The 288,358-nt window shown below is 38.9% G+C and overlaps 4 protein-coding genes and 1 long non-coding RNA gene across 8 annotated transcripts; 3 read left to right on the plus strand and 2 right to left on the minus strand.

Moving 5' to 3' along the window:
- Window positions 1–27,481: 27,481 nt before the first annotated feature.
- On the minus strand, window positions 27,482–110,063 carry LOC134543189 (peroxidase-like). The gene is made up of 16 exons (XM_063388082.1): window positions 109,953–110,063; window positions 80,654–80,767; window positions 73,279–73,446; window positions 70,839–71,062; window positions 67,674–67,844; window positions 63,728–63,895; window positions 62,012–62,236; window positions 48,169–48,296; window positions 47,234–47,347; window positions 44,715–44,847; window positions 39,392–39,519; window positions 38,025–38,227; window positions 34,756–34,925; window positions 31,586–31,694; window positions 28,728–28,809; window positions 27,482–27,884 (listed from the first exon to the last, which is right to left on the minus strand). The coding sequence occupies exons 1-16, from the start codon at window positions 109,964–109,966 to the stop codon at window positions 27,795–27,797; spliced, it is 2,241 nt and encodes a 746-aa protein (XP_063244152.1). The 5' UTR covers window positions 109,967–110,063; the 3' UTR covers window positions 27,482–27,794.
- LOC134543008 (uncharacterized) lies at window positions 83,652–89,064 on the plus strand. The gene is made up of 2 exons (XR_010076875.1): window positions 83,652–83,781; window positions 86,022–89,064. It is a non-coding gene; the product is annotated as an uncharacterized LOC134543008 (long non-coding RNA).
- Window positions 110,064–129,036: 18,973 nt separating the features above from the next.
- Window positions 129,037–140,529, plus strand: LOC134543192 (zinc finger protein 300-like). Its single transcript, XM_063388087.1, has 4 exons — window positions 129,037–130,274; window positions 131,794–131,823; window positions 132,963–133,099; window positions 135,105–140,529. The coding sequence occupies exons 1-3, from the start codon at window positions 129,583–129,585 to the stop codon at window positions 133,051–133,053; spliced, it is 813 nt and encodes a 270-aa protein (XP_063244157.1). The 5' UTR covers window positions 129,037–129,582; the 3' UTR covers window positions 133,054–133,099; window positions 135,105–140,529.
- A 1,050-nt stretch (window positions 140,530–141,579) lies between these two features.
- Window positions 141,580–186,908, minus strand: LOC134543191 (general vesicular transport factor p115). 3 transcript variants are annotated; one of them, XM_063388083.1, is made up of 18 exons: window positions 186,830–186,908; window positions 186,423–186,587; window positions 185,471–185,699; window positions 181,716–181,884; window positions 178,845–178,941; window positions 177,343–177,544; window positions 175,686–175,789; window positions 172,695–172,924; window positions 171,703–171,857; window positions 168,955–169,160; window positions 166,674–166,796; window positions 165,761–165,871; window positions 163,445–163,625; window positions 161,248–161,438; window positions 159,984–160,169; window positions 148,366–148,515; window positions 144,964–145,161; window positions 141,580–144,184 (listed from the first exon to the last, which is right to left on the minus strand). In XM_063388083.1, exons 2-18 carry the CDS (start codon window positions 186,498–186,500, stop codon window positions 144,116–144,118), a joined length of 2,679 nt encoding a protein of 892 aa, XP_063244153.1. In that variant the 5' UTR covers window positions 186,501–186,587; window positions 186,830–186,908; the 3' UTR covers window positions 141,580–144,115. The 3 variants fall into 3 exon arrangements, with proteins under 3 accessions (XP_063244153.1, XP_063244155.1, XP_063244154.1); XM_063388085.1 differs by having other exon boundaries at window positions 141,580–144,209; XM_063388084.1 differs by having other exon boundaries at window positions 186,722–186,836.
- Window positions 186,909–187,090: 182 nt separating this feature from the next.
- Window positions 187,091–194,991, plus strand: LOC134542848 (protein charybde-like). Of its 2 annotated transcripts, none has more exons than XM_063387416.1 (4): window positions 187,091–187,535; window positions 191,286–191,478; window positions 192,250–192,405; window positions 193,153–194,991. In XM_063387416.1, exons 1-4 carry the CDS (start codon window positions 187,349–187,351, stop codon window positions 193,235–193,237), a joined length of 621 nt encoding a protein of 206 aa, XP_063243486.1. In that variant the 5' UTR covers window positions 187,091–187,348; the 3' UTR covers window positions 193,238–194,991. The 2 variants fall into 2 exon arrangements, with proteins under 2 accessions (XP_063243486.1, XP_063243487.1); XM_063387417.1 differs by lacking the exon at window positions 187,091–187,535 and adding an exon at window positions 190,503–190,801.
- The last annotated feature ends 93,367 nt before the right edge of the window (window positions 194,992–288,358 follow it).

Here is a 288,358-nt window from a genome sequence, read left to right on the forward strand (position 1 = left end):
AAGGTACATATTTCAAAAACTTGCATTTTATAAAAACGACTCCAGGACTCATACCAAGTATTGGCCGAATATCAGCCATGTACCAAATGAAAGCTATAACATTTCTTAACAAAATATACTAATCATAATTTTTGTCTGGGCCGACACTTTTAATGCCGACGGACAGCAACAAGATCGCGCGCCCTGTTTTCCTTGCAGGCAATAGCTTCACCCGGCCATTACAGGACCTAAAAAAACCATTTTATTTCTCCGTTTAAAACTGAAATATAAAAATCCAACTTCAAGGTCCTAAACGCAAGATATGACGCTTTGTATTTAACTAAAAAGATAGTATTTATTAATAGTATTCTTTAAATTATTTAAATTCAAAAAAAGTACATATTTCAAAAACTTGCATTATATTAAAACGACTCCAGTACTCATACCAAGTATTGGCCGAACATCAGCCATATACCAAATGAAAGCTGTCACCTTACTTAACAAAATATACTGTTCAGAATTTTTGTCTGGGCCGACACTTTTAATGCCGACGGACAGCAACAAGATCTTGCGCCCTGTTTTACTTGCAGGCAATAGCTTCACCCGCCCATTACAGGACCTGAAAAAACCATTTTATTTCTCAGTTTAAAACTGAAATATAAAAATCCAAATACAAGGTCCTAAACGCAATATATGACGCTTTGTATTTAACAAAAAAAATAGTATTTATTAATAGTATTCTTTAAATTATTTAAATACAAAAAAAGTACATATTTCAAAAACTTGCATTATATTAAAACGACTCCAGGACTCATACCAAGTATTGGCCGAACATCAGCCATGTACCAAATGAAAGCTGTAACATTTCTTAACAAAATATACTTTTCAGAATTTTTGTCTGGGCCGACACTTTCAATGCCGACGGACAGCAACAAGATCTCGCGCCCTGTTTTACTTGCAGGCAATAGCTTCACCCGCCCATTACAGGACCTGAAAAAACCATTTTATTTCTCAGTTTAAAACTGAAATATAAAAATCCAAATACAAGGTCCTAAACGCAAGATATGACGCTTTGTAATTAACTAAAAAAATAGTATTTATTAATAGTATTCCTTAAATTATATAAGGTCAAGAAGGTACATATTTCAAAAACTTGCATTTTATAAAAACGACTCCAGGACTCATACCAAGTATTGGCCGAATATCAGCCATGTACCAAATGAAAGCTATAACATTTCTTAACAAAATATACTAATCATAATTTTTGTCTGGGCCGACACTTTTAATGCCGACGGACAGCAACAAGATCGCGCGCCCTGTTTTCCTTGCAGGCAATAGCTTCACCCGGCCATTACAGGACCTAAAAAAACCATTTTATTTCTCCGTTTAAAACTGAAATATAAAAATCCAACTTCAAGGTCCTAAACGCAAGATATGACGCTTTGTATTTAACTAAAAAGATAGTATTTATTAATAGTATTCTTTAAATTATTTAAATTCAAAAAAAGTACATATTTCAAAAACTTGCATTATATTAAAACGACTCCAGTACTCATACCAAGTATTGGCCGAACATCAGCCATATACCAAATGAAAGCTGTCACCTTACTTAACAAAATATACTGTTCAGAATTTTTGTCTGGGCCGACACTTTTAATGCCGACGGACAGCAACAAGATCTTGCGCCCTGTTTTACTTGCAGGCAATAGCTTCACCCGCCCATTACAGGACCTGAAAAAACCATTTTATTTCTCAGTTTAAAACTGAAATATAAAAGTCCAACTACAAGGTCCTAAACGCAAGATATGATTCTTTGTAATTAACTAAAAAAAATTGTATTTATTAATAGTATTCCTTAAATTATATAAGGTCAAGAAGGTACATATTTCAAAATCTTGCGTTTTATAAAAACGACTCCAGGACTCATACCAAGTATTGGCCGAATATCGGCCATGTACCAAATGAAAGCTGTAACATTTCTTAACAAAATATACTAATCATAATTTTTGTCTGGGCCGACACTTTTAATGCCGACGGACAGCAACAAGATCGCGCGCCCAGTTTTCTTTGCAGGCAATAGATTTACCCGCCCATTACAGGCCCTGAAAAAACCATTTTATTTCTCCGTTTAAATCTGAAATATAAAAATACAACTACAAGGTCCTAAACGCAAGACATGACGCTTTGTATTAAACTAAAAAAAGAATATTTATTAATAGTATTCTAAAAATTATATAAGGTCAAAAAAGGTACATATTTAAAAAACTTGCATTTTATAAAAACGACTCCAGGACTCATACCAAGTATTGGCCGAACATAAGCCATGTAACAAATGAAAGCTGTAAAATTTCTTAACAAAATATACTAATCATAATTTTTGTCTGGGCCGACACTTTTAATGCCGACGGACAGCAACAAGATCGCGCGCCTAGTTTTCCTTGTAGGCAATAGATTTACCCGCCCATTACAGGCCCTGAAAAAACCATTTTATTTCTTCGATTAAAACTGAAATATAAAAATCCGACTACAAAACCCTAAACGCAAGATATGACGCTTTGTATTTAACTAAATAAATATTATTTATTAATAGTATTCTTTAAATTAAATAAGGTCAAAAAATATACATATTTCAAAAACGTGCATTATATTAAAACGACTCCAGGACTCATACAAAGTATTGGCCGAATACCAGCCATGTACAAAATGAAAGCTGTAACGTTTCTTAACAAAATATACTTTTCAGAATTTTTGTCTGGGCCGACACTTTTAATGCCGACGGACAGCAACAAGATCGCGCGCCCTGTTTTCCTTGCAGGCAATAGCTTTACCCGCCCATTACAGGACCTAAAAAAACCATTTTATTTCTCCGTTTAAAATTGAAATATAAAAATCCAACTACAAGGTCCTAAACGCAAGATATGACGCTTTGTATTTAACTAAAAAGAAATAGTATTTATTAATAGTATTCTTTAAAATATATAAGGTCAAAGAAGGTACATATTTCAAAAACTTGCAATTTATAAAAACGACTCCAGGACTCATACCAAGTATTGGCCGAATATCAGCCATGTACCAAATGAAAGCTGTAACGTTTCTTAACAAAATATACTTTTCAGAATTTTTGTCTGGGCCGACACTTTTAATGCCGACGGACAGCAACAAGATCTCGCGCCCTGTTTTACTTGCAGGCAATAGCTTCACCCGCCCATTAAAGGACCTGAAAAAACCATTTTATTTCTCAGTTTAAAACTGAAATATAAATATCCAACTACAAGGTCCTAAACGCAAGATATGACGCTTTGTATTTAACAAAAAAAATAGTATTTATTAATAGTATTCTTTAAATTATTTAAATACAAAAAAAGTACATATTTCAAAAACTTGCATTATATTAAAACGACTCCAGGACTCATACCAAGTATTGGCCGAACATCAGCCATGTACCAAATGAAAGCTGTAACATTTCTTAACAAAATATACTTTTCAGAATTTTTGTCTGGGCCGACACTTTCAATGCCGACGGACAGCAACAAGATCTCGCGCCCTGTTTTACTTGCAGGCAATAGCTTCACCCGCCCATTACAGGACCTGAAAAAACCATTTTATTTCTCAGTTTAAAACTGAAATATAAAAATCCAAATACAAGGTCCTAAACGCAAGATATGACGCTTTGTAATTAACTAAAAAAACAGTATTTATTAATAGTATTTCTTAAATTATATAAGGTCAAGAAGGTACATATTTCAAAAACTTGCATTTTATAAAAACGACTCCAGGACTCATACCAAGTATTGGCCGAATATCAGCCATGTACCAAATGAAAGCTATAACATTTCTTAACAAAATATACTAATCATAATTTTTGTCTGGGCCGACACTTTTAATGCCGACGGACAGCAACAAGATCGCGCGCCCTGTTTTCCTTGCAGGCAATAGCTTCACCCGGCCATTACAGGACCTAAAAAAACCATTTTATTTCTCCGTTTAAAACTGAAATATAAAAATCCAACTTCAAGGTCCTAAACGCAAGATATGACGCTTTGTATTTAACTAAAAAGATAGTATTTATTAATAGTATTCTTTAAATTATTTAAATTCAAAAAAAGTACATATTTCAAAAACTTGCATTATATTAAAACGACTCCAGTACTCATACCAAGTATTGGCCGAACATCAGCCATATACCAAATGAAAGCTGTCACCTTTCTTAACAAAATATACTGTTCAGAATTTTTGTCTGGGCCGACACTTTTAATGCCGACGGACAGCAACAAGATCGCGCGCCCTGTTTTACTTGCAGGCAATAGCTTCACCCGGCCATTACAGGACCTGAAAAAACCATTTTATTTCTCCGTTTAAAACTGAAACATAAAAATCCAACTACAAGGTCCTAAACGCAAGATATGACGCTTTGTTTTTAACTAAATAAATATTATTTATTAATAGTATTCTTTAAATTAAATAAGGTCAAAAAATATACATATTTCAAAAACGTGCATTATATTAAAACGACTCCAGGACTCATACCAAGTATTGGCCGAATACCAGCCATGTACCAAATGAAAGCTGTAACGTTTCTTAACTAAATATACTTTTCAGAATTTTTGTCTGGGCCGACACTTTTAATGCCGACAACAAGATCTTGCGCCCTGTTTTACTTGCAGGCAATAGCTTCACCCGCCCATTACAGGACCTGAAAAAACCATTTTATTTCTCAGTTTAAAACTGAAATATAAAAATCCAACTACAAGGTTCTAAACGCAAGATATGATGCTTTGTAATTAACTAAAAAAATTGTATTTATTAATAGTATTCCTTAAATTATATAAGGTCAAGAAGGTACATATTTCAAAATCTTGCATTTTATAAAAACGACTCCAGGACTCATACCAAGTATTGGCCGAATATAGGCCATGTACCAAATGAAAGCTGTAACATTTCTTAACAAAATATACTAATCATAATTTTTGTCTGGGCCGACACTTTTAATGCCGACGGACAGCAACAAGATCGCGCGCCCAGTTTTCTTTGCAGGCAATAGATTTACCTGCCCATTACAGGCCCTGAAAAAACCATTTTATTTCTCCGTTTAAAACTGAAATATAAAAATACAACTACAAGGTCCTAAACGCAAGACATGACGCTTTGTATTAAACTAAAAAAAGAATATTTATTAATAGTATTCTAAAAATTATATAAGGTCAAAAAAGGTACATATTTAAAAAACTTGCATTTTATAAAAACGACTCCAGGACTCATACCAAGTATTGGCCGAACATAAGCCATGTAACAAATGAAAGCTGTAAAATTTCTTAACAAAATATACTAATCATAATTTTTGTCTGGGCCGACACTTTTAATGCCGACGGACAGCAACAAGATCGCGCGCCCAGTTTTCCTTGTAGGCAATAGATTTACCCGCCCATTACAGGCCCTGAAAAAACCATTTTATTTCTTCGATTAAAACTGAAATATAAAAATCCGACTACAAAACCCTAAACGCAAGATATGACGCTTTGTATTTAACTAAATAAATATTATTTATTAATAGTATTCTTTAAATTAAATAAGGTCAAAAAATATACATATTTCAAAAACGTGCATTATATTAAAACGACTCCAGGACTCATACCAAGTATTGGCCGAATACCAGCCATGTACCAAATGAAAGCTGTAACGTTTCTTAACTAAATATACTTTTCAGAATTTTTGTCTGGGCCGACACTTTTAATGCCGATGGACAGCAACAAGATCGCGTGCCCTGTTTTTCTTGCAGGCAATAGCTTTACCCGCCCATTACAGGACCTGAAAAAACCATTTTATTTCTCCGTTTAAAACTGAAATATAAAAATCCAACTACAAGGTCCTAAACGCAAGATATGACGCTTTGTATTTAACTTAAAAAAATAGTATTTATTAATAGTATTCTTTAAAATATATAAGGTCAAAGAAGGTACATATTTCAAAAACTTGCATTTTATAAAAACGACTCCAGGACTCATACCAAGTATTGGCCGAATATCATCCATGTACCAAATGAAAGCTGTAACGTTTCTTAACAAAATATTCTTTTCAGAATTTTTGTCTGGGCCGACACTTTTAATGCCGACGGACAGCAACAAGATCTCGCGCCCTGTTTTACTTGCAGGCAATAGCTTCACCCGCCCATTACAGGACCTGAAAAAACCATTTTATTTCTCCGTTTAAAACTGAAATATAAAAATCCAACTACAAGGTCCTAAACGCAAGATATGGCGCTTTGTATTTAACTTAAATAATTGGTATTTATTCTAGTGTATAGGGTTTGCCCTGAGACACGCCTAGGTCCTACCTTAAACTGGCCCCTTTCCCACACACTTTAGCTTAGTTTAATTTAAGTTAGGAAAACATTTCAATTGTCATTCGAGTCAGGCTTTTCAGGGGGGTTTCTCCACGCTCCTGGCTGGCTTTAGACACACGTAGAAAAGGGATGATAGTCGAAGTTCTGTCATTTATACTCGATCCTAAAACCGGACGATTCGACGGCCGGCCTGGAAATAACTTCTCATACACTCCAGAGTTCACACATTTTTTAAGCATATTACCATGGTGTTCGCAATAATTGGGGTTAATTGTTTCAAAATAAAACAATAATATACCATGTCATGCACTTTTTTAATACACAGTATTTGAATAAATTTTCCCTAACACATAAACCATACACGCTGACGTCATGAGTTTCTCAAGGTAACCTAATTTGGTACGTCTCTGGAGTTATACTTAATTTATAACCCATTTGCAAGAAGTCAAATGAATCGGAAACACATTGTCGTATAAAATTAGTAAGTATTAATTATTATATCTGTGACATCTTAATTATGTTACTTAGATACAGTGTGCTATCTGTACAAGAGTAAAATTTAACATTAGAGGTATGACAATTCATAATATTGTAAGTTTAGTTGTACTTTTTTAATAACTACCAAAATACATACAAATTATGCAGATTTTCCTAGTTATATCCACTAAGAACACGGATATTTAATCATATAGGTAATTCATTTATTATTTATAGGGGAGACATTGAAGCAAACATTTTCTTTCAATTATTATACATATATGTGTAAGTATGCATGTGTGTATATATATAAAGTCCACATTCGGCATTATCAATATGTATGTAATTGGGAAATTCATACATTGGAAGAATTTTTATAACTTGCAGGGTTATGCGGGATTGTGTAAAAAAATATGTACCTAACAATGAAAGGTGAGTATGTTAACATTTTCTAAATGAGGCTCAAAGATAAAGTTACGACACATTTTAAATTTACCTTTTTTGATTCAGGACCGTAGCTTATCAACTGTTCTGGTTCAGAAACTATCTTAATTATTACAAAGTACATCAGAATCCAGTGACGACCGGTGTATGAGCTGCAGCAGGGGAGTCAGTTTGCAAGCGCACTGACATTCACGACAAGCTTGATTCACCAATGCCCACAATGTCACAGAGGAGCCAGCGATTATCAACCAGTCGCAGCCACGCAGTGCGACGCTGCGTCTACTAGAAACAATTCTGAAGAGTTGGAATCTGCTGCATTCATTCGCTAGTCACCACAATAACAATACATTAGAATAATGTTGTTTATATACTATTGAGACCTTGCATGTGATGGTAACGGGCCAGCATCTCGTTACCTGTATTTAAGGGGCGAGAACATATCAATTAGTTCTGGAAAAAAAATTCCCAAGAATTATTAAAATAAAGTACATGAAAGATGCTGTTAATTGTACACCATACAAAGTACATGCTGCATTTCAACAAATGTGCTTGCATGGTTAACGTAACGTTATATCAATGAGTAAATAGAAAATTTTATTCGAAATTTAGTCATTAGCCAACCCCAAGTGTGAAAGATATTCAAGCAATTATTTGCAATGTTGCAAATATGTTTTAAAATGGTGCAATTTATGGCTTACTTTTTCAATTTTTCTTTGTAATGAAACAAGAAACAACTTGCAACGTCACAAAAGGCTCGCTCAGGAAGGAGGGTGCAACCTCTCTTTGGAACGATCCTCTTGTTCAATGTCAAATGAGCTACTTGTCACTTGCATTTGTTATTTTCCTAGTGTTAACTAAGAGGTTTCTTATATTTCAATGGTGGTATACACCACAACACTTTATATTTGTTCGGTACGTTCGTATAAGGGAAACTGTAATTACATAATCCAGAGAACATAACATCACTTGGAAACCACACGTACTAAGTGTAAGGTTCTATCATATAGTTAAACAAGTTTGGCTGGCAACAAACACAACAAATTATAATCGGCATTAAACGCAACATTCCCAGTCCATTGACCATAGTTCGAGTGCTTATAGAAGTTCTATATGAAACCAAATAAAAATAATTCTGTAATACTACTGTTATTATTCTCAAATGTATAGAAATATGGTTGTTCCTTCTTGTAATGGTACAGAACACAAAGGTTTACAGAAATATTGTGTCACTTAACAAACATTTGTATTTTTACATATGAACCCCTAATTCGGTTCCAATTACAATTTATCTTAATCTGTTTTAGCACAATATTGAGCTTAAAATTTCTTATCCTAATTACACTTCTCAACTACCTATGCGGAAATCGGATCAAATTGTTTTCTAATAAATAAAAAATCGAATAAATAGATACTTCAGCCTACATAACACCATACAGTTTCTGCGAGAATATTTATTACGTACTCATAACACTTAAGAAAATGTTACACAAATCATTGCTTGATATTCATTCGTTCTTCTGTTCTGTCAACTGTGAACATAACGGGTGAATAATCGTGAAGTTATATATGTATCCTTTTGCGCACCTTTCTCTTTCACTGGCTAGCAATTTGTGACGTCACTCTGGAGATATTTTGCTAAAGTAGGCTATGTATACGGAAATATACGTTAATCTGAGTTTTACATTTTGTTAGAACGGCGGTTATCAACAAATGATGATTCTAATGGCAAATTTATTTCCATTCAAGTAAATAAATTAAGAAATTAGATACCTATAACTAATTTTATTGCCTCATTTATTACAAAATAAGTTTTTTTCTGTATTTTGTTTTGTCTCCGCCCAATTTAGGTTTCGAATGGACGAAAGCTACGATATCATTTAATTTTGACAATCTTTTTTTATATAGCCTGAAGTGATTTTATTATTTATTTCAGTGTAATACATTCACAACACAAGTTTGGCTAAATAATGTTAAACTTTTGTAGCAGTGACACCAGTTAACTGTTGTTTGCCACAACCGTAATAAATTATTTTGTGCACTATATATTGTGTACTATATATTGTACTAACAAAATACTAGGCAGGAAAATAATAACGCGGTAGTTTAGATACGGAAAAAAAATCATTTCGCTGGTTAGTACAACCTCATCCGAAAAAAAAGCATTTATTTCAAAAATCAAGATTATATAATTAAAAATATGTCACTCTTGTAATATTAATATTGATTATTTAAAAATGTTGCATGGTTATTAATCGTTTCACAAAGCTTAAATATTTAAATTTTTCAAAAATTCGTACTTTTTATTCTGCAGTTTTAAATGCAAAATCTGCCACTCCTCTTCCCGGAACTTACCTAACACAATCTTTACTTCTCTACCTGCAGATTGTTATCCCTATTTCAAGTAATGCTAATTTTCTAGAGAAGGTTCTCCATTAAGAACATTTAATGGTTTTTTGAATAACACCTATCCCGAAGAACGCGGTTAAGTATTTTTAATGTGGCTAACGTAACTTACCCAAACATTTACACCAATATACAGTATTTTAAATGAATATTGTATACAACCAATCATTCAAATAATTGAACAGTGTTCGAAATTAAATTACCTTATCCCTCCAGCCATTCACACGATTAAACAATGTTTTAAATTAAGCTAACAAAACTTAACCAACCATCCAAATGACTTAAAAGTATTTTAAAAGTAGCTAACGTAATACAAAATACAAAACCAATGGTAAAATACCGGTAATCTACCTCAATTATCTCAACAACTATTAGCAGAATCATCACACATAATTAAAGAATCTCCAAAAACATTTATAAGAATTTTATGTAAATATTTTCATAAGTGCTTAAACTATGAAAAATTGCCAAAATAAATAGCCAAACAATAAAGCACGAATATAAAAAATTTGAATTTATATTTCGCCGTTTTTTGTTAGTTCTATCAACATAACATGACATCAATTAATAATATAATTAAATGAAAATATTTGGTTTGCGTTTACAACCGAAAATTTGGGACACGTTACAATTGTTCCGAAGTTAATGCAAGTTATTTTAATAACGCAAGTAAGCGTATCAGATATATTAATTCATGTAACAATATGAGCTAAATTTATTTTCTAAATGAAAAGTATAAACATTAATACTAATAGTTCAGTTTATAATAAACTTGCATCTGTATGTATCCTACATAAAAATTTGTGACAAGGTTATAATTCAGAAATTCATTAAAAAATAAAACACTTATTGAAATGCTGTGCCTTTGTTTAAATAAACTTTACTCAGCTGTCAAAGTTGAGGCCTACACAAACAAAAAAATCATTTTCTCAAGATCAGTTGCTATAAAAACTTATTTTGACCATTCATATAACCCTACCTCCCTTACTTCGTGCAATAATCTTTGCTAAAATTAGTCTTTGTTTGCACAATAACACTCAGTTCTGACACGTTATAGTTTTAAAAGAGATGGTTATTTATTATTTAATTCATTTTTGTTGTTTAAGTGTTATTTGGGTAACTATATTACACACAGTCTAGCAGTTTGTCAATTCATATCATCAAACTACCATTCAAACCCGCGCTCGTCGGCAGTATCACCAACGAAAAGTATGCGCGCAGAACGTGAAAATATTCGTCCGCGGATCGGGCAGGCCTGTACACTTAGGCCATTCGATTTTTCGCAGTAATCACTCGACAGTGCACCAACTCATACGCCTCACTGAAGAGATAACAAGCGCCTTCAACGTAAAAGATTATGTAGTTGCGACGTTTTTAGACGTAGAAAAAGCCTTCGACAGAGTTTATCACGCGGGGCTAATCTATACAAACTATATCAAACTAATTTCCTGGTCTGCTATACCAAGCTAGTCGCGTCCTACCTAGAAGACAGAACGTTTACAGTATCAACTTAAAGAACTATGTCTGACATCAAACAAATAAGAGCAGGCGTACCACAGGGCAGTATTCTAGGCCCTGTTCTATTTAACATATATAGCCTTCTAGAGATTTGCCACGCCCCGAACACCGCCTAGTGAAGTTAGGCTGCTATGTGCTATGCAAACGACACGTTTCTGTATAGCAGATCATACACACTTCACCTAGCCACTACCAGACTGCATTAGCTTAGATTAAATTAGGCTAGGAAAAAAACGGATGCATTAGCTGTGTGCTAGCAATGGTGTACGACCTGGCTTAGCAAAGTGAACACAACGATGTCCGAAGCTATTGTGTTTACTCGCGGAAATCTTCCACCTGTAGAACACAGGCCATAAATACGTTTGTTTGGCGAACAAATCCCACACAAGGACGTCGTAAAATATCTAGGCGTCCACATGGACAGGAAGCTTCTCTGGCACCATCATATAGATAATAGATGCCTAGAGAATTCAAGCTGAGGTTAGACTAAGCTCACTATATCCAGTAATGAGCAGGCGATGTGGAGGCACAGTAACGAACGGTTTACTGTGCTCTACAAAACACTGATTCACCCTATTATTACGTACGCAGCCCCAGTCTGGGCAACCACTGCGAAAACACATTTATTAAAGCTGCAGCGAATTCAGAATAAATGTATTCGAATAGCTACAGACGCTCCAATGTATTACCCTACAGAAGCCTTGCTTTGTGAAACGGACACGGAAACTTTGCAAGACTTTTACATTCGAACCCCAGAAACATTTTACGATAAATGCGTAAATAGTTAAAACCCACATGTTTTATCGCTCGGAAATTTTGATCCGGACGTAAGACAAAAATATAAGCGGCCGAAATCGCTCCTTGCCCACCGGCCGCCATAGTCGCGCGTGATTGGCCGCGCAGACTGCCGGCCAATGCGCGCGGAGCGAAAAAGCACAGTTCTTGCAATCCTAAGCTGGCAGCTCATAGTATTAAGTATTATTAAGTATAATATGGTTCTAATTGACATACAACGCCCAACACCGACGCAGCCCTCCCTGTAGGTCCTTCCGTGTAGGCGAAAAATACTGTCGTGTTTCGGCCCAGCAGGGCTCGAATTATCGTCTGATTTTCCACTTTTTTGGTCTCCTGAGACCTTGAATGGCGAAGCGCCCAAGAATAATCCCATACACATGTACACATTCATACTGATATTTCTAGTTTAAGAATGTGTGCTGGCTGGCATCATGGCGGGAACACGGACCAAACAGTCCAAGCTCACCACCTTCGCTTAGTAGTGCTTTTTTACTCTGTCCAACTCTTCTTCCAGAACAACCCTTCTGTTCCCGTAACCAACCTGCTTGTTAATTAATACATTAATTTTGCATCCAGCATGAATGAGCCCAGGGTTTTCCCTCTGTCAATAGAGGCTTCACCTGGGCCCACCTTATCTAGTGTTAGTCTAGAGTAGTCAGTGAGGGGAGTTTGTCATGGCACTTAATGGTGGCCATGGCTGACCAATTCCCTCCTAGCACATGATGCATGCGACCTCTCCTGCATGGCTAACCCCTGCATGATTAGAGCGTATAGGCTTCGGCCTGAGACGGACCTAGGTCTCTCCCTAACCCAGACCCTCCCAAATACATTTGGTTTTAGTTAGGTTAAGAAAAAAAAGGAAACGCACAAAGCATCTAAGTAATCCATAAAACTTATTTTACTCTTAGCAGTATTTATACTTATTTCACTTAAAAATTTTAATTTTGCCATCACATGTATTCACCAAAATAAAGAAAATAATTATTTCCTCATTAATGGAGCACTATGATCCAATTGTATCTGTAGGAGACTTTAGGGATAATACTTTAGAAAAACAATGAAACTACATATTTTGATTATCATGTATGAATAAAATGTTAGGTATCTGTTACATAACAACACTGATTGACAGCATTTTGACTCATACTCTAGCTCCTATTTTTAGAGTTAAAAGTTATTTTATCTAATTATCGTTAGCTTTAATTGCAATAGCAAAGTTAAGTCTTCGAATAGGCAGCAATAGAAGTTTTCCCGTTTTCAAATAGAATAACAGTGAAGTATCGCAATGGCAGAAAATGTATTATACACCTGAACCACGTCCTTAAGGATGGCACCTTGGCGCTACGACTCTCGTCTTACCAGCAACAAAGCGTGTTGCATGTTTTGTTCTCACTACGTGGAACAAAACCAAGTTGTCATAAATAAGAGCACAACGCTTTGGTAGTGTAACGTTTTACACGCAACTTTTTGTCAAATTTGTATTATTATAATATTCTCGTTCCTTTCCCATTATCGACTTGAAAAATCGGCTTCCACTGATCTTCTCAGGGCCGACGATACAACAGCGACTTCCGCCGAATTGTCCGCGAGTTGGTATTCACTATATTCCCAACAAAGAGCTCCTGTATTGGAAACCTCCAGGGCGTGACTGACTGCCTCTACGCCCTCCCCGCAGGCACACAGCCCGGGCGGGCGCCCCGGCTCCAGAGTGCCTGCAGCTGTCGCCCCCGGTTCTTGTTGCGAGGCGAGCACCCCGAGTCGTCCACGAAACAAAGCTTTCAATCTGTGAAAAATTTGCCCAAAGCTGAATTTTTGCACAGTGGTAGAGCCTACTATGCTTAATAACATACCGAAAGTTTACTGCTGTAGACCTTGTACGTATCACCGAAAACGTGCAGTTAAGTCCTAGATGGCAGCGACTTACAGCAGTTCATTAAAATGATTCGCGTATACGCAGTTATTAACGTAGACTCTCCGTAAATGCATCCAAATAATCTAGAAACACCATTTTACACATTTATGTTAAAACATTTTCAAAATGTTAACACTAAAGGTACGATATTAATCGATGAAGTAATAAGAAGTGTCTTTTATTCACAACGAAAGAATTAAAAACACGATTAACATAAAGATATATGGTCCGCCGTAATAATCCCTTTTACAAACGTTGTTGCATATTTTTAAAGCTTTAAAATGGTATATTGGTTAATTCTCTGACTCAATTGACCGGGCCTCTGAAAGGTTCCGAGCGTCGTAGTGTGTATCCTACCGTGTGGGTACTTAAGTCGCTCGGGTTGGAACAAATTTTGGTCTTAGGAAACAAAGTTTTTTAACATATGGAAAATTACATAAAACCTGAAATTTTGTACAGCAGCAGTATCAATATTTCTTAGTAACATATCAAAAGTTTACCGCTGCAAACCCTGTGCGTTGTACCAAAATCGTGCAGTTAAGGCCTATGTTACAATTTCTTGCATTGACCCACAAAAATAAATTTTGTAAATGCAATTTCTATAGTATAATCTCATAATGAAGCCCAAAATGTTCTAGGAACTTAACTTCAATTGTTAAAAACAAACACATTTATAAAGATTAAATATATTTTCATTAAATAGGTAGTAGATTTCATTTCACTCCTTCTTTGTATCAATACAAAATAGTGATAATTCAATAAAATTGATTCAATTTTATTCATAAAAGTATGCAATCATTTCATCAATATTTTGTTATGACGTCACGTTAAACTATCGTCCATAAACCGACTTTACAGACAACCAATTTTTTTTTTAATTTAAGAAAATAAAAATACAATTACATAAACATGAAAGGCCCCACGTAAAATTCATTTAAACCAACGAAGTTGCATATTTTTTAAGCTTTAACAAATGGTATATTGCTTAAGAGTGTGACTCCATTGATCTGCCCGCTGGCGCTGAAGCGTTCCGAGCGGCGTAATGTGTAGGCCTATTCTACTGCGGGAGGTGCTGAAGTCACTTGGGCTGCGGTGAATTTAGCTCTTAGGAAACTAACACTTTTAATATAAAAAAAACATAAACGCTGAATTTATTTAGTAGAGTTAGAATCAACGTTCTGTAGTAACATATCAACAGTTTATCGCCCCATACCTTGTGCATCACTCAGAAAACTAGCGGTTATGTCCTAAATCTTAGCTCCTTGTTGCGCTCTACAAATATGAATTCTACAAACGTTTTTATTATTGTATCTTCTCAGTTATCAAATAAAATTAGTTTTCAAAATCTTTTATACTTTTGAAAGTTTAGAAGTGTGTGTGTGTATATATATATATATATATATATATATATATATATATATTAATTCCTGCGATTTTGTAAAAAAAAACATTTCGCAAAATTTTGTTGATACAACTTTCTTATTTTGCATTATATTTTTTACAAAATCGCAGGAATTAATATATATATAATGCAAAATAAGAAAGTTGTATCAACAAAATTTTGCGAAATGTTTTTTTTTACAAAATCGCAGGAATTAATATATATATATATATATATATAAACTACAGGAACTTGAAAGTCTTTTAAATTAAGTTTCTTGATATTTATTAGTTTTTAAATGGTATATATTTAGTTGTCTACAATAACCTATTGGGTCGCTAGAGCCGTTAGAGCGTCGCAATGTGTACTGCTCTAGGCTTCATGCTAAAGTCGTTTGTGTTGGAGTGTTTTAGTCACAGGCAACAAAGATATTAAAAATAAAGATAAAAATCGCTAGTAAATTCCTCCAATTAACTAATGTAAGTAGATGCAAAAGTTTATTTGATTTTATTTCAATACATCAGAATGAAAATATTTACCTAAGATAAAAACCACAAACCTTTATGGGCGCTATGAAAACTGTAAATGTTTTGTTTCTAATAGACCATGAAGCCTGGATAAAAAATAGATTACGTTACTGAAGTAATAGAATAAGACAATAACTATCATATATTTATTTGTTGATTAGTATTGGTATTAATTTTAAATTCTTTACTTAGTTTTTCTAATCTGGTTTTTCAGTCTTTACTAAAGCATTTTTTTTTTAAGTTTACGAACTGAAAACATGCTCTCAAATATTGATATTGTGCCTCATCTCCAATGTGACGTCATGCGTCCGATGCCTAGAGTTATTACTTTAAAGTTCATTAGTGTTTCGATTTTCCCATTTCAAACAGATTTAGTCAAATAAAAAATAAAAGCTTAAATCGTTCTTTATGAGAAGGAAAGCTTTCCCAATTTTTTTTAGATATTTGTATACATAATTGTTAAACTTGGTATTTTTGGGTGTTCCTGTTGACAAGTTCTAACAAAATTGTTTATTGCAACTTTATGGAGCCATCATAACTTAAGAAAAAATATAAGATTATTATCTTATTTGCGATAATTTAACTGATTTTTTGTTAAATCGAATAAACGTAACATATCTGCAGCAATCCCTAAACTAAATCTTCGGAACTTTGAAACATGGCCATGAAGGTCGCGTGCAACGCTCGTCGCGCCGGCTTGCTGCGACCAAAGCACCGCCGCAGGACGGCACACACGCCGACCCTTGTTTTGTATGTAAATCATACTTTTATTTCAATGAATGTTTAAAAAAAAAACATAATCAATAACGTTATCGACTTTGTTTCAACTTTTTATTCAACATTGAATTTTTTTTAACGTGATCGTGTTGAATAGTGTTTCTGGATTATTTTTATGCACTTACAGAGAGTCTACGTTATTAACTGCGTAAACGGGAATCATTTTAATGGACTGCTGTAAGACTCTAACTTCTAGGACTTAACTGCACGTTTTCGGTGATACGCATAAGGTCTACAACGGTAAACTTCAGGTATGTTATTAAGCATAGTCAACTCTAACAATTGGCAGAAATTCAGCTATGGACAAATTTTTCACAGATTTGTGCTTCTTTTTGTATTTCCTAGACAAGGGCCTGGGCAGGGCGACACACCCCGCGCATGCCGTGAGTAAACGCTACGGTTACTCATCAACTCCCCTTCGGTGAACTGCCCGCCTTAGGTGATTCCCAAAGGACGCAGGGCACTCCCGGCCGACAGCACGCGCGAGCGAAGCTAGCGAATGTACGCCCGACGACAAGAAGGCAAAGGCTATAGGGATGTTAGCTTCCCGGGTGTAGCCAAGTCGGGTGACTATAAGTTTATAGATGAGTTGACACTTTTATAGCCTGAGCGTCTTAGCAGAAAGGAAACCTTTCTTTATACTTTGAAAGGTCGGGTCGTTGCGCTCGTCATAAACCCTTGGAGCAGCTCCACAACACGTCCTCTTCCGATGGCAGCGCAGATTGAAAATTTTCCACCCCTTGCAGTATTAGTAAGACATATCAAAAACTTATATACAATAATTAAGTATGCAATAAATAATAAAATCTATAATAGTGGTTCAAATATAATGAAATAAATAAAAATATCAACATATTTGTCGGGTGAAGCTATTGCCTGCAAGGAAAACAGGGCGTAAGAACTTGTTGAGGACCGTCGGCATTAAAAGTGTCGGCCCAGTAAAAAATTATGATACGAATATTTTGTTCAGAAAGATTTCAGCATTCATTTGATACATGGCTGATGTTCGACCAATACTTGCTATCAGTCCTAGACTCGTTATCATATAATGCCAGTTTTTGAAATATGTACCTTGTTAGACCTTAAATATATAAAAAAAAAATACTTTTAAGAATACTAATTTAATTAGTTAAATAACAAGCCTTACACATTTAGTTTAGGATCCCGTAGTTGGAATTTTTTATTTCAGTTTCTGAACGGAGAAATAAAATGGTTTTTTCAGGTCCTGTAATGGGCGGGTGAAGCTATTGCCTGCAAGTAAAACTGGGCGCGCGATCTTGTTGCTGTCCGTCGGCATTAAAACTGTCGGCCCAGACTAAAATTCTGAACAGTATATTATGTTAAGTAAGGTGACAGCTTTCATTTGGTATATGGCTGATGTTCGGCCAATACTTGGTATGAGTACTGGAGTCGTTTTAATATAATGCAAGTATTTGAAATATGTACCTTATTTGACCTTAAATAATTTTAATAATACTATTAACAAATACTAAGTTTTTAAATTAAATACAAAGCGCCATATCTTGCGTTAAGGACCTTGTAGGTGGATTTTTATATTTCAGTTTTAAACAGAGAAATAAAATGGTTTTTTCAGGTCCTGTAATGGGCGCATGAAGCTATTTCCTGCAAGTAAAACTGGGCGCGCGATCTTGTTGCTGTCCGTCGGCATTAAAAGTGTCGGCCCAGACAAAAATTCTGAACAATATAATTTGTTAAGTAAGGTGACAGCTTTCATTTGGTATATGGCTGATGTTCGGCCAATACATGATATGAGTACTGGAGTAGTTTTAATATAATGCCATTTTCTGAAATATGAACTTTGTTTGACCTTAAATAATTTTAAAAAATGTTTTTAAATTACAAATTTTTTAGGTTAAATAAAAAGCCTTATATCTTGTGTTTAGGACCTCGTTGTTGAATTTTCATATTTCACTTTTTAACGGAGAAGTAAAATGGTTTTTTCAAGGCCTGTAATGGGCGGGTGAAGCTATTGCCTGCAAGTGAAACTGGGCGCGCGATCTTGTTGCTGTCCGTCGGCATTAAAAGTGTCGGCCCAGACTAAAATTCTGATGAGTATATTTTGTTAAGTAAGGTGACAGCTTTAATTTGGTGTATGGCTGATGTTCGGCCAATACTTGGTATGAGTACTGAAGTAGTTTTAATATAATGCAAGTTTTTCAAATATGTACCTTTTTTGACCCTAAATAATTTTAATAATACTATTAACAAATACTAAGTTTCTAAATTGAATACAAAGCGCCATATCTTGCGTTTAGGACCTTGTAGGTGGATTTTTATATTTCAGTTTAAAACAGAGAAATAAAATGGTTTTTTCAGGTCCTGTAATGGGCGGGTGAAGCTATTGCCTGCAAGGAAAACAGGGCGCGCGATCATGTTGCTGTCCGTCGGCATTAAAAGTGTCGGCCCAGACAAAAATTCTGAACAGTATATTTTGTTAAGTAAGGTGACAGCTTTAATTTGGTATATGGCTGATGTTCGGCCACTACTTGGTATGAGTACTGGTGTAGTTTTAATATAATGCAAGTTTTTGAAATATGTACCTTTTTTGACCTTAAATAATTTTAATAATACTATTAACAAATACTAAGTTTTTAAATTGAATACAAAGCGCCATATCTTGCGTTTAGGACATTGTAGGTGGATTTTTATATTTCAGTTTAAAACAGAGAAATAAAATGGTTTTTTCAGGTCCTGTAATGGGCGGGTGAAGCTATTGCCTGCAAGTAAAACTGGGCGCGCGATCTTGTTGCTGTCCGTCGGCATTAAAAGTGTCGGCCCAGACAAAAATTCTGAACAGTATATTTTGTTAAGTAAGGTGACAGCTTTCAGTTGGTATATGGCTGATGTTCGGCCAATACATGATATGAGTACTGGAGTAGTTTTAATATAATGCCATTTTTTGAAATATGAACTTTGTTTGACCTTAAATAATTTTAAAAAATGTTTTTTAATTACAAATTTTTTAGGTTAAATAAAAATCCTTATATCTTGTGTTTAGGACCTCGTTGTTGAATTTTCATATTTCACTTTTTAACGGAGAGGTAAAATGGTTTTTTCAAGGCCTGTAATGGGCGGGTGAAGCTATTGCCTGCAAGTGAAACTGGGCGCGCGATCTTGTTGCTGTCCGTCGGCATTAAAAGTGTCGGCCCAGACAAAAATTCTGAACAGTATATTTTTTTAAGTAAGGTGACAGCTTTCATTTGGTATATGGCTGATGTTCGGCCAATACTTGGTATGAGTCCTGGAGTCGTTTTAATATAATGCAAGTTTTTGAAATATGTACTTTGTTTTACCTTAAATAACTTTAAATAATGTTTTAAAAATACAAATTTTTTAGTTTAAATAAAAAGCCTCACATCTTGTGTTTAGGACCTCGTTGTTGGATTTTCATTTTTCACATTTTAACAGAGAAGTAAAATGGATTTTTCAAGGCCTGTAATGGGCGGGTGAAGCTATTGCCTGCAAGTAAAACTGGGCGCGCGATCTAGTTGCTGTCCGTCGGCATTAAAAGTGTCGGCCCAGACAAAAATTCTGAACAGTATATTTTGTTAAGTAAGGTGACAACTTTCAGTTGGTATATGGCTGATGTTCGGCCAATACATGGTATGAGTCCTGGAGTCGTTATAATATAATGCCATTTTCTGAAATATGAACTTTGTTTGACCTTAATTAATTTTAAAAAATGTTTTTAAATTACAAATTTTTTGGTTAAATAAAAAGCCTTATATCTTGTACTTAGGACCTCGTTGTTGAATTTTCATATTTCACTTTTTAACGGAGAAGTAAAATGGTTTTTTCAAGGCCTGTAATGGGCGGGTGAAGCTATTGCCTGCAAGTGAAACTGGGCGCGCGATCTTGTTGCTGTCCGTCGGCATTAAAAGTGTCGGCCCAGACTAAAATTCTGATGAGTATATTTTGTTAATTAAGGTGACAGCTTTCATTTGGTACATGGCTGATGTTCGGCCAATACATGGTATGAGTCCTGGAGACGTTTATATATAAAGAAATTTGTAAAATATATGGGCTGTGTTTATCTTGATATTTCAACAATTTAAGTTTTTTATTGTTTAAAACTTTTTTTGTTAATATTATGGTACATATATGTTGTTATGTTGTATATTTCATACATTTTTCTTTCTTTTATATGCTTTTATTTTCGTTAAATTATGTTAAAAAAGTGATGTTTTCAGCGTGTGTAGTAGAATTCCCTCCCATACAGTATGGCGCCATGTTTTGCTGTTGCTGTCCAGCGCATTTACTTGACCACGGTAACAAAAACACTATTCGATCTCTAAGCAAACGCTGAAAGGTCGGTTTCCATTCCACGGTTCCATACTGTCAGCGTATGATTCTTCTATAGAGCATTCCTATATAGTACAAAGATAGTTTTCAAGAAAAACATTTTAGTAATCTCATAATGCCATCAACCGCGGTTCAGAGTTCGTGACCCGGGTTGAGCATAATGGGAGTTGACGAGAATGAATTTAGATTTTATTCCAAGAGAGCGTCAGGCTAACTTTTGTTACTAACAGATGACTAGGGGCGTTATTCCAAGACATTCGGGTAAGGTAACGAATAAGCACTACCTTGTTGGGACACAACTGTAACCTAACTCGCTAACTGTAACCTAACCTAATTCCAGAATGTGTCCAAACCCAATCCCTGTCAGGTAACGTAAAAGCAACCATTTTAATAAACTGTACATTGCACGAGGCTAATTTCAATGCATTCTAGCGAACATTTGGCAACCATCTATTCATTTATTACGCCAAATATCCCACAGACAGCGGCAATATCGTGCGAAATAAATTGTGTAATTTTAATTAATTAATGGTAGCTTTTTCGTTAACTAAGAGGGATTAGGTTTGGATACATTCTGAAATACAGCTTGCGAATTATATTACAGTTGTATCCTAATAAGGTAGTCCTTATTCGTTACTTCACCCGAAAGTCTTCATAACTAAAAGTGCACAGCGTGTTTTGTCTTTTTCAAGTGTCACTGTAATTTACCCGCAAAAATTCTGTAACTGTACACTACAAACAGTAACACGTGATTAAAAAGTCTTCTCTGAAAGGTATTTCATTTAGTAGTTTGGAACCCAATTTAAGAAGGAGTCAGCCCCTCTACTGTGTTTAGGGAGTGTGTACTGCCGTCACCCGGCCTCTGTGAAAGGTCCGGGGGTACCTGACGGGCGCTACGGGCGTCGCGATGTTCTTGTTGTCCGGAGGGGCGCCAGGCTAGCGGGCTGCTAGGCCGTTCATGTTGGGTCGTGGGTACTCTGCCCCCGCGTGCCCCGCCAGGTACACGGCTTGAATGTAACCTGAATGGTTCTCCCTTGGTTGTGAAGGCCGCTCGGCCGTGTGGATTACGGAAAATGATTGTATACGAGTTGGTGAGAATACATTTAATTTGGGAGTTTCACCGGGGGTCCAAGTGGGTACACGGTACGCTCTACAAGTCCGCTCCGCGGTTCAGTCCCGCTACAAAAATTCTCACCAACACTTGGCGACGTCTAGCGGTTACACAATTAACAAGAAAAAAACACAACACTACGTGACAATGGTTACCGCGGCAGTCTCGTGGGACGTGGGTCGATGCTCGCTGGAGACGGCCAGCGCCGAAAGTTAACGGGTGCAGGGGGGGGGGGGTCGATGAGCGAGCTCCTAAGTTCGGCGAAACACGTGAGTGATATGATACGCAGCACGGTATCACGATGAAGACGGTCGGGATAGGCCCGGTTCCGTAAAATACGCGCCGAGTCGACGTGGGCAGCGATGAATTAATAAGAGGTTTTAAATTTAAAGATTTAGTACAGAATAAAAATAATCAATGAAAGAAACTTGAATGCTGCCCACGGACACACGTCTGTTCCCGGCGCGGAGTGGTTTGAGACTGCCGAACATGGCCGCCTCTCAAGGAAGAGAAACTTTCTCTTCTTTGTGAGTCGGCGTCAAAAAAATTATATTAATTGAATTTACTCTATTACCAGTTAAAACATGTTCCAGGTGCCCAATTAAAATGTAGCACCTGGTAATTGGGTGCTTAAGGCTTAACAATGGTTTTAATGTATTTAATTATTTAAATTGTGACATCAAGTGGGCGACTGTAAATTTACTAACATATTGTCCCACTGCGAATTGTTTTAGAGGGATTTCTCCTATTCTGACTTGATCATAGTCACGGGCATTTTAATTAAGGCCAGTGGCCGCGGTAACTGTTAATGAGGTTTGTTGTCTGCTCCGTGCGTGGTGTACTCGCCCGGAGTGGCTACGACACACTTATTACATGTCGGGTAATTAGTAATTTCGTACTAATGGCTTTTCCCTTAATTGAATTATGGGTTCGAGCCTCCGGGGTTCCGTACCTTTAAATTTCATTATGTCTATTGGGGTCACGCCCGAGGCGCTCGCCTGACTCAATCCGGCTGGGCAAGGGGCGTGCTCCGAAAACGGAATACGGTATTGGCGGTGCGGAGCACGGGCTTAACAGCCATGGTCAGTACGACGTCAGTACCTGTTTTAATAGTTAACATGACGTCGACCCAAGTGTCTCCCCTGCTCATAAAGACCGTTATGCTGCGCCAACCCCTGATCCACCCCTGCCCCATGCAGTGTGTTGAGTGTTATTGTGTTTATTTGTTTAATAAAACATTACGATGGGACAACATGAACATACCTATATGTAATGAACTCTAGTGTTATTTATGTAATATTTTGTTTGTAATAATAATTAGATGTTTTTCATAAATATGTCGAATATTTGTACAACATTGTCCACCGGGCGACGAAGTCGAGGCCAACACCCGGAAGCATCCGAGTGCTGTGCGTGTCGCGGGGTGGGGGGAGGATGGGCGGACGAGGGGCGACGCACGGCAGGGGCGGCAGTGGGCGTCTGGCGAGAGGACGACACGAACATGCGCAGAGGAACGGGTCGGCGAGCAGAGACTGGTGAGACCAAGCGGGATAAGTGGGGAGTCCAGCGAACTACTTAGCGAAATCAGGGATCTATTTGTCAGGCCCAAGTGACGAGTGGCCGCTGAGATGAGTTCAGAGCCTGCGAGACGTACGCGAGTAGACTGTGCCGAGAGCGACATAGAGTCAGGATTACATGTGGTACATCACGAATCATATCTGTAAATATTCATAATAGTAAATAAGGGTTTCAGTATCAAGACATTGTGTGTACCATCGGGCGTGTCACCACAGCAGCGTGACTGACATAACGCCTCAGTCGCCAACATTTTAATGTAACTTCATCCCGACTATCAACGAGAGGGGGCAATAGCTAGCCTATCTTACGAACGTATCACTAGACCACGGGGGCAGCCCGCACTAGGCGCCTGCCCACCAAAACACGTGCAGCCGAGCATCACTCCGCGGGTGCACGGGTGTTGTGCCTCAGGTAGCCCCATGTAAAGAGACTGTGTGAGGAGTTAATTAAAAACTGTACCCGAACCTACAAACTTTTACTAGTAGTGCGGATAGGAGTTTTTTATATTTTCCCCCCACCACAAGGACTGAACCACGACCCTAGTACTGAGCTCGGACAAGTATCGCATGGTGGGTGATATCCGCGACTACGACAAACACATTCAGTGAACACGCAACAGCCACGGACCTAGGTGGACCATGCTAGGGCTGACGACCCACGTAACCACAATTGGTTATATTGCAAGCTAGCCTGGTGCCCTCCCGGATAGATTTCAACCATCCAGCACCAGTCACCCCACTAGGCTCACCCCGGGTCTCAGCCCCGAAGCCACGAGTGATGGCAACGGATACAGAATTGTTTTATTTTTTTTCGGGAAGTGGTAAGGGTGACATAGTATGGTCTCCGAAAGAATGATGGAGATGTGGCGGATGTCTCTCAGTAGCATTGTTATTAGATGTCGTTGCCCTGCATCGGCTCTCTCGGGAAGAGCAACATCTTACAAAAAGGCGAGGCACGAACCGCTCAGCCCGCTTGGCTTACCAAGGGACGTCAGGTGGAGAACTATGATATGCAGCCTAGCCTGAACACTCATGGACCCATGTGTTGCAGACCCGTGGGAACAGGATACCAACTGGGTAAAAACAGTGCTCACATGTCAGGTAGTAGTAACATCCAGCTTTAATGTAGCACCTACAAGTGCAACTGTACAGACCTTCTCACTCTTCGATAATGAAAAACGTGTGAATGATTGCAATGGCCCTTACTCCTAGTCCTAAACATTGTGGCAAGCACACATTCGTGCCAGAGTTGGTCTGTCCCATAAGCATGGTGCCTGATCACATGCCCAACTGGACAATGCGAAGAACTAAAAAGGAGAGGAGGGGTTAAGCCCCCTGCTCAAAAAGATCATGGCGAGATGCGTGTGGAGCTCCAGAAATAAGAAAATATGTTAAAAACCATACTTAAACTATGATGTTAACTGATCAGTTGAAACAAGCAAGCTGATTTATTGAGCTTCATGATACTGCCTCTGAACTCGCCAAGGGGTCATGTAGGACAGGAGCAAAGGTTACAAGACAGTGCCTTTAGCTCTGCATGAATGGATGTCGCGTCAACAATATCATTAATTGGAATCTGTACTGAATGGGTATAAAAGATCACAAACTAAACTGGAATTAAAAATGTAAACTGTCTGGCTGAAACAAAATTCTTAAAACACAACACTGGCGTTGCAGCTAACCATTACATCACAGGATTCGTTCCTACAATGACAGATGGTGGTAGGACCCAGGTTTTGCTTACTTCCCAGGGCAGTATCATGTAAAGGGAGATTCGAAACAAACCTACATTCCTAATGACAACACATTCACATTTCGGCTTACAGGAACAGCCATCGGCGAAGTGGTCGAATGCACGATAGAAAATGCATATATTTGTTTAGTATAGTAGCAAAGAGAGCTGGTGTGTAATGCTAATTTTGAAGAGACGTGGTTTTTACCTTTGAACAAATGTTTAGAATGCATATTTAGCACAAAAGATTCAAGAAATATCTTACCTGACTTACCGGTTTCCACATCACCTTAGAGGTCTACTACAGGAGGTAAACATCTGGAGGTACGACACTCAACACGTTACTCTATTGTACATGGTTAGTTCCCCCAGGAGGCCTATTACCATGTCACTACGAAGAAAACCGTGCAGCATAATAAAGCAACTTAAGAAATTTATTTCAAAATACGTCAGGTTAAATAACAGCCTGGGAAATAAAGGTTTAAATATGGTAAAAGTGTGTCCAAAGATGAATTTTTTAACAGTGGTAGAGTCAATTATGCTTAATACCTAACAAACATGTAGATATTTGACTGCTGTAGATCTTGTGTGTATTACCGAAAACGTGCATTTAAATTCTAGATGACAGCGACTTAAAAATAGTTAATGATATTTATTGCTTTCAATCATTCAAAGTTTGTGTTTTTAACGCCTTCTTCGCTGGATTTTGTTTCATTCAGAGTAATGTTAAGTCCATACTGCCATATTACTCCAGCTGCGTTACGAACCTTAGAATGTTCATGGCAGAGTGATTCAATACCTTCCTCAGAATGAGAATAAAGGGACGACCAAAAAAAAAATTGTCGTAAAGCAGGGAAGAAAATTTTTCACGAGTGGGAAACCCCATACCTATCCAGGAACCAAACCCGCAACCCTTGAGTCATCAGTGTAGAGTTTCGACCACTAAACCAAATGGGCTGACTTCTCATTGCCAAGCAGCTACATATATACATGAGAAAGTAATAAGATTGTATTCCAAACGAGCAGTATAGTTTCGGAAGAATGCGATGATACCTATCCAAGTATTATTGAGGGTACTGAATGAAGTATAATTATTGCATTATCTCGTTTATTGTTACCTTTAGGTCATAAACAAATGTAAACAATATTGTACCTAACTAATTAAATGTGCCATGGCACATGTAATAATAGCCCCAATTTTTATCTAAGTTTTCCACTCATTAAGATTTTGGGTGTGTTATTAATATGCATCATACCATTTAAGTTGATACATATAGGGATATACCGTGTAGAGCGTATGTAGGTATATGCTATTAAACCCCCTAACGCCTGTATAAAATAAATGTATATTTATAGACTAAGTTTTAAACTTAGTATGAATGTGGTTTTCGTTTTCTACTAATTAAGATTTTGGGTAAGTTATTAATACACATCATACAATTTTAGTTTATAAATCTAGGGAGACAGTGTTTTTGAAGATTGGCTAATTTTGTTTTTAATAATATACGTTAAACTCATGTCAGAAGTATGTCCCAACAATCTTCGGGTTGCGATAGTCCTTGCCTACTAAAAAAAATAACAAAATTAGAAGTTTGGAATGGCAGTTCACTTTTGAAACTTAATTTTCAACATCATTGAAATTCCATGATGTTTATGCAGAATTTGGTTTACTTAATATTTTTTTATCTAATATATTAATTATTTAATTCTTGTTCTTGAGTTTCGTCTCACAGACAATGAGTTTATTACAGAAAATAAAATTCAAAAACATAATTGACCACATTGGGAAAGTAATTGAATTTGGCCTTAGCCAAGGGACCTTCCCAGCACTGCCCTGGTGGGAACTTCAGGAATCTATATAGAACATAACACGGTTGTATCAGGATTCCAACACTTCTGCCAGCCCAGAGCTCCAACACTGCGCCACCTGCCTCGACACTAAGTAATAATAATTAGAGCAGTGCACTAGGTGAAACGTGATTTAGAAAGGAAAGGTGTACAATACAGTGCGTGCCCTCTGAAAAACTCACATTGTGTGCTGTTTTTAAGCCACACATCTGTGTTTTGGTGCTCTTAAAAGTGAGTTTTAAAGGAGCAGTTATGTTCAAATTGTTCTTTTCGCTGGTCGCAAGTAATGTGTAACATTTACTGCAAAGTTAATGGCTAAAAACTTGATAGAGCTTGTAAATTTGCAAAAATATATTTTTATTTACATAAAGTGCACCAAATTCAACGATAGTTGTTTTTTGAGCGTGGTCTTGATTTTAATGCTGTCTTAATACATGTTTCTTCTTTTGTACACAAGTCCACAATCAAAAAACAGCACAGCTATAAATAACGTGCAATGTTTCCACAGTATTTTGAAAGTGATAATTACGTAGTCTGAATCTTTGAGACATTCACTTCAATCGTAAACACCATGAAATTTATCCATTTAATCATTGGCTCTTGTGGTTCATCAGTCTTCTGTTTAACCCAGTTGTAAATTGTTTGTCGATCTACACTGGGAGGAATATGTATTCAGGAAACCTCACGTACGATCTTCTCTGCGAATCTGGACGAATGTTTTGTTCAGCAGTGATAGTAACCTTGAAACAAAAATGATATTTTACATTAGTTATGTTCTGGGTAGATGACCACAGAAATTTTAAGCACCAAAACACATAAGTTATTAATTCATGTGTAAAAATATTATTTTAGTCATATATTAAAAAATTCACACAGGCCTACTCTTTTGAAAACAAACTAACATAATATATTTAGATAACTGGAAAAAGTTGGTAACTAACAGAAACAGGCACAAATATTATTTCTTCAAATGAGAAAAAAAATCGTACTTGCCAATTTGTTATTAATGTCTGAAACATCCATGAGAAATATGCTTTGCACTTCCTAACTACTTCTGGAAACAGGAACCATTCCATTCGTCTGTGTTATGACGAAACACCAGAGTTCAGAAACTGGACTTACCAAATTTTTTCCAATAAACCCAAGTATGTACCTGCGTTGTCGACAGCCCTGGTCATTTCTCCTGTATGTCCTGGGGGGAGGGGGAGAGGGGGAATAAATATGCGGCACAGGAGTAGTAGACCAGCCCTTAGTTAAAACCAAACAACTGAATAGCAAACCGTAAAAAAAAAGGGCAAGGGCTCACTACTCTTGAGCAGTGATACGTTATTTTGCTACCACGGAGACTACACGCAGCCTATGAGGTTGATGAGACGGAAGCCAAATGGCAACTACTAGCATGCTAATACTAGTGAGGGGTTTCATACGTGTTATATATATATATATATATATATATATATATATATTTTTTCAAACTGTGAGTGAGTCTGCAGGGAAACCCTCCCCCGCACCTCAAATACTTTTAAATTTCCTCGTGATTGGTTGACATTTCACCGACGGTACTCGCGCGGGGAGTGTCGTACCTGCTTCGGCAGAGGGTCCTCCCTCCACTTGCTGAGGTCCAGGCGAGCCAGCACCCTGCTCTTGCACGACACTCGAGGGTTCCTGCAGAAGGGACACAGGAACATCGGCGTCAGTGTTGCGTCCCCGCGCAAGGCGAGCAGTGTTCCGCCACACACTGGTGAACATGCCACAGCATCCCGTATCTTCCTAAATAAGGCTATGCCGGAGTGAATATAGAATACAAGCTTCGGTGCACTAATTCCGCACGGGTGGACAAGAATTTTTTTATTTTAATAATTACTATAAAGATATTTAACATCTAAATGAATGTCGTTTTTCAACTAACTATTTCGTACGTAGCTTTAAATTTCAAACTTATCTAACGAATATGCCGTAGAAATTTTGACAGACTGGATAAAGATCCGAGATGATGTTTACTTTTGATTGATATACAGGACGTCTTTGAAGTTGGGGCTGAACAACAATTTTGTTGTAAATAATAGAGAAAGTATTTAAGATAGAACACTGAACATCTTAATTATGTTTAATTGAACGAAGTTTTACAACCACACCGAGTTTTTTTTCACTCTAGTAAAATTATTTCATCGAAATAATTGCGGGTAGTAACATGCCAACAGCAATATGTGGAAAATAAAGGGGTTGCTCCCAATTATTTCAATTAATATTTTTTTTCTACAGCTACCAACTTCGCGGTGGTTGTAGAACTTGATAAATTAATCATAATTAAGAAGTTCAGTGTTCTATCTGAAATACTTTATTATTTACAAGAAAAGTGTTCTTAAGCTCCAGCTTGGGAAGTGCTTCAGACCATAAGTAGTACGCATATTTTCATCTTATTTTGTCGTGACGAACCTGCAGCCTAAGTTTGTCGGCCTAATTCAATTATTGTGTTATAAACTATCTGTAACGGTTAGACCAGCGTAAGTCAAGAAAGCAGCCAACGTGATTAATTCTGTTCGGTTTTACTTACAAAAAATGCTTTATCTCAATGAAATATATTTAAAAAAAATACAGTCCATCCAAAATAATGTAGACTTTTATTAGTAAAATAATTTTGGAAATCGGTCCAGTAGATATCGGGTTGATTTCTTACAAGGTAACCAACAAATAAAAGAACACACATTCTCTCTTCGCAATATCAGTAAAGATAAGTTCAAATAGATGGCCACTCCATACTTTTCCCATGACCGCAGTTTATACGGGTATGTTTTCGCTTAGCATAATTAGTTTAATAAGTGCATATGTACGTGAGGCAGTGAAGAAATCAACACTCTGGGCAGAGCCGCGTGGACTGAGAAAATGTATCCCATGCGGACAATATAGCAGGTAATAGCTAGTACACAGAAACCCGAAAGCACCTATCGATCATACATCCTGCACGTGCACGTGAAACACTTACGCGCTCAATAATGTGGAATAACTCTCTCTCTCTCTCTCTCTCTCTCTCTCTCTCTCTCTGATGTCATTTCCAAGTGTTCGAGTATGAACATGAGTGTACTGTCGTGCAGATGTGACTTGTTTGTCGACCAATGAACATTATAAAAATCGACCTAATAATAAAGAGGCAATTTAACTCTAGCCTGGAGAGAAATAAATTCGAAAATGAAGGTGGTATAGTCAATTTTGTAATTATGTGAGTTTCGTTCGGTACAAAATCCAAAGGGAAAAAGCTTAATTAGTAAATAAGTCGCCATTTTTTTTTAATATACTTCTTTAGGCGCGTTGAGCGTGAAATTTTGGTACCCATCGCAATGCGCGCGCACAATGCTACGGAAATTTAATAGGTTGAAGTTTAGTGCTCATGCCCGTTTCTGCTTCACTCACGAGCCGAAATCGTGAAGATAGTCAACGATAGCGGACCCGTGTGTGTCAGCATGCACCCGTGTATATTCGCTTTTTGTGAATGTCGGAGGAACGTACAATCCGTACTGACTCGCCAAGTATGACTTTTTGACTGTGAAACTTTCTGGAATACAATTTGCGAACTTCGATAGTCACAACAAGGACTAATAGAAAATTTTAAAAAAATACCTTTTTTAATTCATTAGTCAAACATAAGCGTCGAAGTTCCACAATTTGTTGGTTCTCGTTAATTATATGAACGTGAAACGTTTTCAAACTTAAGTTTGAGATCCAAAAGTTGAGTGTTTGTGTGCAGTCAGGAGCGCAACAACAGGGGGGGGGGAAGTGTATTTTGCCCCCCCCCCCCTTTGAAACCTTGAAGTGGGGGCAAACGGGGGCAAATAAAATGCTGTGTAATCAATTTTTAGATAATAAAACTGCTTAAACAGCACCATTTTCCACCTTTAAATACAAATTTTCCCGGGGGAAGACCCCCGGACCCCCCGCTTCAATTAGGGGGATCGATGATTCTTTATAAAAAAAAAGGTATATTGCCCCCCCCCCCTTTTTGGAAATTTAGTTGTTGCGCCCCTGTGTGCAGTATATTAATTACAAATTATTTCAGTGCATTGAAAAGCAATTGATGTCACGTGATCGTCTTGTCTGCGCGCACGAGGCGTGTGAGCAGGGGCGTAGCCAGGGGGGGGGGGTTTAGGGGTTAACCCCCCCCCCCTTAGCACCAAATCTTTAATTAATTTCTTATTCATCACTCAAACAAATTTCATATTAAAATTAATAAAAAGTTTACCATTACAATATTTAAATTTAAGTACCGAAAACTGTTAAAATAGCACTATTTTACAACTTAAAATCCAAATTTTCCCGGGGGAGGACCCCCGGACCCCCCGCTTTAATACGGGGTGGGGTGGGGGGGCATGCTTCTTAACACCCCCCATACACAAATCCTGGCTACGCCACTGCGTGTGAGACGCGCGGCGCCGGAGCAGGCACTCACGTCTGCGCGTCGGGCAGCGCCATGGAGTACACCTGGATGGTCTCCACGCGGTCGCCGGAGTCGCACAGCAGCCGCGACAGCTTCACGCTCCGGATGGTCTCCAGCTGGTCTGCAACATGGCGGACAGGGAGCGCCCGTCGAGAACCCGGCAGCGAGAAAAAGGTTTGTTTGAATCAAACAAATATTTGTTTGTATACCTATGGCGAAACAAATATTTACTTGGCGGAACAAAATATTTCGTTAGCTTAACCAAAGCTCGGTAAGAAGCAAAAATTATTTGTTACACCTAACCAAATATACATTTGTAGTTGACAACATCATTTTGATGGGTCGACAGAATCTTTTTCTACTACAAAATATTTGTTTGAATTAACAAAATATATTTATTTCGCCACATACAAACACATATTTTTGTTGAGGCAAACAAACCTTTCTCTCAGTGGCGGTCTTCGCGAGGAACTTCATTTCGTCACGCGCGACACTGTTCCGGACGAGACTGGGAACAAGGTGAGCGTGGTGGGACGTCGCTGCGACCAGCAGGAGCTGCCGTGACTGTGCGTGTGTGTGTACGTGTGTGCGCGTGTGTGCGCGTGGGGTGCTGTCACGACTGAGAAACACACAAGATAGAATCTTCTACGTTATGCCTGTTCTAAGTTGTGTGTTTCTAAGTTACGTGGTTCGGCGTTGTGTGTTTCTAAGTTACGTGTTTATACGTTATGACAGTTCTAAATTGTGAGTTTCTAAGTTGGGATGGTTCTAAGTTATGACTTTCTATCTACGTTACGAAGTTTCTAAGTTGTGTGCTTTTCTGCTTTGCGTGTTTCTAAGTTATGACAGTTATAAGCTGTGTGTTTCTAAGTTATGTGGTTCGGCGTTGTGTGTTTCTAAGTTACGTGTTTCTACGTTATGGCAACTCTAAATTGTGAGTTTCTAAGTTGGGATAGTTATAAGTTATGACTTTATACGTTACGTCTTAGTTGTGTGCTTCTTCGTTGTGTGTTTAGTTATGACAGTCCTAAGTTGTGTGTCTCTAAGTTATGTGTGGTTCCCTGTGTGCGCGCACACACCTGGGCAGGCCCTTCAGCAGTGCCGCCAGCCCCGGACAAATTCAAAAGCTTTTTATTACACATATTTGCACTTTACAGTTTTTTAATACACGGACATCCCAGCACTCGGTGCCCTTTTGCCAAAAATAATATACAAGTGGTTGTTTGATTAAATTTATACAGTTAAAATATATTTGAGAATAAAAGGAAAAAAAAAATAGAAACCTTTAATCTCTGACGCTGATGGGGATTTAGAACACAGGGCAGGCAGTACGACTGAAACAGCTCACACTGGGATTCAAACCAGTTTTTTTCCCTTCCAAATCTCAAACTCTTGTTTCCTCTCCCACTTCTTTATTCATATGATTTCCCTCAGCAGCGAGTGGGTTCGAGTCCCTACCGCGATCCCCACCAAAGAAACAAAATTTTAAACAACACGCAAGAAGTAACTCAGTGTCATCTTTTTTCACATGCATCCACACGTAAACTCTATTCCACAACACAAGGCAGTGGGCGGCATTTCGGCGGCCTGGAACTTTTCGCGGGCCCTTGGTTCAATCCCCAGTTCTGGCATACACGGACCACGAGGCCCGCAACGGCTGTGACGACAACACAGTTTGCGGCACGCTGTGTCGCAGCGTTGTCTGATCGAACAAACGGTCTGAGAAGGGGATTACAACCCTTCGCGCTGCGGGGTTGTTCCCAGGCCTGCGAGGAGTCAAGCGCTCTTCGCGAGCTGGTCGATTCGCGCGCAGCCGCCATTGCCTGCGGCAGCTGTGTGATGGACATAGTATTTGTTCGCCCGCTCGGCGGCGCCAGTAAGCAGTTCACACAAGCATACATGTTGTTTACTTTAACGCGGTCTCTACTTGCCCTGCGAAGTAATCAGTAACCTCATTGCTACAGTGAAAGTTACACTGTCATAAATCACAGAAAAGTTACGGAATATCCAACGAAAAATTCGCATCTTCGTAGTTTCAGATAACCGGATATTCGTATAAACTTTCGCCGTGTTTCAACTTCCGAGTTCTTTTTCTTTTTTTATAAAGTGAGTACATAAACACGACCGTAGAATGAAAACAAAATAGCATTCTTGCAGTAGTCCTAACACGTTTTTTTAAGTTTTACGTATCCGCCGCCGCTGTAAGGCGTATGGACTAACATTTCAGCGCATTCTGCCCCACTATTAGCATCTCTTGCGATGGTATGTCTTGACGCGGGAGCCAGTGCGCCGTGCGATTAGTCCACCCGCCTTACAGCGGTGTCGTGCGGGAGACGGAGATACAGGCGCTGGCCTTGTGTGTCTATTCACTGGCGACTTACTTCTTAGAAGAAGGCATCGAGAAGCTTGTGTTACGATGTGACAAATGCCTCGATCGTTTCGGCGATTATGTAGAAATTTTGGTGATAAAATTATTCTGTTATATAATTTTTTTCTTTTTTTATATAGCACATCGGAGGTTAAAAAAAATTGGTTCGATAGTTAAACGTGTGAACGTCATAACAAAACATTGATGAAATTATTGCATACTTTTATGAATAAAATAGAATCATTATTGAATTATCACTATTTTGTATGTATACAAAGAAGGCGTAAAATGAAATCTACAATTTAATTGATAAATTTACTTTTATTTGCACTCATTAATTCAAATATGTTTATTACTTTAACGAAGAGATTATTTTAACAAATACTTTTATACTTGTTTGCTATTTAACTTCTTCCAATCTGTGTTATTCTGTTAAGGATAGGACGATGATAGGAAAAATAGGAAACGAATGGGAGTGTTTCAAGTTTAATGTGCCTCGAAAAAGTCAAATCGATGGTTGTTCCAATCGAGTGGAAGAGAGATAGATGCGGCGTAAGCGTACAATGAGCGTAACGGGACAATGTGCGTAACGGGACACTTTCTCGTGCGTGCAGCCGGCGTTCATCGATTTATTAGACGTTGTCACGTCAAAAACACATCTCTCGTGACATCATAGCCAATGCGAGCCTCCCAGTTCGAAATCCCTGTGTTGGCATAGAACCTGAGGGTTCCTAGAGTCCCGCGGGCCGCGGCTTACCACCCATTACCTCTGGTTGTCAACTGCTCATCTGTGACGGTGGGGGTCTGTGCGTACCTGGCGTGAAGGAGCCGGGCTGGCCAGGGTTCTCGTACCAGAAGCGGTCGCCGGTCCTGAGCCGCCTGAAGGTGCGCGCGATGAGGCAGTTGAAGGTGGGTCCCACCATGCTGCCCGGCGCCGGCTGCTCTGCCACCCCCGCCGACCACAGGTCGATGTCATCCGGGTGACTGCGGCAGCCATACAAGTGCGGCTATTACACTGGACGCCATGTCGTACAGTCAGACAGCAAATAAAACGTTTTTTTTAATGGTACTGAACCATAGGGAGAACATGACTGATTACTAGAGACCTGTAAAATTCGCGGCTTCAATGACCTCCAGGATAGACTCTACTATACACTCTACACACTCGGGCAAATGCCACCTTGTTCATTGGCTGCTGACTTGTGAGTCGTCTCGACCGAGTGTCCGTGATTCGACACTTCTTTGAGCGAGGGTCCCTTAATTGGCCCTCATTACTCCAGATTAACAGTGAACCAGTGGTAGAAGCAGCGCTAAGGTATAATTATTTGAATTGTAGCATATCATGAAATGAATCCGCGAATTTTGCAGGTCTCTACTGATTACGTATTTAATTGGGAATGGTGGGTTGTGTATCTACAACTGTCATAATTATGACACCAGTTCGCGAATAATGACAACAATGGGTTCCCAAAGATCGTTTATATGCAATATCGACCAGTAAAATATAATACGAAACCTCTACTACAAGCTGTGGCTTAGTATTAAAAAAAACTTACCTCCTCGTTCACATCGGTATAATTAGAGGCTACACGGAGTTTTTAGACGAGGATGGGAAATCGACGGAACGCATGGTTGAAGGCAAATGGGAGTACCATGGGAAAACCCACCGGTCACGGCAACGTCCAACCACGTTTACCACTCGCGAACGAAACACGCGGGTTTGACGTCGCCTGTGATCGAGCCCGGATCACCCTGGAGAGAGTCGTAGACATATATAGTCAAGTAGTTAAGAGTATGTACAGGTTGTTTCACGACGCCCACTCGCACCGTTAGTGCGTTCGTAACTCTCTTCGACGCATTCGTGTGAACGCGTAACCACATAACTTACATAAAAGACACGAAACCTGTATACATAAACATCACCACAAAAAAGAAATCCACTAAGATCAATCAGAATTATCTACTCTAATTTGAATACCATGCAGCGTTTAACTGAACAATACGTACTGAAGTACCGCAAAACAAATTCAAAACAATGTCTAGTGTAGGCCCAAAGGCTGGCTACATACGCAACAGCACACGCACAGCACACGCGCACGGAAGTCGCACATACACAAACATATAGTAGCTGCCGCACTGGAAAACAGTACACGCACCTGAAAATGCCACGCGCTCTGTGAGCGGAGAGTTTTCGAACTTCTGACTTTTCTCTGTGTCGTGCGTCTATTTCTGCTCGTCGCCAATCAGCAGACCCCACGTCAGTAGAAGAATAGCTAACGATTGTTTCGATCTGGGTATTTCACACATATTAAGTGAAATCAGTTTTAATATTTTTTTTTTTAATTTACGAGACATTGCTTCGTTGTTAATCACTTACTGTCGTTAAAACTAAACGTAGTTTATACTTATTAAATAAGTAAATAACTGTCAAACACACACAAATATCAAAATAAGTCAAGAAGTAAATAATTATATATCAGTTACATAATTAAATTGAATTCAAATGTTTTTTAGTTAAAATTAAATTCTTTCAGCTGATTTTTTTTTTCAGCCTCACTTTCCGAAAAGGACGGTAACGTCAAAGCTCTGAGAGAGATTGGCATCTGCATGTACTTGCTGTATCACGCACGCGCGTGGAAAATCGAAAGTAAAGCTACTGTGCCGTGTCGTGCGCACGCAGTGTGTGGGTTGTTTGTACAGCTTTACTGCGAGTATCGCGTGTACTCGCACCAGGAAGCATGGCCACAAGGTCGAACCCGCGCACTTTCACCGAGCGCATCTTCGCCTTGCTGACCGGCGGCCGCAGATCTCTCGCTCGCGCGAGATTTCCTCTGAAATCCATCTGCGACCATTTATTTTAAGCGCACTTTGTCACTGAAACTGACTACAGGAGGAATGTGTCGTTTAATATTTCATAATTAATGCTTTATTTAAAATATATATATATTTTTAACGATTTAAAAAAAATGGTTTTATAACCAGTTTGCAAACTACAAATTTATACGATACTAAGCGCAGGCTATTTCTCTTGAAGATACAGAAACAGGATTTCTCAATTAATTGTTTTAGTTGCGAAAATTCTAAAAAAATTATGCAGCAAGTAAATTCGGGGTGAGCCTCATCTCATAATTTACTATTTTCATGAGACATCTGTGTTGATGATAGTAATAATTATGATGTGATGATATTGAAGACGATTAAAGTATGATGACGGTGATGATTAGGTATGATGATGAAGACTATTAGGTATGACGATGGAGACGATTAGGTTAAATGACGATATTAAAGGTGGTGATGATAATGATGTTAGGTATGATGATGGTGACTATGTTGATCATCCACTACATGACGATTCAGAATGACGACGATGAATATGATGGTGATATGATGATGATGATAGTGATGAATATTGTGATGATTATGATGGTGTAAGGGGTGAAGTATACGATAATGATGAGGAAAAAGATGAAGATGATTGTGATAATACAATTGATGGGTAATATTATGAAGAGGAGAAGGAAGATGATGTCGATGATGTTAGCGATGAAGGGGCTATAATTATGAGTAGGAGGAAGATGAAGACGGTGATGTGAAGACGATAAGGAGGAGGTGGAGGATGAGGGTGTTGGTGATGAAGGGGCTATAATGATGAAGACAATGAGGAGGAGGTGGAGGATGAGGGTGTTCGTGATGAAGGGGCTATAATGATGAAGACAATGAGGAGGAGGTGGAGGATGAGGGTGTTGGTGATGAAGGGGCTATAATGATGAAGACGATGAGGAGGAGGTGGAGGATGAGGGTGTTGGTGATGAAGGGGCTATAATCATGAGTAGGAGGCAGATAAAGACGATCATGAGGAGGAGGATGAGGGTGTTGGTGATGAAGGGGCTATAATCATGAGTAGGAGGCAGATGAAGACTATGAGGAGGAGGTGGAGGATGAGGGTGTTGGTGATGAAGGGGCTATAATCATGAGAAGGAGGCAGATGAAGACGATGAGGAGGTGGAGGATGAGGTTGTTGGTGATGAAGGGGCTATAATGATGAAGACGACGAGGAGGAGGGAGTCGGTGCCGGCCACTGACTCGTATACGTCGTTGTAGCGGTGCACGGTGGAGTTGGGCATGGCGTGCAGCATGTTGGACCAGCGCTCCATGAGCGGCAGGCCGCACCAGCTGCGGTACTGGTTGTAGCTGGGCACGCCGTGCTCGCGGGCGCGCTGCACGTTGATGGCGGCCAGGTCCATCCCGAACTGCTGCAGCGGCTGCTGGAAGAGGTGGTTCGTCACCTGCGACACGGGGCAAGCGGCCTCCGTTACACACCAGCGAATACGTACACCTGTCGCCAGTGATAAGATCCACGATTATTACTTGGATTCATTCGGTGGCAAAGCAGACTTGAAGCACGTAAACGACCGATTCACGTAGATAATTGGACCAAATGCTTTTGAAACACCTTTGACAACCCTGAACCAATTATTAAAAATAAGAATTTGTTGCCCAATCAAGTGTAACCCACAAATGAATGAGACCTTGTTATCGATCAATGGGCATTATAAATGCAAACGGTATATTGAGCACTGCTGTTGCCATCTGTGTTTTCGGCGAGTAATTTGGATAACTATTTTATAACTTATTTATTACATAACCTTGAACACATGTTCCATTGTACTACACTAATTCATAGGTCATTAACAACTGTTGAACAGAAATTTCAGCCACCAGTACACTGTTAGAAATTAAAGTAAATTTAGTTTTTTTTCTGTAAAATAATGCCCCTTAAACAGTCGAAGAGTTTTTTCGTGGCTCTAGATATCTAGATATTTGTTTAATTCTACGTACGCTTGATTCCAACTTCCTAGGTATGTTTTGTGGTAAATGATATAAACTTGCATACGAAAAGAACAACGTACTTGACAAGTTTTTTTATGATTTTTTCATAATACTCTAAAATGAATCTTGTGCATTCATGCACAAAAGACAACTCTGTTCCCGTGAGTTTGGGAATATATGCGTAAGTTACGAAGAAAATTTTAAAAACATTTTTAATAGCGTACATAACATTAAAAATAATTTATTGTACGCACACAATTATTGTTTACACTGGTTTTCGTGGAAAAACCCTCAAGAATGGTCAACATACATGAATACACGAAACAAGGAGAACAAGCAAATACCTATCAGTTGATGTTAAATGTTAAATATCTTGGCAGCAAAGGGTATCCCGTGGTAGGAATTTAGTCAGGAAGAATTACATCACTGACGAACCCAGTGAACTGAGAATAGTAACTACAGACAAATGACAGACAACCCAACTAATATAGCACGGACAAACACAGCAGGCCTCTTACGCCAAAACAGTTATGTTTAATCACTATTCCCCCACTGGAAGAGTCATTAAAAGAACGTAAGTGCGCATCACACACACAGAGCGCCAGGGAGCGCGAACTCACCTCCTGAGTGACGAAGTCGTCCATGGCCTGCGACACCTGGTTCACGAGCCCCATCACGTACTGGTCGTACCAGCCCGGCTTGTACAGGTTGTACGGCCTCTTCAGCACCTCGCTCAGCCGCTGCGACTCTGCGGGAACACACCCGACCTCCCGACGTCATCAGCCGGCTCTTTTCCCTGAACGGAACTCGGCGGACAACCCGCAACGGCGGCGCTCGGGGCCCGGTCTCTCGAGCTGGGCCGGTTGCGTCGCTTCGTCGCCATTGCTATTCCTCCTGTCAGTTCCTTCCGACAACTCTCTCTCGCAGTCGTCGTCGGGCCATTACCACAGCCCGTCGCCTCCGTCCGACGATCACGTGACACGCAGTCAACGATTTGGCCCGGCAAAATTCCATCCGTCCGTCCGTGGAAAGTTTGGCAACTTCAAACTTTAGACTGACGGATGGATGAAATCATAACCTCCAAATATCAGCCAGGTTTTATTTTTGCGTGTCAAATCTTATTATATCAGAAGATATTAAAGATTGTTTAATTGCTTAGCTGTTATCACATTTTTTTTAACTTAAGTTTGAACAGATTTCAAATGCTGCTTTTTTTTTTTTTTTTTAACAAAAATGGTCCTGATCACAGATGTTTATTAATCACGCATGGTTAAGTCAGAGAAATGTGAAAATAGATACCATATTGAAAAAAATTGAGTTTAATGAGTTTAAATCTTGCATGAATTCTAAATAATATAATTACATAAAATAGATTTTTCCAAAATATTTTAATTTATTGTACAGTTGTCAGCATTGAAATGAAAAAAAAAATACTATGGCAGTAGAGCGGAGTGTTATAAATCGCTCGATGGCTGTCGGACGGACGGACGGATGGACGGACGGACGGACTCGACAGGTTATTACAAGTCAGGCCTAGGATTACTAAACGTTATTTTCGACCTGTATTACATACGTGCTCACAGCTATATACGTGCGTAACGTTTCACCTCTATTAGGGTATTTGATAATATTTAGTGAATATTTACTGGGGAAATTCAAGACCAAATATAGAGCTATCATGATATAATTACAGGAAAAGCCCTCAAGTAATATTAATGACAATAAAGTTAACTTATCAAAATGGCCTGTGGGATCGAGTCTGTATAGCCAACTCCTAAACTCTGGTGTTTTGTAATAACTGTGTCGTGTATTAGGGATTTAGGCACGTTTTATTTAAAAATTTGTAATCTTAAATATGTTTGGAAATTTATTTTTTTTACTCATCTTATTTCCTTATGGCCAGGCCATCAGCCTCTGTTCTCAGAGGCGAGCTGATTTTCTTTCCCAGCCTCATGTTAGGCTAGCATTCTGGCTAATATTTCTCCCGCCTCCAGGCACGTCGGAGGCCGGTAACTTTATTTCTTCACGTGACTTCTTTTGCCTACAGCAGCTTGTGAAGCAGTGCTGAGCCCTGCTAACTCTGTCACGAATCGGTATAAGGTTCACTAGCAGCAAGACACGACAGGAGGATCCCGTGGGCCTTGCGTCCCACAGACCATGCGTTTTTTGAAGCCATCCCCCTCCTGCTCACCCACCCTTTCTTCTCAGAAGTGAAGCTAGGAGCGACGACCGTACGGGGATGTTAACCGAATTCAAGGCCATCTCAGGCTTGACAGCCGCAGTTACGATTCTGGACTTTAACGACATCTAGCGACGGCTGTGGTCACTAACGCCACTTGTGGGCATCGCCAGCGCCGACACCAGCGCTCGCGCGGAGGTAACGACAACCTCTCTCCCCCTTATGTCTCAGGCCGCTAGGTGGCACCACTGGTTACTCCATTACCCCCTAGCTTGACACTCTCGTCGGTCACTAGTCGATTTATTAGTACTTCTTCTCGCCACCAAAAGATAGCGCCTCAGTCGCGCAGTCACTCCAGTAAGATCTAATTTTTTTATGCCGGACACCTTCGGGTGGGCTCGGTAATTTTCGGCTCAGAGCCTACCCCCCTCCCATTCTCTAGAGACCCCGCGCTTATGATATACTGACGATACCCCGCGCTGAAGTTACTTCGGTGCGCGCCTCCTGACTGACTGGTACCGTTTGTAACTGCGATCTTCGGCAAATCATCGACATCGCATCGTATATTATGTAGTCTTCTCAGACTAGAGGGATGAAGTCCCTATTTAAAATTAAGAGTAACCAGTCAGTAGTTTAGTTAAAAGTAGAGAAACTTAGTATTTGTTATATATTCTTTTTTTAATTAATCATGATGACTTCCGTGTCTACCGCGCATCGTGGTTCGGGTTTTCGGAGACGAGACGCCCTCTCCTGAGCGCCAGGACCAACACCCCCTGTTTTGGTAAGTCTTGACGTCATCCCCCTTTAATTTCCCTCTATTGGCCTTTTGCGCCATTTAAGTATAGTCTGGAAACAGGTCTGATTCTTTGGAATTTGGACTTCTGTTTCAGACAGGGTTCCAAGTTTGGGGCAACCAAAATCCTCTGCCAGAACTTCTGTAATCGGTTCCTGAGCAGAATCCACCATCTTTAGGCCTACTACCTCGACCACCGTCAACCTACAGCCCCGGGTGATACCCGCATAATTCTATTATTTTATTTACGAACTCAAAAATAGTGTAACCCAGTTAAGACAGCGGACAGTAAAAGCAGTTCGAGGAGAAGAAATTTATATAATGTTTTGCAAGGACTATATGTACAACCTGTAAAGTTAGCGATGTTAATTTCATTCATGTTTTTAAATATTGTTATTTTTGTTAAACATTCAGGGCCGGTCCTATAGTAAATAAGTTCAAAGAATATAATATAATAAGTGTAATTGTGAGGAATTTAAGTAAGATCACTTATCCATGAAAAACAGACGTTACAAAAGAATATTTAATCTATAAAAAAAAAGAATGAACAATGATTAATAAAATAAGGAAGTCTATAGATGTAACTGTTGTTTTTATTTAAGTAATCTATAATAACGATCCCATTTCTCCCTAGTGTTCGTAGGGAGTCTCTAAATTTTCTTTGTTTACTCCTAGTGTCGCCTCTGATGTTGACTTTTATAGCTATTAATTCTGGGCCCCAGTATTCAGAGTTTCCAAATCTTTTAACCAACTTATTTAATTATTCTTTAAGACACTTGGGGTATTACAAAATGGTAGCAGAGCGTGGTTACGTCTATAGGCATACCTAAGTTGAAAGGTCATACCTAAAATTAAAATTTAAAAAAATTGAATAAAAAAATTTTTTAAATGTTTTTTTTTGGTCACTGAGAATATTTTTGTAGTAAGTAATTTGTGAACTGTCCGCTGATACACGTAGTAGCTAAATTGACCCTTGAATTTTATAATTATAATAAGTTTTGTTGTACTTTGGTCTCTGTGTTTACATTTGACGCGCGCGGAGAGGCAGCTGGCTGCCCGCCCACGCAACTCAGCCCACGCGCGTGGCTTATCAACAGAGACGTGTCCGCTGGACACCCCTAGTTAAAGGCGCTGCGCGCCAAGGTCAGTCCTGCCGGCTGACATGACCTTCATTGTAGGTACTGTGTTGTGCAAGCTAACCTGACAGCTTGTTACACCCAGAGTACACTGTTCATTTCCCGACGCGCGTAGTAATAATAATAATAAATTATGAAGGCACATAACCAAGGCGAATAGAATGTTTTCTGTACTCAGAAGAAAACAGGAAGTGCAAAAAATATTTCTCGTAAATGTTTGACATGAAAAATTTTGGGCATATGCAATTTTATCACATTCTTGACAGTAAAAATACTTGTTTATGTTAGCTATAATTTATGTCATGGCAGTCTTGGTGAGGGATATTTCGGGAAGGAATAAGCCACGGCATGTTGCAAGGAATCTTATAGCATTTGCATGAAGTTGATTCGTAAAACACCGGAGAAAACAAAATATGAATGGATGTACATGGGATTCGAACCCGCGTCCTGCAGAATGCAAATCCAGCCTTTTTACTACTGCGCCACCACATTCCATTGGATAGATGAAGCCGAGCTTATTTGTTATCCTGAATATGTTGGTTGCAATCAGTAATATTCAACACCGTGACATAACTAAACCCACAGTCAATATGTCATCTTAATAGTTTATACTTAAAACTTCTTAAAGATATTTTTATGCCACCGCCTTATTGCCCAGGTTTTAATAATGGAACATTTCACAAATTAAAAACACAATCACAGACAGGCCACACCAACATAGATTTATCTACTACGGTACCAAGAACTAATAAATTTATTGTGTTCAGTGACTGCAGCCTTGGCTTAATATTCCTACGATTACCTACTAAAGACTATGCTATTTTCTTTTTACTGTTCCACTTATAAGATGTGTGCATCGCTCTGCGCGGGACACGTGCTGATTTTTGTGGGCTTGTGATTAAGTGGCATGGGAAATAACCTATAGTTAGAACCTTTTTATTTTCATTTGTATCACTTCACTGTATGATCATGGGTGATTAGCACGGACCTGCGGAATTCGCGTTATTTTCTTGCACCAGAAAGAACTCCGAACACTTGTCCACAAACACATATGTGTCCGCTGTCCATTTTAACCTTTTGGCCGGACTGCAAGATATTTGGTAATTTACAATTTTTTTTTTTGACGTGACAACGTCTAATAAATCGATGAACGCCGGCTGCACGCACGAAAAGGTGTTCCCTAACGCACATTGTCCCGTTACGATGTGTCCCGTTACGCTCATTGTACGCTTGCGTCGCATCTATCTCTCTTCCACTCGATTGGAACAACCATAGATTTGACTTTTTCGAGGCACATTAAACTTGAAACACTCACATTCGTTTCCTACTTTTCCTATCATCGTCCTATCCTTAACAGAATAGCACAGATTGGAAGAAGTTAAATAGCAAACATGTATAAAAGTTATAGTTAAAATAATCTCTTCGTTAAAGTAATAAACATATTTGAATTAATGAGTGCAAATAAAAGTAAATTTATCAATTAAATTGTAGATTTCACTTCACTCCTTCTTGGTATCCATACAAAATAGTGATGATTCAATAAATAAGATTAAATTTTATTCATAAAAGTATGCAATCATTTCATCAATGTTTTGTTATGACGTCACGTTAAACTATCGTCCGTAAACTGACTTTACAGACAACCAATTTTTTTTTTAAATGTCGTTATCGGTTCCCTGCTATTCGGAGCCTCTCGTGACTACCGTTGGTCCCGGCGGGAATGCAGCTCAAGTGCGTGAGGGTGTGCACAACACGGATCCCGCAGGTGCCCGGTGATGGTACAAGGACCCGAGCGCGTGAGGGGTGACACGAAGGTGGAAGGCGGGAGGTCGCACCGATGAACTTGTGCGAGACGCTCCAGCGCTCGACGGCGCTCGGCAGCAGCGAGTGTCCGAACCGGAAGGCCGCTGTTATGAAGGAGCTCGTCACCGTGGCGTCGACGCGAGGATCATAGTCGTCCGCGTAGCCCTGTGACACACACGCCCTCTGCCGTGGACCACACGCGCGAGCGCGACACACAGACCTGAGTCCAGCGACCAGGGCCGCAACTAGAGTCTATGGCACCCGGGGCATGAATGGATTCATGCGCCCCCCCCCCCTCCCTCATTTTTGGCACATACCACACCAATAAAGCGGGGGGGGGGTCCGTTGTTAATGATGAACTTAACATTTTTCTCAGAGTATTTTAAAATGAATATGTTGAGACATTATATTGTAAATCAGATTAGACAATCCTGGCATGAAAGTTAAAAAAAAACTTTTGTTTACCAGTTACCAGTTGTAGTAGGAATTACAATGCAAGCGATTTCGGCGCCCCCACAGCTTTGCGCCCGGGGCGTATGCCCCGCTTACCCCCCCCCCCCCCCCTTCCTAGTTGCGGCCCTGCCAGCGACATCTGCTGCTGACGAAGGCAGACCTGGGCAACTACAATTTCTCGTGAATCAGACGGAGACGTTCCCAGAACATAGTTCTTCCGCGTGCCGCAGGAACAGCTTATTATATTGTCCCTACTGTAACTAAGGGTCATGCATGCATTTCTACATCATCACTTCATTAACCCGCAAATTGTCTAGTAGCTGAGGGCCTGTACCTAGTTTGCGGAACACACAAAACATTAATATTTTAAGATTTTTTTTGAACATGTGCCATTTCTGGTTAACTGTATGCCATAAGTAATCTCAATAACGGAATAAAAGGTGAATATGCAAATACAGTAACAAGCCAAAATCAACTGATGTCAAGAAATAAAAAAACATTTGACATCACAGAAATTTCCTTGAAAGGAAATAGTCAACAAATTATTACAGCAATACAAACATAGTGGGCTGACAACAACGAGACAGTTGCAACAATAGCTGTGAATACAAACAACAACTTTTGACAATTCAGCGACAAACAAAGGACCCAACGATGAATCAGAACAGATAATATGGACTGCACAATGACAATATAACGACCCACATGCGAACTCAACCATGAAACTAAACAAATATTCTGACAACACAACGAAGATAAAACAGACGAACAAAGAAGACCTCTTAAGACACAAAGTTGCGACGTTTTGGAAACTGAGATCTGTTCCCGTCCTCAGGCTCAAACATAAAACTACTTTGTTTGTCTATGTTGTCTTCGTTGTGTTGTCAGAATATTCGTTTAATTCCATCGTTGGGATCGCTTGTGCGTAGTTGTATTGTCCTTTTGCAGTCCATATGATCTGTTTTGATTCATCGTTGGTTCCTCGGTTTGTCACTGTGTTGTACAAAGTTGGTGTTTGTTTGTAGTCACAGTCAGACTACTATGTGCGTCTGTGCTGTAATAATTTGTTGACTAATTCCTTCCAAGGAATTTTCTGTGTTGTCAATGTTTATAATTTATGGACATCTGCTGATTTTGATTTGTTTTCTGTGTTATCATATTCATAATTTTTGTCAGTTATTGAGGTTTCTTATAACGTACATTTTAACCAGCAATGGCATATGTCCAAAAAGCATCTTAAATCACTCTTCCACATTGCAAGAACCATTCAAAGAAAGCTAGTATTTGCTTTATAAAAACAGTTTTAAAAATCTTATGGAAGTGACTCAGTTTAACGACCAAATTCCAATTCATACTTATTAACGAACATTCGGTGTGGTGAAGCACCTTCCCCGTTATGTTTTTTTAGGTATTGCAATATGGCGATAGTGAGGTAGAAAGTTTTTTCAACTACGGAACAGATTGCTGTCTCCTGACAATAAATTCTTAACTACACGAATAGAGTCACTGTTATTTCACGGATTCATTGGGTAGCAGCAAAGTAGACTTGAAGCACATATAATACATACTGTTTCATTATGGTGGTGCTGAAGTGCTCTTGGCTATGCCCTTGACAACCCTGAGCCAGTTGTAAACAAGGAAAAAGAGGTGTTTACCAAATCACATGTAACCCGCCAAAGGACGTATCTTAGTTTGCGACCAACGAACAAAGGGGGGCTCGTGGTAAAAATGGTGCCATATTTCCCAATTCTGAAGGTTGTGTGGTGTAACTAACGGTATCCTTGAATGTTTTCACCAAGCCGAATGTTGCACCATTGTGTATTTAACTTTTTATTGATTTTTTTTATTGACAAGTCTGATCTAAATACACACATTTACCAAAAAGGGGGGGCTCGTGGTAAACAATGGTGCCATATCCCCCAGTTCTGAAGGATGTGGGGTGTAACCAACGGTATTCTTAAAGGTTTTTTCAAAGCAGAATGTTGCACCATTGTCAGTTCAGTTCAATCCGCGAAATAATAGCGAGTCTCCCCATGACCTGGTGAGTCCTCGAGGTTTGCGAGAGGTACATATCCTCGGTTACTTCTGTCCGACTGACCTCTGTCCTGGGCTCCAGGCTGTACTTCTTCACGGAGTCCTTCCCCAGCAGCAAGGGCAGGAACTCCGAGTACGTGATGTGCTGCATCAGCGCAGCCACGATGTGGCGCGCCTCCTGCAGACAGCCCCGCGCACCTAGACACTTCGGCCCGCTAAGCCACGCACAACTGGAGACCCAGTTGGTGTTCACTACCCATCGGCTGCTGCCGTTTATTTTACCTTCTGGCCAGTTTGCACGTGATCAGTTCATTTTTATTACGCGATATTTTGTTTCTCGTCCTCGTGGGGCATTATCGAAGCTACCTATGGTCGCATGAGATCGCATTTCAAATGAGTAATGATTAGAGACCCCTAAAATTCGCGGGTTCATTTCGTGTTATGCTAAACTTCAAATAATTATACCATAGTGTTGCTTCTGTCATTGGTTCACTGTTAATCTGGAGGACTGAGGGTCAATTAGAGACCCTCACTCATAGAAGTGTCGAATCACAGGCCACCCAGTCGAGACGACTCACAAGTCAGCAGCCAATGAACAGATGGCATTTGCCCGAGTGTGTAGAGGATATTGGAGTCTATCCTGGAGGTCATTGAACCCGCGAATTTGTCGGGTCTCTAGTAATGATATGCATTCTGAACTCTCTCCAAATAATAATCATGCGAATTTTAGGTCTCTGCAAATCATTGCGTTACTGGAGACGTGCAAATTACTACAATACACTTGAAATTGTACTATAAGTAGCTTTGACACATCACGAAAGATCAAAAATAAGTACCAACGTTACAAAGTTCAAACGACCCAACCGCAATCAACATGCGCCGACTTTCTGTGTGTTTTTTTTTTTTTAGTCCTGGCATCGGAAAACAACGCCAGTTTCGCAAGCACCCGCGTCTATAGAGGGTCTCCCTCGTGTCGGTATACTCGCACGGCGGCCTCACCTGGTACAGCCTCTCGTCGTCCCAGTGCGGGTTGATCTCCGCGAGTCTGCCGGCGATGTCGTTGTGCTGCCTCGCCAGCATCGTGTGCAGCACCGACAGTGCCACCTGCTCGTTCACGCGGTTGTCGCCTGTCGCACACACGGGCAGTCTCCTCGCTACTCACGTCTGGAGCACCCAAGGGGAGGGGGATTCTGTGCGTGTGGTTAACGGAACAAAAGTCATCAATGAAGTGTTTTTTTTATATAATTATTCGCAAAGGCCTGGGCCCATCTGTTCTCATTCCCATCGTATTTCCAGAGCTATGGTTACTTCGCCAAATAATTTGGTAAATAAAAAAAGACTTGAAGCACAAATGAATCACTTTTACGTTGATTGTTAGGCCACAGAAATTTGGACACATCCTGGGAGATCATTAGTCGGTAACAAAGAGGAAATGCGGGAGTTAACAGTTAACATTATCGTGTGCAACCCAGTTCAATGGATGAAGTTCTCTAACCTTGTTATGGGCCAATGAGCACATCGTAGTAGGTTGTATATGAGAGCTATTGGGTCTGGCTTAGAGCGAAAAGTTTATCTGAAATGATTGCGGCTCTAATTATATAATGTAGACCGATTCTTGTCTTATGCATATGAGCCCCCCCCCCCCCAAAAAAAAAGGCTTTAGTAACTGTAAACAATTTGATGACTCCGCGATCCTCAGGATATTCGGACAAACATTATCTCTGTTGATCGTGTGACCAGTTAACTATGATGCCCCTGTTATTTGAGCTGGAGTTTCAAATTGTCTCTAAATCCTTCAGATAACAGATGACCCAATAACCGAACTAGAACAAAGGTAAACGTGATTGAATAATAGCCTACTGGCGAAACAAATACAAGGACTTCTTTTTTTGTCTCTAGGCATCAGTTCTGTCACGACTCAGAGGTTGTAAATGTCGACATGCTGTTTAAAAAGCAATTCACTGACGCCACTATCTTCGTGATCATTACACTTTCTATAATGTTCTAAGCCCTAAGTAGTATATAATAGGGCATACTAGATCAGGATGCAGGTAGTGGATTGAAGATTGTCGACCGCCATCTTGGATTTGTGACGTCACGGCGGCAAAAATTCCTCAAAATTCCTCAAAAATGACTCAAAATGACTCAAAATTTCCCGTTTTAAGAAAAAATTTCCCGTTTTCGAGGGAAAAATTCCCGTTTCGAGGGAAAATTTCCCGATTTAGTCCTTAAAAATCCCAACGGCTAGAAATGTCCTGATAGAGGCTTAAGCATCCTTAACTCAAGCCTCAGTTAAGCCTCTATCAGGATGTGACCTTGACCTTTGACCTTGACCCCGACGGCCATCTTGGATCCACCATCTTGGATGACGTCATTTCGTTTTCATGAACATTCCGGCATTGTGTTATCGGGGCATTTTGAATGATGACGTCACCGCAGCAATTTTCGTTACGGCCGCCATCTTTAAATTTATTATCCGATTTTAATGAAAAAATATTTTAAAATTATAAAAAAATTAAATAAATTTTTTTTAATAACATATTTAAAAAACAAACATTTACAACACGGAGCTCGGAGTCCTCGGTTCGAACCCGACGAGTGCAAAAAAAATAAAAATGGCGACCGATCCTTCCCTCGTGGTGGGTGCTAGCAGACTGACTCCCACCACTTTTTTTCAAAGCATATATATCGTCAGGTAGTATGACGTCATGTCCGCCATCTTGTCCTCGTCTGCTGGAAGCCATCATCAGTGTATCGTCGGCGAGAGTGCGCTGACGCCATGTTAGTTTAATTCTTATCCGCTAGAGTACAGTAATCATTTATTATTGCTGTGACACCCGACATCTTGTCATTTGGCCGCCATCTTGAAAATCCGTAATTATTTAGCTAGAAATTCGGGAAAAATTCCAAAATTCATTAAATAAATTTGTAATCTATATACTGATTGATTAGGTCGACTAAGGTCCTTGGTACGATCTAGGACGATGCAAAAAAATTAAATAAAACATCAATTTAACATAATAGTAACAGGTTCGAGGAATTAAACACCACAAGTTATTTTACAAACATAATATTTATTACATAATTTATATTCTACTACAGGATCATTTGCGAAAGCCAGCAATCTTATAATCATTTAGTTCCGCAGCGGTGTGAAATGACTAATTCTTAGCTCCAATCGGTTTATACTAGACAGAGTCCAGCCAGAACCTTTACAGACATAGTCAACCTCTTCTTGACAGAGTTTCTGGATACCATTTTTAACAGTTTGCTTCACATCGTTAGAACTGTAAATTACTGCAGCCGATGTCTTGAATGCACACTTCTTCACTTTGTCATCGAACGGATATGGCTTTCCATATATACAGTCCAACCACAAGTTATATTTCAAAGGTCCGTTTGTTGCTACATCATCAGTAAGATGATTGATTATGTCCTCTTTGATATCATCAAGAAAATTACAAATGTCTTTCGACTCACCTAACGTATTTAAATAATAGTAGTCCAATGTTCCACGAAATGCAGACTGCGCTAAGTAGAAGCCATTATCGTTCACTTGTAATGCGCCGAACACAGTCTTAGGTTTATTTTCCTGTTCAGACGTCATACCAATCGGTTGCTGCACATCGGTTTTCTTGCTTATACGCTCACGAGCCTTCAACCTAAACCGAGGAGTCGAAATTTCTGCAGGTAGTTGAGCAGTAGGCACACGGACTTCACCTTTACAGTTTTTCGCATGCCGTCGCAAATTATCAATTCGAGTAAACCATTCATGACACTCATCACATCGAAACTTCATGCGAGATGGATTCTTCGTGCATTTGCTCCGCTCATGTCTTCGTGCATCATGAGCAAATGCGAACGACGTATCACAGTAGCTGCAAGGATACCGTGGTGATGAAGACGAACCTTTCAGACCCGATCCAGATACTGACGTTGCCGCAGTTGCACCATCTCCAGGCATACTCTTATGAACATCAATGCATCGTTGTTGCGCTGAAACCTTTACTTTCTACCGAACAGAAGGACCTTTGCATGCCTTCATGTGCGTTTTCATATTATCTTTTCTGGCAAACTGCTTATGACATTTCTCACAATCAAACATTTTACGATATAGGTTCTTGGCACATTCTCTATTCTCATGTCGTCGAGCATTGCTGTTGTTTGAGAAAATCTTGTCGCAGTAACAGCACCGATGTTCGTTAGTTGTTGTCGATTCGGCATCCATTGAAGTCTCCATTGATGACGAACCAGCGTTCGCCGAGTTTCCCTGTGCAGCCAGCACTAGCAGCATTAAAGTCTCTTCTGCTGGCGGTACCACGTCTGTTGAAGTCTCCTCCAGTGTTGAAATTGACGTTGCCAACGGAATCTGCTCCACCATCGTCGACGCTGACGTCATGGTTCCCGCAGTCGATGGTACAACCTCCATCGAGTTCGTCGTTAAAGTCGGTAAAGATGCCATCGAGTTCGCAAGAACAGGTAATTACGTGATTAATGCACCAGATGAAACAAACTAGGTGATCCTTACACCGACGACGTCAGTAACAAACTGAGCGTCCTGTTGTCTAGGACTCGCTTATATACATGCACCGTATGGAATAATACGCTAGTCAAATCAAGAACCATTTACAATAATACTAGAGTCAAAACAACAATAAAAATAGAAGAACCATCAACGAAAATACAGCACATTTGGAAGCACCGGCAACGAAAAGGCAGCACATTTGGAAGCACCGACAAAGAAAAGGCAGCACCGCCAACGAAAAGGCAGCACATTTGGAAGCACCGACAACGAAACGGCAGCACATTTGGAAGCACCGACAACGAAAAGGCAGCACATTTGGAAGCACCGACAACGAAACGGCAGCACATTTGGAAGCACCGACAACGAAAAGGCAGCACATTTTGGACGCACCGACAACGAAAAGGCAGCACATTTGGAAGCACCGACAACGAAAAGGCAGCACATTTGGAAGCACCGACTACGAAAAGGCAGCACATTTGGAAGCACCGACAACGAAAAGGCAGCACATTTGGCAGCACCGACTACGAAAAGGCAGCACATTTGGAAGCACCGACAACGAAACGGCAGCACATTTGGAAGCACCGACAACGAAAAGGCAGCACATTTGGAAGCACCGACAACGAAAAGGCAGCACATTTGGAAGCACCGACAACGAAAAGGCAGCACATTTGGAAGCACCGACAACGAAAAGGCAGCACATTTGGAAGCATCGACAACGAAAAGGCAGCACATTTTGGACGCACCGACAACGAAAAGGCAGCACATTTGGAAGCACCGACAACGAAAAGGCAGCACATTTGGAAGCACCGACTACGAAAAGGCAGCACATTTGGAAGCACCGACAACGAAAAGGCAGCACATTTGGAAGCACCGACAAGGAAAAGGCAGCACATTTGGCAGCACCGACTACGAAAAGGCAGCACATTTGGAAGCACCGACAACGAAACGGCAGCACATTTGGAAGCACCGACAACGAAAAGGCAGCACATTTGGAAGCACCGACAACGAAAAGGCAGCACATTTGGAAGCACCGACAACGAAAAGGCAGCACATTTGGAAGCATCGACAACGAAAAGGCAGCACATTTTGGACGCACCGACAACGAAAAGGCAGCACATTTGGAAGCACCGACAACGAAAAGGCAGCACATTTGGAAGCACCGACTACGAAAAGGCAGCACATTTGGAAGCACCGACAACGAAAAGGCAGCACATTTGGAAGCACCGACAACGAAAAGGCAGCACATTTGGCAGCACCGACTACGAAAAGGCAGCACATTTGGCAGCACCGACAACGAAAAGGCAGCACATTTGGAAGCACCGACAACGAAAAGGCAGCACATTTGGAAGCACCGACAACGAAAAGGCAGCACATTTGGAAGCACCGACAACGAAAAGGCAGCACATTTGGAAGCACCATCATCGAAAAGGCAGCACATTTGGAAGCTCCATCAACAAAAAAAGGCTAAAAGGAAGCACAAGTTACGAGATCTAAGTCTTAGTTAGAAATCAGAATACAAAAATAAAAACATTAAATTCTTATAATTTAAATTATTTATTTTATTGCTTTACATTATACAAATGCAAGTAAAAAAAGCCATTATTGTATGTAGCCAGCATTCCTCAGTTCCTTGAGTATAAAGGATATTTCTTTGATGCACGAATAGTTTCCTGCACAAAGCGAACCATGTAGAAGTCTTAGCCGGTCAACCAATATGTTTGGATCTTTCCATGAAGTGTAATCATTCTCTTCTACCACCATCTTCCTTGCACCTTTATAATAAATATTATGATCTCTGGTGTCTTCCGTTTTACCACCAACCTCAGGGTAACTTTCATGTTTGAGATGGTGATCATCACAAGCTTGATCAGATTTATTTAATTTATCACGTCGTTTCCATCGTTTCGGTCTCAGGACACCGCCACATTCTTCGATCTTGGCAGCTTTAGGTGCTTCATCATAGTCTATGTCTTTGTCAACAGCCTCAGAGTCACTGTAACAATCACCGTAGAAGGAATCGTCTTCGCCCAATTTACCGTAATAATTCGATGTTGATGATGTTGAAGTGTCTTCATCGTCTTCATGCTTCCTTTTTAGGAGTCCATCATTTTTACAAAGTAGGAAAGATCTACTTGAATTCGGCTGGAATATATTCTCAATTTCACGTTAAGGATTCTTCCATTGTCTTCATTCTTCCGTAAATCATCAACCTTCTTCAATTTAAGTTCTTTGTCGAGATCGGAAGAGCCAAGAAAATTATTGTCGTAATACATATCACTCTTCTTTAGGCTAGTAGATTCATCGTTGTCCTCTAGCTTGTACGCAGGCTTGGCGCTACAAGTTCTGCCATGTCTTTTTAGGCTCTCTCTCCTCGTAAACGACTTGCTACATCGAACACAACTTATCATATTGCGCAGTGGATTTTTAACACAGTCATTCTTCTCGTGTTGTCTTTTATTCTTTCTCAAGATAAACTCTTTACTGCAAAACTTACACCTATGTTCTTTCGATACAGCGTCAGATCCCAAATCGGAATTCATATTAGTTACTGAGACTAATGCCAGATACCAATTGAGTGTTTTAAATTAGATTCAATACTTAAATAGAAATTTTTTCATATTTCATCAGCGAGAATTAATATATCTCATGCAAAAGTACTTTATGCATGTAGTTCTGCTTTTCAACAACAGATGTCGCCACATGTTGCTTGCAGGTAAATAATATTTAGTTCTTTTATGCGGGATGCGGGATGCTCACTAACGATCGCAAAAGAAGGATGGCTTCGCTAGACTCCAAGGAAAAGGAAGTTCGTCTTGCATGTTGGTGCTCCACAGATGTCTCATGGCGTAATATTAATTTGACTGAGTAATGATATTTGTTAATTCCACCTGATAAAAATATTGCAAGTTTTGATTTAGAAGCAGAAATTATCGAATTAAATTTAACTCCAAATAAAATGACATGTCTCATTAGACCAAAAAAAATCCATGCAGAGAGCGGTTTCTCAGAATAGTCAGAAACACTTGAAGAAACCACGGGAATGATTGCAAGAACACGGGAAAAACCATCAAAATATTGTCAAGAATAATCAGGAGCACACTGAGAAAACCACCATAATATTAACAAGAATAATCGGAAGCACACGGAGAAAACCATCATAATATTGACCAGATTAATCGGAAAGCACACAGAGAAAACCACCACATGTTTTCTTTGATATCATAAAATTACAAGAAAAAATATTTAAAAATAAAAATAAATTAATAAAAAAATAAAAATAATAAAAAAATGCATAAACCGTTTCTGCTAGCTTGTAAACTTATCATTGTTGAGCAAAGATAGAGTTCTTGTACTAGCCAGAAATTTATGCATTTTATTATTATTTTTATTTTTTTATTAATTTATTTTTATTTTTAAATATTTTTTCTTGTAATTTTATGATATCAAAGAAAACATGTGGTGGTTTTCTCTGTGTGCTTTCCGATTAATCTGGTCAATATTATGATGGTTTTCTCCGTGTGCTTCCGATTATTATTGTTAATATTATGGTGGTTTTCTCAGTGTGCTCCTGATTATTCTTGACAATATTTTGATGGTTTTTCCCGTGTTCTTGCAATCATTCCTGTGGTTTCTTCAAGTGTTTCTGACTATTCTGAGAAACCGCTCTCTGCATGGATTTTTTTTGGTCTAATGAGACATGTCATTTTATTTGGAGTTACATTTAATTCGACAATTTCTGCTTCTAAATCAAAACTTGCAATATTTTTATCAGGTGGAATTAACAAATATCATTACTCAGTCAAATTAATATTACGCCATGAGACATCTGTGGAGCACCAACATGCAAGACGAACTTCCTTTTCCTTGGAGTCTAGCGAAGCCATCCTTCTTTTGCGAACGTTAGTGAGCATCCCGCATCCCGCATAAAAGAACTAAATATTATTTACCTGCAAGCAACATGTGGCGACATCTGTTGTTGAAAAGCAGAACTACATGCATAAAGTACTTTTGCATGAGATATATTAATTCTCGCTGATGAAATATGAAAAAATTTCTATTTAAGTATTGAATCTAATTTAAAACACTCAATTGGTATCTGGCATTAGTCTCAGTAACTAATATGAATTCCGATTTGGGATCTGACGCTGTATCGAAAGAACATAGGTGTAAGTTTTGCAGTAAAGAGTTTATCTTGAGAAAGAATAAAAGACAACACGAGAAGAATGACTGCGTTAAAAATCCACTGCGCAATATGATAAGTTGTGTTCGATGTAGCAAGTCGTTTACGCGGAGAGAGAGCCTAAAAAGACATGGCAGAACTTGTAGCGCCAAGCCTGCGTACAAGCTAGAGGACAACGATGAATCTACTAGCCTAAGGAAGAGTGATCTGCATTACGACAATAATTTTCTTGGCTCTTCCGATCTCGACAAAGAACTTAAATTGAAGAAGGTTGATGATTTACGGAAGAATGAAGACAATGGAAGAATCCTTAACGTGAAAAGTGAAAATATATTCCAGCCGAATTCAAGTAGATCTTTCCTACTTTGTAAAAATGATGGACTCCTAAAAAGGAAGCATGAAGACGATGAAGACACTTCAACATCATCAACATCGAATTATTACGGTAAATTGGGTGAAGACGATTCCTTCTACGGTGATTGTTACAGTGACTCTGAGGCTGTTGACAAAGACATAGACTATGATGAAGCACCTAAAGCTGCCAAGATCGAAGAATGTGGCAGTGTCCTTAGACCGAAACGATGGAAACGACGTGATATATTAAATAAATCTGATCAAGCTTGTGATGATCACCGTCTCAAACATGAAAGTTACCCTGAGGTTGGTGGTAAAACGGAAGACACCAGAGATCATAATATTTATAAAGGTGCAAGGAAGATGGTGGTAGAAGAGAATGATTACACATCATGGAAAGATCCAAACATATTGGTTGACCGGCTAAGACTTCTACATGGTTCGCTTTGTGCAGGAAACTATTCGTGCATCAAAGAAATATCCTTTATACTCAAGGAACTGAGGAATGCTGGCTACATACAATAATGGCTTTTTTTACTTGCATTTGTATAATGTAAAGCAATAAAATAAATAATTTAAATTATAAGAATTTAATGTTTTTATTTTTGTATTCTGATTTCTAACTAAGACTTAGATCTCGTAACTTGTGCTTCCTTTTAGCCTTTTTTTGTTGATGGAGCTTCCAAATGTGCTGCCTTTTCGATGATGGTGCTTCCAAATGTGCTGCCTTTTCGTTGTCGGTGCTTCCAAATGTGCTGCCTTTTCGTTGTCGGTGCTTCCAAATATGCTGCCTTTTCGTTGTCGGTGCTTCCAAATGTGCTGCCTTTTCGTTGTCGGTGCTGCCAAATGTGCTTCCTTTTCGTAGTCGGTGCTGCCAAATGTGCTGCCTTTTCGTTGTCGGTGCTTCCAAATGTGCTGCCTTTTCGTTGTCGGTGCTTCCAAATGTGCTGCCTTTTCGTAGTCGGTGCTTCCAAATGTGCTGCCTTTTCGTTGTCGGTGCTTCCAAATGTGCTGCCTTTTCGTTGTCGGTGCGTCCAAAATGTGCTGCCTTTTCGTTGTCGATGCTTCCAAATGTGCTGCCTTTTCGTTGTCGGTGCTTCCAAATGTGCTGCCTTTTCGTTGTCGGTGCTTCCAAATGTGCTGCCTTTTCGTTGTCGGTGCTTCCCAATGTGCTGCCGTTTCGTTGTCGGTGCTTCCAAATGTGCTGCCTTTTCGTAGTCGGTGCTGCCAAATGTGCTGCCTTTTCGTTGTCGGTGCTTTCAAATGTGCTGCCTTTTCGTTGTCGGTGCTTCCAAATGTGCTGCCTTTTCGTAGTCGGTACTTCCAAATGTGCTGCCTTTTCGTTGTCGGTGCTTCCAAATGTGCTGCCTTTTCGTTGTCGGTGCGTCCAAAATGTGCTGCCTTTTCGTTGTCGGTGCTTCCAAATGTGCTGCCTTATCGTTGTCGGTGCTTCCAAATGTGCTGCCTTTTCGTTGTCGGTGCTTCCAAATGTGCTGCCTTTTCGTAGTCGGTGCTTCCAAATGTGCTGCCTTTTCGTTGTCGGTGCTTCCAAATGTGCTGCCTTTTCGTTGTCGGTGCGTCCAAAATGTGCTGCCTTTTCGTTGTCGATGCTTCCAAATGTGCTGCCTTTTCGTTGTCGGTGCTTCCAAATGTGCTGCCTTTTCGTTGTCGGTGCTTCCAAATGTGCTGCCTTTTCGTTGTCGGTGCTTCCAAATGTGCTGCCTTTTCGTTGTCGGTGCTTCCAAATGTGCTGCCGTTTCGTTGTCGGTGCTTCCAAATGTGCTGCCTTTTCGTAGTCGGTGCTGCCAAATGTGCTGCCTTTTCGTTGTCGGTGCTTCCAAATGTGCTGCCTTTTCGTAGTCGGTGCTTCCAAATGTGCTGCCTTTTCGTTGTCGGTGCTTCCAAATGTGCTGCCTTTTCGTTGTCGGTGCGTCCAAAATGTGCTGCCTTTTCGTTGTCGGTGCTTCCAAATGTGCTGCCGTTTCGTTGTCGGTGCTTCCAAATGTGCTGCCTTTTAGTTGGCGGTGCTGCCTTTTCTTTGTCGGTGCTTCCAAATGTGCTGCCTTTTCGTTGTCGGTGCTTCCAAATGTGCTGCCGTTTCGTTGTCGGTGCTTCCAAATGTGCTGCCTTTTCGTTGGCGGTGCTGCCTTTTCTTTGTCGGTGCTTCCAAATGTGCTGCCTTTTCGTTGCCGGTGCTTCCAAATGTGCTGTATTTTCGTTGATGGTTCTTCTATTTTTAATGTTGTTTTGACTCTAGTATTATTGTAAATGGTTCTTGATTTGACTAGCGTATTATTCCATACGGTGCATGTATATAAGCGAGTCCTAGACAACAGGACGCTCAGTTTGTTACTGACGTCGTCGGTGTAAGGATCACCTAGTTTGTTTCATCTGGTGCATTAATCACGTAATTACCTGTTCTTGCGAACTCGATGGCATCTTTACCGACTTTAACGACGAACTCGATGGAGGTTGTACCATCGACTGCGGGAACCATGAAGTCAGCGTCGACGATGGTGGAGCAGATTCCGTTGGCAACGTCGATGTCAACACTGGAGGAGACTTCAACAGACGTGGTACCGCCAGCAGAAGAGACTTTAATGCTGCTAGTGCTGGCTGCACAGGGAAACTCGGCGAACGCTGGTTCGTCATCAATGGAGACTTCAATGGATGCCGAATCGACAACAACTAACGAACATCGGTGCTGTTACTGCGACAAGATTTTCTCAAACAACAGCAATGCTCGACGACATGAGAATAGAGAATGTGCCAAGAATCCTATATCGTAAAATGTTTGATTGTGAGAAATGTCATAAGCAGTTTGCCAGAAAAGATAATATGAAAACGCACATGAAGGCATGCAAAGGTCCTTCTGTTCGGTAGAAAGTAAAGGTTTCAGCGCAACAACGATGCATTGATGTTCATAAGAGTATGCCTGGAGATGGTGCAACTGCGGCAACGTCAGTATCTGGATCGGGTCTGAAAGGTTCGTCTTCATCACCACGGTATCCTTGCAGCTACTGTGATACGTCGTTCGCATTTGCTCATGATGCACGAAGACATGAGCGGAGCAAATGCACGAAGAATCCATCTCGCATGAAGTTTCGATGTGATGAGTGTCATGAATGGTTTACTCGAATTGATAATTTGCGACGGCATGCGAAAAACTGTAAAGGTGAAGTCCGTGTGCCTACTGCTCAACTACCTGCAGAAATTTCGACTCCTCGGTTTAGGTTGAAGGCTCGTGAGCGTACAAGCAAGAAAACCGATGTGCAGCAACCGATTGGTATGACGTCTGAACAGGAAAATAAACCTAAGACTGTGTTCGGCGCATTACAAGTGAACGATAATGGCTTCTACTTAGCGCAGTCTGCATTTCGTGGAACATTGAAGGACTACTTTTATTTAAATACGTTAGGTGAGTCGAAAGACATTTGTAATTTTCTTGATGATATCAGAGAGGACATAATCAATCAGCTTACTGATGATGTAGCAACAAACGGACCTTTGAAATATAACTTGTGGTTGGACTGTATATATGGAAAGCCATATCCGTTCGATGACAAAGTGAAGAAGTGTGCATTCAAGACATCGGTTGCAGTAATTTACAGTTCTAACGATGTGAAGCAAACTGTTAAAAATGGTATCCAGAAACTCTGTCAAGAAGAGGTTGACTATGTCTGTAAAGGTTCTGGCTGGACTCTGTCTAGTACAAACCGATTGGAGCTAAGAATTAGTCATTTCACACCGCTGCGGAACTAAATGATTATAAGATTTCTGGCTTTCGCAAATGATCCTGTAGTAGAATATAAATTATGTAATAAATATTATGTTTGTAAAATAACTTGTGGTGTTTAATTCCTCGAACCTGTTACTATTATGTTAAATTGATGTTTTATTTAATTTTTTTGCATCGTCCTAGATCGTACCAAGGACCTTAGTCGACCTAATCAATCAGTATATAGATTACAAATTTATTTAATGAATTTTGGAATTTTTCCCGAATTTCTAGCTAAATAATTACGGATTTTCAAGATGGCGGCCAAATGACAAGATGTCGGGTGTCACAGCAATAATAAATGATTACTGTACTCTAGCGGATAAGAATTAAACTAACATGGCGTCAGCGCACTCTCGCCGACGATACACTGATGATGGCTTCCAGCAGACGAGGACAAGATGGCGGACATGACGTCATACTACCTGACGATATATATGTGCTTTGAAAAAAAGTGGTGGGAGTCAGTCTGCCAGCACCCACCACGAGGGAAGGATCGGTCGCCATTTTTATTTTTTTTGCACTCGTCGGGTTCGAACCGAGGACTCCGAGCTCCGTGTTGTAAATGTTTGTTTTTTAAATATGTTATTACAAAAATTTTTTATTTAATTTTTTTATAATTTTAAAATATTTTTTCATTAAAATCGGATAATAAATTTAAAGATGGCGGCCGTAACGAAAATTGCAGCGGTGACGTCATCATTCAAAATGCCCCGATAACACAATGCCGGAATGTTCGAGAAAACGAAATGACGTCATCCAAGATGGTGGATCCAAGATGGCCGTCGGGGTCAAGGTCAAAGGTCAAGGTCACATCCTGATAGAGGCTTAACTGAGGCTTGAGTTAAGGATGCTTAAGCCTCTATCAGGACATTTCTAGCCGTTGGGATTTTTAAGGACTAAAACGGGAAATTTTCCCTCGAAACGGGAATTTTTCCCTCGAAAACGGGAATTTTTTTCTTAAAACGGGAAATTTTGAGTCATTTTGAGTCATTTTTGAGGAATTTTGAGGAATTTTTGCCGCCGTGACGTCACAAATCCAAGATGGCGGTCGACAATCTTCAATCCACTACCTGCATCCTGATCTAGTATGCCCTATTATATACTACTGCCCTACACTATTTTTCGTTATGTTCTGATGACATTATCGTCTCGATTTGCCTTACCAGATGCAAAAAAGATTCACTTAAAAATTATAGTTTGTGAAACTACACTTTAAGAAAGTTTCAAAATATAAATGTCATATTAATAAATTCACAAACATTTATTTCAAATTTGACCCACGAAAACAGCTGTATTAACTCATAAGGTAAATTACAAAAACGTGTGCTCGTGATTGTGACCACGATGCTAAGTATGTCACTGAGCACTCCACATGCCCTAGAGCAAAATATATTTCGACCATGGTGCGCAATACATACAGCCACGATTATTTAACGGATTCTTTGGGTAGGAAAGTATACTTAAAGCACTTATACTTCTCATTCACATCAGGCGCGCAACAACAGGGGGGGGGGGGGGAAGGGTATTTTGCCCCCCCCCCCCTTCTGAAACCTTGAAGTGGGGGCAAACGGGGGCAAAGAAAGTGCTGTGTAACCAATTTTTAGATGATAAAACTGCTTAAATAGTACCATTTTCCACCTTGAAATACATATTTTCCCGGGTGAGGACCCCCGGGCCCCCCGCTTCAATAGGGGGGATCGATGATTCTTTATAAAAAGGTATATTGCCCCCCCCCCCCCTTTTGGAAATTTAGTTATTGCACCCCTGATTCACATCGATGATTGGTCTTTGAAATTCCCTTGACGCCCCTGAGCCAGTTACAAAAATGGAGAAATGGCTACCCAGTAACGTGTTACCCAGGAAATATGCCACATTGTTATCGGCTATGAACATTCTAAAAAAAAATAGGATTGGCTTCACAGCCTATCCTGAAATAAACTGAGCCTGGGAAACAATCGTGGCCGTGGCTATACGCCGTGGCGAGGTGGTGGTCGTGTCCTACCGGCGAGGAAGCAGTACACGTCCTTGTCGGGCCGGATGCAGCCGTCCTCCGGGTAGTCTATCTTCAGGGGCAGCAGGTTCTTGAGCCCCAGCTCCCTGAAGATGGGCAGGGTCCTCAGCTGTCCTCCGCGCAGCAGCCTCAGTTCGTCGGCTACCTTCTCGCTGGAGCCGTACACCACGCTGCCGTCCAGGTAGGACGTCACCGCGTTCGTCTGCGCCCGCGGGCCTGAGGGACACCAGACCACTTAGGATCGCCATCCGCCATTTTTATAAGTTATTAATGTACAACTTTATAACTGCAGGAAGGGAAATCGATAAACTGAAAAGAAAAAAAAATGATAATAAAAATACCTTATGGCTCTATGTGAATTGATTTGTGACTATTGTAGCATGTGTGCTACAGCCTCTACCTTTGATAATGTTTATGTTGGCAGAAATGGTTAACTTATTTTATTAACCTTTTCAGATGCCCTGGTAATAAAAGTTATTTTGGATTTGAGTTTGTTATATCTTGTTATAAATAAGGAAATTGTAATTCTTGTTTAGTCTTATTATTTTTAATTTTAAGATTTTAAGTTATTAAATTGGTCTGGAACGTTCAAGGACACTACTGAATATTTTGGTAATCGCGGTGCTAGGCGGCGCGCGAGCAGAACAGCTGAGTGTGTGACGTCAGGGGAGACCGCGGAACGTCAGTCGCCTGGTGGGCCCGTACGTCTCTATGGCTCTGTGAATAGTATTACGAAAATATGGTTCTATGACTCTGTGCCTACGACTTTATGGCTCCATGGTTCTAAAACTACTATTACGGTTCTATGTCTGACTATATGGCTGTATGACTATAAATACGACTCTATGACTTTGAATTTATTCCAATGAGTCTATGGCTCAATGCCTCTATAACTACGACTATGTCTCTATGACTCTTTTACTACGGCTCTATGACTACGATACTACGGTTCTGTGACTATAACTTCGTTGAAATGGCTCTATGGCTACGACTCTGTGGCCACGTGGCTGGGGAAGCTTTCATTTCACAGATGAGAGAGCCACACCCGAAGTTCCCCGAAGGTTGCTTAGCAAATAACTTTCTAATATGTAGCTATCCAGGGCTATAAAACCGTTTACATGATTTCACAGTATCTTTAATGTAGATATCCTAATCAACCGTCCACAATGTTTTTAAAGTATTTATAATTCAGCTAACCTAACATGATTGACCATTAGTTATCATGAGTTGTCCAAAATAAAAAATAAAAACCGAAGATGCACGATCGGGAGTTTGGCTCTCTCGCAGGCCCGGTGCAAGGTAAATTGGCGCCCTAGGCGAAAAACCTTAATCCCCCCCCCCCCCCGTCTGGGCCGGACACCCCTAAAAAAATTTTCCTTGCCTCAAAATATATCACGTAAGCCTTAGATTTTGTCAACAATCAAATGTTAGCAGGCTTGTGTTTTTTTTTTTACTTTTTTACTTATTACAAATCATGAACAGGTCACCGTGGACTTTAAATAATTACTTATATCAATATACACATTCCAAACTGTTACAAAAATCAATTTTCATCTAGTTTCAATAATCGTTAAACACATTATATGAGCTATGTGTCGTGCTGCGCCGCCCCCAGCTACTCGGCGCCCTAGGCGGTTGCCTGGTTCGCCTGTATGGACGCGCCGGCCCTGCTCTCTCGTCTGTGGAAAGCAGGCTTCCCGCACTGACCCAGGCGGCAGTCGTCCCTGACGCCGGCGAGCGAGCGCAGCAGGTTGAAGCAGCGCTGGCGGTGGCGGCGGTAGAAGGGGTCCTGGGGCGGCAGCTCCACGGGCAGGCAGTTGGGGTGGCGCTCCGCCCCCGGCCCGCAGCAGTCGGGCTCCCTCAAGGTCACCGGGTCTGCCGACAACACTCCCGTCACTGCTTCCCATCTTCCAGACTCATCCGAGAGGGACTACATCAATTAATATTACTTTTTTTATCACAGAATTTTTTTTTAAATTAAAATTCTACAAATGATTATCATGAAACATATACACTTAAAAAATATATAATTTTTTTGAGAGTTTCTGTGAGGATACTGTGGCTTCTGAACACTTTATGCTGACAACTTGTTTCACATACTCATTCGCTCTAGCAAAGACACGTGATAAAACTTCTTTGTCGAGAGATCGTTAAGGCGCGCCGATCCCGTGTGTAAATGGCTAGCTCTCCTGGCTAGTGGGACCAGGGTTCCGGGTTCTATCCCCAACTCGGTCAAAGAATTTTCACTTGTGGAACATTCCCTTACCCGTTTAGGGACTGTGTATTGTGTTGAACTTCTATTTCCATACTGCAGAAGGCAGCGGCGAACCATTGCAGCATCATTCGCCTGCAGCGCGTCTCATCCTTAGATTTCAGTGTGCATTTAAATGGGCAATTATTCTCTCTCTCTCTCTCTCTCTCTCTCTCTCTCTCTCACCCCATTGTACGATTTCTGTTACTAGCGCTGACCTTGTTTCTGTATGCTCTGTTTCAGACCTACACCACTGAGCAAAAACGTTTGACACAACTCTGTAATGTAATGATTTGTTTAATGTATCTGAATATTGTAAAGTAAAATTTGTAATGAGAATTTAGGAAGTTTTTTTTTTTCTTGTTTCATTTCATCAAGAGAATCAACTGATCCTTAGGAGTGGTAATTGAAAGACGCCAGCTTGTTTTCAAAAATTTTTAAAACAAAATTTGATATATAAAATTAAACATTTTTGGTCTTGAGCATAGCACATAATTTTATGAATTGCCATGTATTCAATAGTGACGGAATGCTTGCTTCAAACAGTTCATCCTGTGAAATAATAATTGATGTTTAGAATTGAATTATATTTTTGTCAGAATGACTACAACTGTGATAATGCAGTCAATACACTAATTTGTAATCTTAAAAATAAACTAACAGTTGATTTAAAAAAAACTTTGTAACCTAGGCTCACGACATGGCTATCTCCCCCTAGGGCTGGCTAGGGAGACACACCAGGCTACGGGCCTATATCAACCCATCATCATCATCATCATCATCATCATCATCTTGACTTCTGGGCTGAGGCAACTAACGTAAAATCGATGATTGAAGATGATTTACCGCTATTAAAAAAACAGTCTAGATAGTCCACAGACTCACCACGGAAACTGCTTCGTATCCAGCATTTAGAAATATTTTTGACAGCGCATAATTATCTGCAGACGTACCACGGACCTTGTGAAATTCAACAGCTGCTCTAGCTGAATTCTGATTGGCCCACTTGTCTCCGCGTATTTCTTACAATTTTTCCATATCGTCCATATTGCAATATTTGATGGAAACTCAGCTTGTCGAACACGCATGGCTGTGATTGTGACTTGGTTTGTTACAAGAGTGTTGTAAGGTGTTGGATGCCTGTCCTTGCAGTGGTGGAGGACGTCGGCAGGGCTGGAGGACGTCGGCAGGGCTGGAGGTCGTCGGCAGGGGTGGAGGTCGTCGGCAGGGCTGGAGGTCGTCGGCAGGGCTGGAGGTCGTCGGCAGGGGTGGAGGTCGTCGGCAGGGGTGGAGGTCGTCGGCAGGGGTGGAGGACGTCGGCAGGGCTGGAGGTCGTCGGCAGGGCTGGACGTCGTCGGCAGGGGTGGAGGTCGTCGGCAGGGCTGGAGGTCGTCGGCAGGGCTGGAGGACGTCGGCAGGGCTGGAGGCCGTCGGCAGGGGTGGAGGTCGTCGGCAGGGGTGGAGGACGTCGGCAGGGCTGGAGGTCGTCGGCAGGGGTGGAGGTCGTCGGCAGGGGTGGAGGTCGTCGGCAGGGGTGGAGGTCGTCGGTAGGGGTGGAGGACGTCGGCAGGGGTGGAGGTCGTCGGCAGGGGTGGAGGTCGTCGGCAGGGCTGGAGGACGTCGGCAGGGCTGGAGGTCGTCGGCAGGGGTGGAGGTCGTCGGCAGGGCTGGTCGTCGGCAGGGGTGGAGGTCGTCGGCAGGGGTGGAGGTAGTCGGCAGGGGTGGAGGACGTCGGTAGGGGTGGAGGACGTCGGCAGGGGTGGAGGTCGTCGGCAGGGGTGGAGGACGTCGGCAGGGGTGGAGGACGTCGGCAGGGCTGGAGGTCGTCGGCAGGGGTGGAGGTCGACGGCAGGGCTGGAGGACGTCGGCAGGGCTGGAGGTCGTCGGCAGGGATGGAGGTCGTCGGCAGGGGTGGAGGACGTCGGCAGGGCTGGAGGTCGTCGGCCGGGGTGGAGGTCGTCGGCAGGGCTGGAGGTCGTCGGCAGGGGTGGAGGTCGTCGGCAGGGGTGGAGGTCGTCGGCAGGGGTGGAGGACGTCGGTAGGGGTGGAGGACGTCGGCAGGGGTGGAGGTCGTCGGCAGGGGTGGAGGTCGTCGGCAGGGGTGGAGGTCGTCGGCAGGGGTGGAGGACGTCGGCAGGGGTGGAGGTCGTCGGCAGGCTTGGAGGTCGTCGGCAGGGGTGGAGGTCGTCGGCAGGGATGGAGGACGTCGGCAGGGGTGGAGGTCGTCGGCAGGCTTGGAGGACGTCGGCAGGGGTGAGGACGTCGGCAGGGGTGGAGGACGTCGGCAGGCTTGGAGGACGTCGGCAGGGGTGAAGGACGTCGGCAGGGCTGGAGGTCGTCGGCAGGGGTGGAGGTCGTCGGCAGGGGTGGAGGACGTCGGCAGGGGTGGAGGACGTCGGCAGGGGTGGAGGTCGTCGGCAGGGGTGGAGGACGTCGGCAGGGCTGGAGGTCGTCGGCAGGGGTGGAGGTCGTCGGCAGGGCTGGAGGTCGTCGGCAGGGGTGGAGGTCGTCGGCAGGGGTGGAGGACGTCGGTAGGGGTGGAGGACGTCGGCAGGGGTGGAGGTCGTCGGCAGGGGTGGAGGTCGTCGGCAGGGGTGGAGGACGTCGGCAGGGGTGGAGGTCGTCGGCAGGCTTGGAGGACGTCGGCAGGGGTGAGGACGTCGGCAGGGGTGGAGGACGTCGGCAGGCTTGGAGGACGTCGGCAGGGGTGAAGGACGTCGGCAGGGCTGGAGGTCGTCGGCAGGGGTGGAGGTCGTCGGCAGGGGTGGAGGACGTCGGCAGGGGTGGAGGACGTCGGCAGGGGTGGAGGTCGTCGGCAGGGGTGGAGGACGTCGGCAGGGCTGGAGGTCGTCGGTAGGGGTGGAGGTCGTCGGCAGGGGTGGAGGACGTCGGTAGGGGTGGAGGACGTCGGCAGGGGTGGAGGTCGTCGGCAGGGGTGGAGGTCGTCGGCAGGGGTGGAGGTCGTCGGCAGGGGTGGAGGTCGTCGGCAGGGGTGGAGGACGTCGGCAGGTGTGGAGGTCGTCGGCAGGCTTGGAGGACGTTGGCAGGGGTGAGGACGTCGGCAGGGGTGGAGGACGTCGGCAGGCTTGGAGGACGTCGGCAGGGGTTTAGGACGTCGGCGGGGGTGGAGGACGTCGGCAGGGGTGGAGGACGTCGGCAGGGTTGGAGGATGTCGGCAGGGGGGAGGACGTCGGCAGGGGTGGAGGACGTCGGCAGGGCTGGTGGATGTCGGCAGGGGTGGAGGTCGTCGGCAAGGGTGGAGATCGTCGGCAGGGATGGAGGTCGTCGGCAGGGGTGGAGGTCGTCGGCAAGGGTGGAGATCGTCGGCAGGGCTGGTGGATGTCGGCAGGGATGGAGGTCGTCGGCAGGGGTGGAGGACGTCGGCAGGGTTGCAGGACTCACCGCGCGTCTCGGCCGTGAGGGTGAGGTCGTGGTCGACGAGCTGGCCCCACACCACGAACAGGAAGGTGACGGTGTGGTCGTGCTTGCTGGCGTCGCGGTGCACGAGCGCAGACACGGCGCGCGCGTTGGGCAGCGGGAATCCCGTGCGCGCGGCCCGCGGCTCGCTCACTCCTGCGGCACACACGCACACGCTCAACGCAGGTTCGCTCAGTTCTGTGTGAACGAATGTGAGCGAGTCACTCAGCACTCGCCAGAGATGTGTGACGTTTAACCTCGGTAACGAGCAAATTCGCGGGTTTTCGCGTTGCAAATACAACTTGTAAAAACGAATCTCGGACACGAAATTTAACGTAGAAAATCTTCAAAATTATTAATGCCGAGCCTGATTTCTTTTTGACGTGAATCACGCGTAGTTTCCGCACCCGCCGCTAGAATTCGTTATCGGAACAGATACGTCTACTACTGAATCTTTTGATTAGCAGACACCAATTTCAAACAATGTACCTAATGAAACTGCTCCAATAAAAGAGAAAAAGACCCCGTCTTTAGACCTGATTTTAGACAAGGAATTTTATTAAAATACTGCCCATATTGTTGAAATTCACTAAACAGTTAATACTACAAAGTGTCCCTTGTATTTTGTGAACTTTTTTTGTTCATACACATTTTCCATTTCTTGACTTCCGTTGCATTCACGAAATTACTTCCACTAAAAGCCGTATAAATGCCTGTTACGGATAAAAAAAATTTGAAGTTAATTGGGGTCTTATGGATTGTTGTAGTGACTTTTAAGTAATAAAATATCAGAAACTAACATTTCAAAAATTACAAAAAAAAAAAGCGAAGGTGGATACGATTGTTGGAAAAAAATTTCTACATGCAACACTGAAGTTGTTGCCACCCACTACCAAAAACCATTTACCGTGGAGGTATTAGGCTATGGAGTGGGTGTCTGTTCTGAAGTTGGAGTTGACTGTTTAGCAATTGGACAACAAAACATAGTTGTATAAAGGCTAATATGCTATGAATTTGTTTAATAGCTTGAAAAGAACTCGCTTGGAAGAATCTTAAATATTTATAAACAAATATCATACCAACACATCTGCAAGAAATTAGCATTGAACTTAATTATAACCAAAAAGTGTTTTGCTATTAATAGGGAAGGCTTGGTAAGAGGTGGTTCTCATTTTGACTTAACGTATTAACGTGGTAAATTTTGTACACACCGACTCCCTTACTTCTTACCTCCATACTATTTACTACCGTCTACAATAGCAATGTCCTAAACTGTGTCCGAAGGACACTCGTCGCTGATTGGTCCACGTGACCCTCTGACGTCATGCGTCAAGTGGGCGAAGGTCCGAACCTACCTGGTCCGAAGACATTCGTCAATTTGAACTTTTTGCCCCAACCTGTGTACTTCGGACATAGAAAAGAACAGAACACTCACAATATTTGAATTTCCGGTTCCCGTTTGTAAACGTGGTGTTTGTTTGTGTTATTGGAGGAAATGGAAGGTGTTGTTAGTCACTTATAACTTTCATAAGTTCAATCTTAAATTACAAAGCATCAAAACAATAAACAAAAACATTTGGTTTGGCACATTTACTGCGCTCTGGTGACAACTTTAGAAATCAGATTTGGACATCGGACATCGTAATTGTGGACAGGGAAGTTTTCGGTGAGACTATGTGACGTCACTCACATTCGGATAAGGACACGGACCACGCACAGGTTCGGCCTATTGTAGAAGGACTCTTAAGTCAGACACCAGACTTTCTGTTGTAAAAGTTCACAAATTCACTAGAGATAGGTTAGGTCAGGCGTGTTACGCAAATAAAATTCTCAAAAAAATTAGTTAATTTTTTTTCGGAGGGTGGGGTTTTCTTATGTTCAGGTTATCGTAACTACAATGAAATATGGGTTATGTGTTGGGTCTTTTACATAAACAATACGTGTAAATCGTTAAAATATTAAACTCTCAAAAAATTCGTTCATTTTTTTCTCGGGATGGTAGGTTTAAGACTAGGTGATCGTACCGAAATTGAATGGCTGAGTCAGTGACGTTTAAAATACTCTAAGATCGTGTAGTGTATGAAATATCGCAAAATGTGTCTTTTTCCGGCCGCAATAAAAAAAATAATAAATTTGGTTTTAGTATATTGTCTATTATGTCTATTTTCAAGCTATCTACACCCACGCCTCGGCTATGGGCTGTGTGTATAATAGAAACAATTTAATCAAGTGCCCAGTATGTAAGTTTGTCTGCTTTTCTTTCTTCTCTAGTTCTAGGTGCTGACTGGCAGCGGAGTGAGTGGATAGTGCAGCCACTCACCACCAGGGCTGCGAGCCCCCCTGGTCATAAATCCAGCAACGGACCACACGTCCAAGTTCCTAACCCCCCATATGATAGACTTATATACTCTGTAATGCTCTTAACCAATTAAAGCATCCCCTTTACATCCCGCATGTCTGTGCCCAGGAATATTTCCCAGTGTCTATGCAGGTTTTACCCGAGTCCAACTTAGCACAGTTTTAAGCCAATTGTGAGATAGGGAAGTCAGTCGCGGAGCTGGCCAATCCTCGTACAGAAGCACACGATGCATGCGACCCTCTCCCTGCATGACTAGGCGTATAGGCTTCGCCCTGAGACGCACCTAGGTCCATCCCTAACCCCCGTCCCCTCCTACAAATACACTTAGTTTTAGCTTTGAATATATATACTGTATAGAAGTCGCCAGCCCAGGTTAAAATTTCTAATACGGTTTTGAGGTAGTTGGTTAATTCACCGCCGCAATCGCCACCATCTCTAGGGCATCGACTTGTGGTGGTCCCTAGCGGACAAGTGTCGAACTCTTCAAACACCTCTCCCCCCTTCCGTTGAACGACCTTGAGCTGCAGTGAATGATGGGTGTGGGGTGCGGGGAATGACAGCGGGCGACAGTGCTGCGCTCTAACGTGTAAATAACAACCTAAGACGATACAGGGCGTTACGGCAGCGCACTGCAGCGGTGAAGTTCCCAAGCTGCTCATCATACGCTCCTGAAAAACGTAGAGTAAATCCTATCCACTCGCGACTTCTATACGGTATATATATTCAAAGTTTTTAGTTAGGTTAGGAATAAATAATAGAGGATTGGGAGGGGGGGGGATGGGAATGCTCACCGTCGGCGTAGTCGGGCGGCAGGAAGCGGCGGAACGAGGCGCGCGCGGAGCCCCACGTGGGCCGCTCCGGGTTGTTGCAGGCGCCGTCATGGCGGCGGTAGCGCGAAGCCTCACATCGCCGCCGCTGGGAGCGCAGGAAGCGCGGGCAGAAGTCCGCCACGCGCGTGCGCAGCGTGTCGATGCGCGGCAGGCCGTAGGCGATGTCGCCCCGCGACAGCGAGAACCTGCCGCAGAGAGAGCGGCGTTCAGCTCCTTGCGTGTAGAGCTCGCTTGAGGGGAGAGAAGACGCCATATTGGTTTCAGGAGGTACCATCCGCTAGATAGTAGAGCGTACAGCTCGCTTAAGGGGAGAGACAGGTATGTACCTGAAGACGCCATATTGGTTTCAGTAGGTACCAACCGCTATATAGTTGCTTTATTAATCAATTTCTAACATAGATACACTGTTTGTGGAAGTAATGCAATCAGCTATTATCAGGCAAACAAGCCAGTGAAAATTAATTCACTTTATTTCGATAGCTACATATTTTGTGGTGCGGCATACCAGAAATGTTGTATCTCCTTCCTATTTATATAGAAAATGTTTTTATTTTATTGCAAAACAGCATGTATTATTCCTCGCACAGTTTAAATCTAGCTTACTTGCAATTAATCGTCAAGTAGTTGCCCACACCAAAAATGTGAGGTCTCATTTCGGCGAACTACTAGTATTTGCAATATTTTAAAGAAACATTATGTCGTACAATATTTATCATAACAAAAAAATTCTGCGGAGTGTTTTAAAAAATCTTGCGGCATTATTAATGTGCCCTAAGAGGCAATGTTAAATTTGAAATTCCCGCCACTTTTCGAAACAACTCTCAAGACGCAGCGCTAGTGCCCATGGTTTCCATGGGGTGTATCTTTTTTCTGTTATAAACACCGTGACCGTTATTGGGCTGTAAGTGTAGTATTTGTAACTAGTAAATTCAAACCCATGCCCATCTTAGGACTCACTCAACCACCGATCGGTCGGACGCATTCATGTCACTTCAGACAAATAAAAAATGGTTGGCCTGTTTTTCCAAAATTTTTAAGTTCCTGTTGTTAAAGAGGAATTTTGAGGATGCCACATTTCGTTCGCAGGCTTCGGCGAAGGACGACAGGCAGATGCAACAATTCCTCCACGTCTTCTCGTGGCACTGGCCCTCTGTCCTCGGGTCCAGTGAAATGAAAATCGCCCACAAAGTTTTTTTTCTTTTCCTTTCCTCGTCACAGCTTCCTGCAATTTTACACATGCGACATCAGCCTTCTTGGTTCTAACAGAAAATGTTGCGCAAGTACTGTATTACGTCATCGGCTAGTTTCGTCATATGGTCTATCGCGGTCACGAGAAAATTTTTCTTCCTCGGAGTTTCTATATTCCAAGACACCTTATTCAAAATAGTGACTGTATCGTCCGTTCAATAAAAGGCTTGGTCCCCAATATATTGGATGTTTTGAAGTATACTTCTTTTTGCCACAGTGCTGGTGAAAATATATAGTAAGCAACGGAAGAACAGTGAAGTACGCGCGCACCATGGACGCAAGTTTAACACGGTGAAGGCTGATGCGCATGCGTGTTTCTGCTGTATCCACAAGGCGAATTCGTCCAGACAACCGACAGCGTGTGGTGGTACTAACCTGTGTATAGTCGCTTAGGTATGTGGCAGATGCCACATTTATTTTCATCTTTTTTTACAGGACTTAAAAAATTTAAAGAAAAAGCCCTTTTAGGAGTTTTCACAAAATCTCGTAATACTTTTCGCAGTTCGTAGCTACAGATCTTTGAATAATTGGTAACATCTTAAGGAACTGCGAATTTTTATACCAGGAGACATTCTACTGGTCGAGGAACAGTTTGGTTCGCATGCCGCCGTGAGGCACTGCAGTCGGTGACGTGTGTGATGATGAACGAGACTTGCCGCTGGACGGGACATTGCGATAGCAACAGGGAAAAGTCAGGGGGAAATCAGGGAATTTCGTAAGTAGTCAGGGAATATTTTTAATTACTATTTTTAGCAATGAGGTTACTGAAAAAAATTATTTTATAGCAGATACTTACTAAAAATTGTACTAGTTACATTCTTTCTCCCTTTTCCCAAAGCGTATATAAATGAACAAAAAGGTTTTTTTTTCATTCATTTTTTTTTAATCATAAGTACCTATTGTCAGCAGTGTTGCCTTCAGTGCTATCGACAGTAGTGCGATAAAACAATTTATAGTTGATTGCAAACGAGTAACGATTTAGAATTTGAATTTTTTGAAAGTTATTGCCAACTAAGTAATATCAGTGGTCAGAATTTTTTTTTCCAAACCTGGAAAAGGCAAGAAATTCTTCATCCAAGGTTTACTAGCCACCCTAGTCAGACAGAAGTGACTGCGCGAGTGTGACAAGGCCTTAACAAAGAAGCGTCATGACCTGTCTGCCAGAAGCCGGGTGGTCTCTTGCAGAGCTGTTCCGAGAAGGCCCAGGCTGTAAACGTCGTACTCGCGAGGCGGGTTGTTCAGCCCTGCCTTCTCCGCGGCGCGCAGGAAGGCGTCGCTCACGTCCTCGTAGCTGATGCACACGTCCGCCTCCTCGGAGCCCCTGCGCATCAGCAACCCGCAACACTTACATTGCCGTCTCTGAGCCACTGCGCATCAGCAACCCGCGACACTTACACTGCAGCCTCGGATCCCCTGCGCATCAGCAACCCGCAACACTTGACCTGACGTCTCCGAGTCCCTGCGCAACAGCAACCCGCAACAATTACACTACCGCCTCCGAGCCCCTGTGCAACAGCAACCCGCAACACTTACACTGCCGCCTCCGAGCCCCTGCGCAACAGCAACCCGCAACAATTACACTACCGCCTCCGAGCACCTGCGCAACAACAACCCGCAACACTTACACTGCCGCCTCCGAGCCCCTGCGCAACAGCAACCCGCAACACTTACACTGCCACCTCCGAGCCCCTGCGCATCAGCAACCCGCAACACTTACACTGCCGTCACCTGAGCCCCTGCGCAACAGCAACCCGAAACACTTACACTGCCGCCTCCGAGCCCATTGGCATCAGCAACCCGCAACACTTAACTGCCGTCACCTGAGCTCCTGCGCAACAACAACCCGCAACACTTACACTGCCGCCTCCGAGCCCATTGGCATCAGCAACCCGCAACACTTACACTGCCGCCTCGGAGACCCTGCACATCAGCAACCCGCAACACTTACACTGCCACCTCCGAACCCCTGCGCAACCGCAACCCGCAACACTTACACTGCCGTCTCCGAGTCCCTGCGCATCAGCAACCCGCAACACTTACACTGCCGTCTCCGAGCCCCTGCGCATCAGCAACCCGCAACACTTACACTGCCGTCTCCGAGCCCCTGCGCATCAGCAACCCGCAACACTTACACTGCCGTCTCTACACCCCTGCGCATCAGCAACCCGCAACATTTACACTTCCGTCTCTGAGCCCCTGCGCTTCAGCAACCCGCAACACTTACACTGCCGCCACCAAACCCCTGCGCAACAGCAACACGCAACACTTACACTGCCGCCTCCGAGCACCTGCGCATCAGCAACACGCAACACTTACACTGCCGTCTCCGAGCCCCTGCGCATCAGCAAACCGCAAAATTTACACTGCTGTCTCTGAGCCCCTGCGCATCAGCAACCCGCAACACTTACACTGCCTCCTCATAGCCCCTGCGCATCAGCAACCCGCAACACTTACACTGCCGCCTCCGAGCCCCTGCGCAACAGCAACCCGCAACACTTACACTGTCACCTCCGAGCCCCTGCGCATCAGCAACCCGCAACACTTACACTGCCGCCTCCGAGCCCCTGCGCAACAGTAACCCGCAACACTTACACTGACGCCTCCGAGCCCCTGCGCATCAGCAACTCGCAACAATTACACTGCCGCCTCCAAGCCCCTGCGCATCAGCAACCCGCAACACTTACACTGCCGCCTCCGAGCCCCTGCGCATCAGCAACCCGCAACACTTACACTGCCACCTCCGAGCCCCTGCGCAACAGCAACCAGCAAAACTTACACTGCCGCCTCCGAGCCCCTGCGCAACAGCTACCCGCAACAATTAAACTACCGTCTCTGAGCCCCTGCGCAACAGTAACCCGCAACACTTAACTGCCGTCTCCGAGCCCCTTGGCATCAGCAACGCGCAAAACTTACACTGCCTCCTCCTAGCCCCTGCGTAACAGTAACCCGCAACATTTACACTGCCGTCTCCGAGCCCCTGCGCAACAATAACCCGCAACACTTAACTACCGCCTCGGAGCCACTTGGCATCCGCAACCCGCAACACTTACACTGCCAATTCCCAGCCCCTGCGCAACAGCAACCCACAACACTTACACTGCCGTCACCGAGCCCCTGCGCAACAGCAACCCGCAAAACTTACACTGCCGTCTCTGAGCCCCTGCGCATCAGCAACCCGCAAATCTTACACTGCCGCCTCCGAACCCCTGCGCAACAGCAACCCGCAACACTTACACTGCTTCGTCCAAGCCCTTGCGCAACAGCAACCCGCAACACTTACACTGTCACCTCCGAGCACCTGCGCATCAGCAACCCGCAACACTTACACTGCCGCCTCCGAACCCCTGCGCAACAGTAACCCGCAATACTTACACTTCCGCCTCCAAGCCCCTGCGCAACAGAAACCCGCAACACTTACATAGCCACCTCGGAGCCCCTGCGCAACAGCAACCCGCAACACTTAACTGCTACCTCCGAGCCCCTGCGCAACAGCGACCCGCAACACTTACACTGCCGTCTCCGAGCCCCTGCGCATCAGCAACCCGCAACACTTACACTGCCGTCTCTACACCCCTGCGCATCAGCAACCCGCAATACTTACACTTCCGTCTCTGGCCCCTGCGCATCAGCAACCCGCAACACTTACACTGCCGCCTCTGAGCCCCTGCGCAACAGCTACATGCAACACTTACACTGCCGCCTCCGAGCCCCTGTGCATCAGCAACACGCAACACTTACACTGCCTACTCCGAGCCCCTGCGCATCAGCAAACCGCAACACTTACACTGCTGTCTCTGAGCCCCTGCGCATCAGCAACCCGCAACACTTAAACTGCCGTTTCTGAGCCCCTGCGCATAACAACCCGCGACACTTACACTGCCGTCTCTACGCCCCTGCGCATCAGCAACCCGCAACACTTACACTTCCGTCTCCGAGCCCCTGTGCATCAGCAACACGCAACACTTACACTGCCTACTCCGAGCCCCTGCGCATCAGCAAACCGCAACACTTACACTGCTGTCTCTGAGCCCCTGCGCATCAGCAAACCGCATCACTTAAACTGCCGTCTCTGAGCCCCTGCGCATAACAACCCGCAACACTTACACTGCCGCCTCCGAGCCCCTACGCAACATTTACATGCAACACTTACACTGCCGCCTCCGAGCCCCTGTGCATCAGCAACACGCAACACTTACACTGCCTACTCCGAGACCCTGCGCATCAGCAAACCGCAACACTTACACTGCTGTCTCTGAGCCCCTGCGCATCAGCAACCCGCAACACTTTAACTGCCGTCTCTGAGCCCCTGCGCATAACAACCCGCAACACTTACACTGCCGTCTCTACGCCCCTGCGCATCAACAACCCGCAACACTTACACTTCCGTCTCCGAGTCCCTGCGCATCAGCAACCCGCAACACTTACACTGACGTCTCCTAGCCCCTGCGCAAAAGCAACCCGCAACACTTACACTGCCGTCTCTACACCCCTGCGCATCAGCAACCCGCAACACTTACACTTCCGTCTCTGAGCCCCTGCGCTTCAGGAACCCGCAACACTTACACTGCCGCCACCAAGCCCCTGCGCAACAGCAACACGCAACACTTACACTGCTACCTCCGAGCCCCTGCGCAACAGTAACCCGCAACACTTACACTGCCGTCTCCGAGCCCCTTGGCATCAGCAACCCGCAACACTTACACTGCCTCCTCATAGCCCCTGCGCAACAGTAACCCGCAACATTTACACTGCCGTCTCCGAGTCCCTGCGCATCAGCATCCCGCAACACTTACACTGCCGCCTCCGAGCCCCTGCGCAACAGCAACCCGCAACACTTACACTGCCGTCTCCGAGCCCCTTGGCATCAGCAACCCGCAACACTTACACTGCCTCCTCATAGCCCCTGCGCAACAGTAACCCGCAACATTTACACTGCCGTCTCCGAGCCCCTGCGCAACAGCAACCCGGATCACTTACACTGCCTCCTCCGAGCCCCTGCGCATCAGCAACCCGCAACATTTACTCTGCAGTCTGAGCCCCTGCGCATCAGCAACCCGCAATAATTACACTGCCGTCTCTGAGCCCCTTCGCATCAGCAGCCCGCAACACTTACACTGCCACCTCAGATACCCCTTGGCATCAGCAACCCGCAACACTACATTGCCTTCTCCGAGCCCCTTGGCATCAGCAACTCGCAAAATTTACACTGCCTCCTCCTAGCTCCTGCGTAACAGTAACCCGCAACATTTACACTGCCGTCTCCGAGCCCCTGCGCAACAATAACCCACAACACTTACACTGCCGCCTCCGAGCCCCTTGGCATCAGTAACCCGCAACACATACACTGCAGTCTCCGAGCCCCTTGGCATCAGCAACCCGCAACACTTACACTGCCTCCTCATAGCCCCAGCGCAACAGTAACCCGCAACACTTACACTGCCACCTCAGATACCCCTTGGCATCAGCAACCCGCAACACTACATTGCCTTCTCCGAGCCCCTTGGCATCAGCAACTCGCAAAATTTACACTGCCTCCTCCTAGCTCCTGCGTAACAGTAACCCGCAACATTTACACTGCCGTTTCTGAGCCCCTGCGCATCAGCAACCCGCAATACTTACACTGCCAATTCTGAGCCCCTTCGCATCAGCAACCCGCAACACTTACACTGCCACCTCAGAGCCCCTTGGCATCAGCAACCCGCAACACTATACTGCCTTCTCCGAGCCCCTTGGCATCAGCAACCCGCAACACTTACACTGCCGTCTCTAAGCCCCTGCGCAACAGCAACCCGCAACACTTACACTGCAGTCTGAGTTCCTGCGCATCAGCAACCCGCAACACTTACACTGCCGTCTCGGAGCCCCTGCGCAACAGTAACCCGCAAAACATACACTGCCGCCTCGAAAGCCAGGCGCATCTGCAACCTGCAAAACTTAACACTGCCACCTCGGTGCCCCTGAAGATCAGCAACCTGCAACACACTCAATCGTGACGGTTCGGAGCCCCTGCTAATTAACAACAAGCAACTCTTACACTTTCGCCACGGAGCATCTGCGCGTCAGCAACCCGCATCACTTACATTGCCGCCTCGGATCCCCTGTGCATCAATATACCGAAACATTTATACTAGTGCGTCTGAGCCCCTGCTAATAAGCAACCCTCATCAATCACACTGCCACTTAGGAGCCCCTGCGCAACAGCAACCGGCCACACACTGACTTTTCCGTTTCAATGCGCCTTCGCATCAGCAAACCCCAACACATTAGCAACCCGTAACACTTACATACTGCCTCGGAACCCTTGCGCATCAGTTACCTGCCACACCTACACTGTCGCTTTTGAGTCCCTAAGCATCAGCAACCCGCAACTCTTGGATCATGGAATATTCCGTCGGCTTATGGGGGAAGGAACATGAACAAAAATATCATCTAGGTTTCAACAGTTTTTTAAGGCTTTTTTTACTATTGAAATTAACATATTTTCTGAAGTTTATGTAATAATGAATATTGTAAATATTTCTGTATTCCAGTGAAATCACTATTACATGTAGCAGCCAGAACACTATTAACTTCAGGCGCGCTATTTAACTACGTATGCGTTGTGCTTTAACGAAGCCAAGTTACGAATATGAAACAATGAACAATAGTTACGACCCAAACACGTTTACTCTAAGATGGAGTCCTTTGGTAAGTGTCTCACCCACTCAAGGCGATGGAATATTCTCTGGCCACAGCCTTCGGTGTCCAGAGCAGAGGTTGGGTTTTCTTATATTCCCTTTTTCCTCGTCCGTTTATTCCTGCCAATGCTCCATCTTCATACCATCACTACGATGTTTCCCCTGTTCCATTAATTTGTTTCACTTAAGTGGAAAATCGTATTTTTCCTCGAATATCATCACAGCAATTTGGCGCTCTAAACATCAGACCACAGTATTCACATTATAATTAGAGATGTGTCAACCAAACCAAAACTGTCCAATGTGTTTTTATTACATTATAAATCCTTTTTCAGTGTCTTATGCAAAGTATTTTAATATCAAGGAATCTAAACCATCTAAAATAAGTGTGACCTAAGCCAACAGTACTAAGAATTTGGATAGAGATTTTAATTTTCAAACTAATTAAATATATGTTTGTTGTTTACACTCAGAAGTATATGGAGCATATCTAAAATATGCAAATAATTCACGAGGGAAAAAAAATTCGTCGTTGGTAATTCTGCACAAGAGCGGCTTCTAGGGAGAAAAGGCAAATTGTAATCACAGCGAAAGGTTATTTGGCTGACATATTATATCCGGCATTATTAGATTCGGCACATTCTTTAATCCGGCACCGAGAGAGCCGCTTGCGTTCAGACTTTTTCCGGTGGGTTACTGTTTTCTAGAGGGCTACATATTATAAAAATAATTCAGTGTATAGCCATAGAACAGATAATAACATATTTTAAACTACATTTTTTTTGCATTACCTTTAAAATAGGGTGACGTAGGATAAAACCGACAAAATCGCCGTTCCAGCGCGACCGTGGTGCAGGAAGTACCGCAGATCAAAAGAGATATTACTGAACGTGTCATTTACACATCGAAAGCGTGTTGCCAAACTTTCAACTTCATTCCCCAGAAGCCGCGCTGGGCTGGAGTTAACGTAACTCGTCACTCGGCAGCATCGCCGCTTCCAAGATGGCGTCGCTGGGCCGGCGGCGTACGAGAAGCCCGAGATGTACATCAAGTTCTGTCCCTGCCCGAACACACCCGAATATTCACCTTCGGCCAACCTCGTGAATTCGTTTTATTTTTTTGCGCAGGAAAAAAATGTTTTCAAATATTAAAAGTGGTCGGTTAGGTTAGCTACATTAAAAACACTTTAAATTTTAAAACACTATGGACGGTTAGTTAGGTTAGTATAGCTACATTAAAATAAACATAGAAATATAAATATATATATAAATAAACCCGAGGTTGGCCGAAGGTGAATATTCGGGCGTGTTCGGGCAGGGACAGAACTTGATGTACATCTTATGCTGGATTCACAATTGAAAAAATAACAGTAACAGTAGGTCGTGTGCATAGGATATGAACGTCATGTTTCCTAATCTAACGATTCACAATAGCAGAAAGTTGGTCGTGTGCATGGGAGCGAGGTCGTGCGCATAGGAGTGAAATGAATATTTTAATTTGGTCGCGTACGCATGGCAACACAGCCAATGAGAGAAGAGCAGGGTGCTTTTTTTGGCGGGACTAAAAATATATTTATATTCATCAACAATATTGTGGTAAGAAAATGTCGAGATAATAATAGTATTATCGTAATTTTGAAAGTTAAAAATGTTTATTTACTAACACAGCAAACAGATGTCGCATAGTTCGCGAAATTTCATTGGCTGAAATTAACAGTAAGAATTCGATTGTGAACCGATTTCGCAGTTCGCACAGGTCGTGTGCACAGGTCGTGTGCATGGCTTGCTATGCACTCGCTTAATTTTTTTTAATTTGTGAACCCAGCCTTAGGCTTCCCGGCGGTGTACCTACTCAATCCCGTTGAAGGCGAAGCTGGGCGAGGAGGCGGGCAGGCGGAGCGCGCAGTCGCGTCTCTGTTGCGCCTCGGCGCACAGCAGCCATGCCCACAGCACCACGGCGCCGTTCCTGCAACACGCGCGGCGCCATAGAGCGCTAGTGGACGTAGAACACCCCCGCCGAGTCGGAACCCCGAATACTCCGCGGTAGCGCATCTTCTGATCTTTGCGGCGGAACGTTTTTACAGCCGGCACACAGAAAAAAAAATAGTGCGTGGAGTCCCTCCGCGCGGAAGAAGTGAAACTTCACTGTTTACTTCGCTGCATAGCAAGAATACCACGCGCATGTGCTTGGGATCTACCGACTCACTCTCTTTCTCTCTCCTACTTTCTACCTTTGTGTATCTTTCTTTCTCTCTCCCTCCTGCGTTGGAATATTGAACGCTACTCGTTGCTAACGCTCGCGCTGGCCTGTAACAGGTATAGGCTACTACGCGCATGCGTTCGAGTGCCACGCATTCACTCTCGCTCTGTCTCTTTCTATTCCCCCTCCCCAGGAGCGTTTAACGTTTAACGCAACAGTGCTATCATACCCCCTCCATGGTAGCGTTAAACGTTTAACGCAACTTTGTTGAAAGTCGCATTAGAAGTTTCACTTCAAAAAAATATTATGTACATTTAAAAAATATTCATTTGGAAACAGTTACCAAAAAATAGTTCGTAATATTACAATAAAGATATTATAACTTCGCATACTTTCGCAACTCATAATTTGCAACCCTAAACTCTCAACTTTGAGGTTAGATCCGGGTGTTAACATTAGAATTGTGACAATTTGTATAGGGTTATGGATGATAAACCCATAATTAATTCTTAAATTCCATTGAAGACATAGACAAACACAAGTAGAAAAAGGTCTATTTTCAATGCATCAAAATGCGTGTTTCAAATAGAGTACTCTAAAAAATTTTCAACCCTCCTATCTGTGAAGTTTCACTTCTCACACTCGTTATGGCCATGCACACATGTGTTTTTTTTAATTTATTGCTTTCAAAAAAATAAAAATCCCTTTTGGCACATCCTACAGTCATAGGTAGATTTCGAAGTACCTATTTCTTCTGGAAAATATTTTGCAATCTTCTATAAATTCCTGGAACATTTTAAGAACTTGATTAGCCTACATTACATCCTATATGTTCGCCAATATTGTCGCGGGTTGAAATTTTGCAGGGTTGTTGAAATCAAATTTAGGGACTTTACTGACGGGACTCTGGGCTGGCTGCTCTGTTCACTCGTCAGCGCAAGTGGCGTGACCATGTAATTGGGGCACGGGGCCGGCGCGGCGCGCTGCGGGCTTGCAGAATTTTGTTTGTTTGTTTGGCCGCGCGCTGGCGCAGCCACGGGCCGCAGTTACTGGGGCGCGCTGTCGTAACAAGCCGCGCGGTGTGGCCTGCACATTGGGGTAGAGGGGGGGTAGTCTTCCCAGATGTTCTAGTTAGTTGTTTAGTAAATTTGACTTCAATAACGAGCTTTTGTTATGGTAGGCGCGGCAGGGCGCGCGAATTTAAGCGCAAGTGAGTGGTGACTCGGGGCTCACTCAGGCGGAGGCTATGCGTCTCACCTGTGGTCACGAGTTGTTAGTTCGTTCGTGATGTAGGAATTCAAGCTTTCGGGCGGAAGCTATGGTCGACGCCAGAGGCCACGAGTCGTTTAATTTAAGTTAGGTCATAATGTAGTCGTCAAGCTTTCGGGCGGAGGCTATGGCCCTCGTCAGGGGTCACGCGTCATAGTTTTTAAAATGTAATGTTCGTTCGGGATTTCAAGGGCAGGAGAGGCCCCTACGTTATTTTTTTAAAGTAATCGATCAAGAAAGGCTTTTCGGAAAATGTGAGTATGGACTTATCTTTGTTTTAATTTTAAGTATTAATTATGATTTGAGGTATTCGGAAGGACTAGGGAAGTGTTTAGTGAAGTTCTCTCATTCTCTCTCTTGTAAGGTCGTTCAATCGTTAAGGAAGTAAAGAGATTATTGTTTTAAATTGTAATCCCGCTATTTAAATGTTCTTTAAAATGATGTTGAGTATTTGACTTTAAGAATAAAATAATTTTAATTAAGTATTATGTTATTTTGCAAAATCTCCTTAGTTCAGCTCTCACCAGACATCCTGTACGGGATGACGAAACTATGATCCTAGGTACAGTAAAGTATTTTATGAAGTTAAGACTAGTTGATGCCAAGCGAGTTGTTTCTATGTAAAGAGCTACGATTCTCGCCCCCCCCCCTCTGAAGGTGGATCGTGACAGAAATGGTAGAGTTCGCCGGATAGGTTCTATTTCTGGAGAGAGAGAGAGGTAGATTTTTATGTTTATTATTAAGTTAGTTTCAGCTTCTGATAGCAGGTTATTAAGAGTTTACTTGAGGAGAGGATTACGGAATTTTAGTCTATAGTGGAGGAAGTCTTTGAGATTTTTTTTTTGACGTAACAGATGTTTATTTGAGGATACTTGTAAGGATAAAGTTTATAGTGATAAGTTGTTTTAAGTCGTTGAGTTTATCGGGGATTTTTACGTGAGGAGAATACGTTATAATTTAAATACTTAATAAAGATAATGCAAGTGGTTTAGTTTTATTAAAGTTAATTTAAGATTGTAGGTTAAGAGAATTATAATTTAAAATAAAAATTTTTTGTCGTAAATAGGAATTATTTTCAAGTGAAGTTTGTTTTGTTGTCGTGCGCGTAGGAGACGAGACGTACGAATTAAATCAGTCGAGGGAAGGATAAACGTTAGAAAGGAATTAAAGAGAAAACGAGAGTTTATGTAAAAGAGAGTTATAGAATTTATAGTGATGTTTTGTTTTAATTAGAAAAATGTTGAGAGTTGTTTCAGAACGACACGTCAGTGGACGTGGCAGAGTGAACACGTGACGGGGAGGTGCTGAGACCTAGCGGAGAACGGAGGAACCGCAAGCGAGGGTTGGCGCACCTGATGGAATTCGGTGACGTCACGGGCTCATACGGAGACGTGGACAGGCCGTGACCTTGTTTTGATCAGCTGTACGGTAACTTAGCGATAAGAAAATAGACTATTGGTTAAATAAATTTAAATTTAAGTGTGTTTTAGAAGAAGAGGAACTTTCAGTATGTAAGTAATTTAATTTAAGAAGTGTATGATGTATAGGCTAGAAGTGTTTCGTTGTAAGTTGTTTATGTTTTTGTTAGTTAAATTCTACCTCGGTTTTAAAAATATTTTTTTGGGATTTGTAAACATTATTAAGGAGGTACACTATAAAATCGATAAGCATTGAGAAAACTGGGAAGGCTAGATTTTGTGTGTAGAGGGAATTTACTCCAAAAGAACAGAGAGACAAAATTAATGTTTTCATTAGGGCGAGGGACCCTAAGGTGAGGCGTTGTGTCCCTGGGAAGAAAGGGAATTGTAGCGCAGACCATAGGAGATGGGCTGACTACGGAATTAAGGGTCAGGAGAATCCTGAGAGTTGTGAGTAGTTTGGGGCAGGAGTTCCCCATGGTAGTACCGAAGTGGCTATCCTGTATGGGATAGGGTACCATTTCAATGAAGTTTGTTGGTGGGGTTAGAGCCCCCTGTGTAGTGGGCCTATAGCAGATAGGCACTACAGTGAAATTTTTGGTTATTTTGTGAGGTAAATTCCCTGGAGGTTAAGTAAGATTGGATTCAGTTAGGAAGGAGGGAAATGAGAAACATTGCTGTAGAGAGTTAGTGTACTTGCCTAATGTGAAATTGAATTTTACTAAATTAATTTAGGAGAAAGTTTTGTTCGGTAAATAAATAATAATGGAAGATAGCTAGATAATTAATTAATTTTTTTTTGAGTAAGGTGTTTTAAGTAATGAAATAAAATAAGGTGAAGTAATTTGAATAATTGGGGAGGAGTTTCTTTAAGAGTTTAGATAATTGTTTTTGAATTTATTGAGATATTCAGCCAGTGAAGTTTGAGTGTGAGAGATACAGTGAGATTTTAAGGAAATCGGTTGTTTATTAATTAGGACAAATGAGATTTTATGATTAAGAGTCAGTAAGCATAGTTAAAATTTACGACATGATATTTGTTGACAGTTTACAGTTATTAAGGAGAAAACAGAGTAATCTATTTATTTTTATTTTAATGGTTTGAAGATAAGATTATGAATTTTTTTTGGAAGTTTCTTTGGCATGTTGGAATAATTTTTTTTGATTTTTAGAATTTACAGAGAAAATTTAATTGATTTACATTAGTTTGGAAGTATGGAGGTTTAATGTTCGATTAGCCCTAACTTGATGGTCGGATCCCAAAAGAATGCCGTAAAACCGATAGCCAATTGAGAGGAATGCGGTAGGCGCTTGTGTAGAGAGGGGTTGTGGGAAAACTCCTTGGGACTGATGGCAGATCAGGGGCCCTAAATAGTGTGTGATGCTGTAAAACCAGTGCAGGGAAAGCCTGGTATGCTTAAATTTTTGGGCACAGGTTATGTAAACCTGGGGTTCCATGGGATTTAGTCATGTTAGCTGCTGTGGGACATTGAGATTTCCAGGCTCCATAGTAAAGTCAATGTAAATTTTTGTTTTCTTAAAATAATAAATTTGTTTTTAATTTTTTTGAGATATTTGATTTGTAACAGTGAATACAGACCCCGAGGAATAAGAGTTGTCATGATGTGAGAGGAGAAGGTGGTAGGCCTAAAAGGGTACAGGCACCACAGAGGTTATTTGTATTGCATAATTTAAATATAAGGAAACTTGAGAATTTGAAATTTTGTTGTTGGTTTGTACACCCATAAGAAGAGTATAGGCAGAATTTTTATTGTTATGAGATGTCTAATTTAATTGAAAAGAAGAAAGTTTAAAGATGCAAGGTAACATTATTATTGTAATAATTGAAAGAGATTAAGAGGTAGAGAGAAATAGGCAGTTTTTGTTTGTAAGTACTAAAGTTTACATATAGAAATTTAGTAACTAAGAATGAATAATAAGTTAAGTCTAGTGTAAAAGTTTTTTTTAAGTTTGTTAAGTTAAGAGTCACAAGTAAATTTTTTTTTAGAGAGAATGTCTTTGATAGGAAGTATTAGAAACTTATGGGAATTTTAGGGTAACATAAATAATGTAGGTAATGAATAATAAATAGATGGTAGGTCTTAAGTTAGGATTAACATTTGAAGCAGAATTTAATTAAGAAGAAGGAAAATAAATAGGCCTAATGAAAAGAACAAAAAAGGATTTTATGGTAAAGCATTTTTTTTAAGTAATAAACAATGAATAATAATGTTGTTTCAGGGTAATGTGTACTAATAATACAATTTTTTTTTAGGACCAAAGAACAGGAATTATGTAATTTAAATTAACATGTATTTTTGAAACTGTTACAGATTCCTTAAGATGAGCTGAGCAGCAGTCCAGTTTACAAGATGACAAGAGTTCGAGAGACAAGATACAAGATCACTGAAACAAGAGCCAAGACTGAAGATTCAAGAGAAGAGAAAGCTGGCAGCCATGGACTTACAAGTGGAGATTAATAAGGTCATGTAAAGTTTTATTTTTTTTTATGGAAGACAGTAACTGGAGTTTTTTTTTGTTATAAACATTATTTACAGAACTTTTTAGGTTATAGTAATGTAATGGAACTAGTGAGTTGTGGTAGCTGTCAAAAAGAACTAATACCTTAAGTTTAATTTTTAAAGTTAATTTTCTTAATTTACAGAGGGATTAGTAGTTTTTTTTAAAACCTTATTTAGGTTGGAATTTAAATACAATAGCTTATTATAAATGTGTACGAACAGTTCAAGTTCACAGTACTGATAGGTAGGTCAGATGATCTTATTGATTTTGATGATTTGTTGTTTTGAGTTGATTTTTAAGTGTTGTGAATTAGACAATGAAATAGTTCTGAAAACTTAAATTATTTCAAGCTAAGAAATAGTAAATTTAATTGTAACTCGAAGGACACCAGAATTTACTTTTTTTTGAATTAGTAATGTTTGAAAATTTTATACTTTACAAGAAAGGTTATAAACAAACAGATCGGATGGAACAAGGATGCAGTAAATCACAATTTCAGTTAGAATTATTGATTTGCTTTTGAGGTTATGAAGGAAAAGTTGCTATAATTTAAAAGTTTAAATAAAATGTTTTTTTTTTTTTTTTTTAAATTTGTTTGAAATAGAAAGTTTAAAAGTTAATTAGTCATGATCTAGGTGGGTGATGGGGTGGGAATTGGCCACTCTTTTTCCCTATAACCTCCCTAACATGGCCTTCTATTACATCTAACAGAATAGAAGAAGAAAAATACTTATTATTAGTTAGAATGTTTTTTCATGAAGATACCTGATGAACTTTTATTGTTTGGAAGAATAGAAGCAAGGTTAATCAGATATTTTTACTCAGAAGAAGAAGAAGAAGAAGATAAAGCAGTTTTATGACTCGACAAGCCAGAGATTGGTGTTTCCCCTCTGCGCTTCTATTGACTACGTTGTTTACTCTCATGGGATAGCTGGTTCGGCACCATGGAGAGAGATTGGTGGGCATTGTGGTTGCCCCCAGAAGAAAAGAAGAGTAGAAGAGGTTATGGGTGGGTCATGTGAACTGACCTTCAACCCAGTTACTTCGTGGGGGACTATTTGCTGTATAGAGAAGATCAAGACTCAAGAGTTAGGGAAAATCATTGGAGGTCATGTTTCCCTTCCTTAAGTTTTTCCTATCAAATTATTTGCCTGATTAGATTATGCTAAGGGTGGGATACTTTATGTTAGCAGTTGAATTAATTAATTTTATTTTTTTGTGTGTTTGCATCCTTGCCCATCGATTGCAGTTTAGTAGTTAGTTTTGTATTTGTCAGGCGTGATGGTAATGCCTGTTGATGATGTTTCAGAATTGTAATCTGTTCGTGATGAGGATGGCACAACTCCGAAGCAGATGTGGGGAGAAGTTGTGAGCTGCCCTGGAAGCCAGTCCAGTAGCTGTTGGAGTTGAGTGGTGTTTGCTGATGGCCAGCCCAGGGAGCTACTCTTCTCGACAACACTGACTTCGAGGAGTTGCACCAACCTTCACGAGATAAGAGTTTAATTAATTGAAACACTGTAAGGACACTTAATTTTTTTTGAAGAACGAAAGAAGTATGGTAATAAACGGAAACCGAAAAAAAAAATAATAATAATTATCAAGAATTTGCACATTGTTTAACGAATACTGAGAAACTAAGAACAGTAATTTAATTTGTAAAGAGAGCTTCACTAACAGAACAATTTTTTTAGAATTGAGAACTCGAGCCTCTGAAGGTTCCTGTGAGAACAAACCAGATAAAAGTTTTACATTTAATTTTATGAATACTTGTTGTTTTAAAATAAATCTTATGCAGAATCTAGATGTATGTTCAGACAGCAAGGAACTAAGAAAATTATTATTTTTGTGAAATGAGGAATTTATAGTTATGGTTTAATGGAAAAAGACAATTTGTAATTTTGAGGTAGCTCGATGGGGCTCGAGCTCTGTGAGGGGAGGGTTATGTCGCGGGTTGAAATTTTGCAGGGTTGTTGAAATCAAATTTAGGGACTTTACTGACGGGACTCTGGGCTGGCTGCTCTGTTCACTCGTCAGCGCAAGTGGCGTGACCATGTAATTGGGGCACGGGGCCGGCGCGGCGCGCTGCGGGCTTGCAGAATTTTGTTTGTTTGTTTGGCCGCGCGCTGGCGCAGCCACGGGCCGCAGTTACTGGGGCGCGCTGTCGTAACAAGCCGCGCGGTGTGGCCTGCACATTGGGGTAGAGGGGGGGTAGTCTTCCCAGATGTTCTAGTTAGTTGTTTAGTAAATTTGACTTCAATAACGAGCTTTTGTTATGGTAGGCGCGGCAGGGCGCGCGAATTTAAGCGCAAGTGAGTGGTGACTCGGGGCTCACTCAGGCGGAGGCTATGCGTCTCACCTGTGGTCACGAGTTGTTAGTTCGTTCGTGATGTAGGAATTCAAGCTTTCGGGCGGAAGCTATGGTCGACGCCAGAGGCCACGAGTCGTTTAATTTAAGTTAGGTCATAATGTAGTCGTCAAGCTTTCGGGCGGAGGCTATGGCCCTCGTCAGGGGTCACGCGTCATAGTTTTTAAAATGTAATGTTCGTTCGGGATTTCAAGGGCAGGAGAGGCCCCTACGTTATTTTTTTAAAGTAATCGATCAAGAAAGGCTTTTCGGAAAATGTGAGTATGGACTTATCTTTGTTTTAATTTTAAGTATTAATTATGATTTGAGGTATTCGGAAGGACTAGGGAAGTGTTTAGTGAAGTTCTCTCATTCTCTCTCTTGTAAGGTCGTTCAATCGTTAAGGAAGTAAAGAGATTATTGTTTTAAATTGTAATCCCGCTATTTAAATGTTCTTTAAAATGATGTTGAGTATTTGACTTTAAGAATAAAATAATTTTAATTAAGTATTATGTTATTTTGCAAAATCTCCTTAGTTCAGCTCTCACCAGACATCCTGTACGGGATGACGAACCTATGATCCTAGGTACAGTAAAGTATTTTATGAAGTTAAGACTAGTTGATGCCAAGCGAGTTGTTTCTATGTAAAGAGCTACAATTCTCGCCCCCCCCTCTGAAGGTGGATCGTGACAATATTAAAAAAAAAAGATCGATTTGACATTTTCTCGTATTCCATGCAGCAAAATATTTTGAATGTTTTTAACTTAATGCATTCAGCATTGAAAGTCTTACCGAATTTCATATTATGCCTACTAAGGTAATTATGCAATTATGTTTTATATTCAAACACTATTTTTTCATTCCTTGCACTAATACGTGATCGTTTAAATTTTTTGACAAAGGTATAAGGTCACATCAATATGGTTATTAATAAATTCCGACAAATTTGATATTAAGAAAGTTTTTTATATTTCAACCCCTGTTATTACAGTAATAGTTCGTTTCATCAAAAATTGTTTCAGTCAAACGTTTCCGATAAAGATTAGGCATTTTACCATAAATTAAAATGTATTCGATAGTATATCTATTATAAAAAATAATGACATTTTGTCTTTCTATCCTTGTTATTTCCAACCCTTGCAGAAATGGTATGTATTATCAAAAATTGTTTCAGACAAAAGTTTTAGGTAAAAATTATAAGATTTACAAACAATTTGAATGGATTTGATGGTGTACCTACTAAGAGTGTAACGTTTTTTTTAATCCTACCCCTCATTTTTTTAACCCCTTGCAGCAATGGTTCGTCTAATCAAAAATTGTTTCAGACAAAAGGTTTAGATAAAACATATAAGATTTACAAAATATCCTAATGAATTCTATGTTGTGCCTACGAAGGGAGGTATAATTTTTTATGTCCTCCAACCCTTGTTTTTTTCAACCCCTTGCAATAATTGTTGGTCGTATAAAAACTGAGTTATGATACTTTCAAACAGATGTGATAATTTTCATATTATGGGAGTTACAGCTGTTTTTCTGTTTTTCAAAAACCTTCCCCATTTCTGCCCATTTGGTTGGATACTGCCCATTAACAAGTTCGGCCTAGATTTTCCACTACTATATTATTTTTATGTATCGCTTTGTAAGTGATTTGTGAAAAATTGCGACAGTTATCGTGTCCACTAATATATATATATATATATATATATATATATATATATATATATATATATATATATATATAGTTTTTGAAATGACGATGGTTTTGGGGTCTATGGGCCATGAAACTAAAAACTATACAAAAAATTTCCGAAAGTCGCACCGTGGTAACGGCTACAATATTTAGTATTTCTTTGAAATCTACCTAAAATCAAGTCCGAATATGTACTTTTATATCTATTCTACCTTATTTAATTCTAAGGCTGGAATGTGTCTCGATGGCCGCGTGGTCAAAGGCATACGTTTTCCAAACCAGTGGTCCAGCCTGTCATAGTTAGAATCACCACGCTTTCGATGTATTTTGTATGAAAAAAAATCGTAATATGCTCTTAAGGGTCGTAATTATGGAAGTTAAGGAACATCGACCTTTCGTGCATGAGATAGAGTGATGTGGACGTACTGTAGGAACAAACTGCAGTGACACAGATGGTTGGTCATAATTCAAGATAGTAGAATCCTAAATGGTGGGAAGCTCTAGAATTCAATATGGCGGAAATGTTTTAAAAATGGTGGCTGTGACATCATTTAAAAATGTGCGAAATCCGAGTTATCAGCAGGGTCAAAGTCAAATGCCCAAGTCATACAACGTCGAAAGGCAAAAGTCATCCAATGTGGCGGTGACGTCACGATCCAAGATGACTGACACCAACCCTAATCCTCGAGCCGGAACCAGCTCTCGGAGGAACTACTTCGTACTGCTGATGCAGACTGTGGGCGTAGCTCGGCGGGGGGGAAAGCTGCCCCCCCCCCCCCCCCCAGCTGACGTCACTGCGCTGTTCTCGGTCAGTTCCGCCCGCGCAGCTGACGGGCGGGGTTCCAGCCGTATCTCCGCCCCACTTACAGCGGTGGTTTGCTCCAGGTGCGGGGTGCCCGCGATTCACATAGCCACGGTCAGTCCCCGAACGTATCCGGAGTTCACCGCTCGCCCGTGCTACTTTTCGATATTTCATTTACCTATTTCGCGATTTTGATGTATTTTAAACGTTGCTTAACTAACTCAACTTTCGTCTTAATTGCGATCACCCAAAACGAGCGTACGCCTACACTCCCAGAAAAATAAGCAATGAACGGATTTTTGCGAGAACTCCGATGCTTTAAGATTTCAGGGGTGTATCTGTGTTTGTGAGGCGGAATGATAAGTGCGACGCTAGCTGGTGCTTCTAGCGCGGTGTCGCCTCTAAGCGCAAGGATATGAACTGGCGCACATTCTTCTCGTAGTGCATGGGGCAACTATTAAATTGGAGCTGTAACCATAACGTTATATGGCAGAGAAATGAAGATAAAGGTGTAATGCAAGGCCCTTGGGTACTATCAAGGATCTTTACCGGACGTTTCATGTCTAAGTATTATTCCGAATAATCGCGTTTTAGTCCTTTTCACTCTCCTAAAAATACAGTTTAAAAAACGAACTACGCGAACATTACTAAACCATCCACTCTCAGCGCATTCTCAACTGCTTATCGTAAACACACCCTACTTGAACAGGTTTGAAATTACGTGGTTTCTTCTCAAGTTCTGCACACCGTATGTGTATACCTAGGTAGGCGGGTCCCATGACAACGATTTTACATATTTATGAACGTGACCCAACCTAATTAGCCTCGCATTGTAGTAATTATCGCCTGTACGTAAGAAAAACTAGTCAACCCTCCCGAAAAAAAAAACAACTGTATTTGAAATAAATATAGGTAGGTATATATTTTTTAACAGACCTAACCTACCGTTTACTTTTAAAAAAAAAAAGCACGAAAGTGAAGTATTCGAGCGTCTGACTCGAAGCCAATGAATAGTAAGGTTTCCCCTCCAGGTATGAGCCGACTAATGAGCAGTCAATAACGAGCCCGCATGCCCTCCACATGACATATATTCCACTGAGCCAGCTCACTGGCTACTAATTTACTGGTAGCAAAAAAAAAGTACCGTAAGTGTAAACACGCTAACATGTTAAATTGCCATTCGCTTTACTACTTGCGAGTTGAGTGTTGGTGCTACTTGCTTGCCATTTTTTTTTAATGTTGGTTTTTTTTATAGGCTTTTGAATAAATATTACCTATTGCTGTCGTTACCATGGTGCGACTTTCTGAAAATTTCTACCTAGGTTTTCCGTTTCATGGTCCCTAAACTCCAAAACCATCGTCGACTCACAAGTATATTTGTATATACATTTAAGTATGGACAGTTAATTGACGTAGGTTTTTCATAAATTACTTCCAGACTCATGCTTAAAATATAGAGATATAAAATCTCAGTCAAGTTTGTAAATTGGCGAAATTGGACCAAAATGTATAAATTGGGAAAGTTATTGGGAAAGTTGGAAAAATTACTATAACTCCCTTTAAATAAAAAATATTACATCTACTTGAAGTTATATTATCTTCTACGAGTACTACAAAAACTTTTGATCAATTTTTTTTATAACGCCAACCATTAGCTCAATAAGTGGGAAAATTAGGGATTGAAGAACAACATATTCCATAGCTCCTTTAGTAGACACAGTATCAAATATGTTTGGCGTTATTGTTTTCTTACTAAGTATGATATAAAACGTTTGCCTGAAACAATTTTTGATATGACCAACTATGACTGCAAGAGATGACATTTGGTTGAAATGAACTTTAACCCTTTTTATTCCAAAGTAGAGAAATATAAATATACCTGCGCCGTATGTAGAACGAGTCGAAGTAATGTAATGATTAAACTCAAAAAGTGATAATTATATTGACTTGAAAATAGAAAAAAGATTTTAAATAGTAATCCTTTATTTTATTGTGATATCTCAAAAGGTTTCGAAGACGTTATAAAAAAAATACACCAGAAAACACGCAACATATCTCATATAGGTAAATTTTAAAAATATACATCAAATTGATGATTGATTTGTAAATTAATTAATAAATTCCATGCAAATATTAAAAAAATATAAAATTACCATTTATTAATTAAATTTTATAAGTAAATCCCACACAATAATTCCAGTAATTATGGACCATAACTTTTTTTAATTAGTACACGGTTGTGTTGCACTTGGGAGTAAAGTAGGTGGATCATCAGGTATACGTGGCATGTTTTCGAGTTAGTGATTCCACTAAAATGTTTGCACTTCTTGCTCTTGAACATAAAACAAACAAAAAAAAGTAGTTAACAGAGAAGCTTTAATTTAATATAGTCTTTAGTGTTCAGTAATTATCCACCTTTCCTTTCTAAAATCATATGTGAATTATTCTGTTCATGCGAACGAAATCGCGGATCAGCCATTAAATTAATAATCGTGTTTAACTGCTGCGACGAGACTATAGAATCTACGCCATGATGGATGATAAATGGGTATATGTAGGGACCGGAAAAATTCGCGGGTTCAATGACCTGCAGGATGAACTCCATAGTTCTACATACACTCGGTCAAATGCCACCCACTCATTGGCTTCTGTCTTGTGAGACGTCCCAACGTAGCAGCCTGTGATTTGATAAAGCTTTGCTCGGGCGTTTCTCATTGGCCCAGAGTCATCCAGGTGAGTTGTGAGCCAATAGCAGAGGCAGCACTGAGGTATAACTATTTGTATTTTAGCCTATCGCGAAATGAATTCGCGAATTTTCCCGGTCTCTAGGTATATGTGTATTCTGGTTAAAGAAATGACTGAAACGGTGGCGTGAGTCGGAGATGTTTGCCCTCGCCGGAGGAGCGTCTCCCGCACGGGCGCGATGAAAGGAAAGCGGGTGTTCGGCCAGAGCTGTACGTCTGAAGGACGCGCCACGTGTTCTGTTGGCGTGGCGCAACTTTACTGGAAGACCGTCTTGCTCGCCCGGCCACACTGCTGGCATAACCCCCCCCCCCCCCCTCCCGTCTCTGTCTCGCCCGGGGCACATCGTCCAACACTGCGCTGTTTTCCGAACAGTGGGGACGCTTTACCGAAGCAGCTTCAACAAAACAATCATTTAATTTCAAGGCTGCGTTCCGCGAGGATGTCAGACTTCTTTCGACACCAGCATAACCTGGTGTACCAACAAGCAAGTACTTCTTCTTCGGCAGTCATCAACGTATATTATTATTTTCACACACACAACTTTCTTGCGATTTTCAATACGTTCACGTTCAAGTTATTCGTCTGACAGTAATAGATAAACATAAAATGGCGTAGACAGCAGTTGACTGGCTAAAGAAAAGACTATCGTAAACATTTTTTTTTTTACTGAAAGTTAGCGCCACCTACCTCCCAAAGGCCACAAGGATTCACGAAAAGACGGGAGAGACTCGTCCTTTCGCCAAAGGCTGCATCGGAGATTCTAGGATCCTTCGGGCTTGAATGTTCGTTTAAGAAGATATTCGAAAACAGCATATACATCGTGTTGATGTAACCTCGGATGTCCTGTCACATTATTGTCTCTACTTCCAAGTGGTGAAGAGACTATACCTGTAGTAGTTCGATAAGCCCAAATTTCCGCCATGGCTCTTAAATTATGAGTGGCCAATGGGTATGAAAGTGTTTTTGAAGCTCTTGGAAATCCCGTGGAAAAACCCATGACCTCTGAAATTAGAGTCTAGTGTAACAACTGTGCGAATATATTTTCTCTTAGTACCTGGTGGACTATAAGACAGCGCAGTTTTGAAAAGCCAGCGAGCACTGTGGCAGGATAACAATAAGGTGCTGTCATAACCTAGAAATACAAAACTTAGAAACACACAAGATAGAATTTTTTTTTATTATACCTGTTCTAAGTTAAGTGTTTCTAATTTATGAAGATTTTGATTTACGTGGTTCGGCTTTGTGTGTTGCTAAGTTACGTGTTTCTAAGTTATTAAAGTTCTAATTTGTGTGTTTCTAAGTAATAATGTTTCTAATTATATAGTTCGGCGTTGTCTTTTTCGTAGTTATTGACAGTTCTATGTTATGATTTTCTAAGTTAACGTTGTTTCTAAGTTGTTTGGTTTGGCGTTGTGTGTTTATAATTTGCGTGTTTCTAAGTAATGGCTGTTTTAATTTGTGTGTTTATAAGGTTTGTGTGGGTCCCTTTCACAGTCTTCCCCTTACAATTATTTTTCCCAAATATTGTTATTACACGCCGTGTGAGGTGGCACATTCAGGAAGACGCGGCCTTGACTCCAAACCAATCATCCTGGTGGTTTCCAATGGGACTCGGGGTCGCCGCCAAAGATTTCGTACTTCAACTGTTTACGGGAATTTAACAAAAGACTCTACTCGGTCCGTCGTCCTTCACAACAGTCACCTAGTTGTGTCCATCGATGGCGTTCTACCTATCGATTTCAATGTGGGGCAGTTTGTAGAAGTACTTAATTCGTAATAGTCCCGCGAAATGGGATGTGAGGTGTGAGGAATACGGTGACAAAAATCAAAAAAGGAGTGAAAGCTTGGAGGGAAGTGGTGCGAAGATGGTATGCCGATTTCAACCGCACGGAGCCTACCAAACAAGATCAAACCGGTAAGAACATTTCATTCGAATTATTAGAAATATTTAAGAGTTGTAACATCGTGCTGACCTCCCGCTGGGATGCGAAGTTGATTCCACAAAGTTGCTCGGTGCGAGTCTTCACGCGGCAGTCGGCTAGTTGAGAGCTGCTAGTTGAATGAACCTAACCGCCTCGTCAGAAAGGGGCGTAATCCCCGTGGCGCGGTGCTGGTGTGAAGGGTGCAAGGGGGGGGGGGGGCTGACTCGGACCCCGGAAGGCTGCGACGCGGAGGTCAGTGGGTGAAGGTTGGCAGCGCCTGGCGGGGACGTTGACAGCACAGAGCCTCCATTGTCTCGGAGCGGAGGAACTGCAACCCCCCCTCGTTCAACCTTCATGGTGCTGTCGTCACATTGCGCACACCACGAAGCGCATGCGCGGCTCCGCGTTCTGTTAACACGCGCCCGGCTTGTGGGGAGCCTCAGGCCAGGTTCATAAACTACGAGCTTTGAATATATATACTGTATAGAAGTCGCGAGTGGATAGGATTTACTCTACGTTTTTCAGAAGCTTATGATGAGCAGCTTGGGAACTTCACCGCTGCAGTGCGCTGCCGTAACGCCCTGTATCGTCGTAGTTGTTATTTATACGTTAGAGCGCAGCACTGTCACCCGCTGTCATTCCCCGCACCCCTCATCCATCATTCACTGCAGTTCAACGTCGTTCACCAGGAGGGGGAAGGGGTGTCTGAAGAGTTGGACACTTGTCCGCTAGGGACCACCACAAGTCGATGCCCTAGAGATGGTGGCGATTGCGGCGATGAATTAACCAACTACCTTAAAACCGTATTAGAATTTTTAACCTGGGCTGGCGACTTCTATACAGTATATATATTCAAAGCTACGAGTGATAACGCAAGACTCTAAAAGTTCTATAGCGATGTTTTCAAATACTCGTTTATAAATTACGCAACACGCAAATAGTCAACTGAAGCATCGCCCAACTTTCAACTCTTCGTGCGTTTCGGCTTGCGTTTACGTCTTCCATATTTGAACCAGAGTGTTCGAACCATAAGAGAATTGAAAAAAAAAAAAAAATTAATTAAGAGAAACTGCGACCGCAAAATTGATGTCAGTCGGTTTGTGCCTGACGGCGGGAGCAGATGTCATTTCCCGAATGTTTTATCATTAAAAAAAAAAACCTAGCGTGTTCGTATGTGCTATCGTCGTTGTATTGTCCGCAATATCTGTTGAAGTCCAATCGCTGGATTCACAAGTTTTGTTGTCGCGTTATCCACATTATCTGTTTTGTATCATCGTTGGGTGCGACTGTTGGTCACTGTGTTGTTCAAGGTTTTTTTTTTTTTCGTATTTGCATTTCTTGTAGCAACTTTATCCTCGTTCTCAGCTCACTATGTTCGAATGTGCCGTAATATTTTACTAATTTTTTCCACGTAGTTCTTGGTGCTATTTATGCATTCATTTTTTGACACCGGCTGATTTGGGCTTGTTTTCTGTGTGATTGTGTATTCATCTCTTTGTCCTTTACTGAGCTATCTCTGTGACGTACAGTGTTAACCAGCTTTATGCGTATAAAACGTTTGAAATCAATTCTTATCCCCCCCCCCCCCCGGTTCAATAATTTTTCAAAGAACGTTTCAATTCTTTCTTAGCTATTATTTCGTCAGGGTAGCTTTCAGCACAACCCATGTTCCCTCTCTCATATATTAGATCTTGTTATTTGCTATTTAGCCTATGTCTTGTCCCCGTACTATTTTGTATGAGCAAATCCTCGTAAAAGTTCAGAGTCGTGACTTAATTGTTGGACGTGAGTTTTAACAGTCGCAATGTTATTATTCAAAATAGTTTATCGAACAAAATCAAACACCACATGTTCTTGTTCTGTAGCATTTGACTGGCGCAATCAACCATAGATATAATTTTATCCATTCGTCCTTCAAAAGGATGAGTTTTCCATGCTTTAGGTGGCCGGACGGATGGAATTTTTTCGGGTTATGCGATTGGCTGCAGGTCACGTGATTGACATACGGATGACGGAGACGGGCTACTGTAATTTAGGTTTAACTAAAACTGAAACTTGGTTAAATTTAGGTAGGTGACATTTTAAATACTCAAAAATCGTACGAATAAATAAATATCGCACAATGGAGTTTTATTTTTTGACGGAACGTTAAGGAAGCACGAGCGAACCTTGAACTTCTGATAAATCCAGTAATTGAGACAAAAGTATCGGATGTTTCCTTTACCTCTTCCACATTCTAGCCTAATGAATCCCTTAACTTTTGTAAATGGAAAAGAAATATTCATGTAAAATTACAGATTTTTCTAAATTTGTACATTTTCAATTAAAACAACTGTATCACTATAAAAATAGTGTTTTCAGTAATACTGGGTTTGGATTTTTACCCGGGAATTTATGCTTTGTGCTGTACCGGTATCTCCAATAGTTATCTGTTACACGTTCCCTGAATAGCATTACCGTATTCAATGCGCAACACATGAATAAGCATAATAAATATAAATAAAAACTATTGAATGCTCGATTATTATTCCCATGATTTAAAATATATATGCATACTTGAATGAAACATGAATTAAAATATAAAATGAAGCGCCAATTTCCGTAAGAAATACTCAGTATTATCTCGATGAACGTAATTTCAAATATGTGAAAATAGTCATAACCATGCGTTGTACAAAGTTAAAAATTTCATCATAGTAGTATTACAGACTATTAATTGCAACTGGTTTCCAAAGGAATCTTTTTTAAACGTACAGAATTTTTTTTTGTGTGTGTAAGGAATCCACAAAAAGTGCACCGTAGTGGACGCGACCATCTTTGCGTTTCTCCCGAATTTTCACGGGGGATGCCGATGCATCCTTACACACGTCCACTAAACCTCGGATTTATAGGGATGTGACACTACACTCGTTTACACTGATGCGTCCCTACGTCCATTAGCTTCGGAATAGTGTTGCGTTTTGTTCTTACGTGATATTGCTTAGGAGTTTTGGCAAAATATTTGTTGATTAGTTTAGTTTATAACTCCAATAGAGACAAATAGAAACGTAAATAAAAGTTAAACGTATTGGTTAATTTCAAATTACAAGGGGTGTTTAAGTCCACTATAATTTTTTTTTTATTTTTGAGATTCATAATCAAATGTTTATTTTTAACGATTATCATTTATAACATCCTTGATAATTTAAAACTATGTAATTTTATTTAAAATTGGTCGTCGTTATTAAAGTTTTGCTGAATCTCCGTAAATATCATGACACAATATGGCTACATGCACATTAGTACAACCAACCATCAATAGGTAGTGGTAGCAGTAAAAGTATTCGGATGCCATCCATCCCTTACAAATGCGTTCCTTCAATTACGACACTCCGCTAAACACACGATGATATAAAAATTATTGAAAGTTAAGTAGTGATTTCTCACAGAACATATAAGAATAAGCTAGAAATGAAATATAGAATTTAATCTTGGGCATAGGCTATGTATTTAAGTGTTAGCTCATTCTCCACAACGCTTTTTATACGCTTCTATTGGTGAATAAGTCGTTCAATGACAGAGCCTAATTATTTTCTGGGCAGCTTATAGTCGCAGTCTATATTCTTTTTAGTCTATGGTTTCTCCACAGGCATTGTGCAAAATGCGACTTCACCTGAAGAAGTAGCGTGGAATTTATTCCAGTGGCTTGAGAGGTGTGTAAGAGGCGACAAAACTTAAGTAATACCTAATATGTTGGAAGACTTATATAATACATGAAATTTAGCTGTTAAGTAATTTAGGCTTTGAGATAATGTATGGTAATAGTTTTTTTTCGAAATGATTGTGGTATTTCCTGAATTATATGAAGGGCAGCAATTGTAGAAATACATTTGAAATGTTTCCCCAAAACAACTACTATAAAAAGCACCAAACTTTTCCAAAATTCTCTTCTAAGCTAAACCATATTTAAAATTGTGGCCGAAGAAATAATTAGTCATCGAACCTACAGTTCCAAAATTTTTGAGCAACCCTTATAACCGCATACCGTCGATAATCCGACACTATAATAGAAAAAAAACAGTATTAAACAAATAACTTTGTTTTTGTGTATGCATGAAGACTTCAAGAATGCTCGTGAAATACTGCAGACAGAAGACAGACTAATGGTGGACCTATGGGAGGCGCGATGGAGGTATCATCTACCCCTCCCCTTCCACTTTTCCCCATAACCTCCAGAACTATGTAAAAAAAAATACTGGATTTAACGGTTGAAATCGGTTAATTTTTTTTGTAAAAATTTATTATTTTAATAAACTAGTTTTCAGCTCCAATGGTTTGCTTAGCTTCTGTTTACATGACGTCAGAAATGTTTCAAAAATAACCTTTTTTAAAGGGCAATAAAAATTTTATTTTTCACCATTTTTAGAGACTCCAATTAACTGCGAGTTATTCCGTACCATTCTAAAATTCTTCGGTTTCGCCCGCTCCCCTCCACCCCCCACCCATAGGCGTGCCCAGACATTTTCATTAGGGGGGGGGGGGCTGCTAAATTTTTAAATCAGAAACTGAATTTAGAATGTTAAATAGCCCAAATACATTCACTCATTGCCGTGTTTATATTTTTGTGCAGTATCAACGAGATATGTTTACTAGTTAATATTTATATCCGTATAATTTTAACAATCTTGAAAATGTGTTTTTTTTTCTCCATAGACAATGTTTAAAGGATACTTACACATTTTCCCCCCCTCGAATTTTCCAATAGCTTGGTCCAGATCTACCTTGAAATGAACTTCTTTTTAGTGAATGCAAACACACCAGTTCAGACAACAGAACTTTAACAAACCTCTTAAAAAAAATTTTTTTGCTTGGCCATTTTAAGGGACCTCGTGTTTTAAATAAACTAAGGCGGCTGTATTTCCAGAACGATAAAATGTTTAAAAATATTTTTAATTAGCACGCTGCAACACTGAAAAACAGTTTGAGTGTCACAGTGCCAGGAATGTACGAATATTAACGAACGCATTAGAGAAAATGCCGATCTGAGTGATTACATTAGGGGGGGGGCATGGCCCACCTAGCCCCCCCCCCCCTGTAGGCACGCCTATGCGCCCCACCCCTTCCCCTCAATCGAAACTAGGTCCAGCACTGAGACCTAGACCAATTTTTTCCCCCCACGGGGGTAATGCACTTCTCGCTAGTTTGGACTATGACGTCTGCGTGGACCGCGGGGTGTCCCGGGAAGGCGAGACACGGGCCCTCGGACTCACGACGGGCCGCCACGCCGCCGACCTCGCCGAAAAAAAAAAAAAAACACGCGCGAGCACGAACAATTCCTCCGGAGCCCCGCGCACACGAGCTTCCAGGGCTCAATGGGATTTCCGTCTTTTGTCTTCGCGTCGCGATACGCTGCAAATCCAGATGGAGCTGTAGCGTCCCAAGGACGGCGGGGCCTTATTATGAATGACGACGCCGCCGAACCGTTCCGAAGGCTGTGCGGTGATTGGGGTGTGCGCTGCCTCCAACAACAATGGCTTCGGCATTTGGGAAAAAAGTAAAAAAAAAAAATAGTAAGCGCTTTTTTTTTTAAATTGCATGAAAACTCAAGACACAAAATATCACTAAAATATGTCTTTTTTTTTAACAACAGTTATAAGCACGAAAATTTATCAACAATCACTGTGCATGTTCGAAGAAATATTATAAATCATAATTTTTACCGGTTTGTAACAATGGTTACTAGCTACCGTCCGTAATGAATTACTGATAACAATCCATCATAATAGTGTATTTGATTACTTTATACACATTTTATTATACTTATATTAAATAGTAGTTCAACACAGGAGAAAATGTTAACTAATGTGCTCTAGTTTTTCGTAGCATATAACCTAAGCCTAATACTATCTAAGTGTGGAACAAAATATTTAATGGAAATAAAAACAAGAACTATAGTCAAGCAGTAGGAAAAACTATTTCTTTCCTTTTTTGTCTCGAATTTATATTTTTTTAATATAACATTTGAAAAAATTATTAAACTAACCACTAAAATAAATGATCTAAGAAATCATAAAAAGAACATTCCACAAAAAAATGCTATGCTTTAGCTGCTTACAGAATATCTTAAAAAAAGTTAGAAAGTAATTTCTAATGCCAGAAGCTAAGCAGGTTATAAAATATGATTCAAAATAGAGGTATTATGAAAAAACATAAAGATGCCACGAATTAATTAAGTTCAACCACATTACCTATACCCATAGAACAGATCAGGAAGGAGAGACTAAATTTGGTGTCAATAATTTTTTTTTAAATACTAGTTTGCAAATATTGGTTTGTTAAACAGAGATGAGTATTACCTTGAATTTATAATAAACATGTACGTTAAAATGAATTTTTCCTATATATGAAACCTGTCATCTATTTCTCACCCACGAAATCCTCTATTCTTCAAATTTAATAGTAATCATTAAAGATGTAATTGAGAAAGCCAATAAATAAATACAATAATTGTTCGTTTGACAGTATAAGGTTTAGCTGGTTTTAGTACATATTAATGCACCAAAAATAGAAATTGGTAGAAAGAAATCACTGTTCATTTCCTTGATAAGCTACCAGTTACAATACTTACGTTACCAATACTAGGTAATAAATTATATTCAAACACAGTACTTATACATACTAATACTTGCTATTTCACAACATAAAAAGTGGCTACATGGGATATCTCTTAACATGTAGCTACTGTTACCTTCACACACAACGTTTTAAAATTAAACAGGTTGTTATTTCACAGCACAACTCTTGTTAAAACTTAACGTAGCTAACCTGAACAGTTATGAATTATTGCTAAATGTTAACTTTTTTCCAGAAGGGGCTAAAATGTGAAACTACTAGTTTTAATGGGTTAACTCTTGGAAGCAGTTGTAAGACAGGTCTGTGCTGAAGAATAATACTGTGTAATTATAGACAAGAATGAGTGTCAGAATTCAACACCCTAATGGTTTTTTTTTGTATTTTTTCAAAAGATTCCTTTGTAAACCAGTTGTAACCATAAGCACGTGACCATAGGTCCCCATGTCTTGGTTACTTATTTAAATTAAGATGAAATAAATACAAGTAGTTCATACCCTATGCATGTGAAAGATTGGAAATTCGTTTGTGTCATTTAAAGAAAAATCAAAATTTAGACACAATCTTTAATTTGTTACAAGACCTGATTGATAATGCTGTGAAATAAAATAAACTAATGCCTCAAGTATCATGAAGCACAATTAATTATTGAAATGATTACGGTTCACACACCATGTAAAAACTCTGAAGCCTAGTTGGCCACACATGTTTCTTAAACTGACGTATCTACAAACAAGTTTAACATTGAAATAGTCGTTACAAGATCTCTCACGTTGTGCAACAAAAAGAGTAACTACCAGTTTTGCATAGCTGAACACAAGTTCAAGGTCAATACTAAAGTATGATCGGCCGTGTACATCGTGCATCGGACATAATTCGCTACGATCCCAAACCTCGCTAAATCGCACAAGTTGAATATCTGACATCGACTGCATGTTGACGAGCATGTCCAAGCGATTACTTACATAAAATCCTCTAATCACTTGCCTTAGAACTTAAACATTACACGTTTGCGAATGCTAAACCCAACATTACCAACATCGTGACACAAAGGACTAGTGTATAGGCTATACTATCGTCAAGCACACCAATACTCTTCAGTGAACCCCGGACTGTCAAGAACAAAGCGCAGTAACAACGTAAACTAAAAAGCTTCTGAATCATCATAAGCAAGCAATTACAAATCAAACACTAAAGGATTAAGGCGAATAGAGCTTATCCCACTCAACAAGGTTACAAGAGATCTATCCTGCTCTCGATCACAACGGAAAAAAATCAAACTCACTTTAGCTTCCTAATGCCTGTCGCTTCGAAGGCTCAACGACGAAGACGTAATATAGCATACTCCCCTCAAATACAAATCTACTATATCACTCGTGCGCATGCGCGCAGGGGAAGGAACCGACTCAGGAGTGGAAGGGAGGGAGAAGTAACGCTGAACGAGAGAGGAACAGCACAGTTCAGAAACAAAACACAGTTGTTCCGCGGCAGGCAATTCAAAAAAAAGAAAAACGTTGTAAATTTTCACAACGCATTGTTATGGTTATTTTTGTATCTATTAAAAAACTTTTTTTAAAAACAATACTAAAATTGTCTTATCACGCTAACGAAAATTGGCGAATAATTTTTAAACCATGAAAAAAGATAATCAAATATTCAGCAATTTGATTTGATTTTGTTTTAATATGCTTATCAGTGTGCATGATTAAAACTGGAAAGCTATTCAGGGAACGGATTACAAAAAACAAAAGTAACTAATACAAGTACTGGGACAACACTTAGCATATTGTTGCAAACATTGTTTTTGTAGCTCTATAGTTGCATTCATGTAAATGTAGAAATTTACAATGTCTGTAATTATTTCAGTTCCATTTACAAAAAAAAATGAGCGTATATTTCAGGTCTCGCCAGAGATGTGTATGTGACATCCAACCTCAGTAAGGAGCAAATTCGTGTGTTATCGTGTTGCAAATACACTTAATAACACAAAACTCGGACACGAAAATTAACCTACAGTTCTTAAAAATAATGCCGAGCGTGATAAATATGAACGTAAGTTCTGTTTTCAACCGCATATCTTGAAGTGAGTGAGTCTCTCGTAATTTTCGCATCCATGGCTAGAATACGCTGCCGGAGCAGCTACGTCAGCTACCTAATCATTATATTTGCAGACCGAAATTTTAAACTATATAAAGAAGTGTTTCCGATAAAAAACGAGAGAAAAAATACTTCAAAAAATATTAAACCCCGCCTTTGAGGGTGATTTTTGACAATAAATATTGCCCATCTTGTTAAAATATTCATTAAACAATTAATACTATAAAGTTTCCCTTTGTAGATGTGCGTTTTTGGGTTCGCGTGATCCGCCACAGATGGCAGCAGCGTGGTTACTACATTTCCGTTCCATGTGAATTACGTTCCATTTCACCGAATTACAAAAATAGCCGTTAAAAAAAAATTATACTTCGGGGTGTGTGCGCCTGTTGTGGCTGTTACTCACGTGAGGATCATATGTTCGTGGCGCTCCCGGTTGCTCTGGTCAGGGTAGCGAGAGTGTAGCGGGTAGTCACTTTCCCTCCGGGCGTGCCGGGGGCTTTATGCGCGCCGTTATCTGGCGGGCGCATGGGGGCGCCTCGACCCACATCGCGCGCGGGAAGAGCCGCGTGCCACGCCCCTCCCTTCCTCCCTCCCTCCCTCCCGCACGCCCGCAGCGGCGAGGCCCGGCTCCGCCCCCTTACCCCTCCCCCCTCCACGCGTGACCGGTGCGGTCTGAGAAGCCTAAAGCTGGGTTTACGACTGATTTCCTTAAGAATTATAACTTAACATCGAGCACACGATTAAGTCAAAACAACATTTTTACAATTTATGATTGACATAGAAGTCGTTAATTCTAACCAATCACAGCACAAAACACATGGTCGGCCATTGTTCGAAACGGAGAAGCAGGTTTGAAATAGGTTATTGACAAATGGGATATCTATTATTCGAAATGGATGATGATTACAAATGACAAATATACGAATTCTAACCCAAAATACTGCCTCGCTCGGTCCAATAAAAAGACATAAACTTCCGGTTGAAAGGTTCCGGTTTGTTGTGATTGGTCGCTTCCCTTAAGTCTTAACGAAAAATATAAAATATAACCATTTCTGTTAAGTCTTATGTCATCATATGGTTCGCACACGACCCGTCAAAATTCACACACGACAATCATAAACCATTCCACTAGTTTACATAGAGTCATATGGTAAGTACACGACTAAGTCTTAAGTCTTAATTCTTAATTTTCAATCGTAAACCCACCTTAAGATGTACATCAAGTTCTGTCCCTGCCCGAACGCGCCCGAATATTCACCTTCGGCCAACCTCTTGGATTTGTTTTATTTATTTTTGCGCAGGAAAAATGAATTCAAATATTAAAAGTGGTCGGTTAGGTCAGCTACATTAAAACACTTTAAAACACCATGGACGGGTAGTTAGGTTAGTATAGCTACATTAAAATAAACAGAGAAATATAAATATATATATAAATGAACCCGAGCTTGGCCGAAGGTGAATTGTTCGGGTGTGATCGGGCAGGGACAGAGCTTGATGTACATCTTAGGCTTCCCGTGCGGGTTCAACTACTCTCCGACAGGGTTAAACAAAATAATAATTAGCGAAGACAGAATATTACATTACATAAACTTGGCTACATATGTAAGGTTGCCAGCAGATTGGTTTGGAAGGATTCGTAATTCTTCTCAGTGGGCTACAATAACGTATTTCCTCCCCACTGTAGCCCGACATGACTCACACACAGAAGCGGCAGGAATGTGTTTGCAAGTAGTCTGTATCTGATGCCTGTTTGCACACGCGTTACTGTAAGCACGCCATAATACAAACTTGACTCTCTCTCTCTCTCTATATATATATATATATATATATATATATATCTGAGTGTGTGTGTGTGTGTGACAATTGACTTAAGAACATTTTATTAAAAACTATCAAACTACCGCCAAAATAGTTGAAATGTTCTTTTTCCTTTTCTCAAACAAAATCATTGCTTAGATGGCTGTGTGTATAAACGCTGGAGTTTTTAAAAGTCGACTATTCATTGATACTTTGGTATGACAGTTAATTTCTTTTGAAATTCAATTAAAACGAAAAATTAGCCATAAAAAGAAGCAGCAGTGGCCCTGAAGGAGCGACAGACAAACCACCCCCACCCCTCTTTTCCAAATTTTCCAATTAAACACCGCTATAAATAAAAAAATCCCTTTCGGCACAGCCTACAGGTGTGGGTCGATTTCGAAGTACCTATTTACTCTGGAGATATATTGAAATTTTTTTATAAACTTTTGTAGCATTTTCAAAACATATTTATGTTCTTCAATATTTCAAAAAGATCGATTAAATATATGCTCATTTTCCATGCAGCGAAAATATTATGAATATTTGAAATTCAAATTTATTCAGCATTGAATCGCTTAGAACGAATTTCATATTATGCCTACTAGGGTAGTTATGCAATTATTTTTGACCTCCGAACACTATTTTTCATCCCTTGCACTAATACGCGGTTGTATGTGTGTGTGTATATATATATATACACACACACAAAGGTTTAGGTAATATTAAGATAGTCATTAACAAATTCCGAGGAATTCGATACTAAGAAAGTATAAATTTTTTTTATGTCAACCTCTGTTTTTTACGGTTATAGTTCGTTTCATAAAAAATTCTTTCAACCAAAGTTTAGGAGTTTTACAATAAACGATCATGAATGTTATCGTATATCTATTTAAAAAAAATTTCATTTTGTCATTCTACCCTTATTAATTCCACCCGTTGCAGTAATGATTTGTGATATAAAATCTACTTTAGACAAAAGTTTTCAACGATATTTAAAAAGTTTTAAAAAACTAAGTTTTATTTATTTTATTATTTCACCCCAGGATTTTTCAACCCCTTGCACTAATGGTTTACATTATCAAAAATTATTTCAGACAAAACTTTTAGGTAAAAATTATAAGATTTATAAAAAAATGAATGGATTTGATAGTGTACTTACTAAGGAAGTTATAAAAAAATTTTAGTTCCACCCCTAATTTTATTTAAAACCCTTTAGCAGTTGTTCTCAGGCAAAAGGTTTGTATAAAAATTATAATATTAACAAACAATTTGAACGAATGCGATTTTGTGCCTACGCAAGGAGATACGACTGTATTGCTGTATTTCCCACAGTTCCCGTGATAAAAGTGCGGCTGTGCTTTGCGCACGCCTGCAGTGGCGGATCTCAGAGAGGCCTTTAAGGAATGTAGTCTCCAAGGACAAGTCAGGGAGAGGCAGTCAGTTAGGCCTTCGCCTAGATAATAATGCACATCATTAATCAGCTTAAAATGACTCAAGTTTGGCTTAGTTTATGGCCACCGAATATGCGAACCTTCTCTTCAATTAAGCATTATAATATTATCATAAGCAGTTTATGCAAGGATTTACTTTCCATAGATGACAATTTTTAATTAAAGAATTTTAATTTTATAAACACATCAAAGGGTCCTCAGATAGCCTAAAAATTCGTTTTCAAGCATTTTTTTTTTTTTGGGGAATGATCGGTGCCACCCCTTATACTGCAGTAAGGTATGCCTGCTCTAGCGATTGTTCCCTTGTGATTGGCAGCCGTCTGCAAGAGTAGCAATTTCCATATCTGGCCGGGCCATTCAGGACGCGTTTGCTTCCGCACTGGATGTCTGTGAATGGTGTGTGCTAACAGTATAGACGTGTATCTGAAATGAAACCAAGCCAACTACGAATCACAGTCAGTGCTACGAAGTTTTAGCTCACAGCTGATGGTCTGGAAGTCTTTTCGGGAAAAAGTACAGGGCTCTACTTATTCCACACTCCTGAAGCCCCGGACAACTAAAATCAGACATAAGGAAGATATAGTTTTCATATCCCGTCTCCCACGAATCCTGAAGCACGCCCATGGAAGCCTCCATGTTCCACCTCCCCTCCTCGGTGTACGTAAATTGTTAAATTTTTCACCTTAAGTTCTCGAAGAACGCTGGTTGCGAATGATCCAGGGATCTTCGTAAAATTACCGTTGACTTCGTAAATTTGCGGGTACTAGAGTTCACTTGCATTGAGCACGAATCTACAAGAATGATCTTAATAACATCAACAAACCTTCATAAAATTGCAAAGACTACTTGCAAAAGCACTCTCATGCATTTCACTTGTGTGTTCACCGTGTTTATAAGGCGACACCGAGCTCAAAAAGTTTCAAAGTTTTAGTTTATACGAAGAACTCTACATTCAGGCGAATTCTTCGTTTAAATATCTGTAAATTTACTGAACTATCTATTGGTGTAGTGGCTGACGCGTCGCCCTCATGTGACCGCGGTTTTGGGTTCGATACCAACATTCCGACATGACGCAAATACACTAGGACTGAGTCATTGCCCAGGCTCGCTGTAACCTTAGTGGCACCGTGCTTCGAATGATACTTGCCGTGGGGAATACTGATTTAATGTGTATTGTTGACTCACGCTGGTTGTAATATATGTGTGTATATATATATATATATATATATACACACACACACACATCAGCAATGGACAGCGAACAAGAGTACATAAAACACACGGGAAACAAGCCAACGCCAGGTCAAATGGCCAAATGCTATGTGCTCGGGCTACAGAGAGAATGCCGTGGAAGGAATTCAGTCAGAAAAAAAAACAGTGCAGAAGAACACAATAGAGTGACAAAGACGAGACAGTTGCGACAAGAAATATAAGTGCATAAAAGCCACAACCCCGGGACAACACAACGAAGCACAGATGAACACAGTGATGGAATTAAACAGGAAATCTGTGAGAACACAACAACGACGGTTAAGTACGAACACCTTAGTGGAACCAGCACAGTAATTGGTACCGTCGCTTTAACCCTATAAAACAAAACGCGTATTTTCCTTTTTTTCTTCCATAAGCATTCTGACAGCAAGCCTGGCTCCTGGTAAGGAAAAAGAGTTGGGGGGAGTGGGTTTTAGGAGTAGGTGCGATAGCCTCTCCAGAGAAAGAAATTTTTTTTATTGGGCCTTTTTTTTACGTTTGTATTCAATACTTAAATTCACGTTTTAAACTTTTCTATCATCAAATGTTGTATGAAACTGTTTAAGTTATGTACCTACTTGAGACCAAAAATTTATTTATAAAATATCCAAGGCCAATCCGTGACTTAATTAATGTCATGTGTTTTTTTTTTTTCAACGATGTACGATGGCCCCCTCCAGACATGTCTTTCTGGGGCCGCACTGAATAAAGTTCCAGTTTTTAAACCGAGTGGATGGTGGGGGGGGGGGGGGGATCTGTAAAGCGACAAGTGTTCTAGACTCGAGGGGTCGTTACCACAACGCCGAACGTACAATAACGCCGAAATACAGTAACGCCGAAAAAATTTGCAGCCGGGGGGGGGGGGGGTGGCACAGGAGCAAAATGAAAAACAACTGAATTAATTTGTGTGCTAACCTTACCTAACCTAACCTTTGTGGCAGTCCTGCAATGACATTTTTCGGGGTTAATGTATTTCGGCGTTGTGGTACGTCCCCGACTCGAGCCACCCAGGCTGGCGAAGCGACCCTACCTGAAGCTCTCCATCGTCGCGGCGTGCGTTGCTGCCCGGCCGAGTCTCCGGCGAGCCGCGCTCGTCTGACGCAAGGCTGGTCCCTGCTCGGCGCGCGGCCGGCTCTTCCTCAACATCCGCCCCAGCCCCACTCCGGGGCAGATCTCCCGGCATCTGCCCCCTCCCTGCCCCCGCGCGGGGGTCCTGCTCCGAGGGCAAGGTCGCGGGTTGGCCTCGCGCTCCACACACCGCGCCGCCATTTTTTTTTTAAACGTCAATACGTCTTTGAAATTGCTCCCGTAGTTCAAAAAACGAATGATAACAAATTCGGGGGATACAGTTTGGTGTTGCAGATACACATCTATCATCTCCGTCCAAAAAATTTAATCACACCACCGGATAGCTAAAGCATCAAAGAATTCGTTTACGCTAAGTGAGGAACTGTGACGCATCGCGCGCGGTGGAAGGGAGAAACCGCCGCCATTTTGATGTCATTTTGCTGTGTTTCGAGAGATTTTTTCATTTGGTGTAACTTTTGACTCGGAGAAGCAACGATACGTTCGTTTGAGTTTCGGTCGTCAGCTCTCGTCAAAATCTATCGATTGCATTTGTTAAAAAATTAGTGTAAAAGAAAACATACTAATAAACTAACGGAGGCCCACTTGCGCTTGCGAAGTCGTGACTGCGGAACGTGTGGGTTGATAGACGTAAACGTCAACACGATGTTTCATGGAAAACTTTCTGTACATTTAAAAGTTTCTTGCTAATTGCATATGGGCAGTATACAACATACAAGCACCCTATACAGATATGACTTGCGCCCCACTTGCGAATCCTACAGATTTGCACCCTTGGAATGGCAAATCATGTTATGGTGATAAGTTAAATAGTTTTAAGTTATATTTAAATCCAATGCGGTTCATACAAGTTTTAATTATTTTTTTTTGTAAATCATAGATTTTGTACTTGTTTGTGTATTTTTTTTTAATATACTGCCTGATTTTAATAAGCAATGAAACTATCATTAATGAGTACGTATTAATAAATGGATTGATTATGCTTGTTTAGTTTATTAGCTTAAATATAAGCTATTATATTTGTTTAGTCGTGATCTCTATATTTACTTTTCTATTTAATGTTTTAATTTTATTTGTAAACGTAATCAAGGCCTGTCAGCGCTGTAACTTTGCCACGACGTGGAAAAATAACATGAATAAATAAATAAATTTATATTCAATACCCAGCTGGGGAAACACAGAACACGAATTTCCGGCGGGTAACTAGGTAACTAGCACGCAGTCATTCAGGGCAACAATTTTTAGTTACAAATACATTCCTGAGCTTTATTTATTTATTTATTAATAGCGAATAACACCTGGAATATTCCTAACACACGGCATTAGCAACGCCTATTTCGTGGGTCATCCGTATAAAACTCAACGGAACAGAAATAATGACGTGGAAAGGTAATAACATAGTGGGTGGAGCCTAGTCAGGGTTATGTCTGTGTTACTGAGATGACGACGCTCGCCGTTGCTTTTGGCACTCTGGACTGGCGCGCAGTCCAGAGAAACTATGAGTTCTTAGCGGTAGCCACAAACGTCAGATGATGGCGAAATGAAGATAAAGTACCTTGAGCGCTTTCATGACTCTACAGGATGTTTCATGCCTAAAACTTATCCTGAAAAAAAATTGGTTGTCTATAAAGTCGGTTTACGGACAATAGTTTAACGTGACAACGTCATAACAAAACATTGATGAAATGATTGCATACTTTTATAAATAAAATTGAATCATTTTTATTGAATTATCACTATTTTGTATGGATACAAAGAAGGAGTGAAATGAAATCTACAATTTAATTGATAAATTTACTTTTATTTGCACTCATTAATTCAAATAAGTTTATTACTTTAACGAAGAGATTATTTTAACTATAACTTTTATACATGTTTGCTATTTAACTTCTTCCAGTCTGTGTTATTCTGTAAAGGATAGGACGATGATAGGAAAAGTAAGAAACGAATGGGAGTGTTTAAAGTTTAATGTGCCTCGAATAAGTCAAATCGATTGTTGTTCCAATCGAGTGTAAGAGAGATAGATGCGGCGCAAGCGTACAATGAGAGTAACGGGACACAGCGTAACAGGACAATGAGTCATCATTTTTCGTGCGTGCATACGGCGTTCATCGATTTATTAGACGTTGTCACGTCAAAACACTCGTTTTAGCTATTTTCACTCTTCCTAAAATACAGTTTTAAAACGAAATACGGAAAAAAGAAGTACTAATCATCCGCCCTCGGCACATTGTTAAATGTATTTCGTAAACAGGCAGCGCTCGGCCATCTCGAGCAGTTTTCAAATTGCGTGGTTTCTTCTGAAGCTATGCACTTCGTGCGTGTGCCCGGGCAGGCGGGGTCCTCAACCTCTCCGCACCGAGTTGGTTAGTTAGTTTTCAAGTAATCAAAATTAATTAAGGAATTTTCCTGTAAGTTAAATTCGACAGCTCTCCTGCATTTGTAGTTTGGGTAACGTATTTCCCTAGCAAATACTCGGCAAATGAGTGCGTGATAAATATATACGCAAATTGTGTTTTCAACTACGTTTATTTAATCACGCATAGTTTCTGCACCCGCCACTAGAATTCGCTGCCGGAGCAGCTACGTCGAAAGAAATTTTAAAAATAGGTATATTATGAAATGGCTCCGCTAAAAGTGAAAACACTTGAAAAAATACTAAAACCCTCTTTGAACCTGATTTTCGACCGGGAATTAAATTATAATGGTGTCCATCTTGTTGGAATTCGTTAAACAGTTAATAATTTAAATTTTTTTTTGGCTTTGTGAACTTTGGTTCGCGCCATCAGCCATAGATGGCAGCTTCGTGGTTAAACATTTCCGTTCCATGCGACTTCCGTTCCATTCACAAATTACTCCTACCAAATGCCGTATGCCGAGAGCTAAGAAGTTACACATTAAAAAACACGAAAAGAAACACAAGAAGCCGAAAACGGTACGCGTGTAGGTAGCTCTAACGGTTGTGGCCGGAGAGAATACGGACGTTAAGTGCAGATGCAAATAAGGCGCATTTACACGAGGCGAAAGAGGGCGTGTCGGGGCGAGGGCACGGTCTGAGGATTCGGAAGCATTCCGTGTTGGGTAACACGCATCAAGTTCTTCAGTTCTTCACCCCTTCTCCTTCTTCAACTCGTTCACCATTCGCCGGTCCGTCACACACTGCAACAACAAACCTAACGATTTTCCACAGTTCCTTACGTCTCACTTTCCCTGAGCATGCAATCCTGCGCAATCGACTCTTGGATCTGCGTTCGGTTATACATACAGCAAGCTGCCCCGTGCATTATGGTGGTTCTAGGAAAAGGAAACCTAATATTCATTTACCCAGAGTTAGACACCTGGGTAATCTGCGTTCTTGCCTCTTCTGCCCCCCCCCCCCCTGCTCTTAACAATTAACTGTTTTTGCTGTTTAGAAGCAAAATGAATGCAGGTTAGTGTAGGTCTGTGACATAAATAAAATTCTCGCGAAATTTACTTCTTACTTCACACGTATTTTCGCACGTCTAGGTGATAGTCAATGATATTAAGTAATGTTAAGGTTATATCAGCGACATTAAAAACATTCTCGGTCGTGAAAATGTATGTTATCTTGCAAAATCGTATAGTTAATTTCCACCGCGAAGTTGTACGAGCGAGCGACGAGCTTCGGATAATGATGTGGATGGATCAGAGATAAGTGAATTGTAGGCTTCTTGAGTCCAATGTTGCCAACAGTGGAGGTAGGCAGAATATTTTTTTCCACCGTTTATATTTCAAAAATAACATTTATTGAAATGAAACTTCTTTGCTGAGGAGGCTAATTTTCCAGAGTTACGAAAATTCCTATCGCATGAGGGGAATAGTTAGGTACGTGTTGGGGGAACCTGTAGAGAAGGAGACGGCAGGGGAGAGGTACAAATGACGTAGCATACTTGCACACTTGTATGCTTGCACACTTGCACACTTGCACACTTGCACACTTGCATAATTGTATACGTGCATACTTACATATTTGAACATTCGCATACTTGCACAATTGCATACTTGCAATGTCTCTGTTGTGTATATTTAGCAACAGAGCACACCGAAATAAGGACAGCGCTAATGGCCGAAATCGTGAATTGGAAAGAGAGAGTAAATGCCCATTTTAAATGCATACTTCAAACTAAGGATGAGATTCGCTGTATTAATATGTAGGCCTACACATTTCGTACCTACTTTCTACACCATTTTTTTTTTCCTTTTACACTCTCTACATATTTGGGTGCATAAGTTGCAGAAGGTACGATCCACCTGAACAAAGCTTTATATTTCACTTAGACCTAGACATAATTTCCCTTAGGCATTAGAAATTTGATTATTTTTCAACAGAGCTACCATTCTAGACTTTTTTTTGTTTGGGGAATAACAAAGTTGGCGAGACTGTGTTGCGTGTGCACATCTGAGCGGGCTTCCTCCGAACAATAACCACGGTCTCGCTTGAGCGGCGACGGCGCGCATTGTGCGTGTTGAAGCGGCTGGGGAGTTCGCGCCTGTTAGGTTGGCAACGCGGGTGCAACCCGCGCCTCTCAGGCTAGGCAACCTGACGTCCCCTAATGGCCGCCGCTTACGTCGGCAGCCAAGGCGACTGCGTCGCTGACTGCCACTTGTTCCCCTGCCACCTTCAAGCGGCTTCCACACACGTTTTTAAGGACAAGACGCCTCTCCTAGTACTCGGAAGGTCAGTTTGAGGTCACACCGCGCAGAAAGTTACCGTTTCGAAGCCAGCCTCGGGTGAAGACATGTAATTGCTTCGTTATTGGTAGAACTTTGCTCAGCGGTCATTTACGGTCCTCAGCAGCAAGTTGTGGCGGATCTAGATGACTTGTGTTCAGAAAGTAATGTTTCTCTCATTCTGTGATCGAATTGGCAGATGTATTATTTACAAAATAATCACGTGACACGATTTCGTACACAAAAGTTATGATGCATTTCGAATTTTTTTTTTTTGTGTATTGTATCCAACGAAACTAACAGGAAAACGAAATACAAAATTGCGAAAAGCCAAGTTGGTTTTAACGTTTAATAATAAAAAAACTGGTTTGTTATTGACCAATTTCGAACGTATGCAATACATAAGGTATGGTGATCAAAATAAATATTGCAAACAGCAGTTGACCGTCATACCTGGCTTCAGTAATATTCATTACGATTATTTTAATGAAAAATATTAGTGGTGTAATTAAATAATTTTAGTTTTAATGCGTTTGGGGCATTTGAGAAACGTATTTAATAAAATTGCATGAAAATTTAAGTATATAAATCATTAAATTTTATTTTAATGTTGATACTAACCGCTTCAAAGTGTTCAATGTACGAAACGAATGAATGATGGATGGGATGCATCCGAACTAAAACCTACTAAACAAAAAATTACGATTTTACCAATTCGAATAAGGCCTTGTTTTTTTCTTTTCCTCTCCATAAAGCGGAATTTTATTCAGCGTGAGTAGCGATCAGAAGGGTGTTTTAGGGTATGGGGGGGGGGGGCGCTTCATCAGCCCCTCAAGACACAGCTGGGCATTCTGCAAAGTGTACTAAGACTGTTCAGCGTGACTCCAGTCGGAATAATGTGTTCCAGATATCCTGAACATTAGAAAATATTTGCTAGATGGTGCAACAATTTGTCCAAATACACTGCAAATTAAAAAATAAAAGGTTAAAGGCAGGTTTGTTTACGTTAAATATTGTGCAGTTTTAGTAGGAACGAGCATTATTAATTTTCAGACGTTGATTTATGATTTTCAGCTAAGCTGATAGTGGTATAATTTGGTATGTCCGAGAACACGATTCGCCAGGTGGGGCCTGTAGAGCCGGTCGCCATATTGGATTGTGATGGCACGGAGGCCATCTTGGATGACCTTGTATGGCTTTGACGATCAAAATTCTGGCTTGTGCTCGAACTATCCTTGCTTACAGAAGTTTTTTTTTTTTTTTTTTTTTTCCGTGATTCACTGAGCTTGATTTAGCAAGACGTACGTTGGTCTTCTCCGTGTGCTCCTGGTTGTTCCTGGCGAGACTTCTGCTGATGTTCTCCGAGTATTTCTGGTTATTCCTGAGAAAACAATCCTTGCATGTATTTTTTTTTTTTTTCGTAATGAGACAAGAACTTTTATTCAGAGTTTCGTTTGATTAGTGAATTCCTGTAACCATATTAAAAATAATATTATTTTAATCAGTTGGAATTCCAACAAATTAAAAGGTTTATTACTCAGTCGATTACTATGCCTTGAGACAGCTGTGATACACTATCATGCAAGATGATTTTTCCCTTCCCGTTCAGGTTTAGCGAAGCCCTCCTTCTCTTGCGTGACGTGACATCATTCAAAATGGCTGCCGGGGTCTATTTCAAGGTCAAAACTCCTTCCAGAGGCTTATTGGAGGTTTATAAATGGGGAAGTTAAGCCTCTATGGAAACAATTCAAGCCTCTGACTTCTTTTGGGGGATAAAACGGGAAATGTCCCCCTCATAACGAGAATTTTTACTACGAAATAGGGAATGTTTTTATATTTCTGATTTTTTTAGAGATTTTGTAGTGGAATTCTTTTCCTAAAAACTGGACCTTTTGGTGGATTTTGGTAAATTTAAAAAAAAAAAAGTTGGCAAAATTTGAGTCTTTTTTTTGTGGCAGTTATTGACTAATTTTAAAGGTCAAAGCTTCCCACCAGAGGCTTATTGGAGGCTTGTAAATGTGGAATTTATGTCTCTATGGGAATAATTCAAACAAAAAAAAATTGTATTATAATTTTCTTGTGGGATAAGGAACCAAGCACGAAAACATCAGTTGTTGAGCGGTTTCCATTCCATTTCTCAGCTGATGATGCGAATAGAATTTATTTTTACCCCGAAGGCTTATCGAAAAGTAGCCTTTTCCTAACCCTTACTTTTCGGCCTAGGAACCCCCTATCGACCCTTTCAGCAGGACCATGCCTCTCGATCATGAGGAGACTAGTGTTGTGAGGGATGTCGGAGTAGAGGGCAGTCTAGCTGGTCAGAGGTAGCTCCAGGGCATGGAATAACGGGGGGGGGGGGGGGGGGGGGAGGGGGCGGGTGTCCGCCGCCCCTGCTTTCAATTTTTTTTGCCTATGTTCTGTTATAAATATGTACATTAAAGGTAAAAGGAAAATGATAATTTTTTGATTATTTTGTTTCTTAATGTGCTGGCCAATACCAATTTCGATTCGTGATATCGTATTAGAAAAAAAATAATTTAAAGATTAAATTGCCACGTATAATGGCGCGATTCTGCCGGAAATTTGATCGTAAACATATATAAAACTGACCTGAGGATAATTTCCCAGGAAACAATTATAAAAATATCTTAAAATTAATGAGCAAAACCAGCATCGATTTTTAAGTCCACGTTGGGTGGATAATGTTTAAACAAATAAGATTTTCAAATTTTCTGGAGGTGGACCTCCATGACAGTACTTGGCCCAGGGTCCCGCAAAGTCCAGAGCCGCTACTGCAGCTAATCAGAACATCTCAGAATCTACATTATCGCTTTAGTCACCAGCCCGAAATCCAACTATCAGCTTATAAGCCTGCCTTGTAAATGTTTTAAATGGCAGCGTATTGAAGCGAATAGTTTGATATTCTATTTGTTTACTGAAAATAACCATTAAGAAGAATTCAAAATTGTTCCGATGAGCTGGAATGGATTACATAAAATGACTCAGGATTAAAAACACCAAGCCGAAGACAGTTAATTGGCCAATTGATGACGGTTCTGAATTTTTAGAAAGAAAAAAAGTGACGTAGTTTCCAAGTTACTAACTTTTTTTCTAAGTTAAAAGTTCCTAACCTGCAGCAAATTATTAGCTAATGTGACTATACATATTTATATATGACAATTTGGTAATTTTTGCTACACAATCCTGAATAAGCCTCATTGATAATTCAATGTTAGACTTACGGACTGGTTTTTTAATTGAACTTTGACTATTCATACCATAATAAAAATGAACTATGGCAAACATTTTTTTAATTCGAATAAAATAAATTATTTACTAATACGAAATATTTTCTCATCAAATTCAGACACACGGTAGAACTTTTTTTTTCGTACTTCACAGACGTAGGACCAACCAACCTTGAGAAGCACTTTGAACCCTAAGTGGCATAGAGTAGGGTGACCAAACGTCCCGTAAAAACGGGATTGTCCCGTTTTTTAACAATCGTACACGGGGTCCCGAAAAAGTCTCCCGGGACGCCTAAATGTCCCGTATTTACGTTGAGTTGATGATACACTTTTGTTGCGCCTCTCCTCGGGCCGTCTTCCCCTCTCCTCGACAGTTGAATTTTTGAAGATATGCCAGTATGTGTTTGCGATCCCTGCCCATAATGGTAATACTGAAAGAATCTTTTCGCTTATGAACATTCAATGGACGGATGAAAGGAACAAGATGGGAGTGGATACCCTTTCTGCAATCTTGCAAGTACTCTACAATTAAAAATTGGACTGTTCTAGTTTTTACAACTTTATATTGGAAAAGAAAGAGGTTTTAAAATTGGCTGGAACGAAAGAAAAATATCCCCAATTGAAATCCTAAAGATTTTTAACATAACTTTGACTAACAATTTTAGTTATCTTGTTTAGTTATGTTTTGAAGTATGTCATAATACTTATAATAAATAAGCATTCACTTCAAAATTGTTGTTGTTATTTATTATACGCCTTACAATTTAAATTAAATTAAATATTCATAGGTAAATTGAAAAAGATTTATAGGTCTCAAATTAGCAAAAAAGAGCATGTTTCAATGATTACGTCTCGATGGAGCCCCCTCGGACTCCCCTTTAGCTGGAGGGTATCGCCCCAAACCCTCCTTGGATGTGTCCCGTTTTTTCAAGTTTATGATTTGGTCATCCTAGCATAGAGGTTTCCAGTTTATTCTGTCGTGACGGACCTGCAGCCGAGGTTTGTCCTGTGTGTGTGTGTGCTGTAGCTCGGAACAAGGACGGACGCGCCGATGTCACACCATCTGCCGCCCTTGCGACACGCCGAGTGGAGCGACGACGAGCAGGAGAAACTCCCCGCGGGAGGACGCCGCGACCATTCCTGCCACGCTCCCCCGCGCCGTCGCCTCGGATGCTGCCGGAGCTTCCGGCGCACCGGTCGAGGTCGTCAGCGCGCGCGCGCTGCTGGAATCTCACGGATTCGGATCCAAGAACTGTCCTACGCTGTACCGAGCCCGTACCACACGGTGGCTCCGCTAGAAGCTTCCGGAAAAACTGCTAGCCAAGCCTCCGTGGCTGTTTCTACGGAACAAACCGTCTACACGTAGAATTGTGACCGGCGTGGGCCTAGCTTGTGCGAACGTATAAACGGGGATGAATTACATTTATCATAATTGTCACATAATAACTGCAACTTATTCAACAAACCACACGTTCGCCGAGTTTCAGATCGATAATCAAGAAACCTTGAACCCCTCCCTAAATAAATTACCGTTTTTTTAACACCATGGGAACACCACCACTTAGTTCTGCCTTGTGGGAAATTTCCACCTTTTTAGGAAACCTTCCACAGAAATTCTAACTCGACCGATTGCAAACAAAAAAATAATAACCTTCCATGAAAGCGGCCAGCACTCTGCTAATTCTTCCACAGAACCATGCCATGGAAGACCTTGCAAGGAAACTTCCATCGTGTGACAGGGCCTTTTAGCAAGACTGCGCTCGCTTGTCCGCGTCGCGGCACGTATCGGACGTCGACAATGCCTGTGGGAAGCTGCGAGAAGCCCAGAGGAATCCGTGTGGTTCGTACTATGCGGCTGGCTGAACGACACAGAGGATGGTGCACAAGGTCCGATTATAAACGGGGGGGGGGGGGGGGAATTCTGATGCTCCTAGCAGTGTGCGCACTACCTTAAATAAATACGATTCCCGCGATTCGTTCCTAGCGTGAATGTGAATTGACGACCAGCGTGCGTCTGTCTTTATGTAGTCGTCGATGCAACTGTCACAAACCCGCGTCATTGTACACAAAAGATTAGGGAAACGTAGAGATGGAGCACAAGGTCCGATTATAAACGGTGTATCCAAAATGGGTGTGGAATTTCAGTGTACTACATGTACCAATGTGGCGGCCGTTTGTTTACAACTGTATCAGCTGTACCAGTATTGCAGGTTAAATTCGAGAAAAATTTCAACTCATATCATTTCAGTTTTGTTATGAAGATTCGTTTTGAACTTATTATATATAAACATATTATTAAGTAATATTTTGAGCTAATTTTCTTCCGAACAGCTTAACTACAGTCGTTAGTAAAAGCAGGCTAGAACAACTGATACAAATATAAACAAACGTCCGCCATAAAAATGCTGTAAAAAGGCTTCACGTCTAATGGCTAATGATCCATCTGTACCCTTTCGTAATCTATGTTATGGACTTGAGGTCTTTGAAGGTACACTCTATGGAGTAGGTGTCTCTTGTATATTTAAAGTCACTCTGGTTGCCAAAACAAAACAAAAAATAGCTGTGTAAAGGCTAATGGTAGAAACATTTTACTTGCTTTGAAAGGAACTCGCTAGGAAGAATCTTTCAACATCCAACATGAAGTGAGTATTGTTAAACAAATATGTTAACAACGCAAGTGTAAGGAATTAAAATTTAACTTCATTGTAACTAAAATAATTTTTCGTTATCCATATAGAAAAATAAATGGGGGAGGGGGTCGTTCTTATTTTGATTTCAGTTATTACCATGGCAAGGATGGCACATACTAACACCCTCACATAGTTGAGTTATAACACCTCTCAGTATTTTTAATGATGGATTTTTACTCATGAGTTTGTTTCTTATGTGTACTGAGTCAAAATACAAATTTACACTATACATTTTAACAAAAATCACCTGTCCGGTGTAATACCATTTGTAAATAAAGGTACCTGTATACCAGTAGATTAAACTGTAATGTTTTAAAATCGTAAGTCAATTGTGCAGGCAGGGTAGAAAATTAAAAATCAGTCTTTGCCATTAATATATGGCCACGACACAGGCAGTATTGCTCTGATCTGCCCATATCATTATTTTTTTTTATATTTGCATAATACATTGTTCTGCTTCTAAAAATTTTAAGCAACCTTCTTTCATTTAAAATATAATAAAACTCAATTCCCTCACCCCCCCCCCCCCCCCGGGCCCGTTATTAGCTGTTAAGAGTACCATTTTTAACATTATCTGCGGCCTACCCATAAGCAGAAGAAGAAACATGACACGTTTTAAATGAACGCTACTAGTTACTAAGTGACATTATTATTATTATTATTATATCAGATATGTGAAATTAAATGCATTTCTCTAAGAGGAACCACACTGAATTCCTTCCCCGTTCACACTTTATGAAATTAATAGAAATTCCAGTTCCCTTGCGACAGAAACATTTTAGTAGTCAATGTATTTAGGTTTCGTGGCCACGGCGAACACAAGATCCTGGCAATCATCATCAATACAGAAACTTCTCCCAAATAGTAGAGGTTCGTTTGAAAACAATTGACGGTCGTCGAAACGCAATGCCACGTAGATTTTTTTTTATAATTATCAAAAGCTACATTGTTCGAAATGCCGAGTACGATTTACGGCTCCATGATGATGAATTAAGATTCCCGCACGACCTTAGTTCCTCTCTTATTCCCCCCCCCCCCCCCCACCACCTTGTAATTGCTGTAGTTTTGCGCGCGGCCTCTTGTAGCGAACGGTGTAAAAGAAGACGGAGGTGCGAAGGTCAGAACAAACAAGGTTCGTCAAGGTGTTCGAGGCGGCGACGAAGATAGTGGGTGGTAAATTACTATCAAAAGCCACTGCTTTCTCATTTTAATAGTCAGAACTGAAAGTAGACTTTGCTGTGGCAACTACATTATAGTGTATGGGAGCTTATCCAGGCAAAACGAAGCTCACATAAAATTATATAATAGTAATAAAAATACGTTAGAATGTGACTCAAAGGCCTTTTGTATAGATTTTTTTTTAAAAGCCCAGTTAATTTAATAATAATTACAAAATATGTTTAAAGGCATTTTGTTGGGGAAAATGAGTGTGTCAGAAAATGTAAATGACAGCCTGGAAAAATTTGTACGCCTTTTGATATAATTGGTATGAACGAATCGTTTCACATATTTTTTTTTTTTCATTTTAAAATAGTTTGCCTTTGAATGTTATTTAGTTTTACATACAGTTAATCTGTTGTACGTAAATGTCAAGATGGCATATAAACTGCTAGTAGGTAACATGCCTGCTGTTTAAAGACAGTAATAGTAGAGAAGTTAACGATTTGTGTTTACTTTAACGGCCGCGTGAGGCGGGAACGGGAGAAATGTTTGACGTCAGAACGCGAGGAGGGACAGACGCCAGGCGGCCGACGCGCCGCTCGGAATTGTGGGTATCGGCTACTTCGTCGATCAACTGCTTTGCCGTCACAATGATGAATTTCTGCAATGCTTCTCTGTGCGACGAAATAAATCACCGTGGTTCATGGTTATAACAGTGTCTGATTTTAATACAATTTCTTGGACATACGCCATTGCAGTTTTGCACTGTTTGTCATGGGAGAAATTCATAAATCTTCCCCTTCTTATATATATAAAATGAATGTTTGTGTGTTCGTCTTCTATACGCTCACGCATCGTTCATTCGATTGAGTTGAAACTTTGCACACTTGACCTTCTAAACGGGAAAGGTCACGGTCAAGGTGAGATTACGATTAAGCAAAACCTTAAAGCATAATTTAATTATTCTTGGTGAAATCTCGCCATTCCAATGTGATTACACAACTACGAAAGAATGCGAGCTATTAAATGTAGTTCATTCGGCACGAGACTGCGCGTTGCATGCAATCGGCAAGCTATCGTTATCGATATTGGACTATGTGAGCGCACTCTATACAGTAGTATTAATGCGCTGCAGATAAAGACTATAAGATTGAAAACGTTTTTGAAAGAAACTTTACACATCACCAACTTCATATTTCTGTTAATTAAATAAGTAACCAGTAATATCATAACAAATAAAGGTTTTCAACTTTAAAATATATCGTTTAATACAGGAAACAAAGTTTATGGGCAACATCTTAAACTGGAAAAAATTAATAAAAAATAACACATATCATAATTTTGGCGGGAACGAAACGTTTGAGTGTATTGGACGGGAAATCATCGTAATGCCATACTGTCTAGAACACCTTGGGAAACTAGCGCATTACCACCTTACCTATGTGCAGTGTGTGGCTAATGTAGAGGGGCCAGCCCTGAGTCTGAAGCCCATCATGCTGACTCCAGGCAAGTGCGACAACACCAAAAGCCCCAGACGAGGCCACAGGGGATGGGGGTGAATTGTCATGTCAACAATCTTGACTTCGGCCAGTGCTTCGTCACACTAGGGGAGGACCTACGAACTAAGTGTGCTCTATGGACAAGTTCGTACCAACAGCCGACCATATATGGCAGTTACGAACATTTGTAAATAATACCACAAACAACCTGTGATATATTCAAGGTGCTATTTAGGATAAGAACTATAAACCACTGAGTGTGCATTATGTAACATGTATTATATCCAATAAGATGTACTGCATTAATTGTGTTTGTAGATATGTACTGTAAATACAGATAAGGAGCTAAACTGTGACCTAGTTGTATATGTAGCCCGGACACACTTGTCCTGGCAGAGGCCTGATGTACCTACCAACTCGTGGTTATACATCTTAAATTAACTCGTAGACTTGATGCATAGATGATGGAGCCAGGACTTTACAATGACAGACCGGATAATCTCATAAACTGCCGGTAGCCCTATACCCGATGTGCCAGCTCACGATGCATTAACATTATTAAACTAACACAGATATTTTATACTCACTGAACACATTCCTCCTTTCTAGCTACAAGCATATGTCTGACTGGCAGCTGGGAGGGCGATGAGTAATGTGACCCATCACCAGGGGCGCACTTGTCACTGGTACACATCCAGATGTGCAAAAGCAACAATGCAGGTCGAAAGTCCCAAGCTCCAACCCCAGCATGGCAGAAACCTTCTGCCCCTGAACAACCCCTCTTTCTGGACCTTCCCTCCTGTCCCATAACCCGTTTGGTTGACACATATTTCCCTGTGTCTGTGCAGGTTTTACCTTTGCCAGCTTAACTAGTTATAGTCTTGAGTTTAAGATAGAAGAGTTAATCGTGTCATCAATCGCTGCCATGGCTGGCCAATCCTCGAACACAGCACACGATACATGCTATCCTATCTACAGGGTTGAAACCTAGCATGATTAGGCATAAAGGCTTCGGCCTGGGATGCACCTAGAGTCTTCCCTAACCCAGGCCCCTCCCAAATAAATTTACTTTGTTTAAGTTAGGCTAGGAAAAAATTCGTCCTGGCAGAGATCCCCACCCCAGAGTTTTTTGGGGAAATAAATCTTGAGAAGTGTTATTGAAATTATTACTTCTGTTGATATCTCCCTCATCTCCCATTCCCATCCCTTCTCCCTTCTTGCTAGCAACTCTTTAGAGACAGTGGGCTATTCCCTCTCTGACTAGTAACTCCTCGGAGATCGCTCACCACTCTTCGGAGACTGCAGACCAATTCATTCTACTCCCCTCCTTCACCAGTCTCCTGCAGGGGCCTTTATCGCCACTTAAATCTCAGTATCATCCTTCGTTGACACAGGGATAAATCAAACTTGTAAAATTCCAATTGATTTTTTTGAGAAACTTAAGTATAATGTTATATATAAAGAATATTTGAGTGAACACATATGGTTTAACATTTACACCAGTATCTTCTCCCTGTTTTCCTAATCAAGTTTAGGATTCCCAGTTGACTTATGTTAGTCCTGGCAGGATCTTGTAACATTATGGGATCGGGGTTTGAACCCAGTACAGTGCAATATAATAATTAATGAGGCTCGATATACTTTGAAGGCATTTAGGTTGGCACCAATTGTAGTTAATAAAAAACAATAATGGAACAGGAAAGGGGAAGCCTTCTTTTCACAGACTACAGAGCCAAACGCCCGATCGTGCATCTTCGGTTTTTTTTTTATTGTAAAAGGTTAGGTTAGCTACATTATAAATACTTTAAAACATTGTGGACGGTTGATTTGGTTAGGATAGCTACATTAAAGATACTGTGAAATCATGTAAACGGTTTCCTAGCCCTGGATAGCTACATATTAGAAAGTTATTTGCTAAGCAACCGTAAAATGGTTTTACAGTATTTTTAATGTAGGGGAGAGGGGGGTTAGTGTGGACATGGGGTTAGTGTGGACAGTCATGATATAGCTTTCAGTATTGACAGAGAAAAGCTAGTAATTTTTTCAAAGGTTGGCTATTCTGACTAAAATCATATGATGCAGTAAGAAGATGAGGATTGTATACTGTTTCTTAATATCTATGTTTACATGTTTTTGTTGGTTCCTGCTATAATTTTGCATGCTTGTAAAAGGTAAGATATTTTCAAACTTTTATTTTTCATGTAGTTTTACTCCAATAGTTCTAAAAGTATGTTTTGTCAACTTATCTACAATAATTTTAGTTTATATATTTTAATAAAGGAAATATTTTCAACCAATTTTTTTTTGTGAAACAGTAGTCTGGGGCTAGTGTGGACAAGGTATGGGGGGGGGGGGCTAGTGTGGACACGTCCAAACCTTGTCCACACTAGCCCCTTAAGCCTCTTCTTCATTTTTATTGGAACTAACATTTATTATTTCCTGCTTTAAGGGTTTTTATCACTTTGGAGATAAGAATATTTTCTTGCCAGTGAACGGTAACACTAGCCTATTTAAATTAATTGAACCTACAAATTTATTTTTGTTACAGATGGTGCGGATATATAAAAGAAAAACAACTCGGTGCGACATTTCAGAAGAAAATGTTCGGAAAGCATTGGATGAGGTTTTGAATGAGAAAAAGACTATTAGAACAACTGCTGAAAAATATGGGCTCAAAAAGTTAATGCTATCGAAGAGGCTTCAGTTATTGAAGTCACAGTTGTTGGTTATCAGTGATTCTGGTAATTCCTCAGAGGAGGACACTCTAGGTGCAAGTCTTCGAGTGAAAGGTAGAAATAAGTACTGTGTTCACCAAGTATTTTCAGATGATCAAGAAAACATGTTAAGTGACTATTTAACCACAGGTTCTGCAATGCATTACGGACTTACGTATAATCAAGCCAGGAAACTTGCTTACGAATATGCTGCAAAACTTAAAATTAAATTTCCATCAAGCTGGGAACGAGATCAGACGGCAGGTCTTGACTGGATAAAGAGCTTCATGAAACTTCATCAACAGCTAAGTCTACGCAAGCCTGAGAATACGAGCCTTGCAAGAGCAACAGTATTCAATAGAACAAATTTTGCAGAATTTTTTGATAACTATAGATCTGTAATGTATATATATCATTTTCCACCAAACAAAATTTTCAACTTGGATGAAACTGGTGTCAGTACTGTCCTTCCGATTCCAAAAGTTATTGATGAAACAGGGAAGAAACAGATTGGACAAGTAGTAGCACGAGAGCGAGGTGAATTAGTCACAGTTTGTTGTATAATTGCTGCCTGTGGGAACAGTCTGCCTCCAGTTTTTGTTTTCCCAAAAATTCGTCTCAGGGACTGCTACCTTACTGGAGCACCAACTGGAAGTTTGGGGCTTCCATCATCATCTGGCTGGATGACTGCAGACCTTTTTATTAATGTCCTGCAACATGTTCAACAACAAACAAATTGTGCATCTGACAACCCTATCTTATTGCTGCTTGATAATCACGCCAGTCACATAACTGTAGAATCTGTATCATTTGCCAAGGATCATGGCATTATACTGCTCACCATCCCTCCTCATTGTTCTCACCGGATGCAACCATTAGATATCTCTGTGTTTGGGCCATTCAAGGCTGCTTTACAGGTGGCTTTCAATGACTTAACCCGATCTCTGGCTTCCCAAAACAAAGTAATACGTGTGGAAAACATAGCCAGCCTTGTAGGAGTAGCATACATAAAATCATTCACCCCAAAAAATATTCTATCTTCTTTTTCTAAAACTGGAATTTGGCCTTTCAACCGCCTCATTTTCTCAGAAGAGGACTTTTTGGGTAGTTATGTCTCAGACAGGCCACTGCCTAATGAGGCCACAAATGAAATAAATGGCAACTATCCAGAAGAAGACCCAGGTGCTGTTGCTATATCTCCCCAGGTTTCATTTGAAAATGTGGAGGGAAACAAACTTTCTGTTGCAGATGTGACAGCTGAAGGAGCCACCACTATTCACAATGAAAAGGAGTCTATTGGTGGACCAGAAACACCATCTGCAAGTCATGTAAACGTTTCAACTACAAGTAGCTCTAATCAAAGTATTCTACATCAGAGTTCTTCTGCATCAGGCCTACCAGAAGTTTTAAGACTAGAAAGCATTTTGCCTTTTCCAAAAGCTGGACCTCGAAAAGAAGGTACAAGGGGAAGGAAGCGAGGTAAATCTCGAATCTTTACTGATACCCCAGAGAAAAGAAGATTAGAAGAATTAGAAGAAAATAAGAAGATAAAAAAGGGAAAGAAAGATGATAAGTAATCCCAGAAATCAAAGAGTAAATCTAAGAGGGAAGTAAAAACATGCTTATTTAAATCAAAAAAGCAAGTCAACAGAATAACACAGAAGAAAAATGGATCCGAAACAGAAGAATCTGATGGAAAATTGGAACTTCTGTCTGAAAATGAAGGTTTTGATTTTAGTGGTAGTGACAGTGAGCTCAGTAGACCAGTACCTTTGATTGACAGTGATCAAATAAAAAATGGAGACTTTTAAATGGTCAAGTTCACAAATACAAAGGATAATTCTGTGTTTTATGTTGGTCAAGTGCAAGTCAATGGCAACGAAGAATTTGAAGTGAAATATTTGAGGAAGAAGGGTAACAAATTTGTTTTCCCAGACATGGATGACATTTCTGTTGTGCAAAGGCAAGAAATTTACTCAAAACTCCCCAGACCAAAAGAAATGAGGGGAACTAAACGAACTGCAAATTCTTTTACATTTGAAGTAAATTTTTGTGATTTTTATATGAAGTAATTAGAATGCAGTATGGGAAAGTATTTGGTAAAATTGGAACTAATGTGTTTTTAAGGCCATTACACCTACTGCATAATGAAAGATTATAAAACTATCAGTTTTTATAGCCTTATCTCAAATTTGTTAAATTTTATATTTTTGTAGGGCCTAACAATATTAATTTTACGATTACTTAGGTACTTATTATATATGTTGTACTTACCAGTGCTTTTAAAAATAACTGTCACTTACAATTTCCTTTGAAATAAATTATTGCAAACATACAAAACTATTCCTGTCTACACTAGCCCCATGAATAATTTTGATTTGTCCACTTTAGCCCCTAGATGGGGCTAAAGTGGACGAATGTAATGTAATCACAAAAATAAAAATGTTCATATCTAAATAAATATAAATGGGCAATGCTTGGATTACAAAATGTAAATGACTATAGCCTCTATGTGTTGCTACATCAAAATTGGCTATTTATTTGATGGTTAGGAACTTCAAGGTAACGTGAAAAAAAGTGTCCACACTAACCCCCCTCTCCCCTAGCTATACTTACCTAATATAACCAACCATCCACAATGTTTTAAAGTATTTATAATGTAGCTAACCTATTCTAATCGACCGCAAAATTTAATGCCACACCGGTTTATACAAGGAGATAGAACGGGGGGGAAAAAGCGAGCATGAACTTCGGGGAACTTCGGGTGTGGCTCTCTCGTCTGTGAAATTGAGGCTTCCCACAGGAAAGGACCTTTAAATTGTTTTATTATATTTATAAATGTGGCATCAATTATCAGGTTTTTTTTATAAAACTCGTTAATCAACAAGTATTTATTTTTCCATTTATAATCCTACTTGAACATTAATAACATATTTAAGTCGATATTGCAATATTTCAGTTTCAGTGACAATTTTCCAAAGTGCGTAAGGGATATTTTTTTTACTTATAGCTATCACACCCGTATCACACCGCAAAAATTACTGTTATTACCAGTACAAACTTGATCTCTTATGTTGTTTGCATAAATAAAAGAATTATCAGTGAACTCGCAAGAAGAGTGATGATGATAAATATAATATTTTGGGTTAAATTATTTTACGAAAACGTTTGAAGTGGTATGAGTGGAGTAACTGGGAAAAATATTTTTTTTGTATTGTCGCCATCTTTGATTTGTCGTGACAAATGTTTTGAAGTGTATTGTATGTATATACAAATCAAAGTGCTTTGTTTTGGTGCGAGTGCATTCACCTCTATAACTGTTGTGGTCCAAGCTAGCATGTGAAGTATGTAGACGTGAAAGATTATGGTTTATACTGTTGTTTAGTTGCATATTTGTTATAGTAATCATTTTAAAGAATAATGATTAATTTATGCAGAAAAAGTTTTACTTTACATTTGGTACGAATTTAATACATTCGGTATGGATTTTCTTCAAATTTAAAGATAATGTAACGCATTTACTCAATATCTGGCTCATTTCTGATATACAACCGATCATAAATTAAAAACATGGATATGTTTTCTGATCATATCAAATTGGAGCCGTCATATTACAGCGATGCTGTCACAAACCATAATAATATCGAACCACCCACTATATCATTAGAAGATAGCCCTGATGAACAGCCTGTGATCACAAAACCAGAACCTGTTTCGCGTGCCAAGCCTCAAGAATGTAAAGTATGCGGCAAGGTTCTGTCTTCAGCTTCTTCATATTACGTTCACATGAAACTTCACTCGGGCAACAAGCCATACCAGTGCACCTCTTGCGAGGCAAGTTTTTGCCGCAAGCCGTACCTCGAGGTGCACATGAGGACCCACACTGGTGAACGGCCATTCCAGTGTGAGCAATGCTTGAAGCGATTCACCCAGAAGAGCAGCCTCAACACGCACAAGCGTGTGCACACGGGCGAGAGGCCGTACTCTTGTGACATTTGCAACAAGCGGTTTGCCGTCAAGAGCTACGTGACGGCTCACAGGTGGAGCCACGTGGCGGATAAACCTCTGACATGCGATATGTGCAATTTAACTTTCACTGCCAAGAGCCAGTTTGTGATTCACATCAGGACTCATGCAGTAAATGCTAATTTTGAGTGCAACGTTTGTGGTCGTTTGTTCGTGAAAGACAGCTACTTGATTCGCCACCACAATCGTGTCCACAGGGAAGGAAACAATGCCTACAACCCTGCCTGTGAAGTCGGGTAAGATGAAATACAAATCATTTGTCCCTCACATTAACAAAGTTAGCAACTTGCTTGTAAATTAGCTGTGCAGTAAAAATTTTTCTTTAATTCTCTATTTTTGTAAGAACTGACAAGTTAGTTTACAAAATGATATTGATACTTATTTTATTGTAACACAAGTTTGTAACAGCGTGGCAGATGCAGGAGAGGAGATAGGGGGTGATATTTGCTAAACATAATGAAAAGACAGTATGTTATTTGTTTCCGTGTGAGAAGCTATGGCTACTACTGTAGGCTACTACTTGTATCTGCCACTGATTTGTAACATAGGCTAGTGTCTATAGTTTTGTACTATCTAATTATAATACATGGTTATTACCTATATTAAACACATTAGAGATTAATATCACAACACATCCCAAGACTTTAGTGCAAAAACCTGGGATAAAAGTTTTGCATCATGTATCACAAGTTCATTCCTAAATCCTGATGGAATGATCCTGACTATATTGATCCTATACTTGCTGTTTAAATTTAGTTCGTCGAAAGATCCTGTGTACATCAAAAACTAAAGAATCTCAATGCAAATTATGTCACAGGTTTTGTGGATATTTTTTTTCTTTCATACACATTTTGGGAGGACCATAATTCACTGTTACATCACAAGATTTGTTACGTCCAGGATCTTTCTATGTACTAAATCAATGTATTCAGAATCATGCCATCAGGATCGAGGGATAAACTTGGATATGTGATGCAGAAATTTTACCAAACCATGTCGATCCAATAGTTAGCAGACTGTATATATATGCTCAGTATGAACAATACATGGTATGTACCAATATTATGAAAATGAAAATAGCTTTTTTTTTCTTTTTTTTTTTCCTACAGAGTTTTGGCAAAGACAATCCTCCAGTGCTTCAAATTTTGTTGAAAAAGGAGTTAATCATACTCAGCAGCAGCTATTATAATATATAATTTAACAATTTATGTATAAAATATTTTTTGGATGGTAAAGTTCTCGTGTTGTGATTTTCCAGTGAATAACATAATAAAATTAGGAAAATACTTTGTTTTGAACACTAAAGTTGTTCATCTATATACCCGAAAAACAGTGTTTCTAAATTCCTACTGGTTTCTGAGAATTCACAGTTTCTAGGTTACATTACAATACATGCGCATTGATGCCACCACCGCCATTTTTTTTTGCTTTCCCGTGTGTTTATGTTTTGGAGAACGTAAGTCAAATATTGTTAATAGTCTATTAGGATAGGTTAGCTATATTAAAAATACTTACAAATATTTTTAATGGACAATGTGTTTACTCTTAAGACATAATTGTTCTGTTTTCAGTATTTTATGTCAAATTTGGTGATGAAGACTGTACTTGTGTATTGCATATTTTTATGATTAAAATTTAAAACAAAAAAATTTAAAACAACATTTATAATCATTGTATTTTAGTTATTAGATAATAAGTAGGTTTTTTAAGTGTTCAAATTTCATTCTCTTTTTTTTTTTTTTTTTTTTTTTTCAGGACAAGGGAATCTCTACCAGTCAATTCATGGTAAGTTCATCATATTGTGATATAAGATCAGTGGTGTTGGTTTCTTTTTTATTTTGCCTATCATGCACTTATAGTATATTTAATTATGTAAATTTAAAGTCAACTTGTGTAGACTAAGACATGCTTTAGTTCTAACTTAATTTTAAATTGGTTGTTTTTTAATTATGATAATAGTGAGTAATGGCATATGCAGCAATTTTTCTTGTTGAATGCTATTAACTACATAGGTATAAGTGCAGAATTTAATGCCATGACATTGATTGTGTAAGTGGGCCATTTCAGAGAATATTGTTTTACTTATCTTTGCTAATTTTTTTGGGCCAAAAATTTGTAAGAACGTTAGCTTTTTGGGCCAAGGATACCTACTAAATTTACAATGTACCTACTATGTTTTAGTGATCACTTGGTATTTTCATAGTATCCTAGGAAAGTTTTTTTTATGGTCCAATAACTTGTGCAGCAATACTCACATATTTTCTTGATAGTATCAGTAATAACAAAAGGTAAGTAAAGAGCTAAAAAGTTTTTTTTTATGTGTGTATAAAGTTTTAGTTCTTATAAGTAGAGACCCGGAAATTTCGCGGATTCTTCTGGCCTCAGGATAGAATTCAAAGTTATAGGTGTGCTCGACCCATGTTTACTTTCCCATTGGTTGATTTCTTAGTGAGAACATTTTTATCCTTGTTATTTGGCACTACCTGATCCGCTTACTTCTCTCCTAGCTGGGCATCATTGGCTCACGGTCGTAGACGGGCGTGTCCAAACAGCTGCGTGCCAATCATGAACACAGTGCGAGAGTGTGGAGGTTTGCATTCTAGCTTGCGACTAAATGAATCCGCGAAATTTCCGGGTCTCTACTTATAAGGAAGAGCGTATATTAACTACCTATCTAATTATTAGAAAATAAAATAAAAAATTCAGTGTGCCAGATAGCAGTTCTTATTTGATAGGTAAAATGTATTACAAAACAATAATTGTTTGAAATACATTTAGAAATGCTGATGGAACCCTGTTAAGCAGGGTTTTTGTTAGGATATCGCCGTGTTCCCCTGCCCTTTGAGCTGTTTGGCCAACAGAACCACGACCAGAGACTGGGACAGTCGCCAGTCCTGATGTGTGTGGGGGCGTGTGTTTGGCAGCGAGCGGGCGGGACCCGCCTCGGAGCACCCCGGCCTCGCGGGCAAGCTCGTGCCGGCCGACGCTCTGCTGTGCTCCAGCGAGTACGCATGACCGCAGCCCGCGGAGCGGGACGGGACGTCCCAGGTCGCGCCAGTGGGTGATTATCCCAGGACCTCGTCCGGGAACGTTTTCAGATGCGTGCTTACGAGCTGCAGTCTGGAGAGTTCGCTGCTCTGCTCCTACCCGCCATGTTGGATTTTACCGTATCAGCAGTAGCATTTTTTTCTAGAATTTAATTTAATATACTTTGAAAACAAATCCGTTATAACGGAAATAATGCTTGTTACCTGCTTCTGATGAAGGTATGGTCCGAAAATATCTACCGAAACTAAATTCAGAGGAACACGAGGTATGATTGACTGTTACCCCTCGCAGATGTTCATTTTTTTGTTTAGACTTCTAAAACAAATCACGGGTAGAAATAACTTTCAGCAACCGTCCTTGGCATATTTGTCCAGAAGAAATGTCTCCCCAAAGCTTCTTTAGATTTCTTTGAATCTGTGTGGCCTAGACATATAATGAGTCTCCCATATAATTTTATTTTGAAGAGCATAAGGAATTACTAGTTTCCAATAATTATAATCAAATTGGATCCTTCCGTAGTGTGTCTGAATAAATCCCATATTTTCATACACAATAAAATTGATTAATTTTATGATTAAGACCTATTTTAGACAGCTTATTTTTGATGTTCGTACAAAACTTGTTTTCATACTGAACTGTAGGTAAATTCTGTAACAATTGATATAAATTTGGACTATTCTTAATGCATGGTTTTGGAATTTATGCCACTAAATATTCTTTTGAATTGCAATGCAGTAAGTCATCATTTAGAACTAAATCAGGAGCACGACTCAAAAAATCTGCTGTTAAATTTTCTTTCCCTTTCGTATGAACAATTTCTAAGTCATACGCTTGTGGTAGTAAACACCATCATGTTAATTGTCCTCCAAATACTTTCCCTGCTCTCAAACATGTCAAAGCCTGATCAGTTAAAACTTTAATTTTCTCGCCTAGTAATAAATCTGGAAATTTTTGTAAAGCCCACACAATGCCTAACGCTTCTTTTACCGTTACAGTGTAATTTTTTCGGCACAATTTAACGTACAACGAGCCATGGCAACTGTGTTTTCTATTCCTTCGTCATCTATTTGCGCTATTTTCGTTTCTAGGGCATCTGTTGAAGCATCTCTGTATAGTAAGAATTCTTTACCTTGTATGGGATGGAATAATACTTGTTCATTTATAAAGGTAAAATTAAGTTATTCAAAAGCTTTTTGTTTGTTTTGATACTAATTCCGAATCTGATTTTTCTTCTTTTTTTCCTTCTTCTTCCCCAATTCTAATAATGGTACAGCAAAACTTGAGATTTGATCAGAAAAATTACAGTGTATAAGTTTGCATGAGTAAGTTGAAGCACCACACAAGTGACACAATAACTCATAATTTATGAGGACTGTGGTGATACCACAGTGGCTCATAGTTCACTCTGATCCTGTAGGTGCCATCAGAGGAGCCTGCCTAGTTGTACTCTAATGCAGTGCATAGCTTTGGCTCATATATTTTCTCTGAGAATCATTCATTTTTTCTGCCCAAATCCTTTAAATTTATAACATTTTAGGAATGTTTTATATTTATCTCTGCATGCCAAATACATGTTGAAAGAATGTCCGGCGACTGAAGGGGAAAAAAATTGTAAAAAATAAATAAAGCGAGATATAAGGGTAAGACCTTATTCTTCTATTCTAATTTCAATTCGGCCATCCTGATTTTGTTTTTCCATGGTTTCCTGAAATTCTTCAATGATAGATATTTCCTTGGTATGTATTTTTTTTACCCTGCTGCCATAAAGTGTTATGCAATATATAAAAAGGGATCATTGAAATGTCAAAACTATGTTAACCTCTTAGAATTCCAAGGAGAAACTTATCTCTTGGACATTTCCATCAATTATTTACAAGGCCCAGTGTGCATGATACGCCAGGGAAGGGTCGACCTTAACGTGGTGCCGTGATCATGAAAATTCACCCGTAGCTTCAACAGGCACCTTAAGCATTTCTGTGCATGACTGTAACGTATCATCTTTTTGTTTGTGTGTGCAGAACCGGACAAGACTCCCTGAGCGGAGGCTGGGGCTAGCCCGGAGTCCGCCATCCTGCGCATCGCCCGTGCGTTGGTCCGCGATCGCGACTGAGGCAGGCCCGAGGTTCCCCACGAGTCTCCCCCTCAATCCTGCTCGGTCGGTCCGCAGAGTGGCTCACGGGCATGCCGGAGCTGGAGCCAGGGTGTCTGTTGGGCTCAGAAGTAATGAATCAGAAAATGTCGTGGACATCCCAGAAGACAGTTCATGGGCTTTGACAGCCATTGTTGGTAGACTGTAGTCTTCTTGGCTTAAGCTACGTCTTTTCGTAGCTAGTTCCCTTCTTTGGGGTGCTAACAGTTGAGAAAGCAGCAACAGTGTACACTGAAACATCTGTGATGAGAGACATCCAAACGTAGCTAAAGCCCAGAAGCCTGCAGCCTAATTTACTCTATTTAAGTCATTTTAGAATTTATTTGGTTTTAAGAACAAAATGAATTTTTTTTGTAAATATTAGACTGGTGAAGCAGCAATTGCGTTCTCAAGTGGTGAATGTAAAAATCAGTGGCAGACATTTGCTGCATTTACCTCAGTTTATTTGTTACGAAAAGACCTGTGAAGGTTAAAAGAGAGTCACTAATTTTCATTTCTGCAATCCAGCGTACACGCTGGTAGTGCAGTCGCTGATCTGAATGCTTTTGCGATCAACCTTAGGAAGAAATCACAACTTAGTGTGGACTGCACAAATTTTCTGATTACACACCCAGAAGGTTTGCAGTGAGCTTAAAGAAAGTTAGAATCATGTCGTAATGCTTTAAGTTTATATACATGAGTTGCATTTTGCTAAACAAATTTTAAAAAAAAATTTAAGCACAGCAAACTCTTGAGGACACTAGTTGCTAATTATTAAGGCAGGGGTGCTTAGTTTTCCCACTGAAGCACAAAGGCATCAGAGCAACTAAGGGAATTTCCTACATCTCAGCAGAAAGCACAAGCTGTCAAGTTGTGGAATTTTATTGCAGTCATGCACATGGGCAAAAGGATCTAGCAAATACATTCTTCAGTTTGGGACATGTTATCTGTTCTTGCTGCCCCTTATAGTGTTTTCCCCCTATATCATCAGTCTCTCTGACAGGATAACAGGTACCTGTATTGCAACACACAGTTTGCACCATTATCATTTTTTAAGTAACCAACACTTCTAGTCTGAATAAAATACAATTATGTAGTTGTTTGATCAAACTTTGATATTTTATCATGTTTAAAATTAATACATAGGTGTTTATATCCCTTACATTTAATTATTGTGTTAATGAATGTGTGATTTAAAATTTGTATACCCACCCCTCGAAATAACACCCTAATTAATTCCAGAAAAACAGAGCACTAATCAAAACTGCACTAATACATAAGAGTGTATGTTAATCAGAATTATTTGTTTTCCAATTGGGTAAGTGTGCTTGCTGACAAACATTTTGATTAAGACACTACTCCCATTAAAATCAATTTACAGTACTAATATAAGTCCAAATACATTTGAATGTAAAATTAAATTTAAAAAATTCATGGTCCGTACTGTTTACGTAATAGGGCTTGGACATTACATTCCTAAGAGTCTCTTACAACATTTCTGAGTAAAAAATGTTTTTTATTATTAGAAAGATTATTTAACCTGTTAACATAATCCCAGACTCTTTGTTTACTAAATGTGTGTGTGTGCGTGCCATGATGTGAACTAGTGCATACTAGTAGGCATGAGGTAAACTAGCCCTGAATTCTTACTTTACTTTCCAGAGCTGCTGCTGACATGCGGGATGGCATAATATAAACATTGGCTAAGATAAATTCGCAATGAAGAAGCGAATAGCTATTAAGAAAAGATTAGACTATTAGTTTTGATTCGTCACATTATTAATTCGTAACATTGTATTTAATGCTACAATAGTGCGGTTGACATTGTGCGCGCACAGAAATAATTATTCACATAAAAGAAAAGCTCTACTTTGAATTTATGACTGCACCACTACAAATCATGCCGTAATTTATTGGTGTCATTACTTCAAAACCACGCAAATTGAACTTCGAGGGGCGGGTGTAAAGTTTGACATTACGACATAGTAGCCTGTGTAAAATTGCTGAAAGCTACTGTTTTGTGACCAAGGTTTTGTTGATTTGCCTGTTTTCTCCTGGTTTTTAAGATATTTTTTAAATTCCCTGAGTTCCTTGTCTGTAGGAACCCTGTTCTAAATACGTACTCCATATTATTAATTTTTTTTTGTATTCCCCTTAAAACTATATTGGTGTGGTTGTCTCTTGAACGTACTGGATTTAAGACCCTTTACTGTAGTATTTCATGAGAATACATGGAATGAAGCTACACCAGATATACCAAGCACTATATAATAAGATAATATACCTTTCATTTTGTTGATATCTCTAGGCATTGATTCATAAATGAATGTACATACCTTAAATGTGTACATGAGCACTAAATCCCATTTAGGATTCAGCATTCACATTTTGACACTATTCTAAGTACATTATATGTTAAAATCCTCAATATTTGTGTCCCACATCTAGCAGTGACAGGCTGAATACATACAGCGTAAGTTACTTTGTTTGTTGTGCTACATGGTTAGTTAATTAGAAAGTTTTAATTAAAATTAATTTTTTAAGTTTTGAAATATTTAAATTACTATATTTTATTAAATTATTGTTTTAGAAACATTTTATCATGTTCATTATGAAGTTATTTTAGGCAGCATTTTTGTTTCTTTAAAAGAATTTTTATGTAAAAATAATTTTCCAGAGTCAGAAAAACAATGGCTCATACAGTCTCAGCATGCATATCATAACCCAACACCTGAAATGCCTCTGTCAAATTTAAGAAAGTACTTATTTCTACATTATATATTTGTAAAGAAAACTACCTGATCAACAGTTTAAAATATTTTTTTAATTTATCAAACGCAGATTTGTGTAGGTCAAGAAACGGTCAAAATGTGGTAATATGCATTTTCCTTGTGGTATCATACTTACTTGTTATTTACAATACAAGCACAAAAAAAAAACTATAATAAAGTTGTTTTGTGTGGTGGAATTGAGATAGCTGATACCTAACACAAATCATGAGGCAAACAGCTGTGAAGATAGAGTGAGTGGATATACACATGTGTGATCTGATTACCAAACGGTCTGGGCACTTTAATCCGGCCATCGATTTGGCACATTCTGTTAACACAGATGGTGCAGCATGCATTCAGATTTGGATCCAGGCATTTGTTGACCTTGATTGTCATCCATAACTCTGCAGAACTCTTAAATTTGTCTATAAACCATAATGAATTATTGACGCAACATGATATCAGAGATTTTCTTTAACAGTAGCACTAATCTGTACTTTTTTCTTACTATATATTAATTTTTCTTTAGTATTTCTGTTAAAAAGAATTGAAATTTGATAATCTGGCAAAATTGCTATTCCAAGATTATTATGGTTCCGAATGTGCTGGCGTAAAGTCTTACTGTATCAACCATGTTCTTGCTATGTATTAGCTTTAAGAAAATTTTAAAAATCTTGACTCTTGACTTTGATAAAAATAAACATTGATATACTGTTATCAGTTTATTACTGAATATGTCAAGAATGAATCTGTAATAGTAGATATTGCAGTAGGATTTTAGATACCTCATGCTGCAAAGCTCCGATCAACATTGTGCAATAAGACAATGACATTTTGTACAAAAGTTCCTATAGCCATAAAGTGTGCCATATTTTTTTTTTTTTTTATCCTTTGTTATAACTGCTGCTTGCTTAATGTAAGTATGAAGAATGTTTGCATTAATATTTTGAGAAAACCATTTTTCTGCCCAAGCATAGCTGTGGAAGTGTAGATATGAACGTATAGCTGGGGGAAAAAAAACATTTATTGCAAGTGTAAAAATGTCATAATATTGTTTGTATGAACATTGTTGTAAAAATGCTTTGCTGTGTAATATAATATTCAAGTAGTAATTCCCATTTGCAAAACTATGTTCTAGCACATGTAAAATGAATTTTTTGTTGTTGTCTGTTTATCGTAAAATAGTTTGTGCATGGAAATTTTAGGTAGGTGTAATAAGTAAATCAGCACACTTGTCTGCTGTATCTAGTAATTTTGTCTGGAATTAAAATTTAAAGTAACTTGTTAGTATTTAAAGAATTGGAAAAACTTATAAAAACCTAGATGTTAACTCATGAATTTGACTCGCTAAGGTTGATATAAATTGAATTATCATACTAAAAAGTATTCTGCATTCATTTCCAGGTATTTGTAGGCTTAAAAAAAATTGTTTTGTTAGATACTCTTGCAGTTAATGTTTCATTTTAATTTAAAAATGAGTTGCATTAAAATGGCTCTGAGACTACTATCATCTTGATTGACCAGGTTACCTTAAGTTTCTGTTTCAAACATCATGTTGGATTTATTAGTACCATTTCATGTCATCATTATTATTTTGGGCATACATAACACTTTCAAGATCATTTCCTCATTCCATAGATGGGTAATGTTCAAAATGTAACTCTGCTGTGCTTGTTTTCAAAATATTTCTTCTCAGAAGAAAAACATAAACCATGCATGGTGGATGATACCAAGCCTTAAAATTCACTTTTCTACGAGTGTAGAAGTTTTAGTTTTTTTGCTCTAAAAGGAAAATTTTACAAAGCCATATTAAAAAAAAAAAGAGATAAAAATCAATTTGGTATATGTATAGGGAAAGAAATTCTTTCTATTTAGTGACCACAATATAATTAGTCAATCAAAAATTTTAATTAGGAATACTACATGCAATGCTTGAATAGTGGAACATCCAAAGAAATTGCCAGAGATAAACAATAAAGAAATTACCCGGAATAAAAAAACAGGCATGAAGAAATAGACCTAGTTTTAACTTAAAAGGCATGAAATTGATGGAGGGTGCAGCTGAGTGTTTGACAGTTTGTGTGTGAAACATAAAACCTTAACTTAAGTGTGGTCCTTTGTCATATTTTCACTACAGAAAAGAATAAATTAATTTTATTTGTGTGATGTTTCCTCAAGACAAATTAATTCACTAAGGTATTCCGAGGTTGTCTCTCTTAAACCTTTGAAATTGTAGTGAAAATTATTTTTGTTTATTAGTGGTTGAATTAGTATTATGTATGATGGCATACTAACATACAACAGATGTGAACATAAAATAACAGTACATTATATTTTAGAATTTTTCCCTCATGATTGGACACTTATTTGAGTAATCTTGGCTCTGTTTGTGCTTCTATTGTGGGTAAATGTCTTGCGAATTGATACAAAATATTGTGAAGTTTGTTTAGTCTGAATTTCATAATTTTTTGCTTGAAAGATAAATTAAATGTTTTCCTTGATTTTTTGTGAGCAAATAAAGTTGAAAGCATAATTGTAAAAAAATAATTACAGTATGTATTACTGTGGTCCATTTTCACAATGAAAAGTGTTTAGTCGACGGGTTCACATAAGTAGATTTTTTTTTTGTATTATTGGAAAACATTGTACATTGGGCATAATGCCATTGTTTGTTATCATACGAAAACAGGGTGGCCACCAACAGTGAAAGTCTCGTTAATTTTTTTTTTTTAGCCATCAGGAATTATTTGCTTGTCTAGCAAGTTGAAAAATGTTTGACATGCCAAGAAACTGCGGCACTTATGACATTTTTGAATGCTGTATGCCTTTTCGTTTACAGCTTAGTTGAAAAACTGCACGCAGGAACTGTATAATTTAGGGGCGGAAGTCTCTACTCAATTTATTTACTTTCCTTTTTTTTTTACATCTGAAAATTTCCACCACCGGTAATAATAGTCATAACAAGAAATAATTGCACCTTAATACGTATCTGAGAAAATCAGAAAAACGGATCTATTTTTGTGTGATGGTGCTGCTCTCTCTAGTATTTTTGCCGTAACAATTGTATATATGGTCGCGAAACATCCTCTAGAATGCGTTGAAACAGTTTCTAGCTTCGTGCAAGGTATTTTTTATTAAAACAGTTGCAATTACTGGGCTTCGGTTAGGACCTGTTCTGGAATATGGCTCGCTAGTTAGGTTACGGTTGTATTCCAACAAGGCAGTGGTGGTTTGCTACCTTACCCGAACGTCTTGTAATAGCATCTTTAATGCATTTTCAATAGATATTCACCTAGTGTAATATAATGGGTGAAAAAAGTCTTGCAAGTGTTCTTGTCACTTGTGTGACATTTTACAACAAAAAATCCATTGAAAATATTTGTGACAGAACAAATGCAAGGAAATAACCCTTAAATAATAGTAATGATGAGAAGATGAAAACATCAACATGGCATGTGAAACTGAGCCTTAAAATCATGTTATGTCCATGTTTTTGCGGTTGAAAAATGGAATTATTTAGATCAACATGTAAATTTGTTATCAACAGTGAAAGAAATAAAAAAAATTAACCAACAGTCAAACTGCTAAAAAAAATTAACATTAAAGCTTTTAATATTTACAAATATGTACTACAAATTCAAAATAACTTACTACATTTATCAACCTGCATAATGCAGGGTAACAGTAACCATGACAAAAACAAATAATAGTCTTTCAATTTTAGCGTATACACAACAAAATGCAACAAAATTAGCAATAACAGATTTGTGCTGTCCACGGTAAAATATACAGTGAAACCCGGTTATAATGTTCCCGCCTATAATGCCATATTTTTTAAGTTCCGACAATTTCCCCATAAGAGCAATGTATTTATTTCCCGTTTATAATATTTCACGAATTATGCTGTTCCCGCTTATAATGTTTGCTTTCTGAATCCATTATGTTGTGCAAACAGTTATATAAATGTAACTATTTCAACCATTATTCAATCAATTAAATTAAACGCTTTAATTAAATAATATCAACACAAAATAATTACATTTATGTTTACATTCGTTATACCATAGATATAGATTGTTCAAATAGGTTTGTGTGCGAAAACAAAATGGAAGTGTACCAGAACACTGGCGCTTCCAGTGAGCACTGGCTAATTAACTAACCCTGTGCACTGTAGCATTCAATACAATATCAAATACAGTACCATACACTCAAGTTTGCAGTGTCATGTCTATTTGCATCTTCACCTAGGGAAACAATAACAAATAGTAAATATTTCCGTTGCTTATTAATCCTGTTTTATGAAGCATGTTCTTACGTAGTTTTACAATATTCAGTATTAAATTTCATACTAAGTGCTATAAACTAAAATTAAATTGTTTCACAAATATGATGTAAGATTTTTTTTTTTTGTGAATGTACGGAGTTTAACAAGTAGGTTAAAAATATAGGAATTCATATTGGGATACATTCCTTTTAACGTGAAATTAATTTACATAGCTTAATGAGTCCATCAGAAAACATTAAAAATACTATCGAGTGCTAAATTAGTTTTTCCTGCTTATAGTGTTTTTTTTTTTTTTTTCCCCCCTTGAAAAACATTATAACAGGGTTCTACTGTACATACATAATATAAAAGCTATGACACTGACAGTCTTTAAGCATAACAAAAAATGCAGTACTGTAGCATTGCTTCACTAAAGCTTGCCTGAGAGTGAGGAGTGGGGTGCTAGATATTCCTTCTGTATCACTGATCACCCCACTTCAGAGCATTGCACTTCTTGTTATGCTCTGATGAGTCATCACCTTGACCTACCCTAATGAGTGCCAAAAGGATTCACTTTAAAAAAAAAAGTCTAAGAAACTTAAGGCAACTAGATATACCTAAAATGGTTTAAATTTGCAAAACCAAACCAAGATACGCACGGTACACACTCAGATTGCACAACATGCTGATGAATCTCACACTGCATGCACATCGCACAAGCATGTTACACAAATATGTTTCACATATGTACACCTTGCACAGCCCTACAAAATGTTTCACACACATAGTCACTTATACTTTTATTTACAACACACCACGTTTAAAATATCTTTGAACTGGCATTTGTTCTTGCATACTAAAAAATGCAACATAAAATACCTAATTGTTTCATTTATTCTTTTGTAACATTTAGTTATTTAGCTTAATATGTTAAGGATATCTTCAATTACAGGCACATAAGAATATAATCTCATGTATGTCATATAATTCAAATAATTTTTTTTTTATCTAAGTTTTATGCTAACACAAAACAGTACATAATTGTTTATTTCTATTTCCACAAAAGAGTAACATATTGAACTATATAACATGCCACTTTTGTAAACTCTCAGTTAAGTATTTACGATTTAACTTGTAGGCTAATGCAAATGTGAACACATGACCCTTAGGTGCATATGTATACATAATTACTAATACATATAGTTATCACCGTTATTACTTAATCAACTTTTCTTGTCTTGCTTTCTGCACAGAGTCATACAAACATATATAGTTTATTATTTATTTACCGGTAAAATCTATTGAAAAACAAAAATATGTCTACCCTGTCTAGCTATGCTGCACATTTTCCAGAAATGACATTGCTAATTACGTAATTACACAACAACAAATTAATTTGTGCAATGGTGGCTCTTGCCAACCGAAAGGTGCTGTAGAAAAAACATAATACTAGTTATCTCTCAAACTGAAGTTCAAAGTGATTATATTTTACTTCGTAAAGGTGGGAACACACCATCAAACTAAAATTAACAAGAAACACTGTAAAAAATAACACCAAGTTGATTTTTTTTTATTAATAACACTTAGCTTCATTCCAATATTTTGTATTCAGAAAGTCACTTAAAGCACCAGTGTTTATATGAGTTTCATAACATTATGATTATCTTTATGTAAAGCAATTTCTTTCATAAAAGAGAAAACTATGATTGGAATGACAGTTTCAAAGAAGAAGTAAGATTTTACATTTACTTACAGATTTTAAATCTTGCAGTTGAACACCATGCAGTATTAATTACTTACCTTTGGAACGAAACAGCATACACTGACACTGAAATTTAGTTACAGTGCACACAGAAACTTAACGAGTTACGAAGCATCATCTTCGTCTTCATTTACTTCATTTTCTTCCAAATCATCATCATCGTCATCATCTACCTACATGAAAAGAGAATGAAAGAATCTACAATCATTGAACTTGTTTTTTTTTTTTTACATATAAATTTTCATCACAGTGAACTTGCTGTTTCTACCCTTCCTGACTATCCACTTACAGTCTCATATGAAAACAAATACATTGTACTGCCACCCATGTAACTTCCCGGGATGCAGTACCAGCAGCTATAATTGATCACACTTGATCGCCTTGCAGCCACTGGCATGGAAAATTAATTTTTACATTTGTAGTTCTAGCTACAACACAAAATCCCAGTCACTTGAGCAAAATAGAAAATACATGTGATGTAATATATACCGTAAGTGTATGCATTATATATAACTATAGAACTTAATTGTTAACTGAATGTAATATGGTTTCCACATTTCCCGCGGGGCATCAGACCCCCATATGACAAATTTAATTATTTGATTTTTTATTTAAATTTTATTTTTTAAAACAGGCAAGTTCAGTGTTATAATGTTAATAAATTCAGTTTATTTATAATAAATGTGTTGCTTTGATGATTCTTAATTTGCATTTCACCAAAATAAGGTGATTTTCGACCATGATACATGCTGCATTTTTACAAAATAATTTGTAATAAACAAGTTCATGTATATTAATAATCGTGAAAAAAAAAATGTACGAACGTCAGAACGTCCCCAATTAAAGAGTTTTTCACTGCATCGTGTTTTGATCGTAAAGCATGCGGAAAATCGTGTTAAGTACTTGTATCTGTCAGACGAACCCAAAGAGACGAGAGTGTCTGCGGCAGTACCTTCTCCCCGAGGGCACGCAACCGCTCCTTGAAGTCGTTCAGCCTCGCGTCCTGGTCCGTGAGCAGTTCCAGGAGGTCCTCTTGGTCCTTGCGCATCCTGTCGAGCTCTACGTTCGCTGCGTTCAGCTCCGCCGCCCTCTCGTCGACTGCCGACAGCTTCCGTCGCAGCTCCGCCACCTGCAGCCTCAGCTGCGACAGCTACATCCCAGCACGACATGACTAAAGGTGTATGAAAAGAGCATTTAAAAATTTAATTTATAGCATCTATTATGTGATTTTTAGCATTTTATAGCATTTTCCATTTTGTGATTTTTAGCACTTTGTAGCATTTAAAAAAAATTGTTTACTCACATTTATTTTTGTTGATTTCGTTGTTGTAAATAATTAAAGCATATGTACAACGGCTACTTAATAAAGTTTTTAATGCCTACAGCACTACTTATCTTAGCTTATAACTTATAAACTATTAAGTAATGACAGAGTGAATTTTAAAATGGAGTTTTTGGTTTTTGAAGATTTCAGTTGCATGTTTTGAAATTATTTAATAAATGTTGAAGTTTCACAAATAATCGCGGTAATTGAAAAATTTCGCATCTATTTAGCATTTATCGCAATTGTGAATTTCATACACCTCTAAACATAACTAACACAAGGGAAAACAGCAGACCTGTGCAAATGCTCAAATTTACAATATAAGACCTAACAATTCATTGAGTGTTATTTCTGTGCGAGTGGGGTAACAGAAACTAATTTATCACAAAAACAATTGAAAATCAACAACCCTCACAGTTCTCTTCTTAGGTGCGTGACCAATCAGGTGAGTGCTCGCGAGGGGGTCAAACAACACACACCACAGTTTTTTTTCCAGTTTCCTCTATCAGACTGTTTTTGTTGCTGTGTTGCCCAAGGTGGTTGTTTGCCTGTATTTTCTGCTCTTGTTACTACGGTCTGATCGTTTTCAGCCCACTGTTCGTCTGTAGTTTGATTTTTTTTCCCTTTAAATAATTCCTTTCGTGAATTCCTCATTCATCTTTCTTGTTCATTATTGTGATTTATCTATGACATGCAGTGAAAACCACCGGTGGCATAGCTCCACAAAAATTTTTTAAAAATAACAATTCACTTTACAGATTTGATTCATTTTCAAATACAAACTTATCATATGAAATAACGAACATTGTGATGAAATGTGTAAGTGAAGCTTATGAGTAGGGACCCCAGAAAATGGTAAATAAAACTGGCTCATTTCGGTGTAAAAAAATGACAAGCGGTGTAAAAATAAACAAGCGGTCCAAAAAATCCGTGTAAAAATAAGCAATCAGTAGAGACCCCAAAAAATTGTGAAAAAATTATGCCATTGGCGGTGTAAAAAAAACCTCATAGCCTTACTGCTTCCTTATTTGCCTGGCCAATTTTTGGGACATAAGTTTCTCTAAGAGTGTTGGCTGATGATGGCAAATCCCCTGCACCTAAAATGTAAACATAACTTACAATATACTTATAAATAGGTAGCATTTATCAGGTTATCGCTGAAAATATTAATGGGCTAATTTACTCAAAACAATTCTTAGCCTAACCTAACCTTTTCTAGATTAGGTACTGCTGGATTACAGAGTCAAACCATCAATCAATCAGTCAAAAATATCTTGTGGTGTGCTCACCATTTCACAATGCAATCCATCCTATTTATGTGTTTGTTAATCTGAGGTACTTGCATATTTATTTGAAGTAAAGGTAAGTTGGGCCTAAAGGTAAGTTAATCGATAATATTGTAGGCCTACATATGCTTATGAGCTTTTATTAGAGGGGGAAAACATTTCTAAATAAATAAGGCTAACCTTCAACATGTTACACCATTCCCTCATAGCTAGATGATCAGCTTTTTCCAAAGGAATGTTAACTTACAGCATCATATTAACAAAAAAAGCGTGAATTTCGCACGAAAAAGCGTGAACTTCGCGCGAAAATTCGTGAATTTCGCGACTATGTCAAAATCAAAGGAAATCACAAAATTTGATTAAAGTATCAAATTTTCGCGTTATTTCGTGAATTTCGCGCTTCACCATTTTTCGGGGTCTCTACTTATGAGTTATGAATATCACCTTGTGTAAATGCCAACACTTAAGTCATTCATTGCCATACAATATAAGTGTTGCCAGAATCCAAAGGCTGGATTTATGTGCCAGAAATGTGAAGTTTCCATATTTCAGTATCTAGTTCTGTACACACACAACTTCATACCTTCTTTAAAAAAAAAATCCTCAAAATTCCAGTTGTTTGTCAACTTCTGTACATCTGGCAACACTGTCACTAACATGTTACACTTACGTGGCGAGGGTGACTGGCTCGTTTTTAACCCCTAGCATGACTCAAATTTACAAGCACCGAGGCGGAACCCAAGTTCCTTGAAATCCACTACAGATAATCCTAGAGGTCCAGTTGTCTTTAACTTTTGGGGTATGTAAAAGTAAAACCTCACTTTTTTTTATTCTGCAGCTGGCTTCAAAGTGTCATCTTAATATGGTTCATTATAAACTTGCCTCGATATGAGGTGTTATTTTTCAGTTTTATCAAAGTAACAGAATATGTCATAAACAGCTTGTCTTGTAGATTTAAAATATGTAAAAAATAAATTAATTGCTTGATAATCTTGGATTTTCATGTACGAATCACGGACTTCAGGACAACAGGATAACTTCTGTGCCAGGAACTGGGTATTTTCCCATAAAGGGCACATTCGCGCAGTCGCATTTGTCTGATATTTTGGAAATCATGGTGCATATGCGATGAGGGAATATTAGTATTTCACGTGACATGGCACTATGACGTCGGGTGTTGATAGTACAGTCGAATGTAGTGGATTTGTCTGATCAAAACGGCGAACTTGAAATTCAGAGGTCGGATAGTGCCATTTTCATCTGACATCATGAGTACAAATTGTAACCTTGTGCAAAAATAATCAATTCCAAAAAAAATGTTTTAAACGTAAGTTTTTACCATTTCATCTTGGACTTTTTTTTTATGTATTTGTTTTACATTTAGCTGCTATGAAACGGAAAACGAGGTACCCGAAAATTTAAATAGTAAAAATTATAAAATATGTAGGTATAAAATTAACAGGTTTAACCTCAATATATAATAAACTCTTAGTTAAATTTTAAAAATGTACAGCAATTTGATTAATAAGCATTTAAATTAATCTCTATTTTGTATAAATCTCTCGAGTAAAGTCAAGATAAATATCTATTGCAATGTACCTTGCTGCCCTCTATGTATGATCAAGTGAATCAGATACATTGTAGCACACTGCAGCATGAAAACTAATCAGACAGCATGGTCAGACATGTCAGACAGACGCGACAGCGCGAATGTGGGAGGGCCTTAGAACAACCATGTACTCACCTCCTCATCATGCTGACTAGTCACTTTCTCCTCGTGAGCTCGCAACCTCTGCTCCTGCTGGAGCTCCAAGCTCATTGCCTGCAGCCGGGAACAAAGTGCTTCTGTGTTCTCCAGGCCACCGTTACTGGAAACATCTCTGGCACCTTCGTGCTGCAAAAGTTTCATCCAATACAGAGTCCCAACCAAATCAACCACGATTATGCTCGGATGTATGTGTGATGACCACACTCACACTCACCTATTCCTGAGTGATCTCAATGACTACATGGATTTGTAGTGTAGGTTACCTTATAGCCACTACCTCGTAATTATTTTACAGAGTTTATTATTATTTTGCCATATTAATTTTATCTAGGTAATTTGGTTTATAAGTACCTTCATTTATTTATTATCTTCTGGTTAAATTTTATACTTAAGGCGATTGGTGCATGGAAAATATTACGACAAAACTAATTTAACTGTACATATTTGTTTTTGATGCTTCTTTTTAAGACATAATATACCTAGGATATTTTTAATAAACTTTTTTTTACAGAGTTATGTCATTTTAAATGCATTTATTTTTATTCCAAGCCAGAATTATTTAGAAAACACATAATTATGTTAAACTTAAGTATAGTTCAAGAAACGAGTGTACAAATAGGTTTCTGCACATATAAAAGTAAGAAGAAAAATTTTCATCATCAAAATTACAGTTTAATATTGACAATTTCCATTGATCACTGCTGGACTACTTCAGGAGCGATTTAAAGAATAAATTTAAATGAAAATGAAAACATAATTGGCAGAACACTATTGAGTTATGTATATATTTTCATATCCTTTTGTTTTTGATACGATCCGACTCAAAACATGCCCTCTGGAGTGACAGTTCTAGTGCTGCGTGTAAAACTCTCGCCGCCGGGAACAATGTCCCCGCGACGTGGCGCTGAGGGCGGCGCTTGTCGGAACCAGGTAGTCCAGCGGAGCTCCGGCCGGCGGGCCGCAGCCTGCGGGTGGGGAGGGGGAAGAATGGGGTGTAGAGGGATGACGAGAGGAGACCGAAGAAACGGTCTGTCAAGGTCGCGCTCATGGAGCTAATATACAGTAATACATCTGGAGAGGACAAGGGAAGACAAGCAGAGGATGCGAAGTGAAGCCGGGTATCGGCTTCCTACGCTGAAAGAAAATGAAAAAGACCCAAACACGCCTCGCGCGGCCGAAGAATCTTCCAAACTAAACTCACAACAGCTCCGAAACTATCAAAACAATCAAACTGAAAATTTTACTGGAGTATCTATAAACATTTTTCCCCACATCGCTTTAATATTTTTTTCGAAACATGAATGCTTTCATTTTTAAAAATTAAATACTTATTTACTGCCAAAATTTTTTGTGATTACGCAGAGTAAATTACAACATTGAGGAAAAATTTTTGTTTGCAATTGTAAGTGGGGGACACTAGCGTATGAAATAAGGAAGAAGCCTCAAATTTTATTTATATACCCCTTTTGGCGCATTCAACCCCATACTTTTATTTTTACAGAGAGTTGAAGTGGGAATAATGTTTCAGTGGGTAACACTACCGACATAAGTCTTCGGAACGCACTTCTTTTTGTTATTATACATCTCAAAATTTATAATTTCATACACAATGTTTATAAAATCAAATTCTTACTTACCTCATTTAATCTATTACAAACCTCTTGTAATATACGTGTATTAGTAGAAGAACAAACGTAACATGCAAACCTTAGGGAAACACTGGTAGAGAATTGTTTGGAATAACTGTAATGCTATGCATATACTGACAAAAATATAGACTGAAAACCTTTCACGTAGTTTCAAGTCGCGTACATAAAAGTTTTTTAATATATATAATTAACAAATATTCTTGAATATATTTAACATTTTTATACATGTTACAACACACATATAATAACAAACCTATATAGTATATAAAAAGACAAACGCCAAATTTTAGCATTTTGTATTTCTTTTCTCTGTGTGAATAAAATAACAGTTCTTAACGTAGTTGCTAATACTGTACTATATTTCTAAAAAAAATTACGAAAACCCCTGACATCGTCACCATAACAATGATAAATTTGCAAAATAATTAAGGCACATTTTTTAATGCTACGAAGCACACTCTTAAGAGAAATGTTTTAAACTTATGTTGGGATGTAACTAATATCTTAAAAGCATTCTGAAACCGTTACTTTGAGGGAAACCTTAATATACCGAACACCATACCATTCTTTAATCGAGTACGATTTTCGCTTCTTAAGACCCATTTGTCTTCAAAATGCACTGTACTGTGTAAGTAATAAATCAGTCTTAAAATCAGTTAATTATTTTATCTTCCTATTTCGTATTCTAATTGAAATAAATATCAGATAAGCATGTGTTACTTGTATCACGACATCAAGGTATTATTTATCAGTAATTAATATTTTATTTTATTTTTTTGTTAACTAATGTGCATAGGGCAGTGCACTAGACATCACTACCTGTGTGTAGTGTTGCGTTACACTTTTTAACGCATTAGAGTTTACATAAAATGATAAATTCAAAATTTTGTTTAAAAGTATAAATATCAGCGATCAATTTAATTAATGTCCAGTATAACTCAGTCAGTAAAATATTCGGAAATATCAAATATGTATAGGACCTGTTAACCTAAATATTTGTTAACAGTTAAACTGAACTAAGATGTGTTAGAGTGGTTTTTTCTCTGTCCGTATATTAGAGGTATGGAACATCAATAAATATAGTTTAAAAAAACTAAAGAAACATGCTTTTAAAGATTATATAACTAAAAAGTTAAAAATAATTTTAAAATTTAATTTATGACAATAGTATATAAGCAATACTAGTATAAATGAGAAAAAAAACTTGAGGCGCTTTGTGCCATATTTTTTGTATATTAAGCGCCCCATGCTTTTTTCTCATTTATACTAGTATTGCTTATATACTAATGTCATAAATTAAATTTTAAAATTATTTTTAACTTTTTAGTTTGATATTCTTTAAAAGCATGTTTTTTTAGTTTTTTAAACTATATTTATGTATAATTATCATAGGGAAATGAGTTACCGACACTACCTATTACCATCTGAGATAACTATTTGGAGTTGCAACGTCACAAAGAAATGGTAGTCTCTCCGAATCATTTACAGTTAGATGTATGGATATAATCTTAGAATTTACCAGAAAAAAAAACATTTTTTTTTCCAGCGTGGCCGGGAGTAGAACCCACGATCGCTGAATATGAAAGCTGACGTCTCAGAAGTTGCCTTAGACTGCTCAGCTAACGAACGTGATGAAATTGGTGGGACATTTTACACTGATGAGCCACTCACTCTTAGTCGAAAGAGTTACAGACGGACAGACAAACAAACATACAGGTGAAGCTAATATAAAGCATGTAATAAAATACGCATCTGTCGCCCATTTACTTTAAATACAGAATTATAAACTAGGAAAACTACATATTGTGAAAACATTCTGCAGCAGTTTTTGCTGAACGGTAAAACACGGATTAGAAGACAGACGAAATGTGTTTGGTAAGTGATTTTTCGTCAAATGAAATGGAACAGGACAGTGCTTATCAGAATGAAATTACAGAACTACTTTTGTGCAAGGAAATGTATTTTACAAAGACATTTCAAGAGAAATCACCTTTAAATGAAATAGATCTTGCTGACATGGAAGAAATAGTCTTAGATTTTGAGGCCAGGTCCCTTTCAAGTGACAAAATTTCTCTTGAAGGGCTGAAATATGTTTCTGGCTATATAGCTCATCGTTTCAGAAATAAATATCCTGACCTTGGCCCTACGGATTTCAATTCGGAGGACGATAGCTGGATACATGTACAATCAAAGGGTAACTTAAAATGTCCCACTAATGAATTTTTGGAATTAATAAAGATCGCTGAAATGTGTTTTGATAATGTTCATGGCAACAATTTGTGCAAAAAAGAGCGGATTTTTGAATCACTGACTAAAATTATTTGCGGAACTACTGAAAATAAATATCCAGAATAAGTTATATACTGTTTTGTCAGGACAAGAACGTATATGCGTATCAAGTATTTGAACATGAAATATTTTAACGAACAAGACCAAAAACGCAAAGAAAGAAATAAGATGAGGAAAACTACCCTCTAAGATTTTTCAGTGTGATAGTGTCCACTTTCCTTTACCATAATATGTATGTTCATAATTTATTTACGATGTTTTTTAATTACTATATTTAAGAAAAGCATTTATTGTGAATATCGCAGCAATTATGTAGGGCTTAAGGTATTTATTGTATTCCAAATATTGAGTATGCCATTTTTATTGCCTTTATTAAAAATAATATATATGTTAACAATGTAACAAAATTGCGATATTTTTGTATTGCTATTGCAATTTCGTTTCTTGTAAACATTATTGTAGACTTTTTCATATTGAAATTAAATTTGCTATAGGGTTGTTTGTATTTTAATTTTACTGTTATAAGATTTTTTATATGTTGTTTACTGTTTACAAACATTTGAAAAATATTTCCTTAACCATATTTCAATTTCCATGACAATAGTATTGTTAGCTTTTCGGGTAACTCTTCTACATGGATGATAAGATGGTGCGACATCTAAAACATATCACACCACCTTTACATAACTATAAAACTAAGAGGTGTTTTCTTTACATAATATTAAAGCACAATGTTTCCTTGTTGCGTAGGTGATTTAGAATTTCCATTTATCTAGAAAAATGGGCTTTCAGAATGTTTTTTAACACACAGTGTTTCGGAAGGTTTTTGAAGAAAAAAATTGACTACCCGTTTTATTTTTTTGCAGCTGAATTCGGGCACATGCATGAAATATAATTAATCCGTAGGAAGCGCAATGGTTAAAAGTATTGATGTTGAAGATTTGAAAAGATTTATTGAAATAGTGTGAGAGAACGAGTGAGTTGAGTGAGAAGATGTGCGCTCTCAGCCACATGACGTGCGCAGTTGCGAACAAATAAATAATCCATTCCGCCTCTCCATGGCGAAGGATGAGTGAAAGAGAAAACCTGCTAACCCCTTCCCCTCCTCCGGGCACGATAGAACCGTATCGGCTGTGTGTTAGAGGGAGAGGGAGATAAAACCTTCGAGGTTCTGTTAATTCCTCCTAGATGGCAGGCCGCAGAGCGACCACCAGCAACACCCTTCCCGTATGAAGGCCATCTCGCCACTGACGAGCTGGAACTAAGCTCCTGACCTCCCTACATAGTAACAGTCACCCACATAGGCATCTAGACTCTTTAATGATCATATGATACAAAATTCATTGCTTTCGGGCCTGTGACCGTTTTTTACCGTGCACCAATCGCCTTAAGGTAAAGTTTGGTGGAACTCTGATGAAGTTGGCAAAAAATTTATAAGATGCTTGAAAGATTTAGAACTTGTGAGATTTAAAACTGTTAACTGAAACTGTTAGTCTTTAGTTTTAATTAGTGTTAATGTTTTAAGTAATAATATTACAGATATAATATTGTTTTTGAAGTGTGAGCGCTGAAATTATATTCTTCATTTTACGTCTGTGTGTGCAGAAAACAGTAGTCTGTGGTTTGTTTGCGAGCACCACTAGCACGCCATTGTAGGGGGAAAAAAGAGGGGAAGTGTGTGTGGGGGAATAATCAGCTGAGCAACCTAGGTAGGCAGTTGAAGAAGGGGAACACTTCAACGCGAACCGCAGAAATTTTTGAAAAGTGATTTGCAGGCATAATAAATGAGCTGTATGATGTTTTTCACAAGCGCTTCAATTTCGCACATCTGAAAATCTGAAATTTTAAGGTGGTGTTTTCGCACTGGAATGATAGCTGTTTGCTGTTGAATGGAGCTGGCTGTTAATCAACATGATTTGCTAGCTTTTCTAGGCGTGTTTTTGCTTGGTTTGCCTATAAATTTGTGTGCGCTATTTACGTAAGAAACGGACATACATAAATGCTTTGGACGTCACATCAATTTTGCAAGGAAGTGTCACTGCCCCTGCTACAAGACCCATGCTGCATGAGAATTTAACGGCCGTTTCTTCCCGTCAAGATACACAGCAGTTTGTTTTCTTTATAATTTTGTGTACATTTTTAACTTTCCTCAAATCGGTCCTGTGATGTTAAAGTTATAAACGCAATGCCGCTGAGTATTTTGGTATGAAATTTACAAACTGTTAGGTGAAAATATGTTTGACTGTTCGGAGGACTGGCTACAAGTTAGACATTTGAGAAAGATGGTAAAGTTTAAATTGCTTCCTACACCGCAAACGTATTAAAAAGGATTCAATTTATATTTTTTAACTTTGCCAGCATCTTTATAATATTTGTAAATTTTGATAGTATTTTTTTAGACATCACTGCAGCAATGTTTATGATCTTTAGTCTAAAATCCAAGGTACCTGTATCTATTGTCCTAGGCCATTGTATTTTTTCTAATAAGCACATGCACAATATATTGTTACGAGCGCGCTTGGCTGCAGTGCTTGGCGTCGCCGCACTCGTTCGGCCTGTCTGCGCCCCCTTCCACCCGCATCCTCTCCCTGGTATCTCGTGTCATACTATCTCGCTACATCCTGACCGTCGCAGCGCGCACCTGCCTCAGATCGGGTTACTTAAAAGAGGCCGCACTGCGGAATAAAAGGACTCAGACGCCTTTATCGGCGTTCTTAGAGCAGCCACCGCGTCCTTCGAGGACTCACGACGCGTTTCTGGGCATTTCGACGGCGAAGGTCGCGAGATATCTCAGAGACATGCCCGATTGTTCTGGATGGGAACCCAAGGGCTATTTAAGGAGGTTGGGCCGACCTTCGAGTCAGTCAGAGAGAGAGTCGGAGTGGGGAGTTCTCCCGCGGCGGAGTTTCCGGGCGATAGTGCCGCGGGTGCGGCAGAGTGGCGAAGTCCTTGGACGAAGGTTCCAGGGCAGGGAGTGAGTGAGATCAGTGGAGTCGGGAGTTTCCGGGCGAAGTCCTTGGACGAAGGTTCCAGGGCAGGGAGTGAGTGAGATCAGTGGAGTCGGGAGCTTCCGGGCGATAGAGTCGCGGGCGCGGCGGAGTCCCGAGTGAAGTGGCGAGCGAGTCGTCGAGTGGGATCTCGGCGAAGGGTGTGACGGCGGCGGCGAAGTGCGGCGACGGAGTCCCGCGGCGGAGACCCACGAGGGGTGCTGCGGCGAGAGTTGCGCCGGAAGTGCGGCCCAGCGAGGTGTGTGAAACGAATGACTGGGGAATTGACATTTCTTTACATGTAATTAATTATCTGCCATCTTAGAAGATTAATTGTAAGTGACAAGTAGTGGTAATAAATAAAACTGTGTGTGTAATAAAAATCTATCAATTGGGCTATCCTTTACGAACCCCCGCAGGTAAATCGTAACATTTTGGTGTCAGAAGTGGGATAGCCCTAATTAATAGATTTAGGATTCAGTTAGAGTATTAGAATAAAAGTTAAGGATAGAATTTAGTTTACGAGAATATAGTTAGTGTTTAGAACTTTAGTGAATTTGAAATTTTCTAGAGTTAGTTTGAGTATACTGTAGTCAGTGTTAGTTTTGAATGTAATAGAGTTATTGTTAGTTAAATTAGAAGGTTCGGCTAGGTCATTTAAAATTAAGAACAGTATTAGAAAAAAATTTATTTAGGCTTGTAGTATATGTGGACAAGAAAGATGGCTGCCGATGAGCTTAAGAATGTCCTGGCATTCTTGGCCGAACTGAAGAGTGGCCAGGAAGAAATGAAGAATGAAATGAAGAGTAACAGGGAAGAAATGAAGAATGAAATGAAGAGTAACAGGGAAGAAATAAAGAATGGCCAGGAGAAAATGGAGAATAGGCTGGAGGAGATGAAGAGTAGCCAGGAGAAAATGGAGAATAGGCTGGACGAGATGAAGAAGGGTCAGGAAGAAATGTTAGCCAGTATGAAGAAGGGTCAGGAAGAAATGTTAGCCAGTATAAATAAGGGTCAGGAAGAAATGTTAGCTAGTATGAAGAACTTTAAGGAAGAAATGGTATCTAGTACAAAGAACTTTAAGGAAGAAATGGTAACTAGTATAAAGAAATTTACGGAAGAAATGAAGAGTGGAAGGAAGGAGAGTCAGAACCACCATGAAGAAAAGAAGAGCGGGTCAAATTATAGCCTAGAGGAAATGAAGAAGGGTCAGGAAGAACTGAAGCATGGCCAAGAAGAAATGAGGAATGAAATGAAGACCGAAGTGAAGATAAGCATAGAAGGGAAGAACAGCCAAGAGAAAAACAGCGAAGAGAAGAACGGCGAACAGAAGACCGGTCAGGAGAAGCACAGCGAAGAGAAGAACAGAGAAATGAAGACCAGCCAAGAGGATACCAGCCAAGAGGAGACCAGCCAAGAAGAGACCAGCCAAGAAGAGACCAGCCAAGAAGATAACAGTGAAGAGAATAACAGTGAAGAGAAGAACTACAAAGAGAAGACTAGCGAAGAGAAGATTAGCGAAGAGAAGACCAGCGAAGAGGAGACCTGCCGAGAGGAGACCAGTCAAGAGAACAGTGAAGAGAACAGCGAAGAGAACAGCGAAGAACACTGCGAAGAGGACATTAGCCAAGGAGAGGAGAACAGTCAGGACATGAAGATGAAAGAAGAGCTGAAGAAAAGCCGAGAAGAGATGTACATGAGTCAAGAAGAGATAGAGAAGTGCAAAGAAGAAACGAAGGAAGACCAAGAAGAAACACAGGAAGACCAAGAAAAGGTGAAGAAGAACCAAGAACAGGGGAATAAAGACCGAGAAGAGAAAATGAGAACACAAAGAGTGAAGAAGATGGTGCAAGGAGTAACTGAAAGCAGTCCAGACGATATTCATAAGAACAAAGAGGGAATGAGGAACCAAGAAGAGACGAAGAAGAGCTGGGAAGAAATGCTTTGTGAACAAGTAGCTACGAGAGAACAAACAGAGAGAAAAAGGGAAGAAACAAGCGAACCATTGGGAGGCAACGAGCAATGCTCTCAAGAGTATCGAGTCCTTCCAAGGCAATGGTCGGTCCATCTCGGGCAGCTGACTGAACGACATGGGGAATCTGCGACCCAGAAGTGTCGCCGGGCGACAAGAGAAGCTACATCTAATGAGAGAGAGGGTTACCTGGTGAGACTGTACAGCCCGCGATGGAGGAAAGGCAGGAGACCTAAACTTCGAGTAGCATGGGGACCTCCAGGAGGAGATGCATTACCTGTTCGGGACGAACAGGTTTAAGGAGGGGGCAATGTTACGAGCGCGCTTGGCTGCAGTGCTTGGCGTCGCCGCACTCGTTCGGCCTGTCTGCGCCCCCTTCCACCCGCATCCTCTCCCTGGTATCTCGTGTCATACTATCTCGCTACATCCTGACCGTCGCAGCGCGCACCTGCCTCAGATCGGGTTACTTAAAAGAGGCCGCACTGCGGAATAAAAGGACTCAGACGCCTTTATCGGCGTTCTTAGAGCAGCCACCGCGTCCTTCGAGGACTCACGACGCGTTTCTGGGCATTTCGACGGCGAAGGTCGCGAGATATCTCGGAGACATGCCCGATTGTTCTGGATGGGAACCCAAGGGCTATTTAAGGAGGTTGGGCCGACCTTCGAGTCAGTCAGAGAGAGAGTCGGAGTGGGGAGTTCTCCCGCGGCGGAGTTTCCGGGCGATAGTGCCGCGGGTGCGGCAGAGTGGCGAAGTCCTTGGACGAAGGTTCCAGGGCAGGGAGTGAGTGAGATCAGTGGAGTCGGGAGTTTCCGGGCGAAGTCCTTGGACGAAGGTTCCAGGGCAGGGAGTGAGTGAGATCAGTGGAGTCGGGAGCTTCCGGGCGATAGAGTCGCGGGCGCGGCGGAGTCCCGAGTGAAGTGGCGAGCGAGTCGTCGAGTGGGATCTCGGCGAAGGGTGTGACGGCGGCGGCGAAGTGCGGCGACGGAGTCCCGCGGCGGAGACCCACGAGGGGTGCTGCGGCGAGAGTTGCGCCGGAAGTGCGGCCCAGCGAGGTGTGTGAAACGAATGACTGGGGAATTGACATTTCTTTACATGTAATTAATTATCTGCCATCTTAGAAGATTAATTGTAAGTGACAAGTAGTGGTAATAAATAAAACTGTGTGTGTAATAAAAATCTATCAATTGGGCTATCCTTTACGAACCCCCGCAGGTAAATCGTAACAATATCTTAGATAACTTTATGCAAAGGTACCTATTTTAAGCATAGCTTAATGAGGCATAAATTATAAACAGTTCACCAATTCATATATCATTGCTTGAAGGAGTGATTCACCCTCTTTTGGTAGCAATTAAATGCACAAAAACTAAAACTAAGATTTTTTTTAAATATAGTTTACTATCACACCTCTTTAAGTTTACATTTAGTTCTCTATTTCATTTGTGGGTTAAAGATATTTTTTTTATGGTTCACACCCATTTGATGTCAGAGCAGGTTTTGGAGTTTATGCAGCTGATATTTAATTTTATATTTATTTATGAAACCGCCACCAAAACACGCTGTTCCTGGTGGGGTGTGGGGGCTGACACTATTCACTGGTAATGACAGTAGTAGCGTCAGATTGGTTAATTGGATTTTAACATCTTATTAAAATAAAAATTATTGGAAATGTTAATACATATCACTGACCAGGGATATCAAGAAAACAATCGACAATGACTTATAAGAACATAAGTAGTCTACACACACACACACACCTCTGCAGGTAAGATGTTGAAGAAGCTGTATATTACTTTTCTTTCCATCTGGTTACCTAGTATGTTAATACACAAGTACAATTTTCAAAAATTCTTTCTCTGAGACATTACATTAAAATATATAGCCAAAAAAAATTAAAATGATAGTTTTAGTAAATTTTTACTCACTAATAGTTATCATAAGTTTTGCATATTTTTTGGTGAGTTGAATCTTTAATCGGCTCTTTGCAGCCGTAAATTTCACGATCTCATTTAATCTGTTTCATCTAATGTTTGTACTGAGATACATGAGAAAATAATAACTCTTTAATTATTCATTGCTGCCACATTCATTGCTGTTTTACAATGCCCTGCATTAAATTTTTGACACAATTTTGAAGGACATTTAGTGACAAAACAGGATGTCCACAAAAATCTATATTATTTATATTTACTTAACTTTCCATTACCCAAATTTAAAATTTACCAGACTAATATACGTATTATTAATAATTTACCTATTGGTGATATTCTGAGATAATATAAAATTAAGAAAATATACCCTTCACTGTTATGCAAGCTTTCACATAATTACAACTTTACAACCATTACACTTAATCTGAAACTAGAATTATAGTACAAAACTGACAATTCCAACAGAAACATACATAAATCATTATATAGTAGTGTAAGACCATAAAAAAAATGTTACCACAATCTGTGTGATTGCATAATTGAGCATGACGTCTTCCCCTCAATTTACTGTAACTGGGGAAGTTTTCATGATTTTACCTGGATTTTAAGTAATTTTCCTGACTTTACCTGAACCAATTTAAAACTTCCCTAATTTCCCTGATTTTCCCTGAATTTCCAGAATGTGGACATCCTGCACAACGTAACAAATATACCGAAGCTGCACACTGTCCATAAACCAAAAGGTGGTAAGTAAGAAGGACTAACCAGTTTGTGTAACAGAGCATCCTCAGAGTTGTACTGATTGTGTGCCGGGGAGTCACCGCCGTCTCGCTGCTGACTGGAATCTGCCGTCCGACCGTCGGGACCCAGACCGGCGAGCGCCTGGGCCCTCAGCAGCTTGTTCTCGTCCCGCAGCTGAGACACCGTGGCCATCAGCTCTTCCATGTGCGCCTGAAAGTCAAACCCAGCGTTGCACGTCAAATGACAGCAAATGACATCTACGAATGCAGGCATACTACCAATCCATATTAAAAAAAAAAAAAAACATACTAGTATGCATCTATTATGCTGTATATTGACTTACATTACGGTGTTATTACCATTTTATTACTAATTATCATATAATATTGCCTCTATTTATTAGTGAGGCCAAGCTACAGTAAAACCAAAACCTCAATTCGAAATTTTGAAAACACTAATTATTTTTGTTTGTTCTACACAAGACAGTGTTAGCTGTAATCTTATTTCAACTGAAAGTTCGACAGATTTACAATACAATGACCCTAGAACTACATAGGTGCATAAGTATGTATATTATATTCCTTTGACCACATCAAAGTCATTAAGACTTCAATTGTGGTTACACTCATTCCAGTTATTTTAATGCAATATGCAGCACCCAATAATGTCCAAGCATGCAGGGGCTGTATCCGAAAAGAGCTGCTGAACATAAATCTTGTCAACAGCAAGGCTTTTTTAAGGGCGGGGGCACAGGGAAATTAAAATTTTAATTCTTGTTTATCCTAACTCAACCCAAAAGCAAGCAAAATTAATTTTGTAGCAATTTTATGTACTCAAAGATTTAAAATTTTTAATGAATAACAAAACAGATGAAAATGTTATAAATTAAAATGGTAATATTTGAAAACCAAAATTAAATTTTGTAGTTTCACTATGAGAACAGGGTTTTAAACAGTTAAATAATTGAAGACCTCCATTGTAAATAGAAATAATTCTCAAAAAATAAATATCACTTTTCATGTGCTGATAGTGAGATGTGTACATTATCTAAGATTAATTTTAGGTTACAAATTTTCTTTTTTCCTACCAATTTCCTACATATTAAATTCACAGAGACCGAAACTCACAAGAACGTTGATTATCACCATTTAAAACAAGAGGTCTTCAAACGTCTGGAATAAAATAGCTACAATAAAAATCGTGCACCTCTTCCTTGAACACCTTCTGAACACGCCACTACCCAACAGCGAGAACAATGCCGGAGCAACCTGGACGTGCTCCCTCTCACCCGGGCTGCGTTCCTCTCCTCCGAGAGCGCGTTGACCGTGGAGCCGAGCTCCTGGAGCCTGCGGTCCTGCTCCCTGATGAGCTCCTTGTACTGCAGCAACAAGCCGTTCTCGGACGCGGACAGCGAGAGCTCCGACGACCCGTTCACCAGGTCGTTCTGGGGCTTCAGGGTGACAGCCTTCACAATCATACCTTCGTGGCAGAAGATACATAACAGTTAACAAGCATGAATACAGAAACAAAAAAAAAAATTGTAGTCTTGATGCTAAGAAAATATTCACATAAAACACAAATTACAATTTTTTTATTAATAAAATGGGAATCACATCTGGTGCATGTCACAAAAAATTTAAAACAATATAAAAAACTGTAATATATAAATTCAGTCTCACTTGGCCTGAAACTTAAATGTGCATGGAAAATTAAGTCAATCATAAAATGTTTTGTATTTATTTCTAGAAGATCCAAAAAATATATAGGTTCATAACTATGTAACACAAATTTTTTTTCACTTCTTTCTCTTTCACATTGTGAACAATGCTCCAATAATTTCTTACAAGTGAAGATAAGCATAACATTTACATAGTAGGAAATTGCATGAAGTTTCTTGCTTATCATTCGCGCCACACTTTACTGAAAAATAAATTGATACCCAGAAGATAACATGTTATTGCAAAATTTTAATTTGTGAAACATACTTTTCAATTACTATAGATGAGAGCTGTGAGATTGCTTATGGTATAATGCTAAGATCGTTGTACCTATGTTCTATCACAAAACCCAAACAATATACAATCAGGGAAGAGGAAGCAAGATGAAAAGGTGGGGGAAAGTGTGACGTTTGGAGAGTGTTTGTGTTTGATGACAAAACATAGAAGAAACCACTTTGCGCAACAATTTTTTTTAGCTATTTGTATTTGCCCTTTACTATTTGAAGGTAGTCTGGCCAGGCTGATCAGTGATTACTGATTAGATCTTCTGGCCAGAATTCCAAAGGTTCTGGATTCAATTACCAACCAGGTATAGGAATTTTTCACTTGGGGAAATATTTTCTTCCTAGGTTCAGGATAGTGTGTGTGTTATTGTCCCATTACCTCCGTACCTCAGAAGACAATGGTAAGCCACCGCAAAATCTCTTGGCTAGTACGCCCCAGTGACGCCATGGCCATTACCCCACGGAGATGACTGGAGATCACAATAAGCATCCAGGCCTATCAACTCACTATTATTACTTGAAGGCAGATTCAACATGTGTGAAGAACTGAGGACCAACTCGCAGAATACAAGTTTAGACAAACAGCACTTTACAAATTTACTTCTATCATTAATGTCAGTGCACTCTAATTCTAGGGCAAACTTCCACGCATTAGAGGTGGAAGTTGACTGCTGCAGGCGGTTGTATCAGATGCTACAGTCTTAAAAAATTTTCTTTTGGTACAATGTCTTGTTCACAGCCAGGTCATTAAGAGATGATAACACACAACCACACAACAAAAAATACTGGAAGAGGAATTGGCCATGGTCTACTGTAAAAAAAAAAACCATTCCAGGATTTTTTTCCAAGTGACATTTAGAAAAATCATGGAAAAAAGAAATAAAGATAGCCGAACGGGAATCCGAACCAGCGAGAGTCCTGTGCCTAGCCACTTGAGCCATTCTACAGTCTTCAATATGTATGTTTCATAAAAAAAAAAAATCAGTTCTTGCTTTGAATATATATATATACTGTATAGAAGTCGCGAGTGGATAGAATTTACTCTACGTTTTTCAGGAGCGTATGATGAGCAGCTTGGGAACTTCACCGCTGCAGGGCACTGCCGTAACACCCTATATCGTCTTAGGTTGTTATTTACACGTTAGAGCGTAGCACTGTCGCCCGCTGTCATTCCCCCGCACCCCCCACCCAACATTCACTGCAGCTCCAAGGTCGTTCAACGGGAGTTTGTGCGTCACAAAACTGTAGGGATGAGAGGTGGGGTAGAGTGTGGAGGACAATGCATGTTTGCGGGAGTGTGGGGAAGGGGTGTTCGAAGAGTTCGACACTTGTCCGCTAGGGACCACCACAAGTCGATGCCCTAGAGATGGTGGCAATTGCGGCGGTGAATTGACCAACTACCTCAAAACCGTATTAGAAATGTTAACCTGGGCTGGCGGCTTCTATACAGTATATATATTCAAAGGCTCGACCGTCCAATCACCTTCCAGGGCTCGGTACAGCTTGCAGAACTCGTGGTCCAGCAGCAGCTCGCCCGGCTGCCTGGGGCGCAGCTGCGGGTGCTTCACGGCCTTGCTGTACACCTCGTGCTTCGACACCTCGCACAGCTTGTCCAGGAACATCTCCAGGCCGATCCGGTTCTCCACCAGCTTCTTCAGGTTCTCCTGCGGCAGCGTCCACGGTCCCGTCACACCCCCTTTCCCGGCACTTTACGACCCAACCGCTGGAAGGAAACCCGCTGTTATGTGCACACACTCAGGGCCGGCGCGTCCATATAGGCGAACTAGGCAACCGCCTAGGGCGCCAAGTAGCTGGGGGCGGCGCAGCACGACACATAACAGCTGATACAACATGTTTAACGATTATTGAAACTAGATGAACATGGATTTTTGTAACAGTTTGGAATGTTTATATTGATATAAGTAATTATTTACAGTCCACGGTGACCCGTTTATGATTTGTAATAAGTAAAAAAGTAAAAAAAAAACACACAAGCCTGCTTACATTTGATTGTTGACAAAATCTTAGGCTTACGTGATGTATTTTGAGGCAAGGAAAATTTTTTCGGGGTGTCCTGGTGGGGGGGGGGGGGGGAAATTAAGGTTTTTCGCATAGGGCGCCAATTTACCTTGCACCGGTCCTGTACACACTATAAACTAGGTTGAAACTGGTGTGTATGAACCGAATTAAACTTTTGAGCTGTTGGTGGCACTGACCATTGAAAGATACCATTAGTCAGTCAGCCTTTCTTTTATTGGTCACGTGCAGAACATGGTGTGAGTGTGTTGCAACGTTGTGAAGGACAATGGGTGTCCTGTGGCACACAATTCTGACACCGAGATGTTTGACTATCGCGGTATATTAAGTGTGGATAAGATTTACTAACTACAATGTAAGTGAATGCGTGGTACTCTGATCAAAATTAGATTTTTTCCATTCGAACAAAGGAACTGTCCTGTACAATGGTAAACGACCACCATCTGTGAATTGATAATAAAATAATGTGTTCACACTGTAAGTATGGTTTGGATTGGTTTCACTTTCATACAAAGGCTTACATCAATGGGACCTTTCAAGATTATAGAGGGTTCCAAACCAATTGGTCATGCCCAGTGTGCTGAGATCAACCCGTGAACACCACCACATACGCGTGACACGTTAGTGATCACAGCCACAGCCAACAAGGACTCACCCTTGTGCTCTGGTATAAGCCCTTTTAGGAAGGCAGCATACAAAGAAAAGTAGCTTTTTTATAATACATTTAAAATTTGTGCCTTTTAAAATTTGTTTGTATTAATTTCTGTACATCACAATATAATCTAGAGCATTATGTCAAATAACCATCTATTAGTACCTTTGAGTGTTACAAGCCATTCTGTTAGAATTTTAAATGAAAATATGAATTGCCATTATCAAAACAAACAATAATTTGTGATATTACCTTCTGAATGAAAATTAACCACACAAGGAAATTAACTTCTTGTTGTAGCAAAAAGTCTTGTTTTCAATACTAAGTGAAACAGTTTTAGTGATGTGTGCGCAAAGTTCATTTTCTGTAGCTTCCTATAGTAAAGTGGATAAATATTTTTATCAAAAAAATAAAAACTTTTTTCAGTAGACAGGTGTCTTGGGAATAAAATCTAACTGCAAAAAAAAAAAAGAACACCTGTGCTGAGCCTGACCAACTTGGTGTCTTATGCAGCAATGCAATTGTAACATCCCAGGATACTGCCCTCCCCACTTTCTAAATAAGTTTATTAAAGATTATAATCAGAAATTATATATGGCTAGGTTTTTTGGTATGATTTAAATAACAGCTGTTTATCCTTTTGAGAAGTATTTGTGGCTTTGCAAAAGTTTTTATGAACATAGTTTACATTTGTTAACTTTTTTTTAAGCAAACAATATATTTGATGTACGTCCCCTAATATTTAGGAAAGTAGCTATATCGGTTTATCTTGCTACACGTGGCTCAGCCAGAGATTATTTACACATTTCTGTTCATCGACTTCCATTCCATTTTCATGAAATTACACCTACTAAATGTTGTAAACCGAGAGCTATGATGTTTACACACCAAAAATAATCTTAGGAAGATCAGCCATGCAATTAAAAAAATTGAAGGAAATCACAAACATAAAAAGTATTTAAATTTTAAAAAATCATGATTATTTTTTATTATAAATGATAACATTATTTCCTTAATATTTAAGGTCATTAATAATTCAAGATCAATTTAATTTAAGTTCCTAATTTGTTAAAACAGTAGAATGCTACAAACATATTTTAAGTACGTTACCTTTGAAAAAGCAGGCACAGAGTCATCATTAAAACAGATGCACAGACCCATCAGGAATGCACATAAGCCTTGGACAATTTCTTCTGTGTCATCGTGTTCATTTGATGCAGCCTGTTAAAAAAAAATATGCAGAAATTTCAAAATAAAGAACTTAAAGCAAATACACTAGAGACTAATACCGGACAGCTTTATACCAACAACACGGGCTAGTGTGTGAAAAAAAACCTAGCTGCAAGAGGTGTGACAACAAAATAATTATATAGAACATTTTTAGATTGTATATCCATTACATTATTTGGTGTCAAATATTATTAACTTATTTTTAAGAAATTTGAAGCATTGGAGGTTTGTTTTTATTCATAAATCTTGTATAATGAGTGAAAAACACTTTTTCTAAGAGAAAAGAGTGTTTTTCTTTGATATATAATGTTGGTACTATATGTATTAAACAGATAAGATTGTTTTGTTCATACTGGGCATACAATCTGCCATCTATCGAACTGACGTCACAATGATGCCAGGTTTTCACACAAAAATCTAGAAGTGCTTCGGTATTAGTCTCTAGCGTATTTTCAAATTAAGTACAATTAAATAAAACATAAAGATTAAATTTAAATTCTAAACATCAACAAGCAAAGTAATTATTAATATTAGAAGATAACATTTTTATAATCTAAGATTTGTTTGATGCTGCTTAATATTATGATTTAAATTACATGTGCAATGTGAAGTTTCACCTTGCATTTAGGTGTTATGTGGTGCACCAACAAGCATTATGGGTAATTTCCATTTTATTGCAATTCACGGTAATAACCTTGCCTTGACTAACCAGTGGACACGGTGATACATGGCTGGGGCAACAGGGTCTTTTCACTACTGACGACTCTTCGACCGCAGGCGACGTGACACTCACCTGTGTCGTGAGGTACGGGATGCTGGTCGGGATGGAGAGGAACTGCTTCACAGCCACCGGACAGTGAGACAGCCACGTGCTCAGCAGGATGAGGATCCCCAGCTTCGACTGCACTTTGTTGCACTGAAACATCCGCCATCGCCCCATCGCACTCTCGCCACATCGTGATCATTTCAGGAAATGACACACGTTGCAGGCTGATGTCTAAAAAGACTTCCAAAATTCTTCTTTTCCCATTATTCAAACTGAATTTTGAAATGAATATACAGAATTAAACTTTTTTTTAATGGACATTTCACAGGAGTCCAAGAAAATCTGATGTAAAATACAATAAAGACATTTTAGTTTACACTCGTGCATAAAACTTTGATCATGTGTGATCTACTTCTTAGGAAAAATGCCTGAGACATCAGTTATTCTAACATAAATTATTATTGGTCGCAATTATATGAATTTAAAAAGAAAACGTTGTACACGTATTACTTTAAATAGAGCATTATATCACATGAACAGTGAGGGATTGTAGTGTGATGTTACGAACAGCTGTGACAGCTAATAAATATAAGGTTTCCGATGTTAATATTGCAACTATTGGTACCGAATAATTAAAAAAAAGCATACCTTTTTATTTGAAACGTATTATTGATTATCAAGTAACTTTTTCTACTCAAATTAAAATTTTTCAATACTTGCATATCCCTAATGCCTAATATGCTGTAACCAAATCAGCCTCACACAAAGCACCACAGGAAGTGACAAAAATTCCAATAGTACTTAAAAAAATTAACCCTCCAATTATTCTAAGAATTTTTTAAAAATAATTATCATATTCGAGGAAGCAACAAGCAGAAAAGTAACACCAAACTGAAAAACGCAATACCTCTTTATTTTTTATTCCTTTCTCTTCTTTGCATGTTGTTATCAACTAGATAATATAAAGTAAGAGGTATACAAAACAATTACAGGATTTGTGTAAGGAATCAGCTATGTAGGTATTCACGAAACTTTTCTGGACACCAATGGGAAATCGTAATTCAACTTAACCAGACACAAATTCGACCTTGCTCCACACATTTTATTCTAAAATCAAGTTTGAAAAGTAGGGGTGCGACGAATATGTGGGAAAAAAATTTTTTGTTAGGTAAACTTATTCATAAAAACAAAACCCGTTCCTGGAAAGTACGTTTATTTAAACAATTTATATTAATAATTCATTAAACAAAAACCTTTCTTCAACTTTAAATAGAAAAACCAAAACTCTAACGCGAACGCAAGCCACTTGAATCTGACGTGAACTAAAATGTCGTAGTACACACGTGCCACGAAAGAATGCAGGCTATCAAATGTAGTTAACTCGGCACCTGCCAGAGAGCGCGTGTTGCATGCGATCGGCGAGATATCAATATTTGACTGCGTGCGCGCGCTCTATACGGGAAGCAACATAACCAAACATGAATGATGCGCTGGCTAAATTTTTATAAGTGGTACGCCGCGGCAATGCAGACAATGAGATAAAGGCAATAACGTTTAAAAACGTCTTTAAAAGAAAATTTACTTGTCAGACAACTTCGTATTTCCGTTAATTAAATAAATAAGTGGTAATGACCAAATTAAACTTTAGATTTCTACTTTAAAATACATCGTTTTATATGGAAAAGATACCAACATCGGTACACCGCGGCGACACAGACGATCTGATAAAGAAAATAACGTTTAAGAACGTCTTTAAAAGAAAATTTACTCATCGTACAACTTCGTATTTCCGTAAAAATAAATAAGTGGTAATGACCGAATAAATATTAGATTTCTACTTTAAAATACATCGTTTTATACGGAAAAAATAACTACACAAAGCGCTCGGCATCTACTAGCGGGACCAAAAACATCATGCGAGTTTACGCGAGAAGTTATTTTTATCCCAATTTTGATGACGGCCTAAAATATGGGTGCGGCGATTACGAGAGTGCGACGATTATGCGATAAAAGAGGGTTAATGACAAATGATGTAAATGAATATCCAGAAGACTCCTTTGAAAATACATATGATTAGTAGTATAATTAATTGTACACTATTCCCATTCCCCTGGCCAAGAAAAAAATTATCGATGGTGGGAAAGGCAAGACTCCAGTCACACCGCCATAAGGCTGGTTACGACCACAAAAATTAAAACTTATTATAAGTAAAGGTAGCAGGTATATTAAATAATATTTTCAATGTCAACAAGCCCGGTAGTATCAATCTGGCAACAGTACTGCAGTCCAAGGGTGAGGCTGACCGCACCTGCTGCAGCAGCAGGGCGCACTGGTGCAGCAGCGAGACCGGCTGGGTGCCCACGTTCGTCGCCAGCAGCACCCGGAGCAGCTGCTCCTTCTGGGCGGGGTTCTCCACCAGGGCGTGGGAGAGAGCCACCGCCGAGAACCAGTTCGAGAGGGCGTCCCCGCTGAACAGGCCCCCGCAAAGCAGCTGGCCGCTCGTCAGGCTGACCACTGGGCCGGCCAAACACAACACCTCAGTCCGACACAGAGCACACACACCCCCCCGCCCCCCCGACACGAGTTCCCGTTCCGGTACACCCATTCTGGTCTTGGTTTTCCGTAGTTTCACAAGATCATTAATGCTGGAATGGTTTCTGAATGTAGCTCATTGATAGGGACCTGACATTTTCGCAAATGGTGGTTACAAATATGTTATAATACTATGACTACAATTTAATTGTCACACACATAAATATCTACAAAAAAATGGTTAAAACACTCATTTTTCTATGACAGATGTATTTTCTTACAGATGTCTACGTCCTAACCTAAACAAGCGCCGTTTTAACATCTCACGCAAAAGAAATTAAATCTTAAGCTACCAATCGATAGTATGTTTTTATGCATATGGGTACAGTGATATTGCCATGTTGATGGAAGGGAAAAAAGTTTGAGCAATGCTCTATGGTGTAAATAAAAAAAATAACCTGAAAAATACTCACTCATGCACGTGCGAAATAGTTTAGCCTTGGTATTAGTTCTATGGCCCCAAAAATTATGTGTATTTGTTTTTACCACGTCGGATTAAGTTTACACATGAGAAAAGTAAAAACCTATTCTTGTACATCCAAGTACTGTATATTTGATTCTGTGGTTTTCTCATGAGAAAACATTGAAATTTTATCAGAATAGCACCACTGATTGTTTACTTGCGCTCCTGGTATGGTGTTTTCTGATGATTCCATGCGATTTTCATAAACTTAAAATGCCAAAACCTAAAAAAATAAAACATTTTGCCATAATACTGCCACTGTACAAGCGCTTTCAATATGTAGAATTGAATTTTATATTATCTTCTGTGTGATTTCGTGTAAGGACATGGTGAAGTGCTTGTTTCTTCTCAAAGATTAATTTCAACAGTAAGTGCTCTCTTTGCAAACAAAAATGCCAAAAATACTGTTAATATCTGAACGCGAACGGAAAAACAAGGAAGATGGGTGCTACATCTTGGACCAAAATCTGAGGAGTGGCTTCGTAAGGACACTCATAAAAAAAAAAACATACAAACACAGAAACACAAAAGACAGAAAGTTCTACATTGGATATATCAGAGAAGGTTTTTAGAAGGATACCTTTCTTTCTAAAAACTAGTTCAAGCTACTTCACAAGAAGAAAGAATATTTTGGATGGGTTGAAGGAAATCGCAATGACTTCTCAAAGAATGCCATTTCTGCTGTTTGGATTCCACCATTTTCAGGCACATTTTGACCGACTTGAAGACAAATATGAAAGAGGAGAACATTGAAATAATGCTTGTGTCATATTACTCCACTGCAGGATTATAAATTAACAAAACGTTTGGCACATCACTACATTCATATGAAGGGGTTTTCCTGTAATTTTATTACAATTATTTCTCTCTTGCATTTTTCTTGGGTCACCAAATATCCCACAAGATACTAATTACTAAAACATTATTTTTGAACTGTAACCGGTTATGCAAGTGATCATAAATATGAACAACTACGTAAACATTTTAGGGCTATTAGATAATATTTAATTAATTTTTGTTGTGAAAATTCGAGATGAAACATAAAATGCAAAAGAGCTATCATTGTAATTTGACAGGACAAGCCCTCAAATCAAAGAAATGACAGTAAAACGAAATAAAAAACATGGCATGTGAACAAGCAAGATTAACGCGTCAAAGTTGAGTTTTCCATCTAGCGCAGGTATAATGGGTTCCAAAAATGTTCAATTAAAGGTGCATCACTATTGGTATGGCAATAGATCATTGATAACCAAAATCAGGATGGGCGAGCCAGAATTGGAACCTGGGTCCTTATGTACGAGGGTCCAGTGTTTCGCCATTATGCCACCTTGCTCTATCTTCTGCGTTGTAGAACTGAGACCGTACTAAGATTATGATAATCAAAAAAAGAGTACGCTCTGGGACACAGCCAAGGTGAGGTCCGTGAGGTCAGTACCCCTCCCTTCCAAGATTTAAAAACTAATCAACAAAGACATTATAAAATTACAGCAACTTAGCTAATTAAGATTACGAGATTATTTTAAGAGGAGTATAGTAATCCATAGTAAGATATGATTAATTTCCTACCTATTATAACCATAATTATTGTATTTTCAAGTATTCTATATTTAATTCTGGTTTGCACACATGTTACTGTAAGCACATCTTTTGTACAAATTTCAAATGAGTAATTCATTTTTTTAATAACGTTAACATGACCTGTTTTAATGAAACCATCAAATAATTGTATTAATGACAAATTATTTTTAAAAAAATTATTAAAACCAAAAATGATAGGTTTAGGTTTATTTTCTCAAGCATAATTATCACTTATATTTCTGTACGTAAACCTTGGAGTTCGAAAAAATTACTATTCATTGTGATTTTAGAGTGACAAAATTTTATGATTCAACTGTAAAGAAAAAATTACTCATAAAAAATGAAAACACACTTATACTGGACCCTCTCCTTCACAAAATCCTGGCTACGGCCCTGGTACGCTAAAATGTCTGCAAAACTCACCTTCTGTCGTGGACGGCAGAAGAGTCTGCACCAACTGCGACTGGCCGATCTCGTTCTTGAACAGGAAGCACTGGAAGCAGTACAGCACGGAGCAGCGCAGGACGAACGGCTGCTTCTCGTTCACCATCGACATCAGCAGAACGACTATCGCAGACCTGAACGACCAACAAACAGCAGAGTCAAAAATTTTGTTAATGAAACCTGGAAATACAGCCGAATTTGCTTTTAACCCAAATTAATTCTGTAACTCGAAATATCATTTGTAAAGCAAACAATATAAGATTAAAAATATTCTAGTTATATTTTTTAACACATATATATCAAAATCCATAGCTATCCATAAACAATCCACGAGTAGATAAGAGAAAACTATTAATGATGAAATGGATAAACTAGTTGGTTAAATTAAACCAAACATTTTTAGTTTCATCTACATATATATTTTTTAAAGGGTTGGACAAAACATTCTTATCAAAGCAAAACAATACTTGAAAACTGTTACGATGTTTATTTTCAATTAGAACTTTTCTATGAAGGATTAATTTGGCAAGTGGTGAACGAAACCATCAATTTTAAGATCTAAGAGTCTAATAATTGCAGGCATAATAAACTACTTACGCAAAAAGAATCTGCCAGGTGGCCAACAAACACTTTTTTGAAACTGTATTGTATGAGATTTCCTTGACACATTAACATTATTTACTAGCTTTCGGGCTGTGTAAATAGCACTTTTCATTACATATAGCATTTTTTTTTAATCACATGAACACTGCTTAGCCACTGATAGCACTGTATTGCAAACATTAACCTACAAACTGACGCCGTCTGGGCAGCTGTTTAGTGAAAGTATATACTAACCCCATCTAGCAGGAAAACTATCTACTACTACATCTACAAATGGCAGCGCTCTCTCAGACCGGTTATTTTTGCCCCCACCCCCACACAAGTAATTCCTCAACTATTGAAGTTTTCCTCTGGTTGAAGCACGCTACCTGGGTGGGCTAGACGGAGCCATCACGCTGGCAAAGTAGTCCTGGTTGCCCTGGCTGCCACGGATCACCTCCGCCACGGCGCTGATGGTCTCCGTGAGGACATCCGCCGGGACGCCGCTGGCCATCAGGATGTTGCACAGCGCCTCCAGCATGCCGCAGCTCTTCATCGTCTTCTGGGAGGAGCTCGTCACTTGCGCCGGGTTGCCCGGGCTCACCAGAGTCCGCACCACCTGCGGGCGAGACGTTCCACCTCGCGCCGTCGCGCACACACCTCGAGGTCCATCTGCGATGCAAGGCGAACCGCGGATCCGTGACAGGCAGCCACAGCTGCTGACCATTACAACATGGTGCACCGCAATGCCGACCTTGCGAAACAACTTGCGATTCACACCAGGTCACATCATACAAGGGTCCAAATGGATCATCTGGTCTGTGTGATCTGTCGAAGCTGCTGTTCGTCTGGGCTCTGTTCAAGATGGTGTGCCAGAGATGTTGGAAGTCTCTTACCTTTTTAGCTTGGACACAAACACAAAATATTACCCTACATTTTAAGTGACTTAAATCTCCTCCATGTAACTCTCTCCGTAACTTTTGTTTGATCAATTGGTTGTAATTGTTTGGTTAATTATATAAAACACTATACTCCTTATTACAGCTCTTTTAGTTCCCCCTTAAATTACCGTCAAGTACATAGCTCTTCCGCTTAACATGCTAATACCTTCCTGTACAGTTCTGCCCCTCCAAAACTAAACTATAAACAATAGCGCACATCATAACCTACTTTCCTTGCCATGTGAGAGTTACTGACTTAACAAATTAATGAATAAATCAATCAAGGTTTAATCATAGACATAGAGGCTGAGATGAATGAGGGGTGAAATAATGTTAGATGGAGCAGCAACAGAATGCATCGGTGTGGGACATGATCCGAGAAAACCTATCCTTTCTCAAAACATCCGCCATGTTTCCCACCAGCAAAAATTCCAGGACTGACCCCGCCAGAAACGGTCAGCCTATCGAACATGAACTTAAATTTCTTTTATGTAATGAAATAAGCGTTACCTGCGAAAAATATAGTCATACAAAGAGTACAGAATATAAAATACTTGGTATAGTGCTAGACTCTTATTAGAAATGGGACAAACATGTTTCATATCTTACAAACAAAATTAGAAAAATGGTGAATAATTTATTGATATAAGGTCTGTATTATCTCTTGAAGGAATTAAAATGTTTTATTTTGTATTTTTTCAGTCTGTTCTGCAGTATGGCATTCACCAAGAGAGGAATGAGCAAAATATAAATTAAACCACCATACATACCCATTCAAGGAACTTTTTAAATTTTTAAGAGTTTTTGATATTAAAAGAATGTATATTAGAGCTGCAATAATGAGTATGTATAGAAGGGAAAATCAGTTAAATTATGTAGATCATAATTATACTACACATCATAGACAGAACATATATTTACCAAACCTTCTACTTCATAAAAAAATTTCACAGAGATCTTTAGAAATTTTTCTTTCAATATCTTAGTTATTGTTCCTGAAAAATTGAAAACAAAAAATTATCTTAAAATAAATAAATATGTCATTCTTTGACTGAATAATTTAACTGATGAAGAAGTTTTTGTAATTTTTAAGTAAGTTTTTATATACTGTATTTAATTTTTTTTTTTGTATTTTTATATAGAGAATTGTTTGAAACAATGTTGTACTTTATTTTATTTTATTGCTATTTTTAACTTTAAACTTTATGAAAACTTATGTAAGATTTAAGTTATTTTTATTTATTTATTTATTTGTCAATTGTTACCATTTATAAAATATTTACATTATTCAAAATACTGCTACTTGTTTTAAGAGACTAGACGCACTCACACACAATCTTGATTTTGTGAGCACTACATTTTCATGTTTAATTTAGTGAATTGTAATCCATGTGTAAAAAAAACGACGAAAATTTAAAAAATATATATTTAGAATTGCCTTGGTAAGCTGCGAGTGATATGACGAAGGTATCTGCATTATCATAGTGGGCTTCTAAATATTTGGACACCATGTAGGCAGTGGGAAAATAAATTTTGCCATGGCAGAGGAATAGCACAAATTCAACCTTGCTGTACCACACGAGTGCAACTGTCTTAGCAAATACTGCCTCCGAGAACCATCCTCACACCAGGTCTTAAACACAATAATATATGCAAAAGTGAGAGCTAAAGGTACAGGTACCACTTCAATTGTCATGAAAGGTTGGCAAAACTTGAAAACAAGTTCTTATCAATTCTTAAAAAAAATTAAAAAATTACAGTCAACAAATGTTTAGAATTCCTCATTCAGTCCCTAAAAACTCTATGCTTAGAGAAGTTCTTTAAGGGACCCAGCCGGGTGCTGGGATGGGGTTTTTATGTGTTAAAAATTATTAAGAACTATTCAGTTCTTTTTTTAAAATATAATTTTTAAACATAAACCTACACTGTGCTTTACAGAGAGAAGAACATGGCTTTAAAATAAGAAATTGGGGATATTAACTGTATATTTGCGTTACAGTTCACTACAGTTCAATACAGTTCAATACAGTTCAATACAGTTCAATACAGTTTATATATATATATATATATATAGAGAGAGAGAGAGAGAGAGAGAGAGAGAGAGAGAGAGAGAGATAGAGATAGAGAGAGAGAAAGAGAGAAAGAGAGAAAGAGAGAGAGAGAGAGAAAGAGAGAGAGAAAGAGAGAGAGAAAGAGAGAGAGAGAGAGAGAAAGAGAGAAAGGGAGAAAGAGAAAGAGTTATAATGTGAAAAATACCTGAATGAAGCCAAATAATATTTAGCACATAAAACTAGATCTAGTGTTTCCAGATAGGGCACCATCCTTAAAAAAAATGGTACTTTAACAAAAAAAAAAGTTTACACGTCACATTTTCCTTTGTGATATCCTAAAAAACTGTGCATGGAATTAATTATATCTTTTCGGTTGACACTGACTTGCCTGAAGAACACAATGAATATTGCTGACTTTCTGTGGGGACCAGCCCTCTGCATCACTGTCCTGCGGAAGTGCGAACATAGGAGCCAGTCGCTGAATGTAACTACCTGGAAAACAAACAAAAATCTCACTTCCTATGCACACGTAACAGAGGGCAACCAGTTAACACTGATAATCTTAATAAGTTCATTTTATTTTGACATACAACCTTCCTGAGACAAGATTCACATCAGAAATGGAGCAATGTTACACAGTAGTACAACACTGGACTCGCATTCCAGAAAATTCCGGTCCAAATCCCTGTCCTTCCAGCCTGCTATCGGTTTCCTGTGGTTTCTCGAAACCATCCAGGTTAATGGAAAGATAGTGCCTTACTATATGCCACTGCCAATTCCTTCCCTTGTTCCGTGTAAAGTGTTATCGTCTCTAATGACCTCACTGTTGAAAATACGAAAACAAGTAAAATTATGTGTATAAAATGTTAAAAATTACAATATATTGTCAAAAATAACACATTCACTAATTTCTGCAGTCCAGAGATGGCAGCGCAACTGTTTATAGTTCATTTCATAAATTTAAAATTAAAAGTACTGCCACCAACTTAATAATTTTATATTCTCAAAATTTTGGGTAAAAAAACAAAAATGAAAACCATCACAAAATCAGTTCTATCTAGCAGCTTGGTAAAATAAATTGCCCATGAAACTTTATAATAACTAATTTCTAAAGAAAATCAATAATTTACCACCAGAATATCTAGAAAATTTCAGTAATATTTCATGTAAAGCATGTATTTTTATTTATATGAAATTTGTTTTGTTTTAAAGATTCAAATTTTCTAACGAAGTACTTAAAAAAAACACTATATCGTTAGATTATCATAACTTGATCAATTGTCATTTACACTTTATGAATCAACAGGTTTGAGAAAAATTTTGACGTTTTTCATTCCTTCATTATACAGGAAGACGATTTAATCCGGCATTCTATGGTTCAACACATTCTATAATCCAGCACCAACTGAGCCACTCACAATAGGATTTTTTGGAAGGATTCCAGGTGTTGACCTTGGCCGTCAGGTGGTGGCTACTGCACTGTCTGCATTTTCAGTTCACTCAGAGTTTATCCTTGCTGTTGGTTTTCATTTCAGAACAGCATTTCTTGTTTTCTAGTGGGTTTCATGCCACGTTCAACCAGGTATTTTTTTGATATCCTGTTAAAACTATATTCATATACATTCTACAATCCAGCATTATCGCTAATATAGCATGGCCATTGTTCTGACCATGCCTTTTTAAACACCTTCTTTTTAATTTCAGAATTTTTCTTTTCCACTCTAGAATTACAAGTTTATATGATGAATAAATTTTCATATTTTGACATTTTATAACATCATTTAGCTATCATTTCATGTTTGAGGTTGTTGAATTGTTAAGAAATCTTATAGTTTAGACAGTATAAAATTCTAGGTTATACTTTTTTGTATGGACATGATACTTAACAATTGAGGATCAGAATTGTTATTTTAAAATCTGCTAATTGAGACATTGTCCCTGTTCAACACATAGTTTAATTCTTTCGCTAGTTTCAAACATGAAAGACTACTTTCCTAATTTATCGGACAAATTTCTTAAGTCATATCATCAAGCAGCATATATACCTTCCTTAAAAAAGTTCTGGTTGGATGTATTATTCCTCAACAAATTCAGCATCAGCAGAAGACAGTCTTCAACAACGATGCCACCATCAGCATAGCCTTCTTCAGCTATCACATCAAACAAGCGGTCAAATGCATTCTCAAAAGCAACTATCTTCTGTATGTTAGCATTGCCTTTCGTCAGCTGAATCAGAAGCAAGAGTGCCTGCAGAAAAAACATAATGAGCAACACAAAATTTAATGAATGCCACTTTTTATTTCGTAACATAGAGAAATGATAAAACAATTATAGATTCACACAAGCTATAGAGATGAATTAAAAATTTTTACAGCAGACAAACCAAACAAGTATGGAAAACTTTCAAGAATAAAAATTATGCTGCTTCAATGCTTATACTTTTCTTCCAAGGAAGATACAATACTAACTGGGCACTGATTTTGGTGAACTTTACATGAGAGTGATCCAAAACTCAGCAACATTTTAATCAACAAACAACTGGTAAATTTGCTATTATCTCTCTCTGGAGAAACTACATTTCTTGAACTGATTCATATAGTTATAAATAGAAGCTGACGTTACTAAACCCAGTATTTAGTAAAATACCTAACATCAAACGTGTTTTTATTACATATAAGAGATGCTGAAAATACTGTCACTTAGGTAATTTATAAACATACACAGCAATACTATTCCTTGTGAAGTGTTTTCATTTAGTTTTCTACCTCTTCAAAAGAAGGTAAATTCCAGAAACTCAAAAAAAACTCTTATTAAACTAGAGTCACCATACATATTTACAAAGAATACAGCTCCTGTCTATCCCCTTGTGGTTTTCTTAAATTTCTAAATTTAAATGTGTCATATTATGCCAAGGTGACGTGTATAATTCCAAAACAGAGCTATGCTCTCCGGAACATCGTAAAATAATAATAAAAAAATAAATTCACCATTCAATATATATAATATTTATTTAGACTTGATAACAAAATGGTAAAGCTGCTAACTACATTGTCTGCTATGCTTCCCAGAATACAAAACCAATCAAGGTTTGAACCCGCCGTGAATCTGATAACTCATCTCAGGGTCGTGGACTATAAAGGAAAGGTCGTGTGATGCTCAGTAAAATCAAATAGAGGCAAAATGTAACACTGATTAATGAGGACTATAGCCAACACACAACCACTTACCACCATATCTGACACACACACATTCACAAACACCATATTCCCAGAATACAGAGGCTACAGGGCAAAGTTTCGAGCTACGTAACTATTTGCATTGCACTACTATCTCATCAACTTGTCCACTATCTTTACACACATATTTAGAAAGCAAAGAAATAATATTTTCATAAGTCTTTATCTACACAACTAAAACAACATGTGCCTGCTGTGACCACAGACTGTAAGAAAACCTGGCTGTTCCCGTCAAATGATTAAAACTGTATTACAGGAGTATATTATTCACGTAAGCACATGTTAAGTGCGTGCACACGAAAGTAACTTACATCATTCCTGATGACTTCCCTGGTGTCACCGAGGAGATCCATGAGTTTAGACACCCCCATTGGACTGACGAGAATAATCTCTTGTATGTCTTTGGGCCTGGAAAATTGCAATGCAAGCTATATAAGCTTTGATTAAATTCACACAGCTTGAATACAGCAGAAACGATACCGCTTCTTCTTAAATAACTGACATTATGCCATTATATATATTATTATCTCCAATATCATTCAACCTGTGAAACAAAACTATCAAAAGCCATCTAACACTAATCAAATCTAAAATAATTTGCTATCATGTATTTTATTATAAATTGATGGTTACAAATGATGCATACATATCTATGAAATACTAAAAGGATACTAAACAGAACAGCATCATCACGAAAAATAGAAAACCAAAGATTCATGGAAATATCTGCAGATACTCAATTCTCCTAATTAACTAATTGCAGCACTGCTCAACCGATATGGTTTTTTTTTTTTGTGTTCGTAATTGACAAGACAGAGTTTGTATGAAAGAAAATTTGTGGAAAATCCACCGGAAAATTCTGGAAAATTTGTTCAGTTTGAGAGTTTTGCTGTTACAGGTTTTCATAACAACAAATTCTGCATTAAATATTTCAGTATTTACTCAGTGGTTATATCTTTGGTACATTCAAAACCGTCACATGTTTTCATAATATACCTAACCTTAAAATTCATTGAATTCCACGTTGAATTTTTCAACGTTTTATCAGTGATTATCATTTTGTTACGAATGTGAGAGACCAGACCTTGATGCCAGGTTTGGAGCTGGCTGGCAGCCCTGCACAATCATGTGCAGCCTGCTGACTTAAGGCATGCCACGCGCGCCTGGCTGAATTACAAGGGTCATAACTAACACCCTCCCCCCTCCGCACTCCACACACCATCCTGCCTCGGCGCCATTATCTATCGCTGAGCGGCCTTGGGAATTCCACGGGCCGTGGCGTGAGCGAGCGATGCTATTCTCGACGCTTCGGGCGTCAGGTCAGTGCGGGATGACGTGACTTGCCCAACTGCTCAGGGGCGTCAGAGTTCCGCAAGGAGTGTGGCGAGAGTCAGATGATGGAGTTCCACGACAAGTTCTGCAGTGAGAGTTTTTGGCGAGAGTTCCATGAGGAGTGCGGCGAGAGTTGTGCGAAGAATGAGGTGAGAGTTCCGCGAAGACTTTTCGGCGGCTGAGTTTTTGGGCCGACAGTCTTGCCACGGTGAGGACCGGTGAGTGCCGCGAGTGTGGCGATAGAGTTCAGTAAATGCAGCGCGAGTTCCGCAACAGTTCCGAGCGAAGGGAAGTGCGACATCGGCGAAGAGGGTGAGAGACACCCCCCCTCCCCCTTACACGATAGGGGCGCGACGCGAGTTCGACTGAATCAGGAGAGTGCAGCAACTGAGTGATGCGAGACTGTTTGTGTGGACAGGCACGAGATAAGGGGCGAACCACTGTCGAGCCTAGCTCCAGTGAGGAGTGTAAATTGCAGAACTTGACAGGCATTGAGTGACTTGATGACTAATATTTTTTTAGTGCCAGTGATTTTTGATTGGACATTTTAAGGTACAATTATTTATTATTAATGTAAATATTAGTAATCAATTAAACTCTAATAAAACTTAATTGGGCTATCCCTTACGAACCCAGTTCTCCCCAATTTATAAATCGTAACACTATTTTTGGTGAATTCAAAACCGTATCATGTTTTCATAGCATAACATAACAATTAAAATTATCACACTAAAACATTCAATTGATTTCAGTTTGTAATTGATATAAATGCCATCAGTGAGGCATCAAAATATTGGTCGGCATACGCACAATGCAAGCCAACTACATGATCACTGAGTAAATGAGACTGACGAAGAGCACTACAGTCGCCAGTACATTTTTCAAGTTACATCAAGCAGATAGCTCCGTTAAATTGTATATATAGATAAAATTGTTACTATTTTCTCATAGGTAGTTGAAGACTTACAGTTTTTAGTTGCAACTGAAAAAATCATGAAATTTATATGCCAAATCATACTTTGAATTTTCTTACCTAACTTTTCATGGCACATTTACATAAATGAATACAAAGGGACATCTTCATACAGAACATTTATATTAACTCATTATTTTTCTGGTCAATTATTATCGTTCTGCCATAATCCTAGCCTACATGCTTATGCATAATCTGTATTATCTGAAACACACAAAAAAAGTTCATAGCTGAATATTTAGTTCTGTAGGATGATCCACATGTGGTCAAATGACTCTCTTAAACCACTGTCCAGCATTAGCACATATTTATGTTCTAACTCTGCAAACTGTAAAACCTTTTCAAGCTTAACTTTGTAAATGTCAATATTAATTAATAAATAAAATTTTAGATATTAGTACAACTGATGAATAACTGCACACTAAAAACAAATTTATTTTTAAATCATGAGTTTTCAGTTTGTATAAACCATTAATTTAGTAATTCTAACAACTTTGCAAATAACATGCACAACTTTAAACTATTTTCTGTTTTAATTGCAACAGAATAAAAGCATCTATCCAACAGGCTGTCTGTACTTCACAGTATAAAAAAAAATTCAGCAGAAAAAGCTACCCTCATGTGCTTTAACTAGATAGTGTGTATTAGTTTTGTAATTGAATAAGACTAAATAAGACTGTTTACTATCAAAACTATCATTAAACGTCAATTACAATCCAGCGGGAACATTTTTATTGTTCAGGAATCTCAGTTTTACGGAATATACCAAGCAATTTTTCTTTTCTTTAGTAGGACCTCTGCCTCCGCAGATACGAACACACGTGGTCCCAAGCTCGACCGCACTCTGCCATTGTGGACGAACAACGATGTTGCCTACTTGTTGGCCAGCAGACTCGTCAGCAAGCGCACAGCCGGCCAGCGGATGTGGAAGTCGTACTCTTCCAGGAAGCCCAGGACTAGGCCCACGTTGTCCGGCTGCTTGATGAATATCTCCGTGAACTGTTCGCCTATCGTCGACATGCTCGATGGACTGATGTTAGGATGCTCTGCAATCAAAACAAAAAATATATATTCACCTAATTCCCATAGTTTTTTTCTTACAGTTCAAATGTTTTCATACATGGCTGTTCCGGTACCCGACGATGGTATCAGATATCAGTCAACATATTTAGAGCATCTTTATTTAATTATTTTAAATACATCTTTAAAGGCAAATCACAAAATTTAATAACTTATGTACTTAAAAAGAAATTATGATTTTAACCCTATAAATAAGTGATGCACAATTTTAAATAAACTTGCATTTAGTTATTGAGTTTAGATTTAGAAAACAAATTACATTATAAAACATAATTATAAAAAATTATGTTTTAGGTAATTAATTGTTAATGCAGTGTGGCCAGAAATTGTAAATGTTGATTGTAGTATCAAGTATCAATGGTGGTATCAGAGTATCGTAGTGGTTTTGGAGTATAAGAAATTGGTATCGGAAAGGGCTGTATAGGAACAGCTCTATTTTATATTATACAAATTTGGTAAACATGGAAACAATTTGCAAATAAGGTGAATGGTGGGCTCTACAGCAAATATACATGATACGTGAAAAAAAATACCCCCAAAAAATCTGTTTGACAGTAAGCCACAATCTTACAAAAAAAAAGACAAACTGCAGTAGTGAATATGCATACGAATAATCACTAAAAAACTTACGAATCTTCACCATTAAGCAGTCTAATTAATTCTAGTTCATAACAAAATACCTATTGCAAATGATTAAATCAATCATGTGAAACACTGGGCTATACAGATGCCATTAAGATCAATTTCTTGTTAATGCCATGCTTGTAAAACTCTCGGACAGAATTTTACTATATTTTATAAGTGTACTAATACTGTACCAGGTAAGAAAAATTTTTTCCTTATACTGTTTGATTAAATTAATGGATTAAATATTTTGTATACATTACTACCAAACGCAGCTGGTATATCAGACTCAATTTGTTTTATTGACCAGGGTAGGTGTAAAAATAGATAGAAATATACTATGGGAGCAACAGAGTTTGCAATTGAAGAATAGATTTTTAGATACCTGATATACAAATATTAGTAATTATTTCCTGATAGTAAATCTACACATTTTAACTAACATATCAACAGCCTCATACTTGTCAGGTCAGAGAATGAGAAGATAAAATTACACACTAATACAAAAAAATTATATAAGAAAAGGCATGGATACCACTTACAATCTACTCATTCTTCAGTTTAAAAATAAAAATGTACATTTAAATTAAAGGCACTAGTAGGCCTAGTAGTCTAGTACAGCAATTAACTATAAAAAATATAGGTAACTAAAACTGTTTAAAGTATTTTTAAATAGTCATCCACAATTTATAATTGTAGGTATCTTTTGATAATTCTATCAGGTTAGAAGAAATTAAATAGCAGTGTTAGTAATAAAACTTATATTCTAACATAACTGAAGAAACTAACAATAATTATTGATGAAACAAGGGTTTAGGGCATACGGCACGTGGGTTTTTGGTAATAATTATCTAGGAGAGGGCAACATCCAATAAATATCTTAATAAAAATCTGAATATGCATTTTTTCTTCCTCTTATATTTTTTTAATAATTCAGTAAGACAACAAGGCATAATATTATTTTCCAGTACCTAGCATTTCATAGATGGATATAATTTCCACCATGTTGAATAGCTGAAACAAGAAGTTTACATGTTGTGAGTATTTAATTGTAAGTCATCACAAAGGTAAATTATTTTGTGTTTCTTTGTATTTCATAGTATGGGCAATTGATTGATTTCATAAATACATGTTTAAGGGTTTCGATTTTTATACGTGTAGCTGCATCAATAGGCCTATTATAGTCGATTTATCAAAAAAAAAGTGTAGTTGTATTAGGTGAGTTACATTTATAAACATTTTTAATATATTTTGCATACTCAATGCTAACTTAAGTGACTGTTAATACAAATTAATTGCATTTTAAATAAAGCTAACCTAACCAACCATTGACACTGTGAATTACCAGTAAACAAACATGAACTATCAAAATGTAGTTTTACAGAATAATTATAAAATATACTATGGAGTAAACAAAAATGCATTTTTGCCACTTTTAGTTCTTTTTATTATGTTCCTCTTTCCCGGATACGGGATTTGCTGTTTTTTAATTGCATTTTACCAAATTGTGGGAAAATTTTTGATTCAGGAAGGTACATGGAACCAAAAACTTAAAGAAAAATATCTATACAATAGATTGATAAATGGATTATCCGGGAATTTTAATCTCAGAAAAATTTATAATTTGAAAATATAAATTTTTTTATTAAAGAATCACCTCTTTCTGTAATAGGCTGCTAGCAATAATGAATTTTATTTGTAAGTAAACAGATTTTTTTTTATGTTTAGTTGAGACATTTTGAACTTGCAAGGGTAGAACATGTCACAATGCCTTGAAGATGATATTCTTTAATGGATTTATTTTGATCTCATATATTAAAGCTTAATTTTACACTCAAGTTTCTTTCTTTTAAAAGAGTGGATCTATGATTACATTTAAATTGCGTACATTTAAAAATAAGTTCATGTAACAAATAGGCAGAAAAGTGATACAATTTACTGTTATATTTATAACAATGGTTTGTCAATAGAAAAAATCACTATAGACAAAATCCTTCAGCTTTCTATAAATTGGTTCAATTTTTGCTTATTCACACACTACTTCTAGAATTATCAATGTTGCCCATTACAAAAACTAACAAAATCCTTAGCTGGCAAACAAAGCTGTTATTGGGTTTGAAACACATTTTTCAGCTTACAGTTACATTCAAAAGATCACCAAACGGTCACAGGCCTACCAAAACGAATTTATAGAGGTGCAAATCCCAACACTGCCATCAGACTTTCTATGAATGGACCGACACGTTAAAAAGCTGATGTTACATTTTCATCAGTAATGCTTGTAAAGTTTAATTAACGACGAGGCACATTAACATTTTGCCCAAAGTTATTAAAAAAAGGTTGCATTAGGAAAAAATAAAAATTGGCTATATATTTTGTTTCTGGTTTTGTGATTGAAACATCCAGTACCTCATGCGGACTTGCATTATATGTTTTTAATAAGAAAAAATTGTCATGGAGGCCAGATTTAGGAGGGAATACATTGTATGCTATTGCAAGTTCCACCAAAGCAACCCATTTAATATTTAATATTTTAGTTTTTATACATTTAAAGGTCGGCTAGCACTGTTTATCTTCAGACAAATGAGAGTACCAATTAAAAACGTGCAAAAGTTTTTGCTTGTATTTTCTTTACTTGACTGAACAAGTGAGGCTTAAAGAACTATCTGCAACCCTGAAGATTACGGCTTCTGGAAAACATGGTGAAATATAAACAGTTAAAAGATGGTTTGGTTAGAGTCAGCTTTGTTAATACTATGTACTTAATACCTATGTAAATAAAAGGTAATGTGTGTGGCTGATACAATCTTAACAACATTTTACTTTAAATATTATTTAATTTGACTTCTTTCCAAGAAGCCACAACTCTGCAAAATTACTGAACTCATGCACACTAAACTTACCATGCAGTTGCTACAAATGTCTTACCTTCCTCTTCAAACGGTTCGGAGGCAGTTACGTTACACAATGTATCAAGCGCATAGCCTACTATTTCACTATCGCCTCTGTCCATTTCCAACACTTGTCGCAGCGCCTCCATTCCTTGTGCCCCGACTTCGATGCGATACTTGCGGGACAGCGCCTTGAGAGCACGGCACGCATCCCTGCGATCATCCAATAGCGTCGAAGACTGAACTCGATCCACCAGTCGCTCAACCTTTAAAAAATTGTGAACAATAGATCATCAATTTATTGCTCACACATTTAATAGAAAATTATGTTTTACAATAGGTAACCACAGTAAGATAATTGCTTGTATTTAATTTACTTATGAATAATTATTGACAATACATATAGGCTCTACTGATTTTATTGTACATTTTTCTACATGTTTTCATGTATTAATCATTATAGTAAGTAATAAAACTACACTTTATATTCCTTTTATAATTGCTTGGAGAAGTATCAGTAGAGTCCACTGAGCTACGCAATTTACATCAAGTACCTATATTATGTTTTGCACCTTAATGTTCTATTAATGTATGTTGTTTTTTTTATTAAAACTGTGTGTAATTATGACATGTAATTTTATTGTTCTGCTTATAGTTAATACTTATTGTAGAGTTCCTGGTATCTAATCAAATGTGTGTCTTCTTAAAGTAAAAGAAAAAGCAATCAAAAGAGTCTATGAATGGGTGTGTGAACACAAAATATCGATGAGGTTATGAGTTGACTCTCTTATCGTAGTGTGCATTCAGCAGAATGTTCTTTGCTAATACTTCAACAGAAAACGTGTTTAATAGTCCATACTCCTAAATATATGTTGTATGTAAAATTACATTACTTTTCTACGTTAATAAACGTTTACAAAGACCGAAACACCAAACGCAATTGATTACGTAGCATATGGTTATTACAAAGTAGAGAAACTAGTACTTACTGTTTCTGCTCCTGTGGGCTGAGCACCTTCAACAGGTGCACCCAAAACTGATTTTAGGCCACTTTTAAAATATTCCATGCTTGCTTACTTCAAAACCTATGTATGTGAAACACGTCACATGTTTTCATAAAACGCAGACATTTAAAGCGACTGTTGTCGGCTTTGCTGAAAAAAACAAACGACAGGCGAAAGTCAAGATAATATTACGAAGTAATTGAATAATTTATTAAATTATAGGTAGACATTGAAATCTATGTATAAAAACTCAAATATTTGTTACACAGTGATTACACATTTACATATTTAGTTGGTAAAGCAGCATATTTCTGAAATACAAGTTAATCAAATAAGATTTTTTCTACTTGTACAACTTTCCATGCAATTTTCGTGTCAGTGTTTCTCAATACCAGTTGTGGAGGCAAAAATTTATTGCTTATATTATAGTAAGATTGTATTCTTAAAACATGACAACTTTCGTGTTAAAACATTTGTCACTTGTTAAAAAAAAAAGTACGGAAGCGGTCAGAATCAGCTGATTCTTGTTGCCAGGCGCTCCTATTGGAGAACCTACCATAACACCTACTCTCATTGGTGGTGAGATAGCCAATAGAATGTAACTGTTCAACCTAAATCAGCTGGCAGAAGAGGCAAAGCCAAACACCCAGGCAGTCGCTGTATTCCGAAACTGTCAGTTGACGTGAGATCATCGGGCGTAGGTAGAACTGCAGTCGGTACCGGGCCGGTGTAAATGTCTATAGTTTTCGTGTTGACTGTATAAAAGTAAAATTAATTAACTGAACTCACTTATTTTACTTTGTATAACATTATTAAAAATATAAACAAAAACGAAATATAACGTTAACCTATCGACAACCAAGAGTTGTCTTATTATTCATCTAAACCGGCTTTTTCCGAAACGTCAGATCATGATGAGAGGAGGACAAGTAGAGCATTTCTTGGAGGATACGCCTCATCACGATTCAAGGCTTCATGGCGTTTTTAACAAAATTTCTGACATTTTACAACATCAAAATTCTCCGACCAAACAGAAGATGTCATCTGAGGTGATCGAATCGATTCAACCAGAAAGATTCAACGTCCCGATTAATGAATGTGAGTACTACCACTTTAAATGTTGCCCCGCTGAAGTATGATTGTGGTGTTGTTCTGTTGCCACTTCTTTATGGTGCCATTTGTACTGCACATAAATAAACTATTTTAGGCCGGTTATTTTACGATACAGAGGTACATACGTTGGTGTGAAAACATTTTAAACGGTAGGTCTTAGATTCTAATGTTTCAAATTGATCGCCAGATCAAGAACAAAGGAAACCGACGCATGCGCAGGTGCGAGATCCCAGGGAAGTAACGATTTTGACCCAAAAGTTCCCCCAGCTGTTAACTCGCCAGCTGATCGATGAACCTGTCGGTTCGCTGGAATTTTCCGATATGTGTTGTATCAATTATCTGGGCGAGAAGTGGCGAGCCGAACAGGCTTCTGAAGCAGGTACTCAATTCAGTCGCTAAGTTAATGTAACCGTAAATGTTATACAGCAAAAATCTTTTTTAGATAAAATACACATTTTTGTTTTCGTATTACTAACGTGATAACTTAACTATTACTGGCGTGTTACTAACGTCATACTAACGGTGGTGTGATAATTTAGCACTGATTGAGTGAAAAATAAAGTATTCGTTGGCATTAGATCCTTGACTGGAATGTTTGCGTAAGTTTTTTTTCTGTTTTTAATTCAAACCGGATCATTGTGCATAAACTGATTTTTTTATGATCATTGTCCTTACATGTATTAAAATTGCGTGTCTAATTTCGTGAATAATCTGTGCATATTTACCTAACCTCCAATTTATAACTTTCTTCCCTCCCACGTCAGATTTTGTGTGTTTGGTTATTTCTAAGAACCTTAAATAAAGTAAAAATTAATACTCGTGAAAACTACAAAGATAATAACTACTAAAGTCGTCTCGTTAGGGCAAATATTTTTTTTCAAACACGTAATATTGTTGGAAATTCTATTATAAAACCTGTTTTGAGAGAATTTAAAGGCTAGCTGGTATGGGTGTTATATTTATAAACCGCTGTTTATTACTTTAGCGGTGAAATCGGTGGACAGTAGGCAGGACGGGCTTGGCCGGATGTAGGCCTGTCTTGCAGGCGGCGGACCGGTTCCTGATGCAACTTGAAGGCAAGGTGTCAAGTCTCAACTTGCCGGCCGGCATCCGCCGTTCCGCTGGCCCGTCCTGACAACCCGCCTCTTCGAGGTGTTTGCTCAGCACTGGCTCTTGGCCTTCCATGTCTTGATGGTGTCCCCACTCGTTCGTGTGGCTTAAGTCCCCGTTGTTGATTTTTCGTAGGACGAGCTGTCCATAAATACAAATCACGTACTCGCATTGCTTACGTTACAGGTTACCCATGTTCAATAAATGTTTGGGTCGAAAATTTCACTTGAAAAGGACACATTAACGATTCTACGTTTTTAAAAAATATATATCAACAGAAATAAATTATTTCTTAAGTTCGTTCTGCAACTCTGATGTACGCCTTTGTTTTACGTTAAATTGTTATGTGACTTACTAAGAATGATGCACTTTCTGTGAATGTTTGAACACTAATTGCTGCGAGGTTCATCAATTTATAGTGGCAACTGTTATACTAAGAAAACTTTTTGTAATGAAAGCTAATGCATGTAAAATTTAGTTTTCTGGTATAGTGCATTTCAAGGCTGCTGAAATATTCTGCCTCTCTGTGAAAATCGTTACTTTTAGTTTTCGTATCATCGCTTACAGGAAATAAGTCTTAACTCAGATGCCTGAATCTTTATGCTAATATATGTAGATTTCTGAACATGACTTTCCCATTTTGTTACTTTGGTTATAGATTTTTTTGTTTATAGATATTTAGCTACATAGTATATCTACAAATGGTGATCAGTAGTGAAAACATTGTATACTAATAATTTATTTATATATTTTAGTATTGCATATACGAATATAGCACCTAAAAAAACTATCCGAAGAATTACTTCGTTTTTTATATACCGCATACTTCAAAAGTATATTTTTTCCTCATTTTTAATTTATCTATTTCAAAACGTTGGTATATTTCATTTTTTCGTATCGGTCGAAAAATTCTAGTTTTTATGTCTAAAACTTTTAATTTTATGTTGAAAACTATTCTGGTTTTTTCTGTGATGCATGTCTTGAAAAGTTCTCGTTTTCTTATCTATTTTCGTCCTTAGTAAAAAGTTGTTTTAGTTTAAGGAATCATTCTAAAATTTTGGATTTTCTTGCTGTCAATGTTTATATAAATTTTAAAAATATTATTATAGAGGTGCACAAATTTGACTTAGTATTCTTTAGTAGAACTCTGCGTTTAGTAACTTGAACTATATTAAGAGAAAAAAATCGTCATAAATTTCTGCATACAAAAAAAACTTATTTTTTAAGACATAAAAGGGGGGGGGGGGGCTTTAATTTTTAGCTTTGGCAAATATTAAATTTTAGTTTATGTAAAACGATGGGTTTTTAATATTAAAATTGTTACCCCCCCCCCCCTTTCCCACTCAAAATGTTCAATGATCGTAGCTAGAACACCGTGTTAGCGGAAAAATCTTGTAAAAACGATTTTCTTTTCTTTTAAGTTATGGTGAAAGGCAAAAAAAATTTTGCAGTATGCCTAACGCCAATCAGACGGCTGTGCTTGGGTGACGCTGGCAGTGTAAAGAACACGTAATGCGTTTGGTGTATTGCGTTATCTACATGATCAATTTTTGGAATAAGTGATTGTGCATGTCACACGCAAGATTGCACGCTGGTTGCGTACATGTAACAAAGGACGTGGAGCTTTTTTTTTTTTTTTTTCAAGCCGTTAGACTGCTCGCCGGCTCGCCTCCCAAACTCCCCTCTTCCCCCCCCCCCCCCCCCCCCACTTATTTTTCTCTCCTTCCTTCTGTTCTCCCCCCTCCGCTTTGTATAGCTTCGGCTGGAGCGAGCGGTTGGGCACGTAGCCACTCTCCTTGGCCCGGAGGGGAAGTGAAGCAGGGGAGGGGGTAGGGAGGTAGAAGCCGGCGTTATAATCTCGTGAACAGCTGTGCCGGTCGTCAGTAGATGAAGCGCCCGCGAGTAGGAAGGTAGTTCGGTTGAGGACGAAGTACGTTCTTAACAGGCGTACCGGCGTTTTCGCCAACAGGCCTTGAGGTGTTTGTTTATTATCTGTGATAGTCTTCTCGCGCTCAAGTCTGGTGCGACGTGATCTTTTTTTTTAGATTATATATATATTTTTTTATACGTTTTTTTAATACCTGCTAGTACAATGGAAGTGCTTCCGTGTCCAGTCCGTGTGGATTTCTCCAATACTAGAGGTACGTTGAAAGTTCTAGAACGGAGTTGAAGTAGCAGTTATCGCGTTAAAGCAAGTTTACAATTTCATGATGCAACATTCAAACTTAATTTCGTTTACTACCTATTGTTACGGGATTTGAAAAAAAAAAAAATTTTTTTTTTAACGAGTTTTTGGAATTTTGTAGCGCGCTGTAACTGCGGGATGGTTTATGATTTAAAGACAAATTATAACCAAGCTACGTAGCAGAGAAAGCATGTTTCGCTAGCGGCCAGGCAACAATCATGGAAGTTTTTTTTTATGATGTGAAATTTAATTTTGTTTTTTTTTTTGCCGTGGATCAGGTGACTTGAAAATGTTGAAAGCTTGCGCGAGATGAGCTGTGGGTGGGTGGGTGTTGTGTTGTGTTGTGTTGTTGACCGCTGCTGCTCGTTCCATTGACGGGTGGAGACACTTGTATTGTTGGGGTGGAGCGGAGTGTTGACGGGAGTGGTTGTCGGTTGCAGTGGGCTGCTGCGGCGCGGACGACGCGGAGGACGGGGCCGCGACGCGCGCGCTGGCCCGCCGCCTCGAGGAGGAGCTGCGCGCCGCCAAGTCGGCGCAGCTGGCCTGCGGCGAGGTGCTGCTGCCCGCGGACCTGCTGCCGCGCGTGGCGCGCGACGTGCTGCGCATGGCGGAGAACGAGCCCTGCGGCCTCAGGTGCGTCCCGCTGCCTTGTCAACTTTTGCACGTTCCACAGGGAGGATAAATGTATAATCACGGGAAAAAAGATATTTTGTGTCTCGCTGATTATAATCCCTCCGAACTCTGATAATTTATTTCATAAAAATTTAATTTTTTTTGCACTAGTTTTCAATTACAATGGAACCATCATGTTTGAAAATCGATTTCATACAAACCCCACACAGAAAAATATAAATTGATCTCGAAAGAAAAGATTTTTCATTCGCTTAATCTATGGTTTCACGGAAAAATAAAATTTTTTGTCTCTCGCTGATTATACTCTCTCCGAACTCTGATAATTTATTTAATATAATGTTACGGTTTTTTTGCACTAGTTTTCAAGCAGTGGCGGATCCACGATTTTGGTTCGGGAGGGGCTTGACCCAGCTGAGGCTAGGCTTTATCAAGGAAAACGCATTAAAACAATAGTGGACCCAGATGTTTTTGGAGGGGGCTTGAGCCCCTTAGCTCCCCCCCCCCTCCTCTTTGGATCCGCTACTGTTTTCAAGTACAATGGAACCATCATGTTTGAAAATTGATTTCATATAAACCCTACTGAGAAAATATAAATTGGTCTTGAAAGAAAAAATAAAGATCTATAGTTGGCCTCCTGGTTTTGTTTTTTTATTTTCTTCGAGAAAGATGTCTTGACCTGTGGATATTTTTTATTTTTAAAATTTTTTTTTTGTAAAAAGTCTTGTTGTGATCTCGCCGTGACCGTGCCGTGTGTCTCTCGCGTGCCCGCAGGGGATGCACGCTGTTCCTCAACTTCGAGACGGAGCAGATGTGCAGGCGGATAGGCACCGTCAAGTGCGACCCCAACACCGTGTCCACGTTCGAGCTGTTCCTCACGCTGAAGCAGGACGCCACGTCCTGGCACTCGCTGCTGCCGCAGTTCCTCAAGTGAGTCTCCTCGCCTCGGCATGGTTCACATTGGCCTACTTCAGGAGGTTGCTCATTGGAGCGAGAGATGCCTTCCTGATTCTCCAGGCATCTTATTTCTTTTGAACCCATGTTTAATATATTGCAGTTGTAATTCTCTGCAAGATTAATATTTTAATGCCTTTGCGTAATACTGAAGAGTTCGGAAAAAAAATTTTTATGGCAATACACTCGAAGAATAATTTATAACCTTAATTTTTTTAAATATTATTTGGTTAAATGAATCATGTTGATCAATTGGGAAATATGTCAACAAGAAATTTGAAATGCCTGGTTTTCATTTGGTAACAAAAGAATCTTAATGATTGGACCTTAAGCCATAAGCCACAATATTTAAAATTAAATTTTTAAATATAGGTATTCAATGATTATTACTTTTGCCCAGTACATACACTATTCCCAATTCAGTAAGTAATTCTTGAACAATAATAAGGTATGTCTGATTAATTTTAATAAAATATATTCTTTTAAATGTCTGACTTACTGTTTATGAAACATAATATATGCATTAATGTTTACTGCTTTTATATCTAAAATTGCAGTTTGCAAAAATAATCCAGCCCAGAAAATGTGTACCATATTAGCAGTAATTTTTACACTTTTGTGTTGGTTAAATTTTTGGATTAGGTGATAAGAATTGGGAATAGTGCTAATCTGTCATGAACATATGATGGATGCGATGTTTGATTGTGTGGTGTCTGGTTGCAGAAACCTGACGAGGGGCGGCACGATCGTGATCAGCCCGGGCTTCACCCTGGAGAAGAAGAAGCTGTACCGCTCCTGCCTGGAGTAGAGCTGCTTCCAGGGACTGGAGAGCCTCCTGCCATCAACCCATTGTTTGTTTCTTTTCATCAGAGAGTCAAGACTGAAAAATGTCCCGTACTGCAGCTGGTGGTGATCGCCCAGTTTGACTTCGTCAATGTTGGAAAATTGCGTTAGTAGGAAGATTGAATTGAAATTGACGCAGACTTTCAGGAATTGTATGTGCAAGTAAATGGACGACTTAAAATGAGAGTACATATTATCTAACAAATTATTTAAAAATAAAAATATATTTATTTTTCTAATTTTTTTTTGTGTAACTTGGAACTACAACTTGCACTGACAAATTCTTGCCATAATAACCTTTTTTCAGCAAGTTGTTACAGAATTTAAATATATATATATATTTCTTGGAGAACGTTTCTTCTCGTGTATAAATTTAGGTACCAATTATTTTAATTAAATTTATTTGAAACATTCGGTTCGTTACACTGAAATTGTCTGTTTTTACATCTGGTGGCGAGAAGATGGAAATTGAATTGGCAGACCAGAGGTTACTTTTTGTGCGCAGTTTTTTTCGGTATCTGCTGCAGTATGCTTATTCGTTGACGACGTGATGAAAGCAATACTTGGAATTTTGTGAAGTGCAAAGTTAAGTTGTTGCTGTTTTTGTTTTAACAAAGACTTAAATCTGATTTTGTGAAAGTGTGGATGGGTTAAGAGGTAGAAGGTGAAGTTTTCTTCTTCCTCTGTTCTTGTTGTTCACAAATATGGCATATGGTTCACCTCTTGCTGTTGAGTAATGCATTTTTAAGTACGTGTATCCATTTCACATCTTTTCAAAGTTCACTATATTTAGACTTCATATTTTTTATTTAAAAAAAAAAATTAGTTTGCTTAAAATTTTAACATTGATTACTCTTCCAGTCAACAGAAACATGTTGCCATGATCTCAGAACCTTGTATTGAAGTATTTCTGTGCTGATAAAAAATAGTAGATGAGAAATCTCAATATTTTTTCTCCAGATAGTATTAGTGATGCTGCGTAGGTCATTACTATTGTGTGAGGATAGTGTGGTAATAAAGTAGTGCCAGTTAGTGCACATACTAATATCAATTTATGTATATTTTATCTACGTAAAAATATAAACTTTTAAATGAGGTGTTATTTTAGTTGCATTAATTGGGATTTCTCGTTATGAATTATGTGCAAAGAAAATTTCACTTGCCCCATTAATTATAAAAAGATTTTTTCAAAGATTATGGGCGAGTGGAATTGTGTTGTCATAGTCAGGAAGTTGTGATATGTAGAGAACCTATATGCAATGGAATACTCCTAATAGATTAAATGTGAGAATTTTATTATATATATTTAATTTAGATATATAAAGCATTGTGATATGTGTCCCCCCAATATTTTTTTTAAACAGAAGGTTCTACTGAATGGTTAATACAGTGTAACAATGTGTGTAAAGGCTGACTTGTACCTGGGGGGATGATTTTCTATTACTGTTAATAGTGCCTGTAGTTCTGTTTTACTCATTCTATGTGGGCCTTTTTTTTCCTCACTTGAATTACTACGACCATTATGGTAGTGTTGAATTCATTTGTTGATCAGTATTTCCACTCTTTGAATCATTTTCCACTTGATGGTGGAATATCTGTAGTCTTTCATGTACAGCATAAGAGTTTAATGTTGTCATAGAAATTATTCATATGCTTTTTGTACTTTATCAGAAAGAAAAAAAGTGCGAAAAAAGACAATAAAAACTTGAATAATTTAAATGGTGTTTGTTTTGGTTTTCACCTTTCATAATAAAATATAAAAATATTTCATGCAGTGTTTTGCTAGAAGTAAAGAACAATTTGTATTAATTCATTTTTCTGGTGATCCTCTTCTAAAAACTTGGATAATTTAAATGGTGTTTGTTTTTGTTTTACCTTTCATAATAAAATCCAAACCTAATTACTGCAGTAAAGTAGATGGAAACAAGTAAATTAACAATTTGACTTAATTTATTTTTCTGGTGATCCTCTTCATCAATAGTACTTTGCCTGCAGTGATTGATTTATGTGCAATTTGAATGAGAGCTTTTGAATTATAGCTAAGATTTGCACCATGTCCAGAAATTCAAATTATGACATGAAACTGGTAAAAAGTAACGCTACACAGGATTTTTAATTGAGAGAAAATAAAAAAATTTAGAGAAAATTATAAAAAATAAATATATTTAAAGTTTTTTGGATGGCAGAAGGTAAGTTATTTTCTAAAAGTTAAAATATTTATGTTAGAAGCAAGACTATTAACCAAATTTTGTGCTAGACCACTCATTTATCTTGCCATTTAAGAAGTAAGCATTTTGAATGTAGTTGTGGTCCTAAGTGATCATGGCCTTCAATATGGGAAATCACATTACACATGGGTGTTTGAGCAAGTGAATAATTATGTGAACTAGTTTGCACTTACTGTGTATTGTACTCAAAACAAATTTCACAACAAATGTTTGATCATACATTGGCAAAGTATTTTTTTGTCAGTAGTTTGTCAAATTTGTAAAATAGAAACTAGTTAATAAAAATTCTTAAATCAAATGAGTAATGTTTTTTAAAATACGTGGGGAAACTTATGTTAATACATTTAAAGAAACTGCCTTGCACTCGTTCTTGTCAACTGAATAATTTCACAAAGTTTAATTTTTCTGATTTTAAGGAAATTTACCATTGTAATGTGAAGTCCCAAAATAATTTTACTGTGGTTACAGTTATGTTTTACCTGGCCTTTGTGCAGAAGGATCTGATACTTTCTAAAGTAAGTTTGCTTTTCCAGTAATATGAAATAAATTCAAAGTATCCGACCACTTTAAGGAGACAGGTGAGATAAATAAACCTATACCAGATAATGATTTTTTTTTTATTCCATCCATCCTTATTACATAATTTTTGTCAAAGTGTGGCTTTTTATAGCAATTAGATTGTTCAAAGATTGAAAACGACACATGATGTAGATTTTATTTATCTTAAATTTGCATATGGTGAAGTTTAAAATGTGGAAACCAACTTTACACTTAACCACACATTTTAAAGAAAAAAACTACTAAAATATGCAGACAGTTCATACTTAACTACAAACGAAAATATGTATAAATTTTTTTCAATATGTGCACTTAAATGCTGTCTGATTTACATAGAAAAAGTACAAAATATAAATATAAAATTTTAAAAAAGATAAAAGCTACCTACCATTTACAGAAAAATAAAACTTGTGTACTACACAGTATTACTTTAACAATAAAAAAACTATTATTTAACCATACATATTAAGCTAGTTAACTTATTGCATAAAGGCCTATCACACACACACTTTTACCTGAAGTTGCTTAAAATTATGGACCCATGGGTTTCTATAAGAAAATATCCCATCATTTGCACGACGCGGTTTGCTGCAAATCGTGTTAGGTTAATCAGGATCCCAGGTGCCACGTACCTACGATTTAGATTTTTTTACGTGACTAATAAATCGATGAACTCCGGCTGCACGCACGAAAAAGTGTCCCGTTACGCTCATAATACGCTTGCGCCGCATCTATCTCTTTTCCACTCGATTGGAACAACCATCGATTTGACTTTTTCGAGGCACATTGAACTTGAAACACTCCCATTAGTTTCCTACTTTTCCTGTCATCGTCCTATCCTTAACAGAATAACACAGATTGGAAGAAGTTAAATAGCAAACATGTATAAAAGTTATAGTTAAAATAATCTCTTCGTTAAAGTAATAAACATATTTGAATTAATGAGTGCAAATAAAAGTAAATTTATCAATTAAATTGTAGATTTCATTTCACTCCTTTGTATCCATACAAAATAGTGATAATTCAATAAATATGATTCAATTTTGTTCATAAACGTATGCAATCATTTCATCAATGTTTTGTTATGACGTTGTCACGTTAAACTATCGTCCGTAAACCGACTTTACAGACAACCATTTTTTTTTTGTGGCCTACAGCAGTGCGCCAATAGCCATAGGGGTCATATCATTTCGTATTCGAAGCCTTTCTCACTTACACATCATCGATCAAATTACCGTACGTAGAATGACACCCATGCCCAGGGGCGCAACAACAGGGGGGGGGGGGGCAAGGGTATTTTGCCCCCCCCCCCTGAAACCTTGAAGTGGGGGCAATACGGGGGCAAAGAAAGTGCTGTGTAATCTATTTTTAGATAATAAAACTGCTTAAATAGCACCATTTTCCACCTTGAAATACAAATTTTTCCCGGGGCCCGATTCAATAGGGGGATCGATGATTCTTTATAAAAAGGTATGTTGCCCCCCCCCCCCCCTTTGGAAATTTAGTTGTTGCGCCCCTGCCCATGCCTTACCCGGAACTCCAACCCAAAACCCTTCGCACCGTAAGCCGATGTGCATCCGACTACGCTACGGAGGTCGGCCAGGTCCGTTCCACAGTGACACGGAAACGTATACACGGATAGGCTACTGGAGTTCCACGATGCACGGAAACGTAACAAACGGCAACCAAAGAGACTGAATTTCACGGTTACCAAAATAAAATACTAACTGAACTAAAAAAATATCTTGAAATTTATGAACGAACCACGGCCATGTATGTAATAAAAAAAATGGATGCGTGTACTTATGTACGCGCGTGAGAAGTTATACTTCTTTGGCATGATTAAAAAAATAGTTTTTAATTGCATGCAAATAATTAATTACAATAAAATAATAAAAGGGCTGGAAAAAGATAGTCACACAGTCAATAAAGTTCAGTTTATATTTGAAAAATTATATAAATAAAATTTAGAGAATAATAAATATATATGACATAATTTGTACTAAATATTATAAGATTCTTAATTTTAAATATTTATTATTAATTATTTATTATTTTAAAAGAATAATAAATTTAATAATAAATTAAAAAAATTAATTTATTTTTATTCATTTTTTAAATATTTATTATTTTCTTAATTTAATATTCACTTTTCATTTTTATCAAAAAGTTTTCATTAAATTTGAACATTTATTTTTATAAATATTTATTATTTATTCAATTTAATAATAAATATTAAAAATCAATATTTTAATTTGATGTTCGATTTTAATTTTTATCACACATTTTTTATTAAATGTTTTATTAAATTTATTTTTTATTTTGTAAATATTAAATATCCAATAATAAATATTTAACATTAATAATTTAATAATTAGTATTAACTATATTAAATATTAATATATTTAATTTATACAAATAATGCATACGGATAGTTAACCTCAATTATATTGGAGCCCTTGAAAAAGTATAAAGGCACAATTTTTTTTTTACTAATATTTACGAATAGTAAATAATATTAATCAAAATATTCAATTTAAATCACTACTTGTATGAAATAAAACACGTGTTGTGAATGTAGAAAATAGAAACATGTGGATAAATATTATAAATATGAAAACAGTGATCAGAGGCGACGAGCGTGCCAACATGCGCGACTAATAGAGGTTCTATTTCTATTTTGTTGGTAGCTTTTTTTTCCCCGAGACGTAATGAGCGGTTTAGCGGGCAGCTTCAACCTGTTAATTTTGTGTTACAGTGATGCGCGCGCATCTTAAAATTTCACTCTCATCATTTTTTTTAACGCGCCTAAAGAAGTATAACTTCAAAAAAAGTAAAAAAAAAAAAAAAAAATTACCAACCGCCGAGTTTAGAACCACGGCCCTTCAGCATGTTGATCGCGCAGTACAACCACTGCTCTGACACTGACAGAAGGTTACGAGGAAAATGTGTATTATATTTGATGTAATATCAAAATAATGTGTTTTATTTTAACCTTGGAATTTACTCTATACTATGTATGATTATTTTAGTTTACCAAAATAAATTCCATGGTAATTTCACTATCATAAAGTTTCATTTGGCACACCAATATGTTTGGTATGTCCCCTAATGTGGGTTTATGTTCATACACGTAAGTCCGCCATCTTTCTGTGAAAATGTCGTCACATGGTGCGCGCGCAGCTTCAATCTGTTAATTTTGTGTTACAGTGATGCGCGCGCATCTTAAAATTTCACTCTCATCATTTTTTTCATAACGCGCCTAAAGAAGTATAACTTCAATAAACCACAAAGTAATGATAGCAGAATAGGCATTTTTGTGATTGAAATTTTTTTTAACATATTTAAAACGTAAATAAACATGGCTACTTACCACCGTGGCCAAAAACTCGACTTCTCTTGGTCCCACGGAGTAACGTAAACGGAAGAGCTGAGCATTGCCGAGCTAGTTCGTTTCCGCTTCCGTGTCATTGTACGGGTCTTAGGCGGAACAGTACAAAATGGTGTGTATTTTGTTCATTTGAATTATATTAAAACAAGAGGGAGGCCAATCAAATATTTAGTATTCGAAATATTTTATATTCGAGGATAAATATTATACGAAAAAAATATTTTGGGAAAGGTAATTCAGATTTCTATAACACTAGCGCCCATGCAGTTGACAAAGATTTCGTTTTTCATCCCTACAGAATCTATTACAGCTACCATCAGCCACAACGCTCTTTATGATGTTTTGTTAGCACCTCAGGAAAAAAAAATTGACACAAAAAGAGATCGTTTGTATTTCAAACATTTAAAAGTGAATTTATATTTTAAAAATAAAATAATTTAATGGGTTGAATATTTCTTCAAAACGTACATTTCTGTGTTTGTGTGTATATGTTTTATCATTCCTGGTTCTTGAGATCTAGATTCTGTTTTGAAGCACTCTTAACACAGGAATCGAATTATTCAAGATTCGGATTTGGAAAAAAAAAAATTCGGTTCATAGCTAATTCAATCACATCAAAGGGAATTAGTTTTTAGCACATTGAAGGCAGGTTTTAACTTTACTGTGTGCATCATAACCATAAGAAGTGATTTGTTATTTGATATCGCAAGTAAGAGTTGTGATAGTGAAGCTTTATGTATTTATTTATTCTCTTTCGTGCAACTGTTCCTTTGAGTCCAATTTTTTTAAAACGTAAAATATCGGTAAAAATACCTTGTTTAGGATCTTTCTAAAAAATTTAATAAAAAAAGAACGAAACTTGTATAGTAATGTAATAGTTGTTACATGCTATTAGTGAACAGGCACCTCAGATATTCTCACATTTCACTAACCAGTAGTTTCAGTGACGTCAGTAATTGTTCCGCTACTGATCGAAGGCACGGAGGCGTAATGCCTAGCAACAGACCGCACAAGGCTAGGGTCAGGAAAACAGCGCCCTGCGCGAGGCTAGGGCTAGGAGAACAGCACCCTGTGCGAGGCTAGGAGGATCGTTACACACTGAACTAGCTGGAGCCGCGGAGGTTGTACACTGTCAAATGAAATCAGATTTTGGCGCGCTATTCAATTATTGTAAATAATCGAACAAGTTTTCAAATTGGCACTGTAAGATTCCATTAAATATATAGATCCGCACGTATTAAACAACGTAGATGCACATACATACTTTCAAAACCAACTGAATTTCTATGAAAACATTTATTTCAAAAGGGTTATAGGTCTTCAGACAAAGCACACATGTATTAAGTTTTTTTTATAAAGTAAATGACAAAGCTAAATAAGAGAAATAAAACGCTTGATGAAGTTTTCGTTTTATATAATTGAGAATGACTGCCTAATAAAGAAAACCGTTGTTCAATAATTCTTACAGTATGGTCCTCGCTCATGAGGCTAGCACCGAGATTGTACCCCTGTAGGGGGGGGGGGGGGAGAGAGAGATTTTCCCATTGCGACTTCATAATTTATGCTTGGTTGGTGAATTAAAACAATTTTAAAAAAAGTTAAAGAAAATAATAGAAGCGGTTTGATTTTCTGGTTGGTGAATCGCAGGTAACGGGTTCAGTTCCCAACTATGTCGGGGATTATCACTCGGAGGAAATGATTTTCCCGGGAGTTACGGACACCGTGTTTTCCCTCCGTCTCTGCACGGCGGAAGGCAGTGGCAAGCCACTGCAGTATCCCCTTGCTGGGGCTCCAGGCACGATCCTTCGGCCCGTAGCACCACTTAAAGGGTTGGTCTTACACGCTATGTGATTGTATTTCTTTTTTTGTAAATACTTTTTAAAGGGCTATTTCTAACTTTTAACTCCATACCTTCCTTGCATTTGTTCTGCCACACATATATTTCCAACATATATTCACTTAGTTTAATATCATGTATGTAACAAGTAGCGCAAGTAATGATAATCACACAGACCTGCGTGTCTTTTATACCCATGATATTACACTAAGTGAACGTCTGTTGAATATTTTGTGGGAAAACAGCAAATTCGAGGGAGGTATCGAGTTGAGATTTTAGAAATAGCCCTTAAATAACAGAAAAGACGAAAAAATCAACACGCGTTTGAGACCGAGCCTTGACGGGGTAGTTTCCTAAATGTCTTTTGTCGGCGATTTAAAATAGATAAAATATATAACTGTTGTTATAAATTGCTAAGTCAGTTGAATGAAGATTTATTTAATGTTTTCGAGAACTATACAAGGTCAATTTTCATTTCATTTCTAGCATTAAATCGTGTAATATAATATAGTTTTGAACTGACCTATTGTCTGTGTGAAAGTATTATCGTTAATTTAATTTTCATTTTTATCAGATAATTCATGAATAAACAAAACTTCGATTTTCCCTAAACCCTATATATATATAAAAAAAAACTCATGTTTCCATGACTATGGAGACGATTTCTTTAACCGAACTATAAATAATATTATAAAAATAAAGTTATTCAAGACAAATTCTCTATATCGTAGGTTTATGTACGAGTGTATACCACACGATTACATGGTAGCGTTGAAATATCAATTTGCCCCTTTACGACCATTTAATAATCATTTGCTATACGGATAAAACCATAATAATTATACTACAAATTTATTTAAAATCACGTGGCATTGTAAAAGCAAAATATTGTAATGTGTTTAATAAAAAATATATAAAATAAAAAATATTGTAATGTATTGTAATGTGGGTACCACCCTACGACCATTTAATAATCATTTGCTATACGGATAAAACCATAATAATTATACTAAAAATTTATTTAAAATCACGTGGCATTGTAAAAGCAAAATATTGTAATGTGGGTACCACCCTAATTAAACTCGATCAGTAGCTCGCCTGGAAGAGTTCCGAATGGAAAATTATACTAAAAATTTATTTAAAATCACGTGGCATTGTAAAAGCAAAATATTGTAATGTGGGTACCACCCTAATTAAACTCGATCAGTAGCTCGCCTGGAAGAGTTCCGAATGGAAAAGTTCCGAGTTCGTCGAACCGTTCCTTTTTCAGGTCGCGAGCGTGACTCGGTAAGAAACACGAAGCGAAACGTAAAACTGTCGGCAGTGTCACTTTTCACGGAGTAATTTTCCACGCGTCAAAAAAAAATTGACGTGGCCGTACGCCGTTTGCCACGTGATATCGGTTTGAACTTTATGAATAAATGTTTTTAAAATGTGAGTAATCATGACTATTGTAGCCAGACAAAAATGTCTTTTTTTTTTTTTTTTTTTTTACAAATAGTAGGTATCTGGTACATAATTTTCCAGCCGAAAGTAAAATGCAGTTCTTTTAATGCATTGATAAATACGTAGGAATTGCAATCAATAATCAACACCCTAGATGCGCACATGCAAAAAAAACGAAACCTTTGGGTACGACTCCTTCAGAGTATTTTGTAAACTGAAATGATTTTCTTTGCGGCTTCATTGGTAGCAAAACTTTGAAGATTACATGGTGACTACAGAGTTAACCATCCAAGCCAAAGAGATCGCTCGCAAGTCACAACAAAAGGTGACCCTTCCACTTGGACAAGATCGTAATACGGAGGATACAGTTAACGAAAGCCTCCGATACCTTGGGCGAGCTTACCAGCTACTAGCTACTCTCGTCAGCGACATATCACAAGCGCGTTTAACGTGTTTTTTTCTAGCGATTTCGTACTCAGCTTTTTATCAGTGTTTTTAATTGGAAAAAACACAGCAAGCTACAAAAGGCAAGTATCAAGGAAAATTATACCCGTCTTCGATTTTACTCGCTGGAGGTCGCGACGAGTGAATTCGCAAAGGAGCAACCGGTAAAACTCGCCCAGTGTAATCAAAAGCTTTGGCAAAGAGCAAAGTGTTTCAAGGAAAATCAAGGGGATTGGGGGAGAATAAAAAAAGAAGAACACGTAAGCTCGCGTGAAAACACTTGTGCGTGAGTGAAGGATACACAATTATTATTTTTATTAACTGAAACCACGTTGTGTCAAATCTGGGAGCATTGCATCATGCACCGGCGAGACGAGAACCTTCGGCGAATGTCGGTTGATACGACGCCGTGAAGTACCATCAAGGGGGGGGGGGGAGAGGGGGAAAAGGTGTCCTTGAATGTGGCCAGTTCCTCTCTTGCACGTTTTGCTGTATGAAGGGATTAGGGGCGAGAGGGAGGGAGAGTGCGTTCGCTCCATCTTGTTCTAGAAGGAGAGGGGGGAGGGTATATATTTCTATCTCTCTCCTTCCTTTCTACGACAACAGATGAACGCCGAGAGACGTGTCTAGACCTGCACCTCAGCAGATACGCTCGCATGCGTTTTTACACCCTCCCCTCCTTTTCTTTCTTTTTCCCACTTCCCATTCCCGAATTCTTTTCTTCATTCTGGCGGAAAGCAGGTGGGAGCTTGCTTGAGACTTTTGTGGAACCTTCTTCAACCACTTTTTTTTTCCCTCCCCATTCATAGAGTTAGCAGGTTGAAACCAGCCCAATATATGGGCTGTAGCATTCTCGCAAGCAGTTCAAAAAATTTATATGGATCGTTACAAACCGAACTGCATATCTAAATTTGAGGCTTTATTATTTCAAACGCGAAACTTACACGCGATATAAACCAATATTTCCGTGATTAACTCTGTAAGATTTCTTTGATATCGTTGCAGTTCGCTTTGTTTATTTAAAGATTTTAAATTAAATTAAATTTTAGGCATTAGCGGGGTTTTATTTTAATCTACACCATGGTTCTATCGCCTTGTCACTATGTGCGCACGCTACATGTACTGATAGCCAAATATGTATGAATGTTTAAACTACATAAAAGTAACCAGTCAGCGTACGACGTCATACGGTACATAAACATTGAGCTGTACTTTAGGTTGGGTTTATAATCTTCGTAATAACGTAAGATACGCAAGAAATGTAAAACTAAAAAAGTTCAACAACGACGTTTTTAAATACTCTATTATAAACTACATACGCGACGCAAGCATCGACCAACTTTCAACCTCTTACGTTTCGACTTACGTTTCCAACTTCCATATTTGAATAGGAGTGTTCCGAAAACTTTTATTAAAGACACAGACGTTATGTGCATACAAGGCCTAGATGATTTTTGTTTTGTTATATATATTACATTTTCACTTGTTGAACCTGCGAACCGTGAAAGAAAATAACGCTTTGAATTCAAATTGTTGACAATGTCATATGTGTTAATGATAAAGATGAATTAACAAAGGAGTCCTGAAGAAGAAATTCGTCTTGCGACTTCCGTGCTTCATAAATGACGGCGATTTCCTTGCTTTGGTGGCGTTCTTGCGTCGATGAGTAGTTTATAAACCTGACAAAATACATCTCCATGCTCGTATACCACATAAAGTCACGTGATGACAGGCTATTTTTACTTTAGGCATATGCACAAACATACTTGACTATTAGTACATGTTGCGCGCGCATAGAAACAATGTGATTCAACCGTAGTAACGATTAATATTAAAAAAAATATATAAAATGCATAAAGTGTAATTTTTATTTAAAACCGCTTAATAATGGTGGCTGAGAGCTGAGATGTCGAGTAGCGTCCCATTCGCCACGAACTAACCAATAGCTGTTCACCTCGCTATCGCCGAGGATCGCTCGGCGATAGACGGACCTCGGCGTCTTATCGCCGATGACGCATGATGCAACAGTTGGGACGATCACGAGGCCGCCGGGACAAACAAGCGAAGTGTTCGCTAATTTTTGCTGACACGTTCCAATTGTGTTGTTCTTCGGCCATCGGGATGCTTGCGTCAGAAGGCCGATAACGCAGCTTTTTTTACCCCTTCTTTTTATAGAGGCTACTTGAAACTTGATTGAACTTAGATATTAAGTACGTGCCGCTATTGGACTATCGCTGAGCTGATGTAAAACATGCATTTCATTTCGCGTAACTGCTTGTAGCTTGGCGTCCTGTATTTTGCAATTAGAAGTTTATTTATTTAATTGTTTGACGTATTTGTATGTGCATTCTCTTACACTTAACCACATTTGTTATTAACTAAATACCGTTGCATTTGTTATTCAACATGAAAAATTAAATCTGACAAAGGTAGAGAGTTGAAGACCAAATAGGTAATATGCTGGAAATCAAACTTAAACGTTAGTTAAAAGTTCAAAATCATTAACTGCACATTCCAAACACCAACAAAAATCTAATTTACATATTACTCTAAATTAAGTATAGGCATACACCAGCAGGAATTAAATTAATAAAACATCACACGTTGGCAATTTTAGGGGGAAAAAAGAAATGGCATTAAATAATTAATACAATTCAAACACAGATTCAAGCAGCAGGTAAACCGCCAAGTGAACACACTAAAGCCGCTTTTACAACATTGTTGTCAACAGTTGGCAACTTTGTTGGCAATAAGTGTTGACAGCGCAGGGCGTTAAAAACTAATAAACATTGTTGTCAGAACATAGTTAAGCTGAGGATGCTGTCTGAGGAAAATGTGCTTTTTGCAGCCGCAGTAATTGCAGTAATTTTCAATGTGCATTCGCGAAGACGTCAAAGTCGATTTTGGGTTCGTCCTCTCCAGATTCACCAACGAGATTTCTTGCACGATCTAGATCGGATTATGTGTAGGTACATGAAAGAAGATTATCGGATAGTTTTCAAATTTTGACAAGAATATCGAGTCCAGGTTTCGAGTTTATGCTTATCAACACTGGGAGAAATATAAGCAAGCAAGGCACAAACTGTGTATTTCTGTTAAAGTAAGTACACTTTATCGACTACACTCCACATTGACATTGTGTTATTTTCTGTGGGATGGATATGGATGTGGTATCAACTGCTCGAGTGTCAACTGTTCGCGTTTTACGACCAACTGTTCGATTCTGGAGTGGTGATGGACGTTTTATACGAGAAAAAATTTAATCGAATTTAGGAAGTAGCGAGACTTGCGTTTTCTTATGTCACAGCATTGAAAAATACTAACAACTATATATTTAACTGACATTCAAATGTTGGTTATACACGGACAGAAGCATACGTATAATTTCATTTTAAAAGGGGAGGGGGATATAATCACTTTGCCTGCTGTTTGCTTTCAAATACCTACTTTTTCTGGCGGGAAAGATAGATTTTTTTTTAGGATTTGGGGGGGGGGGTGTGTTTAGATACCCACAACTTCGTGCGTACACCCTTGTAAATGGAACGTTAGTGTAAAAAAAATTGTGAGCTATTTTTTCAGTACTCGCTAGTGTTCTCATGTTGCAAATACACTTTTACGAAACTCGGACACGAAATTTAACGTAGAATTCTTTCAAATAATGCCGAGCGTGATAAATATCCCCGCAATTTGTGTTTTCAACTACATTTCTGGACGCGAATCACGCGCAGTTTCCGCACCCGCCGCTAGAATTCGCTGCTGGAGCAGCTAGGTCAACCATCGAATCACGCGATTTGCAGAGCGAATTTTTAAAGTATATAACGAAACAGTTCCAATAAAAGCGAAAAAAGACTTGAAAAAAATAGTTAATCCAGCCCGATTTTTGACAACGAATTTTATTAAAATACTGCCAATATTGTTAAAAATTACTAAACAGATAAAACTGTACAGTTTCCCTCTGTCTTTGTGAACTTTGGTTCGCGCCATCCGCAACAGACGGCAGCACCGTGGTTACACATTTCCGTCCCGTGACTCCCGTCGTATTCACGAAATGACTCGCACTAAATGCCGTGTGCCGAGAGCTAGGATGCCAGCCTCTATCTCTCTGCACTCTCCTGGCTGACACTCCACACACAAATGAACTTGGGACGCATTAAGTCACCTGACTTGATGTAAGTTTTTGGACATACGCCATTGCTAAGCACATGTATGTCTGAAGAAGAAAACTACAAAAAACCGAAAGACAAAAAACACAAATTAAGCAAAAATTGCTGTTGTCAACACGATATATACACCACATAATATTCCATAAAAGGAATATGGTCAACAAACAAAGAAAAATGGACTAAGAGAACGAAGAATAAAAAACACAAATGATGAATTGAACCCCAAAATATTCAGCACAACAGTTGAAACGATACAAAAACACAACAAAACGAAAAGACGAAACAAACATAGTTTTGGGGTTCAATTCATCATTTGTGGTTTTTTTTTTTTTCGTTCTCTTAGTACATTTTTCTTTCTTTTTCTTTGTTTGTTGACCATATTCCTGTTATGGAATATTATGTGGTGTATATATCCTGTTGACAACAGCAATTTTTGCTTAATTTGTGTTTTTTGTCTTTTGGTTTTTTGTAGTTTTCTTCTACAGACATACATGTGCTTAGCAATGGCGTATGTCCAAAAGCTTACATCAAGTCATGCACTCCCATTGCATAAATCTTTCAAAGATAATATTTAGTCACCTCGTGTCCACGTCTGTGTGACGTAGCGCACGGCCGTATCCCGTCTAGCAAATTATAGTCGTTGCTTCCTGAAAACTGAGAATGTCGAGCGCTATAACTTCAGACCAGATTTTAAAGGTTTTATTTTTCTACCAATTTCGTTGTAAAGAAATTGAACTTTTATTGTTATAATTTAATTTTCACAGCCGTTTAATATGTCACTAATATCTTGCATACAAGCATATCTTTTTTTTTAATTTGGCATGTCTCACATGTCATGTATCAACTACTTACATAACTATTTTTTTTTTTTGCTGTTGTCCAGTGAAAGAGTAATAATATTACTTTTATTGGTTGCTCTGATTTATTTCTGGCTCTTATCTTAGTTTCTAATTTGAATTGTTATCTTTCGTCACTGTTTTAACTTTACAATTCTATAAATATGAAATGAAAAATCAAGTTTCGATGTTCGAAGCTATTATTCAATTCGTTGTGATGTACTGGTTATCGAACGATTTTATATACTTTTTCCTATTATTTAAGTTTTTTTTTTAACTGAAACATTTCTTTTATCACAACTTCTTTCTCGCTTTACTTAGAAGAAGAAAAAAGCTGCACTAGAAAATACGTAATTTTATTTTGTCCGTAGTGCGTAATTTTTAAATTTTCTTAAATGAACGCACAAACAAAAAATGTACAAATAGTTAAATTTAAAATAAAAAAATAAGTATTAGGTAATTCAGGTGACGAACCCGGAAGGGAAAAAGCCTGAGTTTCGTTTCGAGTTTTTTTTTATCGGACTGGCCCATTTCTCCCACCCCATTCCGTGAGCGCTCCATTAGCATGTCATCGATCCTCATCGACTCTGATGGCCTCGATGTCGACTGAAGCCCAAGGATCGATCTCATACGCCGTGTTGGTTTATTGTCATTACTACCAATGCAGGGAATTTTCTGAGAATTCATTCCGATAGCTCACTGATTTTTTTTTATGTGTAAACATCTATCTGCATAGCAAATACCTTGTTTTTTTTTTGTTGTAATGAAGTTAAACGCAGATGTGTTGGTAACATGTTTGTTTAGCAATATGTACTACATTATGGAATCTTTACGATCATTCCTGGCGATTTTTTTTCAATCTATTAAACAAATTTTACAATGATATAGCCACGATTAGTTTTGCTATCCAATAGCTAACCGAATGACTTAGACTTTAGGACAGACACCAATTCCCTAGACTAATAATACCTCCATGAGTCGGGTGGCCACTTACTCAAACATCCACTCATTGAATCCAGTGCTCGAGTGCACCATGGCGGTGAAACTCTCAATTGCCGAAGTATGAAGTAGTTTTGGCCCCATCCGCATCAGTGACGGATCCAAGGGGGGGGGGGGGGGCACCAGGGGCAAGAGCCCCCCCCCCCCCGAAAAAACCAGTTGTCTGCTAAATTAATATTACCGACAAAAATGATTGTTTCTGGATCCAATAAAATATTTTAATATAATTAATGAATTTCTTGTAGAATCATAAAATCTGGTGGTTGGATATTATGTGTAGAGTGAGTAGATTAAATACAAATTTAGTAATTTTAAGACATTTTTTTTCTCTGGCTACTCTGAAATCCTAGAGTGAACCTCTGGATCTGCCACTGCATCCGCTAGATAGTAGCTTTCATTATATATATATATATATATATATATATATATATATATATATATATATATATATTCCGTAAAGTCATGGAGCATTTTCGACCGGTCTCAGGAAAGTAACGAAACAAGATATATAGAAAGGTGAAATATTCGCCAAATAAAAGGTAAACTCTATCTATATTGTTTCGTTGTTTTTTCTGTGGCCGTTCGAAAGTGCACCATGACTTTGCGGACACCTTGTATTACTAACATAGCTACATTGGTTGTGAGAAGTTACGCATACGTACTCTATTATCAGGCAAACAAACCAGTGAAAATAAATTCACTTGATTTTTGTAGCCTCATATTTTGTTGTGTAGAATACCAGATATTTTTGCATCTTCTAGTTATTTATATAGAACACGATGCTTTTTTTTTGTTGATAAAACAGCATTAAATGTTCCATGCACAATTGAAATTTATGTTACTAAGCGATCAGTCATCAAGCAGTTAAATTCATATTATAAATTTAACTCTGGATTTGAACCTCCGTTCGATTTTAATTTTGCTGGTAGTTATGGGCTCACTCAAGATATAGCGTCACATGTCGCGAGAAAAAAAAAAAGCATGGTTCCAGTTTCTGCTGTAAGAGTCGCCCTTCTATGGAGTGCACCTCGTGCCAACGGGAAGCCTAAGATGTACATCAAGATCTGTCCCTGCCCGAACACGCCCGAATATTCACCTTCGGCCAACCTCGAGTTTATTTATATATATTTATATTTCTCCTTGACTTAATTCACCTGTAACTTTATACACCGACAGTTCCTCTATATTTAACTAGTAGTATAGTAGTAGATATTAGAGATTTGTAAATTAGTAATAAGTCCTAGATACTAAGTAATAGTCATCAAAAATATATATTTCTAAAATAATAATAAAAAATCTAAAAAAAATAAATAAATAAATAAAAAATATATTTTTAGTTCTTATTTTAGTTTTATCTTAAGCACTGCACGTCCATCCCTGAGTTGGGTGTTTGCATATTTCGTAACGAAATGCCTAGTTTGTAAGTAATTTATCTTTTTTCTGTTTTAGTTTCTTAGTTTTTTTTAGGTGCTGACTGGCGGCGGAGTGAGTGGTCAGTGCAACCACTCACCACCAGGGGCGCTTGCGTCCCTGGTCACTAAATCCAGTACTGGACAACTGGAAAAGCGGACCACGAGTCCAAGTGCCCAACCCCCGCATGGTAGACTCTTTTCTACTCTGTCCAACACTTCATCCAGACCATCCTCTGTCTCCTGTAAATTCCTACACGTAATGCATGCCAATTTGCATCCCGCATGAATGTGCCCAGGGTTTTCCCTGTGTCTATGCAGGTTTTACCTGGGCCCAACCTATCTCTAGTTATAGTCTAGATTTAAGAGTGAGGGGAGTTAGTCATGGCGCCAATCGCTGCCATGGCTGGCCAATCCCCTCCTAGCACATGATGCATGCGACCCTCTCCTTGCATGGCTAATCCCAGCATGACTAGGCGTATAGGCTTCGGCCTGAGGCGCACCTAGGTCCCTCCCTAACCCGGACCCCTCCAAAATACACTTAGTTTTAGTTAGGTTAGGAAAAAAAAATCGTCGTGTAACGCAGGTCGCCTCAGGCACGAAGCCGGGAAGAAGCGAGCAGACCCCTCGCACCTGAATCGGACACACGCTTCTCGCTGCGCGCCGTGGATAAGTCTTCTGTGGTTAGTACCTACCTCGGAGGCTCGTATGTCGTCTTATCTCTGGCCGCGGTGCGGTGACTCAGCCGGGCGGTTTCCAGGGTGGAAAAAAACTGCCGTTTAACGGGTGTCGCAATGGACAACGAAAGGAATAAAACTTCAAAGAGGCCCGCCTAGTCGGGTGGGGGGGGGGGATGTACATATTTGTGTGGGTGAGGCGGGATGATAAGTGCGACGCTCGTTGGTACTTCTAGCACGGTGTCGCCTCTAAGCGCAAATCCCTGAACTGGCGCGTAGTCTTCTCGTCGGACACAAAACTCTTGAGATTAGAGCGGTAACCATAAAACATGGCGTAAATGTGTATCGCAAGTTCCTTGAGTGATGTTTCATGCCTAAAAATTATTCTGAAAACACGCACTTTAGGATTTTGTCCTAAAAATACAGTTTAAAAACGAAGTACGAGATATAACTACTTATTAGCCATCCACATATTCGTAAAGACACACCACTGATGTATAGAGTAATTTTCAAATCACGTGGCTTTTTCCCAAACATTAAAACTATTATCAGTTAATTAAATAAGTTTAGGCCAGTAAATTTTAAGTGAGCTACTCTTTTAAATTTAGTTTTTATCCAACTGCTCATTAATATTATTTTCAGATTAGACTTTTGATTTTATTAGTTCAAGTAAGACCGGTAAGTAACATGTGGTGTAAACAAGTCGTAATATAATTATTAATTTATTCGCTTTTTATTAGTTTGGTTCTGGAACAGCAGTGTGAATAATTCGCGCGCAGAGTTGCACATAAACGCAGCAAGTCGACGTGATCACATAGGCCACTATTGCACGCGGCAACTGCAAGCAGCACAACAGGTGTAGACCTGCTAGGAGTCAGGTATACGCCCACGGCTATCGAACCTGCCCCCTAGGACCCAGCCATCAAGACCTTTTTCCTTCACCTTCGTTCGTTCTCCTACCCCCTCCTCCGCGCACTTTTCATGCCCCGGCACAAAGCACTTCTCCGCGATGTGGCGTGAGTTGTTGCGTGAGTCATCCTCCCTCCCCCCTCCACCTTCTTCCCCCTTCGCCAACAGCATTTCACGAACGGAAAATTTTCCACGAGCTGATTGCGAGGAAAAGACTGTCGGTTGCGGGTGCGCGCGTGGTTAGATCTCGGGTAGCCCAAGATACACCCGTTTCCCAACTGTCACTTGCATAGTAACACATGACGCTTGTTTACGATCACGCCAAGTCACTTGCGAACACTGTTGACATCACCAACAGTAGCAGAAGGTCATGTAGACAGACCATTGGCGCTATTTCTGAGACATGTTACATGACACCGATTATACACGCCCGGAAAAAAAAAATATCCCTTTCGGCACAGCTTACAGGCGAATGTAGATTTCGAAGTTCCTATTTCTTTTTGTATATTCTTGAAACGTCTGGAAAATCCTAGAAACTTCAGGAACATTTACATATATACACAGGTGCCCATAAATGATTACCCTGGATAGAAAACGTAACTCATGAGTGGATACGGACAAAGAAACACGCATTGAAACGCTAATGCATAAACTCGTGAAGTTTTGAAGCACACATGTAAGTGACTTAACAAGTTTCAATGTGTGCACGCCTGGTTGCACGCAACACATCCCTTCGGCATTCAATCTCATGCCACACATTCTGCAAAATTTCTGGTGTGATTCTCTCAATGGCATCTCTGATGCGCTGTCGCAAGGTCACAGCATCAGGGACTATTGTTTGGTACACAAAGTCTTTCACGTGCCCCCCAAAGAAAGAAATCTAAGGGGGTAATGTCTGGAGATCTCGGGGGCCAAGCAATTGGACCGTCTCTGCAAATCCACGCATTTGGGAACGTTTCATTAGGTTAATCGCGAACATGAACTGCCCAATGAGGGTGAGCGCCATCTTGCCGAAAAATATAACAGTTTGCTGCATCTCCTGTAGTTTAGGAGTTGCTTTTCAGTCTGTGTGTTAAGGTAACTAGTTTTTCGATTGCTTTTTTCCTTTTTTTTTTGTTCCTGAGCCCAACTCAATAAAGTAGCTTGTACGCTTAAGCGATCATTGTCTAATTTACTTTCTTAGTTTTCGAGGTTGAGCCACGTCGAAGTGACAAATTGTACTAACTGACGTTTCGCTCTGAAGATGCCTGTTGCAATGCGGAGCGAAACGTCGGAACCTGGAAAGCCAAAATAGTTTACCACCTTAACGTAGTTGTACCGTTATATCTTTAACTAGTTTACCGAGGTGGGCCTTTTTAAGCATGGCATTAATTTTTTAGAAGGGGGAAGTACAAAATAATTTTCTGTGCTAATTTTACTTTTAGAACGCATGTAATTGACATCAGATATTGAATATAAGGTGATTGAAACAGAACTAAATAAATTTCAACACAAACGGAAAGAAACTAAGAGAGTCTGGGACAATGTTATAGTGCTATATCGTAAGTGTGTCATTATGTTACTATTACTGAAAGTCTGTCAATAAAAGTTTTTTGCAAGCCAAACCAAATCTACATGCTTTATCCCTCCCTATAGTCGGCGTGTAAAAAAAAAGTAAATTTTACCTTTCAAGTTGATATATATATATATATATATATATATATAATTTCAGAATAATTTAAATTTTGACTTAATTTTTATTTCGAATACAGAATATTGAAATCACCTTTGCTGGGAGGGGAAAAGGGGGGATCGAACATTTTGCGAAGTCACCCACTTCACGAGGCAACGAAGCGAGCAGTTGACTGAGCTATCACTAACTTGATAGTATCGTGACCTGATAGGTGTGCACGAACCTGATTGTCTTATCGTTTCGCACGTGTTGCGCGACTGACCAGCCCTTGTTTTTTTTTCGTTTCCAAGTTCCTTAAAGGCCACGGCTGAAACTTAATCACAGCATCGAAACAGCGAAATCCGACCTGCAATCCGTGATGTGCTATCGCGATTCTGTCAGAGTTGACAACAAAAGTTTACTTCTGGATCTATCGCCTCTATTCAATTTATAACAATTTGAACAGCAACGAACAGCAAAAAGGCTGTACGTTAGATTTAACTTAATATTTATTTATTATCGTCTTTATTGGTGGCAAAGTTAAGACGATACGCCTAATCTTACACTTAACCACATTTTCTGAAATTACATCATACATTGATTTTTTTTTTTAAAGCATGACACAAACATAATACATGATAAAATAGGTAATAAGATAGAAATCAGAATTAAGCTTTAACTAAATTTTCAAAGATAAGAGGTAACAATTTCAAAATTTAACTAAAAAAGCTCATTTATAGGTGACTAAAAATTAAGCATAGTCGTATGCGTGCTAGAAAGTAATTAAAAACTTAATTCGGCGTTTCCGAAATAAGATAATAATAAGTAGTATTTCATTAAAACCAGTCACTCATACATTCACACACAGATTCAAGCAGTATGTAAGTAAGCCGCGAAGTGATGATGTAAGTATGTGTTCCAAAAATGTTTTTTTCAGGCTGTGTTTGAAATTAGTTAGGTTTTTTGATTGCCTGATACGCTTTCTGGTTTAAAATATAATAGTCTTGTTTAGTGTTGACTTTCGTGCCAAAATGTGCAACTATCATCGAGTGCTTTGCACTTACAGCTGCTTACAAGCAGTTACTTTTATTTCACAATCTTTCTTTCTAATATCGTAATAATATTATTGTCTAATTGCTCTTGTTTCTTGGAGTTTTCGTGTGTATTAAGCGGGGCTAAAGCCGGGTTTATAAACTACACAAGAACGTAAGATACTACAATTCAATTCAAAATACCTACATATGTCTACTCATACATTAAGCAAGACGCAAAAATGCGACGCAAGAATCGGCCACATTTCAACTTTTGTGTTTTTGCTTGCGTTTCCGCCTTCTATAGTTTAACTGGAGTGTTGTGAAAAGTTTTAAAGGTGTTTAAGCAAAAACAAATGTACAAACATATACTAAGTGTTAGAATATGTGTTTTAAATTTAATCAGGTTATTTTATTTTATTGAATTCTAAGTTTAATTGCGTGTGCAAGTTTCATATTATAAGTGTATTTGCTACACGAGAACACATGAATTTTTCAAGTCTTTTTTTTTTTTTTTTTTCGTTTTTATCAAAGCCATTTAATTATATAGTTTAAAATTTCGGTCTGCAAAAGGAGTTATTCGATGACGTAGCTTCTCCGGCATCGAATTTTAGCGGCGTGCGCAGAAATTATGAGTGATTCGCGTCAAGAACTGTAGTTGTATTCTTGTATATTTATCACGCTCGGTATTACTTTAAACAATTTAACGTTTATATTCGTGTTCGAGTTTGGTAATATACGTGAATTTGCAACATGAAAACATATGACACTGCTCGATCAAAAAAAAATTATTCACTCAAACACAAGGTTTACGACTGTACTGTTAAAAATTGTATGTAGTCCATTGAAAAGTTACATTTGGGGTTGCGTTTTTTAGAGGACGCAATTTTATTTTTTTGATGTGTAGGGGGGGTCAGTGTAAAGCTAAAACCAAGTTTGTGGGGTCGCCACCCTTGTCCCACGGCCGCCATCTTGAAAATAGGGGTTGAAATGGTTTTTACGATATATCTCTTAAACTATTTATTTGATAACACAAATTTGTTAACATTTTTTGTTGCAAATTAAATTCTCTACAACTTTGATCCAGTAACGTTTTGTCGTAGAACTATAAATAAAAAAGTTATAAGCGAAAATCTTCAGAAATTCGAGAAAAAAAGTTATATTTTTCGATATAACTTTTTTTTTATCATTTTACGAAAAAATGATATCTGACCATTTTTGTAGATCGTTTTTTGAGGAACAACTTTTATTCGCATCATTTTTTCAATAAGTCAATAGCTAAGGTTTTACAGCGCTCCGAAGTGAGTACTATTTTTCAGTACACTTAACTATACCTATATTATACGTGTGTACTAATAATGTCATCAGTTATTGTTTTATTTTTTATTTTTTTTATTTTGTTATTATAACTTTTTAATTACAAATTTTGCAATATTATTAACAATTAATTATTGAATTTTTTTTCCACCACCCACGTGGTAGAGTCTAGAGGCGCGTTTTTTTTTTTACGTGGTATCCCCAATAGGCATAATCCACGGTGATTTTCTAAATTAGAACTACTCCGTCCTCAGTCGTTTCGATGGACCAGGCTGCGGCTCAGCGTCTGATCGGCTTTCTGAATTAAATACCAGTGGGAGAACTGGAGAAGGAAGGGGTGTTAATGTCGGCGGTTCATCATCAAAGTCATTTTCATTTATTAATTCTGAGAGTTCCATTAAGTTGCTGCAAGTCTCTCCAGAACAATGGAAGCACACTGCAGAACATTTCAGCCCTGCTTTTCGACATCCACACATCGCTCCACAGTTTCCTTTGCATTCGCAAAAGATCAATTTTAGAAGCTCAGGGGGTGCTGGAGGTTTAGAGTTCTGCACTGGCATCAATAATTTTCCAAATTTTTTCCAGCCCCAGTCTTCAGGATCATTATAATTACCAAGCCACGACTGGACCTGATGGTAGACTCGGAAAGTATGAAAGCGAGCTGTGTCTTGTGATGGAGGAAGTGAAGATAAGTTAAATGTACTTTTTGTCACTGCCTTGGCGAATTGTTTGTATCTTAGCCTGTCAAGAGAATTATCATCTTTATTACTACCGTATAAAGAGATAAAAAAACGTTCACCAATTACAGTGAGCAAAGCAGGGTCAACTCTCTTGTTGAGAAACAAAGCCGTTCCACTTGCAAACTCTAAATGTTTTTCCAGGTTTTTCACAAATTTCATTTTACCGATATTGTAAGGAGCTGAAGTTGTGTCACATCCGGAAAAAGCATGAAGAAACAGCAAGTTATCCGCAATGACATTCCCGTACATAAAACCTGACGCACAATATAATTGTTCTGCTGTTCGTCCTTTTGATGGTTTTAAAAAAAATACATTTGCTTGTTCTCTGCCAAGTGCTGTGAGCAATATCAGTATGTCAATATCATCAGCTACAATAGTAACGGTATTAAATAATGGAGATGCAGCAAGAGCAGTGCGAACGATAAGAGCGTTTGCGTCTGATTCTGCTTGGTCAACAGTGAAACCCATTTCCGAGAATACAGTTTTAAGAAGTATAATAAAGTTACCTGAACAGTATTCTCGGTAACGGCCATCAGATTTAAAATTATTATAAAAATCAATAATTGTTAAATCCTGTTATGGAGTGAAAAAGAGTCAATAATTAATGATTAATAATAGTGCAAAAATTGTAATTAAAAAAGTTATAATAACAAGATAAAAAAACAATAACTGATGGCATATTATTAGTACACACGTATAATATAGGTATAGTTAAGAGTACTGAAAAATAGTGCTCACTTCGGAGCGCTGTAAAACCTTAGCTATTGACTTATTGAAAAAATGATGCGAATAAAAGTTGTTCCTCAAAAAACGATCTACAAAAATGGTCAGATATCATTTTTTCGTAAAATGATAAAAGAAAAGTTATATCGAAAAATATATTTTTTTTCTAGAATTTCTGAAGATTTTCGCTTATAACTTTTTTATTTATAGTTCTACGACAAAAAGTTACTGGACTAAAGTTGTAGAGAATTTTATTTTCAACAAAAAATGTTAACAAATTTGTTTTATCAAATAAATAGTTTAAGAGATATATCGTAAACACCATTTCAACCCCTCATTTCAAGATGGCGGCCGTGGGACAAGGGTGGCGACCCCACAGAATTTTTTTTTTAGCTTTACACTGACCCCCCCTACACATCAAAAAAATAAAATTGCGTCCTCTAAAAAACGCAAGGTAAGGCCTAAAAATGTAACATTTCAATGGACTAATGCATTTACAACGAAGATGCAACCTGAAATGAACGAATTCTTCGTAATCTCAGATAACTGAATCTTCGTGGAAACTACGCCGTCTTCCGACTTAGAGGTATTGTGTTTCGTTGTAAACATGGTAAACACACGCGTTGAAAGAGGGGGGAGGTTGGGTGAATATTTCTCTGTAGAGTATGTTAAAGTTTTTGTTAATATAATTTGGTTAATTATTTTTATTCATGTTCAAAATAAGTGGAATCAGTGCTTGTAAACTTACGAAGATAACTGGAAATTTTCGAAGACCCGGGGAATATTTGGACCGTCTCCGGGTAAAAGGTAACAAGTCACATTTTGGTGATTTTTAGTTTATTGCAGCAATAAACTCTTAAGTATACTTAGAATATGTAATGCATTTTTAATCATTGGCAACTATGTTGGTAAATAAAAGAATAATGCAAGAAAAATTTAAGTATCTAAATTCAATTTTTATCTGAGAGTTTTTTTTGTTTCTCCTGCAAAAAGTGAATTCTTGACTTGTTACCCGGAGACCGTCCATTTGTAACATTGTAACAGGCTTGCTTCAAAAATTTTAGGGGTAAATGTTTAACAGCGTGTCTTCCATCCTCGTTTCGGTCACTCCCGAGACAGTCACGTATCCTTCACCCGTCACGGGGGCAAGACGGTGAACGAGTTCAGCGAAATGTCAAAACTGCCGGGTACGAAGAAGGAAAGTAAAAATAAAATAATAGCAACCAAAAAAAAAAAGTGAAAGGGTGGTCGAAACTGGACAGCGCTGATTTACAACGCAGGTGCCTGCAGAGGCGGCGGTTCGCCCGGCGACCTCGGAAACGTCCGGTGAAGTGAGCCATTGTTCGTTTGATAAGACCGAAACAGGGACAGCGTTGGTTGATGGGTGCTGAGAAGAGGGGGTGGGGGAGAGGGAAGGAGTACACGAAGCTGTCCACGCCTGAAAGCTTGAACCCCCTTTTTTTTTTTTTTCTCCTTTCCGCGCTGAAGTGTCGGGAGTTTGGCGGGAAATTTGTGAGGTGCCTTGACCTGTACGTTCACTCTCCAATGACCCCTCTGTTTCTCGGGAAGGGTGAAGTGGTAAGAAGGAGGGGGGGAGAGGTTTGGAAGGGATACCAGCAGCGCTTTCGGGCAACCGCCAGCAAAAAGAAAAAAATACTAAATTAAATCAGCAGCGAAACGAGCCGCGAGAGAGGTGTGTGAAAAAATATTCCCGCCGTGATCCGAGCAAGAGTATAGTCCTTTTTTCTCGAATTTGACACGTCTCAAATTAAGCGCCGGTGGTACCCACCCATTTTCCAACTGTTCACACGATGTCATGATGTTCGTTCACGAGCACTGACAGCCGCGTGAAGTTGTTTGCAAGCAGTGTCGACAGAACAGCAGCGGCGCTACTTTTGAGATCTGTCCAATCGGAGACAAGCTACAAGACATCCCACGAAAGAGTGCACAGTCGACGGGTAACTTCATGAATGTCTTGACATGAATTTCCGACATGAATATGAATGTATTTAATCTCGGGTTGGGTGTCAGTTCGGCTGAGGATACGACACCGCTTAAAATTTGTAAACTATAAAAGTTACAGAGTTCAAGTAAATTAATTTTAGTAGAGCAGACTTTGCTCGTCGTCGTTACGTATGACTCACCCGGTTAACGTTTGAAGTGATGACGTAATGAGCGTTGGTGGGGATTTGAAGTCAGTGAGAGCTTAAGTCCGAAAGTAATAGAAAGATTTGCGTGATTTAAACTTTAAGTTGCTCGTAAGGGAACAATGAGTGGTGCTAGTTGGGTGGAATAACTATAAAGTTACTACTAACTTTGGTTTTTGAGCCATTAATCGCAAAATGCCTAAGCGAAAACAGGTTATGTTGGAGAAAAGAAAGGAAAAAAAGCGAAATCGCCCGAGCAGATGCAATTAAAAATGCAGAGAAGTGTCTTGGGTATCGAATGAGGCAAAAAGTGGCCGAGAGAAATGAGCCAGTGGGGCAAAACGAGCCCCCGAACGAGGCACGAAAGGCACAAAATTTACGCTCGAGCGAGCCTCAGCCGTCTGCCTCGCGAGAAGCGACGGAGAATACAGACAATTATTTGTTAATGGACTTGGATATGCTCTCTGATGATTCTGATGTTGATGTGAAGTCAGTTGAACCAGTGATTGTGAACGATGGGCCGAGTTTGTCACGATTTGGTGTCACAATTGTTTTGGTGTCGAAATATTTTTCTGGTGTGGTCGCCCGACCGTCAAGTAAGACGTTCACAGAATTCACGTCAAAAAATAGAGATACATAAAATTTTGCTAACTATATTAATTTATTTATTTCATAAATAATATTCCCGTTTAGCGCGATGGTAATTCATGAATTAATCTCCTGAAGGGTGTATTCCAAAATTTAGCCTACAGCCTACCTAGAAATTTTTAGTTTTACTGTTCCCGGTGGGGGGGGGGGGGGGGGGGCGGATCAAAGCAACTCACACCAGATAAAATTACGTTTTTGGAAACCAAAAACAAAACGGGGAAGTACATTATTTCTGAACACAGTGTGCCAACCCCAATTCCCCCCGCCCCCACACACTTTTCTTCCTTGACATTTCACGAGCTTCTGGATCCGATATTGTGGTGACAGCTGAATATTCTTCCATAATTTCAGAGAAAAAAAAATTATTGGTAAATGGTTGGCTCTCGTATTAGGTAGTTATGTGTAAAATAGAGTACTGTGTATTATTAAATAGAACAATAATTGTGAAGTATAACTTAAGAGTGTGATAAAGAATCACATTTTGAGTTGTTAAAGAGGTTTGATTCGGAGCAAACAGATGTTGAATTAATAAACAGAGAAAAATGAAATTTTATTATTCTGCTGAAAAAAAGCTACAATGTGGAATGTCAGTTTGCGAAAATTCGTAACCATTATTTTTCAAATATTATAATTTAACGATTGAAGGCTAAAGTTTAATCATAATTGATGTTTTAAAATAAATTGTGTAATCGAAATATCGGAAGGAGTGGCGGATGCAGGAATTTATTTCGGGGTGAGATTTAAAAATAACCAGAATTCTTGCACTATAAAATATAACACAAAAAACAAGGGCCTTTGATATTTACATTATTGATAAGAGGATACTAGAGGTGAGGCAACGAGGCAGGCCAGTCAGCGGGTGCGCCGGCCAGCAGGGGTACAGGGAAGGCCCCACCTCCCGGACACGCAGCGCCCGTCATTCTGCGGTAATCCTATTAGGAGCGACGCCTCTCCCCCTGTTTCCCGAGGGTACAGCACGTCCCCAGAGCCCCGTCTGCGTGAAGTGGCGTAACTAGGACGCCATGTTTCTCGTAGCTTCGAGTGTTACGTCGGGGATTCTGATGTCGCGACACTTTCGAGGGGGCTACGAGACATTTCCATGACGGGACTTGGTGGGCATTCAGGACGGAGACCGGTCTGCGGCGAGTAGAGTGGGACCGGTGAGACCTCGGAGCGATCAGAGGAGAGAAGTGAAGATGACGAGGGACCCCTTGGCGAGCGATAGCTGACGACGAGGGACGGGCCTCCTGTGCGGAGATTGGTGCATCGGAGACCGAAGCATCCGAGTGTTGTACGTGCTGCGGGCGATTGGGTGGGTAGTCCGAGGCAGTGAGTTGGGACAGCGATGAGCGGTGAGAGGCTAGTAGTAGAGAGAGCCACTGTCGAGCTGAGCTACAGTCGGGAGAGTAATTTGTGGACATAATTGAAAAGTGATTGATTTGTGGACAGACACTTAAATTGTTGTGAGTTAAATAATAGCTGTATTTTTCCGGACATGTTTTCCCGCTTGTAACGATACAAAACATTCATCCCGCCACAAACAGAGAAGTTTTAAACTTACCTAAAATATTCCTTCCGACCTCTGGGAGGGACGCTGGAATGAGCTCTCGGTGATAAGCGAGACGCATTTGAAGTTTTTTAGTTTCATTGCGAGGCTCCGCTATGTAGTCAGCGTTAGAAAAAAATATGGAGTGCAAGACCAAAAACAATTTTTCACTCCTTTGGTCAACAGAAAAATGGCTGTGTAATATTCTGAAATGGTACTGCGTGGGAAATTAATTTTATTATTACTTACGGGCCCCGCCTATCTGGGCACACATACGGTGTGCGCACAACTTCAGAAGAAACCATGCTATTTAAAAACAGCTCACGATTTTCGAGTGGCTGTGTTATAGAAAAGTATTTAAGAATGCGCTGAGTGCGGATGTGTAGATCTGTTTCCATATATAGTTTTTAAACTGTATTTTTAGGAGAGTGAAAATGTCTAAAATGCGTATTTTCAGAATAATTTTTAAACTTGAAACGCCCGGTATAGATTCTTGAAAGCACTCAAGGACCTTGCACTAAACCTTAATCTTTATTTCTCCACCATATAATGTTATGGTTACGGCTCAAATATCATAGTTTTCCTATGTGCTTAGAGGCGATACCGTGCTAGAAGCACCAGCGAGCGTCACACTTATTACCCTGCCTCACTAAAACAGATACACCGCTTACTTGGCGGCCCCCTTAAGAAACTTTAGGTAGGTACTTGGGTTAGAACGTCACTTAAATGACACTTTTTTTTATGATCCTGTAAGTTATGAATTTCCCCTCCCCCTTCTTTGACTGTAGTTTTGGGTATACTTCTCTCCTCATAGAAGATTTTTCAGCGCCACTTGTTCAAGAAAGTTTCTATGTTGGTATTATCATTGGCCAGCCAACCTCCGGCGCAATTGGTTGGTGAAATAACTTCGATGTAAGACATGGATGTGTGTAGTGTTTTTAAATGTAACATAAGGTTCGCTTTAGCTTGTAAGCCGCCCGAAACTTAGTCCTCCGGCATAACAGCGAAGACTTTAAAGATCCTAATAAAAGGAAAATCATAAATTGAGTCCTAACGTCATTCCGCAATTTTCTTAGATACGGTTTCTTTAAAAATGAATAAAATATTTTTTAATGTTTAAAAAGAGGCAATATATACACATATATACTTATATACACACGCGCGCGCGCGCGCTGAAACTGTCATGTACCAATAACAAAGTAAGAAAAAATATCAAATGCATGTGTTCCCTTTTCTAAAGTGTTATTTCCGATGCATGATTAATCAGTGACACGACACATATCTATTTCGTGAATCTGAGTCATTAAGTGCAATTCATGAAAAAATAAATTTTTGCATGGAATTTATAAGTGGATGACCTGTGATTTTATTTTATCGTTCTTGGCGGTGTAGTGGCCAGCGCATTTCATTTCTAATTCTGGGAACACCGGTTTCGTATCACAAGGACGCACAAAGTGAGGTCGAGTTTAGAATAAAAATTTTAAAAACAGTCTCGTTCAACCGTGGGAGTTTTGAACAAGTGTGGTTTAGAAATTGAGAACGTTAAGCTCCTCAAATTCATGCTAGTTCGTTTATCGCCTTATCTATAATTAAAAAAAAAAAACAGAAAACAAAACTTGTTTGTTTAGTTGATTTTTCAAAGCATATCTATATTTTAACATTTCTCGTACTTTGTATTCCTTCTTTCTAATTTGTGATACTTCACTTCTGATAACGGTACCATGTTTACTTAATGCCGTCTATACATTCTTTTTGCATGTCATTGCGACAGCAGTCTCATATAGTCTGGATTACAGAAACCTTTGCTCGAATGAATGAAATGTGCAATCATTACGTAAAGCATGCTTTTGATTTATACTGACAGTTTTCATGCTATTAACATCCAGGCTTCGTTTACATGTTTTCACACTTGCACGACGAAAGTCAATCGTGAATGGATCTTGTGTTCACTTAGATTTAGCGAATTTCATAGTTTACTTCACCATTTTAATCACCGGTCACAATACACTTAAAATTAATCATCATCAGTAGCGGACATTTTACAAGTAATAATTTTTTCAGAACTACAAACATGTCAGAAAACATGCGTCTTTTCGTACTATGCTTCTCAAAAATGTAGAAAATTACATTAACTCCTTTTGTATCGTACACTAATAATAATAACACTTAATATTGCAATTTCTGAAAGAATAAGTCAATTTATATTGATGTATAGTCTTTTTACTTGCAATTTTTTAAAAACATTAATGCGCATTATATTGTTTAATAAATGCTTATGAATACATAAACATCTTAAGCATATATTTTTCACCATTAAAAATTTACACAATATAAATTTATAAAAAAATAAAGTTTATAGTATTGCAGCGATCACATGCGATTTCATACAAAGAAAGCTTGTTACATCAAATGAGAACATTGTTTTTATGAAATGATTCGTGTGAGCATAATCAAACTAGACAAACCTTTTTCCAAGTCAACTATATATATATATATATATATATATATATATATATATATATGGTACTAAATATAAAATAGCTTCGTCATTGGCCGTGATCACTAATGAGGGTCGTGAGTTCGAGCCAAACCTCTTTGGTCCGACTGCTATTAGTGAGCACTAAGTCTATCTCTCTCTCTCTCTCTATAACTATATCTCACTCTGTATTTATTCATATATATTTCTCTATCTTTCTTTATATCTCTCAGTTTCACTCTATCTCTTCTCTTTCCATATATCACTCTCTCTATCTCTTTATAAGTCTCTCTACTATCTCTATTTCTCTCTCCCTATCTCTATATCTCTCGAATCGCGCGCCACCATCATAATTCGGACCATAGAAAAGAGGAACTGACATAAAATATTTTCTGGTAATTATCCATTTCTACTCGCGTGCCACCTTAAATTCTGCTTGAAGGGTTGGTATTATCGAAATCTCACCTAGAAATTGACCTTCCTTGTGTTACAAAGGTCAAGTGTGCAATATTTTCATGCACGAACGCATAGAAGACAAAAAAAAATAGAAGATGAACACACAAACATTCATTTTTTATATATAAGATAAACAAATTTGTTGAAAGTACTCGCGTGCCACCTATTGTAAAATGGTAATACTAATGCAGAGACCTTCACGGGCGTGGGCACAACAACTCAACAAAGTTTCATCGCAATCGGATGAATTGTTTAGGATTGCATACGGGGCGAACAAACACACACACACATATATATATATAATATATCCATATACACACATATATATATATACACATATCTATAGATTTAATCTTCAGTACCTAAATCAACTCTTACTTTAAAACCTATAAAATACTACAGCAAGTTCTGTTGCAGTACTTTTACAGACATACGAGGAATTTTTTTATGTAGTGTGATGGATAAAAATTACAATATTTAATTCAGTTCATATGCAGCATTAAAATTTCCTAACCCTAGTACTTGATCGCCTATTTGTATTAATTCAACCCTTAGGTTAGTTATTTAAATTTTAATATAGTTAAAATTACACATGTGAAATCTATGCGTCTATAGGTAGATCGTTTAGTTATTTTCCTTTCACACTTTTTTGCAACTCTTTATTCAAAGAAATCTGACTTAAGTGGCTTGGCCTTCTCTTGAGGCTCTGTTGGTATGTAATTGGTTTCGCAGAAAGAGAAAATGTCCCACTGTGGCCTTGTACGCTCTTGTTTTTGTATACTGCATACGTTTTCCAAGGTATCTTGTTTTAATTGATTATGTATAAACACTTATTTTGTGAGACACATAAAAATAAAATTTTTAAAGTTTTAACTTTAAGAAGTTTTTTTCCTGCTTATAACACAGTATGAGGGCGATGCAGTTTCGCAACAGCTTAATTAACGGGATTAAATTTAGTGTTTTGTAAACGACGATGTAATATTTATCTAAAGGATAAACGAACTTAGAAGAAACTACGCAATTATTCACTCGATTAGCCACTTTGATAGGCACTTCGGTGTTGGAGAGAAATCCCAAACCGGATTTACTTCGCTTCAGAAATTGTAATTTTCTCTTTCTGCGGTGCCCATTATACCAACGCCAATGGGCTTGATCAGGCTAAGGGGAATAATCCACTTTAGTAGCACAGGAGAAAAGCTATCGTTCATTGAGGTCATCCTCACATACATTTGTAGTAGCCCATATACATATTTTAATCTTGCAAAGATATAAAATGGGGCACAGTTTGGGTTGCTGTGGTGTTGCTGGCACGATGATAATAACAGAACCTACCTTCTTGCGGCTCACCACTGTGTCGTTCACGTCAATAATATTCTATTAATTCTATGAGAATGCTGGTGGCATTGAACAGAAAAAAAATCGAATTATTTTGACTGCAGAGAATGTGCGAACATGTTTAATTGATACTTTTGGAGTGTCGGAGAACATAGTATTAAGAAATAGGAACATCGAAACCTGTAGGCTGTGCCATAAAGGATTTTCTTAAATGCTATTCGAGGCCAGACCCAACAATTGAGTCAAAAAAGTAAATTTCCGGGATCCACACATAACTTATAAACCCATCTTAGATCTGTCACACGTTAAAAAACATTTATCTTAGCCAAATCCCACAACTTAGAAACACTGTAGCTTAGAAACATTACTAATTATACCATCACTAACTAAAACAACATTACTTACAACTGATGTAACTTATAAAATGTTATCGTGTGTATTTCTAAGTTGTGTGTTTCTAAGTTATGTCAGCACCCCTAGATCATAGATTGCGGAAGGATATATAAGGCCCTGCGTTCTTCTTAGTGCTACATTGCAGACACGAATGCTAACAAACACATAACTACAGCCGCGTTTTAGGAATCGCAGGACCGCATTCAACAATGCATTATTACCCAGCGCTATGCGTTAGAAAAATAGCCGGGTATAGGCTGGGAATCTCACCTTGAAATTACAGCACCCGCGATGATATTTTGTTATGGTTTTGGGGGGGAAATAGGGGGGGGGGATGTTGGCGATTACACTTGATGGGCGTTACTTCATCCCAACCTTTCCGAAGTGTCGCGGGTGGCAAAAAAAAAAAAAAAAAAAAAAAAAAAACCTTGGACTCCCCAACTAATCCTCTTCCTCTTCCATCACCTAACCCTAAGGCTGGCTTTATAAACAATGCAAGGAACGCAACGACGCAGCAGTGAAACACGCAACCGACGCAAGAAAAGCACAGTCGTTCATAAACCACGCAAGTCTCAAGACGTCACCAACCTTATAACTTAAAATATAAAACATAAGATAAAATATTACTGGGCTTCTTCTGATAATTCATATTATTCACGAAAGCAAAATAAATTTCCAATAATTTGATTTTTGAAAGTTATTTTCTTTCATTGTGCGAAAGTTTAACGAGTGTAAACATGCGTTCTTTGAATGTTTTTACTAAGGGGGAGATTGAGTCAAGATGTTAATCTGGATATACGCCATTGCTGGTTACGCTGTGTTGTACAATAAGAAACATCAATAACGGACAAAAAAAGTTGAACATGCAAACCCACACAAAACAAGCTAAACTCAGCCAACGTCAAAAAATTAAAAATATAAACAGAAAATTTCGTGGAAGGAATCAGTCAAAAAATGATTACAGCACAGACGGAAACAGTGCGTTGACAACGATAATACTTACAATAGCAACAAGGACAGTAAGTAAAGACAAACGCGACCTCGGGGACAAACAGACGAACCCAACGATGATACTAAACAGATATTCTGGATACCACAACGACGACGGCACAGACGAACACGGTAAACGTTTCGGTCTTGAGATTTGAGGTCTTTTTTTGTCTTTATTTACTTTCATTGTTGCTACTGTCTCTTCGTTGTTGCCCACGGTGTCCGTAGTGCCTTTGAATATATATACTGTATAGAAGTCGCGAGTGGATAGGATTTACTCTACGTTTTTCAGAAGCGTATGATGAGCAGCTTGGGAACTTCACCGCTGCAGTGCGCTGCCGTAACGCCCTGTATCGTCTTAGTTGTTATTTACACGTTAGAGCGCAGCGCTGTCGCCCGCTGTCATTCCCCGCACCCCCCACCCATCATTCACTGCAGCTCAAGTTCGTTCAACGGAGGGGGAAGGGGTGTTTGAAGAGTTCGACACTTGTCCGCCAGGGACCACCACGAGTCGATGCCCTAGAGATGGTGGCGATTGCGGCGGTGAATTAACCAACTACCTCAAAACCGTATTAGAAATTTTAACCTGGGCTGGCGACTTCTATACAATATATATATTCAAAGGTAGTGCTGTAATAATTTTTTGACTGATTCCTTCCACGGAATTTTATGTGTTGTTTATATATATATTTTTTTAATTTTTTGACTTCAGCTAATTTTAGCTTGTTTTCTGTGTGTTTGCATGCTCATCTTTTTTGTTCGTTACATACAGTGTAACCGGCAATGCTGTATGTCCAAAATAACATCTCGAATCAAGCGTAAACATGGTGTGTATAATAAAAAAAAGAACATCTTGGGCTTCTATGCACACACATCATCTGCGTCTCTGTAAATTTTGCAACACTTCTCTCCGAATGATGTGGCCGTCGAAAACGCGAGTCGAAAGGCAAGAAAGTTTGGAAGTTGAACAATACTTACTTGCGTTGCGTTCTTGCGTCTATTGTGTGGTTTATAAAAGCCGGCCCAGCTCCTCGGACAATGTCCATAGCTTCGAGATCGCCAGAAGATAATGGACTCACGCGACCCTGCTGGAACTCGCACAGCCATAACTCGGGCCCGTATCTGGACCGCGTCCAGGTTCGTGGTTTTGTGGTTGGGTGAGGGGGGGGGGGGGTGTTTGTGATAATGGGGAAAGCAGGGGTCAAACAGCCCTTCACCTTTCTGGAAGGTTGGAAGCGTCTGTTTGAGCATTTGACCCGTGGAGTATGAGTGGTGGATGGTTGAAGATGCAGATAAGAGAGAGAGAGAGAGAGAGAGAGAGAAAGAGAGTGAGCGGTACCTTCACGGGTAACAACAGCACAGAGACCAACAACACCAGCTGCTCGTTTATTCGAGTGACCACGTGTGTGTGTGTGTGTGTGTGTGTGTGTGTCCTACTTCAAAAGGCCGTGTCAACTTGGTCAAACTTACATCTCAACTATAGTTTCACAGCAAAGTTTGAGAGGCTACGTTAGACGAAATATGGCTTCCAATTTTCTCCTTAGATTAGAGGCTGAAAAGATAACCTCAAACATGTTTTACATGCTGTCACACTAACAAAGTTAGTTATTGTGCTGAGCTAGCTCAAACGTTTCAAAATTAAGATTATTTTAAAATTAAATTATTGGTATCACCGTGTCGGATGGGAAAAATTAACTAATGATTTTTAAATTTTTTGATATGTAACATCTTAACTCTCGGTATACGGCATTTGGTAGTAGGAGTAATTTCGTGAATGGAACAGAAGTCGCATGTGTTGCCACAAAGCCAAAGGGAAACTTTATAGTATTATCGTTTAATTAATTTTAACAAGATGGGAATATTTAAAAAAAAATTAATGATCGTAAATCGGGTCGAAAGTCGGAGTTAAGTTTTTCCCCCCAAGTCTTTTAGCTTTTATTAGAGCCGTTTCATTATATTGTTTACAATTTCTATCTACAAATGATCAACGATAGTTGACGTAGCAGCTCCGGCAGTGAATTCTAGAGGCGAGTGTGGAAAATACGTTTGATTCGCGTCAAGAAATGTAGGTTAGCACGCTCGGCATTATTTTAAAGAATTCTACGTTAAATTTCGTGTGCAAGTTTCAAATTGTAAGCGTAGTTGCAAATGAGAACACATTAATTTGCTCGTTACCGAAGTAAGATGTTACACATCACTGGCGAGAACTTTTGAAATAGTCGTAAATTTAAGTCGTATATACTATACATACTTGTTGTATGATAGAATTATTGTTCTGCAATATTAAAAAAAAAACTTATATATGCACACACACATCATTCGCTCTTTACAGATAAATACTTTACATATTACAGTCATACTGGCATTATTTTACCTTTATAACCACTTTAATCTAGCAAATGTTCTTCGCCATTTGAAATATCCTATTCGTTGAGATGGAAACGCAGGCAACTTCCGTTTTCACTGTGCACGGTTCTGATTGGCTGATTGGGTTAAACATACAACATATTTTATAACTCGTTCTATATGGAAAATATTCAACGAAAACTGAAGTCAGCAAACTTGCCAGAACAAGCTGCGCTAGTGACACTTCTGGTGTCGTTGTGACCCTCCAACGTATCTGACCAACCGTGTTGGAAGGCGTTGGAGACGAACGTTTTACATTGCGATCTCCAGTTTAGGTGCGTGCCGTCGTGACGATAGGGATGGTGATGTATCGCGGGGATATTCGTCTGTTTGTTAAGTCTGGCTCTATCCAGTGACATAAGCTTGTGTTGGCTTTTGAATTGGCCACTGATAACGCAGCTTTTGTAACCCAAAACCGTCCCATGTTCTTCTGAAAATAACTGCGCTATGTCTAAAAAATATGTTCTTCTGCACGAAGAGGTTTGAAGACTATGTTGAACCAAATATTTTCCCGATAAATGACCTCTCCATATTACTGATGGGAAAAAAGTCCTGGGTTCAGTCCCCTCCTGTGGAAAAATATGCCACCAAATTCAGGGATAAAAAAATTAAATAAATATGGGTTGTATTGTCTCTTCTCCTCTGAAAGGCAACGATAAAACACTGCAGAATCGCATAGCTTGGTCTTCTGCATTAGTGGTTGGGGATTATTAATCAGACATGATTAACCACACAATAATATATAATATATATTTGTTATTTTTTTTGTTTAAGTTCCAGCGAAACAGAATTAACAAAACTTACCAGGCAGGCACTACACAAAAAACCAAGCACTACATACAGTAGACACTACATACATGCAGGTAATGATAATAATAATAATAATCAGCATCATTATCATCACTGTCATCATCTTTGGATCGTTACTTTCTGTTTCATTAAAATGTTCATAAATATAGGTATCCAACTACTATTCTTAATCATACGCATATTATATTCGTAAATATAATTTGTTTATTTTAATTACTTGTTACATGCCTGTTATTGTCAAGTTACTAGTAGCCAGATTTATAAATCTATAAAAAGAACTCCAAACTACACAAAATCAATTAGTGTTTAACTAACATAAAACCAGCTATATTAAAAGTGAGCGTTAACATAATATTTTCAGCCGATTTATTTTGGGAATTTTAAGCAACATTTATCACTAATGTTTTAAGGGCACCGCCTACCTGGACACACACAAAGTTTGCATATCTTCAAAAGAAACTACGAGATTTAAAAACCACCCAAGATATCCGAGTGGGGTCTGTTCACGAAAAACAATTAAGAACACGCTGGGGGCGGATGTCTAGCTCTATTTACTGTTTTCGTTTTTAAACTTTAATTTTTATAAGAGTGAAAATAGCTAAAAAGCGTATTTTTAGAATAATATTTAGGCATGAAACACTCGGTACATATTCTTGAAAGCACTTAAGGGACCTGCGTTAAACCTTACGTTTTCATTTCGCCGTCATGTAATGTCATGGTTGCCGCTCAGATCTCATAGTTGCTCTACGCACGACGAGAAGACTGCGAGCTAGTCCACAGCCTTGCGCCTAGAGGCGATACCGCGCTAGAAACACCAGCGAGCGTCGCACTTATCAACCCGCCTCACTAACACAGATACGCCCCTGACTAGGCGGGCCACTTGCGAATTGACCGCTCGGATATACATAACTCATCATGTGACGTCGACATCGGGGATAATTAGAGCCGGCGAAAAGATACGGAGCACTGGCGGAATGAATATTGGTGTTGGTGAAACAGGAGTACCCCGAGAAAAACCCGCCATTTTACGGCAACGTCCACCACGTTTCTCGCTTGCGAAACGTTCCGGTTTAGACTACGCCGGGAATCGAACCCGGACTGCCTCTGCGGGAGTCACGTGATCTGAAACGAACACTTCGAGCACTGTCACCTCCCGCCAAAGTCGACCCCGAATAAAAAAACGAAATACTGCCCAAAACCAACCAAAGCGGACAGCAATGTCCAAGTAACCGCCCCTTGCTCGGTACTTCTTTCCCGCCTGATCAACTCGTCTTCCCAGACCATCCTTCTTTTTCCTGTAGCCAACCTGCTTGCTTAATGCATGCCATATTGCGCCCTGCGTGAATGAGCACAGGGTTTCCCCCTGTGTCTGAGCAGGTTTTCACTGGGCCCAACACAACTAGTATAGTCTAGAGTTAAGATAGTAGGGGAGCTAGTCATGGCATCCATGTGCGTATATCCAGGTGAATATCTCTGGAATTAAAAAGACTATCCCTTTGTGGGAAGGGAGGGGGGGGGGAGACGCTTGCGCTTTCAAAATCATTACTGAAAAACGGGATTGATAAATGTAAACGTCTAAACTGTGTTTTAATGGAAAATATTTAGTATTTTTTAAAGTTTTCTGCTTATTGCATGCATCTAGGCCAGTGGTTCCCAACCTTTTTTTGATCAGGGACCACTTTAATTTCATTATCATTAGCAGGGACCACAAGGTTAAAAAATAATCTGTATCAATCTAAAAATAAACTTTAAGCCTAATCGTTCAATGTTAATCGAAACGTTTAACATAAGCAATCTAAAAAACCAAAATAAACATTAATTAACAGTGTTATGATTGAAAACACTTATTTTAGTACACAATTAAGTTTGCGTCAATGAGATTTTTGAGCTTGTATCTTCTGTACAAGATCTTGAATTCCTGGGGTAATATTTTTTGCTCAAAGCTACACGCATAAAATCACTTACTTTCAGTCGATTCCTGGATTTGTTTTTAATGATCAGTAATGCAGAAAATCCTTGTTCGCATAAATAAGTTGTCGAGAAAAGCATAAGATAGCGCAAAGCGATTTCTCTCATTTTAGTATATGAAATTTCTTTCTTATACCAAAACGTCTCCAAAGAATCAGATTCAAAAGCGTCCTTACAGTTCCTGTCATTTTGTAATTCAATAAGTTATTCTTGGATTTCTTCTGCAACTTCTCTAGCGTTAGTGCCAAAAGGGTTGCGTATCAGTTTTTTGTCCACATTAGCTTTTGTATTGTTATATTTTGGGAAGTAACGGTTGAATTCATCAACCATCATTTGCAGATGACATTTGCTGTTTTTTGTATGCTTTCCCTAAACATGACATATTTTTTTGTCGTCAAGGAGTGCCTTCAATGTTGCATACGCACTTTAATTGCCCTCGCCAACTTGACTAATCCATAACTTAAGTTTGCAAATAAAAGCACGAAGTTTATCTTCAAAATTAAAAATATTTGCAACGCCTTCTAATTGTCTGTTTCCTGAACCTTGCATTTGCAAGTTCAACTTAATTAAAGTGTGTAAAAATATCCACAAGATATGCCAAATACATCTGGGATGTCAAATCAGAAAACTGTACTAGTAAGTCTTCCATTTTTTTTCTCACCTAGAAACAACTCAATCTTTCCTCTCAGCTCGTATAATCTTTTCAGCATATTGCCTTTCGACAACCAACGAACTTCTGTGTGAGAGAGGAGGTTCTCATGGCTGGAGTCCATTTCAAGGCACAGTTTTTTAAAAAGGCGTGAATTTAAGGCACTGCTTTTAATGACATATACTACTTTTATGGCCAATTTCATTGTATCATTAAGGCATTTAGGAAGAGTCTTGGAAGCTAACACCTGGCGATGAAGGTTACAATGTGATGTTAATGTTGACGGATTCCTCTGTTTGATTAACGTTACTAGACCGGAATGTGATCCTAACATCGCAGGAGCACCATCCGTACAGAAACCGACTAGCTTTTCCCACATAATGCCATATTTCTGGAAATATCCAGTTATTACCTATATTCATGACGTCGATACCTCTTGATGTCATTTCCAGTTCCTGAGAAAACAAAAGTTCTTCTTTGATTATGTTGTCGTCGTCTAAAAAGCGGACAAAAACAAGTAAATGTGCACAATTAGAAATGTCAGTAGATTCATCGCATTGCAAAGCGAAGAATGGCGACATATTAATTTTTGAAACAAGTTGCTCCTCGATATCATTTGACATGAGTTCAATTCTAGCTTACACCGCGTTGTTCGACAAAGGTATAGCTTGTATTTTTCTTTTTTTCCTTCTAACCCTAAAACTTCTTCGACGGCTTTGATCAAACAAGGTTTCACAAGAGTTTCACCTATTGTGTGAGGCTTTTTTTGATTGTGCTATTAATTTCGATATCTTAAATGATGCTACTAATGTATTTTCAGATGATGCATATCTTGTTCCACTAGGCCCGAGTTTCATTTTTTTTTAATTCTCCAATTTTCCTTGAAAGAACTCTGGTGGTTGGTCAGAAAAATTTGGATGAATCGTTTCTAGGTGACGTTTTAATTTCGCCGGCTTCAAGGCTTCGTTCGCCAGAACAGTTGCGCATATAACACATTGTGGTTTTATTTCTCCATTACTTTCTATAGAAGTAAATCCAAATTTAATGTAACTATTATCATATTTTCTCTTAGGCAGCATTTTCTGAAAATAAAACCAAAATACAATAGAATGTACACTGTTATGCTTATATTATGTTTTATACCAAGTAAAAGAATAAAAAATAATATAGCTAAATTTTTTTCATAATTCATAAAATAAATAAATATAAACTGGCTTCCAAAAAATTCTAACCTAGCTATCATTTTTTACAAACTTAAATCTTTACCACACAATTTTAAAAATAATGTTGTCTAATCGTAATTGGTAGGTACCTTAAATTTCCCTTAACCCTTTGGTGCCAGCCTCAAATTGTCTAAATCTATGATGGTTATACTAAATGTGCCAAGTCATTTTTAAATGAATTACATATCTGGAGTTAAATATTAATAACGTTTTTACCTTTAATAACTTTTTACCTTTAATTACTTTTTTACCTTTAATAACTTTTTTACCTTTAAGCATGGAAGTATAAATTTTTTACATTTTATAAATAAATATTTTTTTGTAATATTTCAAGATTTAATAAAAACATATAATGCATTTTTTATTTATTTTATTTTAAAGTTCTCGTGAAAAAGTTATATTATTTTTAATGGATTGGCGTGCGAATAGGGCATGGTTATCAAAATAATATTCTTGGCACTAAGAATGTCGTGGGAAAATATAATCACTACAACTATTACAAAATTGATTTTCAACGCACAATAAACAACAATAAAGAATAACTGGCAATTTATAATATCCACGAAACTGCTTATTATTTTTTGATAAAGCAACTTAATAATTTGTTTGCCAGAAATATATAATTTTTGTAAATATTGCAAAATAAATTTTTATAAGCAGGAACACATACCTACTTATGTAGAAAATAATTAACACTTATAATTTACAAAAGAATAAAAATATAATTAAAATAAAATAAAAGTTGAATTTTTCACAACGGAAAGTTAAATTCAAAACGAAGAGATGCGCACAAACGCAGTACCAATCTGTTTCACATGCTGTTCGAAAACACAACACTGCTGAGCAAAACAAAAGAAAACGTTCGATTGACTGACAGGCTTGCGCCATAATGTTTAGTCAGTTGCTTGCCCTTCCCCCGGTCGCCTGCGCGCCGCGCTCGCTTTTGTTCACCGACGCGCGTTTATTCAAAGTTCGATATCTTTCACGGACCATATTTTAGCTCTCGCGGACCACTGATGGTCCGCGGACCACTGGTTGGGAACCACTGATCTAGGCCAACATATGGGCAGTGTACGACCTACGAGCACCCTATTCAGAAATGACCTTGTGTCGGTTAAAACCCATGCGCAAAACTCTCGGATCGCCCCCCTCCCCAACTCATGAATACTACAGATTTGCGTCCATGATGGCATCAATCGCTGCAACGGCTGGCCAATCCCTTCCCCTCTTAGCACATGATGCATGCTACCCTTCCTGCATGACTAGGCGTATATGCTTCGGCCTGAGACGCGCTTAGAGTCTTCCTTACTTAGGTCCCTCCCAAAAACACTTAGTTTTTATAGTTAGGCTAAGTAAAAAAAAAAAGAAATCGTGACCTCCCGACAACAATAGCCTATCGCGAGTTGTGTAGAATGACTAATAACGAACCCAAGGCCGAACAAAGAGTTCGTTCGGTGGACTTGGCCCGCTCTTGCCACGCGCGCTCGGTGTCTGATTCTATTCTCTGCTCCTGGCCTACTTTCAGGTTCTCAACCCGAAATCTGCCTTCTCTCTTGCACGCTTTCCTCTCCGAATGTCTCTCTCTCTCTTTCTACCTCTCTATATCTCGCTGCCACGGCCGCGCTGTTGTACTCGAAACATTTCTTCGTCAATTAATCTACCCTTTCAGTCAAACCTGCCATCTAGGAGGGGAAAAATAACAATTTATAACAACAGATTTTTTTTCCGTAGTAATTCACTTGAGGAAGATGGATTAGATCTCGCTAATTTTTTCCCCTTCTCCTTTCAATGACGGAACACTCATCAAAACAAAATGTATAAAATATTAAATAAAAAAGGTATATGAAAGACTCTATTATAATAATAACAATGAAGGCCTGATCAATGCAGATGCTTCATTTCGAACAAAAAAAAATTATACCGTCAAAATAGACTACGTCTATTCATTCCTTTCAAATTTAATGACGCTTATGTCGTGTTTGGATATTCTTTCTATGGCCACATAATCAAGCGACATCTCATGAGCAGAGAGGCCTGCAAAATACACGCTATTTTCTGACACCAATGTATAGGGGCATGCAGATTTCGCGAAAAGATTTCGAGACTAGATTAAAGTTGAAACACTATAGCATCGTCTGTGTTCGTGATTGGGTGAGTTTCTCCCAGGTACTTATCGATTGTAACAACACCAATCACACTGATTCAGTGTGGAAGTAAACGCGTCCTGAGTGGTTCGAACAAACAAGGCAACGACTTCTCTAGCAGACGGCCGCCAATCACAAGGAAGAAACCACAGGTGCGGGTATACCTTGTTGCAGTCTTATAAGTGTTCAGATCTTTTCGCGAAAAAATGCCTACCTCTACCAATGTATAATCCGTATTATAGGGCAAAATCAGGACAGTGGAGTTTACTGATTGGCTGCTGCCACATGTACCCTCCATCCTGGTCCCTTGTGACTGTGGCGAACGTTTCTTGAAAGTTATTTTTATTGTTTTCTAGATCTTCAGGGAGTGTCAAGCAACACGTGGTCGAATGAGGTGCTGTCAATATTTATAACAGTTTGCAGCCTCGTCTGTTATCAAATAATAAAGTTAATTTTGCAGGTCTCCTGTTCAAGAGTCGAAAAGGAATAAACAGACGAGAGATGTCACTTGCATTTGAGATCGGTAGGTGAAGCATATTTTGGCCAAATAGACAAAAATAATATGGTCTACTTCTGAAGTACATGAAAAATATATAACCACGCTGAAAGAACTACATGTCTAAGAATTACGTACCAGAGTTTTACAATCAACTATTATCTTAACCAAGGGCGACTGCTATTTCCATTTTATTTATAAAACCATTTGAAACATCATTCGTAATAAATATCTTCAAAACAGACGATGGTGACGATAACGGCAAAAATTATGATGAATAGGACTGTGATGATAACGACGACAATGATCATGATGATTATGACGACGATGATGATAATGATTATGATGATAATGATGATGTTGACAATGGTGGTTATATTGGCGATGACGATGATGGTTATCATGAAGACGATGATGAAGATGACGATGACGATGACGACGACTACGATTATGGACATGATGTTGAAGATAATGAAGGTGGTGGTGGTGGATAGACAGACTAGGAGGCTAGGTTGGATCCCGAACAATCACCGCGGGAAGAAGTTTTGTGTAGGTAAAAAAAAAAGGGGGTGGGGGGGGGCGGCTTTGGAGATGGCCATGGCGTGACTGCGGGGAACTATGCCAAATTATTCTGCGATGGCACCCCATTACCTTCCGCAGTGAAGAGCTGAAGGGACATCACAACGACCAGTCCTCAGGATGGAAAACTTTCAGAGTTGAATAATGCGTGACGCTGCTGGGAATCGAACACAAAATAAATTACTGAACCCAATTATCGTGGTAAGAAGCAATTAAAACATAGGTGTATAGATTTATTTATTTTGATCACCAATGGAAATTGCAATGCACAGGAGTGGGACCCTCTTTGGCGATGCCACTATAAAGAGTAGCTACCACTTTAGAGACTGGTGCTCTCGATTCCCCAACGGCAGACGTAAATAATGTAATCCAAGATGTCCGCTGAGGTCAGAGTTCAAGGTCTAGGGTAAAGGTCATCTAAGATGGCCGCCGGAAATAACGTAATACTAGATGACGAAATCCAAATTCGCCATAGGAAATGACGTAATCCAAGATTTTCACCGGAAATAACGTAATCAAAGTTGACCGCCGTAAATAACCTAATCCAAGATGGCCACCGGAAATGGCGTAATCAAAGATGGTTGGCACATGAATCCCCATCCATAACTCAGTATCCCCATACATATCAAACCTCACGCTATTGTTGATTCTAGCGTTAACTGAATGTGACATCATCTGCACGGACCTCGCTAACTCTCTGCTAATTATTTGTACGGCTTGACTTATTGCTTAAAATATACTTCTTTTTATATCTTGAGTTCCCCTTAGTGTTCATCCATGAGTTGCTCACACATTAACTGAACTCAATATCAATTATAAAGGTGGGGGGGGGGGGGGGGGAGGTGCGTGCCCACGTTGCAAGTTTGAAGTGAAACTTCACTCTTTAATGATCCACTTGAACAATAAAGAGAACTCGATAATTCACTTGAATGATAAAATAAAAATAAAACATTCAAACATTTTTGAACGATAAAACTAAGTAATGGATTTTTAGCTGGAAGTTCACAATATCGTAACAAACATGGCGACGATAAACCTGCAAAGGTATTCCACTATTCCCCTACTCCCTACCCCGTCCCTGTCTCTCCACTATCGAGTGCCCCACTCCTTAACGTTGCATTTTTCGTTACGAACCATGAGTCATCGCATTGACTTACCCTACGGACTGTAAATGATATTCTTTTAAAAATTCACGTCAGCATGAAAGGAGTAGGCTTTCGGGCTAAGACCAAGTCCGATATAAAGATGTACCCGATGTGAAAAACTACGATCAAGAACAGAAAAAATTCGTTAGTAGTTCAAATAACGAAATTTTCCGAATTCGTCGGGGCTTTTAAAGAAAAGGTGTTGAAGCAATCCCAAGCATGTTGCTCAGTTATGATAATTATTATTTTGGTGCACCGTACAATGGTGTCAACAGCTCTTGGGAGGTAAATAATTACGGCAGGCCTCCCTCCACATAACTTAATGCACATATTTTCAAAACCAACAATAAATAATAATAACTATAATAATGAAACTGTAAACGTCACCGTAGCTATAACTGTACAAGTGTTAAGACGTATCGAATAACTTGGATGGTTTCCTATCTGTGTTTTACTATCAACTAATACACTGTAATTTTTTTTTTGGAAATGAAACAGAAATATTCTTGTAAAATTACAAATATTTGTAAATTTGTACATTACACAACTGTAACGCAACAAAATAGTGTTCGCAGTAATACTAGGTTTGTATTCTTACCCGGGAAATTATGCTTTGTATTGTATCAGTACCTCCAATATTTAAAGTTATTTGCAAACCGTTCCCTGAATAGCTTTCCAGTATCAACTGCACACATTAATAAGCATAATAAAACAAAATAATTAAGTCCAATCATTGAATATTTGATTATCTTTTTCATGTTTTTTTTTAAATTATGCTTGAATGAAACATTACCTAAGAAAAAAAAATTAAGCGCCCATTTGCGTAAGAAATACTCAAGTATTATCTCGAGAGAAAAAAAACGTATTTCATACATGCAAAAATTTCCATTTCCATGTGTTTTTACGAAGTTACAGCAACTTTTTTTTTTTTTGTAGTTTTACATGTCGAAATTTCTTGGCAACTTGTTTCCAAAAGAAGCTCTTGTAAAAAGCACAGAATTTTTTCCTTCTGTGTACCGTACTACTAGGGTGAACTCGAGTATTAAAAAAATAATTCTCGAAACTCGATAAGCCACCCCCGCCTCCCCACTTGGTGCTATGGACCCGGGAATTTTACTGCCCCCCCCCCCCCTCAACCTTGCTCAATCCTGCTCGTAAGTCCTTGTCGGCAGATTCGTAATGACGTCCGTCAACAGTGCGGTGCTCAGAAACGCCGGACTGCCGCATGTTTTATCTGCGGCTCGCCAGCGCGTGCGGCGGTGGCTATTTCTGTCGCGACAGTAGTTTCAAAAAAATTATAGAATCCTCGTCAATTAAAAAAAAAAAATTGTGACGTCGTTCCCGTGGTCGCCATTGGATCACTTTGTTTAGCAGAACGGCACGTGGTGCATTGTCGCGAGGTCGCGTTGTTGAAATGTCTTCTTCCGAATCACCAGCAATATCAGTTCTATTTCATTAATTTTTTTTTTTTCCTTCGTCCGTTGCAAACAATTTTTTTTTCCGGCTATCACTGGCGCCATAACTGGAACTTGCGATGTAATTTAATTCTACGTGTGCAGCTCAGTGACGTAACATCAGTTTCATCCTCTGCCTCAAAAGTTTGGAATTTTTTTTTTTTTTTTTTAAATTTTATTATTTTGTTTGAGGATATTTTCTATGAGTAGTTCACTGTATTTGCGTTTATTTTTTTATGTGCAGATTTTAATGCCAAATACTGTATATGCAAATATGCAAATATATGTAAAATGTCAGGAAAGTATTCTTCAATTTTTGGTTGACTAATTGCGTAAAAGAGCCATTTTCTATCTTTCGCAGCTTGACAATTCGTGCAACTTAACTTCTCTAGTCTCATTTCAGAGATATTTCTTCATAAATACCTGCAAACAGTGAAAAAAAAATCTACACATGATGGTAAAGCAGAGACTCAAGCATGTCCAAGGCGGTCTTGCACAAATATCAAATGGAAAAAGTGGAGTCCCTATAATCCGAACTTCCGATAATCCGAAAGTCCACTTAATCCGGAACGAAAGTTTGAAAAATGAACTAAGGTTATAATAAAACCAAAATGATACTAAATAATACATACATAAACATATTTCTCAAAATTATAAGAAAATTAAAATTTAGGTAATGTGCTGACATAATTATGACTGAACTAGGGTGGTTTGTAAAACCTCTCTCGTATCACCCATTTCGTCCCGAGATTTGGTTAGGTTTACACACACGTAATAATACCTATTTACGTAATCACGCGTTATTATGTAATTTAAGTATAGTTTATGAATGATTTCGCTTAATCCGAAAAACTCGTTAATCCGAAAAGGACCTGGTCCCAATCGTTTAGGATCATCGGGACTTCACTATAAGCAGAAACTACGCAGGTTAAGCACACGGATAAATACTTTCTCTTACTTCAAACAAATGTTGAAATAGGGACAACATGAGAAACTGGTAAGAAATATGCGAGACAAGTGATGTCAGCGAACCTGATGGTGTGGAATGTACCTACGTTTTTGTACAATACGTGTTTAAAGAACGTGAGACTAGTTGCAGTAGTGGCATCTAGCGGCGTGGAGTAGAAAGCAATACAGTAAAGTGTCCAGCACTTCACCAATGCTAATTGGCCAGACCATATTGTCCTATTACGATATTTGCTTCAGATACGACTGTGCAAGTAGGCCCAAGTTTCATTACAGTACCTTGCCTTCCGGTTGCTTTCATTAATCACTTCTTATATCAGGCACGCGACACGTTCGTATGAGCCTGCGATATGCTTGGAACGCATCACCGTGTGTTGGTATTCGGATGAACAGGGATACAAAGTTCCTGCACTGTGTGAGTGAGTTGCTACCCGTCCAGACGCAAACAGCTGGTCATAAAACGTGAAAATTAGGTCACAAAACGCTAACAGTTGGTCGCAAAAAATTAAAAGGTTGGTCACAGAATGCTAACGGTCGCAGAATGCCAACAGTTGGTAACAAAACGCGAACAGTTGATCACATAACGCTAACAGTTGGTCACAAAACGTAAACAGGTTTGTCACAGAACGCTAACAGTTGGTCGCAGAATGTCAACATTTGATCACAAAACAAAAACGGACAGTTCAGAAACCAGGCCTTTTTTTTATTAAAGATAAAAAAATCAACCAATTTTACTCCTAGGTTTCTCTCTCTAGGTTTCTGTCCTGAAATGTTTTAAGTACCAAGTACCTGTACGTACCGAAAAATCATGACTAAAATGGAAGTCTGTGCAATTTTAGTTATTCATTTACAAACTTTCAAAGTGTATTTTGCGTAGGCCTGTATTGGTAATTAGGTTTTTCATGTGAGCGTCTTGGGTACAAATAAAAAAAAAAATCAGCCGAAATTCTGCAGAAGCGAGTGTTACCTGGTTGGAGATATTTTTTATGTTTGAGTTCTAGGAGCGTGGTTATTAGAATTTTGTTTAAGATTCCAAGCATTTTTTTTTTGTGTGTGTTGTAGGATGCTCCACTTGCGTTACACTGTTAAAAAATTTCACATTCAACTAAACGAAAAGCACTGGTTACAAATTATTCAGGGATTTTCGTAGATTTACCGTTAATCTTTGCTGACATTTAGATAACCTTCTTTGAAATTACATCCAAAAGATTATGCTTGGTATATTAACAAACCTTTCAAAAACCTGTTAAGAACACTCTTCTTTTGTCCACGTGTCAGTTTATCTGTGTTGGTAACGAAACTTACAATTGGGAGATCAAAAAATACGTTGTAGTTTCTAAGAAGATTCAGTTATTTTAAATTACGAAGAACTCTCCCTTAATTTGAGGTTAATTATTCTTTGAAAATTCGGTAATTTTAATGTAATTTCTAATAGTGTTGTCTGCATTTAGGCGACAACCGATTAGTGCAGCTTTTATATTCAAAATTTACGAGGGAAAATGGTTAATACCTCTCTTCAATCCCTAAATATCACTCCATTTTTATATTTTTATGACCAGAATTACTTAACTAATTAAAGTTGTGAGCCGCTAACCCAGACTAAAATCCACAGGAGGTAGACGATTCACGAAGTTACTTTTTTTTTGGTTCAGAAAAGAAAGTTTCTTCGAGTTTTGCTATTTTAGATATAAATAAAATGAATGGATACAGGTATGTGTTACTGTGATGAAAATTAATAAGTTGGTGTTTTTTATAAATATGGGTCCTAAAATATTTATTTATTTTCAGAAAATTGTATGTGTTAAAGAAAGCGTATGTATAAACGTGTGTTCAAGTATGTAAATGTCCTACTTGCGTATCCACATGGTATAGGGATAGTTGCGCCAGGGAAAAATTACGCCATGGCATAGCGTCCCTATGATATAGAAAGAGCAATCGGTATGTAAAACTGCGCCCTCAATTGTCATGGTTTAAAATGTCTAAATTTAAACTATTTTTTAGGTTTTTTAGGTATTTTGTTTCCGTGCAATTACAAAGTATGATAAAATCTAAAGTTAGTTATAGTTTTCAGTTTAGAATTGGGAATATCCTTAGTCACTAATATTTATATATATTTTTTATACAATTTGTTATCACATTTGTATTTACATAACTTGTAATTTTCTTTTTACAATTCCAATAAATGTAAAATCTTGAGTTAGTTATCATTCCCAGGTTAGAAGCGGAGATGTCCTTTGTCAGTAATATTTTAATTTTTTTTTTTTTAGTTTTTGCTTAAGCATTTGTGTTACAATTGTAGTTACATAATTTTTGACTGTCATAAGCATGCCATTTCATTTTCAATGTAGGCCAGACTCTTTAAACATTTGGCGGTGTCCTTGGGCGCCCCTTTTCTGGATGTTTGCACAACTTTGACTGCCGGTTTTCTGTTTGGCCAATATAATGTGCAGCAATTCTTTCTTTGATCCTTGCGAACCGAAAGTAGTCCAGACATGTTAATAACCGGTGTATTCCGCTTCCTGCTTCAGTGCCCTACTGACTGATCCAGAAGAAGGAAGTGGGGGGGGGGGGGGGTAGCGGCCTGCCCCCACCCTGAACCCTGAATAATGTTCAAATCTTCTCCTAATTCCTTATCATAGTTTTCCAAACTTACCAAAGTATTATTTTACTGCAGTTCTATAGACAACAGGACATTTTAACTACAAATAAAATGTAGGTACTAAATAATTCAATTCTAAATGAGGTAAAATTGTATTAGAAAATTTAATTTAGCCCTCCCCTGACCAACATTTAGGATCCGCCTTTGTATCACTGCCTTCAGAAGTGTGAAGAAATTAGGGTTAAGACGAACTTTCTTAAGTTTATTGTTCCACTCTTTGACAGGATTGTTTGTTTGATGCTTTGTATCGCCACAGTGTCGGACGTCGACGGGGATATTAAAATTTGGCAGCCATTGGTGCACAAGGTAGTCAAAGAACTCTGTTAGTTTCTCTTCTCCTGGGGTATTCTGCTTTTTGGCAAAGCACTGCACATGCGTACTCTATAGGTAACTTCTTCGTCATATTTGTAGTCCTGCACCAATCCCAGGTCTTTAATCTCTTGCGTCATAAACACTGATTTATGTGGAAATTTCACCCCTTTATGGTGCAAGTCAGGAAGTAATTAACAAGTGAAGAAACGCAGGGATATTCGAAGTCGATCATGATTCTTTCCGTGTTACATCCCGGTAAACAATCCTTCAGTTTACAAAGGAGTAGGTTGTATATGCCCATCTTCCCGGCCGCAATTTTCTGCGTCCGTCTACACGACACGATTTTTTTTGGCATATTTTACAACTCAAATGTAAAATATGCTTCACAAATGTCCAACTTAAGTTCATCAGCAATCAACATGGGTAAATTAATGTCAAATTTGACGAAACCAAGTAAAAATAAGATGTATAATTCTGTCAAAACTATGTTTTTATTTTTACAATTATATTTCCTACAGTAGAGTTTTATATATTTTGTAATATATACATTTAAAAAACTGTGAAGCAACATTTTAACTAATTGTTTTATAACTTAAACCAAGATGAAATTCCATGGTTAAAGAACGGTTACGTTGATAAGCTACTTTTACATATTTAAGGCAGTCATTTCATAAAAACTATTCTTCTTCTTTAGCTTGAATCTTAACTTAATAGATTACGTATAGTATGTAAACAATAACTTAAATGATTTGGGAGATGAGATTAAGCTAAAGTAGTTTATGTATTGCACGTAAATGAACCATTTTTGCAGCATATCAATATAAACGTAATCTTCACAAAAAAATAAGCGGGAGATTGATAAAGAAAATCAATTTCTCCACGCAATTATTCATCGACGGGTAAAACAACTATGGTTTTGTAATGAAACCCACAATTTCTAGGTAAATGCATAGAGAAATGTTTGTCCATGACCGTAACTGAATTATGGCATTTTAGTACCTTGCGAGTATCCCCATTTAATATTGTATGGAATACTTTGACAGCCTTCGAGATGTTCATAATTTGTTAACTTCAACTTTTATTGTAATTGCAGTGTCGTTTTTCTTCTGAGCGTGGTAGTCTTCACAAAAACCAAATTCGTCTTGAACGCCAGAACTACAAAGAGCTACGCAATGTTGACAAAGCGCACGGAGAAGTATCGACAAAGGCTTTATGATAGACAGCGTCTAAACTGCGCCGTTGGAAAGAAATTGGTCAATTCACAGTCTGTTAGACAAATAATTTACATTTCATAAACAAAGGGTTGTTCATAACTGCAGATAACTGGATCTTTGTGGAGACTAGACCGTATTCCGAGTGCTGAGTTTTAAGTGTTTCCTCGGAAACAATGTTAAAACGCACTTGGAAGGAAGGAAAGCTTTTTTTTTCCTGTACACTTACCTACTCTAAATGATCCTTGTTAGTTCATGTTTAAGCAGGTGAACCCAGTAGGTACATGCATATTTACGAAGATATCCGGAAAAATTACTAAGTTCCCTGGATGATTTTTAAAAAGTGTGTAAAGGTATTTGCGTTTACACTTCAACTCAAGCCTAGCTCGCGTAGAATAATAAAACAGCAGGGTCGTTTATGGGCCCATATAATTATTGTCGTTTATCTCTCTCTCTCCCCCCCCCCCCTTCCATTTCAAACCAAAACCTCTCTCACCTGCCTGTTGCAACATTATCACGTCGTCTCACCAAACGGCAGGCAGCTTTTTAATTTTTTGTCGAGCGGTTCGCGTTCGTGGGGAAAACTCGTCCCACCCACCTACAGAAAAAAACAAAACTATATATTAAAAAAAAAAAACCTGTTTGGGCTTCGTAAACAGCAAGCGAGACGCCCCGCGCGAGAAAACAAAGGCATAAATCTGCGTCGCAGGCACGCCCTGCCCCGTTCTGCCCCTTGCCTATCTCGGGACTTTCATCGTCTCTCCTTCCCGCAGCGGGAAACCTGCCCCTGCTGGGAGACGATGACGGGACGTCTGGATTCGGGAGGAGTCTGCCGATTGGCGCGGCGACCGGATTCCTGCAGCTGGCCTTTTGCTCGCCCGCTGGAGAAACTGCGAGCCCATTTCTCCCGAGCTCGATGCATACAGTAGTTCCATACACCCACGGGCGTGGCCAGGATTCGTGGCACAGCATGTTATAACAATAACGCATTCCTGATGGGCCTGTTTTCGGGGGGTCTGAGGGGAATGTCCGAGTTACTCCCTCAGAAAATATTTTCAAAAGATGATGCTTTAATGCGCACTTTTGGATAACTGATTACCTTCAATTGCTTTTTACAAAACATGACACTTATGAACGGTAGATCCCTACACCATGCACTACTACTTATGATTCTGTCCTAATAAAAGCTCAAAGAGAACGCTACTTAATTTTTTTTTTCACATTCAGTGGCCATAAATTGAGCCATATATTCGTTATTTTAAGATAGTTAAGTTTTTGATAATACAAAACTCTAGCACTAGATTTAAAGTAGAATTCTTAAAAATAATACCGAGCGTGATAAATATAAAAATAGTATTAATGTGAGGGAATACCGTAATTATTTCTTTTTAAAACTAACTATAATTCTTTTCAACAAGATGGTAAGTAGTATAGGATAGCCGGTCCGGAAACAGGCTTCCAGGCTGTGGAGCGTGTGGGCACGTCCGCCATCTTGGATTGTGACGTCACGGCGGCCATCTTGGATGACCTTGACCTTGACCTTTGACCTTGACCTTTAATTTGATATTCAAAAATCGCCAAAATCCGTCAAAATTGGGCAAAATTTGCCCAAAATTCCTCAAAATTCGCCAAAATTTCCATTTATGTGGAAATAAATTCCGCCAAAAAATCTCAAATAATTCCACAGTTCAAAAATTAGGATTTCGAAAATCCTCAAAAGTCGCTTTGCCCTAGAAAAAACGAAAACTCCTAAAAGCGGCTTAAAACTCCTAAGAGCTAGCCGCTTATAAGACGCCGACCTTGAAAATAAGGATGTCATGGCAGCCATATTGGATGATGACGTCACCGTTGCAAATTTTGTTACGGCCGCCATCTTTAACTTTTTTATTTATTATCCGATTTTAATGAAAAAAAAATTAAAAATTATAAAAAAAAATCTATTTAATAAAATTTTAATAAAAGATTTATAAAAATTATATTTTTACGACACGGAGTTCGGAGTCCTCGGTTCGAACCCGGTGAGGGCAAAAAAATTAAAAATGGCGACCGATCCTTCCCCCCGTGGTGTGTGCTAGCAGACTGACTCCCACCACTTTTTTTCAAAGCATATAGATCGTCATCTAGTATGACGTCATGTCCGCCATCTTGTCTTTGATGCTGGAAGCCATCATCAATGTATCGTCGGCGAGAGTGCGCTCACGCCATGTTAGTTTAGTTCTTATCCGATAGAGTGCAGTAATCATTTATTACTGTGACACCCGCCATCTTGAAATTTGGCCGCCATCTTAAAAATCCGTAATTATTTAGCTAGAAATTCGGGAAAAGTTCCAAAATTCATTAAATAAATCACTCATTAATTTACATATTGATTCGATCGATTCACGTCCTCGGTTCGATACCCGATCGATGCAATAATGTTTAATTTTATGAAAAAATAATAATTTCAATAAACCATGTTAAACTTTCGTAAAGAGACTTTAAATCCTCTACTATCATCATCCTATCAGACGTCAAGACTACCATATTGGAAATTCGTAATTTTAATGCTAGAGATTCGGGAAAAAGTTCAAAATTCATTAAATAAATTTGTAATCAATATACTGATTGATTGGATCGACTAAGGTCCGTGGTTCGATCCCTTGTCGATACAAAACAACATTAATATTTTAAAAAAGTACCACTAAATTGTAAGGTTTGAGAAAATTAAAAACACCGCAAGTTCTTTTAAAAAAACTTTTATTTCATACATACTACACTACTACAAGTACAAAAAAAAAACACTGACAAATTACTAAAGTTTTGTGGATTTCTCGATTCAAACAGTCTTCTTATTGTACGTACTAAGCCTTTTACATGACTTTAAATGTCTATACGATCCGTTCATCACCACAGCCAGAGATGGACTGAAGTTCATATCACTTATATAGTCTCATTAGCCGGTACAACACATGAGTCGAAACAATAACCATGTTCATTATACATCTCGGAGCATTTTTTATAATGACGATGTAAGCTATCGAGACGTGAAATTAGTTTATTACATTTTATACACTGAAAATGAATTCTTTGAACATTATTAGAACAACCGCTCCTTTCATGTCTGCGCGCATTTGAAGTTCTAGTAAATGATGCGTCACAATATTTGCACTGATGCGATGCACGCTCTTCATGAATTGAAGTCTGGAATGCAGATGGTGAAACTTCAGCTGATGGTGGAACAGCACATATCGAAGTCTCCTCCAGCGTTGTCAGAGGCGTTGCCAACGGGATCTGCTCCAACATCGTCGGCGCCGACGTCATGGTTCTCGTAGTCGATGGTACATCCTCCATCGAGTACGACGTTAAAGTCGGTAAAGATGCCATCGAAGTCTCAAGAACAGCCAATTACGCGACTTATACACCAGAAGAAACAAACTAGGTGATCCGTACACCGTCAACGGCAGTAACAAACTAAGCGTCCTGCTGTATAGGACTCGTTAATATACATTAACCGTTTTGAATAATACGATAGTCAAATCAAGAACAATTTACTAAAATACTAGAGTCAAAACAACATTAAAAAAATAGAAGCACCGTCAACAAAAAAGGAAGCACATTTGGAAGCACCTTCAAAAAAGGAAAAAAAAATAATTGGAAGCACCATCAAAAAAAGGAAGCACACTTGGAAGCACCTTCAAAAAAGGAAAAAAAAAAATTGGAAGCACCGACTACGAAAAGGCAGCACATTTGGCAGCACCGACAACGAAAAGGCAGCACATTTGGAAGCACCGACAACGCAAAGGCAGCACATTTGGAAGCACCGACTACGAAAAAGCAGCACATTTGGAAGCACCGCCTACGAAAAGGCAGCACATTTGGAAGCACCGACAACGAAAAGGCAGCACATTTGGAAGCACCGACTACGAAAAGGCAGCACATTTGGAAGCACCGACTACGAAAAGGCAGCACATTTGGAAGCACCGACAACGAAAAGGCAGCACATTTGGCAGCACCGACAACGAAAAGGCAGCACATTTGGCAGCACCGACAACGAAAAGGCAGCACATTTGGCAGCACCGACAACGAAAAGGCAGCACATTTGGAAGCACCGACAACGAAAAGGCAGCACATTTGGAAGCACCGACAACGCAAAGGCAGCACATTTGGAAGCACCGACTACGAAAAGGCAGCACATTTGGAAGCACCGCCTACGAAAAGGCAGCACATTTGGAAGCACCGACAACGAAAAGGCAGCACATTTGGAAGCACCGACAACGAAAAGGCAGCACATTTGGAAGCACCGACTACGAAAAGGCAGCACATTTGGAAGCACCGACAACGAAAAGGCAGCACATTTGGAAGCACCGACAACGAAAAGGCAGCACATTTGGAAGCTCCATCATCGAAAAGGCAGCACATTTGGAAGCACCGACAACGAAAAGGCAGCACATTTGGAAGCACCGACAACGAAAAGGCAGCACATTTGGAAGCACCAGCATCGAAAAGGCAGCACATTTGGAAGCTCCATCAACAAAAAAAAAAAAGGCAACAAGGAAGCACAAGTTACGAGATCTAAGTCTTAGAAATCAGAATACAAGAAATAAAAACATTAAATTCTTATAATTTAAATTGTTTATTTTATTGCTTTACATTATACAAATGCAAGTAAAACAAGCCATTATTGTATGTAGCCAGCATTCCTCAGTTCCTTGAGTATGAAGGATATTTCTTTGATGCACGAATAGTTTCCTGCACAAAGCGAACCATGTAGAAGTCTTAGCCGGTCAACCAATATGTTTGGATCTTTCCATGATGTGTAATCAATCTCTTCTACCACCATCTTCCTTGCACCTTTTTTAATATTATGATCTCTGGTGTCTTCCGTTTTACCACCAACCTCAGGGTAACTTTCATGTTTGAGACGGTGATCATCACAAGCTTGATCAGATTTATTTAATATATCACGTCGTTTCCACCGTTTCGGTCTCAGGACACCGCCACATTCTTCGATCTTGGCAGCTTTAGGTGCTTCATCATAGTCTATGTCTTTGTCATCAGCCTCAGAGTCACTGTAACAATCACCGTAGAAGGAATCGTCTTCACCCAATTTTCCGTAATATTTCGATGTTGATGATGTTGAAGCGTCTTCATCGTCTTCATGCTTCCTTTTTAGGAGTCCATCATTTTTACAAAGTAGGAAAGATCTACTTGAATTCGGCTGGAATATATTCTCACTTTTCACGTTAAGGATTCTTCCATTGTCTTCATTCTTCCGTAAATCATCAACCTCCTTCAATTTAAGTTCTTTGTCGAGATCGGAAGAGCCAAGAAAATTATTGTGGTAATGCAGATCACTCTTCCTTAGGATGGTAGATTCATCGTTGTCCTCTAGCTTGTACGCAGGCTTGGCGCTACAAGTTCTTCCATGTCTTTTTAGGCTCTCTCTCCGCGTAAACGACTTGCTACATCGAACACAACTTATCATATTGCGCAGTGGATTTTTAACACAGTCATTCTTCTCGTGTTGTCTTTTATTCTTTCTCAAGATAAAATCTTTACTGCAAAACTTACACCTATGTTCTTTCGATACAGCGTCAGATCCCAAATCAGAATTCATATTAGTTACTGAGACTAATGCCAGATACCAATTGAGTGTTTTAAATTAGATTCAATACTTAAATAGAAATTTTTTCATATTTCATCAGCGAGAATTAATATATCTCCTGCAAAAGTACTTTATGCATGTAGTTCTGCTTTTCAACAACAGATGTCGCCACATGTTGCTTGCAGGTAAATAATATTTAGTTATTTTATGCGGGATGTGGGATGCTCACTAACGATCGCAAAAGAAGGATGGCTTCGCTAGACTCCAAGGAAAAGGAAGTTCGTCTTGCATGTTGGTGCTCCACAGATGTCTCATGGCATAATATTAATTTGACTGAGTAATGATATGTGTTAATTCCACCTTATAAAAATATTGCAAGTTTTGATTTAGTAGCAGAAATTATCGAATTAAATGTAACTCCAAATAAAATGACATGTCTCATTAGACAAAAAAAAAAATCCATGCAGAGAGCGGTTTCTCAGAATAGTCAGAAACACTTGAAGAAACCACAGGAATGATTGCAAGAACACGAGAAAACCATCAAAATATTGACAAGAATATTCAGGAGCACACGGAGAAAACCACCATAATATTGACAAGAATAATCGGAAGCACACGGAGAAAACCGCCACAAGTTTTCTTTGTTATCATAAAATTACAGAAAAAAATCAAAAATAAAAAAAACACAACAAATTCAAAAACTGATTATGCTAGCTTGTGAACTTCTCATGTTGAGCAGTTCACAAGCTAGCATAATCAGTTTTTGAATTTGTTGTGTTTTTTTTTTATTTTTGATTTTTTTCTGTAATTTTATGATAACAAAGAAAACTTGTGGCGGTTTTCTCCGTGTGCTTCCGATTATTCTTGTCAATATTATGGTGGTTTTCTCCGTGTGCTCCTGAATATTCTTGTCAATATTTTGATGGTTTTCTCGTGTTCTTGCAATCATTCCTGTGGTTTCTTCAAGTGTTTCTGACTATTCTGAGAAACCGCTCTTTGCATGGATTTTTTTTTTTGTCTAATGAGACATGTCATTTTATTTGGAGTTACATTTAATTCGATAATTTCTGCTACTAAATCAAAACTTGCAATATTTTTATAAGGTGGAATTAACACATATCATTACTCAGTCAAATTAATATTATGCCATGAGACATCTGTGGAGCACCAACATGCAAGACGAACTTCCTTTTCCTTGGAGTCTAGCGAAGCCATCCTTCTTTTGCGATCGTTAGTGAGCATCCCACATCCCGCATAAAATAACTAAATATTATTTACCTGCAAGCAACATGTGGCGACATCTGTTGTTGAAAAGCAGAACTACATGCATAAAGTACTTTTGCAGGAGATATATTAATTCTCGCTGATGAAATATGAAAAAATTTCTATTTAAGTATTGAATCTAATTTAAAACACTCAATTGGTATCTGGCATTAGTCTCAGTAACTAATATGAATTCTGATTTGGGATCTGACGCTGTATCGAAAGAACATAGGTGTAAGTTTTGCAGTAAAGATTTTATCTTGAGAAAGAATAAAAGACAACACGAGAAGAATGACTGTGTTAAAAATCCACTGCGCAATATGATAAGTTGTGTTCGATGTAGCAAGTCGTTTACGCGGAGAGAGAGCCTAAAAAGACATGGAAGAACTTGTAGCGCCAAGCCTGCGTACAAGCTAGAGGACAACGATGAATCTACCATCCTAAGGAAGAGTGATCTGCATTACCACAATAATTTTCTTGGCTCTTCCGATCTCGACAAAGAACTTAAATTGAAGGAGGTTGATGATTTACGGAAGAATGAAGACAATGGAAGAATCCTTAACGTGAAAAGTGAGAATATATTCCAGCCGAATTCAAGTAGATCTTTCCTACTTTGTAAAAATGATGGACTCCTAAAAAGGAAGCATGAAGACGATGAAGACGCTTCAACATCATCAACATCGAAATATTACGGAAAATTGGGTGAAGACGATTCCTTCTACGGTGATTGTTACAGTGACTCTGAGGCTGATGACAAAGACATAGACTATGATGAAGCACCTAAAGCTGCCAAGATCGAAGAATGTGGCGGTGTCCTGAGACCGAAACGGTGGAAACGACGTGATATATTAAATAAATCTGATCAAGCTTGTGATGATCACCGTCTCAAACATGAAAGTTACCCTGAGGTTGGTGGTAAAACGGAAGACACCAGAGATCATAATATTTATAAAGGTGCAAGGAAGATGGTGGTAGAAGAGATTGATTACACATCATGGAAAGATCCAAACATATTGGTTGACCGGCTAAGACTTCTACATGGCTCGCTTTGTGCAGGAAACTATTCGTGCATCAAAGAAATATCCTTCATACTCAAGGAACTGAGGAATGCTGGCTACATACAATAATGGCTTGTTTTACTTGCATTTGTATAATGTAAAGCAATAAAATAAACAATTTAAATTATAAGAATTTAATGTTTTTATTTCTTGTATTCTGATTTCTAAGACTTAGATCTCGTAACTTGTGCTTCCTTGTTGCCTTTTTTTTTTTTGTTGATGGAGCTTCCAAATGTGCTGCCTTTTCGATGCTGGTGCTTCCAAATGTGCTGCCTTTTCGTTGTCGGTGCTTCCAAATGTGCTGCCTTTTCGTTGTCGGTGCTTCCAAATGTGCTGCCTTTTCGATGATGGAGCTTCCAAATGTGCTGCCTTTTCGTTGTCGGTGCTTCCAAATGTGCTGCCTTTTCGTTGTCGGTGCTTCCAAATGTGCTGCCTTTTCGTAGTCGGTGCTTCCAAATGTGCTGCCTTTTCGTTGTCGGTGCTGCCAAATGTGCTGCCTTTTCGTTGTCGGTGCTTCCAAATGTGCTGCCTTTTCGTAGGCGGTGCTTCCAAATGTGCTGCCTTTTCGTAGTCGGTGCTTCCAAATGTGCTGCCTTTGCGTTGTCGGTGCTTCCAAATGTGCTGCCTTTTCGTTGTCGGTGCTTCCAAATGTGCTGCCTTTTCGTTGTCGGTGCTGCCAAATGTGCTGCCTTTTCGTTGTCGGTGCTGCCAAATGTGCTGCCTTTTCGTTGTCGGTGCTGCCAAATGTGCTGCCTTTTCGTTGTCGGTGCTTCCAAATGTGCTGCCTTTTCGTAGTCGGTGCTTCCAAATGTGCTGCCTTTTCGTTGTCGGTGCTTCCAAATGTGCTGCCTTTTCGTTGTCGGTGCTTCCAAATGTGCTGCCTTTTCGTAGGCGGTGCTTCCAAATGTGCTGCTTTTTCGTAGTCGGTGCTTCCAAATTTGCTGCCTTTGCGTTGTCGGTGCTTCCAAATGTGCTGCCTTTTCGTTGTCGGTGCTGCCAAATGTGCTGCCTTTTCGTAGTCGGTGCTTCCAATTTTTTTTTTCCTTTTTTGAAGGTGCTTCCAAGTGTGCTTCCTTTTTTTGATGGTGCTTCCAATTTTTTTTTTTTCCTTTTTTGAAGGTGCTTCCAAATGTGCTTCCTTTTTTGTTGACGGTGCTTCTATTTTTTTAATGTTGTTTTGACTCTAGTATTTTAGTAAATTGTTCTTGATTTGACTATCGTATTATTCAAAACGGTTAATGTATATTAACGAGTCCTATACAGCAGGACGCTTAGTTTGTTACTGCCGTTGACGTGGTACGGATCACCTAGTTTGTTTCTTCTGGTGTATAAGTCGCGTAATTGGCTGTTCTTGAGACTTCGATGGCATCTTTACCGACTTTAACGTCGTACTCGATGGAGGATGTACCATCGACTACGAGAACCATGACGTCGGCGCCGACGATGTTGGAGCAGATCCCGTTGGCAACGCCTCTGACAACGCTGGAGGAGACTTCGATATGTGCTGTTCCACCATCAGCTGAAGTTTCACCATCTGCATTCCAGACTTCAATTCATGAAGAGCGTGCATCGCATCAGTGCAAATATTGTGACGCATCATTTACTAGAACTTCAAATGCGCGCAGACATGAAAGGAGCGGTTGTTCTAATAATGTTCAAAGAATTCATTTTCAGTGTATAAAATGTAATAAACTAATTTCACGTCTCGATAGCTTACATCGTCATTATAAAAAATGCTCCGAGATGTATAATGAACATGGTTATTGTTTCGACTCATGTGTTGTACCGGCTAATGAGACTATATAAGTGATATGAACTTCAGTCCGTCTCTGGCTGTGGTGATGAACGGATCGTATAGACATTTAAAGTCATGTAAAAGGCTTAGTACGTACAATAAGAAGACTGTTTGAATCGAGAAATCCACAAAACTTTAGTAATTTGTCAGTGTTTTTATTTTTGTACTTGTAGTAGTGTAGTATGTATGAAATAAAAGTTTTTTTAAAAGAACTTGCGGTGTTTTTAATTTTCTCAAACCTTACACTTTAGTGGTACTTTTTTAAAATATTAATGTTGTTTTGTATCGACAAGGGATCGAACCACGGACCTTAGTCGATCCAATCAATCAGTATATTGATTACAAATTTATTTAATGAATTTTGAACTTTTTCCCGAATCTCTAGCATTAAAATTACGAATTTCCAATATGGTAGTCTTGACGTCTGATAGGATGATGGTAGTAGAGGATTTAAAGTCTCTTTACGAAAGTTTAACATGGTTTATTGAAATTATTATTTTTTCATAAAATTAAACATTATTGCATCGATCGGGTATCGAACCGAGGACGTGAATCGATCGAATCAATATGTAAATTAATTAGTGATTTATTTAATGAATTTTGGAACTTTTCCCGAATTTCTAGCTAAATAATTACGGATTTTTAAGATGGCGGCCAAATTTCAAGATGGCGGGTGTCACAGTAATAAATGATTACTGCACTCTATCGGATAAGAACTAAACTAACATGGCGTGAGCGCACTCTCGCCGACGATACATTGATGATGGCTTCCAGCATCAAAGACAAGATGGCGGACATGACGTCATACTAGATGACGATCTATATGCTTTGAAAAAAAGTGGTGGGAGTCAGTCTGCTAGCACACACCACGGGGGGAAGGATCGGTCGCCATTTTTAATTTTTTTGCCCTCACCAGGTTCGAACCGAGGACTCCGAACTCCGTGTCGTAAAAATATAATTTTTATAAATCTTTTATTAAAATTTTATTAAATAGATTTTTTTTATAATTTTTAATTTTTTTTCATTAAAATCGGATAATAAATAAAAAAGTTAAAGATGGCGGCCGTAACAAAATTTGCAACGGTGACGTCATCATCCAATATGGCTGCCATGACATCCTTATTTTCAAGGTCGGCGGCTTATAAGCGGCTAGCTCTTAGGAGTTTTAAGCCGCTTTTAGGAGTTTTCGTTTTTTCTAGGGCAAAGCGACTTTTGAGGATTTTCGAAATCCTAATTTTTGAACTGTGGAATTATTTGAGATTTTTTGGCGGAATTTATTTCCACATAAATGGAAATTTTGGCGAATTTTGAGGAATTTTGGGCAAATTTTGCCCAATTTTGACGGATTTTGGCGATTTTTGAGGATCAAATTAAAGGTCAAGGTCAAAGGTCAAGGTCAAGGTCATCCAAGATGGCCGCCGTGACGTCACAATCCAAGATGGCGGACGTGCCCACACGCTCCACAGCCTGGAAGCCTGTTTCCGGACCGGCTATCCTATACTACTATGGTACTATTTATTTCTCAGGGGTAGCGGAACAACAGGAGTATCGAGTCGCATGTAGATGCCTCAACGCTGAACCTATGACACTTCTCCCTAGACCGGAATCATCATCACCTGCGTTTTTCAGGGTATACCTATTTAGGCGGATTGTGGGTGAAATTTTAGTATGCACCAGAAATGCAATGAGCGCAATACACAACGCAAATCTGACAGGTTGACAGTCCAATGCGCGTGCATGCAGAAACTGCTACAGCCACGAGCCGGAGTCGTCAATATGGCGGACCCACGTGGGGCAAAATGCACTCGCATATATTAACTTGTTCACACATAAAAAATCAACATGACGTGTGATACCGAACCTTTAAGACCACTAACTACTAAATTTTCCAAGACCAATCCCTGACTTACTTAATGTCATAGTTTGCCACTGCAACCTTTCTTCGTACAATGGCCCATCCCAAAAGGTGTTTCTGGAGCCGCCCTTGATCTGGTTAAGAACCATCCACACATTCTTCGTCAGTGTACCGATGTATTCGTGTATTTACTGGCCATGGAGTTCACCGGAGTTAACTTGCGAAAATTTGTCGAGTCTACAGCTTAAAACACTCATCTTCCCGTCACATCAAACCACAGATACCGGAAGTCGGAAACCGCGGTGTGGTTTCCCCTTGCATCCAGTTTTTTTTTGTAAATACGAAGATCCCTGTGTTTATTGGAGGTCCATTATTCGTTATAGTCTGTAAAGTTACTGTAATTTCCGGTAGCGAAGCGAACAAGAATCTGACTGAATACTTCTAACATGATTGCGTTAAGCGCCCCGCCTACCTGAACATATATAGGTGTGCAGAGCTTCAGAAGAAAACCTGCGATTTAAAAACTGCTCAAGATATCAGAATGAGGGTCTGTTTGCGAAAAGAAGTTAAGAATACGCTGAAGGCAGGTGAGTAGTTGGTTTCCGTATTTCGTTTTTAAACAGTATTTTTAGAAAAGTGAAAACGGCTAAAACGCGTGTTTCTATAATCATTTCTAGGCATGAAACACCCGTTGCGGATACTTAAAAACATTCAAAGAACTTGCAGTTCCACTTTTATTTTCATTCCTCTGCCATATATTGTTGTGGTTACTGCACAGATCTCATAGTTGTCTCACGCACGACGAGAAGACTACGCGCCAGTCCAGAGCCTTGCGCTTAGAGGCGATGCCGCGCTAGGAGCACCAGCGAGCGTCGCACTTATCATCCCGCCTCACTGACACACATACACCCTTAACTATTAATCAATATTGTGAATTCCACGTCGACATCGAATAGAATGATTAGTTTCTTTAATATATAAACAGAATGTCCCAGTTATAAATTTTAATAGTTTCAACAGTAAGTGTTTTAGAGTTTTGGATCAAGGTCACAATTAAAGGGTAACTCAAAGAGTTTTAGATAAGCGCATGCGCGAGTGCTGCTTTGTTGTTTTCTCGCTCGCAGTGCCACCTATGTCAAAATGGCGACTCCTGAGCGTAGAGCGTTTCGTGATCTGCAATTTGCTAGGAGTGAATCTGTAATCTCAGGTAAATGTGCGTTTCGTTTTAAGTTTACTCGTCGAAGTCCCTGACCGTTGGATTTGGTAGCAATGGTCGAGACGACAGACCTCTTTTTCGCTGGCCTCCTTCACGATCACCTGGCATAACGCCATGCGATTCTTCGTTTTTTTTTTCCTCTGGGGCTTCATTAAAAGATTGCGTTTGCGCTCCGCCGCTACCTACCGATTTGCCAGGGTTGAGACACAGAATTAAAGAGACTATTTCTTTCATTACTTCGGACTTGTTAACCGAAGTGTGGGAAGAATTTGACTCCAGGTTGGATGTGTGACGTATAACTAAAGGTGCACATTTTGAACGGGTCGTTACCACAACGCCGAAATACCAAAACGCCGAATGTCAAAATTGACCACAACGCCGACAGCTAGAAAACTGCTGTGTACCACAACGCCGAAATAACAACTGAATGCATTTGTGTGTGTTTCTTAAATGTATCTTAACGCCGAAATACCACAATCAAACCTAACCTTACCTAACCTAACCAAGCGTAATATAACCTAACCTAACTTAACCTAGCCTATCCTAGTCTAACCTAACCTAGCCTAACCTAACCTAGTTTAACCTAACCTAGTCTAACCTAACCTAGACTAACCTAACCTAGTCTAACCTAACCTAGTCTAACCTAACCTAACCTTTGTGGTAGTCCTGCAATGACATTTTTCGGCGTTTGTGTATTTCGGCGTTATAGTCCTGTTATAATATGCCATTGAAAGTGTGACATTCTTCTATGGACACCCTGTGTTTTGAACGGCAAGATGGCGTCCACCACGCGGCCGTCGCTACGGCCAGACCAGGCCGACAGCGCTCAGCTGTCTGCGCTGTGGAGCCGCGCACTGCCTGAGAATACATCATTGATTACGGAAGGCTACGACATTAATTCCACAACGGAGAGATAAACAATCTTCACGGTCATGCAAATCAAAATGCACACAAGGAGCCAAAGTCCAAAGCTCGTGATCATTTTTTTTTCTTAATATTATTACAGACTAGCTGAAGTACCCGTGATTCGCTACGGCAGTCCACAGGCAGAACACTCTCTCGCAGCTCATTATAAACGCCCCTCCTCGTAGGTACGCCACTGGTGCGCTTCGAATGACGACGAAGAAAGCACCAACAATGCAAGCGCCAAATTTCGTCATTAAGTATCAAAATAATTCTTCTTGAAGGGGTGGTTTTACCGAAATCTCAAGTAGACGTTGACCTTCCTCGTATTTCGAAGGTCAAACGTGCAAGATTTCATAGAGATCGGAGTATAAATGTAGGTTTGTATAAGAAACAAACAAACAAATGGAAACTCTTCATTATACAGAATGAATTCTGGATTCTCCCGAAAAACGTCTGCTGCTGGTTCATCTCGACAAAATAAGTTGAAAACCTTTATACGACTTGTGGTCTAAAGTGCTTCAAAAGTCTAGTATAGTTTTTGAAGTTGGGGATGAACAACATTTTTGTTGCGAATAATAGAGAAAGTATTTAACATAGAACACTGAGCATCTGGGTTATGTTAATTGAATGAAGTTCTACAGCCACCGCGATTTTTGAGGCTGTAGAAATTGAGGGTAAAAAATACGTGGAAAATAAAAGGTGCTACCTCAAATATTACACTGAAATAGATTTGCTATAGCCATAAAATTCGCGGTGGTTGTAGAACATCGTTCAATCAACGTAATCCAGACACCCAGTGTACCATCTCAAATAGTTTCAATATTATTTAAAAAAAAAAAAAAAAAGTTGTCCAGCTCCAACTTCAAACACGTTATGTATACCAGACTTAGGGAAGCACTTTGACCATATTGAAGGATGGAGGCTCAAGGATAGGAGCGATCGATGGCATTTGCAACACAGCACCTACAATCGCACACTCGTGTACTTGCACCCGCGTGTTTTCTTGACGTCAGCCCCTGATCGTGGGCGGGGGGAGGGGAGGGGGGTAGATCGCGGAGCCGCCACGGGCAGGCGGCGTCTCGCGGTTTTCCGCCAGGTCGCCGCGACACGCGCGCGCTTCTGAAGGCGGGGCCAATTAGCGCGGGCGACAAAGCGGCGTGACACTCCCTGCCGGTCTCGTCTGAGACACGCAGCTTTGAATATATATACTGTATAGAAGTCGCCAGTCCAGGTTAAAATTTCTAATACGGTTTTGAGGTAGTTGGTTAATTCACCGCCGCAATCGCCACCATCTCTAGGGCATCGACTTGTGGTGGTCCCTAGCGGACAAGTGCCAAACTCTTCAAACACCCCTTCCCCCTCCCGTTGAACGACCTCGAGCTGCAGTGAATGATGGGTGGGGGGTGCGGGGAATGACAGCGGGCGACAGCGCTGCGCTCTAACGTGTAAATAACAACCTAAGACGATACAGGGCGTTACGGCAGCGCCCTGCAGCGGTGAAGTTCCCAAGCTGCTCATCATACGCTTCTGAAAAACGTAGAGTAAATCCTATCCACTCGCGACTTCTATACAGTATATATATATATATATATATATATATATATATATATATATATATATATATAAGCACGCAGGGAGCGAGTCCTTTACTACTCGCCAGAGATGCGTAACGTCTAACCTCGGTAACGAGCAAATTCACGTGTTCTCCACGTTTTCAAATACGTACACTTATAACACGAAACTGGGTCACGAATAGTAACAAAAGGATTCTTTAAACTAATTCCTAGCGTGATAAACTGCATTTCTGGACGCGAATCACACGTAGTTTCTAACCCGCCGCTAGAATGCATTGCCGGAGCAGCTACGTCGACCATCGAATCGTTCTATTTAAAGACTAAAATTTAAAACAATAATGAAACGACTCTGATAAAAGCGAAACCCCTGCGTTGGACCGGAATTTCAACAACGAATTTTTATTAAAATACTGCCCAGCTTGTTAAATTTCACTTAACAGTTGACACTATAAATTTTCCCTTTGGCTTTGCGAGCTTTGGTTCGCGCCATCGGCCACAGATGGCAGCCCCGCGGTTACGCCTTTCCGTTTCTTGACATCGTCGCATTCACGAAATTTAACTTGAAATAATGCCCAAATGAGGAGTTTTATGAAGGATATATAGTTCAATAGGTGTCCCACCTAATGTTTTGAATTGATTACTACCAGGGGTAGATGAATGTGTTGGTCGTTTGAGAAAAAAAGATGAAGGTTAAAATTGCCAATCGAAATCTTGTTACTTCCCGAGCTTGGTGACGACTTCGACGGCCAGATCGTCCTCGAACAGGGTGTCCTTTTTTTACGTACCAACTTAGGCGAGAAAAAAGTACTAGATTTGAAAAAAGTACTAAATTATAATTTGTTATGGTTTTAACAATTTAGGAAGTTATTATGACATTGCAATGCTCGAACTTAAATATCACACCGCACACACATACATTCCATAGTTTTTAAAAATAATTACGCTTAATAATACAACATATTGGAGTTACTGCAATATTATTATATTAAAGAAAAAAGTTCTAGATCTGAACGTAAATGTACTAGACCACTAAAAAAACTCATAAAAGTACTAGATCTAGTACGAAAGTACTAACTGTGGACACCCTGTCCCCGACTTTCACCGCCAGCTCATCCGCAGGCTGCGCGCGTCGCTAGTGAAGTCCTTTATACAGTCCCTCCCTTCCCCCCTACCACCTTCATTATCCTCCCAGCACCTCGTCGAATGGCGTGCCCGCCGCGGGTCAAGGACTTAACCGCTCGTCGCCCCAAAGAGGATAACGTAACCGCGGCTCGCTTATCACACTTTCAACACCGGCATCGCGTCACCCCCCCCTTTTCCCCTCTTCATGCATTCTACCTTCCCTTTACCGCGTGTAAACTCGCCACTCTTCATTACCATGACTCTCCCCCATTCGGCCCCTCTCTCCCATCAAGCCACACACCACGGCACAAGCACTCGACAACAACGAAGCCTGATTGGTATAGTGCGACGACTCTCCTGGTTGTCACATGGCAAGACTTCGTTCGGCCACGCGCCACGTGTTACAAATAATTATCCTAGTATCTTCGTTCACTTGAAGGTATCTTTTGAATTTTACAAATTCTGACGATACGTTTCCAAGTGCACTGTATTTTTTTTTTTTGTAAATGGAACAGAAATATTCATGTGAAATTACAGATATTTGAACGCTTGTACATTATCATGAAAACAATTGTATCACTCACTACAAAATAGTGTACGCAGAAATTAATGGTATCAGGTTCTTAACCGAACGTTTTTGCTTTGTGTTGTCCCGGTACCTCCAATAGTTAAAGTGACTTGGTAACCGTTCCTCGAACAGCTTTACAGTATTTAACTGCGCACATTAATAAGCGTAATGAAACAATATAAAGTTAAATTGCTGAAAATTCAATTATCATTTCCATGGTTTAAAGAAATTATGCTTGAATGAAAAATAAATTATAAAATATAAAATAATGCGCGAATTTTCGTAAGAAATACTTAGTATTATTAAAAAAAAAAAACGTATTTCATACAGAAACTAATAACCATAGTCGTGTGTTGCACAAAATCACCACACATTTCTTGTAGTATTTATTACAAACTCTTTCTTGACAACTGGTTTCGAAAAGGAATATTTTTGCGAGAGAACGGGAAGATTTTTAATTTTCCGCGCACGGCGTGGAACATTTCCCCCAGATCTCCCCCCTTCCCATCGGCAACTCGGGGAGCGCGAGGGTAGAGCGAATGGCGACGACGCTAGCGCGATGACTCCTCCCCTCGCCCTGCGGACGTCGCGCGCAAGTCCCGACACGGCCACGATGCCGAAGGACAATTTAATTGCACGTGACGCCGTCAGCGGATCCAAGGCCGCGACTCGGCTCCATCACCAGCCACTAAAAATAAACCTCAATTTTGCTCCTCTCTCTCCCCTTCACCCCCTCCTTCCCCCCACCATCTCACAAACTGCACGGGCACTCTCAATTGGCTGGTTATCTGGCCGCCGCGACCTCTTCGCGCATTCGGTGACCCCGCGGCCGGTGACGCAATCACCGCTCCGCCGGAGCTAGGGTCTCCGCGCAGGACTCTCCTGCACCGTGCTTGGAACCCGTTGTTACTCAGGGGAATATATATGTATGTATATATATATATATACATACATACACACACATTTTTACAAAAAGATTCCTTTGGAAACCAGTCGCCAAGACATGGTTTGTAACACTACAATAAAGATATTGTTATTTTTTTTTTTACAACACGTGGCTATGGTTATTTTTGCATACATGATGATATTGAGCTTTTCTTACCGAAAATTGCCGCATAATTTTAATATTTTAATTTATGTTTCACTCAAGCATCAGTTTTTAAAACCATCAAAAAGATAATCGAATATTAGATGATTTGACTTTATTTTGTTGTATTGTGCTTATTAAATGCGCAGTTAATACTGGAAAACCATTCAGGGAAAGTTTACAGTTAAATTTAAATATTGGAGGTACTGGGAGAACACACAGCACAAATGCCCGGGTAAGAATCCGAGCCCAGTATTACTGCGAACACTATTTTTTAAGTAAGTGATGTAGTTCTTGTCATGTAAATGAACAAACGTACAAATATCTGTAATTTTCATGAATATTTCTGTTCCAGTAACAAAAAAACTACTGTAAAATGCGTGTGTTAGAATTTTAGTGACGATCAACTTCTCTCCAAGTGTTAGGTTCAGTGTTACCGGATTTCACGGACTCGTTTCACTTTAGATAGAAATTTACCGTGCCTCAAAATGGTGTGGTGAATCATGGATGGAATATTTAGGGAAATACCAACGTCATATGTGCAACAAAATATGCAAAACAATAATGTAAGCTTATTTCACCAATAGTCGTTGAACTAATTGAAAATTGTTACAGTCGTTCACAGCCATCCAGTGCGGCAGCAAACACGTCCTGAATGGCCCGGCCAAACAGGGCAGACGGCCGCCAATCACGAGAAGACAATCGCTGGAATGGGCAGGCCTAGGGGCAGGAATTATTCGGGATCAGATACGAACGCCTATTAGACTGCGCCAGCGGTTTCTTCCTTGCAATAGGCGGCCATCTGCTTAGCTATTGCCGTATTTGACTGAGCTACTCAGTACGCGTTTTCCTCCGCTCTGAATTAATGTGATCGTGAACGCAGTCCAGATATAAAATGGTATGTATTCCTGTATCTTTCCAAATGAAAAGGCGAATTTTGCATATCTCTCCGCTCATGGCTGACGAGTGTTGGTTCCACGGGGTGAGTGAGTACCTTCCTGGGTGAAGCACGTTGGCGAAGAAGGACGGAGGGAGGGGGGAATGTTAAATCATCTAGGAGAACCGGGAAGTGCATCCCAACGATGGAAGGCCGCGTCCAATTCGCGGTGGATGCGCAATAACCTTGTTACTCGCTGCTCCATTAACAAGCAAGGCCTCGCAATCAAGGCCGGCAGCTTTTGCTTTCTGTTTATTTATTTATTTTTATTAGTTTATGATGTTTATGGAGAAATGCTTAGAAAGTAACATTGCAGGAACAATTTCGCACGTATGAACCAGCAGTAAGAAACACAGAGAACGAACTGTCGGTGGTCGGGGAAGGGGGGGGGGGGGGGCTAGTGATCTAGACGAGATTAGGAAGGAAAAAAATGTTTATTTCAAATATTTGCGTGACTTTTTACAAGTATTAGACAACGTGTAGCATATATCTGGCGACGAAAATTGCTAAAGACCTAAAAAAAAAAAAAAAAAAGATTATACAGAATGCGATTGCAATCGACCGACGAATCTTGGCTGCAGTTTCATCACGACTAAATAAGTTGGAAACCTCTAGACGATTTATGGTAGGCCTATTAAATGCTTCACAAGGCTTGTGTACATCTTTGAAGTTGGGGCTGAACATTCATTTTGTAAATAATTCAGAAAGTATTTCAGATAGAACACTGAACGTCTGGATTATGTTAATTGAATGAAGTTCTACAACCACATCGAATTCTGTAAGGGTAGCAAAATTATTTAATTTAAATAACACATTTCAATAAGTAACAAGCCACAAAAATATCTGGATAGTAAATCTCTTGCATCCAATTATTTCAATGAAATTATTTTGACATAGCAACGAAATTCACGATGGTTGTAGAACTTAGTTCAACTTAACATTATGCAGATGCTCAGTGTTATATTCACGATTGTTGTTGAACTTCATTCAATTAAACACTGTGCAGATGCTCAGTGCTACTTTATTATTTACAAAAAAAATGTTCAGCATCAACTTCAAAGACGTATACCAAGCATTTAACATTATAAGTCGTCAAGATGTTTTTATTATTATTATTTTTTTTAGTCGTGATGAACCTTCAAACGAAGTTTGTGGGGAGAATTCAGATTCAATCTGCGTAGTGAAACGAACAGTGAGAAATAATGACATGAAAACGAGTTAACCCAAAAAAACAAGCCAAGCCATAAAACAGTTACTAGATTTAGAGACGTCTTCATTGCTAGAAGCATTTCAGAAAGCTTTCAGTACAGTTTTAACCTTTAATGACTGTATGATATTATTCTCCTACGGCATCATGGGTGACTCCCACAAGTGTTGATGGTATTGTTATGGCGGACGGATGCAAAATAAGATAATCGGTGTGAACGGGAAGTCGGGAAGGCGGGCGGCATTACAAGCTTGGGAGAAGGCCTCGGTCTCGAAAGGATGGCGTATCCTGCAAAATTGGCGTCATTATCTCTAGAGAGGCTGGAACTGCGTTCTTATTGGACTAGATGTAGTTTTGACACGCCCTTTAAGGACAGTAAACCAATAACAACGTCACAACGTCCAAATGACCCAATCAAATGCGATTCGGCAGGATGGTAAAATGCGGCAGTAGTAAGTGGGCAATAGACACCGAGTTGTTTGCGTGCAAGTGAGCGGAGTTCTTCTTCGGGCCAGGAAATAACGAGAATCTTGAAGGTTATAAGATCCGTGTTCGGAAGATAATTTTTGTTAACTTGACATTTTTCTTTTTTGTATGGCAGAGTTTGCCAATTGAACAGCCGTGAATTTTACATTAACTGCGGCTTTCCTTAAATGCCGTTTTTCTTGTCCTTCATGTATGATTGTAAGGTGTACTGCCAAAGGATATAGAGATGTAAGCATGGTGAAATGACCCCCACAGCCAATATTTTAAATTACATATGTCGTGATGTTGGCCCACCGTGAGAACACGTTACGTACCGTTTTTGAACCTTGAACTGTCCTAGAGATAAACGAAAAAGTACGTGTAGGGTCTTTTATTTTTCAAATTCATTTTACTCCAAAACTATAAGAGCCAGAATAATGAACCCAACAGAATTCATTGGAGAATGCTTCAAAGAATAATAAATGTATTTTTTCTAGAAAGAAAAAATATATTTTTCTATATTTTTTCTCACAGCTCTAAAACACTCTCACCAATGGAAAAAATTGACGGTATGTACTTTTACTAGAGAAGGTTTACCACTAAGAAAAATAATCGCAGTTTTTATTGAAACGATATTTTTCATAGAACCTAGTTACAACCCATACTTTATTTATTACTAAAAAAGTGTCTTTTAGATTTCAATAAAACTTTTTCTAGTAAAAGTATATACTATCAATAATATTTATTTTCGTTGGTGTAAGTGTACGACAAAAATATATAAAAAAAATTTTAAATTTTTTTACTTAAATCTGATATATATATATATATATATATATATATATATAAACCTAACCACATTCATTAGGATATATATTCTCGGAAGCATGTCCTAATGAATGTAGTTAGGTTTATTTTTCTAGCGCTTATAGTTTTTTAAGAAAAAATAAGTTTGATGAATAATCACCCCTACATCTTGATCATCATCTTGGATCATCTTAAGGACAGTTCAAGATGAGCTATTAAAAAAAGGCATGTATCGTTTTCGCATGGCGAGCCAACATCACGACATAGATTATTTAACATATTGGCTATGGTGATATTTTCACTATGTTAACATCGAAATACCCTTTACATATATTACATTACATTACTTATTAATCATACATAATGATTTAAAAATATTTAAAATATATTTGGAACTTAATTTTAAGCGATATTAATAAGTAATATATTAATTAAAATGTTCTGAATTAAAGAACAAACTACATTTCATCGTTCAAATGTCTTGTGACAACGAACGACATGTAGGCTACCGTAACTATGATGTTACGACATGTTTTAATATGACCAGTGCGCCAGTATGCAAGTACGAAAATATACGAGATGGCAAATATGATAGTGCCCAAGTATGCAATTGTGCTATAATTCTGCAATACTATCGACTGCTTCTGCTGCCGTCGTTTTTTTGCAAGTAATTTGATGGCTGGAGGATCACAATTGTCGCAAACATGACGACGGAAAACATACAAAGAGTGGTCCAGTAGTCTGACTCCATTCAATTCACTTCGCGCGTTATTGAAATAAAACCTTTTTTATACAGCCGGTAGAGTAATAATCAGGGTCACATGGTCACACAAGTGAGTAGGTAACGGAGTTAACGTGTGTAACGAATGTAACTTATGTAACGAATATTGCTCGATAACGCGGTTTTTTTTTTTTTTTTTAATTGGTTGTATGTAAAGTCGGTTTACGGACGATAGTTTAACGTGACAACGTCATAACAAAACATTGATGAAATGATTGCATACTTTTATGAATAAAATTGAATCATTTTTATTGAATTATCACTATTTTGTATGGATACAAAGAAGGAGTGAAATGAAATCTACATTTTAATTGATAAATTTACTTTTATTTGCACTCATTAATTCAAATATGTTTATTACTTTAACGAACAGATTATTTTAACTATAACTTTTATACATGTTTGCTATTTAACTTCTTCCAGTCTGTGTTATTCTGTTAAGGATAGGACGATGATAGGAAAAGTAGGAAACGAATGGAAGTGTTTCAAGTTTAATGTGCCTCGAAAAAGTAAAATCGATGGTTGTTCCAATCGAGTGGAAGAAAGATAGATGCGGCGCAAGCGTACAATGAGCGTAACGGGACACTTTTTCGTGCGTGCAGCCGGCGTTCATCGATTTATTAGACGTTGTCACGTCAAAAAAAGTTTCGAATCGAAACATCTTTACAGCCAGATGGTATCATCACATGATTTTCGCTTACTTTCCAATTCGTTTGAAATAGTTTACATTCTTTTGCACACTTTTCCATACTTTCGCAACTCTTTAATTTAAAAACTATAAACTCTGAGGTTGGATCCGGTGTTACCATTAGAACTGTGTAAATGTTTATAGACATTTCCAAAAGGGTTATGTATCACATTTTAGCTATCGTAAACTCATTAATAATTTATTATTAGATTCCTTTGAAGACTGGGACAGACGCAAGCAATGAAGGTATATTTCCAACGCATTATAACGAGTGTTAGAATTATTATAGTATCCTAAACATTTCCTATCCCTCTCATCTGTGAAGTCTCACTTCTGAAGCCCGTGGCGACCATGCACCAAAGAGGTTTCACTCCGAGAACATCTCCGAGTCGTCGGACCTCTTTGGAGGCTATTCCGAGAGCCGGCAAACGGAACCGGCGCGGACAGAATGGTCGCAGACGTCCAGAACAGGGTCGGAACTAGGAGATTCGTTAGGGGGGGGGGGGGCGGGCAAAGCTTAATTTGCCGCCCGCTCCTTAGGTACCAACATTATAAAATACCCTTTTTCGTTAGAAGCGTTGGTTGAAATGATACTATTCACTTATACATAATTGAGAACTTTTATTTATCAAGTACACTAATTGGAAAACTAATACAATTACATTTTTTATTATAATGAAATAGACTGTTATCAAACTATTGTTTATTGTTTGCACAACAGTGAAAATTAATGTCTTACCAATAAGTTTATTAAGTACTAAAATTACATAAGGAACATGTGATTCTGAATTAAGTACAATATTGTATCGATAACCATACAAAGAAATTCAATTCAAAATTTAATTTTTCGAGCATGATTAGCTGCAAAAGTGTTAATAAAATCATCAAAATTGATCAAAGCAGCTCGTTTGTGTTCAATAGATATAATACTTAGATTTGTTCATCTCTGCTGGCCCATCATGCTTCTCAAATAGCTTTTAATAAGTTTAAGTTTACTAAAACTTATTTCACCTGACGCAATTGTAAACATTCTCAGAGCAGTAGTAATGTTAGGATGTGCCTCCTCCAGTTTATTTTTGTATATAGGGGCCTAAGGCTCAACATTGTTGATGCTGTAACATCTTTTAATTCATAGTCTACTGTTAATGCATGGTGCTTAAAACTTTCAATTCCAAATACGAATTCTTCTTTGTTAAGATCGGCACTGTGTTTCCTAATTCTCCTGCTTTGAATTTAAATCTTCTACTTCCATTTTATGAATTTGAACACCACTTAAAAATCCAAACTTTTTGTTAATGTTCTCCAAAGCCTTAAACCTGTTACTCAGTTCCATAATTAATCTGTCAATGACTTCCAACATTACTTGATGTAAGTTTTTTTGACATACGCCATTGCTAAGCACTTTTTCTGTAGAAGAAAACTAAAAATAAAATAAATAAATGAGTAGAAATAACCAAAAGACAAAAAGCACAAATTAAGCAAAAAATTGCTGTTGTCAACAGGATATAAACACCACAAAATATTCCGTAACAGGAATATGGTCAACGAACAAATAAAAACAAAGAAAAATGTACTAAGAGAACGAAAAAACCCCACAAATGATGACGACACAAAAATATTGAACCCAAAAAAAAATTCAGCACAATGGTTGAAACGAGACAAAAACACGACAAAACGAAAAGACGAAACAAACACAATAGTTTTTACAAAACAGAAACAAGCGACGTTTCGGGAACTGCTATCTACTCCCGTCCTCAGGCAGAGACGCACATGGTACGAAAACACAGGAGCGACTGAGTAGGGGCTGGAAAAATGAGGGTATTTATCAGAGAAAGGGCTACATCTTGCTCAGCCAAGTGATCACTCGCGCAACGGGTCCTTGAGATGCCAGCTCTCATCGCAGTGGTTTTACTCACTCCAGACCACGAATTATGGTAATACTTGATTCTTAGAGTGAAGTAACGCATTTGAAGTACGAATATATTTACAAATTATGCATAATCAAGTTAAATAGAATTTCTTAAATTCTTGGCTAACTTATTGGTTACGATATGTACACTTTCAAAACTTTTTTTAATGACTAGTTTCATTTTGTTTTAGTGAACCACTTTTCATATTTTTCCGCCCCCTGATATTTGCCGCCCGGGGCACATGCCCCCCATGCCCCCCCTTAGTTCCGGCCCTGGTCCAGAACGCACGGAACTACCCCGAACGGGAAACGAGACGCGAGGAAGAAGAAAGGTTCCCCGCGTGAAGAGGGGGGGGGGAAGGGGGAGGGGGAGAACGAGCGTCTCTTTTTGGGGCCAGCGAACGGCGAGACGACTTTGGCTGAACGTTAACGTCCCGTGTCCGCGCCGGGCGCGACGACTCCACGCCGGGAGAGGAGGTTCTCTGCCCGCGAAGCCGAGTCGCGTGCCCACGCTGGTTTTCTTCTTCTTCTTTTCTTTTTTAACCCCCATCCCCCCCGCCCCCCATCAGCTCGCCCGAGAGGCCAACCGTCGTTGCCCGAGCACCAAGATCCACTGAACTCGAACCAGACTTCGCCGAATAAATCTGGGACTTAACAACGAATGATCCTTCTGTCAAATATTCACGTGCTCTCGATGCCTGTCAAATCAACGTGATCGAATATCGATGATGATGGTAACTGCAAGATCTGCTTCCTGAAAAATTGATGCGGCCGCTCAAGACACACAGTTTACCTGCTGGCTCTTATGAAACTGACGACAATCAAGGAAAAGTTACCACCGGATGTAGACTTTCAACTTGAAATCCAAACACTCAAAAAGAAGCATCCTAACATGTAGTGAAAATGTCGACTTAAAACTGAACCTGGGACCATAGGTAGGTACGATGCCAGGATTAGAACCGAAGATGTAAGCTGCAGGGGAAAAAAAAAACATACGAATCTAAGCGAGCAGTAAATATATTGACAGTGAATGTCATAAGAAAAAAAAACCAGTAATTTGACAAGTTAAACGTATCTCAACGGAAGACTAAATTACGCTACACGAGTTTCCGCCAACGGTTCCACCAGGAATATAAACTGGTTGAAGTGCCGCAAAGTATCGTTTACGTTCCAGTCGTGAAAAGCGCACACGAAGGTCCAAATAATTCCATTCGTCTATCTGTAAAAAACATTTTACAAGCCTTAACTTTCGACGGATGACGGTTGAAATAATAACCTCCAAAATGTAAGCAAGTTATTGCCGGCAACATTTAATATCTTAAAAAGGTTTTTAAGTTTGTTTATTTGTTTAGCTGTTTTCATTAGATTTCATTAGATTTCATTAAAGTTTGATGTTTTATACAAAAACTGACCGAGACATAGAATTGTAATTTATTACGTATGATAAAACCGAAAATATATTTACGAAATACCAGAGAAAAACCAAAATTGAGTTTAATAATTTATAAGTGCTTAAACTTTCATGATCGTCAATCTAATATACATGTACAAGAACGTTTTCACCACTATTTTTGCCTTATATTCTTTTCGAAGCATGAAAATGGAAAAATGCTTGATGGACGTGCGGAATATTGAGAGTCCATGTTCAGCCGCGTTCGTGCATCTTCGTTTTATTTTTTTTTAAGTGAAACTTCGTCGCAACCGGTAGAGTAAATTCGACGCGATGACTCATCAGAGCGTGACTAAAAGTACGACGCCCGTGAGCGGGACGGTCGATGGCAAAGAGTGGGAGAGGGGGAACATTGGGCGCTTCCACTCTTCACAAAAGTAAGCCAAAGCGACGTTGCAGTGCAGCATTTTCCGTTACGCTGGAAACGGCAAAAAGTTTTTTTTTATGTTAAACCCATGATTTCATACACTAGTGAATGAAGATCTACTTTCAACGCATGAAATACATTTATTTCAAACATATTTCTACCATACAAATTTCCTATCTCTCAATATGTTAAGATTCGCTTTTAACGTGTAGTGGCACACGCACACTCAATTTTTCTCTGTTTTAAATGTAAAATAAAGGTAGGCATATGTTATGTCTCTTATATAAATAACACGTAAAATTGTAGTTCAGGTTTTAAAATTCTCGAAAAAATTCGTTCTTCATCCCCCCCCCCCCCCCCCCCAAGAGGGTAGTTATGTTCTCGCACGTAACAGACAATCGTAACTAATATTAAAAGGTCGATTGGGTGCGGTTGACGACATTTACAAGACTATAAAATGTTATGGAGGGGGGAGGTGTTTTTTTTTTCCTAATTCCTATCGTGGCGTTGCACGAGACAAGTCGGTGGCGGACTTCGGACGTGTTCGGCACTGCTCGGGCGCGCCCGGACTCGGCGTCGGTGAATCTCGAAGCTTCTCTCTGGGAGCAACAAAAGGTCCCCAGTTCGTTGCCTCTCCGGCCCTGACCCGAATAGGAATCGGCGAACTCGCTCGGGTGGTGGGGGGCAAGGGGAGGAGGTCTTGCTGGGAAGGGGGGGGGGGAAGGGGGGAAATAGAGTTAGCAGGCGAGGTGTTTTTTTTCTTCTTCTAGCACTGCACGCACACGCTCACGCTCAAACTCACACTCACGCTCTCCGGCACGCGAGGCCTTGGGTCCGCGGGTTGGTCGGCGAGACCGCGCAGCTGTGCGGCGAATCTCGGGCGACCCCGTTTTTCGCGTGTTTTTTTTTCTGTTTGCAAGAACATTATCCGTCGAGAATAATTTGTGAGAGTTGTTTTTTTCCTTCCATTCCACAAACACTTGGCGCATTGGCGTAAATTCCTAGGGAGAGGGAGGGGGGCAGAAGTGACAAACCCTCTCCTCCTGTCCACCCTGGAAATAAAACCTTACATGCTAAAAAAAAACAATTTCTGTACACTTTTTTTTTCTTTCAAAAAATTACTATGGAAACCAGTTTCCAAGAAATTGTTTGTAATACTACAAGAAATGTATTGTAACTTATAATACTGAGTATTTCTTACTAAGATTGGCGAATAATTTTATATTTTAATTGCTGTTTCATTCAAGCATAAATTTTTAACTATGGAAATTATAATCGAATATTCAATAATTGGAATTGGAAATGTAATAGTTGAATACTCGATTATATTTTCCATGGTTTTTAAAAAATATATATGTTTAAATGAAACATCATTAAAATATAAAATTATGCACCAATTTTCGTATATTATCTAGAAAAAAAAAACGTGTTTCACGTATGCAAAAAGTAATATCTTTCTTGTGGAATTACGAACTACGTATTTCTTGGCAAGTGGTTTTTTCCTAAGGAACCCTTTGTTAAAGTGCAGAAATTGTTTTTTTTTTTTCTGCGTGGTTGCCGCGGCTTCGCTGTGAAAGCAAAAAATACCGTCCGCAGCACCTTTTTTTTTTTGGGGGGGGGGGAGGGGGGTCTTTCGTTCACTACATTTTTTTTTCCTTCCGTCGCGGGGCGAGCGGAAGAACACCTCGTGACGTCCGGCGAGCAAGGAGAGGGTAGGGAGAGGGTAGGGAGAGGGTTGCAGCCCGGGGAGACTCTCCCGGAAGCCCTAGCAGGGACTTCGGGATTTATCGTGGGCTTCGCCAGGCGCTCTGTTAAGGTCAAGTACTCTCTCTGCCGGCCACAAAGAGCCCTCCCTCCCCCGCGTACACTCTGCGCCGGCGGAGAACTGAGCACTTCTGCACGCGCAGTGAATGCGTGGAGTGAATTCAGGCTCCTGCGTGCGCCCCGCGCTAACACCGCATGCGACCAGTTCGCAAATACGCCGTATGCGCGCAGTAGAGAAATGAAGACGGGTAAACTTTTTTCTAGGGGCCTGAAAATTTAGCGGTTTTGATGACCCTCGCGATAGACTACACAGTCCTCTGCACACTCGGGCAAATAACGCCAGTTCATTGGCTGCTGCACTGCAAAAAAAAATGTTTTTGTACTTCTACAAGGATAGCCCTTGGAAACTCAGTTGCCTACGATATCACTAGTAAAACTACAAGGCGGAGTTATGTACCGTTGGCAATTTCATAAAGTTCCATCTTGCAGTTTTACAAGTGATATTATAGACAACTGGGTTTCCAAGGATTTTCGTTGTAAACAGTACAGACATTTTTTTTTTACGGCGTGACTTGTGAGTCGTCTCAACTGGTTTGCCTGTGTTTCGATAATTCTTTGATTGAGGGTTTCTCATTGGCCCAGGGTCGTCCAAATGAACAGTGAGCCAACAGCAATATCAGCTCTAAAGTACATGTACTTATTTGAATTTTAGACAATCGCAAAATGAATATACGAATGTTTCTGGTCTCTAGTTATTTTCCATCTATTTATTTATTTAGACACGAACAAAATTCCGCACAAGACCGGTTCACAATTAGTCGTATTTCAATAGAGTAAAAAAAAAATTCAAAATTGATTAAATAACTACAAACTATATAACAAACACTGTTTCCCATGACTCTATGTTATCACGTCTAAATTTGTTAAGGAAAAGGTTAAATTCATAAGTACAGAACAACCACACAGTGAAAAAAAAACACAAATAGTTTTCTAGCCGCGACAAAAATATTTTGTCAAAATTAGCCCCCATGATGGCTGCAACAAGTTTCAAATCCAGGTATATCTTCCATGAACTACGAGGAGTGCAGCTTTTTTTCTCTACGTGTTAGCGAGTGGCAGAAATCTGGAACCGTCTCCGGTGAACGTGAGACGCTGCACTGACGAGTGTGCACAATTACCTGGTGTGAGCTCTCGACGCTTTGCTTTCTAGCTCTCGGCTCATCGCAGCCACACGCCAATTACTCCGAATACAGGCCGAGGTGAGCTCGCGATTACCAGAGGTTCAAAAAAAAAAAGGAAGAAAAAAGACCGGTCCGTGATTTCACTTACCATTCCCCGGCAATCTTTTCCAAACGCGTACTTCGCGATTATAAATAAAGATTTTCTGAACGACTTGTCACGGCACAGTATCTGGTATTGGACCTTTTTTTTTTGAAGCCAAGAAGCCAACGTTCGTGTTCGACGCGTGTAATCACCCCCTGAAAAAAAAAAAGTAATGTGTATAATTTTTGAGATGACGATGGTTAAAGGATCTATGGACTTTAAAAAGAGAAACTATGTAACAATCTTCCAGAACTCGCACCAAGGTAACGACTACAATGCAAAGGCAGGGTTTTACGGACGGAATGGCCACGTCTACATGATTACATGGTGTGTGAAGCACTTTCTTCAGCTAATTGTGTTGCGCCATGTTGGTTAGATGCTTCACACCCGAAACATTGGCTGAAGTCCAGTGTCGCACCATTTCCGCAATACTTTGTGTGGCGATGGCAATGTTAAAAATCGACTTCAACTGCGTCACCCCACACCCTCTCCTGACTATTCATAGCTCCATGGTGTTACGTAACCTGATTCGTAGTGAGATTGGTCATCAAGGTTGAGGTCATCAAAGATGGCGGTCGTGACGACATAAATCCAAATATGGCGTCTGACAATTAAATCCACGTCCGGCATCAGGCACCGGAGACCCCCAAATCATAAATGGCAAAGTTTCCTTTAATGAAATGTCTATTTGGCGTAATGTCTATGGATACATTCTAATGGATGTCCTGCCTTATCCGTAGTGGTCCTTGCTACGATTTCACAGCTGGCCGGATTCAAGGAGTCCGGAAGGATGGCTCCAGGCAAAATGTTGATAGCGATGAGTCTCCAGGATTGATGGCTCAGCTTTCAAATCTTTTACAGCCGTCGAACAAACCATTCCCTTGCACGTTTTGTCATCTTTGTGTTGTCAAATGAAGGAAAAGAAGCACGTCCTTCTGAAACTCTCCGCGAAAGTTTAGCCGTGAAGGATTTTGTTTTATGGAATCGTAAAACTCACCTGTCGTTCTTCATTTCCCGGTTATGTTTGTTGACAGACTTGCTCAACCATGAAATGACATAGCGTGATGATTCTTGTTGGTTGAAGAGAAGGGAAACGTCGAAAAGATAATTTTAACGACTTGTTATGTTTTTATGATTCTTCTCATCCCAAATAGTTCCACGGTTTGGTGTTGCAAGCCGTAAATGTGAAGGTAAAGGTAGGGTTTCGTCTTAGGGTTACGCACGTAAAGGGAAGGAACCCGCATACAGAAGGTGATTACGCCAGTAATTTCGTGCTGGAAGCTAAGTATGAGACTATATTTTTTATTGGAATTAAAATAATTGTGAAACTAAAAAAAAACACTTGAAATTTGTGAAGAGATATATTTAGCCAATATCCATATGATTGTGAATTATTTTACTAAAAGTAATTTCTGCGTATTGTCTACACACCCCAACGATTTTTGACGTGATAACGTCTTATAAATCGATGAACGCCGGCTGCACGCACGAAAAATTGTTACGTCCCACCTGAGCCGAGCGTGCAAGAACCGGCTAACCACCGTGCGAGAAAATCTTCTATAATATCAAACATGTTAAGGCGGGCTTTTTAACTAATTGTTCGTGATTATACTTAAACAAATTATTTACATTAAATTTTCAAAAACTGTAAATAATATGTGAAATTAAAAAGTATGCAATTTTTCATCAATGTTTTCTTATGACGTTATCACGTAAAATTATCGTCCGTAAACCGACTTTACAGACAACCCCCTTATTTGCAACTAATTTAACGATTTAGGACATTAGTAGATGGAGAAAGGGCATACGTGTGCAATGTATTACTTATGAAACTACGGCGTGATGGCTGGATGGCTTGTTGGCTTGCCAATCGTGAGGATTCGTCTATGTTCGGACGTGTCCGCCGCTCGTTGCTTATGATCAGGAGGTCGGCGGTCATTTTAGATGACTCCATATCCACCATTTTGGAACCCGCTGTTTTTAAAATAAGTAATTATTAAGTTATATATTCAGAAAAATTCCTAAAATCTAATAAAAAATCGCATATTAATTTAGTGATTGATTAAATTGATCTCCATCCTTGGTTCGATACTTGCGCGATGCAAAAAAAAAGTTTATTTTAGTCAAAAAATACTTATTTAATAAAATATGGTGAAAAATCCTAATAAAAAGGGATAAATTCCTCATCTACCAGCCTCCAGTTGATTAGACTGATTCCTGTACTTGGTTAGATGTTGGTAAATGCAAAAATGTTTATTTAAAAAAAACTAATTTAAGAAAACATGGTGAAAAATCCTAAAAATTGCTTAGATTCCTCATAAATTAGCCGTCAGTAAGCTACCGATGTCATCTTGGCCGTCATCTCGGAAATTCGTAGTTACTAACCTAGAAATTAGGAAAAAATCTAAAAATCTTTTAAAAAATCAGCCATTAATTTAATTATGGATTCGATCGATTTCTGTCCTAGTTTCAATCCTTGCTCAATGTAAAAAAATGTAATTTCAGATACAATTATTATTTATTTTAATTTAACATTGAAGTAATAGGTTCAAGAAAAATGTATTACATAAATGTATTACATAAATTCTACAAGTACAAGCAAGGACATTAGTAGCATTTCTCGATATCTGCAGACTTCTTAGAAGGTGAAGCGAGCCCTTTGCATGACTTGACATGTTATTTCAGGGCAGTTCCACGTGGCAGTCGATTAAACAGGCACGTACAATCAGTGGCCAGCCACATCCATCCGGTTGTCCAGGAGCGCCAGCAAAGTTGGCCAGACACACAGGTTCAGTCTGTGTTCAGGGCAGCAACTAGAGTCTCTGGCACCCGGGGCATGAATGGATTCATGCGCACCCCCCCCCCCCTCTTTTTTTGCACATACAACACCAATAAAGCAGGGGGTCTGGGGGCCCTCCCACGGAAAAATGGTGCTATTTAAGCATTTTCGGTACCTACATGTAACAGTTTCTGTGCTACTGTAACTTCCATGCATGAACCCACTAGTAGGAATTACAATGCAAGCGATTTCGGCGCCCCCACAGCTTTGCGCCCGGGGCGTATGCCCCGCTTGCCCCCGTCCCCCCCCCCCTAGTTGCGGCCCTGTCTGTGTTGGTCAGGCAAACACATCAAGTTGGTGACAAAGGTACGCCAGGCATGTCTATCCAGTAGCAAGGCACGTTGATCGACGACCAGGCACGTTCAGTTGTTTGTGGCCGACATGACCAGTTATCAGCTGGGCATGTCCAGTCGGCGACGAGGACCAACCAGGAATTGGCTAGAGACGTCAAGTTGGTGGCAAGGTACGTGCAGTCGGTGGCCAGACAAGCGCGGCTCCAGGGGAAGGGCGCAGGGGGCGACAGCCCCTTCCGAGCCCAAATTTTACTTCTTATTTCTTTGTAGGGAATATTAATGTTAACTTAAATACTTTCTCTAATGTGCTAAACTCTTCTTTCAATCAAAATTTGTACGAAAATACTAAATTTCAGTATTTGAGACCATATATGTTGTGAATATCCCAAGGACAATGTCGTGATTATTAACTGCATCCTCCTGTGTGTGAGAGCCCTGCCCGAGAGGTCTTCCTGGAGCCGCCATTGTGGCCAGACACGTCTATTAAGTGACTAGGAACGAACGTCCCGTCCAGTGGTTGGCCAGGCACGTCAGATAGGTTAGACAGACACAAATCAAGCTGTAAAAAAAAAATGCCCAAATGAGAAGAAAATTACATTATTTTTGTGGCTGAAAATCAAAAAGATTTTTTTTTTGTAATATGGTGATTCATTATTATTGAATGAAAATTATATATTTAAAAGTATATTATATATCTAAATACACTCAGATTTAAAAACAATATTATATACTGCCAATTTTAGGATTGCAGTTGGAATCAGTGATACTTAAATAAAACATAAATAACTACATTAAAAAGGTAAAAAAAAGTTACTTAGCATTATCATGATAGAAATAAAAACAAATTACAATGTTTAAAAAAAATCCCCTTTACGCGCCATTTAAAAACCGCTCAACACTAATTAAAAGTGTCTGGTTACGAATAGCATTAAAGAACCATTGCGCTTTTCCATGGTTTTGTCTACAGCGTGTATTTTTTGGACGGTGAAAAAAAACTAAAACGGGTTGTTTCATGGACCTTTTTAGGTATAGATAATTCAACACAGAGGATTGTAAGTGGTATAGGGTGGTTAAGGGAGCCCCCATATATAATATTCCATCATAAAATCATAGGATCACCGCTACTCATAGAGGCATGTTACCGACGCGAAGTCCTGTTCCTGGCGCGTACAAGCGAAGAGGCATATGATGTGCTTTTAGAGGTTCGTGCGCCCGACCCAACGACCACCTTAAATAAAAGTAATGATGAAAAAACGAGAAAAAAAATGGGCTGTGGCTGTGTCATGGACACGGCCGTGTTTTGAACGTGAATATAAAAAACGCTATTTTTTTTAATTTTTACACCATATATATTCACTGTAACTATTTTACACTAATGTTTTATGTATGCATTCAATAGATTTTGACGAGAGCTCACTATTGAAACCCAAACGAACGTCGTAGCTTCTCGCAAGTCAAAAGTTATACTAAATGGAAATCTCGAAATGCAGCAAAATGACCTCAAAAATGGCGGCGTTTCCCCCTTCAACCGCGCGCGATGCGTCACAGTCCTCACTTAGCGTAACGAATTCTTTGATCCTTTAGCTATCCAGTGGTGTAATTAAATTGTGGATGGAGATGATAGATACGTAGCTGAAACACCAAACTGTAACCCCTCGATTTTGTTATCTTTCGTTTTTCGAATCGCCTCCTACTATGGAAGCAATTTTAAAGACGTAGTCACGTCAAAAACATCAATGTAATATGTGCATGGCCCCCACAAGGGTGGGGGTGGGTGGACCCCCTGGGTCCTGGAGGGGGCCCGGGCCCAACCAGTGTGTGAAATAAATATACATACTCGCTGTGGTTATTTTAAAATAAAATAATTGTTTTTAAATAAACCTTATTTTGGACTTATAAAATAGTAACAATAATTACAGCCTGTATTTTCAGGTTAAATAACATTGTAAAAAGAGTGTAGGTAAGAAATAACCATGCAAATATAAGGTAGCACACGTGACTGTAAAAATGGGAGGAGGGGGGGGGGGGTCCAGGGCCCGTAAACGAATGTGGGGGCCATGAAGATGCAAGACACTGAGTGTTGAAGTGGCGCTCCGGACTGGAAGCTGCGGGAGAGCCCAGGGCAGGCGGCCGTCAGGAGACGTCGCGCGGGGCCGCTGGATTGAGGCGACGATGTCCTCCACGGAGAAAATGTCACCAGCGGTGGAGAGTTGCCGGATAAGGGGGGAGGGGGTTGGTAGTAGCGCGCGTGTTTTTTCTCTCTCTCTCTCTCTCTCTCTCTTCCCGCAACGGCGGCGCTTCCAATCACAGCGTTGCCAGTCTTCTTGGTGGAAAAAAATACCCGACTTGTGGAACTCGGAATAATGTCCCAATCGTTGCTTGTAAAACGATACAAGGGCAGGCATATTAAAATAATTTGTATTAAAATTATATTGTATTAAAATAATCATAAAAATAATTGTTGTCAAATAACGGAAATACAACGTTCTCTGGGGTGTTATTAATCTCTCCCTTTTTGTTTGATGGTCAGTGAGCTAATCGTCAACCAGGACATTTTTTCCCGTTCATTTGTTTTAATTTCGTGGCTTTTTATTGTCATGTCTTGTGACGAATTCAGACGATATAAATTCACACATAATTCCATAGACTTCTTAAATAATGTTATATAGCTGCATACGTTTTTGTAGTGTTTTAGCCGACAAGTGATTGTGATGCTTCCTATAGGCAAATAAAATTCAAATTCAAAAGTTTTTATTAACACATACTTTACACTTTACAGTTTTGGTATATACAACAGGACACTCCAGCACTCAGTGCTCTTTTGCCTTAATATAATTTTAAATTTATTTAGCTTCTATTTGAATAGTTGGGAAAAATAAATAAAAGGAAAAATAAAAAAAAAATTTTTGCTATAGGCAGGGCCATGTATTCTTCGCTAAAATATCTGAACGCCTGTTAGACTGCAATGAGGTGTGCCCGCGACAGCGGTTTCTTATTCGTCTGCAAGAGAAGCATTTATTAAAAATAATTCTAGGTTATTTAATTTTCCGTGTCCGAGTTTCGTATTGTAAGTGTTATTTGCAACATGAGAACACACGAATTTGTTGGTTACCGAGGTTGGATGTTACTCATCTCTGGCGAGTACTGGGGAAAAAAAAATCGCTCACTTTTTTTTTTCTTCGCTTCACGAGGATCCCACGAAGTGAGATCACGATCTGGCAACACCGGGGTCCGGGGAGACCCGGGCCTGCCAACTTTCCCCTCCGGTCCTCTCTCGCTTCGCCCGGGCTGTCCGCGGCGAGCAGTTGCGTGCGCGGGGCGGGAGTCGAGTGCGTGCGAGAGTGCGTGCGAGAGCGCGCGCGGGCTTTCGAAACTCGCCGTGCGTCCGTTCTCTCGCCCGCCGCCCGGTCCTTCCGCGTCCCTGCTGACGTAACCCCGGGCCAACTTCTGGTCGCCGAGCCAGAGGTCCTCGGCTCCATTTTTTGACGTGACAACGTCTAATAAATCTATGAACGCCGGCTGCACGCACGAAAAAGTGTCCCGTTACGCACATTGTCCCGTTACGCTGTGTCCCGTTACGCTCATTGTACGCTTACGCCGCATCTATCGCTCTTCCACTCGATTGGAACAACCATCGATTTGACTTTTTCGAGGCACAATAAACTTGAAACACTCCCAATTCGTTTCCTACTTTTCCTATCATCGTTCTATCCTTAACAGAATAACACAGATTGGAAGAAGTTAAATAGCAAACATGTATAAAAGTTATAGTCAAAATAATCTCTTCGTTAAAGTAATAAACATATTTGAATTAATGAGTGCAAATAAAAGTAAATTTATCAATTAAAATGTAGATTTCATTTCACTCCTTCTTTGTATCCATACGAAATAGTAATAATTCAATAAAAATGATTCAATTTTATTCATAAAAGTATGCAATCATTTCATTAATGTTTTGTTATGACGTTGTCACGTTAAACTATCGTCCGTAAACCGACTTTACAGACAACCAACTTTATTTTTCTAGTCGCCCGGTTTCTTTTCTCCCTCTTCACATGAGCAAAAATTCATTCCTGGGTCCAGTACTGAGCCATAGAGTAAATAAAGTACATAGAGTGCAGAACAGAGGTTAGCGAAATATATACATAAAGCAAAAAGGTCTGATTTATTATTGATGGAGGGGCGGGGGGGAGGGATGAAACCAAAACGGGAGGGGTATTTCAGTGTAATACACACACACACACACACAATGGCGGCCGTTCGTTTACAAATTTATCAGCTGTACCTCTATTGAAGGTTGAATCGGAGAAAAAAAATATCAACTCATATCATTACATTTGTATTGTGAAGGTTCGTTTTGGAATTTTAAAATATATACTTTTATATATATATATATATAAAAGTATATATATATATAAACATACTAACCAGTGATACTTTGATCTAATTTTCTTCCGAACAGCTTTACTACAGTCGTTAATAAAACCAGGCTAGAACAGCAGATACAAACACAAACAAACGTCCGCCATATTGGCATGTGAAAATCAGAAACAAAAAGGGGGAAAAAAAACGGCTTCACGTCTGACCGCTAATGCTCCATCTATATCCTTTCCTAATCTCTGGTACAGAGTGGAAAAATGCTACTGAATCCTCGCATTTCTTCTTTATAATTCAGCTACAAGATCACAAAGCTTTTGCCACGCTTTTAATTTGCAATAAATGTGTCGCAAGTCAATAAATTTTTAAACTATATGAATATCTCCATATAAACATACAATAAATGTATAACATCCGAATGAGGAAACTAGAGATTTTTTTTTCGTTAGCATGTGAAGTAGCAACCTTGCAATTTATTTATAGGCCTTTGTAACATTTTATTTAGCTGATATACCGTTGGGAGAATGAAGAAAAGCATATCAATGTTGTTTAGTCTTCTTTCCTTGTAGAATAACATACACACTTTAAATATCGAATATACACATATTTCACAAAAAAAAAAAAATCCTATCACTGAATGATATTCCTTGCAGCTATCACGTCGATCACGCCACGCCACGCTATCTTCTTCGATTTGCCAAGATTCAACATGTGCAACACGTGATAAAAATTAATTGATAAAAATTATTTTTCTTATACTTAGAAGTTATAACTGTTTGAGGGTGCTATAACGTTGACAATGAATAGAGCAAAAGACTTAATGTCTTAAATTTAATTAAAATACAATGGCTTAAAACCTTTAATTTATTTTTAAAGGTTCTATTTAACGTTGAGCTACATATTAGAAAAAAAATTGGTTGTCTGTAAAGTCGGTTTACGGACGATAGTTTAACGTGACAACGTCATAATAAAACATTCATGAAATGATTGCATACTTTTATGAATAAAATTGAATCATTTTTATTTTAATAATAAAAGAATAAATACTTGAAATTATACTAGTAATCAGATTTTTAAAATGCAAGAATAATTAACCTTTATTGCCGAAATTGTTGTTGTAATAAGTAATGAAAACCACATTAACTTTTCACTTCACTTTATAAAGTCGACGAAACAGTTCACGTGTAGATGACTTGTAATTAATTTTAAAAACTGGCGTTTAGCTATAAAGTTTAAATATAATTATGAACAAGTTTTCATATAAATAAAGTGTGATCAAATATCTATAATCAATTATATGAATCACCATAATTTTTTAGTCAATTGTAACATATCCTATTATTACTGCACTCGCCGACAGCGTAACGGAACACAGCGTAACGGAACAATGAGCGTAACGGGACACAGCGTAACGGAACAATGATCGTAACGGGATACAGCATAACAGAAAAATGTGCGTAACGGGACACTTTTTCGTGCGTGCAGCCGGCGTTCATCGATTTATTAGACGTTGTCACGTCAAAAAAATAGTCTCTCTGCTACATATAGTGTCCACCTCCCATACTTGGGAAGGCAACAGCAATCCAATGCAGGATCGTCTTCACGACCCACCGCGGCTTACAACAACTCCGCGCTGCCTGGTGTCGCGTCTCCCGGAGTTTAATGAACTACAAGGACTCATCATCATCTTCAGAACAATCATAATAATCATCGTTATCGAAATAACAATCATCACACGCATCCTCTATAAAAAAAACCCATCACAAACAACATCATCATTACAACCATAATCGTGGTCGTGATCAAGACTTCATAAAGTTATATCGCAGCTGTGACTGCTTATGCAGGGCGAATATAAGTTTGGCTTACATTGTTGATCAATGCTGTACCGTTCTTCAGGCCTGGTACGCCTATCGACACGGGACCAGAGCAAATTTAGCTAAGAAGAAAATAATAATAATAATAATAATAAACTTCGCTGTATTCCACTCATCAATTGCAGCCATCGCCAGAAATTTACCCGAAGCGTGACAATACCAAACTGATTTTAAAAAATCTACCGTCAAGTAATTATAATATTAATTTACTAATTTATGTTTCAGTATAAAAACATATGAGCGAGTCTTTTATTTCTTGCCAGTGATGTGTAACATCTAACCTCGGTAACAAGCAAATTCATGTGTTCTCATGTTGCAAATACACTTATAATACGAAACTCGAACACGGAATTCAACGTAGAATTCTTTAAAACAATGCCGAGAGTGATAAATATACGGAAATTGTGTTTTAAACTACATTTCTGGACGCGAATCACACGTAGTTTCCGAACCCGCCGCTAGAATTCGCTGCCGGAGCAGCTACGTCGACTATTGAATCATTCGATTTGCAAAGTGAAATTAAAATTCATATAATGAAACGGCTCCGATGAAAGCGAAAAAGACTTGAAAAATACTAAATACCTGCTTTGGAATTGATTTCCACCAAGGAAATATTAAAATACTACAAATGTTGTTAAAATTCATTAAAAAATTAATGCTAAGTAGAAAGTTTCCCTTTGTCTTTGTGAACCTTTTTCGTGTCATCCACTACAGATAGAAGCATTGTGGTTGTTACACATTTCTGTTCCTTGATTTCCGTCGCACTCACGAAATTACTCCAGATAAATGCTGTATACAGAGAGCTAAGATCTTACACATTTAAAATTAGAAAATACATAAATAACATAACATAAATAAAAAAAAACATTTATCGTCGTAAACGAGGGTTCGTTAAATCAAACCTTTATAATTTGGCTAAGGACTTTTTTTAAAACAGTTACGTCGAAGTACCGTTGGTTGGTGATGGTGATGGTGATGGTGATGGTTACCTAAAAGCTACAACTTCAGGGATTTGCACCTAAGAACTTTAATTTGGCATCATATCAAAATAAGCAAATGAAGCCATCGGCAGATATCTGCCACGACCTTTTTTTTAAGTAGGTGTTTTTCCACTGCCATACACGGGTCGGAAAAAATCACGAAAAATATGAAAACGTAATTGAATAAACAAAATTGGGCTGTCCTTTCGGATTTTTTTTTTGTTGATTCGTATTTTACATAGGAACATGTTAATTTCAGTTTGTACATCAGTACATTGGAGTCAAGCTTTAAAAATAAAATTAAATTTGGCTTGTTAGATTTTTACTGTGACCGCACACTTTTCCAAAGGATGTTGTAAATAATATGTTTTTGACGAACTCATTTGACGCCCAAAATACCTTTCCATGCCACGTAACTTCCTTTCAAACAGTATTCGAGCGGTTGATTGCTTTAGGACTCGAAACACTTTTCATAAAAAAAATCGGGTGAAGTTCAACTTGCGTGCCTCGGCCGGATATGTTGATTAAATTTAGAACAGGAAGTGGTGTTTCGTAAGAGGATGTGATTATTGTTTCAAAATCCATCTAACGCGATTCCCCCAGGCATCGCTATCATGCGGCTTCTCTCTAATCTTTGTACGGCTACGTGTCAAAACTTTCCACGCAGGAGGCGAACATCGACTTCTCTCTTCGATATTCACGTACTACCTAGCTAATAACATCGGCGCTAATCTCAGCCCGAAATGCCTGTACCTTTGATTATTTGCACTGTCATCAGCCACTTGGATGTGAGTTCATCGTTTGACAGACTATTTTTTTATTTTACTGCAGTCACCATACCTCCCCGTTTTTACAGTTCATCAATGGTATAAGCTATTCCAGTATATCTTTCTTCATTCAAACCTGGTTAACTCGAGGATGACTGTGCCAAAGGGCACAAAAATTTAAGATTCTGCGTCCCAAGAGTTTTGCGCGTGGGAAAATCCGACACAATTGAGTTTTCCCAAATCATAGTTTTGGCCTTAGGATTACGTTTATCACCCACGTTCCACAGTAATTATCACCCTAACAATGACGGGCTTTTAAATTCCGTTGGGGGAAAATTACTATCCCCCCCCCCCCCCTCAAAGGTTATGTTTTGTATAGACTTAGTCGCAGATAAAACCTTTTTCGAAAGGTTAAAAAAAATGCTAAAATTAATCTTCTATATGTTTTTAGAATAATAATTTATTTTCTGCTTTAAGAAGTACCTGACATTATTATGATAAACGCAGGCGTATGCTATTTTTTTAATTAACGAGCCTCCTTTATTTCTATAAAAAATAAAATATTACTAAGTATCTTTTACAAATGAAATGTTCAAAAAATAAAGAGAAATTTGGTCTCATTACTGTACCTTTACAACAGATTCCTTTGGAAACTAGTTTCCAAGAAATAATTTGTAATACTACAAGAAAATACTGTAAATTTTAAAATAAATTGCTTGGTTATTATTGTGGAAAACTTCAGAAAGTGTACAATATACTGAGGCTAAAGGAACTTAAAATATGCTGACGATTTTATTTAGAACTCCATTCCATTTCCAAACAAATTCCAAACATGTTTTATTGATTATTTAAAGCATTGTAAAATAATGGTATAATTTATACCATGATTGTTTAAAACTAGGAAATTCGTGAATTAATTAAGCAATACATTACAATTCCAATACGCATACATTTTTGTTGATTCTGGTATTGGCTCACATTTTATCTGGAAAACTTTGGGCCATTGAGAAGCCTTCAACCAAAGAAGTATCCAATCAAAGGCTACACATAATTATTATTTTTTTTTTACTTTTACAAAAGATTCGTTTGGAGACCACTTGCCAAGAAATAATTTATAATACTACAAGAAAAGTACTGTATATTTTTTAATACATTGCTATGGTAATTTTTTGCATAAATGAAATACGTTTTTGAAAAAAATATAGTCGCACCTACGAAAATTTATAATACAATCATTTTTTTTAAGCATTGAAAATATATTAGAATATTTATCAATTTGATTTTATTGGGTTTTACCTCTAATACTGTAAAGCTATTCAGGAAACTGTTTACTAATGACTTTAACTATTGGAGGTACTGGGACAACACATGGCATAAATGCCAGGGTAAGAATCCGAACCCAGTATAAATGCAAATATTATTTTCATAGCCTCACATTTGCTTTCCTGTAAATGTACAAATTCACAAATATATGTATTTGACATAATAATATCAGTTCTATTAACAAAATTTTTTTTTACAGTGTACGCAGTTCGTACGTCTCAAAAGTCAGAAGCCAAATAACAGGATATTTCACCCGAGTAAGCAAAATAATGTGGAGTCCATATCGTAGAGGTAATCGAACACGCGAATTTGGCCAGTCTCTACTGATAATTAGAGGCCTGCAAAATTTACGTTATTAATTTGGAGAGAGGCTGTAATGCACACGATTAAACCGCGTTCTCGTAACACCATGCTTAGTTTAGACACGTCCCGAAGGGCAATAAACAAATAAAAACGTTACCAAATATAAACGACCCAATGACATTTGATCCGATCCGAAGGTAGAATGTGACAGCAGCCAATGAATAATAAGGCA

The sequence above is a fragment of the Bacillus rossius genome, assembly GCF_032445375.1.
Source record: "Bacillus rossius redtenbacheri isolate Brsri chromosome 9 unlocalized genomic scaffold, Brsri_v3 Brsri_v3_scf9_2, whole genome shotgun sequence".
Lineage (NCBI taxonomy): Eukaryota > Metazoa > Arthropoda > Insecta > Phasmatodea > Bacillidae > Bacillus > Bacillus rossius.

What these genes read in the sequence shown, in the direction of transcription:
- LOC134543189 (XM_063388082.1), bottom strand. An exon ending in CGTGTACTGCTTCCTCGCCG is followed by an intron (nt 48,297 to 62,011) that starts GTAGGACACGAC and finishes TGTGTGCGACAG; the next exon opens with GCGACAACCGCGTGAACGAG. An exon ending in GCCCGGCTCCTTCACGCCAG is followed by an intron (nt 31,695 to 34,755) that starts GTACGCACAGAC and finishes GCCATGTTGCAG; the next exon opens with ACCAGCTGGAGACCATCCGG.
- LOC134543192 (XM_063388087.1), top strand. Translation starts at nt 129,583, where the DNA reads ATGGATATGTTTTCTGATCATATCAAATTGGAGCCGTCATATTACAGC. An exon ending in AACCCTGCCTGTGAAGTCGG is followed by an intron (nt 130,275 to 131,793) that starts GTAAGATGAAAT and finishes TTTTTTTTTCAG; the next exon opens with GACAAGGGAATCTCTACCAG. An exon ending in TCTCTACCAGTCAATTCATG is followed by an intron (nt 131,824 to 132,962) that starts GTAAGTTCATCA and finishes TGTGTTTGGCAG; the next exon opens with CGAGCGGGCGGGACCCGCCT.
- LOC134543191 (XM_063388083.1), bottom strand. Translation starts at nt 186,500, where the DNA reads ATGGAATATTTTAAAAGTGGCCTAAAATCAGTTTTGGGTGCACCTGTT. An exon ending in CGAACCGTTTGAAGAGGAAG is followed by an intron (nt 181,885 to 185,470) that starts GTAAGACATTTG and finishes TTTTGATTGCAG; the next exon opens with AGCATCCTAACATCAGTCCA. An exon ending in TCCCGTACCTCACGACACAG is followed by an intron (nt 165,872 to 166,673) that starts GTGAGTGTCACG and finishes TTTTTTTAACAG; the next exon opens with GCTGCATCAAATGAACACGA.
- LOC134542848 (XM_063387416.1), top strand. Translation starts at nt 187,349, where the DNA reads ATGATGAGAGGAGGACAAGTAGAGCATTTCTTGGAGGATACGCCTCAT. An exon ending in CAACGTCCCGATTAATGAAT is followed by an intron (nt 187,536 to 191,285) that starts GTGAGTACTACC and finishes TGTCGGTTGCAG; the next exon opens with TGGGCTGCTGCGGCGCGGAC. An exon ending in CTGCTGCCGCAGTTCCTCAA is followed by an intron (nt 192,406 to 193,152) that starts GTGAGTCTCCTC and finishes GTCTGGTTGCAG; the next exon opens with AAACCTGACGAGGGGCGGCA.